This window comes from Anguilla anguilla, chromosome 16, assembly GCF_013347855.1.
Source record: "Anguilla anguilla isolate fAngAng1 chromosome 16, fAngAng1.pri, whole genome shotgun sequence".
NCBI lineage: Eukaryota > Metazoa > Chordata > Actinopteri > Anguilliformes > Anguillidae > Anguilla > Anguilla anguilla.
Window position 1 is genome coordinate 6,381,114 of NC_049216.1, and position 288,358 is coordinate 6,669,471.

Below are 288,358 nucleotides of genomic sequence, written 5' to 3' on the forward strand. Positions count from 1 at the left end.
AGTCGTAATTCCAGAACCAAACACTATAAATTTCCAAATTCAGAATTCTTGTTAATTCTACCTTTATTTCAGCAGGGTGGTCGTGTTGAGATTGACATCTCCTTAGCGAGTGAGCCCGGGAGCCTACACTTCCGTGGACTGTGGGAGGAAACCCACGCGGACACAGGGAGAGAACGTGCAAACTCCACACAGGGAGAGTGCTTGCCCCGTCCTGACAGAAGTAATGATACCGAAAAGTGCAATATCATATCTCTCCGTCTCTCCATCTCTCTCCCTCTCTCTCTCCGGCTCTCTCTATCTCTCCCTCTCTCTCTGGCTCTCTCTATCTCTATCTCTCCCTCTCTCTCTCTGTCTCTCCCTCTCTCTCTCCGGCTCTCTCTATCTCTGTCTCTCCCTCTCCCTCTCTCTCTATCTCAGTCTCTGTCTCTCCGGCTCTCTCTATCTCTGTCTCTCCCTCTCTCTATCTCTCTCTCTCTCTCTCCCTCTCTGTCTCTCCCTCTCCCTCTCCCTCTCTCTCTCTCTCTCTCTCTCTCTCTCTCCTGTGCAGAGGTGACCTTTATCCCAGAGGCAGTAACGCCGGTGCCTCGGAACGGCTCCCGTGTCACAAATCATTAAACCGAGGCGGTGACAAGGTGCTGAGCAGCACATCAGAGCAGAGAGGGAGCCGAACGCACAGCGGACACACACACACACACACACACACACACACACACAGGAGCGTGCGTAAACATCACATTAAACCCTTTGAAATGAAACCAGTGGAGTTCTAGAACATGGAATTTAGAAGTCAGTGTTCTAGAACTCCATTGTTTTCAATTACCAGCAGTGATTGTGACATCAGCTTTAGAATGTTCAGTTCAGGACATTCTAATCACATATTTGTGATCTCACACTTTAAAGGGTTGAAGACGTGAGAAGCACTTTACATCTGCCGACAAGATCACATAAACAAGGCCGTATCTTTACGTCCGTCTGTCTTCCTGTCTGTGGTGGGATCTGCCTGTCTCTGTCTGAAAGGGGTGTAAAAATTCTGCAGATGTGTAGATTCCCAGTTTCAGTGCTCACCATCACATTCATCGATATTTCAGAAAAACTGCCTCTTTCTTTTGGGCAGGCATTCTAAATGCAGAAGCTCAAAAACTGTTAGCTTGATTGACAACCCGTCGAGCCAATCAGGCAAATAATGGCTTATGGATGATCGTTGGGAACAGCGAAACTGTATATCCACAATAGTCAGGAACCCACCTGATCCACCTTCTGCCAGGTAGCGATCCCTCGCATACAGCACAGAGTCCAACATGGACTCAAACAGCAGGAAGTAGCCCTGAGGGAGAGGGAGAGGGAGATGGAGGGAGGGGGAGAGAGACAGAGAAACAAAGTCAGCATATTAACAGCAACACTATTAACAGTGGAAATTATTTTGTCAGGCGGTGCGAGTCTGACAAGGAGAGAACCTGGAACCTGCAGAGCATTATGGGATGCACCGCGAAAGGCTGCAAACACCTGCCGCTGCCTAATGTCACCTTAGAGCTCTCTGTGACACGCCCGCTTAACGAAGGTTCCGGAACGTTCTGTACCATCCGCCCTCTGTTCCTCTCTCAGTGGTCTTTAGCCAGGGCTAGCAGATGACCTGGCGGACTCCTGCAGAACAGAGCCTGCTAATTCACGACAGTGTAACCACAGCTGTGGTAATGTTATACGAGCATGTGATTGACAAACCGGTTCGATGGCTCAAAGGAGTTTACTGAACGACTCAGCTGCTTAACTTTCATAAGAAATCCTCCTGCACTGCGCAATTTACAGTATATCTTTAGGAAGGATAGCAGAGCTGTTATCTGCAGATCTTTACCCAGAGGAATGGTATAAAGCCAGTATGGGAGCCGGAGGACTCACTGGATTACTGTATTAGAGTCAGTCCCAAAGAGGACTCAGTGGATGAGTGTATTAGAGCCAGTCCTAAAGAGGACTCAGTGGATGAGTGTATTAGAGCCAGTCCTAAAGAGGACTCAGTGGATGAGTGTATTAGAGCCAGTCCTAAAGAGGACTCAGTGGATGAGTGTATTAGAGCCAGTCCTAAAGAGGACTCAGTGGATGAGTGTAATAGAGTTGGTCCTAAAGAGGACTCAGTGGATGAGTGTATTAGAGCCAGTCCTAAAGAGGACTCAGTGGATGAGTGTATAAGAGCCAGTCCTAAAGAGGACTCACTGAAGTAAATAACCCTTAAGTTACTGCTAGGGCAATAATGAAAAATAGTTTCTAACATCTGAAACACTTGCGATCCTGCCAGGAAGAGGACGTAAGTACATGTTGCTCCCACAGTGAGGATCACAGTTCAAGATCAATAGTTCAGTTGTATTTTTGGGCTACCAAGTCCCAAAATCAACCGTGAAATACCACCTCCACACGAACAGGCTCTTTTGTAGGGTTTCACAGAGAAAGCCCTAACTGAGAGCAGCCAAGGAACTAGGCTGCTATGGTCAGGTGAGGTTAAATAAATCTTTTGGGCCATTTACACCATCTGGCATCAACAGAGGGCTGCACACAAGGAAAAGCACCTCATGCCTGCAGTTAAATACGGAGCACTGATACACCGGGGCTGTTTTGCTGCAATCGGTCCAGGGGAGGGGCTTGATGATGTCAATCGCATAGTGAATTCCACCAAGTAACCAGGACATTTGAGCTAAAACCTGCTTTCCTCCGTTAAGCGAGCGAGAGCGAGGCTGCAGGAGGACGTTCTATCAAGACAACGACCCCAAACATACCCCTCAAAGTCAACACGGAAACGGCTCTGTGGGAACAAAATCGATGCTTTGCGATGGCCTTCTCGGACAGACACCCCATTAAAAACCTGTGGGCTGAACCGAAAATAGTGGTCCGTAAACACAAACCCGAGGGTATGGAGGATCTTGAAAGGTTTCGTATGGCGGACTGGTTTCAAAGGTGTTCTTCAGCCATATATCAACCATTATAGCAAAAGGCTCAGTGCTGGTATCCTTGTCCAGGGTGGCTGCACCAAACACTAATCCTGGGTTTGCCGATAATAATGAAACTTATTCTTCTTGGAAATGAGCATAAAATTAGAAAAAATATTGAAGTTTCCACCGAATCATTGCTAACGTAGAATATTTTCCACGTGTGGAAAAATTACAATATATCTCCTTAATGGTGCTATTTTCTTCAGTCAATGAGTGTACACATATATATATTTATATATTTACTGATGGAGTGAAAGAAAAATGGGTAAATATAAAGATGTAGATAAATAGATAGGTAGGTAAACAGAGCCATACCCAGACAGATAAATGAAGAAATAGACAGACAGATACAACTAGCTATGTGATCTCCAGTAGGGTAATTGGTTGGGCAGCCATCTCATTTTTTTTTAAATTAATGGAATAAACAAAAGGAGAAAAAATGAAGTAATAAGTAATTATCATAATAACTGACAATAAATAAATGACAGACCGCTAAGTTGCGGCATCACAACGGCCCGGAAAGCCAGACGTATTTCGCCAAAACCGTCGCGGTAACACCGTCGAGAGTTCGGCCCCCTTGAAAGGCCCAGGGAAATCTGGGGGGGGGGCCCAAATTTTATGCTGACTTGGCCTGGAACGCGTTCCCCCCCTCTCCCGCTACCCAGAATCCTTTGTGACTGTCGTGACCCCTGCCTGACCCAATGTTCTGCTTGAGTAGAGACTACATTACCCCACAGTATTGTTCTATTATTGCCAGAAATTGAGTTTTTGTCCACGTTGTCATCATGGGTCTCCTAGATTGCTGACATACTGCTTTTCCTCCATCCTCCATGTGAACAAACACGCACATGTACACACACACACACACACACACATACATGCATACACACATACATGCATACATACACGCTGGTGCACGTACACGCACACACACACACACACACACAGATACACATAGACACGCACGCACACACATCCAACGCATACACACACACACGCTGGTGCACGCACACACACACACACACTCACACACACATACGCACAGATACACACATGCTGGTGCATGCACACACACATGTACAAGTGCACACACGCACACACACACGAATACACACGCAAACACACTAGTGCACGCGCACGCACACACACACACGCATACCCATGCACACACAAGCGTGCATACACACACACATAAAAACACACTAGGACACAAACACACACACACACACATATATATATAAACCCTACACACACACACACAGACACAAACACACACGCACGTCCCCACTCAAAAACAGCCTGCCTCCAATAAACCTTCCGCAGGCAGACAGAAAGGGGAAAATGGAATGAACCTCGGGGAGAAACGCCATGATGGACTTCACCTTTCCTTCCTATGGCATTCATTTAGAGCCAGTCAAGGTAGCTGGCAATCAACATCACTCTCTGCAGTCCATAAATGGAGAGGAACCTGCCAAGCGTGCGCTCCAGGATCATAAAATACATAAACGTTGAGCGGGGGGGGGGGAAGCCATAAAAACATGCACTGCAGGAAGGTGCCACCTCGGTGAAATAGGTACAGACTCGCTTGCTTTTAAAAAATAAAATAAAATAAAAAAACGAGACCCGGTCTCATCTCGGGTTCGACTGTTCCTGTAGGGACCGAGTTCACGCACGGCTGACGGGTATCGACGCTGGCCTCGAGCGCGCGTGTCCCGGGGACGATCCTCGCCGATCTCCCCTCATCGATCGGGGCTGCGGCCTGACCGTAAATCTGCCGGTGGAAGCCGCTGAGCCTCACACGCACGTGCTCGTCAGTCACTCTCCGGTGGGGGGAGGGGGAAGGGGAAGGGGGGGGGGCAAGCTCGTTACGGACACGGCCAGCCAGTTAGACGAAGCCTGGCAGGTTCTCGCAAGCATGAAAATCATCTATCGACGGCCGCTTCCCGAATTCACCACGGCCAGCGCACCGTTCGAACCGTTCTGCCCCCAACCCCCCCCACCCGTGACCCCGCGGTGACCCGGCCCGTCGCCGCTCGCTCCGTCCTTGGTCCCGGAACCGTTAGCGGGAGCGGCGGGCGCTCCTCCGAGCGCCATTCAGAATGTAATTTCACAGGCCGCTGCCTCGCCGGCAGGGGGGGTTGGGGGGTTTGGTGGGGGGATGGGAGGGAGCCATCTGGACGAAGATTCGCACCTGACACCGTCTCCCGCGGTGCGCCGGGCCTACCGCCCCTGCCGCGGCTCGCCGGTTAGCCGCGTCGGCTCCTTCCGCCGCGCTTAATTACCGGGAGGGGCTACGGCGCCGCCCGCGGCTCCCCGGAGACGAGCGCTAGCGTGGAGAGAGGGGGGGAGGATCCGGAGACGCGGTGTGGAGAGTTACCGCGCGCGACCGTGGCGGATAGTCCACCCCGCAGCTTTGGGTGGTCGAGCAGTTAGGGAGGTAAACGAAAGGGTTTCGTACGGCGGCAGTGTAGCACAGTGGGTAAGGAACTGGGCTTGTAACCGAAAGGTCACAGGTTCAATTCCTGGGTAGGAACACTGCCGTTGTACCCTCGAGCAAGGTACTGAATTGCTTCATATCCAGCTGTATAAATGGATACGATGTAAAATGCTATGTGAAAGTTGTGTAAGTCGCTCTGCTAAATGCCTGTAATGTTATGTATGGCGACGCTATGACCGTTGACATCGACGGCTGAACGGAGTCTCTCTCAGCCTCCTTTTGCAGTATGAAGAATAATAAGCTCCATAAAGCAGAGCTTCTGCTCGCCATCACAACCGTGCACAGAAAAGGCGTGTTCAGGCGTCCGTAGACCGTCCGGGCTAGTTTTCCTTTAACTGCAGATTCCAGAGAGAAGGACAGCACTCTCCCACTCCCTCCTTTTACATAAATTCATTTAACCACAGAAAACTCCTACTTACTGAAAAAAAAGATATGCAAAGATAAAAGGTTTGTTTGGGTTTTGCTTCAGAATGCCTGGAGAATAGAAGCAGAGGAGTCTTATTTTTAATTTTTTTTTTTTACTGGAAACCAAATGTCCTTCTAGATCCGACAACCTCCCGTAGTCTCGAAACTACGACTTGAAATAAAAGCCACTTTGTGTTCTATCCATTAGAAGTTCTGGATAGGATAGAAGATGGAAAGGACAAGAGGGGAAAAATTTAATATTTGAAAATATTTCAATAGTTCACACACGTGTCCGTGTGTCTGAACGGCTCGCTCCTCTAAGAGCAGGACGGGACCGGGACGGGACCGGGACAGGACCGGGACAGGACTGGGACAGGACCGGGACAGGCCGTTCCCCAGAGTGGCCGGCCGGAATTGAAGTGTTCTGCCTCACAGCAGATCCATTTCACGAGCGGCGAACATGCGGGTGGGAGGGGGGGGGGAATGGGGCGTCGCCGGAGCGTTTCCGGCACATTCCGTCCTCCCCGAGGGGCCTGGAGACGGAGCGGAGCACGAGGGGTGGAACGTGGCGTGCCTTTATACTTTACTTTTCATTAAAAAAAAATTTTTTTTAAGATCCCCTCAGGAAATGGAGAAGAACCCGGCCGGGAAGGCAGTACAGAGGCGGAGAAATGAAACTGTTACTTCACACTAACGGCTGCTGATCTGAGATCAGTCTCGCCTTTCAGCTCAGAGAATATAAGTTTAGGATGTAAATAAGTTTAGGAGGTGGATGTGGTAAGTGTAGGATGTGGGTAAGGGTTAGGATGTGGGTATGAGTTAGGAGGTGGATAAGGTTAGGAGGTGGATAAGGTTAGGATGCAGATAAGTTTAGGATGTGGATGTGGTAAGTGTAGGATGTGGGTAAGGGTTAGGATGTGGGTATGAGTTAGAATCTGGGTAAGGGTTAGGATGTGGATAAGGTTAGGATGTAAATAAGTTTAGGAGGTGGATACGTTTAGGATGTGGATGCGTGTAAGTTTAGGACGTGGCTAACGATTAGGATGTGAATAAGGGTTAGGATGTGGGTAAGATCAGAACGTGAAGTCAGGCTGCATTCAGGTACAGATGGTGGAGGAACCCGATACGACAGAGGTCAACGGAGAGCAAGTTGCAGGCAGATCTTAGTCCATCAGGGACCTTAACGGACTTGCGTCTGATTAACATACGAATATTAATGCGAACGCTCGCGCGGAACACGGTCATTAAGCGAATCGCTGATCTCGAGAGCTCGAGAGGCGGGGGCTGGGCGGGGCCACGGTCACATTCGGCCAATCGCCCGCCTCCAGCTCCGGCCGCCCGTGGCGACGGAAGCAGGCCGGGTGGAAGCGATGTCGTACATGCTGACGCTAGGCGTAGGGAGAGCCCCCCTGCCAGACTCTCCCCGACAGCGGAGGAACAGCTGTTTATGCTAATCTCGTCCGCTAAATTAATTTCCCGCCGACGGAACGCTCCCCTAGGGCTGAACGAGCGCGTGCAGCTAGCAGCTAGCAGCTAGCGCTCAGCCGCCCTGCAGCCAGAGACCAGGAGACCAGCGCTGTGTGCGGTGAGAACTCCAGCGCCGTATTTATTCAACTACGGGCCGGGACCCAAAACAGGACGTGGGCGTGCACGAGGCGGGTCCCGCAATGAGTCTGCAGTTGTAATTAACGGTCCCTGAACGGTGCTAAAGTTCTAATTCGGGTCCCGATTTTGGTAAAAAATTTTTTCAAGTATTACCAATTTGGGCCTCGATATTAAAAAGTTTAAAAACCAGTGCATCAGCTGTAAATGTTAGAAACGGAGGCCCGGTGACAGAAATCTCAGAACGCGATGGGGGAAAAAAAAAAAAAAAGAAGACGTTTCTGGCAGCGAATCAACGGCCTGTGACGCACCGCACCGCGCCCAAGGCAGCGCACGCAAGGCCTCCGAGTGGAGGAGGGAGGAGGTCCACGTCGCTGAAGCCGAATCAGCCGATTCAGCTGAATCTAATTTAGCAGAGCGACTCGCTCAGAGAACGCTGACTCCGCAGACTTTTCACCGAAACGGAGAAGCGCGACACGGCGTTAATTACGCGGGGGTCGTGTCGAAAAACGCGACGAACCGCCCGTGTTTCTGACAAAAAAACGCCGTTAGGGCGCGGAACCTTTAAGCGTACATCGTAAATCACGCCGCTGAGGAAAACCGAACTCGACCTACCCGCCGTCAGCCCACACCTCCCGCGACGGATCCTGGCGATTTCAGAAACGTACGTCAACGTCGCGAATTTGCGCCTCGGTGTCCGTTTCCGAGGAAACGCACGAGCACGCCGCGTCACGCACACACACTCCGAGACGGACGCACACACGCACACGTGCCGTGTGGGACGCTGCGAGCCAGCGACGGGTCACCTGTTGCGTACCGAATTTCAGGTGAAAACTGCACACGATAACCCTTTCACGTACCTCTCTTTAGCGTCTCCCTCAGTTGTCGAGGTTCTCAGTTATTTTTTACTTTCGTGTTCCAAGGCCGGGGTTCTCAACAGGGGGTCCTCAGACCCCTGCAGGGTCCCTGAAGATACTGCAGAGGGTACCTGGCCTGACTTGATATGCAATCACTATATATACTAGATTTGGCAAAATATTTGAAAATATAAAACCTTTTTTTTTGGAAATCTAACCCAGTTTAACATATGATGGGGGTCCCCTGGATGCCTTTGAGCCTGGGTGGGGGTCCCAGTTGAAAACCCCTGTTCTCAGGAACCAGGCATTTCTAGGTTGGGATTCAGTCAGGTTTGAGACCCAGAAAGCACAGACGGAAAGCAGCTGGGCTCCAGCTTGCTCTTGGTAAGTTAAGGGTTAATACTTAATATAACCTATGGCCCTGTTCCTCAAAACACGGTCCTCAAAGGGAGAGAACTGCTGGTTCTCCACCCTCCATTTACCTGGGAGTCAGGTGGGAAGACAGTCCGGCCAATCAGCAGCACTAATTTGTCAGTTCATTACCTGGGAGGAAAGAAAACCAGGGCCGGATTTCGATTTGACGGCCTGACTTGAGTATCCCTGACCTATAGGGTCCCTGAGGTGTTGGTGAGGTCACATCGCTACACGTCTGTTCCTCGGGTTGTCAGGTTGCGTTAAGTCTCACCGTTGCCGTGGAGACTGGAGTACTATGGAGCTGGACAACATGGCATTGGTGGACTGCGCAGTCGTCAAGGCATCACGGTCATTTGAGGAGAGAGGAACACCTCTTGTCTTGTACTCGTCTGGCAATTAAACGCACAAAATCAAACCGCGCGAAAGTGTTGAGAGGCAATTAAAAAAAGCTAATTAAACAGTAACCTGCAAAAGTTTGACAATAAAAACTCCTCAGAGAAAGCCAAGTTCCTCAGGCAAGTTCCCCTACAGAGAGAGAGAGAGAGAGAGAGAGGGAGGGACTCCTTGGTGATTGACAGTGAGGGGGGAGAGGCTGTCCGCTTGATTGGCGGCCGGCAGCTGTGCGCCGGGGAGGGGGAGGGGGGGGAGGCGGAGCCCCGAGACGGAGGGATGAGTGAGCAGCAGACGGGCGGGGGGGACAGGATGACTGTGACTGATCGCATCCACCCTCCTCCAGGACGGGCGCGACCCGCGTCAGGAGATAACGAACCTCCTCCGAAAAAAAGGAACTCCGCCATCAAATCAACTCCCGGGGGCCACACGTGATGTTGGGGGTCGGAGAAGGGGGGGGGGGGGGGGGGCGGCGGAAGGATCCGGCGCCGATTCGGATCGTAATCACTTCAACTCGTCTGCTTATTCACAGCGAGGCCCCCTTTCCACACTGCATATACGGACTTACAGTATTTAAAGACGATTTTTCCCCCCTTTTTCTAGTTTGGTGTCTTTGTGTGACTTTATTTCCTGGTGCTGCATTCGCTCTTAGGAGTGCTGGAGCCGCAACGCGCGCATCGCGGTCATGCGCCCGCCAGCGAGCCGCGCGGTGCTATGAGACAGCCAATCGGAGGAGAGCTGCATCTCTGACAGCAACTGGCCGTCCGTGAGCACCTGACAAGTTTCTGAGATGAATTAACACACGCAGTAAAATGTCCAGTGTTAATTCAACTCTTAACATTTGGTCCCACATTCAAGAATGAGTTGACACTGTTGAGTGCGTGGCTTCCCCCTCAGTGGGTGTCCTGATTCTGGTCGCTGCCGCCCGCGGCGGTGCTAACAGTGTGCTAGCATCTCCTCAGTATCTGTGTCGAGCTGCATTTGGCTCCCAAGTGAACAGCCAAGGTGTGTGAGAGAGCTTTAGAGAAGAGGGAAGGACCACTCATTAATGAATCCATGGAATCCAGACAGCGCCAGAGTCTGCCTGCACTGCTGTTACCCGGGGTTACCGGCAGGCCGAGAATTTATATACGACTGGACCGGCTTCGGTTTCCTCGTTAATGTCCGCGACAGCTTGTAACGTACGCTTGCAGACACGCATTAACTTTTTACTAGCTGGGGCTACCTCTTCAAAAAAAAAAAACGACTTCCTTCAGCCATCGTGGAATCTGTCAAAGTTAATTTTGTGAGTACTGCGCGAAGGAGGAAGGAGGGCTTCAGTGACGTGGCGGTCCCCTGCCTCGGCATGGAACAGCGCCCCCCTCTGGCCAGTCAGAGACTTGCAGCCGGCCTGGAGGGGCTTTGCAGGACCCCTCCCTTGATAACTACGCAGCACAGCAGGGTGAAAGGAACTATAGCTAGATGCACACTAGCGTGATATACGTTGTGATAGATATACAGTCATGAGACAAGTTTCAGTCATGACCGTGCATTACAAAGACACGGTGAAGTGACCAGATCTACGTTACTTTAAGTGGGGGGCTAAATGGTCACATTTTACATGCAAACGCCTTTACATTTCCGTGTTTACACTGATCTAGGGCACAATACTTCACAAATGAGGCTTCAATGCATCTGCACTGAAATCCACAATGCTTTCACCTTTACAGAACTGGACTAATACAGTACTGGGGCTTCAGAAGCACATCTCAGTGCATTCCACAACATCTTCAGGAACGAATGGATTAAAAAAAATATATATTTTTTTTTTATTTTATAACGCAGACTTGCTCGGTGAAAAAATTCATTAGTCACGCTCCTGGCAGGCAATCCCAAACGTCGACTCGTTTATATCTGGCGACATCTCTCTTTTTTTAAAATGGCGTTTTAACGAGCTTTCGGCTGCAAACGGCTGAAAGAACGGAGGGAACCGTCTTTCATTAAATCAAGCTTTTAATTCTGGATTAACGAGCAGGTTTTTGGGGGCTGGATTAGATCCGTGCCGCGACCCGCCGCGACCCCCAGAAACATTCACCGGGTCCCAGAGCTTCATCAGCAGATGCTGCAGCTCATTTAAACCCCCTGCTCTGTGATGCAGCACATTTAAACACCCTGCTCTGTGATGCAGCTCATTTAAACACCCTGCTCTGTGATGCAGCTCATTTAAACCCCCTGCTCTGTGATGCAGCTCATTTAAACCCCCTGCTCTGTGATGCAGCACATTTAAACCCCCTGCTCTGTGATGCAGCTCATTTAAACTCCCTGCTCTGTGATGCAGCTCATTTAAACCCCCTGCTCTGTGACGCAGCTCATTTAAACCTCCTGCTCTGTGATGCAGCTCATTTAAACCCCCTGCTCTGTGATACAGCTCATTTAAACCCCCTGCTCTGTGATACAGCTCATTTAAACCCCCTGCTCTGTGATGCAGCACATTTAAACCCCCTGCTCTGTGATGCAGCTCATTTAAACCCCCTGCTCTGTGATGCAGCTCATTTAAACCCCCTGCTCTGTGATGCAGCACATTTAAACCCCCTGCTCTGTGATGCAGCACATTTAAACCCCCTGCTCTGTGATGCAGCTCATTTAAACACCCTGCTCTGTGATGCAGCTCATTTAAACCCCCTGCTCTGTGATGCAGCTCATTTAAACCCCCTGCTCTGTGATGCAGCTCATTTAAACCCCCTGCTCTGTGATGCAGCACATTTAAACCCCCTGCTCTGTGATGCAGCTCATTTAAACTCCCTGCTCTGTGATGCAGCTCATTTAAACCCCCTGCTCTGTGACGCAGCTCATTTAAACCTCCTGCTCTGTGATGCAGCTCATTTAAACCCCCTGCTCTGTGATACAGCTCATTTAAACCCCCTGCTCTGTGATACAGCTCATTTAAACCCCCTGCTCTGTGATGCAGCACATTTAAACCCCCTGCACTGTGATGCAGCACATTTAAACCCCCTGCTCTGTAATGCGCTGCAGCTCACACACAGCTACCTACAGCTATACGGCTGTGTGGGACTATACAGCTGTGTGATACTTACAAATACATTGAAAATATATTTTTTAATATATTTGAAGTACTGAAGATGTAGTAGTTTATACACTGGTAGGCTGTTTCTAGAAAAAAAATGTATACGGACTATGTGGGACTAAATTAATACATTAAAATATACTGAAAATATATTGTTTGATATACTTGAAGTGCCTGAAATATAGTAGATAATACACTGGCAGGCTGTTTCAAGAAGAAAATGTGTACAGGCTGTGTGGGACTACTTTAATACAATCAAATATACTGGAAATGTAGTTTTCAATATATCTGAAGTTCCTGAAATATATTACAATACATGATTTACAGCTATGGTCTTTCTACAAGACAACTATATGAGCTGTGCGAGACAAATTTAATGCCTTCAAATATAAAACAACATATATTTTTCAATATATTTGAAGTGCCTGAACTATATTACAATACATTATATGCTGGTATGCTGTTTCTAGAAAAAAACTTAAATGGGCTGTGTGGGACTACGTTCATACCTACAAACTTAAATATATTACAATATATCAAGGCTGTTTCTGAACACATACCCTACTGAAGCAAATCCAAAACTGTGGTTTAGGAGTAATAATTTGAGACTAAAGAGATTAAACTAAACACTCTGTAGCAGTCTTGCCAAAGGATTTCAAACCTGAAAAGTAAAAAACCAGGCAAAACCAGCTTATTCGTGTCAACAAATAAGTATAAAGGTGTAGGCCTGCAGTCAGCTGCAAGTTAACATAAGAAAAACTAAAACAGACTCTTTAATATTCAGCTGCAATTGATTCATCTTTAATTAGCAAATTAGGTTTATCAATCGAATACTTAAGTACTTCACTGGCTCTGTGACTGCGGCAGGATAATGGAGGTTCCCAGCGGGGAGTTTTTACAATCCTGCCTCAATTTACCCAGCGGGACCTCACTGCACCACAGAGGAAGAAGGGGGGGAGGGAGGGGTGCAGGAGGCCTACCGAGAAGTTTACCTACCATTCTGACACCAAAAAAAAATTGAAACGTACCGATTCCAAAAAGGAAAATCATCGCAGCTTCAACGCAACAGGTCGCTTTCCCAGTATTCCTCCGCAAAAAAATAACATCGTAACCAAGTCGAAAGAGAAATCGCGGCTGGCTGAATGGAGAAGTCTACGACTCGCCTTTCCCCCCTCTGCCCTGTTTAAAATACCTCGCGACAGGGATTTCTGATTTATTAACGTTCGTGGTCTTAAAGTCGTTAAAGATTACGCTCCCTATCTTTTTCACCGTCCGCCCCGATGCCGCCGCCCCGGAATTTAAATGTCGCTGAGTGACGCGATCGAAGCCTCGCCCGTCACCGGCCCCCCTGCGGGACCCCGGGGCTCCGGAGAGCTTCGGAGACGGAGAGAGAACGGTTCATGAATTAGGCATGACTTCAGTGACGCGGGGCAACCTTCTGTCCGCGCCTTATCGCTACGGAGACTCGCGGTTTAAATGAATAATGATCCCGAGTTGCACTTCAAAAAAAAAAAGAAAAGAAAGAAAGGCTAGCAAAAAAAAAAAAAAAAAATCTGCTTTCACTGGGAAACAAAACGCTTGGTTAAATGTTGTTAACCACAAAAGATAGTTAACAAAACAAAGCTGCAGACAATTTTGTGTTTCGTTTAGTTCGTGTGTACAAACAGAAATGTCAAGTTTGTTCTGATGTCACAAATGACCAACTCTTGTGTCATAATGCGGGTGCATATTCAATTGTTGTTATTATTATCATCACTATTATTATTATTATTATTATTATAGGTGAAGGCATCATAAGAACTGCCAAGTTCCCTGTGTGAGAATACTAGTAGACGAGACAGCTTTAACTCACCATCCATTCGGAAATAATGACGTCCACTTTCTCCACAGGTAGATCCACATCCTCAATCCTTCCTTTGATTAAAGTAATCACGTCCTGAAGGTTGTTCGATCTGCGCGGGAACAATTCAGACACCATAAGCTCGTGGCAATTTCATTATGTTTTTATTTCACAGCTGCAGAATAAAGGTCCTGAAAACCATTCAAAACATGACCCACCACTACACTTATGAAAGCAGAATTGTTGAGTGCGAGGTTCAAGTTCGTTGTTAACGTTCATCACTTTAAGCAAGGTGCGACAAGGGTAGGTCAAAGCCAGAGTTCCCTTCCAATCAGAATCCACTTAAAGCCTTGAGGACAAGATGGATGGATTATTTAGCCAATCAATGACCTCAATGAATCACTGGTACACAGACAGTGAAAACCAGCCAAGACTGCAGGCCCACAGGACTGAACTCTGACATCTACGTGCTGACTGACAGGACGACAAGCCGAAAGCTTTGCAGATTCAACGTCCTCAGCTGGTAAGCTGGTAAGAAATCTGTGAATTTATAATGATATATTTTCAGAACAAAATTCTTTGAAGCAAATTGTAATGTTCACAAAATGATTCAGATTCTCCAATGTATTAAAATGTTTTCAAACATTCAAATATTACAATATTCCCAAGTATATTCAAACATATTTAATTGTTATCCAATATATTCAAACATATTTAAATGTTATCCAACATATTAAACATATTTTAATGTTAACCAACATTCTGATGTTGGTCTGAGTTTGGGCCTCCAAAAACCATGGCATGGCAACATTTTTGGTACAAAATTAACTCATCATATACACTAACAATTAATTTTAAAAAAATGAGGTCCACCAATCACAGAGTACATTGGTAATCACCAACAAGATAGTGCTGACAGTGATTGGTGGATACTGTCTGCCTACTTTTTTTGTTAGTTAATTTGACAGGGAGAAAGCACATTAATAACATTTCTGTAAATGTGCCAGAGCTAGCCAGGGAGGCAAATTTTCATCTGTAGTCCCTGGTAATTCCCACAAACTGGAAGCCACACCCACACACACAAAAAAAAAACTAAATTAAAAAAGTAACCCACCAATCACTGTGAATGTCATTCTACTGGTTACTACAGCTCTGTGACTGGTGGAACTCCTCTCTCTGTTTTCGATAGGTAAGGTGACATCATGACCATTTCATCCCCGTTTTATTATTATCCCTGATTCATGTGTAATAAATGTTCAATTACACAAGCTTAAATCAGTGTTTCTGAGCATTAACAGTGGCATAATCACGAGAAATACATTGCTTCAGTATCATTTAAACCTATAAACACACGAGTCCAATTACTCTGCAACAAATAACTATTTTGAATAGTCAAGAAATGTACTCCACATTAAAACGCATAACGGGCATATTAAACGAAATTAAATTCTAGCAAACGATCATAAACTCGAGCGAATCGTCCACCGTCGGGCACTGCGGAGTCTGCAACAACGCTGCCGCCCGAGTTGTCCTCGGATACACTCCGCGAAGAAAACAAGCGCTCAACTTCAGAAACGGGGCTTTCAAACAAAACAAAACAAAAAAAAAAAACAACAGAGAAAACAATAACAATAGCGCTAACAATAGCGGCAGCCCGACTTCGGAGTTGGAGAACCCCCCCCCCCCCTCGCCCTACGCCGGTATAAATCTCTCCCAAATATTCCATTACGGGGACAGCGAATGTTAACGGGGACAGGGTAATTACTCACGGCCGGGGAAAATTTATTTACGCCGCCCGATCCTTATCTGGGCCGCTCTTAGCGCTATCTCATTCTCCCAGAATTCCACGGGCCCCGCTCTCTCCGGGCCGTAAAGGGAGCGCCGTAATCTCATTAAAAGTGTAATTTAGAGGACAGCGCTGAAGACGGCCGCAGAGAGGGGAGAGGGAGGGAGAGAGGGAGAGAGAGAGAGGGAGGGAGAGAGAAGGGGAGAGAGGGGAGAGAGAGAGAGAGAGAGAGAGAGGGGAGAGAGGGAGAAAGAGAGAGGGAGAGAGGGAGAGAGAGAGAGAGAGAGGGAAGAGAAGGGGAGAGAGGGAAAGAGAGGGGAGTGAGAGAGAGAGAGAGAATGAGAGAGGGAGAGAGAGAGAGAGAGGGAGAGGGGAGAGAGGGAGGGAGAGAGGGGAGTGAGAGAGAGAGAGAGAGAGAGAGAGAGAGAGAATGAGAGAGGGAGAGGGAGGGAGGGAGGAAGAGAGCCAGAGGGAGGGAGCCAGAGAGAGCGAGAGAGAGAGAGCGAGAGAGAAAGTGAGTAAGCATTGGGGCAAAGCAGAAGTTTGCTGCGTTCATCTCCCGTGGGCCAGCGGATCCCTCTCGCGTTACCTGCGCACGCGCTAACGCACCTGGGCGGCGGAGAGACCGCGTCACCCCTGGGCTGTTTGACGCCCGGCCCAGGGGGGTGTGGGGGGGGCTGCATTAGAGCAATCACCTGCCTGTCCTAAACTCAAGCGGGTTTCAATTTGCCATTTTAAGGAGGCCATTTTATACCTGCAGTACCACTGATAACAACTGATGTTAATAGCGCCCCCCGCCTCCCCCCCCCTCCCCTCCCCTCCCCCCCCAACAGTGTCTGATGAAACAATGTACATACAGTATTACTCTCAGATAGAGCCATCTGAAATACGAGCATATTAAAGTACACCAAATTACACCTGATATTAAACGAGCAGCCTCCTGCTTCACTCTTAGAAAGACCAAGACCATTAGCACGGTTGTTTCATAGAGAAATCTTGAAAGGTCTTCCTCCGACTCCACTCTCAACCGCGGTGCGAGAAGAAGAAGAAGCAGCTGTTTTCGGAGGAGAACCGCGGATGTCTACGCTCACCCGAATCACCCGAATATGAATAAATAAATAAACGTTTACGTAAAGCAGGAGGACGCGGGAGACTGATAATAAACCATCGGCACTCGTGCCCTTGGTAAAGTCGAGACGTCGAGGGGCAGATTGACTGATACAGGCCTCACATTTCCATCAGCCCTGACAGCGAGCCAGCGGACTGTTAAATTAAAGCCCTCCCCCCGTGTTCTCCATTTGTTTGATCGTGAGGGGGAAAACGTACACGAAGGACCGCAACGTCATCGCCCCGACCGCGCGAGCAGCTCGCGTCAACGCGGAGCACGCTAACGCGCTAACGCGCGAGGCGGTAAAGTTCGGAGGCCCAGGGCGGGTTCCTGAGGCGCACGCTCCGAAATTCTCCCGAAACGGAATAGCGGGAAATGTCCGCCGCGCCTGTGGGGGGAGGGGGGGGGGGGGTCGGTGAGATCAGCTCCTGCGACTCGGCTGGGGTGCATAAAGGGAACTCTCGAGAGGAGGGCGCGGGCGAGGTGAACGAGCGGTGCATCGTGGGCCGCGTCTTCGGGAAGCGCTACGCTCCCGAGGCGGACGGCTTCCCGCTCGAGCTTTTAAAAAGCGGCCAAGCGGGCGATAACGTCAGGGAAGCCTCCGGGGGGCGGTGGGAGAGAGAGTGGCCCGAACTTCGACGGAGCAAAGCCGGCGGTAGGGGAAGGGGCCGCAGCCTGGGGCCTGGGTGGGGGGGCTGTCAGCGCAGAGCGCCGGGGGAAAAAAAAACAAAAAACGACGATTAACCTTCTACGCGAAACGGGCTTCGACCGCTCCGTCACCCCCCGACAGGCCGGACGCGGGATTTACGGTCGGTTTTGAAAAGCGGACCGCGAAATGGCCGCCGGTGCAAGCGTTAGTTAAGGTTAAAGAACAGGGCCGGCAACCGTACGGCCGTAGGGTTGATTACCGGGTCGGGTGGTGCTGCGGCGTCATCCTTGTGCTTATCGACCGTTTCACCTTCCAGCCGTATAAATGGATTGTGCATTAAAAAAAAAAGAATTCAAAGCTGTGGAAGCAGAAGCCAGGGTTCGGGTTCAAAGTCCTGATTTTGGCCTACGCTGCAGCCAACAGCCCCCCCTTCCCCCGCTCCTCCTACCCACGGGACATGATTCAACCCAAAACGCCACCTCCACCGCTCCCTGCCATCCGGGGTCAATGGCTCTCGCTCGTCCCGACCGCAGGGCTTCTCCACCCTGGCTCCACAGCGATGGGACGACCTCCCCAAACCTCCCCCGTTCCTCTACGCACCACTCGGCCCCTGGCGTGGTCTGAAGACGCCTAATCCTCAGACCGTATCTGGATCGACTCCATCACCGCCGTACAGGACACTCTCGATCTTAGGATCGCTCTTATCGCTCACATCCCTCTATCTGGATCACATCACGCTCGCATCTTCGTCCAGCACTTACGGTATATTGCGCTCGCGTCGTTATCTCGATGCCGTAGGTCTACCACGTCTCGTCGTCACGCCTCAGTCTGGTCTGGCTCGCCTACGCTTAACTGTGCGAACTGGACTTGATGCTCACGGCCATAAATAACTGCTACATAATGTGTACTGTACCTTATCGCATCTGCGCGCCGTAGCTGTTTCAATGACCTTCGGTATGCACTTATCGTGGCTTTGGATGAAAGCGCCTGCCAGATAAATGTCATGCAACGCAATGCAGCGGAAAGCAATGCAATGTAAACGTAATGGAAGTCGCTCTCAATAAGCGTCTGCCGCACGCACGCAACGCAATGCACTGTAAATGTTCTGAAAGCTATTGTTCTTATCCGTTTTCCGGAGGGCTATCACCAGAGGTGAACCGTTCGACTGGGGTTTGCGCCAATGTATTCCGAGCTGATGCGGACGGAGTGTAGCACAGTGGGTAAGGAACTGGGCTTGTAACCGAAAGGTTGCAGGTTCAATTCCCGGGTAGGACACTGCCGTTGTACCCTTGAGCAAGGTACTTAACCGAAAATGCTTCAGTATATATCCAGCTGTATAAATGGATACAATGTAAAAATGCTATGTAAAAAAGTTGTGTAAGTCGCTCTGGATAAGAGCGTCTGCTAAATGCCTGTGATGATGATGATGATGCAAAATGTACTCAGAATGCAAGGGGGATATTTAGTGAACGTTATAACAATGCCACGACATGGCAGCGGAATTGTGAGAACACTTTGTGTTAGTCGGGTTATCATTAAGGAATATAATTTTCTTTTTTTTTGAGCACTCATCACTTGCATACTTTCTTTCACGTTGTTTTTTTTTTGTTCATCTTTATCAAGGGTGGAAATAAAGGAGGACTCCTCCTGTACTGGTGTTGTGAAGATAACATAGTTCTCTACTGCAAGCCCAGAGACCGGGAGCCAAAGCTATTCGGGAGACTCAAAAGCAGTTTCACAATCGGCCCCTACAGACGCTACAAAGAGGACAGTGCTAAATTACTGCGTGACTGCAACATACGAGGCCAGCTTCAAACAGTATACGAGGAAAAACCAGGCCAACGGAAAAAGCCGCAGTCCCTTCAAAATGGAGTATTTCATAGGGAGGGGGCTGATGCATTTTCAGTGTGCTGGGCTTCATCAGTCAGTAAAACGGCGCTGTGTTCGCAGGTGTGTGTGTGAAAGCGTATGAACGGGACACGGTGATAAAGCGCAACGGCGCTAATCGCGGCTCTGGCGCGCCGTACGCCACCGGTAACCCCCCCCCCCCCCCCCTCCCCTCCCCCTCCTCACCGAACGATGTCCATGGCCTGGTAGACGATGTCCGACTGATCCACGGCGACGACCCTGCTGGCCCCGCACCTGGCCGCGAACATGGAGAGGATCCCCGTCCCGCAGCCCACGTCCAGCACCACCTGCAGGCGGGAGGCGGAAGTGCACTTTTTTATACCGCTCACCTCAGCCAGTCGTCACACTCGATCAGACGTCACCTGACGCGCCCGGGGAGTGACTGTTCCTCGGTTTAATTTTAGATTTTTTTTTACCAATTAATCAGGGAATAGCTATTATTATTCAGGCCATAAATGACTCAGTCGCTTCCCTTTTTGGGGGGCTCAGGCCTGATTTTCGCCCAATTTTCCTTTCCGTTTTCTCTGTAAAGTGTCTTTGTGACAGTGTCGCTAAAAAGTGCCATAGAAATAAAATTGAATTGAATTGAATAAATGCAGCAGCCAGAGGCAAATAATGCAAGTATTAGGGACACACACACACACACACACACACACACACACACACACACCCCACACTCACACACACACACACACCCCACACTCACACACACAGCCCACACACACTCACACACACACACCCCACACTCACACACACACCCCACACACACACACACACCCCACACTCACACACACACACACCCCACACTCACACACACACTCACACACACACACACACACACACTCACACACACACACACACCCCACACTCACACACACACTCACACACACACACACACACACATACCCCACACTCACACACACATACACATACCCCACACTCACACACACACACATAAAGACCTTTTATAGCTGGTAGCAGAAGAGAGCATTCAGCAATAAATGTGCTCAGCTAGAGGGCCCCAGAGATATTTTGGGTGCAGAGATCAGCATTTCTGAATTAATCAGGAAAATTCCAGAAAAACCTCATCCCCACGTGCACCCTCCACTCCCCCCCAGCAGGGGGAGGAGTTTCAGCAGAACCCTGCCGTAAATCATAATGATGGGGCCTGATTGGCCGGGGCAAACGCCTCACCCCAGGCGACAGTCACCCGATGGCCAAGATAACGCACCCCCCCACAACCCCCCCCCCCCCCCCCCCCCCCCCATTCAAGATCAAACCCCGCCAGCTCCGCATCCAAGAGGGGTTTTAACCGGTCGGTTGTCGTCGTGGTGACGGATGACCGCGGCTCTGGCGCTAGCTACCGCACCGACAGCCCGGGACGTGCTCCACCGCCCCGCCCCCCCCCCAAATCCCCCCCTCCTCGTCCCCAGCCCCCGTTATCAGGGCCGTGCAGTCCCAGCCCGGCTGCGGAACATTCCGGAGCGTAATAAAAATCCGGGCGCATTAAATCAAGCGCTGTCAGAGGCGCCGGCGCTAACCCAGATAGCGGGTCCCCGCGCGGGACCCCTGCCGCGGTACAGCGGCCCGCAAGGGGGCGGACCTCAAGGCCGGCCCCGCCCCGCCCCCGCTTACCTTGCCCTTGAAGACGTCGGGATTGAGGTACGCGAAGTCCCGGTAGCTCTCCGTGCGCACCTTGTCCTGCGTCGCCCCAGGGCAACATGGAACAAAAATACAAATTAAAAAAAATCAGCCATCCAAATCTCCACACGAGGAGAATAACACAAACACGACAATACGCGCGAGCTTTAAAATGAACAGTCAGTGTCGTGCACCGCAGAAGAACAGCACGTCGAAGCACAACTGGCACGACCGCTGTGCCGTGGGCGGCAATGCCAATTCTGCCAACACTTGGGGGTCCCCGACTTTACCAAATCGCAATAAATGCCGTTTCTTTCCACCCCGCAGTTGGTGCAAAAATGAATCTGTTCTGTACTGGATGTAAACGCATGTCGCCACCTGCACTTGCGTTGTATGAAGAAATGACCCACACGTGCGCTTTACGAGCACTGTAAAGCTTCGTAAATCTACCGGGCCTAAACACGCAATAGAAATGCAGTCCCAGGGTCACCTGACTTGTGCTGAGTGTATAAAATAACTCCAGCTTTAGAAAGCCCCCCCCCACAAGCACCCCCCCCCCCCAACGAGCCAACTTTCACATATTCAGTAATAAAAATTTTAAAAATCTCAAAACGTCTCTGTTCGCCATCAATTGAGCCGAACCTTCAGGCGGAAACGCGCCGAGGACGGCGTCCCGGGCGAAAGCAATTACACTTTATTCATCCCTGGCACCTTATCTAACGCAGCCGCCAGGCGCTATAAAAACTAATAAACCGTCGTCTGGAAAGGAAAAAAAAACAAAAAAAAACACACATCCGCACCTCCCGCGACGCGGGCGAAGGAAGGAGGCCGGCCGCGCGAGTCATCGCCGGGTTCCCTGCTGCCCTGACCCGAATGAAACGGAAGGCGCGACGCCGACGCTAAATTTCCAGACTCTGCTTCGCGCTCCGCGGCTCCCCCCCCCGGTTACACGCCCGTGACATTATGGGGTGTCGGCGTGACGCCCCACGCGGGCCGGGGCGCCCGCCGCTTCGCTGGAACTCGTTATATAACCGCGAGGCGGGTGGCGGAAACTTCACCCGCTAACGGTTTCGGCCCCGAGAGAATACGCGGGGAAGCGGTGTGTCAGCGGAAATTATAAAACGAGACCTTTCCTCGGGTCGGACGCGCGAGTTCGCTCTCCGCAGGTAAATAACACAGACGAGCGTTCGCCCGTACGCGAATTTAAACGAACGATGCGTGCGCGTGAAACTCGGGGGTAACGCACACCCGGGCGCGGGTGGAAACAAGCACGCAAGCCCACAGCACACCGACGCGGACCTACCGAGACTAGAGGCCTTTCTCAGGCAGCGAGTCAGGGTCCAGAAACGCTAATTAACCTGCCAATCAAACTCTGCTCATATTCGGGGGGCGGGGCAACATGTCAGCAACGACCGGCTTCGTTTAATTACACGCCGCCCAGTCTCGACCCAGAGAGCAAATCATTTGCATTTAAGTTAAGGCCGGTCGTCTGTTTGCGTCCGTTTACACATTAAAATTCAACCGATAAATTATCTGAGAGTAATTTTTGCTCTGCGTTTATATTTTGATACCTACTTCCCATTACCAGTTTATCAGAGAGATTTCATAAAGAGCGTGTTTCTAGAACGTTCCTCTCAGATCTGAGGAGAAGATGCGTGTTCGGGGTTTCACGGCGCGAGAGAAGGAGAAGTGTAAAATGGCCGCGGCAGCCGGAGAGGAGAGTTCTGCGGAAGCGGACCAGAGGACGAGCCGGAGCGAGAAGTTCCTTCTGGATTCGGAGGGAAGCGGGAGGGAGGCGGGGCGGCGGGGGTTAGGGAGGGAGGGAGGGAGGAGTTAAAAGTGCGCAAGCCTCTCTTTACGGGGTCCGGCGCACCGACAAGAGTCGTGTTGGGGGCGGGGGGGGGGGGGGGCGGGGGGGGGAGGGGGGAGGCTCTGACGTCCCGCCTCCGGAGGGCTCACGCGGAGGCACGGAGGCGGGCCGCGTCACGATTTCGCGCCGCATGGTTTCCTTCGGGGGGGACAGTTTAGGAGTCACGCTCCGTCCGAGAGAAACGCCTCGTTAATATTTACCACCGCCCGCGAGAGCGGGGAACAACGACCCGTCCGCGGGAAGAGCCAAGAGCCGCGCGGCCAGCCGCGTTACTGCGGCAACGTGGAGGGAGCGTCGGGAGCCGGACGCGTTGCGCTTGAGTACAGCGAGCGCTGTAGCTACAGGACCACTGCCGCAGCCCCCCTCTTCCCCCCCTCGCCCCCCCCACTCCCCGGCAGGCTCGCACCTTCAGCATCTCCTCGTGGATGGCGTAGTGGCCGTAGGAGCTGAAGTAGGCCTCGTCCTCGTCCTCCCTCAGGCCGGCCACGGCCCCGCCGCCGCCGCCGCCCCCGCTAACGTCCGCGCTCATCACCAGGCTCTGAGCCAGCTGCCTGTAATCAATTACAAATGCACCCTTCAGGCGGGGACAGCCGAGCGTGAAGAGGAGCCACTCTGCGGCAGAGGAATATCCCTCCCCCCATTCACCCCCCCCCCCCCCCCCCCCCACACACACACACACACACACAAAACCTCCCCTACCCCTTTATGAGCTCACTAGCTCCTCCTGGTGGTCAAAGAAGGGGAAATGCAACTCAACTGAAATGGTCAGGTAATTAATAAACTGGACACCGCCCTCTGCTGGTGAAAGGGTGGGATTACAGTCCGTAAGGTATTTGGCTGAGGCATTGCTAGATGAAAGGCACTCAAGACTGGACTGTGAGGCCAGCAGTACTGCAGTTTTTCATTCGTCCCCTCTGGTCAAGGACTGATGTCGCTCTTGCTGCAGTTTTTCCAATACAGTAACGTTATTTCAAATGTAAACTTGCGTTGATTTCTTTTCTTTTTCTTTTTTTACTTTTTCCTCCCCAATTTGCAATACAACTGATTTAATCAATGCCCATTGGCACAACCTTAGTAATTAATCATGCAGAGTGCAGAGAAATGTTCTCTCCTCTAAAGAACAGAGCCTTAAGAGATACCAGACTGTGGGGCCCATCCATGCACTAGAACAGTGTCTTAACAGATACCAGACTGTGGGGCCCATCCATGCACTAGAACAGTGTCTTAACAGATACCAGACTGTGGGGCCCATCCATGCACTAGAACAGTGCCTTAACAGATACCAGACTGTGGGGCCCATCCATGCACTAGAACAGTGCCTTAACAGATACCAGACTGTGGGACCCATCCATGCACTTGAACAGTGCCTTAACAGATACCAGACTGTGGGGCCCATCCATGCACTAGAACAGTGCCTTAACTGATTACAGACTGTGGGGCCCATCCATGCACTAGAACAGTGCCTTAACAGATACCAGACTGTGGGGCCCATCCATGCACTAGAACAGTGCCTTAACAGATACCAGGCTGTGGGGCCCATCCATGCACCAGAACAGTGCTTTAACAGATACCAAAAATATGTGGCCCAGCCGCATAATCTGTTTAGTTCAGCATTAGTTAAGAACATTCTAATCGCATATTTGTTGTGTTTCACCTTAAAGTGTTAGTAATAAAAATGACAGTGAAGTGCTTCATACTGACTTCAGCCTGTGGAGGTCCTCCATAGCCCTGGCCAGGGCCTCTTCGGCCCTCTGGGCCCTCTCCTCGGCCTGCTGGGCCCTCCGCATCAGAGCGCCGGGGGACTGGGGGTCCCCGTTCTGCTCCAGCCAGGGGCCCGCCCCCTGCCCCGCGCACCCCGCCCCACACAGATCCTCTATGTCTGAGGAGAGAAAGAGCGGGAGCCTCATTCAGTACAGCCCAGGGACACTTCCTCACGAACACCAGCAGTTCAGTACAGCCCAGAGACACTTCCTCACGAACACCAGCTGTTCAGTACAGCCCAGAGACATCCTCACTAACACCAGCTGTTCAGTACAGCCCAGAGACACTTCCTCACTAACACCAGCTGTTCAGTACAGCCCAGAGACATCCTCACTAACACCAGCTGTTCAGAACAGCCCAGAGACACTTCCTCACGAACACTGGGCTGTTCAGTACAGCCCAGAGACATCCTCACTAACACCAGCTGTTCAGTACAGCCCAGAGACACTTCCTCACTAACACCAGCTGTTCAGTACAGCCCAGAGACACTTCCTCACTAACACCAGCAGTTCAGTACAGCCCAGAGACACTTCCTCACTAACACCAGCTGTTCAGTACAGCCCAGAGACACTTCCTCACTAACACCAGCAGTTCAGTACAGCCCAGAGACACTTCCTCACTAACACCAGCTGTTCAGTACAGCCCAGAGACATCCTCACTAACACCAGCTGTTCAGTACAGCCCAGAGACACTTCCTCACTAACACCAGCTGTTCAGTACAGCCCAGAGACACTTCCTCACTAACACCAGCTATTCAGAACAGCCCAGAGACACTTCCTCACTAACACCAGCTGTTCGGTACAGCCCAGAGACACTTCCTCACTAACACCAGCTGTTCAGAACAGCCCAGAGACACTTCCTCACTAACACCAGCTGTTCAGTACAGCCCAGAGACATCCTCACTAACACCGGCTGTTTAGTATGCCTACGTAAATCTAATATAATACATCTGAACTTTCTACATTTACAAAATCTAAGTCTATCAGACCAAAAATCTAATCTAAAATAGCTCTGGTATACACATGTATACCAAACACACATGCACATGGATATAGTAGATACAGTAAAATCTGTATTGTGATTTGTCACAAAAGTTTAGATTTATTTACTGTTAGGACTCAGTGAGGACTACATGAGGGTCAGTTCTGTCCCAATACGTAAATAGAACAGGAAGAGGGTGTACTTTCTTTTACACGTAACAGCATACATGGAGTTTTTATGAAATGATTTCAATTTTTTATGGAAGACTATTTTTCTTTAAGTATGTGCTTCACTGTGACACACTGCACAGACAGAGACGTGTGGAAACGAACTGCCTTGGCGGTGTCACGTGACCGAGGAGCAGCGATCCAGCCGAGCGGTCAGCTCTCGTACCGATCTGCAGCAGTGGGTCATCTTGAAGAGCCGGCCTCATGTAATCTTCGCTCTCCCAGGGCAGAGATCCCTCTCTGGCCAAGAAGAGACTCTCTCCACTGCACTTCTACAAATGAGAAACACACAAAGGACTCAGACCAAAGCGGTCCCACCCCAGTGCAGTCAGCATCGAAGGCTCCCATTCGCTCAATCTGACTGGACTTTTTTGTGAAAAATTAACTCTTGAATGCCCAGCACTTAGTGAGCTTGAATTGGAATGACTCAGAGTTGACCATCAGTACATCTCCATATTCTTCCAATGCACACTTCCACACTGATATCCAGAACCTCATCTATATCAATAATTATGCAGGACAGGCCAAATATTAGATGTATAAATGTGGTGTAAACTAGATTTTTTCCCCCCCAAGAGCACAATTAAAATTAAGTTATTAAATATTTACCCATAGCCTGGTCACAAATGAGTTAAAAAATGCTAAGAGTTTGTTGATTGTGAATAGGGACACAAGTTTGTCTCTGCTTGTTTTCTTGCTTGAACTTCAGTCCTCTGCTAACAAGAGGGCAATAGCCTTTTTTAGCAAACGATCAATGATTATCCCAATTGTACCAGCCGAATCATCTACCTTCATAAAGCAATTGCCACTGATTAAGCCCAGAAGACAACTGACAGCAAAACATAGAAGAAAAACTACAAAAATTACATTTTACCTGGAAACTGAAACGGTGTGCTTTCTGTTCAAATCACTTACCACAGACCGTATGTAGTTTATTAACTTGATATATCCATAGTCATCCAATTCTGTAATAAGACATTAGAAATGCTGGTCATAAATGTACCAATGCCCAGCTGTGTAAACTTCAATGGGGGTCACACAAGTTCATAAGCCAAAAAATTTAGGAGCATCTCAATTAGTAGAAGTGATCCTAAATTATTTTTTCAGTTAGTACATCGATTTTCAGGAGCAAATGCTCCTAAAATGGGAGCACCATATAGCGCCGAGGTTATGTGCATAATCGCTTACTGTATTTCCTCAGCAAACCGGCAACGTCCACATCATGCTCGGATTTACAGTGCGAGAGCGTGTCTTCAACAGAATTTAACAACCTGATAAAACAAGGGTAAATTCAAATTCAAGTCAATTCAACTGCAACTAAAAAGCCGCAATCACTCAGATACAGTTATACCTGGGCAAAATTAATTCTCTAGTTTGTATTGTTTATTATTATCTTTAAGCACATGTCGCGACTGAAATTGCAACAGCTCACCTGTCACAAAATAAACATAAAACTTTCAGGTTGCTGTCAGGACTCTCCTCCATCGACTGCCACTGGTCGTCGTCATCACTATCCGACAGGTCGGGAATATCATCAGCACCGTCATTCTCTTTCAGAAGCATAGCAAAACAAATAAACAAACAAGAGTATTTTAAAAACTATGCAGTTAGCTTGCTAGATGACGAACTTAAAATTATTATTTTCTGAACGCTATAATTCCACAATACAATTTCAAACGAACTCTTCTCCATTCAGGACTAAAAACTAGCAAGCAAATACGTAGTACAGACAGAAAACGAAGAGTAGCGGATTTTCTTGTGATTCTGAGCTTCACCGCTTGCTGAATGGCAACCTAAAATAAGATGCTACTGGCAGCGAAACGCTAACTGGACGATAACTAGCTGCTTTCCCCCAGCAGAAGGTCGATTCATTATATGTTGATCTACAGAGGCATTTGCAGGTCTATCTCTCTTAAACGGTCACATTATTGTTATCTATCTAGTTAGAGGTTTCACGTGTAGTTACCCATGTACTGCGCCATGCTGTCTCATTGAATAAGCTGCTTCCGGGTCGCGCTCAGGAAAAATAAACACATCGCAGTGTATTTCCACTGAGTCACCACAGGATGCCGCTGTTTCCTATGAACAGTCACTAAAGATTTACTATTAGGTCTGTAGAACATGACAAAACCTCAAGTGACTTTAAAGTATTGCAATGCGTATTATTTATAGGTTTATTATTTTAAGACCACGCGTTTTTATCATCCTAATTCAGCAACAAAGTATATTTGTGGCTTTGTGCCATTAAAGTGTTTGTTTTCGCTGTTCTATATATTTTTCTAATTTAACTGATTAGCCTAATGGCTGCAAATGCCGAATCGCAAAAATGTTGCTGTAAGATTACTGTGACAGCACTGTGAACGTAACTTTGATTCCAGAAAATCATTTTTGCCTGCAATGACAGATCATGCACTTACATATGGAGCTGATCATAGTCTTTTATATTATGTATATAATACTGATATGTACCATTTACCATTTACCATATGTATGTGTTTATTTCCATTTTCATGTTGTGTTTAACGGTAGGAAATGTTGCTTAAGATAGCACTGACCTGTCATTTTGTTCCTGGAGTGTGTGCAGGTGGATCAGTGACCTCAGAAACAATAACATTCGCGGGGGTTTTCTCTTGTGAAAATACCTGTGGCAAACTTGTGCAAATACTGGATTCAATTCAATTTTGTGAGACGCAGTCCTGAGGGTAGCCTATGTGTTAAATGGTGAATGGATGAGACACACACAGGGTCAATGGCTTGGCTCACCACCTTTTGATGATAGGCACAAAATAAGTGCAGAATTTAAACACCTTAATAAAAATGTCAAAAAAACAAGCAGCATCATTTAACAGAAAAGGACATATTTATGGTTGTTGCAAGAATTCATTGGATATCTTACCTGGCAAAGGACACATTTGACCGTCAAATCTGGCAAAAATTAAGTCACAGTGCTCGATAGCATACTGCAATTACTACAGATCAGAAGAGCACTTTACCATTTAAGGGGTGACATCACTAATATGTTATTTGAATGTTCTTCACTGAACATTTTTGGGTTTTATATAAAGTCTCACTGGCCTTATATGACCCATAGAGGGCAATAGGTAGCAACAGCCATGACTGGCAGTGAGCCCCACACACAGCTTAGCATGGCTGGTTATGGGCGTGTCGCTGTCTATACGGCCCTCCTAGGTTACCTAAGCACCCAGACTCCACATCTATCAGGCAGGCCAGGGTGGAGTTGCAGTCATTCATCAATCCACATTGAGTTTAATCCCTAAATCCAGACATCATTTTTCCTCATTTGAATCCCTTAGGATGAGCTGCGTACTTAGCTCAAGTAATCAATAGCAGGCATCATTTTGTGTTAGATCTTCCTTGTCTTCTTCTCCTGGCATCACTTCCCCAAAAGCCTGTGAAAAGCCCAACGCTGAGATGGAACTTTACTCTGTACTAACAGGACACTATTTTACTCCCATTGAAGTGGATGAGCGGACCAAACTGGTCTATAACCTCACTGCATGTCCGCATGGTCCAATCCCAACAAAAAATGCTTAAAGAAGTTCCGTGCAAGGCATATACGTAAAATCATTAACACATCCCTGTCAACAAAATGTTATAAATCCAACACTTAAGAATCCTCATCTTGGTCCCGATGATCTAAAAACTACAGACCTCTCTCAAACGTCACTTTCCTCTTGAAAATACCAGAGACAGCTGTTGTTAAGCAACTCGGTGCCTCTCTCACACACCGGATTGTGCAAAAATGCACTGTTGAAATGGTGAAAAGGTGTTACGAAATCCATCACTGATGCTTCTGAAATATGTAAGAGAATCAGTCTCAGTCTCAAAAATTTGAGTCCAGATTAGAAACCCAGCTTTACTGTGAAGCTTATTATCAGTCACAGTCTAGATACAGAGCTGGAGAAGGGTATAGTGGGCATAGTGTATGATGCAGCAAAAAGCTTGACATGGTTTACTGTGAAAATGCAAACCGTTTGAAACGTACAGTAGTTGCCATTTTGTAATTCTGTCACTAATATTGACCGATATTTTGGTGATATCATATCCCATTTATTACGTTTTTACAACTCCGAGTACAGCATCACGATATACAAATAATTAAATCGGTCATCGGTCACATAATGTTGATGAATAAAGATTTGCGCACACTGTACAGAAAGCAAAATGACAGACTCATAAAATGCAACGCAAGATGAGACATTCATACGTTGAATCTGAAATGGTTCAATATCATATGTATATATTTTGGTCCAGAAAAATAAATGTATGTATAGTACATGGATATGTTATCTGTGTGCACCATGTAAAATTCAATTAGTGTCTTCTCCGTCAAAGGCAGACACATACTAGGTATTCAAGTTCAGTTATGACATAAAACGACATTTTTGCACACAAAATAGTCAAAAGGCACTCATTTCTGTTCCCGTTCCATCCCGATCAAAGTGTAAAATGAAACTGCCAGGGAGAAAATGCAAACTGCGATTGATATAACGTTTGAAGATCTCAGCATTATAGGGTTCTACAACACCAACATCTTCACTGTAAAATAAACTCTTATAGACCACCTGTAAATAATGACGTTCTGTTTTGACTCTGCTAGAGTTGATTTAACACTAGTAATTTCCCGGTGCGACTAACACAGCAGATTAAACGCCGTGAATGACTTTAAACGTTAACCTGGATGGAGCAAAAAACAAAGCCACCGCACGGGGATTTTAAATTCTAAATTTCGATATCTCAGCACACAGAGCCCCAGAACCATAAGCTCCCGACTGCGTGTGCTACTTCTCACACAGCAAAATGGCAGGGCGGCAGTGTAGCATAATGGCTAAGGAACTGTTTTTGCAACCTAAAGGTCGCAGGTTCAATTCCCATGTAGGACACTGCCGTTGTACCCTTGAGCGAGGTACTTAACCTGCATTGCTTCAGTATATATCCAGGTGCAGTGTAAATGCTATGTAAAAGAAAAATGCTGTGTAAGTCGCTAAATGCCTGTAATGTAATGTCCAGTGTTAAACTCAACTCTAGCAGAGTTTATAAGAGTCCCCCCCCCTATGGCCACGGTTGGGTTTGGTGTTTCCTATTTCTCCGCGACCTTCCCCAGGTTGTAAATGGCCTTGTTCTCCAGGATCTCCGCCTTCGCCTCGCCCTCCAGCAGCGTGTTGACCGCCATGGCTCGCACCACCGACGCGATGGGGATGGACATGGCGGTGGGGAAGGCGGCGGACAGGGGCGCCAGGAACTTCCGGGCCAGCCACTCGGTCGGCCTGGACTCCTGCCGGTCCACCATCAGGACCCTGTGAGAAAGGTGAGGGAGAAGGTGAGGCGGCGGACATTTCCTCACGCGGTTTAGCTGCGCCGTCGTAGCGTAGCCCCCCCCTCCTGGGGCTCTTCCGTTACACTCAGGCCCTCTGCGAACGCATCAGTTAATCTCATAGTCATACAGCTCCTAACCTTCTCCTTCTCTGTTTTCTTCCCTGGGGCTTCTGCCCCCGTCCCTTCTCCTGGTTCAAGCCCAGGCTGTGGCGCAACCTGGAGGCCCGGATGCACCACCTGACCCCTCTAAACTGGACAATAATGTACTTTTCTTTCCTTGGACCAGCTAGATCAATACGTCAGTCTGTCTGGAGGAAAAATACATTTGTGCGTAGAGAATGCAAACTGCTAGTGGAAAATTACCGTGTGCCTATTGTAAAACAACATCTATCATGAGGATATTCCTGTTATTGCGAAAATGTTCTGGTAGTACCAACAAATGTAACTGGCCCGGCCAGGTCCAGCTCCTCCAGCATCCCAGCTGAGGATTTACTTTCTTGGTCTTTCGTGCACTAACAAATCTCCAGCAATAAAACGAAACGAAACTCATAACTGCGCTCTCGGTGTGAGCTCCCGGTCTCAGCCCCGAACTGTGGAGAGCAGCACACCTTTAAGCACCTGAGCTGATTAGCTAACAGCCCAGGTGCGTGTGCTCTCTCCACCAATCCCCCTCTCTGACGGACCAAATGCCACACCCATGTACAAATGTCCTCCCGTAGGACCCCATTATATTTCTAACACACTGTACCACCCCCCCCCCCACCACCAACCCCCCCACCCCCCATTGCACCTAACAACCGGGAAAACTGTCAACAACAGATTCTGTGTTGGTGAAAAAAGGGCCTAGCTTTGAATGTCTGGATCGATAGGAGAGGCATTTCCCAAAGCGTTCCGATACGGAGAAAGCCTTGCTTATTGTGGCTCCCTACATTCTCCAAAAGAATGTTCCAGTTCTAAAAGAAAGAGACTGTTCAGTAACAACCAGGAAAGCCTCAAAAAAAGGACAGGCAGACCTTTACAGCATTTAATGCACTGTTTTATGAAATCTAAACTTTTTAGAACTTGCTGTTTAACTACAGCTACAACACTGGAGCACTGTAGTGCTAAGAATCAAGGACGCACAACGTGGATATCGTGGAGCTGGTATCAATAACTGATACTTTGCTGGCCGTATGGGCCAACACCAATGCCAACCCCTCCCTGTTTCAAATTACAGAACAACAACAAACTGCATCCAAGCTTCAACATCCATAGAGGAAGAAGATCAGCACAACTTATGAAGGACATTATATTACACTGCATTATTGTCATTTGGCAGATTCTCTTACCTAGTGCAATTCATAATGAGAAGACAAGAGCATAAATCGGGGTTCAGAGCAACAGTAACCCTGGAGGTGGGAAGTGAATACTCACGCCGCAAATCTGAAAACCTAGGACTGACTGTAAACTAGTTAAACTTGTTAGGGAAAATACAAGATGATTGCACAACAGCGATATGCACAACTTAGCAAAATAACGAGAGAGCAATGCAGAAAAATATCAATAACAAGCAATGTTACAACTTGACAGAAGTACAGAAAACATTTTATTTTGATGACAAAATATTTCACAAATATATTTCAATTTGTAAGTTTGCTTATCAGGTGGTATCAATAAGTTAGATTTTTCTATGATCACAGGTACCGATATGACCCAGATATTACTGGACATCTCTTATGAAAATCAAGGCTAATGCTAAGTGATGCAGCGCTTACCGTTTACCATGAAAAGGAGTTCATTAATACAGACTTATGTATTTATCTACATAAATATGCTCCTTATTTTTGAACTGTAACTGTAAGGGAAATGAGCCTGTAACACCCATTTGTTCATGAAAATAAGAACACAAATACACTTTTACAGAAAAAGACTCAGCTGTATACTGCTAAACAGCAAACACCTCCTATAGTGTAACACACCATAACAAATAACAGTGCAGTATAAATGCAGGCAGTATTCAGGAAAATAACCTAGGCCAATAAAAATCCGTTCGCATCCGCAAAGCGACGTGCATTTCCGCAACGTGAGAAAACGTGATACTTACGCAGGCCTGTATATCGAATATCTTTCGAACCCCAGCTCCCCGACATCCGCCTCTACTTCTCCCTGCAAAAAAAACAACCGTGTGCCCCGTTCAGGAAAACCTGTAAGATTTTTTTTTACGCGGATGATTTCTGGGACTGGGTTTGAACGCTCGCGATCCCCGCACCTTCACCCTGAGGTAGAGGAAGCCGCTGGTCTTGTCCGCCCCTTTGGAGGACTCCAGGTGGAAGTGGCCGCAGCCCCCGGCTTTGGCCAGCTGCGCCGACTTCAGAACGTAGTCGTGGTCCACGCGGACGAAGCCTTCCTGAGGAAGAGATGAGGAAACGGCCCATTTACAACACACAATTCCCTACTGAAATTCATCGGGCTTTAAACGTCCCCATTATCTAATACAAGAATGGGGTTACGGGAAATGCATGATGGGAAATGTAGTCTCGCTCGATGTTTTAAAAATAATAATAATAATGTGTGAGAAAGACACAAACGATACAGCCTGTGACAACACGTGCGTTTTAAATTATGCAAAACGAACAAATAGAATAAAATAACTTAGAATCTGCTTATGAAATGTATTTAATTCGTTTTTTTTCAAAATACTTGAAAAACAAACAAAATATGACATAATAATGCACAATGTCACACAAACACACAGCCTGCGTTAATGTCTCCCAATAATAAAGGACCAGTTTTAAGTTCTCGTGCGTGCCAACAGAGCACGTTAGCACTTCTTTCTTTTTTTTTTTGCACCGGGGAGCTGACAGGATCCCACCGCGGGCTCCGATTGGTGCGTTTAAAAAAAAAAGTTTGGGGACGTTAGGGCCCTGCCAAAACAGAAAGGGCCTCGCCTCATTATAATCTCATTCACAGGCCCCCGCAGAATGAAGAGTGGATTAGGCCGAGCCCCTAATTATTTTGGCTTTAGTTCTGGATTAGCCCCTCTGTACGCTCGACTCCGATTCACAGGCGGCCATCTGACGAAATGTGAACTGACATAAATGCCGCGGCTCGCTTTCAATCCGATTATGCAGTTAAGTCGCCTCAATGGCGGCCCGGGGCCCGGGGACGCTGGCGAGAGAACCCTCCTTTCCTCCGCCCCCTCCTCCCCGGGTACGCGGGAACCCACGCCACCACCCCCGTAGCCCCCCACGCCACGCCCGTCAAACCCGCCTCAATGGGGCCCATTCAGAGAGGGGACGCAGCGCACACACTGGCCCCCGCGTCACCCCCCAAATATTGTTTTATGAGCGCCAAGCAGACTCGCCGCCCTCCCCTAAAGAAAAAAAAATTTCACATCTTCTCTCGCTTCTCGGGGCTGGAATTTTCTCTGCTTTAAAAAAAAAAAAAAAGGTTAAAGGAGAGAATGGAAAATAGAAAAGAGAGAATTCTACAATGACCGTCTTGTGTCCCACCCTCCCCTTGCCACCCCCCCACCCCACGCCAACCCCTTCTCCCCCCGAATGCCCTCCCCCCCACCCCCCACCCGGAGAATTCTAAAGGGGCTGTGAGTATGTGTGCGAATCTATTCTGGGCCAGGACGAAACTTCAAATACGTTTCGCTGTAATACACTCCGCAGGTTCCAGCACACAATGGCAGACCGGGTTGGGGGGGTTGTGTTTGGAGGGGGGGGGGGGGGGGCGGAGGGGGTGGAGCACGGTGCCGTTGACACGGTATCCTTCTTTCCTTGGGGGGGGGGGGGGGGCAATGTATACAAACAGGCCACGGAAGCCATGGCTCCAACAAGAGCTGGGGGCTGGCCTGAAAGGGAGAGCTTTTTCCCACAATCGAGGTGACGCTGCACCCAGGGGGAACGACTCGACCGAAACAACCCCCACCCCCCCACCCCCCCGACGCCGCGGCTCCCGTGAGAACCGCTACCGTCACTGGCGAGCCCTTCGCACAGGCAAATTCAAAAAGGTGAGCGTCTGGGTCCGGTTCGGCCTTCGACTTCGATGGAGACTAAAGATTCTACAGTTCACCGACCCATTTTCACGAAAACGTGAACTTACTTCGAAGTTGCTGGAAAACTTAAGAATCTAAGTTATAGTAGGGACTCTACCCGTAATTACTGGTACGAAGAGGACAGGCTACGCTATCACAAACAGAATCAAATTTCTATCTTCCTTTGGTCCAGTGAAAAAAGCTGTAGAAGGTGTGATGCTGTTGGTACACTGCAGCACTCCATTTCTGACACGCCTGGGTCATTCCAACTCACCCAGAGTCTCTGCTTTTAAGCTTTTAAAGCTTTTTTATTATTTCCTGTTGACCTGTGACCTCACAAAGGTCAACAGAGAAAGTGACCTTGCCCAGAAAACCCATCCAGAATCCAAGTTAGATGCCACAATCACGTTTGGTGCCTCGCTTTTACTCACAACAGAACTTTCGAGAAAGAAAGTACAAGGAACTAACGGCAAAACTAGGTGAGGTGGACCGGAGTGACCCGAAGATTCCATAGGGGGACGTAGGTTCTCGAGTGCATTTTGAATTTGTGAAGAAAAAGCACTCACAGTTCCTGCTTTGGCTTTCGTTGTCCCCAGACAGCAGTATCCCACATCGTGGCCTTGAAAAGCAGCGGCGTAGTCATCTAGCTTCTCAAAATCAACCACCTCCTGAACCTGAGAACATGCAAACCTTAAATGCACAACCTCTCTGTCACTGCTGCCCATTCAGGTGTAGGCCTAACATTTGACCAATTCTGGTGACTCTTGGCTTTTCAGTGCATTTCTGCCACTGAGGTGATATTTTGCACACTGAATCATTTTAAACTTTCAATTTAGAAAATTTCTGCCCACTTAGGGCATTAGCCTAAATTCTGATTTGCACGTGCTTTTCGAACAGTGGCGGCATTTTATGTAAATTAAAAATGATGATCCGAGTTATGCCAGAAAACTAGCGGTTCGCTGAGAACTAAGCACTTAATTTCAATAAATGGTCCGATAGGTACTCGATAAAATGTTCTACTCATTAACTATGTGCTGCCTCGTTTTTCAACTGTGAACTGAACTGTGCATAAACTCCCAGCAGGAATATGAGCTCAAAAACTGGTTTCATAAAAATAACAGAAACAATAATAAAAGTGAAGAAACACTAATGAGCCAGTTTTACACAAATTCAGAGTGGGCACCCAGTAAAGATAATTTCATTGTGACTTACCAGACTTTCGTACGCTTTGTCTTCAAAGGTTAGCTGTCGTCTCCCAATCAGGGTGATCCTCGAGAAGATCTTTCTGTTTACAATCTCTTTCAGCAGTTCCTTACCCGTCTCCCCGGAAGCGCCCAGAATAAAACAGCTTTTATTTTTTTGCCTGAAATTCTCCTCCAGCGTCTTCATATCATGCGCCATTCTGTAACGTGTGACAGATATCTTTAAATTATTCAAAATTCGCGATTGCATGTTGGAGATGTCTCTTTATGCGAACCATTTCTCCCACAGGAAGCACAAATAGAGCATGACTCAGCAATATCTATCACCTGTGTAAACCGCTAACATTTGCTCAAACCAACTGTATGGCTATGACGTTCAAACATAATGGACATACAGTATAACATAAGTCGTTAGCCAGTCTTACCTGGGATACGTTACTGACTCTGAATTTTCCAAGTGATAAAAAATGACTGCAATTAAAACAACTAGAACGGTAAACAGGCCTACAACTGTACCGCAGCTGCAATCGAGAAGTTTCATAATAACGAAGTCTTTTTAGATAAGCGGTGAGGTGCCATGGAGAACCGTCGCTTCCTGGTTTGTGCCATTACCATCCGGAAAGAGCATGCGCCAAATACGAAACGCAGGGCACGCTAAGCTCAAAATCATCAGGAATGAAAACAGCTGTGAACTTTTTCCGTGATTCGTATACACGTTTCCACAAATTCATTACTATAAATATAGCTAAAAAATGAAATATGCGATAGACTGGGCAGATGCATTTGACAGTTCATTTCATTGTTTGTAGGCTATGTCTCCAAAACACAGGACTTGATATAACACTATATCACTCGGTATTGGGAAGCAAGCCAGCATGCAAACATAACAAAATACTAAAGTCATAGTATTAGGCTACAAATCATATTTGTGAACTAAAAAATAAAATGAATAGCAAAGATCAGCCACTTTCAGGGCAGCGAATCATAGTTTCAAAAAGTATAGCTGAAATGAATAGCTACTGTCCTGTGGAGCTACCGAAAATCTGGAACCATTTATTATGCCGATGTACAAACTGTAAAACATTAATCTTTGATTTTGCCTGTCTTATACCGATTTTAGCCCATGACATTCGTCTTACATGTTGAATTTACGCGTTTCTGCCAGCAGAGGGCACTGTCGACATTTGTCCAAATATAAAATCTCAGCTTTGCCTGTCGGTTTTGTGTGACCCAAGTAATCTCCTACGAACTAGGGAGGCAAGTTAGCATACCGTGACAGCTGCGGTTTACAGAGAAATTAAGCAGTTTACCCGTATGTGCTATAACGACTACACTGTTCTTTTAATGTTGAGAAAAATACAATTTAACAGTGTTAATTTGCATTAATATTGAATATGTTACATAGGCCAACTAATGTTAGTACCAGTGCTAAATAAATTAATAAAAATGTCAGGTGCGCCTTTCTACTTACATGACCTTTCCACTTAAATTTCACTAACTGTTCCAAAGGAGTCAAAATATACTGCCTAACATTTCACACGCATTAAGCATGACATGAAGATGAACCAGTCTCTATATCCATGTCCTGAGTTCATCTGTTACAATCACTTAGGATATAAATTTATAGCCAGTGATCTTTGCCAGCACCTGTTTCTTTTTTTAATTCATGAAAGAGTTTGAACTGAACCATTTGTCGCTGACCTCCTAAATCTAGACACTGTCGTTTTCTCATCGAAAAATTCCTCTCGGGTTTCGCTCTTTAAAACGAGTCGGGCACAAAAGAGGATGTGCTCATCCTCGTTACGCCGCTCACATTGCGGGGAACACCACGCTTCGTGCACGCCTGTCTTTTATCGGAGATGAGTCGCGGATGAGTCGCGGCAAACACGCATGCAGACTTTACTCGGATGAATTCCGACACGGGGGTCGTGAACCTCAGCTGTTTGAGAGCCCAGTCATTATCCAGAAGCCGGAGGCAATGTTCTGTGAGTTATGAAGGGATGCAGGCGATAGACTTTATTTAAAGCGGTGTTATTAGTAATATTAGTAATATTAGTATTAATTAATTCGTATTACAATTAGTAATATTCACTTTTTAAAAATATGATCTGTAGGCTATATTCCAATTAGAAAATTACAATTATATTACTATTGTTGTTGTTCTTCATCTTCTTATTTCTTCTTCTTCTTTTAGGGACTTATCTGGTCATATGAAAGTGTTTGATGCAAAATAAAAGGTGGCAAACCCCCCCCCCCCCCCCCCCCCCGCGCATAAAACAAGACCAGTTAACCCACAAACAAGAATAAACAGAACTATTTTGTTAAATATTGTCATCCCATTTTTTAAAAACTTTTGAACAATTTAGCAGTTGTGCTGCAGTCACTAAAGAGTGCCCTGCTGGAGTCTCCCGGTTGGATTACGTAACCGGCGAAAAACCAAAGCGAACCGAGAGAGAGGCGGCAGACCGTCACGGCGGCGCGGAGGCGCCGGAGCCGCCGCCCGCCCCAAACGTCCTCCGCCCCCCTCATCGACCGGGCGCCCCTCTCCAGAATAGCTGCTCTTTTCCCCCGGCCCGCCGCAGTCGACCTGAGGCCCCGAAAAAAAACAAGAGCGATCGAACGGCGCGCATTCTAAACCCCCCCCCCACCCCACCCCGCCGCTCTCCGCGGCGTGCCACGCGGGGAGGCTGAGCCGGGGCCTCTCAGGAGGACGAGTCCCGATCTTCGGGGGGCCTTCGGGGAAAGACGGTGGCTCTCCCGGCCTCCTAATTAAAGCGAAATGTCACCCCATTGTTCTTAGCAGCGGGTACTAATTGCCTCCGGCAGCGGGGAAGCGGCTGCAGTCGGGGCCCCTGTCGGCTGCACGTGTTGAGTCATTGTCATTCATCGATCAGCTGACGGCGTGCGGGTGAGCAGTCCTTTCGGAGTCGGCTTGGGTGCGCGAGGGCGGTTCGCGCCTTAATCCCAGTCCCCGGGCCGGCCACCTTTAACCCTTTGAAGAGCCGGTTATTTTTTGGAATGTTTCTTTCTTCAGAAATTCCAAGTCGGTGTTCTAGAACTCCGTTGCTTTCAATTACCAGTAAGTGATTGTGACATCAGCATTAGAATGTTGAGTTAAGAACATTCTAATCACGTATTTGTGACATCACAACTTAATTATGTGCTACTTTCATTAGCTCTCGCTTCATTTGGTTATCAGTAGCATTCAATAAAGAGCTTTGTGAAATTTGTTTTTGTGGATTTCATATCAGATACTGTTTAGCACATGCACATGCACATGCACACAACACTCAACAGAGTAAGCACACACTCACATGTGCAAGCACACGCATATCTCCCAAAGCAGGGTGACTTAGAGCTTACATGTTCATACAATACAGTACCACTGGGTAATTTGGGTAATGATCCAACACTACCCCAGAGGATTCTGGGAGAATTGTCAATCTTCCAGCGTTCCTCCTCTCTGCTTTTCTTGATTACCTCTGTTCCTCTCTCATATCTCCTCAAAGTCATTCAGAACAGACATCTCCCGGTACTTCCTGTCTTAACCTCATAAGACCTGGCAATTCATTTTTGTCCCCTGCAAAGCACATGAGTCTCTGGCCTTAATCTCAAGAACCATATTTACACTACAAGGGAAATTCGATAAAAAATAAATATTCTGGAAAGTATTTTCACTGCAACATGTTTCTGTCATCCAAGACTTATGTATTCTGTCAGAAATGAAAATAACTTAACTTTTTTTTCTACTGGGTCTCAGGGAGGTTAGTACACTTCTTAACTCCCATCTGGCAACCTCACATTCTGCTATAACTTCTAGCTGTACTTCCTGTTTTAACACAATCTTGCTAAAGTTACATTGGAATTGGGTGTTATGGTCAGATGAGACCAGAATTGAGCTTTCTGGCCACACACATGAGCAGTGGGTTTGGAAGAAGGACACTTATATTGAGGACATCATCCCTTTATCGGGAGTATTGGATTTTTAATGCTGTTTAGTTTTTCTGCATCTACTGGCCCTATGGGCACTGGTTTGGGTCAATGGGATGAGGAACTACAGTGAGTACAATGCATTTTGGCCAAAAACCTGGTTTCCTGTGCCAGGAAGCATAAACATAACCAGAAAGGGATTGTTGGGATCATTGTTTTTCAGCAAAACAATAACTCCAAGCATACCTCAATGTCCACCAAGAAATAGTTAATTGACCATAAAATTTTTCAAAATAAAGCCTGATGGAAGATTTCTGGTTTGAATTGAAGATGGCCATCCACACAAGCAGACTGATGGATCTGAAGGATATTCAAGAATTCCATATGGGGGAAATATTTATTTTTTGGAAATAAATGTATAATTTAAAATTACAAGTGTTATTTTGGTTTATTCCATTGAATTATAACAGAAGTCAAATATTTTTAGATAAATATAGATGTTTGTTGTGTGAGTGAAGTTGCAATGTGATAAAAACATTAATCTGGTATATGTTTGCAGTGTGACTGAATTTAGAACGGAAAAAACATTAATCTGATAGATGTTTGCTGTTTGAGTGAAGATGTAATGTGATAAAAACATTAATCTGATAGTTTGTGTGTGTGTGAAGTTGTAACGTGATACAAACATTAATCTGATAGATGTTTGTTGCGTGAGTGAAGTTGTAACACGATACAAACGTTAATCTGATAGGTGTTTGCTGTTTGTGTGAAGTTGTAACGTCATACAAACATTAATCTGATAGATGTTCGCTGTTTGAATGAAGTTGTAACGTGATACAAACATTAATCTGATAGATGTTTGTTGTGTGAGGGAAGATGTAATTTGATGCAAACACGAATCTGATATTTGTTGTGTGAGAGAACTTGTAACATGAATAGTTTGTTGTGTGAGTGAAGTTGTAACGCGATACAAACATTAATCTGATCGATGTTTGCTGTTTGAGTGAAGTTGTAACATGATACAAACATTAATCTGATAGATGTTCGCTGTTTGAATGAAGTTGTAATGTGATGCAAACATTAATCTGATAGATGTTCGCTGTTTGAATGAAGTTGTAAGGTGATACAAACATTAATCTAAAAGATGTTTGCTGTGTGAGTGAAGTTGTAATGTGATGTCACCGCCTCTCTGACATGCGGCGCTTTCATCGCGCGGCCCGGCGAAACAAAGAGGCCGCGCAGCTCCAAGCCCGGGAGCCTTGGGCTCCAAAGCGACCGCGCTAATGATCCCAATTAATGGAGCCTGACAGCACAATCTGCTGGTCATTGTTCCCCCATTGCGGCTCCACCGGTGGCACAAGGCAGGCTGGGACGGATCACACCCCCGTGGGCGGAGTCCCGCGCAGCTGACCCCATTGTAAGGATTAGCTCAATTAAACCTGGCCCTTCGTCACCACAGCCCCGCGCCAGAGGGGACCCGGCCGTCCGATGATGTGTCATTAACGCCTGACTTTCTGACGGCCGTCCGGGGACCCCCGGGCACCGCGGGGGGAGGCGGAGCCGGAACTCAGCCGGCCCCGTCTGCGGCTCTGATTGTCGCCTGTCGGTCAGTGTTAACAATGGCGGTGTGACGCCTGCCCCGCCCCCTCCCCCCTCCCGACCAATCCCTCTGAGGCCGTGAACTTCTGGCAAGTTCGCCTATTTAACGCTGTCATATTTCACTGGCAATTTCCTCAAAACACTGAAGCCTGCATTGACTGCAGAAAAAGATACATTATACACAGGGCCTGATTTACTTAGAGCTTTATTTTGCACCAGCCATTGGTTGTGTTATTAGTTATTAGTATATTTGTATATTTGCCTGTGGTAAAAGGTTTTGCACATGTTAAAGGTCTTAGTAAATCAGGGCCATAGTGATAAGTTAACATGCAATAGTAATGATTACATAAGCTGCAAAATGTGTAACCAAAGTTTAAGATGTGCTCATAGATGGTATTGAAATATGTGCTGAAAAATATACAGCAAACAATACAATAATACATTCAAATATATGGAAGCACAAATATATTATTGTCTTATTATTGAGCTGTAGTATTCCAGACATTCATACAAATGACAAATTATGCTCATTGTGCAAATAAATTGGATCTTCATATAATTTGAAATATATTTTTGCTGCATAAGCATTTTAATTCAGCATTTTTGCAGATTTGCAATAGCTTACCGATTTCTTTGGTAACCAAAGCTATACTGAGGTGGTAGAGGTAGAACAATCTAGAAATGTGTGTTTGTGGATTGAAACAGTACCTGTTGGTTGAAAATGATGACTTTTCTGACATCATCCCTCCCTCGCTCTCCTGGCTTGGTCATCCAATCGGGGAGCCAGCTCGCCCCAGTTGGCCTGTCCCACACAGAGCTGGCCCACTGGTTTTAGTGGCCCTAAACAAGAACATTATCATGAGGTAAATACTGTAAATTAAAATGTGTTCCAAAAAAAAAAAAAAACTTTAATTGGTTCAGGTATGGTTGTGGCCCTAAATCACTGCATAGAACAGTGGTAACCAACCCTGTTCTTGTAGATCTACCATCCTGTAGGTTTTCATTTCAACCCTAATTCGGCGCACCAGACTCTACTAATTAGCAGCTCAACCAAGATCCCCAGCTGTTGACTGAGGCGTGCTTTGTCAGGGTTGGAGTGAAAACCTACGGGACAGCAGATCTCCAGGAGCAGCCTGGGGTTGGTTACCGCTGGCATAGAGCGCTTATGCTGGCTCCGGTCCCACAGTATCACTGTAACAGTAAGGAGCTTTGGGCCTAAGACCTGCAGTTAAGCAGGGCTGAGGCCGGATTTGCAGGGCCCAGAACAATGCGGTCATTAAATGAGCAAACAGATTACGGGGCGGCTCAGAGCTGGGGTCCCCCGGTGAGGAGATGGGTCCCCCGGGGCCCCTCCCAGCAGGTACACCTAATGCCGGCAGAAAGCAGGGAACATCTGTCCGGCCCGCCGCGCTCTGGGGGCTGGGGCTTTCTCAGCAGGGGGGGGGGCGGGGGGGGGGGGGGGGGGGCTCATTTCGCTGCTAATGTGATGACATCGCCCCACAGTGCCCTGCGTTTGCCTACGTCATTGTCCCCGAAGCCTGCCGTTCAGGGCCTGGGGTAATCTCCTCCTGTTCCGTGTATGACACATGTTCCGTGTGAGGGTCCCTGCCCCGCCGCTGGGCCGCTGTGGAGGAGCCTAAATCTGGGAACGCCCCTCGTGGAGTCACCGTGTAACCTCCAGCAGGAGCGGGAAGACTAATGCAATGCTCTAATGTGTTCTCTCTGTGCTGTACCCTGTACTGTTCTCTGTACCGCATGCTCTCTATTATGTTCTCTGTTCTGATCTCTGAACTGTTCTCTACATTGTGAGCTGTTCTCTGTTCTGATCTCCGAACTGTTCTCTACATTGTGAGCTGTTCTCTGTTCTGATCTCCGAACTGTTCTCTACATTGTGAGCTGTTCTCTGTTCTGATCTCTGAACTGTTCTCTACATTGTGAGCTGTTCTCTGTTCTGATCTCTGAACTGTTCTCTACATTGTGAGCTGTTCTCTGTTCTGATCTCCGAACTGTTCTCTAAATTGTGAGCTGTTCTCTGTTCTGATCTCCGAACTGTTCTCTACATTGTGAGCTGTTCTCTGTTCTGATCTCTGAACTGTTCTCTACATTGTGAGCTGTTCTCTGTTCTGATCTCCGAACTGTTCTCTAAATTGTGAGCTGTTCTCTGTTCTGTTCTCGACCCCGCTCTCCAATAGTCTTCTACTATTCCTGTTAGCTTTCACCTCAGCTGTGACCAGTTCGACCCGTTTTATTTGCTGTCTGCTACTTTACACCAGGCTGGCCAGTGGAGGATGGGCTCCCCCTCTACAGCCGGGTTCCTCTCGAGATTTCTTCCCACTGGGGAGTTTTTTCTCGCCACCGTTTGAGGGTTTTCTCCCCACTGGGAGGTTTTAGCTTATGTACCTGCTATTTGGGGGTTCAGGCCTGATGTTTTCTTTTTGCTCTCTCTTGCCTTACTACTCTGTCAAGCATCTGTGTGACAGCTCACAGTATATGCGCTACACAAATACAATTTAATTGAATTGAATAATTTCTTCCCCATACTGTTCTCTGTTCTGTTCTCTATAATCTTCTCTGTTCTGCTCTTCGTATTGTTCCCTATACTGTTCTCTGTTCTGTTCTTTTTCTCCGTTCTGTTTTCTGGTTTCCGTTCCCACAATGGCCCAGATTTATGCATTGAAATTCATCATCGAGAGTAACAGTGGTTGCTGAAGCCGCACCTTTAACAACCTCAATATATGGGTGACATAGCTCAGGAGGTAAGACCGACTGTCTGGCAGTCGGAGGGTTGCCGGTTCAAACCCCGCCCTGGGTATGTCGAAGTGTCCTTGAGCAAGACACCTAACCCCTAACTGCTCTGGCGAATGAGAGGCATCAATTGTAAAGTGCTTTGGATAAAAGCGCTATAAAAATGCAGTCCATTTACCAATATGTTACAAGCATAAACAACCATGTTCCAGTCTAAGGGCCGTGAATCAGTGGACCAGCGCAGTCTGAGCCAGCCTCTATGCAGGCTTTTAGGGCCACTGCCATCCCTAAGCCACACAACTCAAGTTTTTTTTATGTGATGCAATGATTGATGTTGGAGTACTTTCGGGGCAACAATAACATTCTTGGATAGGGTCACCAAAACCCCAGGGCCAGCTCTGAGTGCTGCCAATCACTCCTCCTTTGTCAGCGTTGCCTCAGTCCAGGGGAACGCAGCTCAGATTCCTGAACGGCCGGCCAAATCTAACACCAGAAGTACAGCAAATATAAATAAAACAACGCAACAATTTCGTTACCTTCACGTTTAATACTGAAATGATTTCATATGCGCACTATTCCGTATGCACAACGAGTTGCATGCTGAATTATCACACACCCTGTGACAGTCGTGTAAACAGAACAGCTGAGCTTTTATATTTCACTGTGAATTTTTCAGACATGATAACTGACGCTGAAACAAGAGATATTTAATTTTGATTCAGTCAAAATTATTAGTACTCAAACAGGTGATGTTGCAATGCTCTGTTGGATCATTGAATTTGGCCTAAACATCAAACAAACTGCAAATCTTTACAAAAAATCATAACATGCAAGTACGGCCAAAATTTTTTCCAAATTAAATATTTTCCTGCAAGATTAAACTGGAGGCACTCATCTCTAAATATTCCCAATTAATTCTCTACTATTCAAATATCAATTTCAAGCTTTAAACATCTATTGTTATCTGATTGCCAGTATTAAACATTTTCAGAATTTAAATATTTAAATAGAATATTTCGCTCCTATCTATCATTTAACGTTAAAAATATTCCAAGCACAAATTTAACCTTGAAAGTCATCATTTATGCGTTATGATGTGATTTTGTGTAATGTGGCCTTAACAGGACAAACAAAAAGTACTCTGAAAAAGTACAATTCCTACACGCCAAAACAGAACTAAAAAAAAAATCTGACCGAATTCAAAATATATTTACACAGCCGGACGTTTGTTTGATCTCAGCCTGATTCATTCAATCCGAATTAAAAGTCGGTCGCCCGTCCTTCTGGACGGCCGGGGATCGTGGGGGACCCACCACAGACCGGGCCCCGCTCCCCCCCGCCGGGGGAAGCAAACACAGCTACAAATGGCCGTGCGGAGGAGACAATGGCGTGATGAATGAGCCCTATTTACTAACACCTGTATTAGTGCGCTATCACGGCCGACGGGCAGCGATTATAAGAATCGCACTTTCTCAGAACCGAAAATTACAAGTGTCGGGGGGTTGACGGGGGAAAAGGAAAAAGCTCCTCAGGGTCCTAGAAAAGTTTAAGTTATTCAAACTGATGCACGAACTGGACACTAATGAATTAAATGAGCGAAGGAATGCGGCTATCTTTTCTCATTTGTTATTTACATACTAGTCAAAGCTTTCGGATCAAATTGTCTGTACATTTGCAAACGTGTCAAAATGTATAAATCTGTGTTTATCTCCCCGTGTCTGTACATGTGTGTGTGTGTGTGTGTGGGAGTGTGTGTGTGGGGGTGTGTGGGTGTGGGTGTGTGTGTGTGGGTGTGTATCCCCGTGAGCAACAGCCAAAATCTAGATGTCTAGCGGGGTGGAAATCATGGCAGAAAGATATTTTAACATAAACAAATTATGTTAACCCTAATATAGCTATTAAATATAACATATATAACAGTATAGCTCAGGTTTTAACCGGATTTAGCCTGGCTACATCCTAGCCGGTTAGAATACTTTTACTTTTTAACCAAATGTAGCCGGGTTTTCATCTGAATGTCCAGGTAGTGTTTCGCCAACTTTTCACAACAAAAATGTTCATAGAAAGAGAGAGAGAGAGAGAGACAGAGTTAATGATAACAAACTTGCAGCCACAGAGATGGCTATATCAGGGCTCTACAGTGCTCCCATTTTAGGAGCGATTGTTCCTTAAACTTCCCAGTGTGCTAACTGGAAAAATAATTTAGGAGCACATCGACTAATTGGCATGCATTAGTGGGCTCCTAATTTTTTTTTTACTTAGGAGCACATGTGCTCCTATAAATAAAATGTTAGCCCTGTATATAAGAATGGCTCCCGAAGGAAGTGTCTCTCCTCCACTCTACCGCAGTATGCAGCATGTATATTCTGCACCAGCACAGCCGACAATGCCAATCAACTTCCTGTGCCTTCTGTTGCAGCTGGGAACTTAGGAGAATCAGAATTAACTGTTAATTTTTCAGTCAGCAGAATAAAAACAGGGAATCCATAGTTCAGTGAGAAACACCCATAAGCGTATCAGATTATTAGATCATCCCGTAACGCATTTTTCGCTGAATATGACCCAGCGTTTTGTCGTATTTTTTAATTACTTTCAATTCTGTAGAACTCTGCCATTTTTGCAGTCAACTGGAAATCAGATATTTCTGATGAAATTGCTTAGGAAATAGGCTTTCGTTTTTAAATTTCAAGAACTACAAGTGGACTCTTTTTGAATCGGAAACTTTTAGATGGATGTCATTATTACAAACAGAATTATAACTGTGAATGGTATTTTAAAAATTGTTTAAAAAATTTAAATCTAAAAAGATCTAAAGACCTGAAAATCTTATTATTATGTTTTTGTCGGCTTCGTGGACTATGCTGCTACGAAGCAAGACTAGAGATTTTCCCAGGAAAGGGAGAAAGAGACATTGTTGGATCAGGAGTTTTGAAAGGGACCTTTAAATACATGAAAGCCTCTTAGTCAATATGTGTTTGATTTTCTTCCCGAAGTCTATTTGCTGTTTTAAATCATTCCATTGTCGCGTCGCCGGACTGGCCTAATGGGTTCTTTGAACCTCCAGCGTTGCCCGCCAAATCTCTTTGGATCACACCGCATCTCGCGGATCTGTCAAAAGCTAACCTCTTAATCTTTTTCCCACATGCGCTGGACCTCTGAGCGAAACACACAGTGGCCAGTACAGTCCGTTCCGCGCTGCTTCGAATACAGCTGCAACCGGTCTTACCCACAAAACTTCCTTGCATTTAAACAAAAGAGTTTTATAGGTACATCCTTTGGAATAGAGCGGGCGACCTACAGTAAGTGTCACACCGCATGCATGAAAACATTTAATATCAGCATTCTGCAAATGAACTGAACTGAGTGACTTATCCACATTGACCTGATTCGTGTGGCGTGGTGTCCATTAAACTGAATGCCCTCGACTACGAATTCACAAGGCAGACGACGACAAACTAGATTCCACATACAAACCTGTGTAGACAAAAGGGGAAAAAACTCCTCATCTTGGTTGGAAAAGTTGGAAGAACACACAACGGTCAGAACACGAACACCTGCGTGAGATTAGAAATGTGTGATTAGAATGTTCTTAAGTGAGCATTCTAATGCTGATGTCACAATCGCTACTGGTAATTGAAAGCAATGGGGTTCTAGAACACTGACTTGGAATTCTGAAAAAAAAAAAAACATTCCAAAAAACCACTTTAAAGGGTTCAAAATGTAAGGGACGACGCAGAGAGTGAATGAAGGCAAGAGAACCTGGGAAGGATCACACCTCGGACAGGAGCGCGCATATCGGCCAGTGGGAGGGCCCTGACGGCGCGCCTGCGCGGAGGCTCGCTGGGACGGGTCCGGGGGCCGGTCCCGGTCTCGGGGAATCATCGCGGCGGACCCACCACAGACCGGGCCCCGCTCCCCCCCGCCGGGGGAGGCAAACACAGCTACAAATGGCCGCGCCGGGGAGACAATGGCGCGGTGAATGAGCCCTATTTACTAACACCTGTATTAGTGCGCTATCACGGCGGGGAGGGCCGCCGTCCGACAAGCGGTAATCCCATAAGCCCCCCCCCCACCCCACTACCCACCCACCCCCCCCCTGTCCATTTGCATATTCCTCATTAGCTTATTAAAACCTGAAGGAGCCAGGTTTTTCCTCATTCCACCACTCCCACTGCCTGGGTGGCTGCGTAATGAAGCAATGTCAGTGAATGTGAGGTTCATACGTATGCGAGGGATTAGAGAATTAGCATCGGTGTGAGCCGGTGTGGGCCGCGCTCTCCGCGCTGGATCCGGGTAATTGGAGGGGAGGAGAAGATGGCCGATCCATTAGCCCGGGCCTGTTTGCTCAGGAGCCGGCCTGGGCCCCGGGACACCCCCCGGTTTTCCAATTTTGGCCCCCTCTTTGGGCTCAGTAACTTTTTTTGTAAAAGCGGGGGGGAGGGGGGGAGGGGGAGGGGGGGGTGGCAGGGCTTTGTCCCCGAGATATGGCCCTTGGCACCTCTGGTTACTTTACCAAACTAAGCAGATTTCACTACAAAGCAAATGCCTTGAAGATTTAGTAAGTCTTGTAAAAAAAAAAAAAAAAAAATACCATAGAAGTTTGGAGTGCTACTTGAGGGGCGGCCCAATCGGACCACACTCGTACCGCCGCCGCTCGAAAGCGGCGGATAATTGAAATCTATAAACACCTCCGAGTCCTCCGCCCGTCGGGTCCCCGGGCATCAAATGCGCCGAAAGCTACTCAGAAGAAAATTGAAATGTTTTGAGTTCGGCGTTGAGAGAATGGAATTATGGGAAGGGCTTTTTTCTCCCAGCCGTACAATGCTAACGGCGGCGCGTTTGGCTGTTTGCATAGCTGCGGCGCGATTCTGCCCGCTTCCAGACAAAACGTGACATCACTGGCAAGTAACTCGGAACGCACCGTGAGCCCCAGGACGGCGGCCGCGCGTTAGCCTACTCTGCTAGCAGCTCCAACCGAATCAGAATTCTGCAGTATAATGACTTATTTCTTATTAAATGCTCTTTTATGTCTGAATCCCTATACAGCTACCTAGAAAATAAAATATCCAGAAGTACGCATTTGCCTGTCCGTCAGTGCGATACATTTGACGAAGTCTTTTTAGGCACCGATAAGCCCTACTTAAAATACCCATATTCAAAATGCTTATTGGAAACGCGGACATTTTCTCAAGAGCAGCTGGTTCACGGAGTGTGACAAAACGGACTCATTTGCAATGGCCCCAGATAAAACTTTATTTAAATATAATTAAGGAATACGGCACCAGAGGCAGTGCTGTATGGTGAACACAGTCACGGCTACAGGAGCAGTTGTTAGGCACAATGTGAAATGGAGAGCCAGCAACCCATTACATTACATTACATTACATTACATTACAGGCATTTAGCAGACGCTCTTATCCAGAGCGACTTACACAACTTTTTACATAGCATTTTACATTGTATCCATTTATACAGCTGGATATATACTGAAGCAATGCAGGTTAAGTACCCTTGCTCAAGGGTACAACGGCAGTGTCCTTACCCGGGAATCGAACCTGCGACCTTTCGGCACCCACTGTGCTACACTCCGTCCTCTACTCCCTGTAGCTGTGACTGTATCCACGATACAGCACGGCCTCGAGTGCTGTATTGCTTTCATATAAGGGTAATAACATATTGAAACAACTGATGACACAATATTATTTGTTTCATAATACTCCTTGTAACAGTTTTTGCACAGAGTGATACTTTCTACAAACAGGCAGTTTGAATAAATGTTACTGTATCGGATTTACAATCAATGCAAATTGCGGCCTAGGCCAATCAGCATCCAAGACCAAAACAACCCGTTTTTTAATTGAAATTTTATCTCTTTGAAGCTGGCAAAGTCGATTTTACAGTCGTTAATGCCGTACCTTTACATACTTCCTTAATAAAGTCTGTAATCCTAAAGCGATCCTAAAGTTTTTATTGTAATACAGCTTTATTGATTTAGTATATTTTTCTAATTAATTGAATGGGCGGGATTCACTCACAGTAGAGGATATATTCATATATTCCACTGGTTTTACAAGTCTTACTGTAATCAGACATTTTCCTTTATGGATGCAGAAGTCTGTCTGTTCTAAAATATAACTGCTTGACCACATTATTTACAATAAATATATATTTTTAAGTACTAACGTTATTAACAGTGTAGGTGAGAACTGAGAGCTCCTCTTCATTTCAGACGATGATGTCATAGTGGGCGTGGACATTTCCACCGCGCGCTCCTCGGGGGGCCCCTCCCCCCCAGGGACAGGCCACGACGGGGGCGGCGGACGTGAGGGGACAGTTCGCATTAGCGGCAGATGATTTTAAGTGGGGATCAGATGAGGTGTCATCGTCAAGTCCCACCGGGCGCGACCCCGCCCGGTAGTCTTCAGTGCCAATTAAGGGGAGCGGGAAGGACCGCTTTAAAAGGGGGGGGGGGTGGTGGGCACACATGAGCCCCAGATCAGAGCGTCGCGGCGGGAGGGAGGGTTCGGATCCCCCGTCGAGCCCGAGCCGCGGCGCTCCGCTGGGAGCGGTCAGCCGTCGAGAGGGATCAAGGTCGTTAGTGTTGGAGGGGAACGCGGAGGCTGTGACAGGGAGTCCGCGGGGACGGGGGGGACGGGGGGGGGGAGGGGGGGGGGGGGGCACAGGTGGTCTGCAGGTACGCCAGGGGCCATCCTGTGGGAGATTTAACCCTGGGCCAGAGTGTGTTTCGCAGGCCAGCTAGTGGTGGATGAATCCTAGGCTGCTAGCTGTGTTCGTTTTGCTTGTGCTGCATTAGTTGTGTCATATTGAGAAGGGGGGGGGAGGGGCACAGGTGGTCTGCAGGTACGCCGGGGGCCATCCTGTGGGAGATTTAACCCCGGGCCAGAGTATGTTTGGCAGGCCAGCTAGTGGTGGATGAAGCCTAGGCTGCTAGCTGTGTTCGTTTTGCTTGCATTAGTGGTGTCATATTGAGAAGGGGGGGGGGCATCATGGATGTTAGGAAAATGACTGACAGGGGCCCACAAAAAGAAAATTGGAACATAGGGTTAATTACAATTTATTTGTCAGTTACAGAACTTGATATAGAATATTTTATTTCATTTACAAAGTACCAATAAAACTAAATGGTTTATTATTCTTCTTCTTGGGGTGGCCTGGGGTGTTGGGGCACAGTGAGAGGTCTTTCCATGGGGCACAATATCCCTGCCGGCGCCCCTGATTCGTCACGACCGTTTTGAGCTCTGTTTAGATAAGAGAGGCCGCACGGTTTATCTGCCTACGGCTTCCACAGAACACCCCTGCGCTTGCGGCTTCTGAAACGTTGTTGCCGGGGCCGACGTGACACGCGCTCGGAAGCCTAACTCTTTCAAGGGTAGGTTATTTGGACTGTTTTTTTTCTTCTTCAAAATTCTAAGTCGGTGTTCTAGAACCCCATTGCTTTCAATTACCAGAAGCCATTGTGACATCATCATTGGAATGTTCAACTCAAGAACATTCTAATCAGATATTTGTGACCTCACACCTTAAAGGGTTAAGGGCCCGATTCTCACGTGGAAAGCTGGCTAATTACCCCCGGGCAAATTTTCTGCACGAGGCCAGAAGGGGGGAGGGCTTTAATGAGCGGATAAAGACCCGCAATGACGCGGCGCGAAGCGGCGACGAGGCCCCCCCTGACGCCCCTGCGCCCCCCCCCCCCCCCCCCCCATAAGCCGGGCCGCGTCTTCCGCCCTGTCGGACAGCGGCCGCCGGGACGGTCCCTCTGATCCCCAAACTTTATTGATCGCTCAATTTGCCGGCGCTCCCCTTTTCTCCTCCCCTCGCCCGTCTGCCGCCGGGCCGGGCCGGGCCGGGCCGTCCCGCGGGGGGAGCGTCGGGGCGCCGGGACCGGGGGTCCCCTCCGTCTGTCCCGCTGTCAGGGGCGGTTACGTGTGTGAAGAATGGAGGAAGCAGGTGCTGTGACTTAGCGGGGCCTTGTTAGAAAGGGGCGGGTGAGGGGGGGGGGGGGGGGCGCGGCAGGCCCCATCCCAAACAGGCCTGGCGCTCCACTACCGCCCCAACTGTTCCGCATTCAGCTTTCTCTTCCCCCAACGCCCCCCAACCCCCCCACCCCCGCACCACACCCCATTTTTTTCAATGCATTGTTAACAAAACAGTTTACAAATCAGGGCCCACACATTACCCACCCTGTTTCCACTCAGATGTGTTAGGCTAATGGATTCGAAGGAGGGGGGGGGGCGAACTGTCAAAGCTTTACAAAGTAACACATGGTCCAGTCTGCTGTTTCCTCTCCCATTCATTAGATACAAATTATTCTGTTTATGCAGGTCCATCCTTTTAGAAGGCATGCAGAGTGGGCCCACTGTACCGTGTGATTCCCGTATGGGGTTCTAGAACACCGACTTGCAATTTTGAAAAAAACTTTCCAAAAAACTACCCTTGAAAGGATTATGTTCAGCCGCAAGAAAACCCAGAGCTGTGTTGGGGGAAAACAACCTCGGGATTTGGATCATGGGCTGGATAACAAGTGAAGCGGGTATACAGAGAGATGAACAAAACCTTGACTTGCAGAGTGATTATTCTGTCAATGGTCACTGATTCTGGGCTACAAGAGCCTACAGGACTCATGAGCCCAACAGCACAAAATGGAACCTCAAGACTGTATTGAGGGTTCAAGTGGAGATTTGGGGTTTGAGCAGAGATTCAGGGTTAGAGTGGAGATCCAGGGTTTGAGCAGAGATTCAGGGTTTGAGTGGAGATCCAGGGTTTGAGCAGAGATTCAGGGTTCGAGTGGAGATCCAGGGTTTGAGCAGAGATTCAGGGTCAGAGTGGAGATCCAGGGTTTGAGCAGAGATTCAGGGTCAGAGTGGAGATCCAGGGTTTGAGCAGAGATTCAGGGTTCGAGCGGAGATCCAGGGTTTGAGCAGAGATTCCGGGTTCGAGCAGAGATTGAGGGTTCAAATCGGGATTCAGGCTTTGAGTGAAGATTGAGGGATCAAGTAGAGATTTGGGGTTTGAACAAAGTTTAAGGGTTCGAGCAGCGAACGAGGGTTCGAGCGTTGGTCGAGGGTTCGAGCAGCGAACGAGGGTTCGAGCGTTGGCCGAGCGGTGACTAAGGGACTCAAGCAGCGACCGTCTTCCCCGAGAGAACGTTTATTGCGTTATTTTTTTTGAAAAGATTTAATTTGACTTTAACTACATCATCTTTTCCCCCTTTCACTCGGTCAGAGCCCCCGGGCCCTACAATGGGGTCTTTCAAGGGGAAGGAGGCTAGCGCTGGCCAAAGGTTAAACAGGGCTTCCCTTCGTGATAAATCACTGCTTAATGAGGACGCCATTGTCCCGCATTGTCACTGCTCACTTTCAGACCGTTACCTTCTGGTTGTAAAGCTGACACAGCTAATGAACTGTCTGCTTTGAACTCTTCCACAATATTGACTGGCTCTACACAGCAGATGTGCCTGGCCAAGCAACTAGCAAATGTACATTAGATTAACAAAGAGCTGAGGGGTGGGAAGCGGGTGGGGATGTGTGTGTGTGTGTGTGTGTGTGTGTGCGTATGTGGGTGCGTGGGTGGATGGGTGCGTTGGTGTGGTGTGTATGGGGGGGGGGGGGGGGGGGTTGCAGTTTGGAGTGTACAACCCTTGGAGAACTCCATATTAATAACTTTCTACATTGTGACTGCCTGTATGTGAAGGACTAGGTGAGGGAGTAGAACTAAAGGAGAACTAGGTGCTCTAACTGACATCCACAGCTTGCATATTTAAATTGAAAGGGATTTTAGAGCCACCAAGAGGAGGATGAAACACTGAATGTGTTCAGTTGGATACTCTGCAACTATAGATCTGTCAGATTATTCTGTAATTTAGTTAACTGTCAATCCAAACAAGCTAAATGTTTGGATTGACAGTTAACTACTTTCACAGCTAAATTCTTCAAGCTAAATCAACAATGACACTGTTTATATTGATCAAACTGGGACCAAATGTACTCTATTTGAGTCAATTTTACACTGATAAATTTGCTTTATTCCAATATGCAACACCCCCCCCCCCTTCAAATGATGGACCTTTAGGATCCTATTAGATAAACATGTTAATGGCAATATTTGACTTGTCTTATTTTTCTCACATGGGTAATTTGTGCCCATTACAAAGTGACACAGCTAATTAAATTAAATAAGGAGATGAATCATTTTCCTGGTTTGTCAGTAGAGTAGCTCAGCCACCACATCTCACTGTGATCCACAGGTGATTTGTCCGTATTACAGACAGCCTCAGATATCTTACTGTCTGTTCAGTCATCTCCGTGCCGCACTGTCAGTGGCAAGATACCGATGACCCACAATGCCTCTGGAGCCTCCCAGAGCCCGTCCGTTCACAAGCACAAGCATTGATGTCACGCCGATAAGGCAAAATAACCAAGCAGGTTCGTCTACTGTAACACCTGCGTATGGAGTATTCAGTACTGCATAGCACATTGCGATGACAAAAATGATTGTGTTTGTGTTCGCTGTTAGAGTTTATTTGTGACCTGGCCCTATTAACATTAGCTTTGATAATGTTTCGTTGCTGTCATTCAAAAACATTCAGTCTGATTTTGGGCCCTTTTCTGGGGTTTTCTTTTACGCACAATGAAATGCTTTAAGCAGTAAAACACTCAGCAACTTGACTGTAACAGTTTGCACAAGTCAAAGAGGAATTCAGTGCAGATAAGAAACCTACTCTATCAAAGTCGTTTTTCAGAGAATATTTTACAGTGTGTCTTGTAACTGTCCTAACTCAGCAACTAATAAATTTGGGTCGAAACCTCAAAGGACAAACCCATAGGCCTGTATTGCTTAATAATAATTTTTAAAAAGCAGCGTATTGTTAACTGAAGTATTGTCAATTGAGTATTCCATTTATTTGAAAATAAACGTTGTTTTTTGGATGAAAACCTACAATATAGTAAAGGCTTAATTTAAGCATAAAATAGCAAAGCACATGATATGACAGCTATTTCAACCTTGAAAGATGACTGTTGATACAAAACTCGATACGCACAACCGTTTACATCGTAACTAGCGATAAGAGAATGGCAAACGTCCTTTATCTCATAAATGTGATTATGCGCCGTAACTGCTGAAGAGCAGAAGTTGGAGGCTAGGCTGGGCTCCGGGCTAAATTAAGCAGTGGACAGTTTCTTTGGCGTGACCCAGGGGAGAAGTAATGGCTTAATAAGGAGCCATGACTAACCATTAACTGGTGCTCCGGCTTGCGCTGACAGAGGAAACATGCCGGAGAAAGGTATTGGTAAGTTACACTGATTAGCATATAATTGCCGGCATTGTATTAGACACAGGGAATTAGGAGGGTGCTAGGTGGCTGGCAGTCCATTCAACCCCAGAGCAAGCCTGCTTCCGTCACAGCAAGACTAAGCACGTCCTTTCATTACAGTCAGAAAGTTCCGCGCGCTAAAGACTTCCGTGTCAACGCAGCCCTGACAGAGTAGATACGAGTCCGCTGGATAACATCTGTAAGCATAAAAAACACACACTTCGCAGTTGATTTTACTCGCAGCATGTTGCTGTGCATATGGTGATTTTAAAGTGTAAAAGACTGTTCAGAAAGTCAATGTTTGAATTTGTAATGCTAGTATTGTTTCCAAGAGCCCGGGGAAAATACATTTTAAAAATTATGTTGAGTTGGTTATACTGAGGGACGAATCAGCGGAATAGCGCATAACACAAGCGCTATCACTGCATAGTTCTGAAAGGACAAAGCAATGTTGCCACTAAGGTACACAGCGAAATACTCACCGACAGAGTATATTTTACACTGATAGAGTAGGTACCTAGTCACCAGTGTGGGGTCGAATTAACGGTTTTTTTTTTACTGTGCATCTTTACTTTACTTACATCTTAACGTTAACACACCACGCTAATAAAACAACGGCGCACATGGGGGGGGACTTCCTGGAGACGTTTTTCTGTACCGTACCATTATGCGCGAGAAGAGCCCAAATCCGCAGTGTGTTGGTGGTCTCTCTCCTGTTCCCGGCTAAACATGTTCAGATTACAGAGCAACTTTAGCCCGAGACGGCCAATGGAGGCAGATTAGGTGTGAAAGCAGCGCCACTTCAACTGGAGAAAAGGAAGCCTATAGACATGTGATTTTACACATTGTGACAGAAGAGGTCACACAATGTCACTAATTAAATTGAGACCTTTTGTAAACAGCATTCTGCGCTATTGCTTGCATGTGTTTCATGGTAACTATGGCGCCTGACAGAATGTAATCCTTATACACGAACCAGGGTCTGGACCTCTTTAGGACTACAATTCAGTTCCCTCAAATGTGATTTTTTTTTCTGTTGCAGCAGTTAAGATATTTAACTCTTTGAAGAGTAGTTTTTTGGAGTGTTTTTCTTTCAGCGTTCTAAAACTCCATTGCTTTCAATTACTAGTAGTGATTGTGACATCAGCATTAGAATGTTCAGCTGAGAACATTCTAATCACATTTTTTGTGATCTTGCACCTTAACCCTCTGTAGAGTAGGTTCTTTGGAAGGTTTTTTTTTTTCCCTCCAAAATTCTAAGTCAGTGTTCTAGAACTCCACTGCTTTCAGTTACCAGTAGTGACTGTGACATCAGCATTAGAATGTTCAGTTAAGAACGTTCTCATCACAGATTTGTTCTGTTTCACCTTGACGGTTTAAGGCAGCGGCTCGAAATACAAATCGCGCCTTCGTATAAACAATAGCCGACAAAAGGAATGGTTTTAAAAGAAAACGAGCTTATCATCAGCGAATACTGAAACATGGCCGAAGAGCTTGGCCCTCGGTGAGCGGACCCCACGGTAAGCCCGCTCTAGTCCCGTCTCCAGCGTCTGTCTGTACGTGTGTGTGTGTGTGTGTGTGTGTGTGTGTGTGCCGCGAGAGCATAAAGGGGAAAAAAATGTACACTGCGCGCGAGGCCCCCTCCGTGTGGCAGAGCACCATCAGTCATTATATTGACACAGCCATTTCCACGGTGTCCCTGTTGTAAACGTGTTGTTACACGGCGCGTCTGCCACGGTCCACACGGCGTTTCTGTGCGGCGCTCGCTGGCACAGGAAGGGGGGGGGGGTGCGGGTGCGGGTGGGGGTGGGGTGGGGGGGGTTACAGCAGGGCCCTGAATGGAGCGTGCGTAGGGGGGCTCCCCCACGGCACCCCCTGGCCCTGATAAATTGTCTGCGGTGGGGCCGGGGATGGGGGGGGGGGTGTGTGGGGGGGGCGCGGGGGGTACGGCAGGAAAGGGCCCCGGGGCCCCGGCGGGCCCCCAGCGGGACGGAGGGGTGAGGTGGACCCACGCCAATTACGCACCCTTTTGTCGGCGGTCAGGCCGGGCGATTGACACCAGCGCCTTCCCCCCCTCTCCCCGGGGTCTCCATTATGAGCGCTCGCCGTCCGCTGACCCGCGGAGCGCAGGACGGGCCTCCCCCCCCCCCCCCCCTAAACTCGGCCCTCGCCCCGGCCCGGGGGGCCACGCAGAGACAGCGTCTCCAGCATCCAGCCCGGAGCCCGAGCGTTTTATACGCCACGCCAATAAGCGACATCCGGGGGGGGGGGGGGGGGGCGGGCGGGGTGGGGCTGGGCATGGAAGTGAAGGGGGGGGGTCTGTAAAGGTTTCGGGTTTTCGACTTTCCCCGCTGGAACGTGTGCGCGCGCACACTGAAGTCCAACAGACAAATATTTATTTCGCCCGCTTAAATAATCTGCCCACCGAATCCCACAGATCCGTGGTCAACAAGGTCCCCCCCCCCCCCCGGTCCACAAGCCCTCCGTGATCCAGTCCAGAGTTTCCCTGGTCTCCCTTCGTCTCCCCATCGCAAACCGATCGTTTCTATTTCTATTTTAAAGTGCATTTCCTTGGTTTTTCCTTAAATTTCTCCTTCTTTTTTTTTTTTTTGTAGCTTGACTTTTTCTCTTCTCTTCTTTTTTTTTTTTTTTTTGGGGGGGTGGGGTGGGGTGTGACTCAAAGGGGGCGCGTTTCTTACCCCCTTCATTTCTCCTCCGGTGACGGCTGAATAAGCGCGTATAAAAATGAAGGCATAATGACCCGGCCATGGCGGCGACAAAACCTGATTGGTCACGGAGGCCACTGGGCTAATGAGGCGAATAAACAGCCCCTGGGTGTGTAATAACTGTATTTTCTCCGTTTCTTCCCCTTTCGTCACAGCCCTGTGTGGCATTTCTAACAAACTGAGATGGCACCAGATGCAACAGGGCTCAGACATTTTGACTTGAATCGGGGAACCATATGTTCGGATAAGTCATGCTTTCCCCTCTTTCCCACAGGCAGGGGCCTTGCGTCTGTGAGGTTTTGCGCGCTGGTGGCCTGGAGGTTTTTTTTTTTTTACAACCTCCCGCCGCGGGGCCCGAGAGGAGAGCGCGCTCAGAACGCCCCCCCCCCCCCCCCCCCCCAACGCCACTCCGCACCCCTCTGCGCCCAGCATTGCACTTATCCACCCTCACTCCTTTACTTCTGTGCGTAACCGGCTCGCAAATATTATTACACGTTTCTGCCACTGTGATTTTGTTATGGATGACTAGAAAAATAGACGCATACACACACACGCACATATTCACACACAAACACATGCATACATACACACACACACACACACACACACATATTCACACACAAAAACATATATACACACACACACACACTCACACACATACACACACACACACACGAATTTATACATTGTTTGGGTTAAATGTCCAGAACACACATACATACACACACACACAGACACATGCACGTGCACACAAACACACACACACAGACACATGCACGTGCACACACACATATACACAAACGCACACAGAGAAAGCTTTTTTTTTTTTTGTCTTTTTGGCTTCGTCCGACTTTGGTTTCGCGCAACTTCGTTTTTTTTTTTGTAGCAACAAAATTCAAACGCAAAAAACGTGAAAACCCAACTCGCCGGAGGCAGGCGTTCGAAATTTCGTTTCAAAAAACGCACGTCTTCGGGATGAGTTTTAAGTTTTCAAGGTGGGTTTATAAGCTCTTGTTTTTTTGCTGTTTGGTGTCTTCTCGTGCGTGAATTAAAAAGGGGGCGGGGAGCAGGAGGTGGGGGGGGGGGGGGGGTTCGGGGAGGCCTTGTGTTTTTCGCAAAGCTTGGCTGCTCAGTCCCTAGCGCCGCTGGCCGCAGTCAAGTGAAGTTATTATCCTTTTTTTTTTTTATATACTGCACTTCTTGCCCTCGTGAACCTGCTGAAAGGTTCTGAAAAAAGGGCCTGAAAAGTGCCACTGGCTCCTGAAAATAGTGCTGACTATGAGGCAGAAAGGGGGAACTCCGGTTTTATTCAGTGCCTAAGATAACACCATACAGAATGATAGACTCCTCTGAATTGTTTGCTCCCCCTCGGCCATTGTTCTTCCTTTCCCCCTGAATGAGACCCTTAGCTGCACTTGAGGGCCAGTCACAGGTAGGAGTCCCATAGAGATAATGCCCGCCCCACGCCTGACTGCCCCCTTATAGACACTCACTCAGGGCCCTGAATGGGAGTCCGGCCCTGGTGAATAAACTCCTGCTCGCTTCCATAAACTTTTTCTCCCTGCTGAATTTTCCGGAGATGTGAGCAGCTCCCAGCCGGGGCTCCGGGGATGCCTCTGAATGAATCCCTGTTCTGATTCAAAGCCCCGGGGCCCGGCTCCACCCCTCCCCGCGCTCACACAATGAGGAGCCGTTACTGACTCGGGCCCCGGCTTCCAGAAGAGCCTCCTTTCTCTCCCTCTCTCTCTCTCTCTCTCTCTCTCTCTCTCTCTCTTAACGCTCGCAGCAGGTACAAAAATAAAATGTGAAAAAATAAAATAAGCCTTATGTTTTATGAAAACGAAAACACAAACGACTACTATGCTATTCTGTTCGGCTTTTACCACCATGCAATTTTTATTCTTTAAACGTGTCCCTTTATTAAATGCAAGTATGAATAACATGTCTGTTTTTTTCAGTGTGTTTTAATTTTTTTTAAAGAAGAAAACTGTTATTGTTCGTGATGTTACTATCAGTAATTTTCTTTCAGTATTTTCATATCAACGTTGTGTGGTGGGAGTGGTGGAAGGTGAAAGTGTTTTTTTTCTTCTTCTTTGGACAGAGAAAGTGCTGCACTTCCATATCTAATCCTTGTACAATAGTGCGGTATGCCACATGCATCTAGTGCTGGCTTTCTCATTTACATTCCTTTTGGGTCAAGCCAAGGAAGTTTAAATGAATATAAAACCCCGAACACAATGCAGAACCACTGAAAATATAATATGTACCAGTACTAAATTCTACCGGGCCTAATTCTTTTGTCGGAGTGGCACTTTTCTTGAATGGGCAGACAGGCCGAAGAAAGAGATAGGGGGACGAAACGATCAAAGTGTAGATGTTGCGTTTTGAGCCCGTTTCCTTCCTTCCTCTCCCTTTGTCGGCTTCTTGTGTAAAACAGCTGGAAGCGTCGGTCGGCTGAAAAAAAGCATCTCGGGGCAGCTTGAGCCGCAGTTAAACATTAGCTTTGCCGTGAGGGGCGCCGGTTTCCTGCGACTGCTCTCGCGCAACTAGCGCTAGCTGCAATAGACTCAAAGAGAAGCTCCCGCTCGTGCCTTCCCTGCAGAGCCGGGTGGACGCGAGCGCACGGGCGGAAGAGCGAGGTCATCGTGCCGGATCTCTTTTCGACTCGCTCGCTGATTGGAGCTGGCTCTTATGCTCCGAAGACGTTCGTGAAAATTAGCAACTTGACTCTGAAGAGTTATCGGTAGTTCTCAGTGTATATTGTTTTACATTCAATGCCCTACAAAAGTATTCGCGCCCGACATAAAGATGCGGTCAGGCGGATCTATAATATAAACAGTACAGGTAAACAGCAGTATATGTACGCGCAAAAACGGGGAAAATATGGAGTTCAAAGACCAACGGCAATTAGCTCATGGCAATGGGCTAATCCTGTACTGTGTGCATAAACTATGAGAGAAATGGAGTTTTCAGCAGCCATAACCGATGAATACATTTACAATAAAATGCACGGAGTTAAATGAACTCTTAACAGTGTTCATGTGCTCCCTATTGAACTCTTATAAACTCTGTTAGAGTTTAAGTAACACTGAACATTTTTTTTCTGTGTTGAAAAAAGCAAAAACCATCGAAAGTCCAGCAAGACCGGGGTTGAGAACCACAACCCTTCATCCACCTGCTCTACCCGACCTCGCCCTGCCCTACCTTTCTACCTTCCAGCTGTTAGCACAGAAAGACACCAAATGCTCGCAAATTACACTGTCATTAAAAGCAGGTACTGTTGTTTTTTTTACTAATATGCTCACCAATTAAATATTGTTCTATTAGCTGCTGCGTGCAATTCACAGATGTGGATCCACAGAGCTGGCTCTAGGATATTGGTGCCCCTAAACAAAAATTAACTGGGGGGAAACCGACTGCGAAATGGGTCGGGGGAGGCAATTGCGGACCGGAGGGAGGGGGGAAGGGGGGGGGGGGGGGGGGGGGGGGGCGCGGTTGAGGACCAGGGAACTCACGCAAGAGAAACAGCAAATTAGCATTGATTTGATTAAAGCTACTTGTGAACCCTGCAGAATTACAATGTGGCAGGTTGTGGCCCTAAAAAAACCACATTTATGCCAGCAGCCAGCTCTGCAATATTAATGCTGGATAGAAGACCGACAGAAAATGAAAGCTGTACAATTGTGAGATGCCAGCTTTCCGTTTGCAGGAAACATTCTTGTTTTAGAAAATCGCAGGAGGATGCAGGGGAACGAGAATCATTAACGTTTTTACTGTGTTTCATATTGAATGGACTAGACAAAATGTCCCATTTTCTGACCCTAATGTTCAATGTTCATTTATAACTTATTTGTCTGCTGTCTTGTATAACTTTGTAGCTTTGCGTTTTATACCAAGTCCCCCTTGGAAAATAGATTTTGATCTCAATGGGGTTTTCCTGGTTAAATAAAGATTATATGAATGAATGAATGAATGAATGAATGAATGAATAAATAAATAAATAAATAAATAAATCCAAGTGGGAGTCCAAATGGGATATAAGTTACTCTATCAGAGTGAACACTACTCTATTAGAGTTAAAACTACTCTATCAGAGTTAAAACTTTACTCTATTAAAGGGAATATTAAAATAGCGCTGAATGAGGGTTCTGTCACTGTGGGGGGCATCCTGTTCTATTTTGTGAGCGATTAGAAAAGAGCTTTAGCTTTTTAAAATTTTAAACCATTGCTTTCTCCATTTTCATTTACTTTAAAACCCCGCATAAAACATGAGTTGTTTAACTGTTCAGTGTGGTGTTTGAACCTGTTCTCTAAACGGGTTTTCAAACTGCCTACTGCTTACAATACCTATTGACCACTAGAAGAGGACTACCTCAGTTGAATTAGGAAAGCAGGCATGTTGTCAACGCAGCAGACAACAAATAATTAATCCCAAATTAAAATATATACGTGTCATCAAAACTGATTTTTGTCTCCTGTAGAGTCTCTGGTTTTAATCTCAAGAACCCTCTATTAAACAATTGAAAACCTCCAATAAAAATAAAATGAATAAAATTTGAAAATATTCTCACTGCCACATGTTTTTGTTTTCTGCCTGGTCTCAGGAGGATATAAAGAAGGTTTAGACTCCACGCTGCAGTGCACCCATGCGGGAACAGTCGCATGTTAACACCCATGCAGGAACTGTCGCATGTTAACCATGCGGGAACAGTCGCATGTTAACACCCATGTGGGAACAGTCACATGTTAACACCCATGCAGGAACTGTCGCATGTTAACCATGCGGGAACAGTCGCATGTTAACACCCATGCAGGAACAGTCACATGTTAACCATGCGGGAACTGTCGCATGTTAACACCCATGTGGGAACAGTCACATGTTAACACCCATGCAGGAACTGTCGCATGTTAACCATGCGGGAACAGTCGCATGTTAACACCCATGCGGGAACAGTCACATGTTAACACCCATGCAGGAACTGTCGCATGTTAACCATGCGGGAACAGTCGCATGTTAACACCCATGCGGGAACAGTCACATGTTAACCATGCGGGAACTGTCGCATGTTAACACCCATGCGGGAACAGTCGCATGTTAACCATGCGGGGACTGTCGCATGTTAACACCCATGCGGGAATTGTCGCATGTTAACACCCATGCGGGAACAGTCGCATGTTAACCATGCGGGAACTGTCGCATGTTAACACCCATGCGGGAACAGTCGCATGTTAACACCCATGCAGGCACAGTCGCATGTTAACCATGTGGGAACTGTCGCATGTTAACACCCATGCGGGCACAGTCGCATGTTAACCATGTGGGAACTGTCGCATGTTAACACCCATGCGGGCACAGTCGCATGTTAACCATGCGGGGACTGTCGCATGTTAACACCCATGCGGGAATTGTCGCATGTTAACACCCATGCGGGAACAGTCGCATGTTAACCATGCGGGAACTGTCGCATGTTAACACCCATGCGGGAACAGTCGCATGTTAACACCCATGCAGGCACAGTCGCATGTTAACACCCATGCGGGGAACAGTCGCATGTTAACACCCATGCGGGAACAGTCGCATGTTAACACCGATGCAGGAACAGTCGCATGTTAACACCGATGCAGGAACAATCGCATGTCAGCACTGCAGAACAGGTTAGAAGCTCTGATGACATCACAAGAGAAGACATGAGCTTACCTAGCCTTGGGGGGGGGGGGGGGGGGGGGTGAAGGGGGGGCAGGGGTTTGTGACAGAACCAATAAAAGGGAGTAAATTAAACTAGTGCTCCTGATCCCTCATTGGCTCTCCTTCAAACAGACAGACCAAAGGGCCGGGAGACCAGTAAAAAAAAAAAAAAAAAAAAAAAAAAACACTCCCCGAACTGCCCTGAATCGCGCAATCTGTTCCCTCCGCTGAGTTAAGTTGCCATGAATGCGGCGGAGATCGCTGCACGCCAACAATGCGCCTTTCTTCCCCCCCCCCCCCTCTGGCGGAGGACGTGGGCCGGGGAAGGGGAAGGGGGAGGGGGGGCTTTTGATTGACAGTATCTGTCAGAGGCGATGGACTCCGCTTAAAACACTGTCTTTATGTGCCTGTGTAGAGTTGTCGGACTGTGACCCCTCCATCTGTTCCAGCTAATCTGACCGTCGTTTTTCGGGGGGCCCCCCCCTCTCCCCCCCCCCTCTTCCTCTGAACCTGGCGCCCCGCTCCGCTCTCGTTAGCACGCATACGCGTACGTGTCAGACCGCTGACATCACCCAGGGGGACTGGGTTTGGTTTTTTTTTTGTGTTAAGGGGAGGGGGGGGTGATGGTGGAAAGAGATCTGAGGTGAAACATCTGCTAAAAGCTTTTATTTATGATCTGAAACTGACATGCCGCTCGGATCTGCGACCGGGGCGCCCGCGTTCAGGTGGGGGGAGCGGACTCCGGCGCCGTGACCGGGAGAGCTAGCGTCGCTAATGTGTGGAAGGTTGACGTGGGCGCCGGACGATTTCACTTCGGTTCATGTCATCGGGCTGAGTTTATGTCGAAATGTGCGTAGGAAAATGTTCATGTTGAGTGTAAAATCAACTCTGATAGATAGAGTATTTTTCTAAACTAATGGAGTACATATTGGCTGCACCCATATAAACTCTGCAATGGTTCATTTAACACAAGAGAATGCTGATGACTGCCTGCACAGATGGTAACTACTATCCACAGTTCACTTTATGTTGGAAATTATTTGAGTTTTGTCTGGAAAACTATGTAGGTTAATACACACATCTGTAATATTCATTCTTACATGCAGTGCATGCATATATACGTACATACAGTGCCCTCCAATGATGTGGTAACGGTAAAATGAAATTTGTTATTTTGGCAACATACTTAATTACAGACAGTCAGCTTTTCCTTCATGGTATTTACGTGTACATGTTGTATCATTTTACAAAAACAGCTTTTTTGTGTTGAGTTCCCATTTTCAGTTGTGCAAAAGTAAGTTAACAGATGGCTGACAAGTGTTGCTCAAGTGTTTCCTTTTGCATGAACACACCTGAGCATACTCAGTTTAGTTCTCTTCCTAAAACACACACACACACACACACACACTCACTCACTGAGTTCAGTTCTCTCCCTAACACACAAACACACACACACTCACTCACTGAGTTCAGTTCTCTCTCTAACACACAAACACACACAAATACACACTCACTTGCTGTTTGTTCTCTTCCTCACACAAACGCACTCGATTTTTTAATCTTTTTTCAGCCGTATCGTCTGCTTTTCTGCCGTTACTTTTCAAACAGTCCTGCGACTCAGAGCTCAGAAATAGAAAATCAAAAAATGCAACTTAAAGCAGAACAATCATGAACCGCCGGGCAACAGAACCGCCGGTCAGCAGCGCAGCGTCTGCGTCTCCCCGGCGACACACCCTCGGCCAATGGCGAGCCGCGGCGGGCCCAGCGAACGGCGAAATGAGCAGCGCTCGGGGACGGGGGGGGGGGGTGGGGGGGGTGGGGGGGGGGGGTACGTTGGGGGCGCGGCTCCCCGCCGCTGCCGCGAACTTGAACAGAGCGGGGGCCGAGCTAAGCCCCAAAAGATCTGAAGGGTCTCTCCCCCCCCCACCCCGCCCCCCCCGGGCCACAGTTCCTAATCTCCTTTACCGCCGGCGGTTTTTACCGGCGACCGCGCGGGACCTCACGGCGTATCCCGCAGAAATACGAGGAAGGGCCGCGGTTTCCTTCCCTTTTTTTTTGTCGCGGGCCTCGTCGACCAGCCCCCCGCCCCAGCCCCAGCCCCAGCCCCAGCCCATCCCCTTGGACCCCCCTCAACCTCGGGGAACGGGGCGGGGTTTCTGTAAAAGGTGGAGGTCGTCCCGGTCGCCACAGCCGTTCCGTAAGGAGCGGGGGGGGATCTGTTCTGCGCTAGCCACCACCGCCGCTGCCGCCGCCGCCACCTTCGAGCTGGAGCGCTGCCGCCTGCGCTTCCACGGCTTGAGGTAAATACTAGAGTCGGTCTCCTCGCGTCCGTTCAGGTGACCCCCCCGAGACTCTGCGTCGAACGGAAGCGAGCAGGACGTGAAGGCCGAACCGCACTCTGGGAGCTTTTCGACACGCAGCTGAACGCCGCTTAGCTAGGCAGGGTTAGTCAAGTCAAGTCACTGGGATTCGTATAGCGCTTTTTCTGACCGAGTCAGCACAAAGTGCTTAACAGACACCGGCATGTACACACGGGTAGAAAAATACCCATGTGTGCATATGAGTATAGTAAAAGAAAAAACAATTTATTGTGGTTTAAAATAAGTCATTTAGAAACATACGTCTGGCTAAAGCTTAACAGAAGCGAGATAGAGATTTAAAAAAAAGAATAAAAATAGAGATAAAAATAAGAGTTAGCAGAGTAGAGTACGGTTAGATCTAACGGAGTATATTTGGTCCCCGCTGGACGCTCGTAAACTGACAATTTCACAGTGCACGGACATTATAACCTCTTATAACCCCAGCAAAAACCAAGCTTATCAACGGACTGGCTGGTAAATTGAAGAGTGTGAGGATTTATATAACGTCACTCTTCGCTTTGTAAGTGAAGGAAAATGAATCGCGGCAACCGAAATCACTGGTGCTAAATCAACCCTAACAGTTTCTATGAGTCCACTGTTTGAGTGCTTTCAATGATTAGAGTTTAAAAAAGTACACTCCCAGAGCTGACCTAATACTGAACTGAGTTCTGCTGTCTAAAGAAAAAACTCAAACAGGGCAGACTGGCCCCGTTTCCCCAGAAAACAACGCGCTTGGTTTGTGGTCGGCTGATTACCTCATTACGAGTTTAGCGCACGAAAAAAAAAGAGAGAGAGAGAGAGAAAGAAGAAAAAAAAAACAGTTTCCCCCCAAAAGCGACCGCGTCCCGGGGAATCTTCAAAATGGCAATCACGTCGCTCTTAAGTAATGACTGTCCATTTTAATTAATCTTGTGGGGGGTGGGGGGGCTTTCTATTCCAAACGGCCTCTCCGTCGCCCCCCCCCCCCCTCCCCCTTTCAGCGCCGGGCCCATTGTTTCAGCACGCTCGCCCTGAACTATGGGAAAGAGAGCTCCGCAGATGAACTGGAGTGTCTTAATTAAACTCCAGAGCTACAGCCACCCTCCACTTCTTCAAATTCCTTTCTTGTGTGCGCCGAGAAGCCCGGGCACATTGTTGGTTTGCACTCTAAGCCCCCCCCCACCCCCCACCCACCCACCCACCCCACCCCACCCCTGTTTGCCGGTGCCAATGGAAAGTCCCATTAGATACAATGACTCTGTCCGCTGAAGAGATGGGTGGGGGGTGGGGGTAGGGGGGGGGGTGGGGGGTGGCGGGGGCTCAAATTAAAACCGGCGAGACCCCTCCGCGGCCCATGTCATCCCCTCTCGTGGGTTCCCAATATGAGCGAGTGAATGGGAGATGAATGTGGCTTCTTCAAAGTCCTCCTCCAGGCATCACTTGTTGCTAATTAACTGGCGCTCTTTGTCGCGACTCAATGTATACGCGGGGCTTTAGGGCTTATGGGAAGCCGCCCGGGAGAGGTGAGGGTATACCACTTGCTGGCCGACCGCTCTCCCTCGCTCTCTCCCTCCCTCTCTCTCCCTCCCTCTCGTTCCCTCTCTCCTGGCCAGCGCGTTAAGGCCGCGTTCTTTAATCTGCTAAAATTAGCCGTCTGCTTCGGCTTAACGCCGGCTCCTCCCCCCCATCCCCCCCCCACCCATCCACGGCCTGGTGAAGCCGGTTGGTGTCGCTGGGGAGACTGCCCGGAGCCGGACTGAGACGCCGCCGGTGGGGGGTGCGCGGGGGGGGGGGGAGAGGGGAAACGACGGCGAAGCGGGCCTGCGTAAAACGTAAACGGAGACGGGTAACGCTCATGGGCAATTTGCCCTCAAAGCATCATGGGACCCTGTGAAACGGACCACGGAGTCGTCAGAGTGGCAGACCTCACGACGAAGGCCAATATTTGTGGCCGTTTTGCCCCTTAAGTTAATCTAGCCCCTCTAAAATGGCCGCTTAGTTTTGATTAATGAGAAAGGCAGCTTATTTGACAGACCCGCGGCAGCTACAAGAGGCTAAGGGACCAAACGAGGTTTATAGAACGTCGCACCTTATGAAGATGCTGTACTGTGATGCTGTGAACGCGGTCAGGTTCGCCAAGGGGACCTGTGCATTACACAATGTGTAATTACATTACATTATAGGCATTTAGCAGACGCTCTCATCCAGAGCAACTTACACAACTTTTTTTACATAGCATTTTACATTGTATCCATTTATACAGCTGGATATATACTGAAGCAATTCCGGTTAAGTACCTTGCTCAAGGGTACAACAGCAGTGTCCTTACCCGGGAATCGAACCTGCGACCTTTCGGTTACAAGCCCAGTTCCTTACCCACTGTGCTACACTCCGTCCTAACTACGGTTGTTTCTCATACGCTGGTGAATTGCGGTGACGCGGTTCCACTCTCGCATCGTTTTGGATTCATGGGAAGCGGCAGCGAACGCAACGCAGTGTCGTTATTTCTCGAACGAAGAAAACTCTCAAACGGACCTCTCAAACTAACACGGCTCAAAATGAGAACGCAGCGATTCCACCGAAATTCACAGTTTTCGGTCCCAGCGCAAGCAAAAATATTTTCAAAAATATTTTGTCCCTGCTCATTTACCCATTTAGCCAAAAAAAAGCCATTGACCCGTTCTGTTTAAAGATTACAAAAAAAAGACGTGCCCAATCAGAGTTACTCTTAAATTTAGGCCCAATCAGAGTCACTCTGCCCCAGTAAGGCCCCCCGTAGAGGCACAAAGAGAATTATCTACATGCAGTGCCACGGACTCGGAGACCGCAAATTCTGATTACTTATACATGACTTAGTCCCAGTCCCTTTATGCCCTCGCCCGCAAATTCATCCTATCTTAACTTGTCTTTTCATGACCGCTGCGTGCCCCCCTCAAACAAATCAAAGCCCCCCACCCACCCACCCCCACCACCCCCACCCTTTTTTTATTTTTTTTTGGGCCGAGAGATGGGAGAATCTGTCAATATGTAAATTGTCGGTTTATACGTTGCTTGCTCACACGGCCTCATTTGTTGGCCGCCCCCCCCCCCCCTTCCCTCTCTTCCCTCTCTCACTCTTTTTCAAGAATCGGTCAAAAAAAAAAAAAAGAGAAACAATTATTTGGACTACAAAGGGGAGGGGGGTGGCATGGTGGGGGGGGGGGGGGGGAGGAGGGGGGGGAGCAATCCGCTAAGCAAACGGTAGAAATCACATTTTGGCGAGCATTACAGAATAATTACACATATGCTTAGATGGCCGCCATTCACGGAGGCCCACAATATTTTGGGGATTAAAGATGTTAGCGGCGCGGCCGTCTCTAAGGAACCGGGATCTCGGGCACATTCAAATGCAAAAGGGTGCCATTTGGAGGGGTGTAATGGGGCCTGCCTGCCTGCCTGCCTGGCCTCGCCTACCCCTGCTACGGATTTTGGAAGAGTGTCCCCCGCCCACCCACCCCCCTGCCGGAGACCAGACACTGGGCACTTAATGCCGAAATCTGTTCCCCAGTGTAGCGAGGCTAACAAAGGAAGACTGCTGTCCCTATCAGAGGAACAGGAGAAGCTATCAAGCTAGCGCACGCAGCAGGTGAACCGCACGGCCGCCCTGGCTGTGATATTTAATGTACGGGTATCGAATGTGACTTTAATGCCCCCTCTCACTGTTACAGACATCAAAGCAGGAAAACTTAATTGATTACGTTAAATCCGAACAGCAGATTCATTTCGGGTTTTCTGGTTTGGACGTAAAGTTGGCGTACATGTAAACAAAAATTGCTTTGAAAAAAGTTTCACTTTAAGGTGGATGATATAAAGGGCTCTACGCTGATATTTTTTTCCAAGGAGGAGCACATCTGCTCCTAAGTTGAAAAAGTTGAAAAATTTAGGGACACACTAATGCATCCCAATTAGTAGATGTCCTACTCATAAATTAATTTTTCTTGTAGCACACATCCATTTTCTGGAGCAAATGCTCCCAAAATGGGAGCAGGATAAAGTCCCATCTAAGCTGATTTCCCTAGCTTAATGTCAGTGCCTAAATAAAAAAATAATAATAATTTGTACTAAATTTTACAACCAAAAACTCTGTGGCACTCACTCTAAGCCCAGACTTTTTAGACTGCATCTATGGAATAAGATCCTGCAGACTCCAGAAGGCAGTTATTTCACTCTCAAATTTCCCAGAATAAAACATATATGCCCGATTAAATTTATTCAGGTCTGTCTTAAATGTGCCGTAACTGGTACTAATTATTTACAATAAGAAATTATAGTTTGTAATAGTTTTAGAATAAATATTTGTTTGAGCATATTCTTTTTGTATGCCTCCTATTGCTTATCCACACAGCCCATGGTATTAAAAATGTACAGTACTATGTACAGTATAGACAGACAATTGTAAAAAATCTGAAATAAATGATTACTTCAGTATCTCCCTATGGACTCATCACTACTGCAGTGCACAGTACTATTAGAATAGAACTCATCTAGTGTTAGCAGCTCTGGGACTCATCTAATATTAGCAGCTTTACAATAAGATCCATCAACTAACATGGGTTAATGCATTAACCTGAGCACAGAATGAACTAATGTCTCAACATGGCATTTGCCAACATGAACAACTCATTCAGTAGCATTTTATCAAATCGTGTGCCATTCTCTTCATGGTTGACTCAATGTCACTGAAGTATGATTCGTTCCCATTTGGTCATCACAAGTAATTTTTTTCATATACTTACAAGAAATACTTAAAGAAGTATATCTTAAAATTAACTAATTGTTCACTAATGTAACACGTAAGAATACCATATTATTTACAATTAAGGGACATACGTGCTCAACCCCTAGCTCCTACTCCATTTAATGGCTTAGTTAACATGTACGTTAATAGATTCGTTTCTTCTTTGTTCAGGTAAGTTAATGCGTCAACTCATATTAGTTAATGGAATCTTGTGAACTGTTAGCAGTTAATGGCTACAGGCAGAGCAGTAACTATCCAATGAAAAATGAACATCACACATTGCTAAATTTTGATTGGTGGAACAGAACTGTATGACTCTGAAGCAGGGTGCCTGGGTTACCGTCAGAGTTGGGCGGGAAGCGCTGAGATGTCCCAAATTCCTCTTAAACCGTCAGACCAGTGAAAGGTGCGCTCGCGACGGAGGGTGGAAAAATCTGCGGTAAAAGAGAAAACATGTTGTAACCCTGGCGGCTCATTCGGCCGTAATAAAATAACACAATATCACATAATAAATAACGGTCGTCTACATTTAAAATCCTCATTAGTATCGTCACTGCTGAACGCTATTACTATATTTTCGCCTCCACAAAAATCGCTTTGAGGAAGACGAATGCGAAATCGTCCGCAATACAGAAGCATCTGTGGTCATTTGGCATAAAACGAACTCTGTCGTTGTAAAATGTATTTTATCAGAGCTAACGTCAGGCAGATTTTTTTTTCCACCGACATGTACAGTGATATTAGACCGTGTTAAAATAACGTGTCTGTGGGAATGCAGTAAAACCGGGAAGCGAGGGGGGGACGGGCTAGGCTCCTCCATGCTCCTCCGCGCCGCGGATAACCGCATTTGCCACCAGACTGTAACAGCGGCTCTGCCCTTTTTCTCCGGGCGGGGGTTTGGGGAAGGGGGTGGGGGGGGGTTGGTAATTTTATGTTTTGCTTTCTTCCCCCTGCCAATGGCCGCTCTCGGGCAGAGCCGGGGCCATGAAATCCCTTTTTTGTTGATGTTTAGACATGGAAATGTAAAGTATTCACGGCGACTATAGGCATGAAAAATTGATGAAATTACAGTCTGTTCGGGGGGGGGGGGAAAGAGAAGGCAGGAGGCCCGGGAACAAAAGGACCGTTCGCCTCTGTCAGCGATCTGGTGGCGGCTTTCAACAGGTGAAGGGCCCCGTGTGTGGGATCGGCACGTGAATGCGAGCGGGGCGACAGCTCCCCCGCTGGGCTCGCACAAAGAGGGGGCGCGCTCCGGAGCCGCACGGATATCGACCGAAACGAGCGCCGGCTCCTCTCGCAGAAAGAAAAGGGGGGGGGGGGGGGGGGAGGACTTCAGGGCCCCCCCCTCTTCAAGTGTTACAGATATGGCACATTTCACCCGACGAGGTGCTGCTGCGAATGGGAGGTGAATGGCCCTGCCAGCACGTTCATTCGCTCTTCCTTTCAGAGCGGGGGGTGTGTGGGGTGTGGGGGGCAGGGGGTGTGGTGGGGGAACGGGACCCGCTCAGTGGAGAGATCCTTAACTTCCCCATTCTTGTTTTTTTTTTTTTTGTATGTGACTGAGCCTCGTGAAATGATTCAACAAAAAAACTGATTTGTGGATCTGAATGAAAGGGAGAAAGAGCTGCGAGCTTTGGCTATAATTCTGAGAGAAGCACCCAACGTGATGAAGTTTTCAAACAGTGACAAGGCAGAAAAAAATAATAATTTATTCATACGGCTGAACGGATTCCCTTTAGTAACAAGCACTATTAACGCTTTTTCTTTTGTGTGATTAATTTGAGAAAGCGTTCAGCATTAGGAGGTCCAGTTCTTATCTGGCTTATTGTAGTAACCCCTGAGGCATATGATTTTACTGCAACTACATGGCAAATATGAGCTTCCGAATTATAACGGAGTGTAGGACGGAGTGTAGCACAGTGGGTAAGGAACTGGACTTGTAACCGAAAGGTGGCAGGTTCGATTCCCGGGTAAGGACACTGCCGTTGTACCCTTGAGCAAGGTACCTAACCGAAATTGCTTCAGTGTATATATCCAGCTGTATAAATGGCTTCAGTATATATCCAGCTTTATAAATGGATACAATGTAAAATGCTGTGTAAAAAGTTGTGTAAGTCGCTCTGGATAAGAGCGTCTGCTAAATGCCTGTAATGTAATAACCGACGTGAACCAAAAGCTGACCTCACACCCACGCGTCTGTGAATTCAAAACCGATTGTGACCCTCGATTCACAACGGCCTCATTTTTTGGCGTGTTTCTGTTGTCGTGGCGTTCGTGAGAACGAATAAATCGCACGCACGGGCGCGGACGTGAAACGCAACGCGCCGCTAAAGGAGTCACTTACGCCGACGGGCCGGGCGGCGGGTGTCTTCTGGGACCTTCGGGGTTCGGCCATTGTCCTCTGGAGTGTTTTTTTTCAGGTGACGGCGAGGGGGGGCGAACGAGCTCTTAATCTGGACGGGAACGACAAAGGGGTGGGTGGGGGGGGAGGGGGGGCGAGCAGAGGTGGTACGAGGAGGAGGAGGAGGAGGAGGAGGAGGGGTGAAAGGAGATCCCAACTTCTTGGCCTCTCCGTGGCGAAGCCCTTGAAGCCAGGCCACCTGAGGAGGCTTCGGCGGTAATTAGAAAATCCCCCCCCCCCCACCCCGCCAGAGGGAGGGGGGGAGCCCCCGGCCGCCCTCAGCCGTCCGAGTCCCAACCGTCACCACCCCCCCCCCCCCCCCACCAAACCCCCACACGCTCCCCCCCCGCCCTCCTTCCACCCCAGCTCACCTCTTTCAAGTGCAAAGCGACCTGCGTCTGAGCTATGCGGCGGAGAGCGAGAGCCGGCGGCACCTCGGCGAGCTCCGGCCTGACACCCCCCCCCCCCCCCCCTCAGGGGCGGCGGCACCATGAATACTGCCCCCAACCTCAAATGAAAGTTCTAATCTCTCTCCCTCTCTCTCTCCCCGCGCGCCCCGCATTCAGCCGCCGGGAGAATGGAGCCCTTCCCTTTTTCAAAAACAGCGTTCCCCCGCCGGCCCTTTTGTGTTCCGCCCCTCGCTCCTTAAAAAAAAAAAAGTCCAGAGGTTTCTCTCTCTCTCTCTCTCTCTCTCTCTCTGACCCGAGGAGGGTTATACACTCTGCCCCGAAGCCAAACCCCCCCCCCCACCCCCACCCCCACCCCCCTCACCTTTGTCCTCCGGTCCCAGAGAGCATTGACAAAAATAAATAAATAAATAAAGTACTGTTTTTAAAAAAAGTTTAGCCCGGGAGGAAAAGCAACTCGCGTATAGGAGACGCTCTCCCGGGCCGGAGCGACCGAGAGAGGGAGAGGTGCGTGGCCGAAAAAAAAAGAGGGAAAGAAAAAAAAAATGACCTCGGCCTTTATCTTTCCACACCTCTCGCCCCAAGCCTCCCCCCCTCCCTCCCTCCCCTCCTCCTCCTCCTCCTCTCCGTCCCGACAGGCTTCTTCCCCTTCAAGGTCGGCGCGGTTGACCGTCTCCCTGCCTGCCTGCCTCTTTATTTTCTGCCCCTTTTTTTTTTTCTTCTTCTTCTTCTTCTTCTTTCGTAAGAAATAAAAATGCACAGGAGGGTTCATGTTTTATTCAGAATGAAATTTAGTATCAAGTTTAGAAAAAAGGTCCCATAAAAATGTCTGAAGGGGCCATTGGGCACAACCGCCCCCCCCCCCCCCACACCCAACCCCCCCCCCCCCCCCCCCCCCCGGGGGGGGGGAAGGGGGGGGGGGGGGGGTTTCTCCCTTTGTAAAGGGGCCCTTCCTCATCAGACGGAGGCACGATTTCATGAGTGAGCGAGACCGAAACCTCCTTAAGATGAGGGCTCCCTCTCTCTCTCTCTCCCTCTCTCTCTCTCTCTTCTCAAGTGAGTATTTTCGTTGTCCTGGCGCGGGCGCGCGGTAACACCTACATTGTATGCGGCGGGACTGGGGGGGGGACCCGTGAATGACCGCGGGAAGAAGAAAAAAAAAAAACCCCCCCATTCACTGGGGCGGGGGGCAGCTGGGCCGGACGGGCTCTCGGGCAGAGGCCTCTTCACTCTTGGGTAGGTTCAGCACAAAAGCCAGGCTTCCCCCCCCCTGGCCCTCCGCTCCACTCCCTCCGACAGAAAATGACTATAAATTCACTTTCGGGGGGGGGGGGGTCAGGGGCGCGGGGGGGTGGGGGGAGACTTTTACAGTCCAAAACACGGTCTCTCCGAACCGTTTAAACTCGGAGGTCTTGAGGTCTTGTTTTCCGGTACGTCCCACCGACGCGGGCTAAGTAGACGCGTTTACCTCGACGCGTTGTTCTGGAACGTTCCACCGACGTTAGCTAAACAACTAACTGAATGAATAAGCAGTCGAGCGCGTTTACGCCGTGTGCTGTACAGTAACTGCGACGGGTGACCGCGGTTTTACCGCCGTCCCCGCGGGCGGCCCCCAGCTCGGTTCGTAACGGCGGGCGCGGTAGGAGCCGGACGCCGGGCTCCTCGGAGGGGTGAACAGAGAGAGAGGCTCTGAAAGAGCGTCGCGAGGTTCAAAAGGTCCCGCCGGAATGTTTGGGAGCGCCCCGCCCCGCCCCGCCCCGAGTCCTGACCACGGGTGGACAGAGCTAGCGGGGCTGAAGGATGACCTCATCGCCCTCTCTGCCCCCCCCCACCCCCATACCTGCAGCTCATGTTAGTGTTAATCAGTTTAACCTTCAGGGTCCAAGTTGAACTATGCGGTTGTTCCCTGCACTTGGACCGGTACTTCTCTCTAGGGGTTTTCATCATACTTGTTCCTGGTTATGTTTATACACTTTGTTGTACGTCGCTCTGGATAAGAGCGTCTGCCAAATGCCTGTAATGTAATGTAATGTAATGTAATCATGTGCGTGTTCCCCCTCTCTGCCCCCCCCCATACCTGCAGCTCATGTGTGTGCTCCCCCTCTCTGCCCCCCCTCCCAAACCTGCAGCTCATGTGTGTTCCCCCTCTCTGCCCCCCCAAACCTGCAGCTCATGTGTGTGTTCCCCCTATTTTACTTACAGGCCAATGGTCTTAGGCTACCTGAGATTTCAGTCAGTTGAACTACCCCTCCACCCTCCTCCCACCCCCCATGTCTAAGATTATTTTTAAGTAAAAGTCATCTTTTTGTGTTATTGTAGGTAGAAAGTGAAAGTTACACTTTGGTTTGTTATTCAATAAATACGCATATATCAACAGAATTATTTCGCGACCTAAGGGTTTTTTAAAAACCACACGTGGCCTAATACTTTTGGCCTGTACCTTACGCACAAATACATGGTTTGGGCGTGTGTGGCTGCCACAGGTACTGGCTCATTCATTGCTGAATGAATTCTGGCCAGAAAGTGTACCGAAGCATCTTATCTGCTCCAAACTCATTGGCCAGCGATTAATCCTACAGCTAAACAATGATCCCAAACATACTGTTAAAGCAACAAAGGAATTCTCAAAGACAAAAACTGGAAAATTCTTGCCATGCCAAGTCATTCAGGTGATCGGAATCCATTTGAACATGCGTTTCATACGCTGAAGGGAAAACTTAAGGTAACTAGCCCTCAAAACAAGCAGGAGCTGAACATGGCTGCAGCACAAACCTGGCAGAGCATCACCAAAGGCATTACGCAGCACCAGGTGTTGTCTATGGGTCACAGACTTCAAGCATTGCATGCAAAGGATATGTGACAAACTACTAAACATGACCACTTTCATTTATATAACAATAATATTTCCCAAACATTACGGTGCCATGAACTGGGGGGGGGGGGGGGGGGTGGCAATGTATAAAAAGTGCTGTAATATCTACAGGGTGAAACAAAATAGTAAATAGTGCAGTTATCGACTTTCAACCAATTAGATGTGATTCGATACTTCAAAGCGTCAGGGACTTGAGCTAAGTGCCATCTCAGCACTTCTCAACAGGAAGCGAAAATGTTGCAAAAACAGTGCACTTTAATTAAAGCTTTCCCAAAACGGACCAGCACACAAACCGCTGCGCTTCCTGCAGACTGAGATGGCTCTTTAAATTATTCTTAACGAAGCATTCTAATGTTGAGGTCACAATCGCGAGTGGTGACTGAAAGCAACTGAGTTCTAGAACACTGACTCTGAATTAAAACATCCCCAGAAACATACTCTTCAAAGGGTTAACTCTACTTCCCGAAATATCAAAGTGCAATAGCAATCCAGTAGATAACTAACAAAATCTGACATTTGCGGCATATGTATCGGTTGAATTTCTGGACGTGGGGAAGGTGTGTAAAACATCCTCCTACCGTATTTCATATTCACACAGCTGTATCTGGCCCATATCGGTATCAGCTGCCAACATCATAATTACTTCTCCAGCAGTACATGTTGTCCGGGTTTGATAAACTCCAAATCTGGCAACCCTACCCACAACATGACAATTTTTGGTTATTGAAGTAGAAATGTAAACCTGCTTGTTTTCCCATTTAAGCAATGCAAATGCATGAATTCCACTTACCTTTAATTAATGAATGTGCTTCTCCTTCATAAAGCCACTCCATTATCCCCCAAGACCCAGCAATTCATTTTTATCCTGGGGGGGAAGAAAGAGGGGGAATTGGAGGGGAGGGATTGGCCTTAATCTCAATAAAAGTAATTTTCTTGAAAACATTGTCAAAACAATTACCCCATTCGAATAGCAGGTGTTTTGGAATGGTTTTTTTTTTCTTCAAAATTCTAAGTCGGCGTTCTAGAACACCATTGCTTTCAAATGCCACTGAATGTGACACAAGCTTTAGAATGTTCAGTTAAGAACATTCTAATCACATATTTATGACCTCACACCTCAAAGAGTTAAAACACTTTTTTTTTTTTTTTCCCCCCCGGCGGGTCTCAGGGGGATGTTTTGGGAGGGAAAGGAGGAGCAGGCAGTGGCTTGAGAGTAACACGGAGAACACTGGAGTCCGTGGCGGGGGTATGGTCGCCCGCCCTTTCAGGAAGCCGTCCACCGGCCAATGGCGCGCCTCCCCCCCCTTCCACCCCCCCCCCCCCGCGCGCTGGCCGGGCCAATTCCGGAGGGGCCAGCGGGCACACCGGCGGTAACGAGCCCCCACGCCGCGGCTCGGCCAGCGCCTTTCAACCCCCGGCGCCCCCGCCGCAGCGGAGAGAGAGGAGATTAGGATTAATCTCACACCCCCACACGCTGACACCGACAACCCGTTCTCTCTCCCCGCTCTCCTTTTTTCGCTCGCCGGACGGTCGGGGGCCCACCGGCAGGAAGTGGACAAAGGGGGCCCGGGCGAAAGGGGACGGCCCCCGAATTAGCCGTCGTGGCGAGGGGTCGGTTTCAAAGGGCTCTTTTTTTATTTATTTTTTATTTTTTTGGCCCCGGCCTGGCAGCGGGTTCGGAGTGGGGGGGGGGGCGGTTGGTGCAGGGGTGAGTGCGGGTGGCGAGGGGTAAGACGGGCGGGGCGGGGCGGGGCGAGGCGGGGCGGGGCGGGGCGGACCGCTCGTTTGGGATGGGGCCGTCGGGGTGTGGGAGAGGCTGTGCTGTTACTCCGCTGTCCCCCGCTCGCAGCGCAGAGAGAGCGCACTGCGTTCTGCGCAGGATGACGGATAGCGGCCCCGCCACGACCCTGTCTGCTTTCTCGGGTCCAAAACCCGTTTCCCTGCACCTTCACAAAACCCTTGTGTCAGTAACGCTTTATGGCTACAAAAATATTACCATTCAATCAGCATATTGAATGTTGCAAGGAAAAGATTGTAAACCCTTTGAAATTACTAGGATTTCTGTATTAATTACTCATTAAATGTGGTCTGATCCTCATTTAAGTCACAATAATAGACAAACCCTTTCTCCTTATAACACGCAATCAATTGCAATTTTTATGTCTTTATTGAGAACATTGTCAAGAGATTCACAGTTCAGACTGGAATTGGAACTGGAAGTATGTGAACCCTTGCACCTAGCAACTGGTAGGACCTTTTTAGCAGCAATAACCTCCACCAACTGTTTCCTATAGCTGGTGATGAGACTTGCACAATGGTTAGGAAGAATATTAGACCATTCCTCCTTACAAAACTGCTTCAGTTCATTGATGTTTCTCAGATTTCTTGCATGAACAGCCCTCTTCAGGTCATGCCACAGCATCTCGATTGGGTTAAGGTCTGGACTCTTGACTTGCCCATTCCGAAACATGAATTTTCTTCAGTTTAAACCATCCTCTTGCTGATTTACTCATGTGTTTTAGGTCACTGTCTTGTGGGCATCACCCAACTTCTGGTAAGCTTCAGACGACGGACTGCTAACCTGACATTCTCCAGTAAAATGTCTTGATACAATTTTGAATTCTTTGTTCCCTCAATGATTGCAAGCTGTTCAGGCCAAACCATGATGCTCCCTCTACCATGCTTCACTGTTCTGATGAGCTTATAGTGTTGGTGACCAGTGGTGTCCCTCCAAACATGACATTGTGCATTTCTGAAAAAAAGTTGCACTTTTGTCTCAACCATCCATAGAACATTGTCCCAGAAGCATTGTGGAATGTCTTAGTGGTCTTTTGCAAACTTGAGTGCAGCAAATGTTTTTTTGGAAAGCAGTGGTTTCCTCTGTGGCGTCTTCCCATGAATACCATTCTTGTTTAGTGTTTTTGTTATAGTGGACACAAGAATAGTGACTTCTAGTTCAGGAGATTTCTGCAGGTCCTTTCCTGTTACTCCAGGGTTCTTTTTGACGTCCTTCAGCATTGCACGCTGCGCTCTTGCCGTGATCTTTGCAGGATGCCCACTCCCAGGGAGAGAAGCAACAGTACAGAATTTCCTCCATTTGTAGACAACTTGTCTTATTGTGGATTGATGGACTCCCAGGCCTTTAGAAATATAGATTTATAGCTTTTACTAGCTTTATGCATCCCTACAGTTCTTCTTTTAAGGTCCTCTGAAAACAGTTTTGATCATGGTATGGTTCACATGAACAGATGTTTCTTGAGAAGAGCAGACTCTGTTAGTAACCAAACTTTGTGTGCTTTTTTTATAGGGCAGGGCATCTCCAACCCACATCTCCAACCTTATCTTATTGATTGGAACACCTGACTCCAATTTGCTGTCAGAGAAGTCATTAGCTTAGAGGTTCACATACGTATTCCAGCCTAGACTGGGAGTGTTCAAATGATGCAGTCAGTTCTGACAAGAAGACGTACAATTATTTGTCTGATATTAGCTTAAGCAGATTGTGTTTGTATGTCGTTGTGAATTAGATAAACATCAGACCACATTTAATGAGTAATTAATGCAGAAATCCAAGCACGTCCAAAGTGTTCACTAACTTTTTCTTGCAACTGTAAAATGATTATTTTCTACCAATCAATGGTGTATAAATTCTGGAATTACAACCAATAAAACTGCTTTTGGACATTAATATTTTCACTGTTAATTCAACTCTTGGAGTGAACACTAACACTGAAGAATTAATTATGAGTTTACTAGCCTCGTCTAAGAAATACCTAATGCTATATCCCCAAACCCATTTGGATCTAGTACTTTAACTTGCTTAAAAAACAAGATCCACAATCTCCCACTGTCACTCACACCTCCTATGGTGCTTAAGATTATGCTGTAGGTTTATGTACTGGCTACTACGATTGGTTGCAACAGTGATGACTTTGCATCCTCTCTGCTTATTGCTTAAACCAGTGGTTCCAGCCCTGTTCTTGGAGATCTACCATCCTGTAGGTTTTCATTTAAACTATAATTTGGCACACCTGATTCCTCTAATTAGCAGCTCAACGAGATCTCTAGCTGTTGAATGAGGTGCGGCTTTGTTAGGAACTGGAGTGAAAACCTACAGGACGGTAGATCTCCAGGACCCTTTGGTGCATAAACCTTTATCTACGTCCTAGAGCTGGCCCAAGGGTTTTGGTGGCCGTAAACAAGAATGTTGTTATACATACATACAAATGGCTTTTCTGCTCATGGAGTGCTCTCTTATGTTTTGCAATGACAGTGGTTCTCAAACTCGATCCCTGGGTACCACTGCGTATGCTGGTTTTCCTTCCAACCGCAGTTGTATCCAGCATACACAGTGGCACCTCAGGACTGACTGTGCTACAACCATGAGTAAGCCTGGTCTTACACTGACCCAATCTGTACACCTTTCTCCATATTTCACCTTTACCACCAAAGGACACAGCTGCATCTTCAAATGACACAGTTGAAGCTTCAATGGACACAGCTGAAGCTTCAAAGAACACAGCTGAAGCTTCAGAGAACACAGCTGAAGCTTCAAAGAACACAGCTGAAGCTTCAGAGAACACAGTTGAAGCTTCGGAGAACACAGCTGAAGCTTCAAAGAACACAGCTGAAACTTCAAAGAACACAGCTGAAGTTTCAAAGAACATAGCTGAAGCTTCAGATAACACAGCTGAAGTTTCAAAGGACACAGCTTAAACCTCAAGAAACATCAATGGACACAGCTGAAACCTCAAGAAACATCAATGGACACAACTGAAACTTCAAAGAACAGGGTTGAAACTTCAAAGGACACAGTTAAAGCTTGAATGGATGCAGCAGAAGCATCAAAAAGCACAGCTGAAGTTTTCTATCAGAAGATTCAGTGAGGCATGGAGTAATTCTTTTTTTAACAGTGAGTTTTACTTCAAGTACTGTGCATTCCAAATTCATCTTTCCACAGTCTATACATAAATAGATTTACTATCTTCCTTGGCATAGTCCACATGGTGCCAGACAGTGTCAGCCTCAGAGTTTTGGTGGCCCTATACAACAGAAATGACACCCACCATTTATATGTGAATCACGCCCCAAAACAACTGCATAGAGTGTTCATGCCAGCAGCTGGTGCCAGACTCTCAACCCATACAGTATGAATCGAATGCTCAGGCGCGAGTTCAATTCTTGGCCATGACACTGTATGAACTGTGACCCCATCGTCATCTGTAACACTCTCTGCTTTTCACTTGTCTAAATAAAGTAGAAACTTTGCATAAGGAGGGCAGACCGTTTCACTACATGGTATTTCAAGGCAAATTTGTTTGCCCTTTACATCTCCGTGCCAACATTACCGTTTCGATTTCACAAAAGAAGGCGATGGGCTACTCCACCTCACAGCCTTAATGTGTGGGTTTCGCATTGTTGCGAGAGAGTGAGAAAGAAATGCATTGTGGGTGTTTTTTTTTTTTTTTTTTTAACAAGAAGCCAGAATCAGAGTGTGAAAACGGCTGGCGATATGTGACTTAGCTCCCTTTTCAAATTGCTCATTCAGGACAGAGAGCCGCTCGAGAGTCAAAAACCTGTGGCGTCCTGGTCTTCAGAAGACGCACGGCGCTTTAAGCTTCGGTGCCATTCAAACCCTGAAGCGGCCTAATTGGATCAATTACAGGCTTTACCGGTCAAAACGGCCATCCGGCACGGGACCTCGCGCGCGGTTTAAGGGACTGTGAAAAATTCGGCGGGGTTTCGACCCTCCGGGAAGCGCGGCCCGCCCCGGGCCCGGCGTTTAACATCCTCATAATGCCGGAGTCTGACCTCGCTGACGCCCAGCCGTCTGACCAAAAGGCCCGACCGGGCACCAGGCTTCGGGGGTCGGCGGGGGGGGGGGTGACAGGGGCTTCCACATCCTGGTCCTCCTGGAGGCTCCGCCCGCGGGCCTCCTCGCCCTCCTCGCCTTTGAGACCCGCCGCCGAGCTAATCCCTCAGAACCGACACCCCGCCCCCTCTCTCCCCTCTCTCTCCGCGGGACGAATGGGAGGAGTTCTCAAGCCGAGTGGGAGGAGCCAGCAACCCGGGGACACCTCTGCGTTCTCGCTGAACTTCCGGGGGACGCTCGGTTTAAGGAGGGTGTAGACAACAGGAGCGCTGTTTCTGGCTCTGGGTAGCACGTCCTCAGTATCGTCCTTCAGTGGGTGCCGCCTAGCAACAGGTGATGTCATCTTTAACCAGAGGTGGGTAACCCGGCTTCAAAGAGTAAAAAGACTGACCATGAATTTGCTCCACCACCATGCACTAAACCAGCTGACTCTAATTAGCATAACTCTTCAGCATGATGGGAGAACTAATTATTGTGATCAGCTGGTTTAGTGCATGGTGCTGGAGCAAATGCATGGTCAGTCTTTTTACTCTTTGAGGCCGGGCTACCCACCTCTGTCTTTAACAGATCGCATTGTTCTTGCACCTAGCGGAGCACTGATATAAATGATTGCAATGTCCTTGTGTAAGAAAGAAAATTTGTATTCATCCTACAGTCCATGTCACTTGGCTTTTTTTAGCTCTGGTGAAGGTCGTTTGACGAAAAGTTTGCTGCTGAATTTTTGTACGTGCACCTTGCACTTGAGCACTTACATTTTCACTATGCGTGAATGAAGATTTTAAACCTTTTTCTAACGAACTAATCCTGATTTTCAGTGGAGTGTGAGTTTTCGTTTTGATGCTGGGACATCTTTAAGAGAAGGACAGCGGGAAAAACGTGAATTTTGTTTTATTTTTTGTTCTTGTTATGTTAATTTTATTATCATGTCCACCATGACTCCCTCCCCACACACAAAATAAATGTCTCACAAAGTAAACCCCAAAAAGTAATCAGTTATGCCTGGCAGCCAATGTACACAGTGTCTGAATAAGTCTAACTCAGGGTCTCTATTATTACTGGAAGTGGCATGATGATTTATGGGAAATTATTCAATTTTATAAACCTTACACCTATTCAACCTATATCTATAACTTTTATAACTCCAAATAGTTTGAAACCATTCATCTGTTCTTCCATAATTAAATGAAAAATTGGCATATTTTAATTAGAACTTTCTACCTTGTTTCTTTTTTTGAAATAAACAAACAGGCGCAAAAAAAATCATTCCAACTTTGGGTTTTCTTCCTACTTAATCACTTCAGCCACTGACAAACTGCGTAAAACAAAACGGATATCGTTCTTTTCCTCCAGACGTCATTAGCCAAACGTGCTTCCGTTACGTCAGAGGAAAAAAAAAACAAAAAACAAACTTTCGTCGAACAATGAGCTGCCCCGCGTGCGAGGCCCTACGACAGAGCGCCCCGCCCGCGGGTCGGGGCCTTCCTTTTAGCGCCAATGCACGGCTCGGCAAAACGTCATTATCGGGGTCTGCCTCCCTCTGCCCTCGGCTTCGCCCGTTCCCCATTCTCTGCGAGTACTAAGTACTAGTGCACTAAGTACACTTACACAGACAGGGCCAGAGGACCCAGTGTCCCGCACTAAGTACACTTACACAGACAGGGCCAGAGGACCCAGTGTCCCGCACTAAGTACACTTACACAGATAGGGCCCGACCAAGGAACCCCCTTAAGAGGAAAAAAAAAAAAGGGGAACATTGCACACTGAGTTCCTGAAAAGGCCGTGGGGGTTTTTTTTTTTCCTTTTTTTTTCTCCGCTGTTATGCAAATGGTTCGATCAGCGAACGCTCGAGTGAGAATTATATTTGAATTAAATGAGGCTTTGGCGTTTCTTTGCCGCTGAACCTCGGGCCAGGGTCTTAATGCCGGGTTCCGCCGGGCCCACGCATATCATCATCGGTTTGACGAGATGCGAACTGACATAAGTACCAAGGGCTGGCTTTCAATCCGATTACTCGGCTAAGGGCCGCGTCAATGCCGGGGCCGGCCAACGGGCGCTGGCGTCCCCCCTCCCATTCACGCGGCCCCCGGGCGGGCGGGCGGACGCTCCCCCCCCCCCCCCCCGCTCCGGCCCCCTCCTCGGTAAACAAGCGGCCGCTCTGCCACCGCTCTGCCCCCACGCTCAACCCGTCACCCGCGCTCAATGGGGGCCTTTCCATGAGCTGCTTTCTCCCTGCACCCCACCCCCCCACCCCCCCCCACCCCCCCCCCACCCCCCCCCCCCCACCCGGGCCAGGCCTAAAACAAAGCCAAAAACTGTGCGGATGGAAGACAAACTCTCCCATCACACACCCCCACCCCACCACCACCACACACACACACACACACACAAACATACACACACGCACACACACTTACTGACATACACGCACGTACATACTCACTCACACGCATGAATGCACACACACACAGGCTCACACACATACACACACACACACACACACACACACACACACACATACAGGTTTAGAAGCATTTCCCCAGTCCCCATTCTTGTTGTCCTGAATGTTATTGAGCAGGGTTTCCAGCAGGTCCCCCCCCCCCACCCCACACACACACACACACACACACACACACCATTCTTGCCATGGCCAGGGATAGCGCTTCAGGTTAGCGTCCCCCACACACACACACACACACACACACACACCATTCTTGCCGTGGCCAGGGATAGCGCTCCAGGTTAGCGTCCCCCACACACACACACACACACACCATTCTTGAAATGGCCAGGGATAACGCTTCAGGTTAGCGTCCCCCACACACACACACACACACACACACACACACCATTCTTGCCATGGCCAGGGATAGCGCTTCAGGTTAGCGTCCCCCACCCCACACACACACACACACACACCATTCTTGCCATGGCCAGGGATAGCGCTCCAGGTTAGCGTGACCGAGAGGGTCATTTCCAGCGAGCGTCCGACCCGCTTGTTGCCGGGGCGGCCCGTAATTTAAAGTGGTGTTGACAACCACGGAGATCGCCCCCCTTTTCTCCCGCTGCGCGGCGACGCTTGGGTCTGCGTGGAAGCGCCGTTTTTTAACCACGGCCGTTTACAAGACCTTTTCTAAACAAACCTGCCAGGTGCACCGCGTCCCCCGAAGCCGCACCGGGCCTAACGAGATTAAAAAAACCGAGAATGAAATAAACGTTCCGCAGCCATTTCCAGCGCCCCCCAACCCGCACCGCCACCCCCCATGACCGATCGAGAACTAATGAGAGCTTTCTGTGCGCGTTTCTCTGAAACGCCCGAGCTCGTTTCTGAAACGGGATGTGTGCGAGACAAAGAGCACATCGAACGGAACGAGAGAGAGAGAGATGGCTTGGATCGCGAATTCGGGGAGAGCTCTTTGAGGAGCGGAGGGGGGGGGGGGTGACTTTAATGTTTTTCTGGGTCCCCCGTTTTTTTTTTTTGTTCCCCAACATGCATTGCTCCTGGACTCTGGCATTCTGAGAAACATTTGGTTAGAACACTGGCCTTGTTTTTTTTTTTTTTCTTTTCGTGCCACCAAAATAATTCGAAATGTTCTGAAGAGTGCATCGTTACACCAAGGAACCATCTCCAACTACAGAATGGATCATTTATGGGAAGTGCTATCAACTACTTTCTTTTTTATATCATGCGGTATTAATTGGCTATTAACTTTGTATACAAGACAGCGAACAATGGCCGGGGGTTGTCAGATTATGTAAATAAGTGGCTGTATCATCCAGAACTATAAAAGGGTAAGGTTTTGGTCTGGGAAACCGTGAATGGATGGCGTCATGCCTGTTCCTAAGCTGCAAAGATAATACGCAAACTGTACGAAGACCCTGCGGTAAAGAGGATTATTACAAGGTTCACAACACATGCGGCCAACTGTTTTACATTAGTGCCACAGGTCAGAGTATTCTCACAGAGCAAAGCCTGCGAGGTTGACAGCGAATAAGGGTATAATTGAAACATCTCGTTAAGTATAAGCGTCTTCAACTGATTTTTTGAGTAACTTCAATTGAAGTGGGAATCTCTGTTAATGATTTTTTTTATGGACTAAACGTCTCTCTTGCTGAAAGGAAAACCAATATTATAAATTACACTGGTCTCTCATGGCTCGAATGAATTTCTGTCCCTGTACAAATCCAATACACTTGAACAAATCAGTAGAGCTCAGAGTAAATCTTTGGAATGGCGCAAGAGATGTGTACTCAGAAGCACAAAACTGTTTTTTAAGTGCATATTGCCACGTTGGAAATGTGACATGGAGAAACCAGCCATAAATATCCGAAGGTCACTGATCAATTTTATTTTCCCAAGAAAGGTGCAGCATGTGTAAACTAGAAGAAAGAGGATGTCTTATGTGGATGGTTTGATAGAAGTCCCATTCAGACAGCCTGACAGCCTGACAGTAGGGGCGACATAGCTCAGGAGGTAAGAGCGACTGTCTGGCAGTCGGAGGGTTGCCGGTTCAAACCCCGCTCTGGGTGTGTCGAAGTCTCCTTGAGCAAGACACCTAACAGCTCTGGCGAATGAGAGGCATCAATTGTAAAGCGCTTTGGATAAAAGCGCTATATAAATGCAGTCTATTTACCATTTACAGTTGTGAATATTTACTCAGGACGTGATTATATTTCAGAGGAAAATGTATATTTGCATATTTGTGATCTTTGCATATTTGTGATCTTACACCGTGGTTAACACTCTACACAGTCGTTTAAAGCCAAAGCCATCTGTGAGTTTGTTCATTCAGACGCTGAATGGTGGGTGGGATTTATGTTGGAGCACTTTGGGGCCACATCCTTCTTGTTTAGGGCCACTGAAGCCCAGGGGTCTGCTGTATCCTGGGCGATGCCCCTGCTGGACTTTAGGCTGCACTCGGCTCTGATGCATGTCATTAGCGAACGAAGCCAAAGGGATAACTCAGATCTGCTCCCGAAGGCCAGTAGCGCAGCTGGTTTTCATATTTCCCCACCAATGAGGGACTGACTTAGACCTGGGTCACCAGGTATGTGGAATCACTGGCCAATCAGTAACATTCTTAAATCGATTAACTACCAGGGAGTAAAGCATTCCGGAAATGCTATTGGTCAGATATGAGTATCCCTGTGCTACCGCTTCAGCTGGGTTCCACATCCAGGAGCCCTTAGCCTCAGCCAAAAACGGTTTAAGTGCGTCTTGGATGACAAAAATATTGAACTGACAATATTTTCTAAAAAAGTATTTTATTTTTATTGAATGATCCTGGTAGTGTAGGTTTCAGCATTGTAGATTATCTGGTTCTTGAGATTAAGAGCAGTGAATCATGTCCCCTGCAGGGGACAAATTGAATTGCTGGGTCTCAGGAGGACATTGTGACATTTTGCCTTAAAGAAAGGCATCCACAAAGAGAAAAGGAACCAGGAGGAAACCGGAGTTCTGATTCCAGTTCCTTCGTAGTGCTGCTAGAACTGGAACCAGGTAGAACATGACGAGCTGTTCCATCAGACAAAATCACAGTGACTACGTTTGCATGCACGCAATATTCCAGTTATTGCCGTTATTCTGAATAAGTCAATGTTCTTATAAGCTGTTTACATGGCTACGGAGAAATGAATGTTCTTTTAATATTCCCGTTTAAATGTAGCCGTGCACAGACTGATTAACGTAAAACGGGGCACCTACCATTACGTTCCTTATGCCTTTCAAAGTTTCAAAAGTGGGATAGTTTCTCCCTCCTTCCAAAAATGTTGTGCCTTTTATTTAAGGGCCTTCCATCCTTGCAAACTGGTAGCTGCTAGCTGTCTGGTTCATATTAAAATGCAATGGGCAGTAACAGCAGTGCTGGCCGTAAACAACACCCTCAGGCCTTATGTGTTGCAAACTGTTGTGAAAACCCCGATTGAGCATAACAATGATCTTGGCATGCCCCCCTTTCACCAGAATATGCCATATTCAGAGTTAGGCATTATTTGGGGTATTAAATCAGAACGTGCCGTCTGTATGACCCAAATCGTATTTGGGATATTGTCTAATTTGGAATGACAGCAGAACATGAGTGTTCATGTAAGCGTACCCGTTGACACTAACTGTGCTAGTTCAGCCCTCTTAAAGGGACATGACGCTAATTAACAAGAGGCAGCTTATCCTGCTCACCCCCAGGGGCAGCCGGCCAACAGAGAGTGACAACTAGTGTCCGTCTCTTTAAAAAAAAAAGATGAACAAATCAGAAAAGCTTTCTAGCCCAGAAAGGTAATTAACTGTTGAATACTGAGCATTTTTTCCAACGATCTGTCATCTGATCAGCCGGCTCAGTGGCACTCAGAGCTCGTAATAGGCTTTGAGATTTAAGCTGTAAGACTGCAGTTTGCTCACAGGTTACATTAGCTGCGCTAGCCTCATTATCGTCTTGCCTCATCAAGCGAATACACCCAGCTCACGCAAAATGTTCTCACAATGTTACCAGAGTGTTTTCTGAATGTTACGACATTGCCGCTACACGGTTGCAGCATCGTTTGGACTCTTTGTGTTAGCTGGGTACAAACTGGGTACAAGCTGGATACAAGCTGGGTACAAACTGGATACAAGCTGGATACAAGCTGGGTACAAACTGGATACAAGCTGGATACAAGCTGAATACAAGCTGGGTACAAACTGGATACAAGCTGAATACAAGCTGGGTACAAACTGGATACAAGCTGGGTACAAGCTGGGTACAAGCTGAATACAAGCTGGGTACAAGCTGGGTACTAGCTGGGTACTATGTGGGTACTAGGTGGGTACTAGCTGGGTACAAGCTGGGTACTAGCTGTGTAATAGCTAGGTACTAGCTGGGTACTAGCTGGGTACTAGCTGGGTACAAGCTGGGTACTAACTGTGTAATAGCTAGGTACTAGCTGGGTACAAGCTGGGTACTAGCTGGGTACAAGCTGGGTACTAGGTGGGTACAAGCTGGGTACAAGCTGGCTCTGCTGAAGCACTTGGGCCATTTCTGTCTGCACTGACTGAATGCTGGATAACAAGACAGTAATGAGTGGCTCAGCCAGCGTGAAGCGCAGCCAGAACAGCCAGAGTGCTGATCTCACAGCTGGGGCGTAGCCTGGGAGCCAAACAATGTGTTACGTTAGCATAGCTAATTAACTGCTCGGTCTCCTCTGACTCTTTTTATGTTCCCATTCAAACCTATTGTACACCACAATATTAGCCCAAAAAGTCCTTGGGCACGCTCGTTGGTTAAGACATAATGTTTTTTATTTTTTTCTCCAGGAGCAGGGAGACCTTTCACTAAAAAAGAACATGATAGGGCAACCTTGGAAGAAGAAAGAGAGGGCTAATCCAATCCACATAAAGCACAACAAACACAACAAAACAAAGTCAAATGAATCATTCCAAGCTTTTAGGCATCTGGGCACCAAACTACCTTGGGTAAGTCAAAAGCCTAGCAACGTAAACCGGACAGAGATTTTTCCATCGTAAAACAAGTAATGTCTACTGCAAATTTTTTCATCCGTGTAATTTTTTGCGATGACAGTAAAACACCAACGAGTGTGCCTTTTGATTAGATAATGTCAGACACATATCAAACATGAATGCTCCATATTGTTACAAATCCAAGAGGTTTCTTTCCTCCAAATGTGTTAATTAATACAATGTTTTATTTTTCTTTTTGAATACAGGTACATTGTCTGCCATTAAAAAAATAAAATAATTTGACACACCTTGAAGTCTCGTGATTGGCTGGGCCCGACAGTGGGTGGGGACAATCTTGTGAGAGGAAACGCATTCCAAAGATGAGAGGTACCTGGAGCGGCTGATTGGGGCTCATGGTGTTTCTAGTACCGACTGGCTCGTGTTCAGAGAAGATCAAACTGGATAGCAGACTGTGTGTGATCACTAAAGCAGTGGACTCACTATAGGGTATTACTGCATTATCATGTTTGATGAAGGTAACAGAGATTATGGTGCAATCAATTACAGTAATTACATCATCCAATAAAGTTGTTTCCTTTGGCGACTATAAAGTTTTTGAGATATGACAGATTCGATATATAGTATGATTGTTGTTTTCAAAACTTGACCACAAGGAGCCAAATGAGAGCTTAGGGACGTTTGCATATCATTTTAATTTGCCATATAGTGACCTCACCACTTTCTGGGATTCTGCTGTCACAAACAAGGCAAACAAACGAGTAACTCAATGTGTTACAATATTTACATTTACAATAGGAATTCAGAAAAAATACTGTGTCCCGTGTATTTATCCCGGCCTGGTGTTTTTCATACACTAAATTCCTTTCTGATAACTTTTTTCCAGACGCTAAATTCAATACTAATCCATGCAAACGCTCATGCATACACATTTCCAAGGTTGGAGGACTGTGTGTGGACCATATGTCAGGTCTGTGCTTAATAATGGGGTCTGCCAATAACTCGGTTCCCAGTAGAGCTCTTCCCCATTTCATGTGTCTCAATGGGCTCGAAAAAGGCTAAATCATCTTTGTTAATAGCTTTCATAATCGTTTGCTAAACATCTCTCCTGCTTCAAACAGAAAAAAAAAATTATAAGTTGTGTGTGGTCATTTATCTTTGCTCTTACTGAGTTTCCTCGAGTGAATTAAAGGTTTATACAATCTACCACTTTTCAAAATTCCGTGGTAAAATTAATTAAACTTTATTATTTTAAAATCAAATTAAAAGTCTGTCGTAGTTTGGTAATGGTACTGAAAATCTACATTTTAGGGTCAACAGGATTTCAGGATTTCATGAAAATATACAACCAGCATACAGGCTTATTTATTTCTACATTTAAATATAATTGTACAGTCCTATAGGCTTAAACAGTTGCACACAAACCCGAAATAACTATTTGTCTTTCAAAATCATCACCAAAACCAAAGCTCATATTTGACAACCAAAACGTTCTTAATGCTTGCTAATCTTATTCCGTTATACGCAGGGAGCGTTGGCTGCTTAGCAAATCAAAGAACAGGTGCATTGAAATCCGCGCAGACTGAAACGCTTTGTTCAAAGAGATATGGCTTTTTTTCATTTGAAAAAGGGGGGTGGGGTAGGGGGTTATGTTTAATGCAAAGTTAATATCGATTTAATGCTTGTCAATGCCCTTCTATATCTTGCGGCATCGCTAATCCTTTCAGTGCTCTACAGTCTCCGGGTGTTAGGCTACTCTTAACCAGATGCTGCCGGGATAGATTTTAACAGAGCTGAGCCCCGCACGAGGATCAGACGGACTCAAGGTGTTAAGACAAAGCCCAAGCGCTTTCCCCCGAAGGCTCCATACAGTCTGAAACTATGTTACATTCATTGTTTAACGTGTTCACTTGATGAATCAATACATTTCTAATTTTAGTATATTTTTTGTACTAGTTTATTTATTGACTTACGTTATACTGGTGTAACTTTCTTAAAATACTTAAATGCGCCCAAAAGTAACTTTTAGTCCTGGTACATCCCTGGGCAATATTTTTAAATTTTATTTTAAAGCTGAAATGAATTCAACAGCACAGTCTACTCTTAGTTTTAAGCATGCATTAGTTCTTTCGGCTATTTTATGATGTATACACATAGAATTTACTGTATCCAGGGCCTATCTGTTTCTTGTGAGAAATAAATTTATTCCGTATGTGAGACGCTTCGGCATTAAGTTTAGAAAGACGGGTGAACCATACCGATTTTTTTCTCACACGATTATTTCGGACATTTTATTTTCAGAATAACTTTGGTTACACCTCAGAAATAATCACAGTGGTTAAACACACAATTTAGGAAAATTTCGCTTAAAAGTTAACTTCGAGGCTTCGCCCTGCATAAAGATACTTTCAAAGCAGCAACATTTCTGACAATGGGAAGTTTAAACAATTTTATTGTGTCGAAACGAAAAAAAAAGAGGTTCAATCTGTCCGCTTATCCAAAAGTGATACCCACCCTTCCTCCACACATCCACGGAACCAATAAAGAGAGAGAGAGAGAGAGAGAATAAAAACAGTTAACCACCTGTCATGGTAAAGCACAACAATAAAGCAATCCAAAAAGAGCTTTTCATGCATGGGTAATATATTTGCTCAGCCATTCACTTAATGAAGCTGATAAATGTGACGCAAAACAATGGTCTAGTTAATCTATTTAGTAAAATGTTTTTGGTTTTTTTTGCGGCTGGGTTACGGGTCTCCTACTCAGGAACATTTTCCATTTAAATGGAGCTAACTCTTGTGTGCGACGCACAAGGGGGAGACATTCTGTGTGGATATAATATCTTAGAAATGTGTCTTTAATGGGTTTAATTCAGTCCGACCAGCTGTTTTGCGCTATTTGGTAAAGGGAAAACAAACGTGCCAAGCTTGGAAAGCTAGTTGAAATTAGTTTCGGTCACCGAGGCTAAGCTATATTTCCTGCAAACCATCTGCTTGATTGGCACAATAGGGGGATTTTCTGGGCAAAGTAAAAGAATAAAAAGCTTTGAACGTCTAACAGTTACTTATTTTCTCGTCCTGAATTGAGAAGGTGCTGTGTTAGGTGTCTTAATACGTCTGCCCCAGACGACAGATTTGGATAACTCAAAAAAGGCTAATGCAAATCTGACTTTTTTTTAAAAGGGATAATTTCATGGAGGCGTTCTACTTGTATTTGACTGAGCGCAGGTTTCCCTTCCAGTCCAGGCATACCTGTTTAAGTCTAATAGCGCATTCATTTTAAGGTCTGAGGAGCACGTAAACATTTAAGACTCATTAAAAATAGGCCACATATATATTTTTTTAAACCAAAAGAAACACAGTATAAGGGGAATCGTGGCAAACAGGAAAAGTTCCCTCATTCAGAATTTTGAACAAAAAAATAATTCATTCTAAAACTGAACGCCACACAAATGGCTAGGGCTATTTTATTTATTTATTTTTTTCCAAATGCGAGTTAGTCAAAGTCTTAATCTACAATTTGTACTGACGCAACACCCATCTTTACGTATGCAAATATAAACTAAATATCCCCCGGTATATTCTATAAAGACTTAACTTCATTTTAGAAATAGTTAAATGAACACGAGTATCTTTTGCATAATAACATGCAAAGAAACGAAGAATGCATACATAATGCAAATAAAACCTCCCCAAAGATCGACCAAATTTAGTTCAATTAGATGTCTTCACAAGTCAGTTAAGTTCCATCAATTCAATCAATCCGTTAATCATATAACATTAACCCGTAGTGCCACACAACATAAAACTGAATATGTAACCAACCATAAAGCAATTGTGTGATTCTGAAAAAGTATGTATTACGAATGATCAATTTGCATTAATTTCTCTTTTTAAGAAATTGGGGGACAAATGCCCAATCAACATTACTAACGCGTTCCAAATAAATGCAGCCCAGCATAAACTTAAAATGGAACTTGTCTCCACTGTTCGGAAACGCCAGTTCAATCCGTTGGGGAAACGCGCACGCTACAATAGCTAATTTTTGTAAATAATTTCAAATATTAAAACACAGTTTTCATTCACCAATACCGTTCTTATGTAAGACGCCGTATGCACTCAGTGCCTAATGCACAATTTCATGGAGCTTTACCTCCAGCGATTTTGCTTGTGACACAAGCGTTCCTTCCCCTCATTTCTTCCAACTGCTGTTCAGAGAAGATGAGTTGACTTTTTCAGAAATAAATTTGAAGATAACCACTTTTAAATGAATGGCCAGGGGAACAAAACGGATAGAACACTGGTCAAACGCTATTAGTCACAGGTCTTAGCTTTAGACTTCAGATTTCACTTCTCTTAAACGATCAGACAGAGAAGAACGCTGCCGAAAGCGAATCCTGCAGAAATAAAAAAAAAACCCTTTGTCGACTTTTCCTCCTATTATCTGTTTTTATTCAATGGACGCTTCTCGTTTTTGCTCCTGCAGCTCGCAAGCAAAACTTGAAGGTTGTGCTGAGACAAACCACATTAAACTGAATCCACGTGTGGCACAGCGTGGGACTGACCTAGCACGGCGAACAATAGCCTCCTTCTTTCTTGAAATCAGTGAAATTAGCCGCATTAGGTCTCCAGAAAAAAAGAGAGAAAAAAAGAGAGCCAGATTTATATAGATAGAGTCAACCACGGCAAGAGAGGTCAAAATATACTGAAACCTGTACAGTAAAAACGAAGTGGACGATTTAAAAAAAAAAAACTGGCTTTAAAGTTAACGTTTGTCCTCAAGCGTTAAAATGTTTAAAAAGTTATCAGACCATGGCGCGAGGTCGGACATCCCGTTTCTTTGGTCGCTGTAAATATTTTAATAATATTTTTTTAAATAATAATTTAAGAATCTCATTCATTCTGCAGACAGGCCTTTAAACATTTATACTCGCGCTAAGAAGTTAATCTAGTGGGATAGTCATTATACATTGAAATTCTAAGTTCTAACACTTAAAATTTGTTTTTAACTTAGTAAGCGAAGTGATTGATAATTCATTTTCGTCTGACTTTATATGCTGTAATATAGTGAATCTGAGGCGAAAACAAACAAACAAAAAAACCCGGAAATGTGTTACTGGACTTAACAATTTGACATATATTTTAAACGTCGGTTTCATAGTGTATAGGCATGATTTATCTCTAGGCATTGAGAGCACAATTTGGGCGTTTATTTGTCACCGAAGAGGGGCTACTTGACACAAAAAGGAAAACCGAACAGTTGGTAGGCCTACGTGTGCGATACATTCAATGTCTCTTTAATTTGAGTTTAATATGAGGTTTAAGAGCTCTTTTCATATATGTGTGTTATAAATCACAGATGCACTCTTGTTCGACGCTTAAAGCCGCAGAACAAAAACCCGCCGCAGAAATAAAGCTGGATAAAAAGATTTTTCAGAAAGCTTTGTGAAGGAAAAAGAAAGAGAGAAAACAGCTGAAGGTGACAGTTAGTTCATGCTTAATAGGATAAAAGCTGAACGGCTCGGGCTGCACACTTCTCATTGCGAATGCTCAGCGGAGCTGGCGAAATGAATGGAGACTTTTCAAACCCATAATATTTAACACATCTGTTAAAGCGTTCTGTGACCAGAAATCCTTTTAATACATTATTCCATAACGAAGATCGGATTTAATGTGCTATAAAGACTAACAGAGCCCCTTAGAAATGTATTATAAACCCCGAAGCAGATCAGACGTCATTACTTTACGCAAACATAGGCTACGTTTTACACGCGAACGCCATAAAGATATATTTCATTCCGCGATATAAGTAGATCGATCATGAAGGATGATGATGATGATGACGATGAAAATAGTTGCAGTAATAACGACACAAATAACACGAATGAAAAAAACAACAATAATAGGTTACTACTACTACTACTTCCACTCCTACAACTACTACTATTACTACTACCACTACTACTACTACTACTACTAATAATAATAATAGGCTAATAATAGGCTAATAATAATAATAATAATAATAATAATAAACAATAAAAATAATTAATCTCATTCAACTTTCAAAACGTCAAATAGAAAATTTAAAGCTAAAATTTCTTTAACATTCAAGGCAAACAAAATTACTAAAATGGCGCTCCGCATAACTATTTCAAATTCAAAGTCTATTTCAGCTGCTGTTGACAAAAGCAACGAAAAAGCACTGCATGGATTGTTCGAAGAATAACTAGTGCAATACAAAGCCCTGAGAATGGATTGGGGGGGCTAAGAAAATTATTTTGTGTCATTTCAATCTAAATAGTTATACCACCCAGCTATACTTCAAACATTTGGACCAACCGTATTGACAATAGCCTGTCGTTTTTTATGAATACTTATTGATCTGCTTTGCATACACAGCAGGGGTTCAAATAAATTTAGTGGATTTCTTTAATGAATTTCTCATTCGGCAGCCAGAATGACGTTTGAAACTTTTAAAATAGCCTTTTAATTAGCCTATGTGCGCCGCTTCCAGACAAAAAACCTTGATGTGATTCTATACACCAACGTATACCAAAGAGGCGGTCAATATGCAAAATTGATGACTACACTTTCTTTGTTAAAAGAACATTGTCTACTGCTTGCTTATGAAGTCTAATCCAATCATAAATTGCACCATCGGACCAATCAGGGGGCTCAGTTTCCCGACTGAAAGAAACTCATGTGGAGAACTTTGTTGAACCTCATTGTTAAAGCTGTCACTTTTGAAAGGGCTTTGCTAAGCAGTACGCTATAAAACCCGTCATCGAGTGAGAACGGCCAGAAGAGTACTGCTAGTCTTATCGGTTGGATCCTAACGGGGGAAAAAATCTCCTGCAATCAAAAAGGGGTGTTTCGTTTATACTTTTCCACACACTTTCCAAGCGGCGCAATGATGTTCCCAAGTGTAATTGCACCACCTGCGATGTATCCGGGTTTTCTTCGGCCGTCGGCGGCCCTGACTCTGCCCCAGTCTCTGCAATCGGCGTTCACCACTCACTCCAGCTTTTTAGTGGAGGATCTGCTGCGGATCAGCCGACCGGCGAGCTACTTGCACAGGACAGTCCCTTCGCCAAGTGTTTCTCCGCCGACCTCGGGAACCACCACCCTCAACACCGCTTCGGCTGATCGCGTTAGCACTTCCACCTCCTTGTCAAGCGGAACATGCTCGGCACAAACTTCACTTTCCAACAGCAGCGACCCCAACTATTTGAAGTTTGGAGTTAACGCCATCCTGGCACCATCGACAAGAAACGGTAGGATTCTTTTTTTTCTTTTGGTAACTAGATTTTTAAACATTCGAGCCTCTAAGATTTAGGCTATACGCAGTTGCCACAGTTTAAGTAAACACGTGATGAAGGGGGCATGCCTTTTAAAATATGTTTTTTATATATGTTTTAATATCACATACTGCCAACACGTGATGGTAATACGAAAATACAACGGCTTTTATTTGCTTTTTTTTTTTTTTTACAGTTTAGGCCTACACGTTTGATCGTTGCGCATCGGATGTGATGTCAGTGGTTGCCGCGTTCTCAGTTAATAGCTTGTTTATTTTTCTTCTTTCAGAATCGTCGCCTCCTTCCATTCAGTGTGTGCATCCGAAAGCATTCCCTTTGCCCTATTTTGATGGATCGTTCCATCCATTCATCAGATCATCGTATTTTCCAGGTAGGTCTTTTGGACTGCAGTGACGTACATTATTGTTACATTTCTCGCTGTTTCATGCACATTTTGCTAGTTTCCTAAACTAACTTAGGAGGGCACACATACTGGTTCAGAGGTTGGAGGGAGTACAACACTGTGAAATCAGTCTCGCCAATTTGATGCCCTATTTAGCACAAGCAGTGACTGCTGACATTTTGCACCGTTTCCCCTAATCTACAAATTAGCCGGAATTGTCATGGTCCAAATTTGAGGCGGGTCCCTTCTCACAGAAAAAAACCGCTGGCGTCTCTTCATGGCCCGTTTTTCCCACAGAGCGAGTGCACTTAGCCACTGATTGCTAACAAAGGTTTCAGCACCATGACGAATTGGTCAGCTCCCTCCGGGCAGCCACACACAGACCCGGCGTTGACTTTACCACGCCGCTGATAGGCATTTACCAGTCATGGACTAATTCCCCATTAGGGGCTATTCACTATTTCAATATTCTCACAAGACCACATAGAGTGTTGTGCATGTTTATGGGAAGTCCAGGCATGGTATATATAATGTTTGCCAACAAAGGTTGGGACGTCTTTTAAATATGAGGCTGTTGAAGTTGCTGAAGTTAAATTAAAGAAAATACACAGCACACTGCATGTAACAGTATATCGCGTGCAGCATTACCCATTTTAAACAGTTAAACGTACAAGTAGGCTATACGCAAGCCAATGTTTAATTTTAAGTGAAAAATAAATTGTCACTGTCACACAATGCTGTTAATCTGAACGTTGCTATTATGGTTTAAATACCCGCTCCGGTTGTGATAAGGCAAGCCTATCAACCGGGAAGCATAAAGAATAATCTTTCTGAAAAGTCTATAAAGTCGCTAGATCGTGCTTTCATTCAGACTAATGATAATAGAATGTGATTCTTTTCAGAGCTGTGTGAATGCTTCAACAAAACAACTTGAGCTTTATGAATAGCTTTTCGTGTTCATTTAATGAAAATGATTTGGGGGCAAAGCCGGGCCCCCGTCATCAGTATTCTCCAAATGATCTTGGCATGCAGTTGTGTTTAGTTTGAAAGTGTAAATCTCTTTTGTTACAATAATATATGGCTTTAGCCGCCTGTCCCGGGTCTTTTTCTGTTAGTTCATTACTACACAATTACCGTTCACGCTTCATTAGCGACTCTATCTTTCATTGGAATTCGGTTAAAGGATACTCTGCCTTTTTATCATACCAATGCTATTGGGAACCAAGCAATGTGCTAATTAGTTGCTTCGTGCCATTTCACTGAAACGGAATGCTATTTAATAACCTAAGAACAAAAACGTCTTCAATATTTATAGATTTTGAAGCAGAAATGATTGTTCGGAAACGCGGAGCCCCAAAAAGCAACAAGAATTAGGCCTACGTCATCGCGACTTCGCTTTCATGACTCGCGAAAGAAAAGTTTTACACGAACGATTGTTTTGTCCTCAACTTTAAAAAGTGCCAACTTTTTAATTTAGTTCCTTTATTTCTTTGCGTTTTAGCATCTTCATCGGTCGTGCCCATCCCTGGAACTTTCTCATGGCCGCTTGCAGCTAGAGGGAAACCCCGGAGGGGGATGTTGAGACGGGCGGTGTTTTCTGACGTGCAACGCAAAGCTCTCGAGAAAATGTTCCAGAAACAGAAATACATCAGCAAACCCGACCGGAAGAAGCTCGCGGCCAAACTTGGTCTGAAAGACTCACAGGTAAATTACATTACGGACTGTCTACTAAAATATATTTGTTTTCTTGTAAATTAATGAAATATAGGCTATCCGAGATAGGCCTGGTTGGCGTAAGGATAGCCAACATATAGGCTAATCCGGACCATTTTTTTTTTTTTTTTTTTTTTTCAAATTCAGTTGCCCGTCATACACTGCGTTGGCCTATAGCCTAATTTTATTCAGAATTCTAATTTCAGGGAAATTTATTACCTGGGTTTCTCAAAACTCATTCCTTACATTTCTCCCTCTCCTCCCCAGGTGAAAATTTGGTTTCAAAACCGAAGAATGAAATGGCGAAATTCCAAAGAAAGAGAGTTGTTGTCTTCCGGAGGGTGCAGGGAGCAAACGCTGCCCACGAAAATGAATCCCCACCCGGACCTCAGCGATGTGGGCAAAAAGTCGTCCGGGGAAGAGGAGGCTTTCGGGAGAGAGAGCCCGCGAGCGGCGTTCTGCCATTCACCCACGGAGCGCAAACTCTTGGACAGTGTGGAGTCGCACCTCTCGTCCCCGTCCCACTCCAGCAAACACTCAGACTTTTCAGACTCCGAGGACGAAGAAATCACAGTCTCTTAATCTAAAAAAAAAAATTAAATTATGTTTACATATAGCTGCCCTTTATATATTGCTTATATACAAATTATGTAATCAATCTCTAAATGTAAGAGGATGTATCCCTTAATGTAGGCGCAGACGTTCCCAAGATTTTAACAGATTTCTTCCACGTTCTATAGGCTACGCTCTGTTTAACGGACTCCCTCAAAACAAGGTTGCATAAGATATTTGCTTTGGTACTTAACTTGGACCGTACTTGTACACACAAACATCTAATCGTTTATTTTAAGGGATATGCTTCTTTGAAATAACTTGCTGTGTTTGTACAGCTTTTTATTGTACAGTATTATGTACAAATATATTTTGTATGGAAATTTTATACCAAGAGTATTATGAGTAAGGCTTTTTACATTAGATTTAATGTTTTTAACTAAGAAATGTAGAAGTTAAATGTATAACTTATGAAAACATATATTTTGTATGCCACTGTGTGTAAATGTGTATATATTCTAAATGTTTTGTACAAACGCCAAATAAAGTGTAGAAAGTGCAAATGAAAACGTAGGCTACGTGCGTTGTCCATTTTCATAGCGTTTCCATTTTCATAATCATTAGACATTCAGTAACAATAACAATAGGCCTACTGATATGACATGTTAGATATGACATGCTTTTTCTATTCAGAAAATTCAAGGAGACAAGTAAGCTAGTATATAGGCCGGAGGCCTAGCCTACGTAGCTTCAGTAAGGTTTTAACTTTGTAGACTTCCACGCTCTTTGTAAGGATTCACACACTAAGCGGGAAAGTAGGCTAGCCTATACGTTTACCGAAACGTAACGTGACGATGAATATGACCGCCATCTTACTGAGCTGAAGAAAATAAGTCAAAACAATAGTTGCAAATATCATTAAAATGTCGTATTACAAGGTTATGTGGCACGGTTCGAAGATAACTTTTTTCTTTCAAAATAGCGTGGAAATAAAATGTCTTACCCTTCGGTATTTTTGGATGTTAGACCTGTGTATATCTTTCGTAAACTCGCACTCCGCCATTCCTTCAATGGTGCAGCAGAGTCAGTCACAGCAGAGTAGGCGCGTGTTTGTTTGACGCACAACGTACTGGAGGTGGTGAAATCTTAAAAACGTAAACATTTCATGAATATATACCGCACGCAAATACCTTTTATTAAAAATAAAAAATAAATTAGCATTACGTATTCAGTGCTAAAACATGTAAGACAGTTTGTTATAATTCCCCATTAATTCGAATAGGCTAGCCTTCAACCTAACAGAAACGACCAAACACCATCACGTTACCTTGTTTTAAAGTTTTTCTTCTGTCAGCAATGGCGTAACTTCAACCGTTGCCTAACAAGGTCGTTTTAAGTACTTTAATGCTTTTACAACGTGCTTTGCCTACAGACAAGACATGGTGGTTTCAGTGCTCAGATTGAAGTAAACGAAACTGCGCTGCCGCGCAGCCGAGTTCATTAGGTCACCATTCATAGTTCAATAATTTAGAGCAAGACAGGGATTACAAACGACTACAACTGTTTACTTGTTGGTTTTGGAAAGTTTGATTCTTCTCATTTTTCTCTTGGAAGAATTGAGCATCGATTGTTCGTTACTACAGGCTTGGGGAAGGCAGCTTAAGACCCAAAATGACAAAGCCACAAAGAAAAACTATTAATGAGGAGATGAACCGATAAGGTTTTGGCTCAGATCGGAGAGGTACGTTGTTAACAGAAGCCTTAAGGATATTGCTCGGCAGATAAACTAAAATAAAATAAAAAATTGTCTTTCCATGCATGCAAATCCACATCTGGATTCGATAATAATCCGTCAGTGCAATAAGTTAATAAATAAGCATTCATTTTTATTAAATCATGAATAATTTAAGACTGGTACAGCGATCAGATTTATTCTCAAGAGTCATGATCTCTGACAGACTGGTAATGACAAACTTGAAAGTTCTGTGTAGATGAGCGCAAACTGTACACAAAATACTCATTTTCTAGTTCAGTTTTAAAAATGGCTAGAAAAACTTCATCAAAATGCAGCACTGTAATCAAATATTTACATTATTTTACAAAGAAAAATGTACATAATAAAGTACACATTCATTAATGGACGGTTCCACTTTTAAACAAATAGATTCAACAGAAAATTTCCAGCAACTTTCAACATCCGAACTTCTGCTGGTAAAATGTTCATGTTCAAGTGGCCTAACAAGCAAACATAACTTATTTGTGCTTGCATCAAAAAAAAACAAAAAAACAGATGTACATAAAATGCTAGATAAAATACAAACCCCAAAATTATTCACATATCTCTTTACTCACTGTACAATTCTTGGCAGTACTGAAAACACTAGGAAACTATTTGGCTTCCATTTAAAATTCAAGATGAATGTTGCATAGAATTGGTAACTAAGAACACTCAAAATGAACAGTTCCAAACATCGATGGGCAATGGAAGCTTTGTGAGAAGAACGACTGAAGCCATGCGTCACACTAACGAGAGCAGGTCTGAGAACGCAATCTTGCGGGGATTCGAAAGGGGAGCAGAGCTCAAGTTAAGCAATTTTGGGAATTCCATTTACACTTAATGCAAATGGCCCCCGACGCTAATGCTCTGCAGAGAGCTGCAGACGTGGCAGCCTTGCCTTCAAAGCCCTCGGTGCTGCTCTGACCCTTTCAGAGCCTCTTGGAGTTGAGAGATTCCCTAAAGTGTTTCTTTGCCATAATCATTTTCCTTAAAGAAACCCAATTTCGGTATACGACGACGGGGGGGAGGGAAACACAATGAAATGAAGTACGTGGCTTCGCCCCCCTCCCCCCACCCCCCCCGCCACCCCCCACCCCCACCACCACCCCCACCCCTCCCCTAACCCCATTCCCATCCCACCCAACATTTTAAGTAAACTTACTTAAAACAGAGCAGCAAATACACGTTTGTCACATTTCATGCAGCCGAAAGTACAGTTCTGTCACGATTCTTGGAAAATAAACGAAAACACGAAAGCAGGACGATGGTATAAAGTTCCAAGGCGCATGAGGTATCAGGAAAAACCTAGGCATTACCAGCTAGGCCTTTTCTCCCACCGTCTTCTCAGATCTGTACAGTACTTTGTGTAAGCGGGCAATGCGTGAGCACAGAGCCAAACCTGTTCTCTTTCTCTCTCTCAAGGCTGGCTTTCGTCTGCAAACATACACATTTCCTGTGGTGTCCAGAGTCAGCTCTGAAACTTTGCCGACAGCCCAAACTCCCGGAAACAAGCCATTTTAACGAACTAGCCGCAAAGAAACTACGCGGATTTTCCACCGAAAAACCCGAAAGGACTTTGCTTAGCGCGTTAGCTCACGGCGTACCCGTCGTTAGCGCTCGATATGCAGAGGAACGTCACGGCGCTCCGGGGGGGGGGGGGGGGGGGGTGACGCGACAGCCCTGTGCCCCGCCCGTGACACGGAACAGAGGAGGGCGGCAGTGAGGCTCGTCGGCGCGTTCGTTACAAAAAAGAAGTAAGGCATCGTTTTCAAGTTCAGCACCAAAAACGTGTTCGCCACAGCCTGTGTGACGCTGATGGAGAAGCACGCAGACGATTTCTGCTTCTGCTTCTGCTGCTGCTGCTGTGTGTGTGTGTGTGTGTGTGTGTGTGTGTGTGCTACAGTGGCGGAGACGTGCTACGTCAGTAGGAGACAGAACCGTACCTGAAGTAACGGGAGAAGCGTGAACACTTGTGGTCTTGCTACACAAACAAATCGGCCATAAAAATTTTTTAAAAATGTTTTTGGCCTACATAGTGCGAAACCCTCACAGCTTCATGAAAACTGTCACACAGGACAATTTACAATTTCCTATATACCAGCCCTGGCATGGAGGGGCCAAGTGACAGAATAATCGCATTTGGTTTCACTACCCTGCCCCGACCAGGGGTGGGGGGTGGGGTGCTTCATCCAACAGAACTCCATAGAGAAGGTTGCCATGTTGTAGATTTTATCGACCATATTAAAGGTGGGCAGACTAAAGTATGGATAAAAGATTTTAGGATGAAGTTTCACTTTAAGACTGTTAACAGTAGTGGCAGCAACTATGACTTATCTCTATGACAGGATCTCTATAACATTCATGTACTATCAGCATGGCCGTTACTGCATTCCTAGTCTGTTAGCGTAGCTGTAGGCTAGGCTATTTAGGCTGGATAGCATGTAGCACTGATGTGAGGCGGCAAAAAGCAGAGTGGGAAGTTGCTACCGATTAGCCAAGCAAGAAGCAGCACTTCAGTGATGTTGTGCTATCTGAGTGATGTTGTGCTCTCTGAGTGATGTCGTGCTCGCTGAGTGATGTCATGCAATCTGAGTGGTGTTGTGCTGAGTGATGTTGTGCTACCTGAGTGATGTTTGCTGCCTGACTGTGAAATGTCACCCAAGAGGACTGGATTCCACATTATTCTAATGCATAATCATTTGTGATGATGTGCTATCTGAGTGATGTCGTGCTAAGCGATGTTGAGTGATCCGAGTGATGTTATCCGATTGATGTTGTGCTATCTGAGGGATGTTGTGCTGTCTGAGTGATGTTGAGTGATGTTGTGCTATCTGAATGATGTTCTGTCTGAGTGATGCTTGCTGCCTGAGTGATGTTGTGCTATCTGAGTGATGTTGTGCTACCTGACTGTGAAATGTCACCCGAAAGGACTGGATTCCATTTTATTCTAATGCATAATCATTTGTGACGATGTGCTATCTGAATGATGATGTGCTGAGTGATGTTGAGTGACGTCGTGCTGTCTGAGTGATGTTATGCTTAGTGATTTTGAACAATGTTGTGCTGCCTGAGTGATGTTGTGCTATCTGAGTGATATTTGCTGCCTGAGTGATGTCTTGCTATCTGAGTGATGTTGTGCTGTCTGAGTGATGTTGTGCTGTCTGAGTGATGTCATGCTATCTGAGTGATGTTGTGCTCTCTGACTGTGAAATGTCACCCGAGAGGATTGGATTCCACATCATTTGAATGCATAATCATTTGCAATGTCTAGAGAGGTACATTAAGAAACTGCCACATGCGTTGCGAAAGCACCCAGTGCTGTGCGGTGCTGTCGGGGGCAGAAAACGTGAGCATTTTAACACCGCGTCTGGAACAGATGCGGCTGTTAGCGGTGGCTGCGTTTCCTACAATTTCACGGCATTTTACATTCTCAGCTGTGAACGTCTGTGAACACACCTGGCCTGGCTTGTTGGTGGACAAGTCCCTACCACCCCCCCCCCCCGACACACACACACACACTCACATGCGCACACACACACACAAATACACACGCACTCCCCCAAAACCGCCCAGTAAACCCCAAGTAAACTCCACCATGGGAAAAAGAAGGCAAAATGTCCCACTCAGTTATTTGCGATCACAAATTCCTCCTCAGGCACAGAAGAGCAGGGCACCGTAGAGCGTCTTCATGCACTAGACACCTCTTAAAGCTTCAACGCGACCTCAGCCAGTGACCCGCAGGCCTCTCAGGGGAACCCAAGTCCGTGTGTAGCGGTCTGCTCCCGGGGGACAGAGCCGGCCTGTCCCGGAGCAGTGCGGGTCAGACTGTGGGGGTCGAGCCTGTGCCAGGGCAGGCGTTCGGTCACAGTAGCGCGGGCAAGCGGTTCTTCGAGCGAGCCGGACGGGCGAGGCGTGGCACAGTGCGCGGTTCTGCAGTTTTTCCGAAGTGCTGTGGGCTCTCCCGTATGCTGAGGCCGGGCGCCACGGCGACAGCTGTTCACAGACACCATGTAAAAATAGAGTAGTGCAGTCTGTTTGCTTTTCGTTTTAAAAAAAAAAAACAAAACAGGAAGTTTAAAACAAAAAAGGAAAAAAATTATCCTCTGGGCTACCCGCACCCACAAAGGATTGGCTCTGTTGGGCTGTCAATCAGACAGAGCCCAGCCTTTTTAGCGCTTGTTCTTGATTTTAGAGCAAAAAGTGGGGGGTGGGGGGGGAAAGGAGGGGTAAAAACGAGAGGGTGGGATCACAGCGTGGACTCCAGCGAGGAGTCCAGGATGTCGTCCTGGTGACTGTTGCTGTTGGAGTCGCTGTCGTAGCTCTGTGGGCTGGAGCAGTTGGCCGCCTCCTGGAGCCTCATGAGCATGTTCATCTGCAAGGGTGGAGGGCAGAAAGGTCAAAGGTCAAATCACTTTCATACAGCGTGGATTCTGATCCAGGTGTGTGACTTTTGTAAAATGTACACTAGCTTTTCAAGATCAGCAAAATCTCGCAAATAAAACAATACAACCTCTTTAACCGTTTAAGGTGTAAGACCACACATATCTGATTAGAATGTTCTTAGCTGAGCATTCTAATGCTGATGTCACAATCACTTACTGGTAATAGAAAGCAACAAAGTTCCAGGAAGCTGACTCAGAATGTTGAAACAACACTCCAAAAACCCTGCTCTTCAAAATGGTTAAAAGTACCTCTGTCAAACTATTGCAGAACTTTCAAATCCTTGATTCAATTTTTTCTAAATCTGAGAATTTCCTGCAAGAGTAGGTGACACTGACCAGCTGCACCAAGACTGCCATTTCAGAGTTTCTGTGAATTTCTTTAGTGCCTGTACTGGATGGAGTGTAGCACAGTGGGTAAGGAACTAGACTTGTAACCAAAAGGTCGCAGGTTCGATTCCCAGGTAGGACACTGCCGTTGTACCCTTGAGCAAGGTACTTAACCAAAATTGCTTCAGTATATATCCAGCTGTATAAATGGATACAATGTAAAATGCTATGTAAAAAAAGTTGTGTAAGTCGCTCCGGATAAGAGCGTCTGCTAAATGCCTGTAATGTAAAGTAATGTAATGTACTGGGCGAGGCCTTGGGGTGGGGCTGTGGGCAGTGGTGGGGGTGAGGCCCGAGGGCGGGGGCAGGGACGGGGGCAGGGGCGGGCGTACTGACCAGCGGATCCCCCTCGGCCTCTCCCTGGGGGGCCTGCTTGCTGAGGGAGCCCTCGCGGGGGGCGGAGTAGCCGTCGAAGCCCACGTCCTCGGGCCGCAGGTGCAGCAGCGGGGGCCACTCGTGCTGCTGGGGGCTGGCCGCCCACGGGTACGTGTCCATCACCCACCGGGCCGGGTCCTCCCAGGGTGCCCTTCTGCCGTACAGCTGAGGGAGGGAGGGAGGGAGGGAGGGAGGAGTCCGGGTTAGCGTCACATGCTACTGCATGTATTTTACAGCAGTGCTGAAGGAGGAGTGAACCAGCTGCGTTTACATTTCAGTCTCCAACATAAAAAAAAAATCAAAAGGAAATTAAGAGTGTGTATCAGAGATATTCAAATCCGGCCCTGGAGGCCAGTGGCGCTGGCTGGTTTTCGTTCTTCCCCTCCAATCAGGACTGATTTAAGCCTAGGAAACCAGGTGAGTTAAATCTCTGGCCAATCACTGGCATTAATCCATCACTTAATTTTCGGGTAGAAAAGAAAACCAGCAGTGAGGTTCCACGCGGTGCGCAGCGCAAGATCAGCAGCTCAAAACAGCACCACTCAGTCACGAAAGAGCTCAATAAGATAACCAATCAGATCTCAGATTAGCGGCTCAGCCCCGCCCACCAGGACTCACACCACAAGCCGAGCCTGCTGATAAAAGATGCTTCTCACTCTTAGCGCACAGCTAACCTTATGTTTTATTTCGAACCCAATCCTGACAAGCACCATTTAAACTGTAATAATGACAGCAGCGCTATCTGACCTCATCTGAACACCATCCAATCAGAGCAGAGATCCCCCCCCCCCTTCCCCCACCTACCTGCAGGCCCTCTCGGACCGCCTCCAGCATGTAGGGAATGATGGAGTAGTTCCACAGGTCCGTGAACCACACCCGTGAGCCGTCCACGTCCATAGGGCAGGACAGGAAGAGGCGTGGCCCTGATGGGGGAAGGAGGGGGGGGGGGGGGGCAGGTGGTTATAGAGTGCAGGGCCAAACATGGAAGAGCACGCATGTACATGTAAGCCTTCTGCCGTTCAGTCACAGCACCTCCTGATGTGGTCCATCCTAACCTAACCTAACACCAGACCAGGTCTGCTCAACCCTGCTCCTGGAGGTCTACCGTCCTGTTGGTTTTCACTCCAGCCCTAACAAAGCACACCTTATTCAACAGCTGCAGATCTCGTTCGGCTGCTAATTAGTAGAATCAGGTGTGCCAGATTAGGGTTGAAATGAAAACCAGCAGGACGGAAGATCTCCAGGAGCAGGGTTGGACAGACCTGCTTTAGCTGTCGAACGAAACGTGCCCTGTTTGGGTTGAAATGAAAACCTACAGGACTGCAGATCTCCAGGAGCAGGGTTGGGCAGGCCTGCACTAGACATGCCGCTTGCCCACATTGCACTTGATAGCATGGATAGCATGCTTGAACTCAAACCTGTTACTACAATGGGCTCCTTTTTGCTTACGCTGTATTAAGTCAGATATCCGCACTGCCTTTTGCTTTACACTGCACGTGTAAGCATGTTCTGTGGTCTGCTCCATACTATCAGTGCACTCGATTGTTACATTACATTTATTTGGCAGACGCTTTTATCCAAAGCGACGTACAAAAAGTGCATTTCGTGGTATTAGACAACTGCAAAACACAGGGTTCAGTAAGGTCCAATGCTTATTTTGTACAGCTATTTCTACCCAAGAACACAGTTTAGTTCACACAGTGAACGCGATTGTTTCCACGGCTACTCTGAGGTTAACCTTCGACCCCTGCCAGCGTGGAATGTTCGCTCCTGACGCTTCACACCTTTTTTAAATTTTTTTTTTTTTTTTAAAAGTCGCTCTGGACGAGAGCGTCCGCTGCACGCCGGAACTGTGACCGCGCGTCAGCTTGGAGAGGAAAAGCCGAAATGAAACGGAGGAACGGCGTGTCCTGCGCGGGCGCTTCTGCGTTCCCCGCCCGTGACGGGAGCGCGAGGACGCAGCTGCTCGGTCCGTAATCCCCCCCCCCCCTCTGCCACCGTTACCGTGACGGCAGAGCCCGTTATTTACTGAGGGTCACATGACTTTTGGACGCTTTGATTTGCTTTTGATAAAAAAATTTTTTTTAAGTCAAAAGCTCGTCTTCATCTGTTATACAACAACCAAGTACCGTTTCACAAAAAAAACAAAACACATCTCAGGCTGAAATGAATCCCCGAATCTGATGATAAATGGGCCTAATTCAAGTTTATTGCTAAAATGTCATAGCCGTTGTTTTTTTTGTTTCTTTCAGGGAAGGTGATGTTGGATGAGACGTGACCCTAAATAAACCTTACATTACAGGCATTTAGCAGACACTCTTATTCAGAGCAACTTACACAACTTTTACACAGCATTTACACTGCATCCATTTATACAGCTGGATATATACTGAAGCAATGCAGGTTAAGTACCTTGCTCAAGGGTAGTGTCTTACCCGAAAATCAAACCTGTGACCTTTGGGTTAGGAGACCAGTTCCTTACCCATTATACTACACCCGCCCCTGCGTGCTACACCTCCGTTGTTTTTTTCACCAGCGATGAGGCTGGGTGAAACTGCCATAATCTGCTATGCGTTTCAGAGGGATAAATGCAAACCCGCTGAAGCTGCCGAGCGGCGCGCCGCGTTGTTTTTCTCACCGATGGTGACGTCGGAGGAGCTGTGCGCCTCCAGGAAGCGGTTGAGGTGGTGCCAGACGCGCGGGATCCACTCGATGACCTTGGCCAGCTCGGCGTTCCGCGCCCGTCCGCCGATCTCCGCCTCCATCAGCTTCCGCCGCAGGAAGCGGCCCAGGAAGCCCTTCACCGGCTCCGTGTGATTGGCGCACAGCACCCACCTGACCCGCGGGAGCAACGGGTGACAACACGTCAGTCCGCGCGCATTCAAATTCTAATGTGCTTTATTGACCACACATCTCTGCAGTACTGCCAGAGCAATCACGTCCATTATATTAGAACCAACAGTTACAACATCAACTACATAGAAGAGTGTGAATTCTGTATAGAGATTAGGAAGATTTTTTTCATGCAGAAAGTGGTCAAATGTGTGGAATATCCTGCCAGGTCACGTAGCAGACGCAGAAACTCTGGGGGTTTTCAAGACTAAGCTTGATACGGTGTTAGATACTACCTAGTCTGTAGTAAATCAGAACACTGATTTAGTCAGGAAAATGGAAAGCATCGTTAGGCTGAATGGCCTGTTCTCGGCATTATGTTATGTTATGTTATATAGTTTTAACTGATCTTCAGTACTTCAGCCAAGAGATTAATAATAATAATAATAATAATAATAATAATAATAACAACTGTTTCTTTTCGTGATTTGTTTACTCACTGCTCATTCTCTCCTTATCCACAGCCTGCATGTGCTAACTTCAAACAATGCTCATTTATGCATGTGTGACTACTGCCCTCTAGTGGTCAGCTGGGCATAGTGCAGGGTGTTGAATCCCACACAGGGCATATTTATCGTGCTACTTTCATAAGAACATTTAGCATTACTCCAGGCACAAAATTATTATTTTTTTAACGTTTCAGACAAGAATTTCACCAAGAATAAGGACAGAATGAACGTAGCCATTGAGTTCTGTGCAATGAATTTGCAGTATTTTCCATGTTTATCATGCATGTTGTTCAAACTGGAGATAAGATGGAAAAGCTAGGAGAATCCACATTTAATTCAATTAAACCATTCGCAATCTTTTTCCTATAGGTATGAGAATCCACATTCTGAGCAAGGGAACCCCAAATGTTGATTTTCGGAAACATAACCAGAGTAGGGGCTCCACAATTCTGGATTTATCCTACTCCTAATCCATCAAAACTTAAAAGAGGTGGACGAGTAATCATCTGCAGTCAGTTGACACTTTTATACTGATACCCCTCGGTGTAAGAGAGAAAGGACACACACCTGAAGTTGTGGTGGAGCTGCAGGTTTGGCGATGACGACGTGGCCTGATTCATGGTGCCGATGATGCAGGGGCTGTGGGCACAGAGGACCACGTGAGCTCGACTCGGGCGCACCTGACTGCAGGATGCGAGAGGGGCGGGGCTACATGTCCATGGGGCGGGGTCTGACATCAAGCGCCGCCCTCCTGCAACCTGTACATTCTACCTGCATTGTCTCCATGTTGTATCTGCGTTGTGGCTACGTTGTATCTGCGTTGACTACATTGTATGTGTTGTGACTACATTGTATCTGCGTTGTGACTACGTTGTATCTGCGTTGTGGCTACATTGTATCTGTGTTGTGACTACTTTGTATCTACGTTGTGACAATGTTGTATCTGCATTGTGACTACTTTGTATCTACGTTGTGACAATGTTGTATCTGCATTGTGACTACTTTGTATCTACGTTGTGACAATGTTGTATCTACGTTGTGACAACATTGTATCTGCATTGTGGCTACGTTGTATCTGCGTTGTGACTACGTTGTATCTGCATTGTGACTACATTGTAGCTTCGTTGTGACAATGTTGTATCTGCGTTGTGACTACATTGTATCTGCGTTGTGGCTATGTTTTATCTGCGTTGTGACTACGTTGTATCTGCATTGTGACTAGATTGTATCTGCGTTGTGGCTATGATGTATCTGCGTTGTAACCACATTGCGCCTAGGCCCATGAGCACTCACCAGCGGTGGTACTTGCAGTTGAGCAGGCCGTTGAAGATCTCCCCCAGGGAGCCCACGTGGTGCAGGTTGTCCAGGATGACCACCAGGGGCATGTCCACCGCCTGGCTCTCACTGCTGCACTGGTCAGCCAGGTTAGACAGGTACTGCCTCAACTCCTGGTAAACACAACGGCGGCTAAGAGTTAGCATCAGGTTACCTCACCCTCTCATTCATTATGAAGATTAGAGTGAGGTCACCTTACTCATTTAATATGAGGGTTAGTATGAGGTCACCTCACCCTCTCATTATGAGTGTTAGCATGAGGTCACCTCACCCTCTCATTATGAGGGTTAGTGTGCGGTCACCTCACCCTCTCATTCATTGTGAGGGTTAGTGTGAACAAAAGGCTTTGCACAGGTTCATTTGGCTCACTGGTTCATTTTCGGTTATAAAAAGGTGACAGTATAGTACAAAGCTTAGGGAACAGGGCTTGTAACTCTGGGATTGCAGGTTTGATTCCCGAGCAGGACAAAGCAGTGGCATTTTTGAGCAAGGCACTTAACCTAAGCTGTAAAAGTAGAACATACAGCTTTAAAAACGGACAGTTCATAAATAATGAACTGCAATTACACAAGCCTCTCTGAATTCAAACACCCTCTAAACGGCCCGAATGCACGGCGAACGAAGAGCCGTGTTAGCGCGCGCGCGTTTCCGGGAGGCGACGGGCGGACCTTGCTGGACTTGTGGTCCACGTTGAAGGTGGCGATGGCGCCGTCGGCCAGCGGGCGGCCCTCCCGCCGCACGGCGTGCTCGGCCAGCCGGGCGGCCAGGTAGGACTTGCCGGTGCCGCTGGGGCCCGACAGGATGAGGCGGCGGTGCTCCAGGAGCAGGGAGACGTAGCGCTGCAGCACGGGCTTGGGGATCAGCGTCTCGAACACCAGGCTGTCCTGGCTGTGCTCCGACACGCCTGCGGGGGGCGACAGAGAGCACGTTCACACACACAGAGAGCCAGTGACATCACTGCACTAGCAAAGCCTGGATCTACAACTCAGAGAGAGCCAGTGCATCTCAATCAAAATAATAATGATGATGATAATAATAATAATAATATTATTATTATTATTATTAATAGCGCATTTTCGTGATAGTGCTCTCACAGATAAAAGCATTTTAAAACGTTCATTACAAAATCAAAAAGAAATGAGAAAAAACAAACACCAATTTTTCTAAGAAAATTGAATAGAAATTTTACTCAAGACAATGCACTTTAAGGGACTGAGAACTTCAGAGTACCTTACAAATTGTGAGTTCTAATGGACAAAACAAAACGGAAGGATAAAAAAACAGACTATGCAGATCAAATCTCCCACTCTGACAGCAGTACTACCAGTGAGACAGCCTGTATTTAAACCGTGCAAAAACACATCCTGATGTGACACATTACAATAGATTAAAATCGAATTGGTTCGTAGGCATAGGAAACTGTATGAATTTAGCTTGCTCATAATTCTAAGAGAATAAAGCTTTGACCTGCTTTCTGTTTGCTGTTAGCCTTTCTCTTATCACCATATTGAAAAAGGAAGTGACAATGTAGGTGAAAACCAGTTTCCTGCCAGTCAGTGTTGCTAGGTCAGCAGAATATGTACAGGCCAACGGGCTCTTAAAACCCACCACCAATCAGAAACAAGTGATGGGGTTACAGTAGTTCCATTCACATTAGCATAAACCCCAAAATAAACAACACTGTTGGCTATGGGTACTGAAAATTCCCTAGGCATGCTTATACAGCTCTTACCACTAGAGGGAAGTAGATACCGTTTCATTCTAAACAGATTTTAAAGTGATAGCCCTGAATGCCCTGCAGAAGCCATAGTAAAAGCGGGAATGTCGAAAACATTTGTAAATATCTACAATATCTTTCATTGCATTTCAATAACACTGAGAAAAAGCAGGAACTGAAATTATGACTTCAAAAGATGGTATTATATTAATTCTGAGCATTCGGGTGGTGTTGGGTTTTGGGTGTAGTATTTAATCTAACAATGAGCGTTAGGGTGGTGCTGGTATTGGGTGTTGTATTACCTTTCAGAGAGATAGAGATGGTGTAGTATTAACTAACACTGAGCGTGAGAGTGGTGCTGGTATTGGGTGTAATATTTACTCTAACACTGAGCGTTAGGGTGGTGCTGGTATTGGGTGTAGTATTATCTCTAAAGCTGATCGTTAGGGGGGTGCTGGGTGTAGTATTACCTTTCAGAGAGATGGAGATGGTGTAGTATTTACTCTAACACTGAGCGTTAGGGTGGTGCTGGTATTGGGTGTAGTATTACCTTTCAGAGAGATGGAGATGGTGTAGTATTAACTAACAATGAGCGTTAGGGTGGTGCTGGTATTGGGTGTAGTATTACCTTTCAGAGAGACGAAGATGGTGTAGTATTAACTAACACTGAGCGTTAGGGTGGTGCTGGTATTGGGTGTAGTATTACCTTTCAGAGAGATGGAGATGGTGTAGTATTAACTAACACTGAGCGTTAGGGTGGTGCTGGTATTGGGTGTAGTATTATCTCTAACGCTGATCGTTAGGGGGGGAGCTGGGTGTAGTATTACCTTTCAGAGAGACGGAGATGGTGTAGTATTATCTCTAACACTGAGCTTTAGGGTGGAGCCGGTACCTTTCAGGGAGACGGAGATGGTGTAGTATTAACTCTAACGCTGAGCTTTAGGGTGGAGCCGGTACCTTTCAGAGAGACGGAGATGGTGTCGTTCTCCCCCACCAGGTAGCCGCAGGGCAGCAGCTCGGGCGTCTGGGCGCCGGCCGAGCGGTGGACGTCCCCGATGCTGTACCCCACCACGCTGTCCGAGTTCAGGCCCAGCTGGGCGGCCGGGTCCACCTGGATGACGTACTCCTGCACGGGGCGAAACAAGGGGGCGTAGCCCAGCTTTAAACAGCTTAACCCTTCGAGAGGCACAGACCTGTGAGATCGCGCCGTGTGTCTTTGTGTTTAGCAAAAAACCGCTACATAGCTCAGGAGGTAAGACCGATTGTCTGGCAGTCGGAGGGTTGCCAGTTCAAACCCCGCCCTGGGAATGTCGAAGTGTCCTTGAGCAAGACACCTAACCCCTAACCCCTAACTGCTCTGGCGAATGAGAGGCATCAATTGTAAAGCGCTTTGGATGAAAGCGCTATATAAATGCAGTCCATTTACATGAAACATTGCATTCTTAAGCTGACATCACTAAAGCTAAATCTGGGGCAATATTACAAAATGCTGTAATTCTTTAGATGGAACCATGTTAAAGCGCTCAAAAATGTCCAATGTTCAAATGTTCGAATGAAACGTAACTGCCTTTTATTCTGAACGTTGGTGAAAATGGATGTTTGTTCAAAGGTTTTCTGGAATTTTCTGTCTTACTGGTGCCGAAAGGGTCAAAAATATTTGAGATGAACACTTGAGCCACGTCAGCAGGAAGTCGTGCTGGATCATCAGTTCATCTTGCAGAAAAAAGAGTTTTCCTGTGTTTTTATTTTACCTTGAAGAGGCGCCTGACCACGCCGTCCAGGACGTCCCACTTGGTCTTGCCGCTGACACCGATGCAGCCAATCAGGAAGTGACGAGGCCTACACTCCTGCAGGCAAACGGATGATTGGTTTAGATTGCCGTGGGAGACGCTAAGCTGTAATAATTGCAGCTGCGTGTGGTTTTGCTCTAAAAACAGTGGCTAAGTGTGGTTTTGCAGTAATACATCCAGCTGTGAGTAGTTTAGCTGGAATAATGGCGACTGTGTGTGGTTTCCCCTTAATAATGGCTGTTATGAGTAGTTTTGCTGTAATAATGGCGTCAATGTGTGGAGTTTAGCTGTAATAATGGCGGCTATGTGGAGTTTTGCTGTAAAAATGGCAGCTGTGCGGAGTTTTGCTGTAATAGTGGTGGCTATGTGTGGAGTTCTACTGTAATAATGGTGTCTGTGTGGAGTTCTGCTGTAATAATGGCAGCAGTGTGGAGTTTAGCTGTAATAATGGCGGCTGTGTGGAGTTTTGCTGTAATAATGGTGGCTGTGTGGAGTTTTGCTGTAATAATGGCGGCTGCGTATGTGGTTTCGCTGTAATAATGGCGGCTGTGTGTAACTTGCCTCTCTGCGCTTGAGGTCCTCCTCCAGGGTGACCACGATCTTGACGTGCCGGCCGTCTTTGTGCATGGTGCCCTCTCCACTACTGTCCAGCAGCACATCTGCGGGACAGAGACACACGCAGGGTTAATCACACACACACACACACACACACACACACACACACACACACCACGTCACACGCACGCAAACACACACACACACACACCACGTCACACGCACGCACACACACACACACACACACACCACGTCGCAAGCACGCGCACACACACACACACACACACAAACACACACACACACCACGTCACACGCACGCGCGCACACACACACACACACACACCACGTCACACAAACACAAACACACACACACACACACACACACTCACCCAGGCTGGTGGACTCGGTCAGGTTAAGGCCGTGCTGGGACAGGGTGATGCCTGGGTTTGGGGAGGGGGACAGGGACACCTGGGAGGGGGGCCTGCTGTGGCTGCCCTGGGTCTCAGACTTCAGGCGGTCGTTCTCCGCTTTCAGCTTCTCGATCTCAGCCTGACGAAACGAACCCAGAGCGCTTAGGCACAATCTCACGCAGACACTATCAGTCAAAGCCAGAGCGCTTCACCACACAGCCCCTGAGACACAATCTCACACAGACACTATCAGTCAAAGCCAGAGCGCTTCACCACACAGCCCGAGACACAATCTCACACAGACACTATCAGTCAAAGCCAGAGCGCTTCACCACACAGCCCCTGAGACACAATCTCACACAGACACTATCAGTCAAACCCAGAGCGCTTCACCACACAGCCCCTGAGACACAATCTCACACAGACACTATCAGTCAAAGCCAGAGCGCTTCACCACACAGCCCCTGAGACACAATCTCACACAGACACTATCAGTCAAAGCCAGAGCGCTTCACCACACAGCCCCTGAGACACAATCTCACACAGACACTATCAGTCAAAGCCAGAGCGCTTCACCACACAGCCCCTGAGACACAATCTCACACAGACACTATCAGTCAAAGCCAGAGCCCTTCACCACACAGCCCCTGAGACACAATCTCACACAGACACTATCAGTCAAAGCCAGAGCGCTTCCCCACACAGCCCCTGAGACGCAATCAGAGAACACAGCTGTCAATCACTGCACACGCGCCTCAGCGATTGGTTAGTCTTGTTCAAGAGGCGCAGCCATGTTCTAAAAATCGCTCTGAGAGCGATCCGAACAGTCATCGCTCACACACCCTTTAGTTAGCAGTGCACTGTAGACACTTTCATTTGAACTGAGAAAAAAGTTCTAACTGATACAAGCGTCCTGGATAACAAAAACATATTGCAGTGAAAATATTTTCAAGACTATCACTTATTTTATTTTTTTATCTACCCTTGCAGCGTAGGTTTCAGCACTGTAAAATATGTGGTCCTTGTGATTGAACCAGAGACTCACGTCCCCCTACAGGGGACAAAAAGGAATTGCCGGGACTCAGGAGGGTATCTGTAGTTGTATGTCCCTTGGCGTGGGCCCGTTGCATTGTGGGAGCACTCACCTGCATGCGGTTCATGGCCTCGCGCAGCTGGTCCAGCTGGTGGGCGGAGCTCAGGGCCTCCAGCCGGATGTCCGTCAGCTTCATCTCCTTCTCCCGCAGCTCGCTGCGCAGCTGCATGACGGTCTCCGCCTCGCTGTCTGCGCACTCCGAGAGCCTGCCGCACACACACACACACACACGCACGCACGCACACACACACACACACACACACACACACACACACACACACACACACACACACACACACACACACACACACACACACACACACACACACACACACACACACACACACACACACACACACAGGCAAACGCTGTTAACACCCTGATACAGAGCTGGGGTCAGGGGTCGTCAGCCAGCAGTACGGTCAGCGTTCACAAAACTGAACACAGTGCTCGATGAAAACACACATCAGCCATTGGTTCAGCCATGATAAATGGGTGGGTCAGGATCCTTAGACGGCCGTTGCCAACGCCAGTGCTTTAGACAGGGACTGTGTACACGGACTCACTGATGAGACAATCTCCAAGAGCAAAGGAAAATGTTAAAGGTGTTGTTTGTGAATATAAGTGACAAAATCGACTTGATTGGTTCAAATGTCTCCCACAGGGCACGGGCAACCAATACGGGCACGTCATGCCCGCGGGTCACGTGACTGAAGGCGCGTCATCCATTCAGAGTTGATCTGACCGGATGAATGCGAATGGAAGACACTCCCCTTCGATGAACAAAAAAAAAAAAAAAAAAAAGGCACATGGCCAATGAGGATGAGGAGCTGGGAACTTACAGGGAGTTGGACTGGGAGTTCCTCAGCATGGGCGTGGAGGAGGTAGAGCCGTTGTGGGGGAGCCTGGGGGAGGAGGGGAGGGAGGAGTCGGTCATCTCCTCGATGTCCGAGTGCGACGACGCCGACTTGGGAGACTTCTTCTTGCCGAACGCCTGCTTGAAGGAACTCCTCAACTGCAACAAAGAGCGGAGAGAGAGAGAAAGAGACATGAACTCTTCTGGAACAGAGACAGGAAACAGACCGCACGGATTCAAAGGAAAACGCAGAGGACAGGAGGGGGAGAAAAGGACAACGGAAGACAAGTGACTCGATCCTGTCGGAGCGTAACCCCGTGGTATCTAAGCCAGCTACTCTACAGCTATAGTGCATGAGCAACATTCCACAAGAGCCCCCCCCGGTGGTCTGTGGGTGAAGTTGCAATTTCATGAAAGTTCCAAGAGTAACGTGCAGCTGGCCAGTTAGCTGCTGCGTTTAAATTTTAAGAAAACCGAACAGGTACCATCGGTTCCACTGAAGACTGAAAGCAAGTTTGGGCCTAAAAGGCCATCATTTTTTTAATACGCTCACTGCATTGTCTAAAAATGTAAATGTTTAAAATGGCACATTCTTCGTGATTATTTCAGAGACCAAACTTGACCCTGATTCTACATTAACCCACCAAACTTTACCACAGTGCATTCTGGGCAGGAAAGAACAACGAGAGGAGATATTTCACTCGCTCGAGCTCAAACCTTCCCCCTGACGGCTAATGCAGGCGCCGCAGTGCTTTCCCTTTTCGAGATGGATAGAGTCACTTAGGGAAGGAGAGGAGGGAAGGAAAAATCGAAGGAAAAGGGCGGTTAGTAGCCTGAAGCGCACGGGTTAGCGGTTAGCCGGGGTTAGCGGTTTGTGGAAAGGCTCTGGGGTCTTACCTCGCAGACCTGCCCAATGAGGCGAAGGCACGAGAGAGAACGGGAAGACACAAAAAACAGACACAGATTGTGAGTGTGAGGGCGGAGGGGAATGGGGAGGAGACAGACACGCGCCGCTGGCCAAACTTAATCACCGTGCAACTCACGGCAAATGGCCGAGCTGGTTCGGATTTACGGCGGCGATAAGGGTCCTGTCCGATTAATGACCGCTTGTGCGTCACTGATTTAATTACGTGAGTAAATGAAGTGAGCTGAGGCTGAGACTCTGGTTCTGCTTTATTGGTTTAAGTTTTCATTTGTTTTATTGGGGGAGGGGGGGGTGGTTATGCAGTCCTAGCTAACCTGCTGCACAGCACAGCTAAAACACTGATCATAGCTGATCATAAAAACCAGAGAGGAACTAAACAGAATGCGACCGAATGAGAACCGTCTGTCAGTTCATGGATGTTACGTGACTGGCGTCTGCTACATCTTTACATCCATCAGGATCAGGGTCCCTTCAACTGATCCAGAAACACTGATGCTCCATACAGGAGAGTAAAACTGGGACTCCATACAGGAGAGTAAAACTGGGACTCCATACAGGAGAGTAAAACTGGGACTCCATAAAGGAGAGTAAAACTGGGACTCCATACAGGAGAGTAAAACTGGGACTCCATACAGGAGAGTAAATCTGGGACTCCATACTGGAGAGTAAAACTGGGACTCCATACTGGAGAGTAAAACTGGGACTCCATACTGGAGAGTAAAACTGGGACTCCATACTGGAGAGTAAAACTGGGACTCCATACTGGAGAGTAAAACTGGGACTCCATACTGGAGAGTAAAACTGGGACTCCATACTGGAAAGTAAAACTGGGTCTCCATACTGGAGAGTAAAACTGGGACTCCATACTGGAGAGTAAAACCTGGGACTCCATACTGGAGAGTAAAACTGGGACTCCATACAGGAGAGTAAAGCTGGGACTCCATACTGAAGAGTAAAACTGGGACTCCATGCAGGAGAGTAAAACTGGGACTCCATACTGGAGAGTAAATCTGGGACTCCATACTGGAGAGTAAAACTGGGACTCCTTACTGGAGAGTAAAACTGGGACTCCATACTGAAGAGTAAAACTGGGACTCCATACTGGATTGTAAAACTGGGACTCCTTACTGGAGAGTAAAACTGGGACTCCTTACTGGAGAGTAAAACTGGGACTCCATACAGGAGAGTAAAACTGGGACTCCATACAGGAGAGTGAAACTGGGACTCCATACAGGAGAGTAAAGCTGGGACTCCATACTGGAGAGTAAAACTGGGACTCCATGCAGGAGAGTAAAACTGGGACTCCATACAGGAGAGTAAATCTGGGACTCCATACTGGAGAGTAAAACTGGGACTCCATACTGGAGAGTAAAACTGGGACTCCACACTGGAGAGTAAAACTGGGACTCCATACTGGAGAGTAAAACTGGGACTCCATACTGGAGAGTAAAACTGGGACTCCATACAGGAGAGTAAAACTGGGACTCCATACAGGAGAGTAAATCTGGGACTCCATACAGGAGAGTAAATCTGGGACTCCATACTGGAGAGTAAAAACTGGGACTCCATACTGGAGAGTAAAACAGGATTCCAACAAAACCAAGACTCTCAAACCCAAACAGGAAACACGATATTCATGACTGGAGTGACATCAGACACAACACGTGCTCAAGCTCTGATAACTAGGACTTGAAATGAGAAGCCCTGCAACCGCTACCGAAAAGTTAGCGCACGCTTTGAAGGAATGCTTTATTTCACAGCCCACTTTGACTCAACGGGTAGGCTAGCGCGGGGGATAGGTGGACCCAGATTCAGGGTGGCCAGAGATATTCCTGGTTTTTGAACCATCTGAACCCTGAACTACATGACTGGACAAATTACCAGGCCTAACAAATCCAGGCAACAACGGCAATTCATCATCCTGACTCCTAATAACCCACTAAACCGTGCAACCAAGCTTGGATGAAGCAAACACCAGAACCAATCACTGACCCCCCGGGACCAGAATTGGACAGCCCCAAACTAAACCTCCAATCACAGGACAGGATCAAAGCTACGCGTTGGCAAACGAAACAAAGGAAAACGCTCGCGGTCTGCACTTCTGTCTTTGGTAAAAATTACAAATTTGAGCCAAAAATTACAACAAGCAAAAAAAAAAGGAGTAAGGGGATCTCCAGACCAGGCAAGCGTACGGCGGGGGGAAGAGCGCACGTGCGCGCGATACGATACGCAGAGACTTCCGACGGCAAACCGCCGGCGCGCCGGTTTGCATAAGGCAAAAACATCCCTCAGGGATTTCACTGCGGTCGCTGCCGTGTCCCGAAGCTAAAATAGCAATTAGAGAGGAACGAAGAAGGCGCACCCGCGCCAGAGTTCGGCAGAGCAGGCAGGACTCGTTCTTCAAGACGCACAGTTAGCGTAGCGTGCCTGTTCGCCGTGAGCCCCTACGTGAACACAGCTCCCCCCTGATTTAGCCCCCCCGTTCAGAACAAACCGACTCAGATTTAAAAGTTGCAGGGCTCTGTACTAAGAATTTTTTTCCCGTGCTCCTAAGTTGAAAAATTTAGGACGCTAAGAATTTTTCCAAGGAGTACATGTGCCCCTAAGTTGAAAAATTTAGGACGCTAAGAATTTTTCCAAGGAGCACATGTGCCCCTAAGTTGAAAAATTTAGGATGCTAAGAATTTTTCCAAGGAGTACATGTGCCCCTAAGTTGAAAAATTTAGGAGCATATCTACTACCTACAGTAGATATGTGTCCCTAAATTATATTTCCAGTTAGCACACGTCAGTTATCAGGAGCACATGCTCCTAAAATGGGAGCACTGTAGAGCCCTGAGTGGACACTTAAGCAGTCAACTGCTGACACTGAAGACACTCTGATTGGGCAACGAGCTGCGTTCCGGTTTGGGTAAGACCATGTGCTGGGAATTCAGAGGGGTGGTGGTAATGGAAGAGGGAGGGAGGGGGGCGGGGGAGAGTGGACTGACCCAGTTCTTCCTCCTCTTCTTGTTCTTGGCGTCCTGGTCCAGGCTGCTGCCCACGCTGGAGTGGCTGGTGGCGCTGGCGATGCTGGACACGCTGTCCGAGGAGTGCTGCCTGCGAATGCGCAGGTCCGGCTGCGGCTGCGGGCCCGTGCCCGAGGCTGCGCAGACAGGCAGGCAGAGGAAGAGAGAGAGAGAGAGAGAGAGAGAGAGCAGGAATGATTGAGAGATCAATCAGACTACGCAATCCTTTTCAGTCTACCCACTTTCACACCCCCAGTTGTTACTGCAAATAAGAATCGAGTTTTCAGGTAACCTACTGGCTAAATTAATTGGAACATAAATAAATGAGAAAATATGATGTAATTTCCTTTGTCTACATAACAACTTCATCTTGCTGTGCTAAGATTAAATTGGGAACAACTACTACAACGCTACCTTATAACGAAGCAAGTTTATCAGCTGCGGAGCTTAACTCTATGAATCAAACACAGTGATGGACCAGACCTCTGTATTCGTGTTAAAAATCCAAAAAGGAACAAAAGTATGCTTAAAAGTTCTCACATCTTTGGTAAATTGAGCTACTGTGGCCTAACATCAATCTGCATATGAAGCCTATTAGCACAGCAGACTCCTGCTAACTTCCCTGCGCTGTATAACCAGAGCGATTTCACCAGTAAGAAGGTGTTAGCACCAGGAAGTGTTAGCCACAGTAACTATTAACACCAGGAAGTGTTAGCCAAAGTAACTGTTAGCACCAGGAAGTGTTAGCCACAATAACTGTTAGCACCAGGAAGTGTTAGCCGCGGTCAGTGCTAGCAAATATTAGGGTGGATTTTGTATTCGTGGAGGCTAACTGTTAGAGGTGGTATTTGTTAACAGAAACAAGTGTCAGCAGTGGGAAGTGTCTGGTAAGTATTAGTTAGCAGCTCTGTGACACTCGCTACCCCCTCACCTTTACAGGTCAGCTCCGGGGTGTTGATCACACCGTTGATGGCCGCCTGCGCTGCCACGTTCTGCTTCTTCAGGAACTCGATGGTCTTCCTCAGCTCGTTCAGCTCAGAGTCCTGATAGGGCATGCGCAGGTTAGCATGTTCATTAAACACTGTAGCCACAGCACATTCGGTGTTACTGTGGAGCAAGGCTCCAGCTATAGGGGCTGTTCTGTTGGCGTCGTGTCTCTCTCTCCTCACCTTCTGTTCCGCCGTCATGGTGAGACTCTGGAGCCGGATGGTCATGTTTCCCAGGCTCTGCTCGAAGGCGGCAACCAGGTGAGCCTGCGCATGGAAAACCACATACAGTCAGAGAGCGTGACATCATTAATCGCCATTATAGGTACCCTGACTGGAATGTTTTTTTCCCCTCAGAATTCTAAGTCAGTGTTCTAGAACTCCACAGCTTTCAATTACCAGTAGCGATTGTGACATCAGCATTAGAACGTTCAGTCGAGAACATTCTAATCACATTATTTGTGATGTCACACCCTGGCTGTGTGACCACGCGCCAGGTGCCTGGGGAGCGGTTTGAGTGTTGTTTACAATTCACGCAAATTCGATCCGATATCACAGGGCTCAAAACAGAAATGGCACGTGGGGAAAGCACGCGAACACATACACGCACGCGCGAACACGTACACGCCCGAACGCGTGCGCAACAGGCTCGCTTAAGACTGAACTGCTTTCGACCGGGCACGCCACGACGATTCCACACACGGTCTTTATTTTCAAAACAGTTCTGAGCTGAGGATAAACCCCACGGCTTGCTGAGTCATTACTTGCTGATAATTCCGGACAGACGCGGCGATAAAACCCAAACAAGAGGGCTCAGAATCACCGCGGTAACCAAAATAAACAGTTTAACTGCGAACTGGGCAAATAAAACAGCAGCCGTTCGGTAGTAATTGTTCTGAAGTAAATCGTTTCTTACAGAACGCAGACCGTACTGAAATCCAAGTTTTAAATTAGCCAAACATCTTATTAATCTTCAACCGACACAACTGTGCATGAACTGAAAAGATTGAAGCTTCAAAAGCTTTGCTGAAAAACAAATCAAAATCAAATCGATTTATTTGAACGCTTTTCACACAAAGAAAGTTTACTGAGCAGCAAAAAAAAAAAAAAAAACCAGGCCTGAACCCCCAAATAACAAGCACATGAAGTAAAAAAAAAAACATACATACAATGCATATACACACCAGATGAACAGCCAGATATTGAATCTTTCACCAAGTCAGTCAGTACACCCGTTTTTATTCTCACTATGACCAGAAAGCACGAAACAGGCTCAGGACCTGTCCTATAGAGGTGCAGCGCTATTTAAATCATTAGTGTGAAGAACAGCTGAAACTCTCATACGAACCGGAGCTCAGAGCAAACAACACAGCGAAGCGTCCCCCCCCCCCCCCCAAACCCTGCCCACCTCCCCGGCGGTCCGGGGGCCCGCGCTCCTGTCCGCCGCCCCCGCGGAGCGGCTCCCGGTCCTCCCCGGGAGCCGCCGCCCGCTCCGCACGCGCCCCCGACCCCGCTTCGGCGAGGGGTACCGGTTCAGGGGGCGCCAGGTCACGGCGAGATCCCCGCCGGGGCGGGGAGTCGCGGACGACATCGGCGGGAGAGCGCGGTCCTGTTCCGAGGCCTGGCGGGCGGATCCAGACAGGGGGTCCCAGCGCGTGAGGTTCCTAACTGCGATCCCCTCCCTGCCTGGAGCAGGGGAGCAGGGGAGCGAGTGCACGCAGGTTCTGAGGCTATCAGCTATCGAGGGCTCTGTGAAACGCGAGCTGATAGCTCAGCGCAGACAAAACAGAGGCCTGGAACTCTGCCATTTCATGCACCGGCGTTGCCAGTGCTGCTGCATCCCCCCCTAAATATCCCTCATTTCTCTAAATATAGATGCTTGCTCATTTCCAACACGTTTTTCCTTTAAAGTTTCCTTCAGAATCCGCCGGTGTACTACAAACGTCCTCCAGTGAAAAATAAATACACATAAATGTAGGGGATTGTCAGAAAAATTACCTGGAGTAAACCTCCATACCAAGGGGAAGTTTCTCCCCAATCTGGCAACCCTTTTCACAAAGACTCCCCCCAGTTGGGTCTGGTCAGGACCAGCCTGTTTATGCATCCCTGACCGGGGGGTCTCAGTTATTCCAGAGAACCAGCTTGCCTGAGTAACAGCAGAGGGCACTTCTACCAGCGTGCAGATCAAAAGAAAGGCCGACCTCACTGCTCCTTCATCTGAGTACTCTCGAAGCACCCCGCGAAAAATCCCCCCTCGACGGGGATTTAAAACCCCTCCATTCTCAAGTTTCCTCGTGGTAAAGGGTGGTCAAAAAAAAAACAAAAAACAAACACCGGTGTGAGTGTCGAGGGTTCTAACCATTTCGCTACGACCTGTTCTCCGTTCCAAGCGCGTACAGGAGCTCCCTGAACATTTCAGTTCAGGTTTATTATTACTATCGTAATAATATCGTTGCTAACTATTATTATCGTTTCTCTGAGCTGTAACGAAAAAAGCAGTGTTGTGCAACACTGGGGAAGTGTGGCTTCTGGGGAAAGATCCGGAACATCAGGGAAGGGGTGGTCGGCGGGACGGGCGCCCCCTGCAGACGTGTAAGGACGGCGAGCCGCGGTGACAGACGCGCGCCCACCCGTCTGACTCACCCTTCCGTTCCACCAACAGCCAATGGGCACAGACAGGAAACTCCACCCCCTGCATCACACCGTCCTTTCGGGACTGTGACGCAAACGCGTTTAATCGGAACTTCGCTCAAGTTGTGAAAGACTACGATTGCACAACCCATAACCAGTTTTATCTTGACTGACATTTTTATTTTGACTCAGTGTACAGTCACGCCAAATCTTATTAAAAAGATTTAATTACTGTGTGAAAATGTATTTCCCGTGTACTTAGATATTCAGTACATGAGTATGAATTACTGAAGACGAAGTAATATTAATGTTAACAGCAGTCAGGGCTACCGGAGTAAGTTAAAAATATATAGAAAATAATACTAATATTACAATAATATTTCCATCTAGTTCCTTACAGATAACACGTACCGCATTGTTGTAACACCATTGCAAACACTTCACCATTGCAGGTTAAATAAATACATACTGTGTGCTGTGGGTTCAATGTCTAACTTTGTGTAAAAAAGCACGCAGTCATTCCACCTATCCCTCACCAACTGAAACAAAGTGCTCCAGTTTTGTGCTACAAAGCAACAGCTGTGAATGCTAGGCTAACGCTAGGCTAGCATTAGGCTAACACTAGGCCAACTTTAGGCTAAGGTTAGGCTAACGCTATGCTAACGTTAGGCTAAGTCAACACGTATGCAGGAATGAGATCACGCAGGAGAGGTGATGCAGGGGGGGTAAGAACGTTCCTCTGTAGCGTGTAATCAGGCTTGTCCTAGCGACCCCTCCATCACTGCTGAGTACAGGGTAAACACACGAGAAACCCCAACATTATCCACGCTCAAATACTACTGTTTACAGCAGTTCTCAACTCCTTGAAAAACTTCTCCCTGCTGAGTATGAATTTTAAAACACAGCCAGCTGTTACCGACTGCATGTACTGTAGAATTATGCAACGTGCCTTCATAATCCCACTGTATTATTCATTTGACATAATTTGACAGTGAGCTGTCAGTCGCTGATATCCAGACACGTCAATAAGTTCAAGGCTTGTTTATTCTTGTTCATTCATTTAACCCTTTAATATCACAAATATGTGATGAGAATTTTCTTTACCAAACACTCTAATGCTGATGTCACAATCACTACTGGTAATCGAAAGCAATGGAGTTCTAGAACACTGACTTGGAATTTTGAAGAAAAAAAAAACATTCTAAATAACCGACAGTCTCCTAGGCTACAGTCTCCCTCTGCCCTCATAGTCAAATAAGCTGTATTAAGCCCCATTATCCCAGCTATAATGCAGACTAATTTTCTAGTGCCCAGACAGGCAAGTTCTGGCAGGTCTATTTGCCCATAAGTATGTTGTACTGTTTGGTAAGCATGGACCATTGGATGCAATGGCCTGACACGACAGCACAAAACCTGCCCTTGTAACACACAACCTTCTCGCAACGTTTCAGGAACGCTGTCACGGTGTTATCGGCCTTGGTCAGCCCTGAGGGGATCCCTTACACACCCCCCCCCCCCACTTTGCCTGATCTCCGGGATTGTAGACACTTGGTTGCTATGACAACCGCAAAGCCACACAAATTTATAGTCGGGTAAATGCACCATGGCTGTTCCCCGGGCAACCCCCCCACCTCCCCCGGTTGCTGAAACTTCCACTGCTAGCATGCTGCCGTGATGCTAACAGAAGTGGCTCTCAGATAATGCAAAGCCACGCTAGCCAGAGAAAGCATAGCATCTCACAACCTAGCACACTGCGACAGTAGATTGATTGTGAAATGGTGCGGGTCCTCTCGCCGGTGCTTACGTTAGAGCTGAGCTGAGTGGTCAGCGCCGACACCTTCTCCTGGGAGGAGTCCAACTCCCTCCTGAGCTTCCGGATCTGAAACCAGACAGACAGGGGAAAGGACCAATCACAGGTCCCCGTCAGGGAAAACACGGCAGCCCGTAGAACGCGATAAACCAGTGGTCCCCAACCCTGTTCCTGGAGATTTACTGTCCTGTATGTTGCCATTCCAAACCTTAACAAAGCACAATTCATTCAACAGCTACAGATACTAATTAGCAGCTTAAGCTGCAAATTTGTAGAGTCAGGTGTGCCAAATTAGGGTGGAACTGAAAACCTGCAGGATGGTAGATCTCCAAGAACAGGGTTGGGAACCACTGAGATAAACAGACATGTATTTAAATAGCGAGCGGGAAGTGGCCCTGTCACACCAGTTCAACAGAACCTAGCACAAAACACCACATCCTCTCAGGCTTTGTGTTATCTTCCCTGTACAGACACAGACCGTAGGGGTTCTCTCATACAGGTGAAGACCTCCTTACCTCTGACTGGGACTTCTCTTCAGGCTGAAAAACAAAAACAAAACAAAAACCAGAGGTGAGTGAATTTGGGAGGAACATTGCTCTGAAATAGCTAACTGCAGGGGTGCTATCTGAAGCGGGACGATAAGGCTGTATGGACTGTATGGAGTTTCCTCCTCCAGCCACAGGATGGCGCTGTGTCCACCATTTCTGGCAGACTGTAACTCTGTACTGGACCTGACCTGCCCCTGCCGCCCCCCCCCCCCCCCCCTTTGGCGCTTGCCACTCACCTGTTAAACTCAAGGGGTAATTTACAGATTAAGGAGAGATGGCCAGAGAGATTACAGGCCATCACCTGAAGTACAGGCTCATGACAGAATCTGAGAACCACACATTATGGATGGGGGGGTGGGGGGTGGAGTGGGGGGGGCTCCTCAGAGGTCAATATCATCCTACCCAGCAATTCATTTTTGTCCCCTGTAGGGGACATGAGTCTCTTATCTGAAGAACCACATTTACTGCTATGCTGAAACCTACACCCCACAGTCATTCAATAAGAATAAAGTAAATAATATTGTTGAAAATATTTTCACTGCAACAAGTTTTCATCACCCAAAACACTTGCATTATGTCAAAAAAGACATTCTGCCAGGTCAAGGAGGATATAATTGGGGGATGTATAACAAAACCATGGAAACCAGCTTTAAACTGGACAAATCATCTTCAACCAATACAACACAGGTGTACTGCATTATTATTATTGACAACAATCTTTATTATTAGCATTAGTAGCAGCAATAGTTTATATTTGCTAAATGGTTTTAGCAAAGGGTATTCATTGTAATCACTAACCATAAAGGTGAGGTTAAAATAAAACATGCCACCTCAAGACTCGGTGTACTTCCAGAACGAAAACGTTAATTCTCTAAACAGGAACACGTATGCTCAAACGCACTCATCCTGGCGCGACGCGTGTGACCCGCTCAGGGGCTGAGGTTCCGCGTGAACTCGACAGCCCGCGTTTCGGATATTATGCGTCGCCCGCCGTTTCGGGACGGTTGCCAGGGGCGAGGGAGGGGAAACGGCCCGAACAGACGCGCTGCTGTTTCGCAACCGAAAAATCATTTCAGTCCGAGGGGCGGGGCGGGACGGGGAGGGGGCGGAGCTGTTCCGACGGGTCGCCGGGGGAATCGGAAGCTCCGGGGCCGCGTCGCCGCCGGGGTTTCGACGGGGCGATGACTAAAACGTCCGCCAGGCGCGGAGCCGCCAAAAAAGGACGCGGACGCCCCCGCGACGGGGCGAGGACGGGACCGCAGTTCGCTCGAGGCTTGTCCCGGCTGGAGCGGAACGCTGACTCACGTCAAAACGCAGCAAGACGCCGCTTTTTCCCGAGCGAGCGCCTACTCCAAAGAGCCCCGCTCCGAACCGTCCCGTCTGCACGCCCCCTTCGACAGCACCGCAAACATCGGCGAGCGGCGCACGCTTCTAGCAGCTTCCGCCCATCCAACACCGGCCCAGATTACGAAATGTCATTCTTCTGTGACCTTTATGCCTCCAAAACTGAACAACCACCTTAATAATTTTTTAACACTTTTTTTTCTTCAGAGGATTAAAAGAATAAGCAACGCTTTTTAAAAAAAAACTGTACACAGAAGAGGACATAGCCAACAGCCTTAAACAATCTCCGCATCCTAAAGAAGAGGAAAAAAAGGGAAAGGGAAGCTTTTTCTCCTGAGACGAAGGAATCGGCCCAGAGCGCAGACTAATATCTTGACACAACACATCGTCTTCGTCAGACTCAAACAGGACACGATGCCCCACTAGCATCCCCAGCCAGCGCGCACCTCCCGCTGGTAGACATTCTCTTTCAAACTGTCAACCATGAGATAACAGCCACAGGCATCAAAACAGAACATTACACCGGTGGAAAATCAGAAACCACAGAATGTACGCAGAAGTTGAACAGAGACACAAAACACGAGGCAGCCTGTCTCCCTTCACCCGCAGGAGAACCTCGCTCCCCTTCTCCGCACGGGGAACGGGGATTTGGGGGGGGGGGGGGGGGGGGTCCTACCGTAAGGTCCCACGGCCGGAGCGTGCCTGCGAAGGTGACGGCGGCCATCATCTTGGGACTCGCGGTCCGGGCTCTCTCTCTCTCCCTCTCTCTCTCTCTCTCTCTCTATCTCCCTCTCTCTCTCGCCCCGGTCTGAGTCGCGTCTGAGCCCGTGCGCGGCGCGTCGCGTTTCCTCAGAGGAGCTGTCACTGCAGCTCATTACCTGCCCGAGGCCGAGCCCCTGCGCGCGCGGCTGTGGGAGGGGCCCACACGCCTTGCCAACTTTAAGAGCGCTCCATTAGCGCGTTACAACAGCTGTGCACGTTTAAAGAGCTCAACTAGCACAGTACAACAGCTGTGCACGTTTAAAGAGCTCAACTAGCACAGTACAACAGCTGTGTGTTTAAAGCACCCAACTAGTACAGCACAACAGCTGTGTACATTTAAAGAGCTCAACTAGTACAGTACAACAGCTGTGTACATTTAAAGAGCTCAACTAGTACAGTACAACAGCTGTGTACGTTTAAAGAGCTCAACTAGTACAGTACAACAGCTGTGTGTTTAAAGAGCTCAGCTAGTACAGTACAACAGCTGTGTACATTTAAAGAGCTCAACTAGTACAGTACAACAGCTGTGTACATTTAAAGAGCTCAACTAGTACAGTACAACAGCTGTGTACATTTAAAGAGCTCAACTAGTACAGTACAACAGCTGTGTGTTTAAAGAGCTCAACTAGTACAGTACAACAGCTGTGTATGTTTAAAGAGCTCAACTAGTACAGTACAACAGCTGTGTGTTTAAAGAGCTCAACTAGTACAGTACAACAGCTGTGTACATTTAAAGAGCTCAACTAGTACAGTACAACAGCTGTGTACATTTAAAGAGCTCAACTAGTACAGTACAACAGCTGTGTACGTTTAAAGCACCAAACTAGTACAGTACAACATCTGTGTACATTTAAAGAGCCCAACTAGTACAGTACAACAGCTGTGTACAATTAAAACACCCAACTAGTACAGCACAACAGCTGTGTACATTTAAAGAGCTCAACTAGTACAGCACAACAGCTGTGTACATTTAAAGAGCTCAGCTAGTACAGCACAACAGCTGTGTACATTTAAAGAGCTCAGCTAGTACAGCACAACAGCTGTGTATGTTTAAAGAGCTCAGCTAGTACAGTACAACAGCTGTATGTTTAAAGACCTCAACTAGTACAGTACAACAGCTGTGTACATTTAAAGAGCTCAACTAGTACAGTACAACAGCTGTGTGTTTAAAGAGCTCAACTAGTACAGCACAACAGCTGTGTACATTTAAAGAGCTCAACTAGTACAGTACAACAGCTGTGCACTTTTAAAGAGCTCAACTAGTACAGTACAACAGCTGTGCACTTTTAAAGAGCTCAACTAGTACAGCACAACAGCTGTGTACATTTAAAGAGCTCAACTAGTACAGTACAACAGCTGTGCACTTTTAAAGAGCTCAACTAGTACAGCACAACAGCTGTGTACATTTAAAGAGCTCAGCTAGTACAGCACAACAGCTGTGTACATTTAAAGAGCTCAGCTAGTACAGTACAACAGCTGTGTATGTTTAAAACACCCAACTAGTACAGTACAACAGCTGTGTACATTTAAAGAGCTCAACTAGTACAGTACAACAGCTGTGTGTTTAAAGAGCTCAACTAGTACAGTACAACAGCTGTGCACTTTTAAAGAGCTCAACTAGTACAGTACAACAGCTGTGCACTTTTAAAGAGCTCAACTAGTACAGCACAACAGCTGTGTACATTTAAAGAGCTCAACTAGTACAGTACAACAGCTGTGCACTTTTAAAGAGCTCAACTAGTACAGTACAACAGCTGTGTATGTTTAAAGAGCTCAACTAGTACAGTACAACAGCTGTGCACTTTTAAAGAGCTCAACTAGTACAGTACAACAGCTGTGCACTTTTAAAGAGCTCAACTAGTACAGCACAACAGCTGTGTGTTTAAAGAGCTCAGCTAGTACAGTACAACAGCTGTGCACGTTTAGAGAGCTCAACTAGTACAGTACAACAGCTGTGTATGTTTAAAGAGCTCAACTAGTACAGTACAACAGCTGTGTACATTTAAAGCACTCAACTAGTACAGTACAACATCTGTGTACATTTAAAGACCTCAACTAGTACAGTACAACAGCTGTGCACTTTTAAAGCACTCAACTAGTACGGTACTCAAATACTTTAAGCGACTTTGTACAGCACAGCGCTCGCAACACTTTCAAAAGCACTAGTACACTACTAAACCCACGTATTTTTAAAAACGCTTTACTAGTACACTACTGCACCCACATATTATTAAAAGCACTTTACTAGTACACTACTGCACCCACATATTTTTAAAAGCACTTTACTAGTACACTACTGCAACCACATACTTTCAAAAGCACTTTACTAGTACCCTACTGCACCCACATACATTCAAAAGCACTTTACTAGTACCCTACTGCACCCACATACATTCAAAAGCACTTTACTAATACAGTGCTCACATTGTCACACAAGTGCTGAAATAGTACAGTACAGATATCATTTAAAAGCACTTAAACAGCACAGTGCCACGTGACGGAATAACGGACAATTAGCAGGTCCTGACAGACAGCCGGCCGGCTAGCTATGTTTAAGTTTCAATTTCACGTCTGTTCAGTACACTGCTCGGTACAAACCACACAGCGCCAAATGAATGCTAGCAGAAGCGCCGCCGCGGGATATCTGAGATCTGAAAACAAAAGAGCGTGTACTTATTGGATTCCGATACCTTTGTTCACTTCAGCTCAAGCTGCTACAAGCTGGGTGAAATTTTCCAAGGAAAAAAAGCCAAACAAGGATAATACTGACTTACTTCCTTATAATTGCACCCTCAAGTAAAAAAATAAAAAAATAAAAAATAAAAAAAACAACAGCTGGAGTATTAAGCAATTCTCTCAGAAACAATCCAAAGGTTTACGGGCGGCCAGTGACCACAATCAGACTGTCTGTCTGGATGGAGAACGGAGTTCTTCCCGGAACATTCTAGATCATCTTCTAACACCAAGGACAATGTATGCATGAAGCGGCGCATGTCACGTTCGAATAAATCACTGCAAACAAATTTTGTTTTGCTTAAAACTCACCGTTGAGTAGACGGAGGAGGTGCTGGACACGAGAGAGAGCGATGACCCATGAACTGAAAAAAAAGAGAGAGAGAGAGATTTAAAAAACCCTTTTATTGGGACATTGTTTAACCACAGAAATTACTGTACTTCAAAACAAAAATAATATACAAGCAACATAAAGAGAAAAACCAATTAACAAACTAAGCACAGGCAGAAAAGAGAGAAATAGCTAGATAAAAGAGGGATAGAGAGACAGAGATTGAGAGAGAGAGAGGGAGGTGAGATTCAGAAAACAGACTGGGAACTGTGAAAGAGGAGGGGGAAACCCCCAGAGCGGTGCGATGCGTGCCTTATTCAGTCAATAACAGTTTGTGAGGCGGGTGCTTGGAGCTGCGCTGTGTGTGGTTCTATCTGACGCCCCGCTCCTTCATCGCGGCCTTGGAGCGTGCCGACGAACACTCAGGCCTTCCACCACAGCGCTGGCGGCAAACCCGACCGCGTGGAGTCGCTTTCTCTCCCTCACCTCCCTCTAACGCGTAAAACGCGACAGGCGGCTGTCGTCATGGCAATTAGGGCGATAACCGTACGGCACAAGTCCGGAAGATGAGGCTGTAAATTGAATACTAAACGAATGACAAATTATAAAGTGCAAACGCGAGATAACGTAGCGTTTCTTTCCAAAGGTACAACAGGATTCTCAGAATACAATGGGCTGGCTCTACGTGTGCCATCCCACAATGCACTGCATGGCGTCGCCTAAGCAGAATTAGTATACCAGATGACACAAGCGCATCAAAACTGTTTGAAAAGCCAAGTTTGATGGGAAGGATATTTTTTTATATATTTCTCTCATCTGAAATAAGGTTTCGAGTCGATTCAAACTGAACTTATGATTCTGTCGAGGCTGGTCAAGCCAAATACGGAAATAACACGTCATTCAGTTTAGTGTTTCCAGAAACTTCTTCAATCCAAAACCCAGATTCATGACAGGAACAAATCCCAACTGCGTTTTTTAAAATGTCAAGTGTCAAGTGCTTAAAATGTCAACACTTGACATTTTAAAACGGGAAACAAATCACGAAATAATGCATTATAAAAAAATAAAAAACCAATTACCTACACGCCTCAGCTGGAACGCTGCGGTCAATATGGCTGCCAAAAAATGTTTTTACTACAACCTGTGACATCACAGAAGGAACAGCACTGGCAGCTCTGCCAGAACTAGAGAACGTGGGAGAGGCAAACGACATTCCCCCCCCCCCCCCCCCCCAAGAGCCCCGGGGACCTGCGTTATTTTAATGAAGAGTTTCTCATGCTAACCCGCTCCGCCAGTCGCATAAATCATGTCCTCCTGGTCGTAAATGCACAGAACACTTCCACGTCTAGGTAATCTCACGAACTCGAGCGCGATTAATAGATTCACTCAAGGCCACAGGCAGATATTTGTTAAGACGGGCGAAATATCATCGGACATTTTATCGTTTTCTTTTTATCTTTCGCGTTAGCCCAGTTTCAAAATGTTTTAAAATACACTGTGCTAATTACACTTTAACAAAGCGTACGAATCAAAAAAGCGTGCGATATAGATAAAACATATTGCTGCAAAACATTTCTGTCAATGAAAGCCAAAGTGACAGATTGCTTCGGAAGTTCCACGGGAAAGCAATGCATTGCGAGAACGTTTCTGGGTCAAGAGACAAAGTGAAGATATATCAGTAACGGTGGTAACCGGACCATGGAAACCTAACAAAACATAGAGTGGATGCTACTACTGGTACACTCTTGTCATATTGGATAACGCTTGTTGGTCTTTTGCTTGGCGATAATGCTTTGAGAGGACTCCGGCATTGTGCTGCGCTGAGTGTCATCACGTTTCAGGAGCGGAAAGCCAGCTCTCTGTAACTGGCCCCTGTAATTATATTCCCCCAAGGTGCCCCGGGGACAGGGCTGAGGAGAGAGAGGGCAGGACGAGGATTTGGGCCTGAATACCTTCCCCCTCTAATAAGAAGGGGGGGGGGGGGTGGTTTAGGTGCGCGGCTGAATCTTCTGTACTCTCGGCTGAATGAGTCCTGTTCGCCCCCGGAGGGGGGGGGGTGGCGTTAGGAACTGATTGTTTCGGTGGGTTCGCCGGGTTCGTGAGCTCCTTCCTCGTCTGGTGATTCAGAGCACAGGGGCTGGCGTTCATCGCGACTGCAGCGTGCGGTCAAACGGCCAAACGCCAAGTCTCGGAGGAGAGAGACGAAGGACCTACTGACACACTGATGAAAAGCCAATGGGCGTGCCAAAACACCAATCAAACGCTGAAGGGCACGCCAACACACTTATCGAAAGCCAATGGGAACACAAAAACACTGTTTGAACACTAAGGGGCGCACCAAAACACAGATCAAAAGCTAATGGTCGCACAAAAACACTGATTGAACACTAAGGGGCGCACCAAAACACCGATCAAAAGCTAATGGTCGCACAAAAACACTGATTGAATGCTAAAGGGTGCACCAAAACACCAATCGAAAACTAAAGAGCTAAACATTTTGACGCTATCCAGATGCCTAGCCCGGATCCTAAAAACCAGCCAAACATCCACACTGTTTCCTATAGGGACTTTGTCTTTTTTCTTGAATGGAGGACTATATGCGTATTTAGCTTCGAGCCTAAACTGATGGGGCACTGCTTCATGAGGTCAGACCCTGACCGCGCAGCATCGTCGGAAAACAAAGAACGGCAAAAACGGGGGATATTCCCGGCATGTACACGGCAACCCCGCCCGCGTCGCCCTAAATAAACACCCCGCTGCCAGAGATGAGAGAACGGCAGGGTTTAGGTTTCCCAGGGAACCGTATTTGAATCTCAGTGCTGTCCGAGCCGCAGCCGCGACCGAAACCCCACAGCCTGAAGAGCCGCCTGGCCCAGACACACAGAGATCAGCCCAGCGTCGAAGAGCTAACCCCACAGCCTGAAGAGCTAACCCCACAGCGTCAAAGAGCTAACCCCACAGCCTGAAGAGCTAACCCCACAGCGTCGAAGAGCTAACCCCACAGCCTGAAGAGCTAACCCCCCAGCCTGAAGAGCTAACCCCACAGCCCGAAGAGCTAACCCCACAGCCCGAAGAGCTAACCCCACAGCATCGAAGAGCTAACCCCACAGCATCGAAGAGCTAACCCCACAGCCGAAGAGCTAACCCCACAGCCTGAAGAGCTAACCCCACAGCCCGAAGAGCTAACCCCACAGCCTGAAGAGCTAACCCCACAGCCGAAGAGCTAACCCCACAGCCTGAAGAGCTAACCCCACAGCCTGAAGAGCTAACCCCACAGCCTGAAGAGCTAACCCCACAGCATTGAAGAGCTAACCCCACAGCATTGAAGAGCTAACCCCACAGCCCGAAGAGCTAGCCCCACAGCCCGAAGAGCTAACCCCACAGCCTGAAGAGCTAACCCCACAGCCTGAAGAGCCGCCTGGCTCACGCCCAGACACACAGAGATCAGCACAGCGTCGAAGAGCTAACTCCACAGCCTGAAGAGCTAACCCCACAGCGTCGAAGAGCTAACCCCACAGCCCGAAGAGCTAACCCCACAGCCTGAAGAGCTAACCCCACAGCCCGAAGAGCTAACCCCCAGCATGAAGAGCTAACCCCACAGCCTGAAGAGTTAACCCCCAGCATGAAGAGCTAACCCCACAGCCTGAAGAGCTAACCCCACAGCCTGAAGAGCTAACCCCACAGCCCGAAGAGCTAACCCCACAGCGTCGAAGAGCTAACCCCACAGCCCGAAGAGCTAACCCCACAGCCCGAAGAGCTAACCCCACAGCCCGAAGAGCTAACCCCACAGCATCGAAGAGCTAACCCCACAGCATCGAAGAGCTAACCCCCAGCCTGAAGAGCTAACCCCACAGCCCGAAGAGCTAACCCCACAGCCTGAAGAGCTAACCCCACAGCCTGAAGAGCTAACCCCACAGCCTTAAGAGCTAACTCCACAGCCTGAAGAGCTAACCCCACAGCCTGAAGAGCTAACCCCACAGCATCGAAGAGCTAACCCCACAGCCCGAAGAGCTAACCCCACAGCCCGAAGAGCCGCCTAGCCCAGACACACAGAGATCAGCACAGCGTCGATGAGCTAACAGCTAAACCACATTCCTATAAAAAATCACCTGTAGATTCAACCTCAGTATTAATCGGAGCTTTAACTTCAGGTACATTATTGTGGTAAAAGTCAGTAGAAGGATACATGTAGCTGAAGGAAATACACTTATTTTTCTAAACAATAGAGCTTCTTATTAAATATGATATGGCATAAGCGCAAATGAAAGACTTACATTATATTATATTCTACAAGGCACAATTTTGTAAGCTTGACAGAGATCCTGTTGATTTTCACTGTTGACTTGCGACACATTCAACTGACAGGCTAACTCAGGACCGTTATGTGTTCTCCCTTGCACTGTGTGTGTGTGTTTGACGGGTTTTCGGGGCTCACCCTCCTCGAACCCGTCCCGGAAGGAGCCGGAGCGGCTCATGGCGCGGCCCTTGTCGTCCAGCGACATGGAGGAGTTGCGGAGGCGGGGCTCGCCGTAGGCGTCGTACGGGCCGTCCTGATTGGACAGGCTGTTGGAGCGCAGGCTGGCCAGGTTGATCTGAGCGGCCGTGGTGGGGCTGCCTGTGAAGGGGGGCGAGGTCACATGACCAGTCACATGATCAGCTGGCGCGTGAAGACTCCGTACGAAAAGCACATAGCAGGTTATAGCGGTAAGTACAGATGCACAAAACACCAATTTACGCAGCTTATGAATCACAAAATAATAAACACATGAACAGTAAAGCAAAAACTTATAAACTTGCTTTAAAAGTTTCAACAAGATACATCAACTGGGAGGCCACTTCACAGAGAGGGAAGCTGACTTCTCATATGCTTGAAATGTTACGAACGACACACCAGGTGGCAACATTAATCCCATACTGAATTACAGCAGGGAGAATGCAACTGGCTACAAATGATATCATCGGTGTACTAAAATAAGCAGGCCCTCATCCTGAGATAAGAGACCAAGGAGGAAGCAGACATTTCAAGATGAAAGATCTACATTTGAAACAGCAAGTTCACAAGTTTTTGACTTGGAGATACTCATTTCCTCCAAAAGACATGACAGAACTGATTGGAAATGAACATTTTGACTGGACGGGGACTTGTAACTAGAGAAGGGATGGTATTTGAGGTTCTGTAGACATGCGTGAGGCGGAGGGGTGGGAGGGGGGGGGTGGGGGGGTTGCGGGCGGAGGGGCGGGTTTACCGAGCTGGCCGAAGTTGAAGCGCGTCCCGGAGGAGGGAGAGGTGAGGCTGGACCCGGGGGAGAAGGGCGAGTTGCTGGCCGAATCCTGCAGGCCACCCGCGGAGTGGGAGCGGAGCCACTCCTTGGCCTCCTCGTGGCTGCGCAGGTGGGGCAGGGGGGCGTACCTGCAGGGGGGGGGGGCAAACGGGGCAGCTTACCAACAGACCACGGGGCATGACACCCGAGAGGCACCTTTGGGGAGGGTGCGGGGAGGCAGGGTATATTTTTCACTTTGCAGAGACACACAGACACAGAGCCAACAGGGTCAAAGGTCAAAGGAACTATGCAGTTGCACGTGAAGCGACAGAAGCACAATCTACGCATGATGTAGCAGGCTCCTATTTTGAAGGCTTTAATGCATCTTGAGGCGGGTACAATGTAAGAACAAGCCGGTCCAGTGCTCAGCTCATGCGGTGATTGGATCAGGCAAGCGCCAGCCTATTCACCCGTGCACACGCAACAGGAACTCAAGAACGCTCAAGATGTCTTTCCCAAATAATCTTCCCAGGAAACACTGATTTCCGGCTCTTTATCCCTTTAAGGTGTGACATCACAAATGCGTGATTAGAATGTTCTTAACTGAACGTTCTAATGCTGATGTCACAATCGCTACTGGTAATTGAAAGCAGTGGAGTTCTAGAACACTGACTTACAATTTTTTTTTGGGGGGGGGGGATCCAAAAAACCTACTCTTCAAATGGTTATATGTCTCTGGGGGCCAGTAGCTTAATTTCGGTTCTTCGTCTTTTGCTACCCTCATCCAATCGTGCGTAAGCCCCCCCACGTGCGTGCGATTACGCCATGCTCTGGCTGAGACATTAATACTCTTAAAATGAGCTGGAGCAGTGCCCGGTCTCAAAATCCCACAGCATTAACGCCCAGGGGGGGGGGGGGTGGAGGTTAAATCTACTGGGGCTATATCAGGCTCCCAATTTGCAGACGACACAGATTTTGTGTCGCTGGGGGCATGTCCGGAGCGTGTTCGCTCAGAGAGCAGAGACAATGGGCTCAGCAGACCTTAAAGACACTAGGTGTCTGCTCCGCTGACCTCTTGACCCCGGTGTTTACCCTGTGTCAACCTGAAGCGCTTTTTTGCGTTAAGCCCCTCCCCCTCGGCACAGTCCCAGCTCAAGCCCAGCCCACGGGAGCCCACAGGAGTCTGCTGGTCTGGGAACTTTACCCGCCCAGCCAAACACGCCCTTCTCCGGCGAGAAACCCAAAGCTGTTCCCAGCCTCGATATTCAAATACGAGTTTTCCCCCTCGAACCCCTTTACCTTTAAAAATTAGAATGGCACGGAGGTTCCCACAGCCAAAGCGCGGAGCGAACGGAGCATAACAAGCCAACACAGACCAGACGGCAGCAGCAGCAACAGAAGAGCAACAAACAGCAACGGCGACAGGACAGAAGCGAGGTGCCGAAAACAAACGTGCATGTTAGCGTGTGTGTGCTGCTCGAGCTAGACACATCGCACAGTGACAGCTGGCGGTGCACCTGGGGTCCCCAGACACAAACCGGTGAAAGGGCCGCAAAATGGAAAGCTGCTAACAGGCTGTGGAACATAAACTAGTGACAGGCCGTGGGACAAACTAGTACAGCCGTGGAACATAAACCGGCGAACAGGCCGTGGAACATAAACTAGTGACAGGCCGTGGGACAAACTAGTACAGCCGTGGAACATAAACCGGCGAACAGGCCGTGGAACATAAACCAGCGAACAGGCTGTGGAACATAAACTAGTGACAGGCCGTGGGACAAACTAGTACAGCCGTGGAACAAAAACCGGCGAACAGGCCGTGGAACATAAACTAGTGAACAGGCCGTGGAACATAAACCAGTGAACAGGCCGTGGAACATAAACCAGTGAACAGGCCGTGGAACATAAACTGGTGAACAGGCCGTGGAACATAAACCAGCGAACAGGCTGTGGAACATAAACTGGTGAACAGGCCGTGGAACATAAACCAGTGAACAGGCCATGGAACATAAACCGGCGAACAGGTCGTGGAACATAAACCAGCGAACAGGCCGTGAAACATAAACCGGCGAACAGGCCGTGGAACATAAACCAGCGAACAGGCCGTGGGACATAAACCAGTGAACAGGCCGTGGAACATAAACCGGCGAACAGGCCGTGGAACATAAACCAGTGAACAGGCCGTGGAACAAAAACCGGCGAACAGGCCGTGGAACATAAACCAGTGAACAGGCTGTGGAACATAAACTAGCGAACAGGCCGTGGAACAAAAACCGGCGAACAGGCCGTGGAACAAAAACCGGCGAACAGGCCGTGGAACATAAACCAGTGACAGGCCATGGAACATAAACCAGTGAAAAGGCCAAGTGACACAAACCGGAGAAAGCAAGAAAAGGTGCAGACGGCAAAGAGAGCGTGCACAGACGAGCGGAGAGAAAGAGAGAGCCCCGAAGAGCACAGCCAAGGAGGGAGGGGTTAAAGCTGGAAGCCCCGGTACCTGAATCCCTTCTTGGGCAGGGTGTTGCGATCGAGGCGGAGGTCGCTGTGGGCGGGTCAGAAAGAGGCATTTCAGAGGACAGGGGAAGGTGGGGGGGGTGGGGGGGTGACACAAAAGTTTGCGACAGACAATTGAGGATTGTACATGTGTAGGGGACGAATGAAACGAGATCCCCCCCGAACCACCGACCCCCCGTTCCACCTCCAGCGATTTTCAACAGGGGGTCTTCAAGCTACTGTAGGGGGTCCCTGGCCAGACTTGATATACAGTGACTCTATATAGATTAGAAAAAATACTTTAAAATATCAAGCCCTTTTTAAAAAAAATATAGCCCATTCTAACTTATGGTGGGGGGGGGGGGAGGGGGGTCCCTGGATCAAAAAAGGTTGGAAACCCACTGATTTAAGAAACAGAGAAAAACGCAAAACACGAATCCCAGCAAATTTTAAAATGACCAGAGAGGCTCTAAAGAGAACTTGGCGGGCTGCGGTGTTCTTTTGGGTAACATTACGCTCCTGTGCAGACAGTTGCCGCGGCGATCGGTAAAGCAAGACAATTACATGAAGCTTATGAGCATTCCCGCACAATTACTGCATGACAGGCACGCGCAGAACCAGGTTTCTAATGTGAGATTAGCGTCTAACGTGACGATTTGATTTGCGATTGGCGGGCATCCACACTAATTTGTCGCAAAGCGCAGCGTTAGTCATCAGGGAACTCCCTTATTGGCCGAGGGAGAGGTTGAACGTGCCAGGTATCTCGGCTCAGCCGGCTAACACCTGGTTAAACCAGGCGGGTAAAGGCAGGGATGAAATGGAGCGGATTGATGTTTAAAAGGCCCCTGTACTGGGGGGGGGGGGGGCGGGGGTGCTGGGTTCAAGGACAGTCCTAAGAGGGGGGCGCTGGTACCTGTTGCGGGAAGCTTTGGAACACAAATGAGAACCTGATGACAGGGCAACGGTGACCCAGCCAAAGCAGAGCCGTGCATGCGACAGGAGCAGATAACAAGCAGTGACCTCGCTGTACCAGCAAACCCAGCACACGAGTAAACACACACACACACACACACACACACACACACAGGGCTCTCTGCCTGCGGAGACAGGGGCACAGACAGGTGTCCCAAACACACACACACACACACTCAGGGCTCTCTGTCTGCGGAGACAGGTGCACAGACAGGTGTCCCAAACACACACACACAAGCGCACGCACAAATGCACACACATGCACGCGCACATATACGCGCACACACACACACACACACAAACGCACGCGCAGGCATGCACGCACACACGGACACTACACTAATACACACACACACGCACACACAAACGTATACACATATATGCGCACACACACACACACACACACTACACTACTACAAACACACACTCTACACTAACACACATACACACTACACTAATGCACACACATTACACTAACACACACACACACTTGCATACACAAACACACACATGCACACACACACACACACACACACACACACACACACACACAGTTGCATGCATACACAAACACACACAGACATAAACACGCACACACTCGAACACCAGCCACCTGCTGCAAGGCTACATGAATGGGTTGCACAGGCTGCCGTTGAGTGCGATGCACCCACATCGACTTCACTGTTGTGGGAAAACAACAGCAGCTGCTCCAGAAAAACGAACAGAAACGACACACACACGCGTGCGTACACACACACACACACGACACTAACACACCCCACACACACACACACACACACACACACACACACGCGCACGCCGTAACAGCTGCTCCGCTGCAAGGTCTTCTGAAGACCAAACAGGTTCTTCCACACGTGACAAACCGCTCCAATCAGTTGATAACGCTGATTATTTTCCACAGATTTCATGCAAGCGAGCCGCACCGAAAGAGCCTCGCCAGCCCCATTTGACCTATCCCTCGGCAAGATGGCTTCCTCAATGGAAAACATAAGTCAGTCCAGTCCAGTCCGATTAAAACTGAACTGGACGCCGAGACAAACTCAATTCCCAGCCGCAATATCAGACTGGGCCAGCAGGTGGCGACGCGGCGGCTTGGGAGCGCGACGCACGGCACCGCAGGGACAACGCTCAGCCCGGCACGCCACTCCACACGACGACACAACACAGGAAGCCGCGTTTTTTTAAAACAACTTTCCCGTCGCTACGGCGCCAGGCGCAGCAAGCAACCCCGCGAGACGGAGACGCGTTTTACCTGTCCTGTTTCCGTGGTAACGTGTTTCGGGCGAATTTGGGACTGGCGGAAGGGGAAGAGAGGGGACTGCAGAGGTGGGGTGGGGAGGGGAGGGGTTGGGGGGAGGGGGGGGTAAGGGTAGACACAACACAGAGAGAATTAGTCAAGATAGGGGAGAGGAAGGGAGAGATCAGACAGCAAGACAGAAACCCCCCCACTACATTCCACCGAGCACCTTCAGAAACCCCAGGACAGACGCCAGAGCTCCCACCAACACCAGCCTTTTCACTGCGTATAAACACCGAGCCAGTTTTATGCAAAATAAGAAACAGGGGAGAGAAAAAAAAGAAGCAGAAATTGAGAAAGATTTAATTTGAAAAATTTGTTCAGATTTTGCATGCCCCCATCCATCATCAGAAGCGGTTTCCTTCCTGGCTCGTGTTTATAAAAATACCCTAAAATTACGTCTCGCTAAACACGTCGATAACTCATTACCGCCGTATGGAAATGATGTCGAGTTACAGCCGTTTCCTGGAGCAAAGAACTGGTTCTGGATGCATAGATTAGTCAGACTGGCGGGTTTATTGTTCAGCTTATCCTTTTCTGTTTTTGATCTTATCGCTGTTTTATCGAGCTCTGTTCTCAGTGTTACTACTCACTGTTATTTACAGCAGGACTGACTCTGGCACCAACAGAACACACGTATCTGCTTTCCAGATGTAACTAATAGATGAATGTAATGCAGTCTAATCTAATTAGAGCAACTCCAGACACCCGGCTCCGTAACGTCCACCAGACCCCCCCCCCCCCACCTGCAGTCGCCGTCTCTCTCTCTCTCTCACCTCTCCGACATGCCCGTCCTGACGCTGCCCGTCCTGGCGAAGGCGGAGGCGGAGGCGGGCGGGGTGGGGTCGTCCCTGCTGGCGCCGTGGCAACCGGGCCCGCCGCTGCTCATGGAAACGTCGATGGACTCGCAGCTGGTGTGCAGGCTGCTGACGGAGGGGAAGGCCGCGCCCTCCTTGCTGAGGGCGGAGGACGTGCTGAGGGTGGTGCCCCACGTCAGGCTGTTGGAGGGGGCCGAGTAGGCCGAGCCGGGGCTGGAGGCCGGCGGGGAGTGGGAGGGCTCGCCCGAGGGCGAGTCCGGCGCCCCCTGCTGGCCCATGGTGGCGTGGGGGTTGGAGATGACCGTGGAGTTCTTTGTGCTCTCCGCGGTGGAGACCGGGGCCTGCTTGCCGGGCTTCACCCCGAAGAGCCTGCAATGGGGACAGGAAGTGAGAGTGGGGGGACAGGAAGTGAGAGTGGGGAGGACAGGAAGTGAGAGGGGAGGGGACAGGAAGTGAGAGTGAGGGGGGCCAGGAAGTGAGAGTGAGGGGAGAGGAAGTGAGAGTGGGGGGACAGGAAGCAGGAGCCAGGGGACAGGAAGTAAGATGGAGGGGACAGGAAGTGAGAGTGGGGGGATAGGATGTGAGAGTGAGGGGACAGGAAGTGAGAGTGCAGGGACAGGAAGTGAAAGTGAGGGGACAGGAAGTGAGAGGGAGAGAACATTTTTTCAGCCATCCAGTTCAAAGAAAGCATAAAAAAGGGAATGTCTTCATTTCCACTGGTATTTTTTTTTTTTACAGTGTTCAGTCAGCATTCCTCTGTTACAGCAAACAGACAAAAAAAACAGAACAGAGGGCAAAGAGAAGACAAGCAACACAAAGGAATTTAAGCCTGGCACGTTACGAAATGAGGGTAACACATGCTCTCTCAGATCCTTCATGGTGATGACGATTAGGCATTTGTTTCTCATACTTTCATGCATATTTTATCAGCGCCCAAAAGTTTCAAGTTAAATAAAAACAGCATGTTTTTTTTAACAAATGCTCCGGTTCTTAATAAAATCCAAAAGACAAACGAGCAAAGGAGCTAACGATCCAATTTACTCGCATCTGAGTGCCCTTGTCGGCACCAACACAAACACAGGAGCAGGCTAATCAGTCGCGGCTAATAAAAACGCCTGCGAGGTCTCCCACGTCTTTGAACTAGCTGACTAACGTTTGAACTCAGTCTGGGCCGTTTCAAACGACGCCGACGAGGTAAAACGCAGTTCAAGCGGCACGAGAAGCCTTTCACGAGACCCATGCACCCGACCACCGCAAGCGGGTCCCTCTTCCCTGCTCCCCCGGACGCGCCTGACATTTTTGTCGCGTTGCGTCACGAGCGTAAGCGTGGCACGGCGGCGCCGTGACCTCAGAGTCTGAGGCCAAGTCCGAGAGAGAGCCTGCGCCAAGAGCCTCCCTCGTCTGAATAAGAATGTGCCAGCGGGACCTGTGGGCCGAGCCTTCACTGCTCTAGGGAGATCGGTTTAGCGCTTTAGGACGGAGTGTAGCACAGTGGGTAAGGAACTGGGCTTGTAACCGAAAGGTCGCAGGTTCGATTCCCGGGTAGGACACTGCCGTTGTACCCTTGAGCAAAGGTACTTAACCGAAATTGCTTCAGTATATATCCAGCTGTATAAATGGATACAATGTAAAATGCTATGTAAAAAAGTTGTGTAAGTCGCTCTGGATAAGAGCGTCTGCTAAATGCCTGTAATGTAATGTAAAGGGTGTGACATCACAAATATGAGGTTAGAATGTTCTTGACTGAACATTCCGGTGCTGATGTCACAATCGCTACCGGTAACCGATAGCTATGGAGTTTTAGAAACACTGACTGACAGGAAGAATTTTGAAAAGAAATTCTGAAAAAAAAAAAATCTACTCTTCAAAGGGTTGCGGCTGCGATATTCAAATCTGGCCCCCGGGGCCAATAGCGCTGCTGGTTCTCGTTCCTCCCCTCCAATCAGGGACTGACTGAAACCTGACACGCCAGGTGTGTGAAATCTCCGACCAATCAGAGACAATACCAGACTTGAGACCATCAGACAGGAGAGAAAAGCAGCAATACTGCCGACCGGATTCGAGTATCTCGGGTTTAATGAAGGTTGAGCTGATTGGTGGAGGGGTTGAGGGGGCGGGGCATACCTGCGTAGAGAGGGGGACGACACGTCGGGGTACTTGGCCCCCTGCTGCCTCCCGCCCTGCGGGGCGGCGACGGCGGCGGCCCCCCCGGCCTTGGCCTGGCCGCCGCCCTCCGCGTCCGAGGACACGCCCTTCTCGCGGTCGGTCTGGTTGGGCGCGGTGACGGCGGTGGCGGCGGCCCTGCCGGGGGCCGGCTCGCGGGCCTTGGGCGGCGGGGGGAGGAGGGCGGTCGGCTTGCCGCCGAGGCCAGACTCGATGCTGCTGGTGGACGAGCGGTTGCCGCCGCCGCTGTAGCGGGCCCCGCCCGAGCGGCTGGGCCGCGGCAGGCTGCGGTACTGCAGGTTGCCGCGGGCGATGGCGGGGAGGAGGCAGCCGTCGTCCTGGGCGTCCATGCTGGCCTTGCGCCCGCCGGGCCGGCCACCGGCCGACCTGGGCACCTTGCCCAGGGTGGCCGAGCCGCCGGCGACGATGGCGGTCCCGCCGGCGCTGAAGGTCGTCGTGGCGACCGGCTGCTTCTTGAAGCCGAAGGTGCTGGTGGGGGCGCGGGGCGCGCTGGGGGGGGGCTTCTTGGCCTCGTCCCCGCTGCTCCGCCCCGCGTCCGAGGGGGAGCGCTGGACGCCGGGGGGCTTGGGCGAGAGACGGCCCTTCTCACACACCTTGGCATCGTCCGTTTTCCCTGCCGGGGAGACCGACGCCACAGCCCGTTAAACAGAGAGGGCCGCAGAGGCTGACACACACACACACACACACACACACACACACACACACACACTCGTGCGCGCATACACGCACACGCACACACCTTCTCCCTGTTATACAGATTTACACCGTCTCCTGCTTTTGTCACAATTTTAAAAATGGCAAAAAATAATAATACAGCACAGTAGCATACAACATTAACATTTTTATTCCCAGTTCTTTGTCTGGCAAAGAGTGTTTGCTAAATATCTAAACTTAAAGGTAAAAGTGCTTTGTTCACGCTCCTCAGTACGAACTGCGAAGTGACGGAAGAATCCTATATGCTCAACAAAACACAGGGGTGTCAATTTTCTAGATATTTGCCAAATTAATTCGGGAAGTGCTGATTTTCAGGTCCTAAATGGTTGATGGCGGTGGTGGGGGGGGGTCCGTTTAGGATACGCACCTGCCCCGTGGGTCTTGAGCGCGCCGGTTCCCGCAGCGACGGGCACCTTGGCGCGGGGCGCGGAGGCGCCCGTCTGGGCCGTCGCGCCCCGCCTCCAGGAGCCCGTGTGGGAGGCGGCGGGGGCGCGGCGGGGGGGGCCCGAGGCGCTCTTGTCCGACTCGTCCGAGACGTCCGACGGGTTCCTCCGCCAGCGCGAGCCCGGCTCCGTCCGGACGCCGCTGTCCGAGCCGCCGTCCGACCGCTTCACCTCGTCGCCCGACCAGGCCGAGCCGCGCTCCGCCGCCGCCGAGTGCTTCTCCGCGTCCGTCTGGGGCTGGAGGGGGGGATGATGGGGACACAGGCACGGAGGAGGTTCGGTCACAGGGAGCTCTCGGCGCATTGACAGACAGACAGGCAGGCAGGCCTGGAAAAACTGCTGGCAGTTATAAATCCAGACATATTACATTACATTACAGGCATTTAGCAGACGCTCTTATCCAGAGCGACTTACACAACTTTTACATAGCATTTTACATTGTATCCATTTATACAGCTGGATATATACTGAAGCAATTTCTGTTAGGTACCTTGCTCAAGGGTACAACGGCAGTGTCCTACCCGGGAATCGAACCTGCGACCTTTCGGTTACAAGCCCAGTTCCTTACCCACTGTGCTACACTCCGTCCGTATATATATCTTTCAGTGAATGGACACAGTGCTGTCAATGAGGGGACACTTGTCAGCGTATAGAATAGAAGCGAATGGGTCTCACTCACGAAAAAAATGCGTGCGATCACATTTTAGCATACACTGTGTGTAAGAACATTTTGGCATTCATCATTTGTTTTCTTATCTGTATTTGCTCGTGGTTGTTTCCTTATGCAAATCACACGAACAGGATTCTGCATGAAAATTTACAAACAGCCAGCATTCGTCATCTCCTGCGCCTGAGCTATGCGCAAAAACCAAGGTCTGCGCGCGTGTCACGAATCGCGTGTTTGTTTTTGGTTGGAACGCTTTTTAAGAACAAAAGTAAAGAACAATTTAACGTGAATGAGGCCTGACAATTTTACCCTAGGGGAAAATGGAGAGAGCCATGGACAGAGTTGTCAACGCATGGACCAGCTAAGCCAGATCTAGCAGTGGAGATAGGGATCCACAGGGAGCTCAAGCCTAGGACCGTCTCTGTGTTGGATACTCTCGTGTTTGTAGGTAGATCTATTGAGCAGAGACTTGAAAATCTACTGCAACGCAATCTATGACCTGGAAGGAAGTGTCCGACCAAGCATTCAACCAGAGCAAGCCGCTCTTACAATCGCTGCCATTTTGCTTTGTTTAGTGTACGCAAACAAAACATTTAGTTGAAATGCTAAATCTAAACTAAAGCTGGAACGCAAACTAAACCAACGAGCACACTCTGAAAACTAGCTAAACCTAAATTGGAAAGTGGAACTTAAACTAAAATAGAAATAAAAACGAAGTTTATTAAAACACAAAACCCCAATAGCCTCGATCAGCACTCACACTCATATTTTGTGAACTTGGTACCCGGTTACTGAGAAGGCAGTTTGAATAAAAACGGTAAAATCCTCCGTCTGCCTGTTTTGTCGGCTGTGTTACCCCCAAACGGAGCGCCCGTTCTGCACTAGACCGGGGGACAGCGCCGCGAGCGGGGCAAGGTCCAGCGCCGGCTGGGTTTCCGGGACGCCGTCCAAAACCCTCGCCGACCTCGGCTTCGGCCTGCCGGCTTTCCCACAACGGGAACCGGAACATTCCGGGTTCCGGTAAAACATTAATAACCGTGGATGAAGCCTTCTGTCCGGCCACCATGTTTTAGGCTATTCTTTTTGGCTGGACAGCAACAGCGGGGGCCAGCCCTACAAACGCGAATGTCTGTGACTGACTGAGTGACCGAGTGAGCGATGAAGTCACACCGTTGGTGGGCCGAGTTATGAAGTTACACCATTGGTCGGCCGGATCACGTGTGTTAGGTCCAGCCGTATACTAGGCTTCCTAGTCTTGTTCTTCCTTCTCGGTCTGAGGCATGTGGCCGAATCCGAGCGCAAGCGGGTGTCTGGAGTTTGAAAATCCGCTATACGGTAAAGACTAATAACTAAGCTAAGCCTGGGGTACAGTGTGAAACGGTATAAAAAAGGAATCCGGCCACAGACATGCTATTCATTCGTTAGGAGCCTGAGTTACTGACCCTAAATGAAATAATGGGACGAAAAGGGGCGGGGCAGATAGGGCTCATGAATAAATAATGAAGTCTGGTCTCCTGAGACGGGGCATTGGCCAGACATGTTAAATTTAGTCAGAAAAACCAGGGGGCGTACGGATGGCCGAGACTGGCAGAAACCTGGACTGTGAACTTAATGATCTTTGCAAAGTGCCAGAAGATCTTTAATGTTCACGGTGATTCAACGCCTCGGTCTGACAGTCTCTCCTCTGAAACTGTCATCGTGTCCTTGATTCTCCGAATCTCTGTGTGTTTCTCATAACATAATCTTCTGGTTTTGCTCACAGACTCATAAAAAATTACTTTTTAAAACAATAATGTTGGCTCCAAAAAATGTAAGACCTTCCGAAACACCGTTATCGGCTATTAAACTGTAATCTCCTGTGTGAAAGTGGGCAAGGAAAGAACTTCTATAAAAGGCAACGTTGTTTCAGACTCAGGCTAAAAAAAAGGGTGCTTTGTTGAGATTCTTGGCTGTAAATGTTCATTTGTTACCGTTTAAGTCACTCTTTGGCACCGGGGGGAAATTAGGGTCCGAACCGCCAGGGGTCCCGTGGGACCTTCACGGGACGGGGGAGAAAAACGACGCGGAAAATGCGTTCGCATTTCTTCCTCGATCCTGATTGGGTACGGAGGGAGCCGACGGCCAACTCTGAAGTGGTTGCCCGAGCCAACTGTGAGCATGCATCCTGCAGTCCTGCGTAACAAGGCGGCCTTGGCCAGGTCTGAGTGCCCTGATACACCATAGTGCTGAAGGGTTGCCCTATGAGGCTGTTACAGTCCTTTATGGCTGCCCTATAGGTTCTCGTAGGCCCTAAAGGGGCCCTATAGGTTATATATATATATATATATATATATATTTATAAATATTTTGTTGCAGTACAAATAGTTATTATTTTAGGTTAACATTGCACATGTATATTTTAAACGGGCCTCTGTGCCTTCTGGGTGATGCTGAATTTTCGTTTTCCTGATAGTAACACTGAGGTTTTCCACTACCGTACGATGGCCTCCGTGACTCATACTATCAAAGGATTCGCCCCGCGGGAGGGGGGAACCCACAGACGGCCGGAATACGAGGGGGAAGGGGGGGGGGGGCGTTAGCCACGCAGCAGCTTTACATCAAAACGCATCAGTTCCAGGTGTGGCTTGCGTTAAAAAAAAAAACTCTCTCTTAACGATAACCAGGAATGCCTCCTCTAGAAATGTCTATGCTATCGTTCTAGCTCAAGGGCTATATATACTCCATATATGGTGTTGCGTGAGTGTTGGGCGACAAGGCGGGAAAGTGCTCCCTGCTTCCATGTCATGACACACACTACAAAAACTGCGCTCTAGGACTCGGTCTGAGCAGGAGAATAAACTTTCTTTCTCCAGTGAACGCTGCTGCAGTCCTAAGCAGTACTGACATCTGATTGGCTGGCTTCTCGACTTTGGCCTGCCCACGCCCTAAAAACCATCTAACGGGGGTAATTACCAGAAATACTAAATTCACACAGTTTAAATTAGCACCCAACCCTCCTCCAGCATCTGTTTCAAGTGTGTATATCTCTGTTGAATTTCCAGTTCCTACACTTAAACAGGCATAGATTAAGACAGTAAGAGAAACGTCTAAACTGCGTATAGAGTTTATATCTATAACAATAACATCAGTTATTGTTCAGTATTCTTCCAGTGTACAAGTTTAAGTGTACCAAGTTGTACTTCATATAATTACATTAACTATACATATACAATCACTTATGTATTACTGGAATGAGTAGAACTTGCAAACCTGACAGCATTTATGGCAAATGGCAAGAATTTGGAAAATAACCCAAGAAAAAGATTAACGGGGTAACTGAGAGCAAGCTGAGTCGATAACCTTTACAAGGTAGGTAATCAGAGCACCAATTTAGTCAGGAAAATGCTCTGTTCCGTTCTGTTCCGTTATATGTTATGGTATGTTATATTGTTATGGTACGCTATGCTATGCTATGCTATGTTATGGTATGTTATACTGTTATGGTACGCTATGCTATGCTATGTTATGGTATGTTATACTGTTATGGTACGCTATGCTATGCTATGCTATGTTATGGTATGTTATATTGTTATGGTACGCTATGTTATGCTATGTTATGGTATGTTATATTGTTATGGTACGCTATGCTATGCTATGCTATGCTATGTTATGGTATGTTATATTGTTATGGTACGCTATGCTATGCTATGCTATGTTATGGTATGTTAAGTTTGATCTGCAGTCGCCCGGCACACTGAATGCTCTCCTCCGGAGGTCCGCCCTGTCCCAGAAGCCCCGGGGTGGGACTCACCGCTCTGTCGATGGCCCGGCGGGACCCGGCGGGCGTGTTGGCGTAGGAGCTGACGGAGGAGCTGGTGTTGATGTCGTCCGTGTCGATGGTGTCGCTGATCCCGCTGCTCACGGAGCTGCTGTCGTCCCAGCTGGGGGTGGGGGGGGGGGTTGGGGGGAGACAGAGAGGGGGGAGGGAGTGTGGTCAGAACCAAGCTGGTTTTTGGGAGTGCCCTCCCAGTGCTGTCCCTGAGGGGTGGGGGTGTGTTGGACCTCATGTGTTCATGGCTCAGAATAACTGTTACTTAATATGTGTTTTACTTTAACGGACCTGTGTTTTGTAGTTGTTAAAAACATCTGGGCGGCAGTCTAGTATAATGGGTAAGGAGCTGGTCACAGGTTCGATTCCCGTTTGGGGCCAGCTGTATAAATGGATGCAATGTAAATGCTACGTGAACGTTCTGTAAGTTTCTCTGGATAAGCGTAATAAGGATAAGAGTGCGTGCTTAAATGTTTGCCAGATAAATGTAATGCGATATTCCCATCATGCCTGCGGTGTCGGATCCCGCCTCGTTTCTCTCAGGCCCCGGCCCTGGCCGGGCGGCGCAGTTTCTCGAACCGCAAGGCCCGTCGCCTCACCTGACCCAACCGCCAAACCTTTTCTCGTCTATTACTCCTCAAAGCTATTTTTTAAATGTTTTTTACGTACGCGAAGCCACACACATCAGGGTTTCCGACTGCCTCTGCGCAGTTAAGTCGGTCGGTAAAAAAAACTGCCTTTCGAGAATGTCCCGTCAATGCATTACATTACATTACATCACAGGCATTTAGCAGACGCTCTTATCCAGAGCGACTTACACAACTTTCTTACATAGCATTTTACATTGTATCCATTTATACAGCTGGATATATACTGAAGCAATGCAGGTTAAGTACCTTGCTCAAGGGTACAACGGCAGTGTCCTTACCCGGGAATCGAACCTACGACCTTTCGGTTACAAGCCCAGTTCCTTACCCACCGTGCTAAACTCCGTCCATTGCGGCGCCACGCAGAAAATAACCTAGCGTCCCCGTTAGCCGCCGGATCGGCCGAATGCTAGGCCGCATCTGACTCGAAGGCGATCTCGCCGAATAACTTGCGGGACGGTTAAATATACACCGCCGCTCGAGGTAATCGCAGGTCCGACGTGACCGATATCTGGCTTTCTTTCCTTGCAAATGAGGCGAGCGGCTCGCGCTCGGTGGAAAAAAAAAGACGGCGCTTTAGCGTGCGGCGGCGCGGCGCGGCGCGTGAAGGAACGCCTCGGGCAGCAGGCGCCAGGACGGACGTTAGCGGGAAACGGAGCAGGCCGGCGGCCCGGCGGCGTTGCGTTGCGTTCGGACCGACGTCGGGCCTTTAGGAAACCGGAGCCGCCGCGGCTAGCCGGTTTAGCCGGGCTGCGTGCGCCGCGCGGACGACGCGCGCAGGCTGAGCTCCTCGGTCACCTCTCGACGCGTCGGAACGCGGCCGGACTAGAGAACATCGCGAGTCTGAGAAACGATTAGGAGAGAAGATCCACGTTGATTTGAATGCTCACGTCCGCCGGGAAATGGAAACGTATTGAGAGGGAACACGTTTCCCACACTGGGGGGAGAAGTCCTTTTCATAACACGAGGAGAGAAATGAGGTTCCCTCTCCGAACCTCCCCCTCACTACCCATCTTCCGCCGTGGCCTGAAGACTCATCTCTTCAGACTATACCTAGACTAACCACCACCACGCTGTATATTTCACTCTTTTATAATTTAAAAAAAAAAAAAAAAAAAAAGAAAAACCCTTTTCCTGTCACTTGTTACATGTTGCCCCATCCCTGCACTTCTTGGTAATTTGTATTTGTCCTAATACTGTAGCTTATTCTTCTGCCTAGTTGGCTTTGCAGATGTTAGGCCAGAACAGTGTTCACTGTTCTCGGCTAGAAATAGCTGTACAAATAAGTATTGTACCTTACTGAACCCGTGTTCAGCAGTTGTCTACGACCATGAAATGCACTTTTTGTAAGTCGCTTTGGATAAAAGCGTCTGCCAAATGAATGTAATGTTATGAGAGAGAAACTACCGGAACGCCGCTTTGCCTCGAAAATCCAAAAATAAACTGAAAGGGTCGCGTGGAGGAAGACGCTGTCCGGGTCCGCGGTCCTCGGGGTAAGCAGGAACAATGACCGGCCGTCAACGGTCTTCGTGCGGTCGCTCTTCCTGACATCGCTCAGAACGAGTGGCCCTCAGCTATCACTGCGTACACCTGCGACCAGACGGTGACATCATACACGCCCCCAGGCAACGGCCTCTCCGTCTGTCTCCGCGGGGATCTCCCAGCCCCCAAAAACCGCAGACAGGGGGGGGCAGAACAGTGACATCACGCCACCCCTTCTTCTGTTACGGTTTGGGGGGGCGAGGATGGGGGGGGGGGTTACACACCACTGGTGCCGCGACTCACTGAACTGGCATTTTAACCCTTTGAAGAATAGGTTTCTCTGTCTGTGTTCTAGAACTCTACTGCTTTCAGTTACCAGTAGTGATTGTGACATCAGCATTAGAATGTTCAGTTAGAAACATTCTAATCACATATTTGTGACATCACACCTTAAAGGGATAAGGGACCCCATTGTCCGGTCTATCTCACATCAGCAGGTCTGGTTGAGGGGAGAATAAGGGCTTAGGGGATCACATCCCCCCTCTTCCCCCACCGTTCTCCGCACCCAATCCTCAAACGCGGGATTGCCGCAGAACGGTGGTTTGCGTCCGAGGCAGGAAGTCGGGCCCGCCCCGTCAACGGGGTCCTCGAGAGGGAGGGCCCATGGACGTGACTGGTTACGGAGAAGCCGCGATCGATTCGTTTGTCCGGCAATCGATTCGTTCCGGAACGTTCTGCACCTTCCCTGTGACACGACAGCTGTTGAAGCTATGAACCCCTACGACAGCAAAAGGATACCTGTACTTGGGAAAGGCTTTTCGTCCAAAAAGACTGACTTTAAAATAAAAAAAAACAGTAGTTAAATTAATTTAATATGGATTGTTTTTTTTTTTTGTTTTTTTTTAAACGTACAGATGGTTGCATGGTTTGTCGCGCCTGTCATCTAAAAATAAGCGAGCGTTTTTGGCCCTGGAAAAGACGGATGTCAGCCGTGAAATTCATCAGCCTCAGGCGAAGGCTCAGCCTTCTTCCAGGCGCGTCTGCGAAAGCTCACACAAAGCGCTGCTTTGATTGGGAGAAGTTCTCTCGAACTGAGCGCAGCCACTCCGCGTCCAAAACAAACGGGCACGAACACCGATAACCGCTAAGACAAACAAAACCCCATTCACAGCTTTACAGACGGACCATTCACAAGCCAGCAGGAAAGCACAGGAAAGTAGCCGGGCCGTACGGTCTAACAGCCCCGACGGCAGGTCCTGCAGCGAGTTTGCGAAAGAGGCATTCGGCAAACGGGGAGGAGGGAGTTTCACAGAGGGACGGAGTGTAGCACAGTGGGTAAGGAACTGGGCTTGTAACCGAAAGGTCGCAGGTTCGATTCCCAGGTAAGGACACTGCCGTTGTACCCTTGAGCAAGGTACTTAACCTGCATTGCTTCAGTATATATCCAGCTGTATAAATGGACGCTATGTAAAAGTTGTGTAAGTCGCTCTGGATAAGAGCGTCTGCTAAATGCCTGTAATGTAATGTAATGTAATGGAAAGAGGAACTGAACTGACCCCCAGCCGCCTTCCCGACGGACGCGCGTCGGCCCGACCGAAGTCGCCAGGGGAAAGTCGGGCGAGAAGCAGAGCTCTTCGACGGGTCCTGAGATCTGCGCAAGCCGAATGCCCGCGGGGGGGGGGTAGCTCAGATCCTGGAGCTCACCCGAATTTCAGGAGCTGGGTGGACAGTCCCCCTCTGTTACAGTACAGGGTGCTGAGTCAGTGACTCTCCTCCCCTTTACCTTTGCTCTCTCCCCTTCTCTCTCTCTCTCTCTGCTTCTCTCTCACTCTCTTTCTGTCTGTCTCACTTACCTTCCCAATCTCACTCCCTTCTCTTGCTCCTTCCCTCTCTCCCTTCAGTCTCTCACTGTTGTTTCTCCCTTATCGCTCTCCCTCCCTCTCTCACCTTCTCTCTCTCTCTCTCCCTCCCTCTCTCTCTCTCTCTCTCTCTCTCTCAGTCTCTTCCAGTTTTCTGTCTCTCTTTCTCACTATCTCTCTTTCTCTCCCCCTTCTCTCTTCCCCATGCGACACTGAATGAAGCTGCTGTAGGGGCGGGTCCAAATCGCAGAGTGCCCTCCCCTTTCGGCGGAGGGAGTGGTTTGCTTCCTCATTACAGGGGGGGGTTGCTATGACAACAACTAGCAGGCTTGCTCTCACTGTCTGACGACAGGAGACCCATTACAGAAGAGATACGTTGTCATTCGCATCCCTTGGAGAGCAGCACAGCGTGCTGTCGGACGGTCACCTGCACACTTCTGAATGGGACCAGACACACTTTCATAGCCCGGACCCCGTGTTTCTCTGTTCAGTACTTAACGGATGGGGTCCGACTGGTAGAGGTAACGCCTGCTTGCATCACGGGGTCGAACGGTGCTTTTTCGGCTGGGGGGGGGGGGGGGGGGGGGGAACGTGTACTCGTGCTCACTGATCTGCAAAAAAGACTGTGACCGGGGCTTGACAATGGAGTTTCATGCAAGAGCGGTGTTGGGGGGGAGGGGGGGGGGGGGGGGTTAAATATTTGCTTATGCTAATTGCATCCGGTGGGATGGGTTTATCGCGTGGGCTGGAGAGTGTTTGCTTAGCCAACAGGGGTGGGGCAACGCGGGCGAGCCGACTTCCTTTACCAATCCGACTTCTGCGTTCCAGAAAAGCCTGTTTCCTGTGACCGCCTCGACTAAAAAGGATTTTTTTTTTGGAAGGTCAGAGGTCGAGATCAAGCCCAACCTTTAATGAACCCTTTGATGAGTAGGTATTTTGGAATGTTTTTTTGAAAATTCCAAGCCAGTGTTCCAGAACTCCATCGCTTTCAATTGCCAGTAGCGATTGTGACATCAGAATTAGAATGCTCAGTTAAGAACATTCTAATCACATATTTGTGACATCACACCTTAAACACTTAAAGGAGAGTAGGGGGAACTGAATGAGGGGAATTACTCCAGAGACAGCCTGCTGGAAGCTAAAGCTTCAGCCTTCCCAGTAGCACCAGAGAAAACCCAGTCGCAAAATGCCTTCACACACAGTCCATGCTTTCTTTACTATGAATATTACAAATGTGAAGAGTGAGAGCACAAACTGTGAGAACTGAGTGTGTTATGCTCAGCAGATTCATCAATGCCATCAAAATCCAAACAAGTTGTTTCCTTGAAAGAATGATGTAGTTGAACAGCACTTTCTCTCTCTGACACACACACACACACACACACACAAACAGGTGCATAGACACACTCACAAAGAGACAGGTGCACAGACACACACGCTCAGGCATACACGCACACACACACCACCAGCAATTTCACGGCAACACCTCTCTCTCCCAAAACTCTCGTGATCTTCCCCCCTAAAACGAAGCGTTGTCACGGGACTTCTGTCCGGGAGAGAACAGCCCTTGCCGCTGCTCCAGGCGGCTGACTCGGGTTCGAACGAGCGCGCTCACTGAATGCTCCACACACAGCTGGTCACCGGAGGAACGCTGGTCTTATCAGCCACATTCCCTGTGAAATTCCTACCATTACCTCATAGGTCACCACAGTAAACCTGAGTTACCAAGGAAACACAGCACAACCACTTCTTCCCACATTAACCCTGTTGCGTATACGCACATCCACATATTCAACAGTGCTCAACAATAATAGCTATACACACATCCACATATTCAACAGTGCTCAACTATAATGGCTATTTCACAATTCAAAGTGCTTGGTGCACTCAATGAAAATGAACCACCTATTTAGAAACAGATAGAAAACTAAAGTGTCTAAAAACAAATAAAAGGTAAATAATACTCATCTAAAATCGAGTAACCAATGAAAAAATACCTGGATTTGTTGAAAGAAACATGCAATGAATTTAACGCTGGAGACGGGACTAGAGTTCAGAGCAGGCGTGTCCAATCATATCCGGAAAGGGTGCAAGTTTTTGCTTCAGTCCAGCACTAAGACAGCTGGTTCCACTGATGAACTCATCATGGTCTTCAGTCAAGACCTTCATAAGTAGAATCAGATGTCTTAGCGCTGGGCTAGTTTAAAAAAAAATAAAAATAAAAAATCCTGCACCCACACCGACCCTTTTTCGGATAAGATTGGACACGCCTGCCCTAGAGCAGTGACTGGACTACCTGTTCCCACTACCCCAATGGTTTCCCCCAGGTATTAATAAGGCCTCCAAGTTCACGAGCGCCTCCACAAACATCAAAGAGAAATCAACAAAACCCCAAACTCTGCTCCATGATCTTAGCTTGACCCTTTCAATACACGCGTGCCATTTGACGAAACCGCCATCGTGTAGTCATGTGCCCCCCCTTGGTCAGACGCGGGCTGTACCGCGCAATCACCGCGGCTCGCCACTTCCCCCCCCCGCCGCTGCTTACCCTCCGCGGCGCTTCCTACCCGCTAACTTTCCCCCCCCGGGGGGCAACCCTGAGCCTCCCAACTCACTCCTGTCCTTCTCCATTCTTACACCCCCCCTCCTCCACCCCACACGAGGAGAGAGAGGAAGAACACATAAACATCCCCCCCCCTCCCCATTTACCCCCCGCCGCTCTCTCCATTGTCAGCACCGCTGGTGAATTTTTTTACACTGCCTCGTTTGCATATCAACAGGGCCGTCGGGAGGAATGCCACTTTGGCACTATTAAGGGGTGCCTGTTTAGAGCCGGGCGGCGACGGCGGATCTCGGGTGCGAACGACTTCCTCACACACTCGTCGGGGCCCTTGCGGTTTTTGTCATCCAAAGCACTTTTATGTCAAAATAAATTTTTAATTCTAGTGATACACATTCTACATTCTGGTTTTCTAGTGGATGCACTGTATTCCGGATGCCCTAATTGCTAGATTCTCCAGATTCTCCTCTCTCCTGCTTTGGATAGGCTGATTAGCGTTGGGGTGAGCAGTTAGCATTAACAGTGACCTGGACATTGACCCTTGACCCTGCCGGAGGCTGTCCCGGGGAGGGCAACCAGCCCCCCCCCCGCCAACGGCCCACAGACAGTCAGTCTACATCATGTGCTAAGCGTGCGTCTCCATCTCGCTTAATGAGGTCACTTCCTGGCAGGGCTCGTGAATTTAAAATTTCACCATGAAACTTAAAATGAGGCTTAAAATCAGGGGTCTCAGACTGCAACCCTGGAGGGCCGCAGGTCTCTGCAGGTTTTTCAGATTTCCTTTCAATCAGCAATCAGTTAAGACCTCGAGAACAAGGCCTCTTTAGCCAATCAGTGATTTGAATTAGGAACACATCAAAAACCACCCGACAGAGTGGACCCCTAGGATTTGAGTCATTAAGTCAGGTCCATTACATTACAGGCATTTAGCAGACGCTCTTATCCAGAGCGACTTACACAACTTTTTACATAGCATTTCACATTGTATCCATTTATACAGCTGGATATATACTGAAGCAATGCAGGTTAAGTACCTTGCTCAAGGGTACAACGGCAGTGTCCTTACCCGGGAATCGAACCTGCGACCTTTCGGTTACAAGCCCAGTTCCTTACCCACTGTGCTACACTCCGTCCTGTTACGCTGGCGTCGATCCCCAGGGTCAGTATCTGTAACTGGACCCAGAGTGGCCGCTGACTGCAGGAGATACAGCGGCGGTACAGACTCTCACTCACCCTGTCTGTCACAGACCGACGGCGCCGCAGCCTCGACCCGCAGTTCCAACAGCACCTCTGCGCCTCACAAACGTGCGACCGCAGGGACGGCCGGTGGCGAGCGCGGGGGCGAGCGGGGAAATGACGCGTTCGAGCGCCGCGCATCCGAGCGGGAGCGGGACCGAGGCCAGGCCGCATCCGACAGGACGAAACGCCGCACCTGTGTGTGTACTGTGTGTGTGTGTGCATGTACGTTTGCGTGAAGGGTGCGTGTCTGGAACACACTGGTAGGCACGAGCAACCATTTGGGAAAAAAAACACAGCTGTCTGAACCCTTCCTGTCCACCCCGTGCTCAGAGGATAACTGGGCTTAGTGCAGTTTGGGGCTCCTAATCTCCTGCAAGATAAGGGACTGCCGAAAAAATCCCTTTGAGGGGCCGAAGGGAATTTCAAGGGGGGCAGAACATCTGGCCGAGGTCCACATCTGCTGGACTGCAAGGGTCCCGCGGGGCTGGGGGGAACGGGGGGGGGGGGTCGGCGGCCCGAGGGCACGAGCGTATAATCGCGGCGCGGATCGAGTTGCAGCCCGCTCTCTCTGCTGTGGAGGGGCTACAACGGCGACTCCCGCTGAGAGCGCTCGTGAGCGCGCTCGCTGGCCGCCGGGCCACGGCCCCCGGGTCCCCTCGGCGCTCTCCGCGCCAGCAGGTGCCTGGGAGCGCCCGCAGACGAGGTTTCAATGCGAGCGGGATCACGGAACAGGACCGTAAAGCGCCGGATCGCTGGGTGTCGCCGCTACGTGCCCCAAAACGCGTTTCGGAGGCGGCTTTGCGCCACGCGGGCCGCGTCTGACGGCCGCCCGAAGGTGGCGAAGCGAGCGATCGACCTCAAAGAGGTCCATGGGGCGATATAGCTCAGGAGGTAAGACCGATTGTCTGGCGGTCGGAGGGTTGCCGGTTCAAACCCCGCCCTGGGCATGTCGAAGTGTCCTTGAGCAAGACACCTAACCCCTAACAGCTCTGGCGAATGAGAGGCATCAATTGTAAAGCGCTTTGGGTAAAAGCGCTATATAAATGCAGTCCATTTACCATTTACCAAAGAGCTGCACGCGCATGCAAATGCCGTTCGTCTCCTGGGGACGCCTCGACTTGTTGTTTTGAAGAATTCTTAAATAAACTCTCCTGAAGTAAATTAGCAAATCAAATTTCTGAGGTCTGTGCGTGTGCATCAGAGAGAGAGAGAGAGAGAGACTGTGTGTGTGTGTGTGTGTGTGTGTGTGAGGGACACCAGACTGAACAGGAAACCGAAGGAAGTGGCATGCTCGTTACGTTAAGCAAAACCTTGCCAATGACTCCATTAAGACGCAAACGTATGCATGCTCACGGGGAAGGTTGGTTCCTAATTGCAACCGACATCCCAAACTGAATTTCCAACATCTCTGACTGAATTTCCCAACCTGACTGGTAAAAACACAGAGAGACTGCAATTACTTCATTATAATATTATAACTTCATTACTTTTACAAGTTTACTTTAGACTGAATGCCATGAGGAAAATACTTTAGAAATACAATCTTATTAAATAAAATTATTGTTTGCCATGTTTATATATCTGTCATTCTATGTATTTATTTTATTTCAGTTAAGACTTAAATTACATTACATTACATTACATTACAGGCATTTGGCAGACGCTCTTATCCAGAGCGACGAGTACAAATGAGTAATAGTCTTCTTGGACAACTGCTTTCCTTCGTGTTATGTATTGTCCCATTTGTCTGTTAAAGCTGTTCATATTTTGTATAAGAACACCCCAAAAAGTACAGAAATAAATGTGTTATTTCTATTACTTTATTATTAATTTATTTATTTTTATATACAATACAATATACAACCATATACAATTATTGTTGTACTTATTTTTAGCTGTCTCAATTTCTTAAGCTTATATAAAGAGTTAAGTTTACGTAAAGATTTGTGCAAGTTTATACTTTCGTTTTTTGTTTCTTTTTTTTTGTTTTGTTTTTTGTTGTTGTTTTATTGCTCTTTTATTATTATTACTCTTATTATTATCATCTCGTGGATAATATTACCCTTTGATCCTGGATATCTCACTGCATCGGGGTCAAAAGGGTATTTTCTTTACCGTCTCCACTCTAAAGTGCAAATACATACAGCAGACATGTAAATAGAGGGAAATTTTCCCACATCAGAGAAACAAGCCTCATTTCCATGCCGGGCTTTCCCGGGCGCCTGGTGACGACCACGGTTTGTTTTTCGAGCGGCGGTAACGACGCGCGGGTGTGCCGCCCCGGCCGGGGCGTACGGGATGAAGGCGCGGCTGTCGACGCGCTCCAGGCACGGCAACAGCAGCCGCCCCTTCGCTAAGGAAGGAACGCGACCGAAAGCTGCCGGAGATGGCCTCTGATGCTTCCCGAAGCTGGGACAATCGTCCACGTGACTGGGGTCTAGCCTTTGTGCGGACGTTCGTTTGGATTGTTTAATAATGCACCTTTTCAAAATCTTTTTCGAAAATACTGCGTTCACGTCTATTCAGGAGGTTGCGTTGGACTAGATTGTGCCACGTAAATCAAACCAATTGCTTGACTATCAAAGCAGTGATTTGGGTTACTCAATAATGCATGAAGTCCACCTCAGTGGACTCCTCTTGTTGCCGTGGGAGACCACTACAGCCAGAGGGGAAATGATGTCAGGTCAACTGCTACCGAGATTCAAATTGGCGCGATTCTGGCACGGATGCCCCACCCCCCCCGGGAGCGAACGTTTCCAACCACGTTCCATTTCCCCAAAAGGTCGGTCATTACATTACATTACATTACAGGCATTTAGCAGACGCTCTTATCCAGAGCGACTTACACAACTTTTTACATAGCATTTTACATTGTATCCATTTATACAGCTGGATATATATACTGAAGCAATTTCGGTTAAGTACCTTGCTCAAGGGTACAACGGCAGTGTCCTTACCCGGGAATCGAACCTGCGACCTTTCGGTTACAAGCCCAGTTCCTTACCCACTGTGCCACACTCCGTCCTAGACCCGCAGGATGTTTTTACATCTTTCCTGAAGTAAAGGCCCCACCGAGGGGGCACAGGATCACCCCCTCCCCCTCCTCTCTCCCTCCTTCCCTCCCTCCCTCCGAGTCTTTGATGTGCTTAACCCCGAGGTTTCACGAGGGCTTTCCCCTTGGCCTGGAGGACGTCTGACACATCGCTCTGAAGTGAGCCCGGAACTCTTCTGATGGGGCTTCAGGCCACTTACCGTACCACACAGCCTGCCAGCTGTTTAAAAAAAAAAAAAAATATATATATATATAATAAATGCGTTTTTATAGATCGCACCATCATTACTGGGCACGACTGGAGATGAAAGGTAGCTGGGTGAAGGGGGGAGGGGCCGTCTTCAAAAACGACGTTTAAATGAAAGCGGTTTTGAGGGGGCAGTAAAACGCCTGGTGGTGCCCCAACGGAGCTTCGGAATCAATTACCCCCCCTCGTAAATAACAGCTACGGTAACTCTGGCTCTGAGCGGGCTACGGAGAGCTGGGGGGAGGGGGACGGTTTGGGGGTTGGTCAGTCGCTTAGTATCGTTTAGTATCTAAGCGTAATGACGCGGTGGATGGCAAGTCTCCCCCGGGAGCTCAGCTGGGCCTGGGCTCAAGCACCATTAACCCCCTTTCCCCGCTATTAAATTAGCCCCTGTCTGGTGGAGGTCCCGCCCCTGTTATAAGGGGGCGAAGAGGAGCAGCGATGGGGGGGGGGGGGGGGCGGGGATGGGGGGGGGGGGGTTGGGCGCACCCAGTCGGGTCTGTATTTTATGCTAATGCCGTTAACGCATGGAAACCCCAAATACAGCACCCGTCACTTAATGAGGTGCCCCCCCCCCCCCCACCCCCGCCCCCCACCGCCCACCGACCCCAGCCCCTGCCCCCACCCTCATGCAAAACAAGCAAGCAAATCGCCGGCATTCCTTCAGGGCACCTTCGACAGTTTTCCGCGTTCGCTGAAAGACCCCGGCGAAGAGCTCTCTCGCACGCACACGAGGAAAAAAAAAAAAATTTAAAAAATTAAAAAAAAAAAAAACGTTTTCAAAACGTCTGTCCGCCACCTCGCCGTCGGCCCGGACGACAGAAACGCCCCCGGGCGCTCGTCGGCTGAAGTCGATTTACAAAAAAAAAATTAAAATGGCCGCCATGGAAAAAGACGTTTAAAAGATCGTCTGCTGACGGGTCCCGCGGCTGTTTACCAAACGACTACGTTGGAGTTTTGAGTTCTCGGGGCCCCCCCTGCCACGTCACCAAACGCGCCCCCTGGAAAACGCGGCGTCGCCGGCGAATGGAAACGCGGAATGGGTTTCGTTGCGCATTTGCATGTTCGGACGCTCCGAGCCCCAGACGTGCGCGCGCTTCGTCGAGAATGCGAGCGCATGCAAATGCGGTCCTCCTGCTGAAGTGGATCGGGTGACACACACACACACACACACACACACACACACACACGTATACACACACACACACAAATATATACACGCACACGCACACACATACACACACACACAGACACACACACACATACACACACGCACACACACACACACACGCACACACACACACACACACACGCACACACACACACACACACACACGCACACGCACCTGAAGGCCCTATGATATACTACAACCTGCCGCCCATGGCAACAAAAAAAAAAAAAAACACCGGAGCATGGGGTGGGAAAGAGGGTAACATTTCCCACCCCGAAACAAGAAGGAAACAAAAAGCAAATTTGAAGTGAGAACAAGGAGACGGCTCCGAGCTGTAACTCATCCATTACCGGCTGTCAATAGCCCCGAGTCAGCCGATCGCTCAGCTTCCGCCCGACAGAACAAAGGAATCCGCGCGCCTTTACAAAAACCGCCCCGCACAGGAAGACGAAGCGCTTTCAGAACCTGCCGCAGAACCGAGTGCATCCCACTGACGGCCGGTTCCACACAAACAACGGTGCTAAATGTTAGCGCCCGTTAAAACCGAAGCTTAAAATCGCTACTTTAGCGATATAAATACTTTATCTGAAACACTGCTAGCACGAATGTTCGCAAAGTCATGCTGCACTACATCATGCTACACAAATCAAACAAAATCGACCAGCTGGCGGTTTTTTATGTATGGGGCCATGCTACAGGACATTTTTGTAACTTGGCCGTGTGTCGTGTATTTGTAGGGGCGAGGACAGAAAGCCGGGGAGAGGGGGAGTTTTGGGGGGGGGGGGGGGGGGGGGGGGGTTGGGGTAGTGACTCACCTGTCGGCGTCCCCCTGGCCCGTGGAGGCGTTGCGCTGGAGCGTCTCCCGGACGACGGCCATCCCGTCGGGCAGCCGGTTGAGCCGCCGCGCGTACACGCTCAGCCCCCCGTCCGTCATGTAGCTGCAAGGGACAGGACAGGCCAGAGGTCAGAGGTCAGAGTCGGAGACGCCGCGTAGCGACGGCAGGCCGCGGGCAAACCGCGCGCAACTACAGCCCCATTACTCTGCTGAAAACCACAAACGGATTTAAAAATGCGATCGCCCCAATCTGTTCTGCTGAGTTTCTACCATAAACCTACGGGGTCGCTCCATAATATGGCTTGCTTCTGCTTTTTTTTTTTACTACAGCCTTTTGGTGAGCCCTGAATACCGAACTGCTGAGTGTTTTAATAGATTAACAGATGAGGCCCCACAGAAGATTGAAAAGTCGTGCTATCGTCCCGATGTCTTCAATATTCAGCTTTGCACGTGAGATTAGTCGCCGCATCTGCGCTCGTGTTACATTACAGGCATTTAGCAGACGCTCCTATCCAGAGCGACTTACACAACTTTTTTACATAGCATTTTACATTGTATCCATTTATACAGCTGGATATATATACTGAAGCAATGCAGGTTAAGTACCTTGCTCAAGGGTACAACGGCAGTGTCCTTACCGGGGAATCAAACCTGCGACCTTTCGGTTACAAGCCCAGTTCCTTACCCGCTGTGCTACACTCCGCTCTAAACGTGTTAGGAAACGGGGAGAAAACGATCCGTTATTTTCAGCTACTTCACGCCCTCCCCGTTCAAAACGAAGAGCTCTAAACGACCCATCTCGAGTCAGATGTGAAGGCACCAGCAGCCTTCTCTCGCTCCCAGGAACCCGAGTCAATAAAAAGCCGAGCGTTCGAAAAGGTCGAACTGCAAAAACAAGCCCGAAGCAAACACGTTTTTTTTATTTTTTTTTTTATTTAAAGAGCCGGTGTTAAAGGAATCAGCCGAGGGGCCAAATCTCTTAACGCCACAGAGAGCGCCGGTTGCTCCTGCTTTTGATTTCACACGCTTTCGTTCTCTGCGGCGAATCGTTTACTTGACTGGACAAAGGCGACACATTCAGACAAAAAAAAGCAGAGACCGCAGGGATAAAAATGGAAATCGCTTTGAGATTTCCAGGCAGATTTCGGGTGCTAATTCAGCCATTTTCTGCTGGAAAATGCGCCAGATTAAGATATTTTTACCTGAATAAATACGGTGATTCTCAAAGTCTCACTTCCGCAAGCTCGGATTCCGAGCACGAAGCTTGCCGGGGTTGTGATAAGAGAATCGATGACATCTCTGTAAGCACTGACAAATGTGTGCGTGTGTGTCTGTGTATGTCAACAAAGCAGCAAGGCAAACATTTCATTTTCATAACGCCAACACAAACACATTACAAAACACCCGCCCTTTTAAGTGCTCACTTATACACTTTGGGAACTTTTTTTTTCCCCCACAAGTGCAAACAGGAAACCTTTCTCTAAAGGGACAGTGAGATAAGCGTAGGACCTTCCCTTTCTTTAGGCAGTGCTCTTGAACGCGCATCGCCCCGCTGATAACCCTTCTTATCCTGGACGGATAGGGGCGTGCGCGGAGCCGTCGGGCCACCCCCCCCCCCTCAGAGGTGTCCCGTTCCCTCTGGCGGGGGGCGAACATCGGATCCCTGCCTCCCGTCCGCGTAAACCCCCCACCCCCCCCCGCCACGTGAAATCTGCCGGATCCAAATACGCCGTAGGCATTTACTGCCTCTTCCGGGGAGGAGGAGGGGGGGGGGAGGGGGTATCGAGTGACCCGGGAAACCCGCAGCTCAGCAGGAATCTCGTCCAAACCTGGCCACCGCTCAAAACCCGCGGCGCGGACTTAGCAACGGGACACAGAATTAGGAAACCGACACGGGGGGGTGGGGGGTGGGGAGGACGTTGCCTCACATCACGCTGAGGTGAGGTGGAAGCGAAAGGGGTTGCACTGGCTACTGATTAACTGGGGCGCCGAGTCCTTGCTCGTTGACACGTTTTTGCGGGCTGTTAGCGATGCTAAAGCGGCCGCGGCCGCTTCCACAGAAAGAGCGGCAGCGCTTCCAAAGGAGTCGCGGAAAACAAAAAGGACTGCGTTTGAGACATCAGTCTCAACAAAGCGACCGCTGGCTCAATCATTTTTTTTTTCCCTTAATGTCCTTGTTACCATCCAACGTGAAAGCACAAACTCAACAGTAACTTGAAAACCCAATGCAAAATTTTTTTTTTTTAAATGACAATGCAACAAGATAAATAACACACGCAAGTTATATTAAACATGAAGAGGCTGATGAGACTGAGAGACGTACCTTTCCGCCCAGAACATCCAGGCAAAGTAAGTAAATCCAAACCCTGAAGAGACTCCGGGCTGGGGAAAGCCGTGCTAGCTCGTCTCTCTCGGACGGGATATCCCAGGGAAAGCTCTCGAGCCAAAAGACTGCGGCTCCCGCTAAGGCTGCCTAATCCGCCTGCGAGAGTGCGTGTGCGTGCGTGTGTGTGTGTGTGTGTGTGTGCGCGCGGAGTGTGCGTACACGTGTGCCACAGCACCCGAGGGCTGCCTCACGCCGGAACGTTCTCTCCCTCTCCGCTCGCCCGCATCTTCTCCACAGCCTCCGGTGGGCTCTCCGGAGTGTGTGTGAGAGAGGAGGAGGAGGAGGAGGAGGAGGAGCAGGAGGAGGAGAATGCTGAAACACTGAATCACCTCTGCAAGTCGGAGCAGGGCGAGAGGGGGTGGCGGCCGAGGCAGGAGCCCCCCCCAGGGCTGGCGGGGGGTGATGGGGGGGGAGTGGTGGGGAGGGAAGGGGGGGGGGGTCTAATGGCAGAGTCCCAGCACAGCCTAGGGGTGCTGATTATCATGAATCATGAACCGAGGGGCATCCATGACTTCAAACTGGTTTCGCAGGCAGTTAACACGGTTAAGCAGGGGCTAAAAATACATACCAGAACTGCTGAAAATCTCTCTCTCTCTCTTTATCGCTCTCTCCATCTCTCTCTCTCTCTCTCTCAAGGACTGGCTAATCGAAATGATCACAATGTGGTCCGTGTTGGCTAATTTTCTAAATAGTTTCTCTCCTTCGGTGGATAAACATTAAAAAAACATCTAATTTTTGTCTCTGTTAACAACTTATTTTTAGTCATACAACTATAAATTCATATATTACGTTTGAGAGGAGTGAAATAAGAAACATTGAAATAAACATGATAAAACACAAAGTAAAGCAAGACATTTTTTTTTAAGTATCTTTAAATTGAAATAACATTTTTCTTCCAACTTAAAAATTGTGAGACTGAACTACAACACTATGATGGTAAATAAAAGAAGTATCTATTTTTCCTATTGCAGAAAATTAAATTCTGAAAATACAAGGTTTGCATGTGAATAATACACAACAAGGATAGCAATTAATTTCAGGCTGAAAATATTTGTATACAAGATGTTAAAATCTTTTCTGCATTTTTTATTTTAAGAGATTTAATTTTATTACAGCTTTTACCTTAAATGACAGGAAGTTGGCGAAGCACACAGAATGTGACAACAGTAACGTGCGCTAGCGTCAGGGAGCATTAAACCATTGCTTCACTTCTTCAGATGAACGCATAATGTCTCCGGTGAAGACCAGCGCTCGCGTTTCAGTCGGCACGCATGCGGAAAAACCTGACGGGTAGGTACCAGCCCGCGGTCACGGGGACGAGGACGCGTCTCAAACCGCGGCGCCTGTTTCGAAACGGCACGCGGTGAGCGATTGTTTACCGTTCACCCTTTCGTGTCCAGAGAGGAGCCCAGAAGGTTCCGCACGCAATTTTTTTCGGAGTTTCTCGTTCAGTTTTTGCGAGGGTTGTGTTCTTTCTACCTCGGCTGATGCCCGGGACTCATCTAACAATGCTTCAGTGTTATAGCAACGTTGGGAAAATGTGTCCTGCTTCATTTCCCCTTTGAATACCCACCCAGTCCTCCCCTGTATATAAATAAACATTATGTAAAAAGCCGAAAAAACTCTTTGTAAGTCGCACTGAATACGAGCGACCACTAAATCCATGTAGGCTAATCAGCTACACTCAGGAAAAAACGTAGCCTCTAAGGTTCCTATAAAAGTTTCCTATAAAATTACAAACGCTTGTCACTGGTGTGGTACCTTACAGGTAGGCTACATAAAACGGTACCCCTATCCAGAATTAAATAATTAATGTGTACCTTTTTTTGTTTGTGAACGGTACTTATTAGTGGCCTAATCGTATAGAACATTACAGTAGCCTTTCAGGGTAAATGTTTCGGGAAATGTCTTATGTAAATAATAAAAATGCACCTCCACTGTAGGCTACTTTCATTTCAAAGAGTGTACTTGGCTTTAACACAGGCCAGGCGGATAGCCTTTTGGTAGCCTTAAAGAAGGGCAGTTAGGAGACGCATCCTAAAAATCATCCGATCACGGCAAGGGGTGCAAGTCCGTGGAGTTTGGCCCTGCCTGAACCCGGGTCAGTTTCCCCTTAAGATACGGACCGCCGCGTTCGCTCTGTCACAACACAGGCGGTTTAGAGGGAAGTGGAGATGTCAGTAAGCGGATGGCCATTTGTTTACAGTGTAAACACCCTACCTCAAAGCCCCACACAGAGGCTTCTCATTCACTTAAGTGAAACGAGGTTGAACCGTTCGGTCTTTCAGTACCTAAAACTTAATCTACTGTACAGAATTGTGCATTAATTGATCTTCTGATCTCCACTTCATAAAACAGTGATGAATAAACGTAGCAATGTACCGAACATAAAAGCAAATTAGCATAAAGTTTACGAATTCAATTCATCAATCAATTACAACGATGTAAAAGTCAGTCAGCCTTAACATGTTTATATGTCAACTATGTATACCATATCATCGTTTCCTTGCTTTAAATAACTCATATTTGGACAACCAGCTGGTCGGTGATATAGCCAATCTGAATTTCTCTAATTACTGTTAGAAGACAGCGGTATCTAGACTAGGAAATAAACACATGTATCGTTTACTAGCCACTCCTCGGACCTCCCAGCGATTTATGTGCACGCGTTTTCTAAGCGTCGCTTCTCTTTTTGCCACAATAGCACATTATACTTTATCATCGGAGCCCTTTTATATCGTTTTGCCTGGAGATGAATAGGATTGTGTTCCGCTAATTCACCACACACGGACAGAGAATCCTCGAGGACACTAAAACAATAAAAAAGGCGGTTAATTGCGGCGTGTAAAAAACCGAAGTATGTAGGTGCCTGCTTCGGCAAGGCTGGAGACGCCCGTAAAAATAAACAGCACACTGGCGCTACGGCTCCGCAGAGATAAAACGCGCTGAAACTCCCGTTTTTATAAGCCGTCTGTCTGCGAATGCATCGTAGCTTTCATTTGGCAAACTTTTCATCGTTCTTGGAAGAGATAGAGAATTAGTAATTAGGCGTTTCTTGACTGGAGGCGGTTGACTTGTGTGGTCACAGACACAGGCATTAATTTACAGCCCTCTTTTAAGAACGTTAAATTTCAAACGAGCTGACTGAGCACGTCTTAAGGCTACATTAATCACAGTTGTGACTTCGGTATCCTTCATCAATATTAATATCATGCATTAAGATACCAGTCTACTCTGAATAATTGAGAACGTCCAAACATAACTCAACTAACAAAGCATGAAGCAGCAAAGAAAGGATGAATTAGTAGGCTGCAACATTAAATTAGATACGAATATGAACCATGAAATCTGAAGTCAGCGTTTGGCATGCCTATTCGTTTTGTAACTATGAATTTTATTATACGTTGCACGTCATTCAAACCGCGCTTTACCAATCATGCTCCGTGATTAATGTGAGCCGGTCTCCTGATAACCCCTGCCGAAGGAAAAAACTCCCTGAGCGGTGCAGTATTTGTTGAGATGCCAACTTCCAGTTCGATAAACATGGAATTTAAACTGAGATAGAGGAAATGGTACGACGCAGCCAAAATACCAACTGCTCCATCTGGTTTTTCACGGCTGAGGTGGGAGTTTATTTGGCAAGTCAGAATTCCTGGCAGGATTTCAACTCGCATCTTGTATTGTCTTGTATTTTTTACACACACTTCAAAGGCTAACAGGCATTTACTGATGCCATCCAAAACTGAACATAATTTACAGCAGCGGCATACACTGTGTCGGCACGGACTACTTTTAAATTCTGGTAAAATCAATTTTCCTCGCAAAACCGATAATTATCTTTGCCGTCTGTTGATTTGTCTGTGACCACAGACCGTCCTGTCAGCTGACTTAACCAACTTCCTTTGTTTGCCTGAGGCGCATGCTTCTGCCCGAACTGTTTTTGCAGAGGGGATTGCCTCACTATTGATTACATGCTCACTGAGAAACGCGCATAATTTAGATGTGTTTCTGGTGGAATGTAAGCACTGAAAAACACATTAGTCAAATCGTGGATGACATCTATTTGTCGCTCAAAGCTCTGCTGACAGACAATTCCTCTTGTTGTTGGACTCCTTACAAGACCAAAGTTGATGTTTCACATTGTGAATGTTTACCTCTTGTTGTATTGATAGTATGTATAAATTGTAAACTGTGCTGAATATGTTGAACCCACCAGTGTGCAATTTACTAGGCAGATTTCTTTCTCCTGGGAAAACAGTTATTCTATTCTCTTCTAGATACTGGTGCACTTGATTCCTCAAAGTCTGTTACTTGCTTGACATTCCATCTTTGTTTGCTTTCCTCTCTGTGCATTAGGGAAATTAACTGCTTTTATTGGGGTCACAATTAAGCACTAATTGTACGATTAGTCATGTAATTCCGGTAATCCAGTGCCTACGGGGATCCCCACGGCGATATCGACCGTAATGCCAGTTAAAATCCCTGTGAGTCGCACGCTTTGGAAAAACAGTATCTCACGTCCTGCCATATTTTTTTACGTGCACCTACAGACACTTCAGAACTTCTCTGTATCTACGTCCTCCTCAGACCTGGCAGAAAAAAAAAAAGTTTTAAGCATTTTAATATTCGACATAATACAAGTGTCTCGGATGCTGCAGTCAAAATATATTTATTTATTTTTTCATTTTTAATGAATGTTTCTTGTAGCGTAGGGTTCAGTACAGCAGAGCGTACAGTCCCTGAGATTAAGACCAGAGTCTCATGTCCCCTACAGGGGACAACAATTAATTACCGGGTCCAAACAGTCGGAGGATGTGACAGGATGTGCGATGGTGACGGTTTGTACAGGGAAGCTCATTTGCAAGGCTATCGTTTATTCGGTGTACATGCTCTGCTCAGTTTATATTTTGAAGCGGTAAGAAACACGTACAGTTTCCAGGAAATCTAGGTGGAACAATCGTAGCTTTGTGTGCTTCATGCAGTAATGTTATGGCTTTGTTCACGCTTACATTAAAAACAGAATGCCTGTGTAAATGTTAGCAGGTCTTGAACTGGCAAACCGCCTGAGCAGCTTTACCCGTAATGCTGACTGGGGCCTCCCATTCACACACGACCGCTACGCGGAAAAGTTCTGGAACGTTCCCAGGTGCGAGGAGGGCCGCTGCCTAATTGAAGTGCTCGTGACGAGCCCTGCCGGAGATTTAGAGAACGGGGCGCGGAAGCACGTTCCCGAAAAAGGGGCGCTTTAAAAGTTAATTAACTCGAACCCTCCGATCCTCTCGTAAAACCCGGGCTTCCATACGCACCGTCGCACTTTGCCGAGAGTATTTCCCATGACCCCCTGCTGTTCACGGCCGCTCTCCTAAAGATTATGTTTATGAGGCCTTACACGCTGTGCTTTGTGCTTGGAGGAACCTGACGGTCCTCACTTTTGCAAGCTGCCAGTACAAACAAACCCGAGGAGGTGTGTGTGTACAGTGTGCGTGCAGTGTGTGTGCGCATGCAGTGTGTGTGTGCGTGTGTAGTGTGTGTGTACTATGTGTGTGTGTGTGTGTATGTGTGTGCCTTTGTGTATATCTCCTCTGTTCCTCTACCCCTGCTCCTGCAGTGTTTACTGTACTGCAACACTGACGGCCTCATTCAGCGGGGTCATCCCGTGCGACCGAACGCCGGGGGGGGGGGGCGACCGCGTCACCTCCTCGCTCGAGGCCGCCGCCCACCGGGCCGGAGGTGATCGCGTTGCCGGGGTTATTGTGCCCGCGGAGACGCGTTGTTCCGGCAGAACCTGGAACCCCGTTGCTGCTTTTAGCGAGCGTAACGAAACACCGAGGCCCCGCGGACACGTTCTGGTCAGGCTGGGGAAGAACGAGGCGACACAACGCGCAAAACAAAACAAAACAACAAAAAAAGAGACGTCGCGGCATTTAGAGGCGAAGAGCTGTTCTCTTTGTGTATCCAAATGAGCTGAATTAACATGTCTTAATTCTAAATCAAAGACCGCTGAGATTTAGGTAACCTGCGTCACACATTAAGCGACCAGACTTTACTCTGAATAGCTGAGTACGCGAACCATGGAACCTGCACAGCAATTACATAAAATAACAACAGAACTTGACTTATGAGAGGACTGGAGGATGCATTCTCATTGAGTACTGAGTTTAGCTTCGCTGCGACAACTTGCCCTACCTAGACAATGATAAACAGCTATCAATGGATTTCTCATTGACTGACCGAAGAATGCCAGAATATCAATTATCTCCTTCTGTTCCAGACGTTCTAGAGCTAACAAAAAGGACCACCACACTGCATCTAAATAATACTAGCAGTAACATCACGTTGTGATGGCGGATCTTTGAAAATATTCTCCAACAACAGACAGAAAACATCAGTCCTCAATAAATGGCTTCCGGAAGTCTATGGCCCACAGACGTGGAAGCCTGGAAGAATTATCATCGCAGCGTTCATAATTGATTACAGGGGAATTTCTTAAAACGGAACTTCAAAAACTCTAGACCAGTGGTGTCAAACTCGTGCCATGGAGGGCCGTGTGTATGCAGGTTTTCATTCCAACCAATTAATGCTGCCTTAATTGAGTCCAATCACTCATTCAGCCATATGCATTTAACTGCATTGAAGCACAGAATATAAGAAAATTTTTATTTAGACAATGCGGGTCACCATAGACGTCGGGTCACCATTGTGCACAAACCTGCATCCCTAATTCAGCAAATAATTTAACTAATTATATAATCAAGGCTGATCTGAGGCTGGAATGAAAACCTGCATACACACGGCCCTCCATGGCACGAGTTTGACACCACTGCTCTAGACCGTCTCGGCCAGAGGTTACTACAGGAATCGCTGCCATCTAGTGGCAATAAAGCGTCAGTGACTGTACAATGACAGTACAGAAAAGCACTGAAAACGATTTTCAGTGCCAGTAGCTGGAAAGGTGAAACAGCAGTACATCTTACCACACAATAGTTTAGCTCATAAAACTGCAGTGTACCCGTTTCATATCCTGGTCATTGGTTGCACTCTAACAGAACTACATTCAGCTCAACAGAAACCACACACATCGTGAAAAAATCCTTTTAAAAAGGTCCAGTTAAAGCAGTGAAGTAATTTGCTATTACAGGTCGCCGGGGTAATTTGAGGTAATGTCGAGGTCTTCACTTCCTGTCTGACTCACCCGCTGGTGACGTCATCGGTCCGGACGTTCTTGCTCAGCACGTCGCCGTCGCTCATGTAACCGGGCGCGTCCATGGCGATGCTCTCCAGGTCCAGGTCGTCCGCCTTGTCGCCCAGCTCCGCCCCGCTGATGGCGCTGCCGCGGGCGACCAGCTGCCTCCGCAGGGGTCCGGAGTAGATGTAGCGGCTGGCGTTGGCCCGCGGCGGGTAGCCGTTGCCCGTTGAGGGGGCGTCGCCCGCCTGCAGCCGGGGGCTGGACTGGCCCAGTCGCCACGACAGCGCCGCGGAGCGCGAGGTCAGGCTGAGGATGCTGCGGCCGCTTATCTCCGTGGTGACGCTGTTGTCAAAGGTCGTCTCCAGGGTGCTGCGGGGGGCGAGAGAACGCAAAATGAGCAGGCGCCCCTGAGCCAGGTAACCCACAGCGACTGTCAATCAAACGGGCAGACGCTAACCCGTGACTGCACCGCGACTATCAATCAAACACAGACTAGTGGGGAATTACTCATTCCCTTTCAACAGCGCACCAGAGGTATCAAAGCACTCTGGGAGATGTAGTCTAACATTCCTCTCTCACATCCCTAGGGGTTTGAGCCCGACTCACCACACACTCCACCAAAAATAAACATGATTCGCCTGCTCAAACCTGGCCGGGCGCCAGACCGCCAACTTCACTGCCTCCTTTTCTTAACTCATCCCAGTCAGCAACTCAAACAGCACGTTCATGTACAAGCCAATTACTATTTTCTAAACATACTTGTTTGGAACCAGCTGGGTCAGACTCTGCCTGTGAGAGAGCTGGGTCAGACTCTACCTGCGAGAGTGCTGGGTCAAAACTCTACCTGTGAGAGAGCTGGGTCAGACTCTACCTGTGTGAGTGCTGGGTCAGACTCTACCTGTGTGAGTGCTGGGTCAGACTCTACCTGTGAGAGTGCTGGGTCAGACTCTACCTGTGAGAGTGCTGGGTCAGACTCTACCTGTGAGAGTGCTGGGTCAGACTCTACCTGTGTGAGAGCTGGGTCAGACTCTACCTGTGTGAGTGCTGGGTCAGACTCTACCTGTGAGAGTGCTGGGTCAGACTCTACCTGTGAGAGTGCTGGGTCAGACTCTACCTGTGAGAGTGCTGGGTCAGACTCTACCTGTGTGAGAGCTGGGTCAGACTCTACCTGTGTGAGAGCTGGGTCAGACTCTACCTGTGTGAGAGCTGGGTCAGACTCTACCTGTGTGAGAGCTGGGTCAGACTCTACCTGTGAGAGAGCTGGGTCAGACTCTACCTGTGTGAGAGCTGGGTCAAAACTCTACCTGTGAGAGAGCTGGGTCATACTGTACCTGTGTGAGAGCTGGGTCAGACTCTACCTGTGAGAGAGCTGGGTCATACTGTACCTGTGTGAGAGCTGGGTCAGACTCTACCTGTGTGAGAGCTGGGTCAGACTCTACCTGTGAGAGAGCTGGGTCAGACTCTACCTGTGTGAGAGCTGGGTCAGACTCTACCTGTGTGAGAGCTGGGTCAGACTCTACCTGTGAGAGAGCTGGGTCAGACTCTACCTGTGAGAGTGCTGGGTCAGACTCTACCTGTGTGAGTGCTGGGTCAGACTCTACCTGTGTGAGTGCTGGGTCAGACTCTACCTGTGAGAGTGCTGGGTCAGACTCTACCTGTGAGAGTGCTGGGTCAGACTCTACCTGTGAGAGTGCTGGGTCAGACTCTACCTGTGTGAGTGCTGGGTCAGACTCTACCTGTGTGAGAGCTGGGTCAAACTCTACCTGTGTGAGAGCTGGGTCAGACTCTACCTGTGAGAGTGCTGGGTCAGACTCTACCTGTGAGAGAGCTGGGTCAGACTCTACCTGTGTGAGAGCTGGGTCAAACTCTACCTGTGAGAGAGCTGGGTCAGACTCTGCCTGTGTTAGAGCTGGGTCAGACTCTACCTGTGAGAGAGCTGGGTCAGACTCTACCTGTGTGAGAGCTGGGTCAGACTCTACCTGTGTGAGAGCTGGGTCAGACTCCACCTGTGTGAGAGCTGGGTCAGACTCTACCTGTGAGAGTGCTGGGTCAGACTCTACCTGTGAGAGAGCTGGGTCAGACTCTACCTGTGAGAGAGCTGGGTCAGACTCTACCTGTGTGAGAGCTGGGTCAGACTCCACCTGTGTGAGAGCTGGGTCAGACTCTACCTGTGAGAGTGCTGGGTCAGACTCTACCTGTGAGAGAGCTGGGTCAGACTCTACCTGTGAGAGAGCTGGGTCAGACTCTACCTGTGTGAGAGCTGGGTCCCCCTCAGGCTGGACATGGTCTCTTCCAGGTTCTGCCGAAGGTCTGCAATGTTCTTCACCGTCCGCAGCCGCCTGGCTTCGGGGTCCTCACCTGAGAGAGAGAGAGAGAGAGAGACAGCGCCATCAGCTGGAGCCTCCCGCCATTACCGCCTCATCATTGTCCCAACACTCACAACAGCAGCTTCACTCTGTCACAACAGCAGCTTCACTCCGTCACAACAGCAGGTTCACTCCGTCACAACAGCACTTTCACTCTGTCACAACAGCAGGTTCACCTTGTCACAACAGCAGGTTCACTATGTCACAACAGCAGCTTCACTCCGTCACAACAGCAGCTTCACTCCGTCACAACAGCAGCTTCACTCCGTCACAACAGCAGGTTCACTCCGTCACAACAGCAGGTTCACTCCGTCACAACAGCAGGTTCACTCCGTCACAACAGCAGGTTCACTCCGTCACAACAGCAGGTTCACTCCGTCACAACAGCAGCTTCACTTTGTCACAACAGCACTTTCACTCCGTCACAACAGCAGGTTCACTCCGTCACAACAGCAGTATCACTCCGTCACAACAGCAGTATCACTCCGTCACAACAGCAGCTTCACTCCGTCACAACAGCAGCTTCATTCTGTCACGATGCAGCTTCACAGTTGCAGAGCAGTTCCAAGACACTTCAAGCCTTCACACGGCGCCCGCTGTAAGAGGATTCAGTGTAAACTCACAGCCAGAAGAACATACACAGAGAAGCGAGAAGCAACTGCTTGGGTGGCACACCCCACCCCGAAACAAAACCGCCTGGGTACACCTCACACCCCACAGTCCCCTCTGCTCCCGTTTCCCCCGCTCCGAAAGCTGGAAAGCCATTAGCCAACGCGTCCTGCAAGTGAAAGCTCTGTGCTCGTGGAAAGCCTCGCTATAAAAGGGAAATCTACGAACACGGAAACGCACACAAACGGTGCGAGCCAGGGACGTAAAACTCAAATCCTGGAGGGCTGCTGTGTCTGCTGGTGTTTGACATGCTCCAATCAAGTGCTTAATTTAATTCACTGATTGGCTAAAGCAGGGGACGTCGGTCTTATCCAGAAAGGGCCAATGTTTTTACAGGCTTTTGTTCCAGCCAAGCAGTAGCACACCTGATTCTGCTAATCAACCTCTAGGGTCTTTGCTAAGGACCTAGATTAGTAAAATTAGGTGTGCTACTTTGGTTGGAACAAAAGCCTGGACCCACACCGGCCCTTTCTGGATAAGAGTGAGGACCCCTGGGCTAAAGACTCCGCACACCTGGTTTCCAAGGCCTAGATTGGCTGCTGTTTGAAAGGAAATCATAAAAATCAGTTAAGACCGCGACCCTCCAGGACTGGAGTCTGAGGCCGCTGGTGTAAGAGAGTGTTTTGGGTACGATCTGGAACTTCTCATAAGCTGTGGGCGCAGGTAACAGCGTCCTCTTGTTGACGCCTTGTTGGGCCCCAAACGATGGTGCACAAGGCAGGGGCCACGTCCGGATTCTCAACGGGTCACCCATTTCCCAGCAGGCTCTGCTGCCTCCACCTCCTGTCTCAGTCTTCCTGTCTGGGGATTGGGTGTGACTCATTTTTAGGTAGGCGGTTCCATTTGCCCTCATAGGAAGGGGAATTCAAAATGTCCACAGATTCCTCACACAGATAAATACAATGACCTTGTGAGGTCAGACTGCTTCTACAGGCAGAGCTGAACGATGACCTACCTGTGAGATCCTACTTCTACAGACAAACTTAAACGATGCCCTACCTGAGAGATCCTACTGCTTTTCCAGACAGACTTAAACGATGGCCTAAGCCTTCTGCAGACAGACTTAAATGATGGCCTACCTGTGAGATCCCACTGCTTCTATAGGCAGCCTTAAACGATAGCCTAACCCTCCTGCTTCTGCGGACAGACTTAAGCGATGCCCGACCTGTGAGGTCATACTGCTTCTACAGACAGAATAAAACGATGGCCTACCTGCCAGATCCTCGGCGGAGGCCTGCGTGGGTTTGCTGACGGGGGCGGGGTCCCCGCTCCCCCCCGCGGGCCCCGACTCGGACATCAGGGTCCCGTCCACGTCCGTCTGTGACCTACGAAAAGGTAGCAAAGGGTGAGGGAAATCCCGCTACTCCCCAACGCGTCCCGCACCAGGCACACGGTCTCAGCCTGCGTTACTCACCAACCGCACAACAGCCAATCGCTCACATCCATCCCAGGGTTCATAAAAATGAGACCATCAGAACCCGGAAACCTTAGACCAGTGGTGTCAAACTCGTTGCCATGGAGGGCCGTGTGTATGCAGGTTTTCATTCCAGTCTCAGATCTTGATTATATAATTAGTTAAATTATTTGCTGAATTAGGGATGCAGGTTTGTGCACAATGGTGACCCGACGTCTATGGTGACCCGCATTGTCTAAATAAAAATTTTCTTATATTCTGTGCTTCAATGCAGTTAAACGCATATGGCTGAATGAGTAATTGGACTCAATTAAGGCAGCATTAATTGGTTGGAATGAAAACCTGCATACACACGGCCCTCCATGGCAACGAGTTTGGCACCACTGCCTTAGACCCAAGGGACTAGTACTCAAGCACTGTCCCTAACAACAGGATCCAATGGAAGCAGATTTAATCAGCTGTAAGTCACTGCTACTGTGACAGGCCAAACAGCCTCTGTGTGCTTAGCCCTCAAGCTTAACTTTTTAACCCTCTGACCATAAACATGTGCTTAGAGTGTTCTCGACTGAACATCCTAATGCTGATGTCACAATCACTACTGGAAACTTCAAGTAATGGAGTTCTAGAAAACTGACTTCGAATTTCGAAAAAAACATTCCCAGGGTTAAATGAACCGGGGACAGGCGAAAACGTGCTAACGTCCATGCGCTAAAACCACAGCCGAGCAGCTCCGTGCAACAGCTACAGCAGCGCTGGAGTCAATTCCAATGCAATTCAATCTCAACTCAGGAAACGAATCGCTCTGTGATGTTCTATAAGGACTTTTCATTTAATGAAGTGAAATTCAATCGATTTCCTGAACTGGCAGAATTGAGCTCTGTCTTTGGTTCGGATGGACGGACATGTGACAGCCTGTCCAAAACCCTGCCCTAGCCCCAGTGCGCTCTGGGATTGGCAGGTCTTTAGGCCCTTTGACAAGTTAATGGCAGGAGAAACATGGTGAACGGGGGGGGGGGGGGGGGGCATGAGGGGAATGGGGCCCCCCCAGGGGGTGAACGCCCCGCTCCGTCAGAACGGACAAGGGAACTTGACAGCCTAACAATCGGTTTCAAAAAAACACATCATCTGCTAGGGCGAACTGGCTAACGGCTAACGTCAGGGTTACAATAAGCACCCAGACACCGGAAGACACGAGTCCATCTCTGTACATCTCTACGGTGGATGTGTCCAACGTTCGCTCAGAACGCGTTTAAAATGCGGCAGGTCATTACTCTCACGTCGTAATCGACAAAGAAACGCGCTACACCGGCTGTCTCTCAACTGTTAATATTGTGTTAAAGCGGCATAAGCCACAGGCCCTGAAGTAAAGCCTACACTTTAGCATTAGCCAGGTCTTAAATGTGCCTGATGAGAAAGGGACGTTACAGTCACTGTGTTCGACCGAGAACAGCTTCAATACGCCATCGTCGAATTCCAAACGCGCCGGCTTGCGCTTAAAGGTAAATCGTTCGGGGAAACATTTACCGAGCTCGGGGCTAAAATGTGATGTATTACAGAGGGAAGAGAGAGGAGAGAAATTACAGCCAGGCAGCCGACGTCCTGAGAGCAGACAGCAGCGTCAGCCCGGTCTCCAGAGCGCTAATTAAAAACGCTAATTTACTGCACGCGTGCTCTGCGCCGGTGCTGCTCTTACATTTACATTTCCCATTATTAGCGATTATCGCTATACTGTTAGCGATGTGATGACTGAGGCGCTACTCCACACCGGCGGATTCGAAATTTGGCAACGTTCGGAGAGAGAGTCCCTCACCTGTACATGAAGGGGGCGACGGTGGCGGTGTTGGGGTGGCTGTATTGCTGCTGCGGCTGAGGTAGCTGGACGCTGGTGGTGTTGCCGCCGCCGCCGCCGGCCACCGGGGCGGCGCCGTTGGCCTGCGGCTGGGCCTTGCCCTCGGAGGAGGAGGCCAGGCTGGAGGAGGAGGAGCCGGAGCTCCTGCCGTCCGGCTGACCCTTGAGCAGACCCAGGCCCAGGCCCAGTCCCAGTCCCAGGCCCAGGCCCAGGCTCGGCCCCCCGCCCAGCCTCGCGCTGCGCGGCCTCTCCCCGTCCTTCCCAGCGGGGGGCGCCGCTGAGCCCTTCCCCGGCCCGGGGGCCTTGGACCCGGGCTTCGGTATGCCGCTGTGGGCGGGGGCCGGGCCCTCCTTTTTGGCACTGCCCGCTTTGCCCCCTTTGGGGATGAAGCTGGCGATCTTGGAGGTCTTCTTCGGCTCCGCCTCCTTAGCGGGGGCGGGCTCCTCCTTGGGCTCCTCCCTGGGCTCCGCCCCTTTCACGGAGTTGACGGACAGGCGCTTGGAGCCTTCCTTGGCCCGGTCCTTGTCCTTGTCCTTCTCCTTGGCCCTGTCCTTGTCCTTCTCCTTAGGCTTGTCCTTGTCCTTCTCTTTGGGCTTGTCCTTGTCCTTCTCGGCGGACTTGGGCGAGTTCTTCTTGGCGGTAAGCGCGCGGCTGAAGGTGCGCTGGGCGATGCCCCGCAGGGCCATCTTGGGGCTGCTGGTGCCGTTGAGGGGCCGGGCGTTCCCCTCCATCTCCTCCAGGGGCTCCGTGTTGGACCCGGCCTCCGCCCTCTCCTTCCCCCCGGGGGGCGCGGGGGCGGTGGCGCCGTCCGTCGGGGGCCCCCCGCCCGAGGACTTGGACCCCCCTTTGCTGTTGAAGAGCCGGAACTTCTCCAGCATGGACTTCTGCGGCGCGGGGGCCGGCTTAGGGAGGGCTTCGACGGGCGGGGCCGCCTGCTGCTGCTGCTGCTGCTGAGTGGGCGGGTCCGGCTGCTTGACGGACAGCGCGGCGGACGAACCGCTGTGCTTGATGAGGGACTTGCTCCTCCAGGGCTTGCCGGCGGAGCCGGGCTGGGGGATGGCCGAGGAGGAGGAGGAGGTGGGGATGGAGGAGGCGCCGCTGCTGGTGGCGGGGGCGCCGGCGGGGCCCGGGGACTGGGCGCGCTCCGTCATCCCGCGGGTCGCTGTGCTGTCGCCCTCCGACGGCTCTGCGGGGGGGGGGGGGGGGGGGGCGAGAGGGGGATACACAAGAGAGGAACCCAGTCAGGTCCGCCCCAACGACCCACAGCCTCCCACTGACCCCAGGTCACCTTCAGCTCTCTAAGCTCTCAATTCAAGGCCACCCAAGCTGGTCCTGGATCAGCACGATCCGCCCAAAGCCGCGAAATCCGCTCCATATAAGGCGGCGCCAGCGCGTTCTGTTTTACTCCGGACCTCACGAGCGGACGAAAACCCGCCGTTTCAAACAAAGCCTCCGAAGACGCCCTCAAAGTAAACCCTGAGCCATTACAAACCGCCAAAACACTAACAAACGAAGGGCAGGTCCTCTACGCCTGTTTAAAGTGGCGAGGGAGCAGCCAGCGAGGGGTTTATAAGTGTCCTCGCGTGCGCCCGCGTTAGCGGTGTGTATGAGCCCGGCGTAGCTCACCGCGAACGCTTTTTACTCCGCGGCGCGACGCGAGCCTCGCGCTTTTAAGTCTTTTTTTTTTTTTTAAAAGGCTACCCACGCGCGCGCCCTGCCGCACACCCGGTCCCGGTTTTGCAGGTGCGTGAAACCCCTTTCGGCACGGGACGGAAACGGTCCGAGCCTAAACCTAAAAAAACACTAACTGGGTGTGCCAGTCTGTACACACCAAACAAAACCCTTTGTAAAAAAAAATAAATAATCAGTTTCACATTCAGGCTCTCAACAAATTCGGCCACAGGCATTGGATAACAAAGCCAAGCCAAGCCGCGCTGAGTCACAGCGGTCGGTTACATTTGCCTCTGGATCGCACGCACCTGTCAGTCCTCCGCTACCCAGACTGCACATTGAGAAACCCTTCCAAGCGAATGAAAACACGACAGGGAGGGAGTTATTTGCAGACTCCAGACTCTTACAGAGAACTCCCCTGCAGCGCCCGGCCGAAAGCGGCTATAGGTCCAGCGGTACGTTTGCGGAAAAAGCTCGCGGTACGTAACGTGTCTCTGCTATGTACTGTTCGGCCCGTGAGAACCCCCCCTGCCCTCCCCCCCCCCATGCCCCCTTCTCCCGTGGGCGGGGTCAGGTCGCTACCCTCGGCTCGCTGGTAAGACCGAGACCCCGTACCCCCTCTAGGGCTTCCAAACCAAATGACCCCCCCCCCCCTCCCCTCTCCTCTCCCCCCGGCCCCTGTACACCCAGGACACATCCCACTGCTTCTGCTCAGCCCCTATACGGGATAACAACACCTTCATTCAAACACTGTGAGAATCGGTCCGCTCTCTCTCTCCCTCACATGAACAGACACACACACACAGACACACGCAGACACACACATGCAGACACACACACACAGACACACACAGACACACGCAGACACACACATGCAGACACACACACACAGACACACGCAGACACACACATGCAGACACACACACACAGACACATACATGCAGACACACACACACAGACACACGCAGACACACACATGCAGACACACACACACAGACACACGCAGACACACACATGCAGACACACACACACAGACACACGCAGACACACACACACGCAGACACACACACACACGCAGACACACACACACGCAGACACACACACACACGCAGACACACACACACACGCAGACACACACACACACACAGACGCACACACACACACACAGACACACACACACACACAGACACACACACACACACAGACACACACGCAGACACACACACACACACAGACGCACACACACACACACACACACAGACACACACACACACACACATGCAGACACACACACACACGCAGACACACACACACGCACGCAGACACACACACACTCAGACACACACACAGACACACACACACACACACACACACACACACGCATGCAGCCCACTCTGGCGGCTCAACGCCCGCAGAACAGCGATCCATCACGGCTCTCAAACCCAGCTGTCATCACAGGCACGGCGGAGCGCTACCGCGGCCCAGCTCAGCGATCTGTCCTCACGCTCCTCGTAACTCAAACCCTCGCCGCCGCGGCGTCGGAAACGCCGTCTGTCAAAAACCGCCCGCCGCCGCGAAACGGCCTCCCTGCCTCATAGCGCACCGTAAAAACACCTCCGGGTGGGGGGGGGGAGTATGACTGACTGACACCGGGCGTTCTGGACGACCTTAAAAACCGCACCGCGCTGACTCCTTCGCACGGACCGCTGGAATTCCGCTCCGCGGCGCTAAGACGTCACTCGCCGCGCAGGCTCGACGCTGACCCAAAAACAGCGCCAGATTCGCACGGCGAGGCTCGGCCCGGGAGCTGCAGGGAGAGTCTCTATGACCCAGCCTACGCTGACTGTGTGAACTGGACCTAATGTGTTCACGGCTATGGATAACCGTTACATAATGCGTATTGTACCTCATCGGACCTGTGTGCTGTAGCTGTTCCAATGACCATCAGTATGCACTTATAATACGTCGCTTTGGATAAGAGCGTCGGCCAAATAAATGTAATGTCATGTAATGTCTCAGGGTGCCGGGAGGTGTGGACCTTGTTCAACCGCATGTTCGCGGGGCTCCACGGTCGTGACGGCTTCCCGCCCGCCTCCCACCTTGAAACAATTGGCGCGCGCTAATTAAGGAAGCCCTCAAAACCTTCTCCGGTTTTCCCCGCATTTCGCCCGCCCCGGTCGAGAGCAGCAGCAGCAGCAACAACAAAACCAGGCAATTAGCGGGCGCTTAAGACCGATTAGGCGGGAAAGTGGGTCAAATCTGCTAATTGCTTCCTCTGCGAGCGGACGGTTAGCCGCGGCGGGAAGCCGGAAGTGAGACGTGCGCGGCCGGAAGGGCCGTTTTGCAGAGCTGCGCTCCGCTGCTTGGTGCCCGGGGGGGGCGGGGGTTGGGGGCGTCCCACACAGAACGCCACGCCGGCCCCTCGCTAACCCTTCCCCGCGCCGCGCCATTCCCAATCCGCGCGTCGCCTGCGACGTTAGCAGAACGTCGAAGGAACGTTCGCGGGAAACCCACGGTGCCTCTCGCACTGGAACGCACTGCGAATAAAACCACAGCGCATCTGCCACAGTGTGAGTTTATCCACGGCTGAAGTTCAACACTTCGCTATGACGTCTAGCACGCTAACAGAAAATTTTTAAGCCAGCGACAGCAAGAGTAACCTGATTGGCTTCGTATGCTTCAAGCCTCGTTGACGTCCTCACTGAGGAGTTTCGCTGCACTCCACTGGCAGTAAGCAGAGCTCCTCAGCTACACGTCAAATCGCCAACTCCTACACGGAGAGTCCAGGGGTCAGAAGGTAATGTTCTTCAATGAAGACCGTCATTAGTTAAACAGTAGAATCGGGTGGTATGGTCCTGGGCTACAACCAGAGGTGGAAAGTCTCAGGATCAGAAAGCCCTGGCGTCTGTTTCTTCCACCCATGAACTCAGCTGATTTCACTAATTAGTTCTACCCCCTGGCTGGAGAAAAGGTGCTAATTAGCAAATCCAGATTGCAACAAAATACTGAGGAGGACTTTTACTTTCTGAACCTGGCTTTTCCACCTCCGCTCCTACGCTGCTGGACAGACCCAAGTTTTTATGAGTTTCATTCATGAGAAGCACCACCGCTAACTTCTGGGGCATAAAGACAAACCATGAAGAGGAGACTGTCCAGGGCTAGCCTCCCATTCTCTGTCCCTCTCTCCAGAAAAACAATCTGTCGGACAAGGAGATGCCTTTCTGTAACCCGGGGGGGGGGGCTCAAGGGCTCAGCCAGCTTACTGGGATATCCAGTGCTGCACCCCCCACCCCCACCCCCACCCCCACCCAAACCCTACCCCCATTGCTGCGCTCTGGAGTGGACCCCCCGTATCACGAGTCAAGAGGAGGGCGGTTTCATTCACCAACAGCACTCAGAGTGCGCCGTGCGCTACCCCGAGCCACTTTAATGGAGCGCTCCTCGTCTGCTATTGGAAGTTCACCAAGCCGGAAAACAAGCGTAATCGCATTAGAGAGGGCCAAACTGGGCCCGACGCTGTTTGTCTCCTTACTTTCGGCAGTCACGGGCTTTTCATTGCAACCCAACTAAAGCCTTAAACTAATATGAAATACTCCCCCTCAGGGGGAGGCAGCCCTGGTCTCGGAGTGGCTGCGGCGCTCCTTGTTCTCGTGCCGTCCAAACGCATAGAAACGTAACGGGACTGATTATCAGGTTTGACGAACACGGATGACGTGCTGATGCTAGTCAGCAGATCACTATTCAGGGCTATATGTTCCAGCTTGGGCTCCTTAATGGTCATCACACTCTGGCAATCGCACTCAGATGGAACAGAACCAGTAACACTCCGGGACGAGGGTTGCTTGCAAGATTATACAAATCTTGTATATTAGCGGCTACATGCTAGGTGGTCTAGCGTGTAGCCGCTAATATACAAGATTTTCATAATGCAGAGATACCGTGGAAACCCTGTATGAATGTTGTTGGTTAAGCTTTCAAATACCGATCCAGGGTTGCAGGAGTTAAGGCCAGGAGAACAAGGTGTGTGTGGACTCTTCAGCCAATCAATGGCTCACGCAGGCTGAAACACTGAAAAACCAGCAGAGATGATGGCCCTGCAGGACTGGAGTTTGACACCCCTGAATCAGACTGTATGGTGGACAGGCTATACTATGTTGAATATCACAATGCTGAAATATCCGTAAATGTTTTTATCCTTGTTTGTACTTTACATTGTGGTCAGGCACATAAGTGGACGGCAAACAAACGAAACGTTTGTTCGATGTCGCGCGACGCCGAATTTGGGACGGGTTCTCCGCGAATCTCACGGCAGGGGAACGTAAGGGCAACGTTCAGAGAACGCCGAGCCGCCACCCCACAACTAATGACACTTTCATGAAGCAGTTGAGACCTTGGCCGTTGCGCTCCTGTGAGCGAGTCGGACTGTTTTCTCTTGTTCCGAGTTGCTGACAGACATGAACGAACGCGAATGAAACCGCCCGGGCCCCGCCCAGTCCTCTCCGCTAACCGTCCAGCAGAGGGGCCGACACCGCCGTGCCAGGAACCCTACGGTAACCCCACAGGCACGAGCTCCACTGGGCCGCTGAGCCCGGGGAGCAGATCGAAAGGTGTGACATCACAAACACGTGATCGGAATGTTCTTACGTGAACGTTCTAATGCTGATGTCACAATCGCTACTGGTAATTGAAAGCAGTGGAGTTCTAGAACACTGACTTTTGTTAAAACATTCGTTACTCCTATACCCTTCAAAGGATTAAAAGGAACTTACCAGGGAATGCAAATGGTGCTTAATGGATCTCATTTGCCCTTTTTTTGTTGTAAAGGATTTCAAATGAAATACATTTTTAAAAAAACACTCATGTAACATGTCCTGCTATAGCATAGCTGAGGTGCATTTCCAACATTGGCAGTGTGTACATGGACTTCCCACACAGGACTGCCAATGATAATCGCACTTTGTTGTAAGATATTATACAACTTGCATTTAGCAGATGCTCTTAACCAGAACAACTTTTACGCCCTTTGCGTTTTTACAGAGTCTATATTTATGCAGCTGGATATATATACCTAAGCGATGCAGATTGAGTACCTTGCTCAAGGGAAGATGTGTGCTACCTGAGAATCAAATTCGTAATTTTGGTAGCTACAGCAAAGTTTATTCATTTATTTGCAAGTTTACTTCCACTGGGACAGAGCACACTAATCAGCATTACTGTAAACGCGCCAGCATTAGCCAGCTGGCTAGATTTCAACTGCAAGTTAACAAGACAGAAAGGCTAATGAGGACGAGACCACATTTCATTAGCGACCGCACGGTGTGCATGCTAATACTGTTATTACTAATATCCACACCGCCTACAGCACAGAGGACGAAAGAGGGAAAGAGGGAAAACCCAACATTTTTAGGAATTCAGTGACAGCTGAGCGAAGCTTTAACAGACCTCATGTGCGGACGCGCGGAGCCCAGGAGTCCGGTTTGCGTAAAATCCAGGTGACGGACGGACGCGCGGGCCGAAGACAGCGAGGAACGCGGAGACCGGCGGTGCTGGTCGGGAGAGACGGACTCCGGAGATCTGGGGCCCCGCTGCCCGGTGAGACGAATTAGTCCCCCTCCCCTCCGTCTCTCTCTATCCCTCCCTCCCTCTCTCTCTCTCCAACTGTCCCTCTCCCTCTCTCTACTGCCCTGCCTCTCTCCCTCTCCCACTCTTTCTCCACCCCCTGCCAAATCCTTCACTTTCTCACTCTGAACAGCCACTCCCCTTTGAGCAGTCAAACTACCCCCCCCCCCCCAAGTACAGTAATCACAGCTCAGTGAAAGCTCAACCAAAGCTTTGACACAGCGACTGCATGCTAACAGACGCATTTGCTCCATTAGACCAAAGCAAACGCTGGAGATCGGGTGCTGATCCTCATCGTCTCAACTCAAAGCCTTCATTTCAAGTTGTAATTAAGAGTCGAGGCTTTGAGTTCACTAAGAGTCCAGTGTATAATATAACACTGAAGAAGAACTCCGTGACTCCAGACTTCAAATAAGGTGTAGTCATGGGAACAAAGCAGCCGTGCGTCTCCTATATTAATATAGCCATGCTACGCGGGGATTAGCAGTTGTATGTCATGTTATTATGGTAGTTAAGTTTGATATTTTGGATGTAGGCTAAGACTTGTCTCTTGGTGTCAATTTCTACGTCCCTAAATAAATCCCAGGAGTAATTCACACACACGCCCCAAATGCATCCCCCCACCCCCCACTGCAGGACCTCACTAGAACCCTGTCTGGCATTCTGTCCACCCCATACGCTGACCCACACATCCCAAGTTATCAATACAACATTACCGACTGTGTACACAAGCCAGCATCTTCACACAGACTCCCACCCTGACCTCAGCAGCAATAAATCTCACGCCGGGCCCAACGCAAGGCCGTGGTGGACGCCGCACAATCATTACAAACACAAGCCGAAGAGGAAACGCGCAAACTTGGCGTAGGAAAAACCCAGGACTTAAGATAAAACAAAAGGTGGAAAAGAACATGTATGTCCGCCCATCTGCGCATAACACTCCGAGAAACAATATGAACTCATACCCGTACTGCAAACGATGTTTGTTTTTGCCTTTTAAAAACCCCGCTGGGGTATTTCAGATGAAAAGCACTGCGGCGAGAGAAACTTCATTACGCGTGACGTTGTTATTGTGTCCCACAGTCCCGCGTCTCGTTTTACACAACACTTCGAAACACACGAATGTTGCAAACAATTTACGGTCATAAAAAAAAAAAAAACATTTCAGCAATGGAAAAATATGGCAGTATACTAAATTTGAATACATTAAGGTCAAAACTAAAAGTGCGACAATTCGCAATGTATGGGCGTGTATAAAAATTACTGGCGATTTCAGATATTGCAAGATATTCGCTGGGAAATGTTTTTCATTATTATCGCTGTGTATAATGACACTTATATGTCTGTGTGTTAGACCATAGCTCCGGTTTCCCCCCCACAGTCCGAAGACATGCAGGTAGGCTAACTGGAGAGTCTAAATTGCCCCTAGGTATGAGCGTGTGAGTGAATGGTGAGTGAATGGTGTGTGTGTCAATCAAATCAATCAAATTATATTTGTATAGCGTATTTTACAGCAGTTGTCACAATATGCTTTACAAACAACCCTGGCCTAAACCCCCACAGGAGCAAGCCTAAGGCAACAATGGAAAGGAAAAACTCCCTGTGGCAGATGGGGAGAAACCTCGGAAGGAACCAGGCTCCAGGGGGGAACCCATCCACCACTGGTCGGTTCAGGGTGCCGACTGGTGACCAACATGTCAGTCACTGTGTCCCTGCGATAGATTGGTGACCTGTCCAGGGTGTATTTCTGCCTTTCACCCAATGCACGCTGGGATAGGCTCCAGGCCCTCCAGCTCCCCAACAACCCGGACCAGGAATAAGCAGGTCAGATAACATATAGATGGATGTAAATCCACGTATTTATAATATATAACGCAGCATATTCCATTTCTCTGAGGGAAACCCGGGCTCACACAGCGAGTTGCAGATCAGAAGCGGCGCGGCGCTAGGCTAACTTCATTAATCTGCGTCAGAGCGTCCCGCGGTCCTCAGACAGGGGAGCCGGCGGGCGGCTCCGGGTTCACCTGAACCGCTGAGCTCTCCGCTCTCTGCAAACGGGGCGAGAGACAGCGGGGCCCTGTTCCCAGGCTAATGTTTAACCCCGTCTGTGCCACCAGGGCTGGCGCGCAAGGCCGTTCCCGTAAAAAAAAACACGCGGGGTCGAACTCGGGCCCACCAGCTAGCGCGCCAAAAAAAAGTTAAGTACGTCGATCGGCGCAGGAGACAGAGCGGGTCATTGGCCGCGGGTGCGAGTGGGTTTGTGCGCACGGACGATGGGAAACCAGCGAGAAGGGTTTTATCGAGTGACGTTGATATTAGACAGAGATTTAAAGGGGAAGGGCTCAATGATTGAGCACCATGACTGACATGCACTTAGAAATGAAAAATAACAGCTGACACACTGAATGTACACCAGTGATACACACAAACGCGCACAGATGCACAGACAAATGCACATACGTGATTGCAGTCACAAACACAACGTCTGATAACACGTGCACACAAATATTCACACACGCAAATCAGAACCCAAACAAAAAACTGAAGACAGAATTTTATTGCAAAATAACAGTCGCTAACACCAATCGCATGGCCGGAAGCCAAAGTAGCCACTCCCACTTTCCAACCCTGGCCAAGTGCGTTCCATTACCACACTGCTTTTGGTCTGACATCAGAACCACACACCTGCCTGCCAATAACCCTTGAAGATGTCAGATCACAAATATGCGATTAGAATGTTCTTAACTAAACATTCTGATGCTGATGTCACAATCACTGCTGGTAATTGAAAGCAATGGAGTTATAGAACACTGACTTAGAATTTTGAAAAAAAAAAAAACATTCCAAAATTCCTACTTTTCAAAGGGTTAAAGAGGAAATGAGTATTCAGGTTCCTGGGAGAGCTGCTTTGCCAGTGCTGGCTGTCCCTGAGGAACATGTGCCTGGTACGTGCCCCTGCCCCCCCACGGCACGACCCATTAGCGCTGCAGTAATAGCGCCTCTGTTGACAGTCCGGTCATTACCCATAAATCACCCACGCCGGAGACAGCTTTTCTCCCCGCGCGGTGTTCCTTAGCAACTGGCAGGGTTTTAACCCTTCGCCCAGCCAGCTTCGCCCCAATCATTTCTCGGCCTGGAAGGTGTTGGGGAACAGGACCGCGAACCCCCATTCTGGATGCGGAGACGGGGTTTCCACGGATGCGGGGTCCCCAAAGATCGGTGAGAAAGGTTCGGACTGACTCCCGCAAAAGCAGGGGACTGTGGACATTTTTACGGTTTATGCTTGCATTGAGCAATACATAGTGAGAAGTTCTGGGTAATAATAACATGCGTAGAGTGCTCCACCAGCTGCACAGTCAATATGTCCACCGTGTGACCCCCAATCCGAATCTGAACTGTCTGAGACCCATAGCTGTCCTGAGCGCGCCTGTAGCTTGTTCTATTCTTGGGTACAAAGTACAGTTGAAAGCTGTCCACTCCATTTTACAGGATGGGGTATTTGCACTGCGGGATCTGCTTTCGGGGTTAAGACGTTAACCCCGCGATGCAGCGAACTGGACCCGTGGACCGCGACTGCCGCGGGCGGCGGTTAGCCTAGCGGGCCTGACGCGCGCTAACGAGGCTAGCGTATAATAGCGCCGCCGCGGCGTCGGACAGCCGATCTGCTCCGGGCACGAGGATTTCCCATGGTGCACTGCTCTGACCCGGGCCCCCGCCTCCGCCCCCACGGCGGCTCAGAGGAGCACCGGGCCGTGCTCCCGCTCAAAAAAGGCAGACGCTACAACGCTGTCAAGAGACGCGGAGGGAAAGCTGTTGTAAATGACATGCAGCTGAGCAGCAACCGGCTGCTATTTTTACTGACCATCATAACTACTACTCTAAGAGGGAATTTGACTCAGGGATTCATTTATTTTTGAAGGGGACACATCAGGCACTTCTCGGTTTCATATGGGACGTGTCCCTTGCTAAAGGTGCTCCATTGCGCCTGTGTAAGTCCTACATCCTAAAAATGCTCCCAGATGCACCCCCCACACACTCCCAACTAACAGGATCCTACGACTTTAAAAGCCCAAGAAAGAGCCTAATAAAATAATGACTCAAAAATAATGAATTGCAGAAGAACAGGGTAGTGTCAGATATACTGATTCACAATGTCCTGAAGAGTTACCACGCAACTACATCAAAACCAAGAAACATAATGACAATAAATATGCATTGCATGACTTGCTATGGAATTGGTCTGCACCTCCACTATTTTACAACCCCTTTTGTGCACAATATTTCATCATAATAAATATTTTTTTAAGGTATATTTACAAAGTATCAACATAAACTATACTGCCCATACAGTAAAATAAATGCATCAAGAAGGTGGGAAGATTAATAGGCTACATTGAAATGTTACACTTGTTTCATCTGATACATGGTACGTCACCCTGATTCTAACCCTAACCCCGATCTGTTCCACACTGTTCTGAGATACATTTGTTCGTTGTTCGTTTTCAACGCAGTGGCCAGGGACTCACCTCTGTCGTGTGCGCTGACTGGGGTGGGGGCGGGTTTGGACTTATCGATGTTGTTGAAGCTCTGGCTCCGTCTGTTACCGGCGCTGGTAGACCCGCGAGGCTTGCCGTCGCTGCCTGCAGCCGACATCCTCGCGGTCGGGCCCGGTAGCCTAGGGTCCGACCAGAACGAAAGACAGAGTGACTGACGAGAAATGAGAGCGGCCGTTTCTTCCTGAAGCGGGGAACATGCATCAAGAGGCGCGAGCTAAAACCGCTAACGGGTTAAACTAGCACGACCACAGTGATGTTCAGACCCATTGATCACGTCCTATAGGGCTATATGATATCAATTAACTGTTAGTGCTAATTACTTCCCGAGACCGCTGCCACAGAAGGAACCAGCTACAAAACCAGTCTCGGTATGTCGTAACGAAATAAGCATTGTTTGGCAGGTGATGACCGTCCTTACCCCCGTCTACTGCGCGGTAGGCCTATCACTTTAATATGTTGTAGCCTATGCACTGGAGATTTTATCGTGGGAAATTGGCAATCATAGGCATATTTGCATGTAGTACCGAATCCCTCTAGCATATCCATCAGATGTAGTTAGAGTCAACTCCTGCGTCGGGATCAAGATTGATTTTTATGACTGAGCAGTGACGAAGCTCCGAGAGGATTGACTACAGCGCGGTTAGCGCACTACCGCAGGTGCACAGATAACAGCGAAACTGTGATCTGGGATTACACGTAACGACAGAGCTGACATTTAAATAGCAAGTCAGCCCTTTTCTCCAGTCTTATCGCACGGGACACAATCGGTGTCAATAGGCCTGCAGATTTATTCTAGACGTCTCGCGCAGAGTCCTCATGAATTGCAAATTTCACCGGCGGGAGAGACAACGCGAAGCTCACAGCACCGGTAAGAGGATTACAGGCTTTTAACGTAGAACATCGAAACCCTAATTTTCCATTTGTGTTATTCTGAATTGGCAAGTGTGTTTAATTCCTTTCTTTAGCCTACCGAGAAATAAAACCTGTTTTATCTACCTCATTTGCCGTGACAGCTGGTTCCTCACACAAAATGTCAAATTTTAGTTCAGAAACCTTCCACGCGACAGCTTAGCTGACTTCATCTTTAAATTATCACAATTCTTCTTGTCTTCTCAACAATAAAAATACTATAAAAATACTAAATTAAACCCGTGTACAGTTGTGTATGACAATATTCCGAAAATTACAGCACCCGTAATCTCATTCATGAGTATAAAGAAAGTAAACATCGCAGAAAATTGCATATAATTGCAAATCATTTCACTGTGATAGGGGTACATTTATATGATCAGCAGATAAGCGTGTACAGTAGACAAGGAGAATAAATATAGTTAATCACGCAATCAAAGATAGTGTTAGACATGGATGAGCAATGGGATCAGCAAGCATAAGACCTAATGCATAAAAGAGTCATGTCACAAAATTAATATACTATTTCAACGAACAATATTATAAATACTTTGCACCCTTCAGCCACTAGGTGGCGATACTGCACCGCCTTCACGAACAGCAATGAGACAACGCATTCAGGGTTAAGCAGCATCCAGGAATGCATCGGAATTCCCAGTTCGCATTTCAGTTACAAGCAGTTTACATATTGCCCATGTCTGATGGTAATATGTGTTGTCAGTTTATAACAACATCCAGCCAAAGACTCTCTGTTCAATTAAAACAATTATTAATTACATGTTCAAATACGAAAACATGCTCACAGCAAACACACTATGGGCCAGGCATCACGTAAGGTTCATTTCATTCAGCTGCATGTAAAACTCAAATAAGGGGGGGGGGGCGTTTCTCAAGCAGAATATTATATTTAAAAGCATGCAGTAAAGCAGAAGTGTCCAATCTCATCCAAAAATAGCTGTGCTGGGTGCAGATTTTTGTTACAGAATGAAGACCATAATTAGTTAAATAGTAGAATCAGGTGGTGTAGTGCTGAGCCTAAAAACCAGAGCTGGAAACTCTCAGGATCAGAGAGTAAAAGTCCTGCTGTGTGTTTCTTCCGCCCATGAACTCAGCCAGCTGATTTCACTCATTACTTCTACCCTCTGGCTGAAGAATGGTGCTAATTAGACAATCCAGTTGATTGGAACAAAGTCCTGGAGAGGGCTTAATTTCCAAAACTGGATTTTACACTTGGCTAAAACAAAAAGCCTGCGCACTCTGGCCCTTTTTGGATAAGATTGGACACCCCTGCAGTAAGGACTGTGTAACACACACACACACGCACGCACGCACGCACGCACACGCACGCACACACACTCGCGTGCGCTGACCTAGAGGCTTTTCTCTGACCGAGATTAAACTTGAGCACTTTCCTCTGAGAGGAATCCTGGGATGGAAGACTGTGGCGAAGGGAGGAAGAGAGAGATGGAGGAGGAGAGAGAGAAGAACAAACACACGTTACAGCAGAAAAGAGCTGGAGAGAGAGAGAGATGACCTGCCACAACATTACATGCAATGGGAGGGTGGTGGAGAGAGAGAGAGAGAGAGAGATTCATTGTATATAGTTGTATGTTGTAACCACTGCTTTGGCAACACAAGTGCCTATATTTGTCATGCCAATAAAGCACTTTGAAATTGAAAGTGAAATTTAGAGAGAGAGAAAGAGAGTGGGGGAGAGATAGGGAGAGGGAGGGGGAGAGAAAGGGGGGATCTTTCACTTTCTGAATTAGTTTATTTTACCATATGCTTTGTGTATATATTAGTAATGCCAATTAAGACAATTGAACTGTTGAATTGAAACAGACCAAGAAAGATACTTTTTAATCTTTCATTCAATTTCTGCATGTTTGGGTGACACAAATTATGCCATGACAATAATGAAAAGTGAAATGAAGAGAACAAGGAAAATGGAATTTAAAATCAGAGCGTCCTCTTACAAACAATTACACATAATTCAATGAGATGGGAATCAGTTTGTTGTCATTAAAATTAAGAGTTTAACAAAAATATATTGGGCGATTAAGCGGGCAATTAGGTGGAGGCTAATGGTAGAAAGCAGAAAAAACACTTGAAACGCAATTATACAGTTTTGCGATGCACCGTTCCAATTGCATTTTTTCAATTGTGCAATGGAACTGGTTTCCCTTCAAAGGTACAAATCAGAGAATGAGCTTCAGCTTCATCTTTACCGTGGGACTGGTCCACCGACGCTAGCATGGCGCTAACATACGCTAGCATGACGCTAGCATACATTAGCGTATTACCTTGGGACTGGTCCACCGACGCTAGCATGGCGCTAACATAGGCTAGTGTATTACCATGGGACTGGTCCACCGACGCTAGCATGACGCTAACATACGCTAGCGTATTACCATGGGACTGGTCCACCGACGCTAGCATACGTTAGCGTATTACCGCGGGACTGGTCCGACGACGCTAGCATGGCGCTAACATACGCTAGCATGACGCTAACATACGCTAGCATATTACCGTGGGACTGGCCCACCGACGCTAGCATGACGCTAACATACGCTAGCGTATTACCGTGGTACTGGTCCACCGACGCTAGCGTGACGCTAACATACGCTAGCGTATTACCGTGGCTGATCTATACGCGTTCTCAGTCACGCGGCGCACATGTAGCGCTGGGTTACCTGGACTGCATCTCCGCTTGTGCTTTCTGCATGTGCGCCGAGGGGGCGTGGGGCGGGCCCTGCATCTGGACGGGGGTCCCGGCCTGGCTGGGGGCGGCGGTCTGGTGGGAGAGTTTTTGGGCCTGTTGCTGCTGCTTGTACCGGGACAGGCTGAAGAACAGACCCAGTATGGCCTTCAGATTCCCATTCCGGATTTCTGCGGGGATGGCGGGGGTCGGGTGGGAGGGGGGTGGGGTGGCGGACACAGAGGAGGTCAATGGCTGTTCCACAGAGTGATCATCTTTCCCATCAACCCTTGGACCAGAGGACCAGAGCTGAGTACAGTTCTTTTCATTTCAGTATAAAATAAAATAAAATTCAATCAGTTCACTTAAAACGCCTTACATAGAACATTCTGGGCCTTTTTCAGTTTTGAGCTGAATTTCAGTTCATATCCCGAACTGGACTAAACTGAAATGGAACGGCTTTAAGGAATATTCTAAGAACCAGCTTCAGCAAAACAGCTGAGAAAACCATTACGTTTAACACACAGACATTACACCTTGCATTGTAAGGACGTCAATTTGAAATGTCATAGTCGTGCATATTCTGGGTAATTAGCGGTCATTACACAGTGTCAGGGTAAAAACGAAACCCCTCTAATCGTAGCCCCCCCCGACACTCGAGCACTGAACCCAGAGCGACTCGGCGTCGGTCTCCGATCATTAGCCGCCGCGTCAGCGATTAGCGGACGGTTAGCGCGGTTAGCGCTAGGGCTAGGGCTCGGGCCGGGTTACCTTCCGCGGACAGGCCCTGCACGTTGACGCCTTTGGCGGCCAGGAAGCTGAGGCAGGCGTCGATGTTTTCAATCTGAGGCAGGGGAGAGAGAGAGAGAGAGAGAGAGAGAGAGAGAGATATCAGTCTCGGAGAGCGACTCCTTCGCATGGCTACGCGGTCAGGCTAAAGTACACGGTGGAAGCCTTGCTGTAGCGCCGCCCGAGTTTCGGCTCTGGTCCGGGGGATCAGTGGCGAGCCGCGGAGGAGGACGTCGCCGCCGCCCCGAACAGGAAAAACCTGAAGCGCCGAAAGTGGATCCTGCCCAGTTTCGACACCGCTGTTTTAAACCCGGATTCTTTCAAAACCCGCATTCCCCCGCGAAGCCTCGTCACTGACGAGTGAGGAGAGAACACGGGGGCGTCTGTCTGACCGGGGGGGGGGGCGGGTCCGCGGCCCTGGACCCCGAAGAGCCGCAGAACGCGCCGGCGTCCGCCGTTTACTCAAACCGATCGGCGCGAGCAGCTCGCTCACCTCGCCCAGCTCCTCGGGTCCAAATCGGCTGCAGTTTCTTATAAATCGAAAAGCCAGCAGACCCCTCCAGTGACCCTCCAGGACCGGGGTTTGGTGGGGGGGGGGGGGGAACACCTCTTTGATTATATTTGTAATGTCAAATAAGAGTATGACAAAATGGAGAGCGGTCTCTTTGAATGAGTCGCGTTCGCAGGAGCAGGAGCGCGATGAAACATTAACAGAGAGCCGGGCGGCGGCGGCTGTGCTGTAATTAACGAGCCTTATCTTCCGTCTCGTTGGGTCCGTTGAAGCATGACATCAGCGCCCGGGTCTGAAAGCGATAAGGGGAAAACACGCGAGCTCGCGCTGGCACTGGCGCTGGCGCTGGAGGGGTTAACGGGAGTCCGAGGGCCTGTTTACATTCGAACCGGTTTTCGACTTCCTCGTTAACGCCCCCCCCCCATCCCCCCACACCCCCACACCCCCCAACCGCTCTTTTTTACGTGCCCGAACGCCCCACTTCTCACCTTTTACTAGCCCGAGGGCTTACGTCTTCAAACAGACTTCCCCGCAGCCTCTGACTAATATCTGCGCGAGGTTCAAAGTTCCATTTTTTTTCTTTCTTTTATTATCGAAGGTGACGGCGGATTTTAACGAGGAAACTTGAAGCCGGTCCGGCCGTGCGTAAACTCTCGGCCTGCCTGTAACCCCCGGTGACGGCGGCGCGGGCGGACTTTGGCGCCGTCTGTCCGGACGCAACGATTCGTGACCGAGTCGCCCGGCCATGTCAAAACAGATGTGCTTAAAAACAACACACAACGTGTCATTTTTAACACACAACGTGTCATTTTTTAACACACAACGTGTCATTTTTTAACACACAACGTGTCATTTTTAACACACAACGTGTCACTTTTAACACACAACGTGTCATTTTTAACACACAACGTGTCATTTTTTAAGTTAAGGACAGCACATTTTGTGTTACTTTCAACACAGCCTGCGTTAGAAGTCTCCCTTTGTAACACATAAATTGTATATTTGTCATACAAAAGTAAATACTTTGACATAAAATGTTTCGAAATCGACACAAAAAAAGTGCGTCTGATGTTGACAGATCCTTTTTTGAGCGTGCCCTCTTCTCTAAAGCTCTCTCACGCGCCAGGGTTATTCACCTGTGAGCCGAATTCACCTCGACGCAGATGCACACTGTGATTGCTGAGGAGATACCGGCACACTGTTCAAATTGATCAGATTGTGACAACTGGCTAAGTTTACCTGAGCACCAATACCCTGATGTTTGGGAGTAATCGGTTCATGAATGTCCAGTTCAGTGGGCATAGTGTTAGCACACCTCCCACTAGTGACAGAACAATAAGTAATATATGTGCGTATTTCAATTAGGCACCAGCTTTAATTCATATGCAGTATAGCACATCTTATTCATATGGGCTTATAATGGGCACACATGCTTAAAAAAAACATTATTGAAAAGACTGCGGCCGCCAGGAAGAGTTGCTTTAGCAACCCTGCATTACACATCACTCAATATAAAATAGAAGTCCCTGTATGCTTAGTGCCCATAACACAAACAACCCAGGACAGAAGCTACAGCAGGGGTGTCAAGCTCCAGTCCCGGGGGGGGGGGCCGCAGTGTCTGCTGGTATTTGCGGTTTCTTTCCGGTCAGCAGCCAATTTAAGGCCTTGAGAACAAGGTGTGTGGACTCCTCAGCCAATCGGTGACTCGCACGAATCACTCGAGCTGAAACGCACCGAAGGCCAGCAGACGCCGCGACCCCTCCGGGACTGGAGGTAGAAACCCCCCCCCCCCCCCCCCCCCCCGTGCTGGAGCAACCTGCGACCACACCGTAGCCCCTTCAACCTCGGGACACAAACAGCCCCGTCTCCTTGGTGAAATTAGGAGAGCTGGTCCACGCTGGATCAGAGGGAAAACCGCACCGCACGCTCCAGCCTGGTGGGGGGGTGGGGGCGGGGCCAGGAGGGCTCCAGTCTAAACAACATGCAAATCAGCAGTAGTTAGAGGTATGCCTTTGCTTTACCCCGTTGCTAGGCGACCTCACGTGGCGGCACCGTCCCCGAAACCGGGCTGACAGGCGGGCATTAACAGGATCCGCAAACTTCCCGGCCAACGGAGTCCTGCATTTACATTTGGCTTACGCTCTTACGCAGAGAAACTTACACAGCTTACATTACACTACAGGCCATTTATCAGACGCTCTTATCCAGAGCGACTTACAGTACACAACTTTTTTTTTACATCCATTTATACAGTTGGATATATACTGGAGCGATGCAGGTGAAGTACCTTGCTCAAGGGTACAACGGCAGTGTCCTTACCCGGGAATCGAACCCGTGAACTTTACGTTACAAGACCAGTCATTATACTTCCCCATTATGCTACACTGCCGCTTACATAAAATCCATTTACATGGCTCGATATTTACTGAAGTAATTCAGCTGAACTACCCTTGCTCAAGGGTACGGTCGGATCCTTACTGTCAACCAAACCAAAGTTGCAAACCCAGTTCCCTAACTTTCATTCCACGCTGCCACCCGTTCTGGCTGCGATCACGTGACCGGCCACTGGCCCTGTTTATAATCCACCGTCAGCAGTTAAGAGCTGAGAGCAGCCTTCGCTCCCGCATCAGAATCGAATGATTCTGTTGTACGTCGCTCTGGATAAGAGCGTCTGCTAAATGCCTGTAATGTAATGTAATGAATGATACCATCCCCCGTAAATAAAAACAGCGCGAGGGCCAGGCAAACAGTCCGTTTCAGCAGAGCGAGCAGAACCCGTGCCTGGCTTTTCATGTTATCGTGAACGTCAGCGCTGTGAAATCAGGAAAAATTACACACCTAAGTAACGGAAGGGCTGCTTAAGTTACTTAACTTTTTAGCTCGTTCAGAAAAGGGGGGGGGGGGGAATTTTGCAGATGCAACTGAACAAAAACACCGCCCCACCCCCCCCGTCACTCTCGGTTTTAAACATCCGTCGCTATTTCTGGGTTCGGTTTGGGGGTCAAACAAAAAAGCTTTTGGTGAAGTTTGAAAAAAAAGAAAAAGAAAAAAAAAAAGTCCGTTATAAAGAACAGGGCTGTGTTTGGAGGGAGGGTCAGTGTTTCCATGGGCGCTAATTCCAGGCTATTTTAGAATGCGGGGTCTGCTGGTAGCCGCCGGGTCATAAGAGGTGGGGGTTCTGAGCGCGCTCTCTGGGCCCGAAAAGCGAGACCCGCGTGGGCGGAGACGTCCCGGGGCCGCCGAGAGACCGGGGGGGGGGGGGGGGGGGGGGGGGGGGGTCCTGACCCCCGACAGCTGGTCCTCCGACGGACCGACCCCCCCACCACCCCTGGCATCCCAGCTACGCCCCACCCCAAATTCCTCCCCTGCTCCACATCGACTGACCCCAGCGCGGGGGGGACGGAACTTACCGCCGATCCGCGAAGCGTACGCGACCTCAAGTCGCCAGGACTCCGGGGACAGGCAGCGGTACGCAAAGAGGAGAAAGGTTCACGAGAGGCCGACCGGCGTTTTTAGCGACACACCGGCACCGCGTTCGAACGGCGGTGCGCGCGACCTCGCGGAAGGCCGCGTCCGTGCCGTGTCAGGCGGCCAAACCTTGGGCAAACACAGCTGACTCGTCACCATCACAAACCCGACGAGTAAACAGGCATTCTCGCCTCAAAGAGAGCAGGCACACGCTCTGTTTACATACGGAGCGGAGACCGGGCCGGTTTTACACGGGTTTCGGGGGTTCGGCTGACCCGAGGGAATTTCGACGGAAAAACTCGGAGCGCTTCTCAGGAATGCCGCAGAGACAGCGCTACCCATGTCAGGTGGTCACGTATCTGGTCTCACCCCGTTTTAAAAGTATGCAATTGAACAAAAAATTTTCATCATCACACTTTTAAGTTTTAGAACAATTCTTACTGAAACCGTAATTGGCCTTATATTAGCATTTTAATGCTATTTAAACGACTTATTTTGAGTATTTAAATGAACTGCATGTATGTCTGCCAAATACACCAGCTGGAAAAACAGCTCTGTCAGGTGGGGATTATATACATATGCCACTCAGTCCTTTTAACTTCTATCAGCGTAGTCTAACCACAGTATTGTTAGCGAGCTATACGAACGTTTATTGAATAGACCTACACTTTAGCCATCACTCTAATGTAAAAATGTAGGCTACAGCCTATACTACTCGAAATGGTGCCCTAGCCACTTAAAAAACACTCAATTCAAACAGAGCGCAAGGTGCTCTTTGAAAAATCCATGTTTCATTATAGATTCTATTCGCACTGCGACCACGTCAATTTGAACACGAACAACCGGAACCCGAGAACTCCACTTGACCATCATTGTCTGCGTCCCTGATGATGGCAACCATGTTGAAAACCTCACCGGTTCAGAGTCACAACTTCTGCTGAAATGCAGAATAAAGATTCTAGAAGCTTATATGACCCAAAAAAAAAAAAAACAAGACAACGGTTAAAGGCTAATTTCTTCATGAGTACTACGTAGCGTTCTAGAACTTTCTTCATCCCTCATATGAAGAAAGCCGTTGTTCTCTCCACCATTCTACTCTAAATCCCTAAAACCTCACTGTTGTTACATCCTATATGTGTCCACATAATTCAGCCTATAGCCTTCTGCACCAGTGTCTTGCTCCTCCACTCATATACACAGAACAGAACATACAGAGTTGCTATAAGGGTCATTAACATCAACTGATCAACTACAGTCAGTTTGTCAAAAAAAAACATCAATGCTATGTCATCAGTTCTATGCAACAGCACTGTACATTGCATCTTACCTGAAGGCAGTGTTACCTGTGTGCACTGCCGGAAGCACCTGCTCACAGCAGCCACCCGTGCAGATTTCAAATGTTTATCTGCGTCGGTTCACGCTGAGCAAACAGAGGGGAGGGGCTGCGGATCGTTCCGGAAACGTCCAGCCGAGCAGGCGCGCGCAGTTAGCGCTCGGTCTTTCGCCCGGCCGAGCGCTCTCTCCAGGGCGGAGACGCGTACGCCGCGCGCGGGCGGCCCTGCGGAGCACCGTCGAGTATCCGAGTATCGCCCTCGTCAACTGAGACACGCTGGGCATCCGCCGTGGCTTCCTGCTCAAGACGTTCTCCCCTTTCTGGTCCCTGACAATGCTAGGTATGTCAAACAATGGGAACGGATGGTGTAATCCGCAGGTACAGGAGAACAAGCACTCCATTCATCATTAACACAAAGGACTTAAGAGCACATCGTCACACCGTCTGAAACCAGGAAATTCCTCTCGTGTTTTCGGACGCCTCTTCCTCCCCACGTGCCGGTCGGACGTCAGCAGTTCGCCATCGGTCGGTCCAGAGCGGCCTTCTCGTCAGGCGAAGGAAAATCCGAGCGCTTCGTTTACGACCTCACCTTTGAGACGGCCGCCCGATGAAGAGAGAGCTCCCGGAAATCCCCCCCCCGCCGGTTGGGGAGGGCGGCGGCCGGACGCTTTTTGGCGACCGCCGGAGCGGCGAGCTCGGCAGATTTGCATGCGCGGGTCACCCGGAGTTCACCTCGCCGGTCAGCTGACGCAGCGGCGTCGCCGTCGCCCGTCAAACGCGCGCGCGGGAGGCCTGACGTCGCCGCGACGCGTCCGGGTCGGTACTTTCCGTCGCGCCGGTCAAACATTAACCCGGCGGTCCCTGCGCCGCCCGGACCTGGGTCATTTAACGTCAGATCCGCACGCAGCCTAGCTTTCCTCACGACAGCAAGGCTAAAAATGTTACACTGTAACTCCTAGACTTGAGCGTGCTTCTGTCTAACACAAACATCCTACGTGTCGGGCTTGAGCAATGCAGTCGTGCAGCTGCACTGTCAATGATTTGTTTGGGCTAGGAAAGCCATGCACTGATGCACTGAGAGATTAAGACGGCAGTAGAATTAGAACAGCAAGGGCACTGGGCTTGTAATCTGAAGGCTGCAGGGTTCGATTTCCAGTGCTGTTGTACCCTTGAGCAAGATACTTAACCTGCATTACGTCAGGATATATATCCCAGCAGCATAAAAAGGATACTACGTTTAAAAATAAATAACAAATTTAAATTCAGTGCAAGCTGCTTTGGACAAGAGCGTCTGCTAAATGCCTGTAATGTAAAGACTTTGCAGTTCGCACACAAAAACCTCCAGTACTATGGGCTACAAACAGATGCCAGAGCTAGGGCTCATATTTATAAGACATCTTAGAGTAGGAAGGCTGATGCAGGATTAGTTTTGCCCCGGCTATGTCCAATCCGTATCTATTGTGAAACTGACCCTGGATCAGTGCTTCTACCAGAATACAGGCTGTGGGGTTTAAGGCTGGGTGTGAAATGTATTTTGGCGGTATAGGGGATTTATCGTGACATGCTGAGGGAAGATTTGATGGATGTGCCAACAGTCATTTAAAGACTGTGTCTGATTGGTTAGAACTGGTTTGCCGTAACGTGTTCAGAGAATCTGCGGTTGAAGTTGGTTTTTAACACAGGCAAAAGAGGAGGAAAAATAAGGAGCATGACATTTATGACGTTGACCGTTATTTTTGAAAATTCATAAATCTACCGCAAGCAACCTTCGCGCGCCTTGCGCAATTAACAACAGTGTGAAACCGAAAGTAGCTAACCCGGTGCCGAGTCACATTTTGCGACCTAAAAAGTGAGAGCGAAGTCAACGAATGTTTGTTTAATACCGCTCTGTTTGAAATTCGGAATTCCCAGTGTTTTTTTTATTTTTTACTGTAGTCTTTTCTCCGTGGATGGTGGAGATGGGGATTTCCGCAGGACGAGCTGACTAAGGAATCAGCTGGTCTGGGGGCTTTAACGCGCTGATTAAAGCTGGGTGTCTCACCACCAGAAGCACGCCTCTCATTAATCGCTTCCTCAAGCATAAGAAACGCGGACGATTCCGTTCGTCTGAAACTACAGACGGAGCGTGCCGAGACTCGACTCCCAAGCCATAAAGTACCTTCTACACAAGAGATCTTGTAGATAAACAACAGCCACCTGATAGGTCCACCTCTGTGGTTGTGGGTGGGCTTCAGTTAACACATGGAATCATCCCTGCAGTTTTTTAGTGATCCTGTGTCAATGTCCTCCTAAACTTGTAAATGTGAGGGGGGGACTGTGTCATTTTCTTTCTTGCTTGGCAGTCATTTAGGGTGGGGGGGCTGTTTTAAGAATGACAGACAGGAGCAGTTGTTAAAACAGCTACTCGTGTTCAGCCAATCACAGGGTTTCCCAAACCTTTTCATCATCCAGGACCCCCTAAAGCACTGATGCTCAGGCTAAGGACCACCCATCTCAGTGACAAGGCTAACTGAAGACAGTTGCTGACAACTGCTCACACCCACCACAGATGATAAAGTGACTTTTTTAACCCACTAGTATAAGGAACCAGGCATAAAACAGGACATCATAAACTACCGATCTCCATTGGATCTATATTGGACATGTCTATAGTTACAATTATAACACTCAGTTCTCATAGATCACCATTCATTCTGCTCTATTATCAGATTACCATTTACTCAGAGTTTGTTCTTGCCACCGTTTGAGGGTTTTTCTCCCCACTGGGAGTTTTTTCTTTTTTTACCTCACGTGCTTGCTGTTTGGGGGTTCAGGCCTGGTGTTTGCTCGTTTTTCCTCTGTTTCTTATGTATCTATCTTTGTGACAGTTCTCTGTGAAAAGCACTACACAAATAAATGGAATTGTTCCATTCTCAGATTACAACTCATTCTGCTTCGGTCCCGCAGATTACCGAACTTTGCTTTCTCACGTCCGCTTTCCACAACCGCAGCGCCTGAGCCGCCGCAGGCGATTCTGACAGGCCGCTTTTTAACGAACGCATGAACGGATCTGATCTGAAGAACGATCCATTCCACGCGCTAGCCCGCTGAACCGTGTCCCCGATTCAAACGAGCGGGTGAAGTGCGCTACGGCAATTCAGGGGGGTTGAGAGGGGCGAGTGTTTTTTACGCGATCGAGAAGAAGGGCGGCGGCGATCGAACCTTCATCGCACTCCCAACAGCCGCCGCCGCCTTTGATTTCCGCTACTCAGAGGATGCAAATGCGTTCAGGGAAAAAAAAAAAATGTAAATAAAAAACGCGGCTCGTTTGCACAATGGCCGCCTCAGCGCCTGCCTCACGGGGACTCCTGCGCCTCCGCCCAGGAGGATTCTGGGAAAAGCCCGCACGCGTTCGGAAGAGCTCAGAAGCGCCCGCTCCAAGCCGGACCCCCGCTCCAAAGCGAGGTGGCGGTACCGGCGGCCGGGCCCCGCCGGAGAGAGCGGCACCTTCGGCGTTCAGCGGCAGAATGGCGGGCAGATAATCGCGGGTGGAGAGAGCGCGAACGCGGAGGCGGCGGGCTAACGTCCAAAGCCTCGACGCTGCAGGGAGCTGTGAAGCCGTCGTTTGGCGGTAAAAGGGACCAGGCCTAATCGATGCGGAGGACGCCATGCCACGCGATACAACGGGCCGGGCAGTTCTGAAAACTTTGCCCCCCCCGTCGGCTCTTGGAAGCGCTGAACAAGGTTGAGCAAAGAGCTGTGTTCAACTCTTTTATTATTATTACGTTATTTCTCCTTTATTCAACCAGGGCAGTCGCGTTGAGGTTGACGTCTCTTTTGCAAGCGAGCCCAGGAGCCTGCGTGTCTTCGGACACGTCTTAACCATCACTGGCTGTGAAAACAACGAATCGCACCCTCAGCTCAGGAAAGGGATACGCGCCCAAGGAAATCGCCGTACGTCTCTCGCAGAGAGAAAAAAAACGGTTCTCCCGGCGACCGAAGCCGTAGCTACTCGCTAACGTTAGCGGCGGGTTTCCGATCCGTCGGCGGTCGCGGTCCCCTCGGGACATCAAGCCCCGCCTGTTTTTCTTTTCTTCCCCCCCCTCCCCCGGCCTCTCCGGCACCGCCGTTTAGCGTGCGCTAATCGGCGTCCGATTTGACGCCGCCAAATTTTTCGACGTGGGAGTCCCCCCGGCCTCTACCGAACGCCGTTAAAAGTCTTCAACGGGACCGTTAAAAAAACCAGAGCCTGCATTAACTGCTCTGGCAGCCTGACTTCACGCGCAGTCTGCCAATGGTTATACACAGAATAAACGATGTGACTTTGGCACTGCTTCGCTAAAACACTCCGAGGTGCCGAGAAAGTTAAATAAACATTTCATTTTCCGGCATATATGAGTTAAGGATAAAAATGAAGATTTTATTGCTGAAACTAATGCGTTTTCGCAAGATTCCTTCATCGGGGTTACACGTACAAGCAGCAAAGTGCTTCTTCTATACCAGGGCTGCCCGACCCTGTTCCTGGAGATCTACAGTCCTGCAGGTTCTCATTTCAACCGTTATGTGGCACCACCTGACTCTGCTAATTAGCATCTCGATGAGATCTCTAGCTGAATGAGGCGTTTTGTTGGTTGCAGTGAAAATCTACAGGATGGTAGACGGGCAGGAACAGGGTTGGGCAGCCCTGTTGTGTACAAAACAATAAAATCAATAACAACAATAAAACAATTTTTAAAAAAAGTTCAAAACAACCAATAAGTAAACATCTAACAGACCATAATCTAGGAGGAGGGAGGAATTCAGACATGACAAGGCGGAAGGGTAGCCAATGGTTACCAGGATGGCTAACAGGCTGCGAACAGGCAGCATTGTAACTTTAACGCTGCACATTAAAGAAACTGCGGATAAAGAGGAACCAGCAAGCAGCTTTACTCACCATCTGAGACCGGCTCTTTGGGCACCCATTGATATCCGCAATCTTCTCACTGGCTGCAAGGAGACGGGGAGAGAAGAACAGAAAGAGGACTCTTAGTCACGTCTCTTTGGAGACCGTCGTCCCCGCAGACTGAGGCGAGAGGGCTCTTTCAGTGCGGAGGGAGGTACTGCCCCGGAGAAACTCAATCTTATCAAAGCAACGGCACAGAGGGCCAGCCCGGCCCGGGCCCGGGATAGCAGCTCGTTTGGGGGTGGGGTTGGGAGGGGTGTGGTGTGGGGGGGGGAGGTGGGGGGTGTGATTCTCAAGGGGTTCCCGAGGCCCAGCCCACAGCAGCTGAAACAAGGCCGTACTCTCAGGCCGACAACTGTGTGGACAGCTTCTCGGGGGGGGGGGGGCTCCTCTGTACCCCCGCCCTGCTGTGGAACCGGCCGCCAAACAATGTGTAACATGGGCCAGGTGAGTCCAGTCACAACGCTGTAGACAAAGACACTACGCACAAGACATCCAAGACACTGTACACAAGACATCCAAGACACTGTAAACAAGACATCCAAGACACTGTAAACAAAACACGCAAGATGCTGTACACAAGATATCCAAGACACTGTACACAAGACCATCCAAGACACTGTACACAAGACATCCAAGACTCATTCATTTAGTATTCATTTAGCAAACGCTGTTACTCGTAAAGGCTTGTTTGTTTGCTGCTTGTTCTTGTGCTGAGCAGGAAGCAAACGTGGCATTCAGAAGTAACGTGCTCACAGCCCGTTTAAACTCCACTAACTGCGCTTTAACTGTTTGACTGACATTTAGACTCATGCGTACCTCCATATCAGGTTTGTGATCAGTTCAGAGATGAATACAGATATTATCAGGTGATCAATGTGAGCAATAAACACACTCACACATAGACTGTGAGAACTATGCTTCTTCATTTCCCGCCCACTTTTGGTTTTAGACTGAAACTTAGCTGTCTTTGAGCAAAGGATGGTGTTGCCTGGCAACCACCAATGAAGAGGACAGAGGGACAGACAAACGGCCTGTGCACTTTGACAACAATGGACGTAGACGACAATGAAATATAATCCGCACAAGAGATCAAATAACCGAAAAGGGTGAAGTCAGCCCATTGAGAAAGACTCCCCGTTGGCTGTACAAAATGGAGCCTGACGCACATCCCGATGGAGGCCGTGAGATTGCGGCCAATCGGCAACTGACCTATTACATCACCTATTAAGACTTTACAATGGCACCACACAAAAACCCCATTTGAACTCATCTACAGAGGAAGTGCCCGAGACAGCTGATCGTGGAATCAAACCGGCAACCAAGTGCCCTTTCGCTATAAAAAGGCCTGCTGTGGTTTTATATTGCTTCATTTCAAACTAGGAAAACTAAATCCAAATGCCAGAAATCTGTCCTCTTTTTGTCATTTCACTGTTGTGAATTAGCCATAATTTAGGTTACCTTAAACCAGTGGTTCTCAACTCGGGCCAGAAAGGGCCGGTGTGGGTGCAGGCTTTTGTTCCAACCAAGCAGTTACACACTTGCTTCTACTAATCAACCTTTGGAGCCTTTACTAAGGACCTTGATTAGTAGAATCAGGTGTGTAACTGCTTGGTTGGAACAAAAGCCTGCACCCACACCGGCCCTTTCTGGCCCGAGTTGAGAACCACTGCCTTAAACTGTAACTCTTTTCATAGGTCCGCAATGGTGGAAATAGTACACTTTGGGGATATTCCTGTGGTTGTTGTACGCACTGCAGTACTATGCGAAAAGTCCTTGGATTAAAAACACTGCTTTCTGTACCAGGACAGCAACACCCCAAAGACGCAGCAGATGATGTCATAGCTCTCTCGGGATGCTAGGACTGGGCCAGACGCGGAGATTATACTGGATTTCTGAAAACGCCGAATCGACAGGAAAAGCCAGCGATTGGCCAATTACGAACGTCCGCCGTCCTTCACACACACGCCCCCCTCCTCCCCTCGGGGGGTTTGTTCCCGCAGAGTGGAGCCAGCGCAACGCGGCTCCACTCGCAAAACTCGCAGCTAACGGTACGAGTCACTGCGCTCCCCGCAGCAATGCGCATTCAGCATCTGCATCGCCGGGCTCCCGAGTCCGCCGTCTCCTCTGCACCACGGGCGCCGCCCCCGAATTTCAAACCACCGCGGGATAATTTCCTCATATTCACTGCTCCATGTCAGCACGTCAACTGACATATTTTGCAAATAGCATTCATCACACTGAATCCCTACCTTAATTTTTTTTTTTTTTAACTCATGACGGATCGTATAAAAAACAAAATTATTCTCCGATACTGATTGCTCAGAAAGGAAAAGCTCAAATTGCATTATGGGAGTTCTGCAGTATCACAGTATACAAAGACTAAGGCTTAGTCAAACTGTACAAGTGTTGCATAGAATGCAGAATTTATCCTGGCTGAAGAATCTTCGGTGTAAAAAAAAAAGCTGTTCAGTGAGAAGTTCCTGAGGAGATGCCCATAAAAGGAGGCATATCATGTGTTGGCCCCGCCCGCTTTGATATTTACAGTCTGATGCACTCAGCTCTGGTAGCAGGGATAAATAAAAAAAGTAAATCCTGCAGGAGGCTCTTTGTCATGCTGAGTTGCGGGGTGGTGGGGGGTCGTGGTTAACTGTTGCTCCACTGATGTGGTGCAGGGATAGCTAGGAGGCTCTGGGGGGGGGGGGGGGGGGGGGGGGGGGGGGGGGGGGCTTTGGCGTTAGCATTGCCCGCAATAAAACACCGGCAGCTTTTCAGCAGTGAAGGTGGCAGGTCCCATTAAAGCAGTGGGGACAATGCCACCCCTGGATAATGGAGGCAACACTTCCTTTCCATTGTCAGAGAAATTAGGGCAAGCTTTCCTCTGTCATATAGCCTACCTCCTGAAATGATTTACTGTTTGTTGTTATTGATATTAAAGCTCATTTTCTTCAGCATTATAATTTACACTGTCCTTCCGAAAATCATACTTTAAAGAAATACTTTATTACTTTACATACTTTATTTCCGTGTTTATAAACTTGACAATTATTATAAATATTCCACGTAAATTAATGCTAAACCGCGTGTTTCAAGGTTCTATAAAACGTATTGAAGAAATGCAAAAACTAGCCAATATTGCTAAAGTAAATATATAGTCGATATGTTCTGCAACTTTCGGAATAGCTCCGATTACAAACTTCACAACTCGCAGAATGCAGTAGCCACGACATCACATGTAAATAAGGAGGAGCAGGCTGGAAAGTTGTCAATTAAAGGACAAGGAGTTGTGTTTTTAGATAGCATAAAAGGACATTTTCTTACCTATAACCTGTATGATTTCGGCCAGCAGCACTCCGTCCGCGACGTCTTGCTGCAGGTCCTTGATCAGGCGCTTGTGGCCAGATTTCGCCAGATAATGGTTGGCCCAATCCGTGTAGATCTGCAACACAAACACAAGCGGCAGTGAGGACAAGAAGGAACAAAAACGTCAAGAATTTCGACAGTGAAAGTGTAATTTAAAAGCAAAGCAAAACAAAATTTTACGAGTAAAACCAATCGCGGAAAGCAGAAACATACTACTGCGAGTCTGCCGTTTCCAGAGCGCTCGTTGGCATATTCGCGTGCTATTTAAATTCAGAGCATTTTGAGCGATTCAAGTGCCGTTTTCAGGCTGTGCCAGTTCTTTCCCCCCAAATGAGGCTTCTGACATCACGGCTGAAGACAGACACGGCCTTCAGTGGCCAAGAGCACTTGAATGCTACTAGCGTCTGAATAATCTGAATGCCTTTGTTGATAATTGTGCTATTTAGAACGGCTTCGCCTTCATTTCAGCATCTCATTAGCCACGAAGACTTGTCTGCAAACAGTGAAATGTCAAGGCCGAAGAATGTATGAGATTACACTGGTAAATAATAGAGGCCACGCACTCAGTAGAATGTATTTAACACGAGAAGAGCCCGATCACAAAACCGTGACGGTAGGGGGGCGAGTGCGGATTGGCATGTGCGTAATTGCATACACACGGGAAATGCAAGGAAACCATTCAAACGTTACCTTTTCAAAACAGTATGCATTATCGTACAATACAATTAGAAGCTGAGAGTATAAAAATATCATCTGTTGCCGTAGTAGCAGTTTTTTTAAGTTTGTAAAATGGGACGAAAATGTATATTTCAAATTGTTCTGTCCACCAAGAAATTCTGAAATGTATTAAGCGAGTGCTAGGTCATGCATCTCACTGGGAAACAGTGTACTCATATTCAGTTCATTCATAAATCAGGCACGCACATTCAGAACTGATGCCAGTGTAACGGAACCCCCGTGTGTTCCATTTCGGCTCCATTCACAGAACGGGGAGGTCGAGCTGGGCACACAGTGTGGATATCTCCCGGAGGAATCTCAGAAATGTTTGGCTCAACATTACTCCACGCGGTAAGTGATCTGCCCCAGCTGACAGCGGTATTCGGAGCGAAATACGCATTTAACCAGCTCTTCACCTTAAATCGCTTGGGAAAGGATTCGCACCCACACATGCAGAATCGACTTTGAATTTGTGATTTTAATAGAAGCCCGCCTCATCGAGGGCTGACGGGTCCGGTCCGTAACGGAATATGAGGCCACCGAGGGCTGTGATTCCGCGAAAGGCTGAGCGTGATTCACTTCCCCCAAAATCCCTTGCAGCAGCACCGACCGCTATATAGACAGGCTGACCTCGCGCGCGCCTTTCCGTGTCACGAAAAAACCCCAGGAGCCTCTGGTCGTTACTCAGGGCATGACTCACGCCGTTCCAACGACGAGAAACAACAGGTGCGCGCCGTTCGGCTTTCAATCTGTGCTCTTCGAGTCTTAAAACAAAGATCACTCATCTAAACACAGGGCACGGCTTTAAAGAAAGGCATCGACCTTCGTTTGAAGTCAAATATGCAGGTTGTAGGATGAGGGTCACAATTAAAAAGCAAGGAAATCACATCAGTCGACAGGAAAGTGTATGACTCAGCCTGAGCACATCGGTTAACAATCTCCAGGAAAGTTTATGACACAGCCTTAGCACAGTAGCTATCAGGCGCCAGTTAGGTGTATAACATAACCTCATATTCACCCCAGAAAACCCTGAGATTTCTTTAGACATGATTTAGATGAGCCTGAAGCCCTGATAATACCGAACCGCCTCATGGACTCCAGCGGGTCACATGTTCTGCTTCCTGGTCCTCCAAGGGGGAGGCAAACCCCCCTCAAGCTGGGAAACGGAGTCCAGCGGCAACCCGGCACGTCCACTCCCGCCGCGCGACACGGAGCCGCCTCAACGCCGCGTCCACAGAGCCGCTAACCCGCCGGGAGAAGACGCACCCCAGCCTTCGTAGCACGCACGCACACGCACGCGTGCAGGGGGCGGGGGAGAGCACCCGCCGCCGCGTTCCGTCCTTTGATGTCTGTTCTCGCTGGCGATCGCGTGCCGCTCGAGGGGCCGGCTGCACGGCCGTGACCGCGGCCCTGGCTGACGGCCCGACCCCTCGTTTGAAGTGGAATGGAACAGGTGCTCTCCCGCTCTCGCGCTGCCGGACCCGCCGGTCTTCAAAAGGCTCCCGTCGTCCCCGCAGCGGCAGGTCTTCCGCTTTTATCGCGGCCGGCCGGGGTGTCTTATCATCGACGGACGGAAGGCGCGTCGGATAGTCGCGGTAAGGGACAGCAGGCACGCGACGGAGGGAGCGAGGGAATTCGGCTCGGGGGTCCTTCCCGAGGAGCAGATCGGCTTGGTACCTTGACAGATGGTAAGCCAGCCTTTGCCGAGGCAGTGCCCCTGCCCTGACGAGTCCTGCGTAAACACCGCTGTCACAAAGGCGCGCGCCTGTGCCGTCCGCCCATTCGCTGTAAAATCCCCTCCAGGACAAATAAACTATCTATCTAGCATCTCATCTCAACGGCGTACCCTGAAGCTTGTGCCATTACATTACATTACATTACATTACAGGCATTTGGCAGACGCTCTTATCCAGAGCGACGTACAACAAAGTGTATAACCATAACCAGGAACAAGTATGACGAAAACCCCTAGAGAGAAGCACCGGTCCAAGTGCAGGGAACAACCGCTTAGTTCAACTTGGACCCTGTAGGTTAAACTGATTAACACTAACACAACCGAGAACGGCAACAACGCAGTCTATGCAAAAATACAAGCAGTAGTTAAGACCAGTGCATTAACTAAGTCACCTACGAAACAACTACCTAGTTACAACCCTAAGCTTACAAGCGCTTGAAAGAGAGCGCGCGATGGTCGGGTCGGCCGACGGGTAGAGAACGTGCTAGAACGCCGTTAGAAGATACTATCATTGTGCATCCAGGGAAACAAAACATGCAATAATCCAGTGACTGTGTTCAGTAAAAGTCCTTCAAGACAGTCAACGGTTTCATCAGCCTTGTATGTAGCACACTGCACTAAATGCTAACGAGAGTTAAAACAATTTTTTATTTATCTTTTTTTTAATTGACAGCACGAGAAGATGAACTCTCCAAAAAATAACTGAAAGTTGACAATATTTAAAAGTCAACAAAGTTCAAGTTTCGCTTCCATCCCGCCCCCCCCCCCCCCATGCATACCACATCTGTGTCCATTTCAGAGAGTCCTGTATGAAGACGCTCCCGTTTGCCGGGTGCTGGCGTTTGGGAAGGACAGGCTTACCGCTCTGTAGTGCTCGCAGCAGAGCTGGCTGCGGCCCCTCGTCGGGACCCCGAGGGCCCCACCGAGAGCCATCCCGGGTGTCGGGGTTGCCGCGGGGACGCGGTCTGGGGCCCGGGCCCTGCGGCGGACGAGCGCCGGCATGTGGCCGGGGGGACGGCGGAGTTAAAATTAGCCTCTCCGGCCCCGATCTCGCAACCTAACCTTCCCCACGGCTCTCCCAGGCCACTTTGGAGACCTTCCTCCTGGGGTAAACATCTCGACCCCACCCCCTAACTCAGCCCCCTCGCCCCCCCCCCCCCCCCAACCTCTAACCCTCCCCCCCCCCCCACCCCCTCCACCCCTTCCCAAACTCCTCCCTCTTCTCAAGGTACTTGCAAAGTCCAGACCCAGACAGTGTAAACAGAATTAGTGGTGCTCTCGGGGGTTACGGGTACAGACGCAAACATGTCCCCGGTGGGCTCAGCCCCTGATAGGGGGGGGTTACCGCCTCGTTAAACTGTGAATACGGCAGCTCCGTCACGGGAAAGCCCCCGAGCTGCTGTCCGTCCCGCCAAACGTCCAATCCCTGAGCTCCGTTACCGTTACTGTCGCGGGGGGGGCGTCGGCCAACCCGCCGACGCACTTCGCGGAACGGCAGCGGACGAACCCTTTTATCTCTCCGCTAAACGTCTTTGAATGATGAAGTAGCCCCCCCCCCCCGCCTCGCCCCCCCCACCCCCCCCCCCCCCCCACCCCCCCACCCGATGGTCAGTAAACAGTAGGCTGTGAGGGTGTCGTGTTATCTGCAGGCTGAGAGTGCGGAAATCTCACCGGTTCGAGGTGACCGAAAGCACACCTTGAGTCAGCGAGCCGGTTATGATCCGTCAGTTAATTCAGCTTCACTTCGAGCTTCCGGCTCCTTCAGCTCAAAGCCCTAATGAGTCAGTCAAGCTTGGCATCGGTGTAACACGGTATGGGTCGTTCCTGTCACTGAGGGAGGTGAGGACCTCTGTGGCGTCAACATAATTCCTTTTCACAAGATGTCACAAAGAGGGATGATGCTGGTATCTCCTGCACTATGTACTGCTGGTCTATAAAAGCTGAGGAACATGTGACCATAAGCGTGCCAATAACCATGATGCTGAATAAACCCTTTAATATACACTCAGTGAGGGATTGTATCATCCACCTGTACAGTCCTTTATCAGTGTTCATATGTATGACTTATTCACACCATATTTTATTTAACATTACATTACATTACATTACAGGCATTTAGCAGACGCTCTTATCCAGAGCGACTTACACAACTTTTACATAGCATTTTACATTGTATCCATTTATACAGCTGGATATATACTGAAGCAATTTCGGTTAAGTACCTTGCTCAAGGGTACAATGGCAGTGTCCTTACCCGGGAATCGAACCTGCGACCTTTCGGTTACAAGCCCAGTTCCTTACCCACTGTGCTACACTCCGACACTACATTTAAAACACGCCTTTGTCCTGACACCATGACACCATTATCATGCAGAGAAAAGGGGGTCATCATAGAGTTTTATACTCTGGCCTCTTTGCTCTCAATCTGAGAGCATGTAGTTTGATCAAAATTCAGCTTTTCAGGGTGTCTGTGCTGATACAATGCTCTGGGTGGGCTTGTCCTGAAATGAATCACAATATTCAGACAATATGTATACTTACAAAGTCAAATGATAAGTGTACACTCTTTTTGCATCTGTTTTCCATAAGACAGCCCTGTGTTAAGTGTTGAGTGCTGAATTAAATCCTGGAGGAGCGTAGGAATCGGTGCTAATCTAATCACTTTGCCTGATGTCATTTCATTCTCTTTACTTATGATGCGGTGTTCCTGGCAGACCCTCTACCTCACTACATTTTCAATCACTCAGCACCCCCTGCTCCACCTCCTAACCCCCCCCCCCCCCCCCCAAAAAAACAATTAAAAGGTCCAGTGTGACACTTCAGGCTACAAGCTGGAAGGCATTCACATCCTCCTGACAATAATTCATTTTTGTCCCCTACAGGAGACATGAGTCTCTGGTCTTAATCTTGAGAACCAAATACACTGCTGTGCTGAAACCTGCAGTACGCGGCAAGGGACATTAGATAAAAATGAGTCATACTAAAAAAAAATGTGATCCAAAAAATGAAAACACTGCCTGTTCTCAGGAGGATAAACCTTTGGCAGACTGCGAAGTGCTAATTAACAGCATTTAGCCATTTAGCCTCGCTACTTCCCACAGACACAGCTGGCTACCTCTTTTCCCCATCATCTGAGCCACATCACATATCATATCTTGTGCATAAACTGGCTGACATGCTGGTCACCAGTCGGCACCCTGAGCCGACCAGAGGAGGATGGGTTTCCCCCTTGAGCCTGGTTCCTTCCAAGGTTTCTCCCCATCTGCCACAGGGAGTTTTTCCTTGCCACTGTTGCCTTAGGCTTGCTCCTGTGGGGGTTTAGGCTAGGGTTGTCTGTGAAGCGTATTGTGACAACTGTTGTAAAATACGCTATTATAAATAAAATTTGATTTGATGATTTGAAATTTGATTTAATATTAGTCTCTCCTGAGAACACCCAAGTCCTGACCTGCCCACCAATCTCCCACATGTATCATGTTCTTGTCTGGGTGGTCACTAACATGTTGTGCTGCGACTCAATCAGACCAACAGACCAAAGAAATCCAGTCGCCTGATGATGATGTCATAAACTTCAGCACACTGAAAGATTCCCCGCCTCACTCAGGCGAAGTCCTTGTTCCAGAAGGGCACTGTGCACCTGGAAGTATTCAGCGTTTACAACCTGAAGTTCATCATCACCTTTCCAGGGATTTTGTTCCTCGCTTGCCACTGAGTGGCAGCGGTTCTTGTTTGTGTTCGCAACGAGACCTCCAAAAACTAAAAGCCGGCCCCTGCGATCGCTGGCGAGCGCCGCTTTGAATATCGCTCATCCGACGAACGCATCCGCACGGCGTCGTTCCGTTCCTTCCGGAAGGTCACGTGATGCTGCCGCTCGCTGTCGCCAGGCGCCCGTCCCAGCCCTGACGGATCCACGCTGAAGGAAAACGCAAGATGGCGGTCGTGACAGGTTGTTCCATCCAGCAAAGGGGAAAAGTTTGCCCTTCCCTTACCGTCACAAACATCGCTGCACTTTGACAGAAGCCCGTGTGATTTCAGTTGAATTTCTGCTCTTTATCATTTAACATAGCTTCGCTCAGGTTTCTTTATTCTGTAGAACACTTCAATTTCTGTTACCAAAGTCCGGACTAAAACAGGAACAGATTTTTTGCCAGAGGGTAATTTTCATTTATTTACTGCCCAGCAGCCTTCACTCAGCTGAATCCACTGCTCTGAGTATCGTTAGCATCTGGTTCTGGTTACCAGTGGAATGGTTCCCGGTTCTCCACACCACACTGCAGCCCAGGCTTGCAGATGGTCCTGACCAATCGAAGGACGGCTCTCACAGAAGTCGACCTATCGGGTGTCGGGAATGACGGACGAGGCAGGGTCAAGATGAAATCACTTACCTCGCCCCAGTTGTTGGCCCCCACCCCCCCCCCCTAACCGGACACGTGCACTGAAGCCACCCACAGACAACCACAATGACCGACTCTCTCTCCAGGGCTAAGCGTGGCTTTATCCATCAACCATAAATCACCAAGGTTACAGCACGCAGACGCTACAAATATACCAGCATGCACTAGTCCCTACAGCCAGTGCGTCATAATGCTACAAATACCAGCGATGCTGACGGGCGTTCTCTCTGTACAGGGAAGTTCAGATATTTTTCTAAATACATTGATACAAATTTTACAGGCCCGTGGAAGCTCAGACTTGGGTCAATAAAGGCAGCTAAAGTTGAAGAAAATGAACCCGTATTCATCGCAGCGGGGGGGGGGGCGCAGCTGAACAGCGAGGATCCACAGCAGACTGCGCGGTTCGGACTTTTTCCCCAAGATGAACGTCAGCGGGATTGAAGGATTGGGCTGTGACGGGAAACTACCGAACCGAAAGCGCTTCAAAAGCGCCCGTCGTAATCACGCGTGAAATCGATTCGCGCTCCCGTGACGGACGAGAAAAAAAAAAAAAAAGACAAAACGCTCCATCATCGGCGTCCTGTTCGCCGCCGCCGCGGCCGTCCGGTTGCGCCCGGGGTCGCCGCTATGAAAACGAACGGCTTTTGCAAAACGGAGTGATTTATTTGGCGCTGGGAATCGGTCACGGACGGGAAAAGGAAGCTCACAGACGGGAAAAGGAAGCTCACAGACGGGAAAAGGAAGCTCGCCGACGCCGTTCGTACCGATCGTCCCGCCCGGAGTAACACGACGCGTCTCGGTTGCGAGCCTGCGAGGTATCGCGTCGCGTGAAGATTCTTTCCGGAAAGGCCCGAGCGTCCCTTTCTGACCAAGCGGTGACCTGAAAAGTCACCCGTCGGCTGATTCTCTCGCACGAACGTCAGAATGAGGATAAATCACAGGAGCAGGCCGCGTAATTTGTGTGTAACCTCCCCCCTCCCCCCCCCCCCCCCCCCCCCCACCTAGGGGCCTGTTACAGGACAGGAGGTCAAGGTTCGACCCGCGGCCAGGTCGAGAAGCAGACGGTTTATCGGAAATCGATAAACATGCCTGCGATTATGCGCAAACTGTTTACGCCGTTTCGAAAACACTGCAGGCAGTTTAATAAACCGGTCAAGCAAACGTTGCGTATCGTCTGCCGTCATCCCAGAAAGGATAGTTCACTTTCTGTGGTTTTCAAAAAAAAATATATATTATTTCAGTTTTAGTGTATGTTTTAAACTGGTCTGGACGGTTCTACAGTAGCATGCATGGAAGAGAAAAGCAAGAAAATACGCTTCAAATAACTCAAAAACAGCTTGTACATTCATTCCAGAGGCATTACGCATGAACAGACGAATTTCAGACGAAAGTGTTCATTCAAAATTGTAAACATTAATTCCAGTTTTTAATATTGTGCCCACGCTTCTGTCCTTGAGTCGCAGACTGCATATGTCCTTAAACAACCAAACCAAAAACAATAAAGTGTTATTAAAAAAATAATAAAAATCAGGCAATATGCAAATGGTACAACATACATGTGTAAATATATAAAATCTCCTTCATCGCATACAAACTTGTCTGGGTCATTCAATAACATTCACAAAAACTGAAAAAGTTAAAAAAGTTCCCTTTAAAATAAAGGAGGATACTGTGGTGCAGTCCCTAGGGCAACGGACTCTCAGTCCGTAGACCAATCCCCCGAAGCGGGGGGGGGGGGGGGGGGGACGGTTCAGTTCTCGGTCACGGCACTCTGTGCACTGTGATTCCATCAGTGCCTGAAACCCTCTCTACTTTCTCCTGTCTGAATAAAGCACAGAAATGCATAAAGAAGATGGGCTGTCCGTTCAAAAAAAAGAAAAAGCGAAGTGGAATTGTGGGATTGTTTCCGTAAAAATGAAACGTGGAGTAACGACGTAGCGTTCAAAGAAAATTATGAACGCAACCCGTGAGGACAAACCGCTTGCAAGGTCAAATCGTTTTTTGGCCGCGCGGTACTAAAGACGACGGCGCAATAAAAGTTTCAGAGTTTTTTGCTACCGCGCTATTAATTTTTTGAACTCGTTCGGAAAACAAGCTAGCGGTTTTTTTTTTTTTTTGTTTGTTTTTTTTTTTTTTTTTTTACCGCGGCTCCAGAAAACCTTCCCTTCAACCCAGCCGCTGTTACTGCTTTGTGTTCTGCCCCGAGAGCGTGTTCCATGACCGGCGATTGGATTTCCGCCCGGCTAAATGATCTGTATCGTCGGACTGTCACGCGCAGGAAATGTCTCCGGCACGCTCAAATACACCGTCTGAGTGCGCGAAAAGCGTCGGAAGGTTAAACCGCACGTTTCACATCTGCAAATACGTCCTGTCTGGAGGGGAGGGGCCCCTTTCGCTTTTATCAAAAAAAAAAAAAAAAAAAACACAAACATCGCAAATTGGAACGATCCGAACGACTCGCGATCCGATTGGCTGGGTTCTGCGGGATCTGCGCCGGGATTGGCTGCCTGTGTGGCGGCGTGTCTTTCTGTGTCTTTAAGCGGTCTGAGCGTAGCTGGCCAGCTCTCCGCTCGCCTGCGGTTTTGATCATCTGAAGAGATGCGCGATTTCAAAGGGAAGGCTAAACGCTCTCAGATTGCCAAGCAAAAGCCTCAAGGGTTACGCTCACTCAAACCTCGAGCTCACTTTTCCCAAATAAATGAAAAGAAAGAGTTAGACAGCCGCACCGAGGAACATTATTTATTGAAGTTCATTCTTATAAACGTGCGGCTATTGCAATACTATACCGTACTACTAGGTTTTCAAATGCCAAGCAGGGATTTGTGAACACACTCACACACAGGCTCAAACTCACACACACACACACAGACCAGCACACATACGCATACACACACAGGCTCAAACACACACACTCACAAACACATCCCCCTATCCACACACACAAAACACACACACGCACACAAAGACACATTACATTACATTACATTTATTTGGCAGACGCTTTTATCCCAAGCGACGTACAAAAGTGCATTTCATGGTCACGGACAACTACAAAACACAGGTTCAATAAGATGCAGTACTTATTTTGTACAGCTGTTTCTAGCCAAGAACACAGTTTAGTTCACACAGTGAACACTGTTCTGACCTAACAAAGTTAGCGGAGGACACCTGCGTTAGGCTGCAGTCTGCGTAGGCCCTGCGGTGTGAAGTGCATGGACAGCTCTGCGTCCCTGCAGGCCACACGTTACCATGCACCGTGTTACCATGGTGAGAAATGGCTCTCAGATAAAAGACCCTTAATTCTCCAATTAAAGGTCTCTTAATTGGAGAACAAGTGGAGCCTGGAGGAGGGGGTGGGTGGTTAATGCAACCAGGGGGGTAATGCATTCCTAAAAGGTATATCACGTATTTGTACTGAACAGAGCTTCAGACCACGGAAGATCAGGCTACTGCACTAGAACAGAGCCTTAACAGATACCAGACTGTGGGGCCCATCCATGCACTAGAACAGTGCCTTAACAGATACCAGACTGTGGGGCCCATCCATGCACTAGAACAGTGCCTTAACAGATACCAGACTGTGGGGCCCATCCATGCACTAGAACAGTGCCTTAACAGATACCAGACTGTAGGGCCCATCCATGCACTAGAACAGTGCCTTAACAGATACCAGACTGTGGGGCCCATCCATGCACTAGAACAGTGCCTTAACAGATACCAGACTGTGGGGCCCATCCATGCACTATAACAGTGCCTTACCAGATACCAGACTGTGGGGCCCATCCATGCAGTAGAACAGTGCCTTAACAGATACCAGACTGTGGGGCCCATCCATGGACTAGAACAGTGCCTTAACAGATACCAGACTGTGGGGCCCATCCATGCACTAGAACAGTGCCTTAACAGATACCAGACTGTGGGGCCCATCCATGTACTAGAACAGTGCCTTAACAGATACCAGACTGTGGGGCCCATCCATGCACTAGAACAGTGCCTTACCAGATACCAGACTGTGGGGCCCATCCATGCAGTAGAACAGTGCCTTAACAGATACCAGACTGTGGGGCCCATCCATGCACTAGAACAGAGCTTTAACCGAATGAGGAAACCAGCAGCCTGTGGTACTCTGAATTTCTAATTCCATCTGATTTAACTGCATAATTCCTTAACCGCCATCTGCTTTAACTGAACCACGTCTCCCCAGTTGCAGTCGCAGGTTAATTTTGTTCCGCCCATTTTCCAGCACAGGACTGGAACCAGGCTGGCGCAAGCCAATGCCAAATGTGGCTCACCTGCACCAGGCGTACGGTAGTACGATTACGTTTTCAACACTGTGGTCCAAAGCTGAACCCCCCCGTCCCCCCCCAAAGGCCATACTACTTCTCTCCACCCACCTCCACCTGCTTTATTTGGTGTCATTAGTGCTTGAGTGCTTTCTTCCCTCTGGGGAGATTTCCACCTCACTTGCTCAGACCTGAATCCTCCCCCCCCCAGAGGTTCAGGTCTGGTTTTTGCCTAATTTTCCTTTCTGTTTCCTCAGTAAAGAAACCAGGTGATGCGAGTTAACTGCACAATCAACTGCTTTACTCGATCAGCTACAAGTAACAACAAAAACCAGCAGACCCTGTGGCTCTCCAGAACCAGGAATGAAGATCACTGCCTTATTCTTTACCACAAATCCCAGAAAAGCATCTTTTCGACAGTAAAAAGCGGCATACTGATTTCTCCATGTCCCTTTCCTCAAATGTTCAGACTAGCCCGAGAAACAGTGCTGCCTCTCAGATTGTGAGCCTACCCCCCTCTCAGGTGCTCGGCTAACAAGCTAGCTGGCAAAGTTTAATGGCACGGCTGCATAGACTTATGGGTTGGAGTGACTGGTAACAAGGCACAGTTCGGGTAGGGAGGTCACCCCAAAGGACAGAGCAGGCAGGGACCAAGCAGCTCACTAACTGGAAAAGGCACCCAAGCACCTCCACATCAGAGCCAGGCCTGCGGCAGAAAGTGAGTCACGGCATGTTAAACAGACGCATTAACCCTTAACTTAACCCTTGGTAGGGTAGCTAGGTGTTTTGGAATGTTTTCTTTAAAAGTTCTGAGTCAGTGTTCTAGAACTCAGTTGCTTTCAATTACCAGGTGTAGTTGTGACATCAGCATTATGATTACACGGTAAATGGACTGCATTTATATAGCGCTTTTATCCAAGGCGCTTTACAATTGATGCCTCTCATTCACCCATTCACACACACACACTCACACAACAACGGTGAAAGGCTGCCATGCAAGGTACCAATCAGCTCGTTGGGAGCAATTAGGGGTTAGGTCTCTTGCTCAAGGACACTTCGACACGCCCAGGGTGTGGGATCGAACCGGCAACCCTCCGACTGCCAGGCAACCTCACCTCCTTACCTCCTGAGCTATGTCGCCCATATTTGAGACATCACACCTCACAGGGTTAAAAAGAGACTAAGCATGTGGGTTACACCCATCCCCGGCTAAATCGGATTATAATAAACAGCCGACGACAGTAAACCAGAAATTCTACGTCTGTGGTCAGTGTTGGCCCCGTGTGTCCAATTACACATGCACTCACATGCACACACACACAAACACACACACACACACCTGACCCCTATCCTTACACTTCTGCTGTGTCAGCTGCAGGACAGCGAGAGCGTGTAATGTAACCAAGGTCTTATCTCCAGACTGGAAACAGCTACAGCCGATTTTGCCCCTCGCGCAGATCCTCGTAAGGGGCGCAGATAAAAGCTTAAAGCCTGGAACGATGCTGCTTCTCTTTAATTCAGCCATTCAGTTCCTTTTTAAATCAACCTCTAATTCTTCAGTTTTGCGGATATTCGGGGCGTTCGGACGCGGCGCGTCTCCTGCAGACGGCGCGTCGCCGGGCGGGGCGGATTCCGCTTCATCGTCGCGCCGCGGGCCTGAGGGTTAACCGCCGCGACCGCCCGACGCAAAGCGGAGGACCCGCGCGGAAACCCGTCTGCTTTCCGTTCAACCGTCACTCCGAACGTCGGTAGGAAACGAAAATAAATCACGTCTTCGCACGCAACAAGAAAAAAAACGGGAAAAAAACGCTCAGACCAAAGAAAGCCTATTTCTGCTTTCCACACAGAAATAAAAGCCCTTACTAACAGCGGATGAAGCTGAAGCAGAAACAATCCAGCAGCCTTTGGCGATGAAAGGGTAATTAATTTCCCTAATCTTTAAATGCAGGTTACCAGCGAGTCCTCATAAATGCATCGCACTAGAACAAGCCTGAAGCTCAAGAGTATCGCGTAATGCCTGTGACATAGCTCAGGAGGTAAGACCGATTGTCTGGCAGTCGGAGGGTTGCCAGTTCAAACCCCGCCCTGGGCATGTCAAAGTGTCCTTGAGCAAGACATCTAACCCCTAACCCCTAACTGCTCTGGCGAATGAGAGGCATCAATTGTAAAGCGCTTTGGATAAAAGCGCTATATAAATGCAGTCCATTTACATACATACAGAAATATATATATATATCGCATATTTGTATGTTATGATAGATTCTCTCGCGCGTATTGGCTGAGTGCTACTTGGTAGCTGAGCGACAAGCGGCACGGTTACCAGCTTCATGGCGACGTTGTTCCGTTTCCAACGCCAGAGCATCCCGCTCATCTCGCGTGTCCCCGCGTGCCGCCGCCCGCTCCTTCCCGCTCCTTCCCGCCCGCTGCTCGTTCCGCGGCGCTGACAGCTGACTGGCTGGGCTGGGCTGGGCTCTGCATCAAGCCCCGCCTCCCCCCCCCCACCCCACATTCCGCTCCTCCCTCCCTCCCCACAGAGGAGAAATGCTCCACCGTGGCACAGCTTGGGAGAGGTGTCCGCAGGGCAAGGCTCAAGTCAGGACGAGGAAGGGTTCACACCCTATCTTCCGCTTCCCCCCCCTCCCCTTTTTTTCTGTCTCTCGCTCCCCGCCTCTCTCTCTCTCTCTCTCTCTCTCCTCCCTCTTCATCTCCCTCCCTTGCTCTTTTTCTGACCCCCCCCCCCACCCTCACCCCCCCCCCCCCCGTGCAGCCAGAGAGAGCCCTGCTCATATCAGCTGTCTCCGCTTAAATGACCCATCAGTCACGAGCGAGAAGAAAGGATTCCTCTCAGAAATCTGCCCATGCCCCTCACTGCATACCCACAATGCACTGCATCTCCCTGGAGAAGCCCTGCTGGCCTGCCCCAATCCCCAACCTTTTTTCTTTGACTTGACTCTTTCTTAATCTTTTAAACTCCACCCCTCCCCCCCCACCCCCCACCACCACCACCATAAACAGAAGCATTTCAGATGGGGATGTGGTGGGGTGTGCAAGTTTGTAGCTGGGTTTGTAGGGGGAGCTTTAACAGGACCCCCTCCTCCAGTTCTCCAAACCCGCCCCAGCCTAAAAATTACAGGCCGAGTTTGAGGCCATGGCGGCCGGGCGCTTGCCGGTTCTGCCGCGTCTCCGCGCCGAGCGATGGCGGGCCGCTGAGAACCGCGGCGGTTCGGGACGCCGCCATCGCTGACCTCCGCCTGACCTCGGAGACCAGCGCAGATGTGCTGGTTTTTGTTTTCATCTTAAATCAGCGACCAATTCCGACCCAAGAAAAAGTGAGGGGGGTGTCACTGTAACAGTGTAATCGACTGCTTTAATTCACCAATCACGTGCAGAGTAACGACGAAAAACCAGCAGGCACTGCGGCTCTCCAGGACCAGGAATGAAGATCACGGCCTTATACTGTACCACAAATCCCAGAAAAGCATCTTTTCGACAGTGTTCCTGTAAAAAGCGGCATACTGATTTCTCCATGTTCGTTTCCTCAAATGTTCAGACTAGTCCGAAAAACAGTGCCGCCTCTCAGATTGTGAGCCTGTCCAGGAATCCCAGAAAACGTGCAACGTGGAGCAGCTGATATCTGTGTACCAGTGCTCCGGGTGTACCGTTTCCGTTGGACAACTTTAAGCAAATAAACCATGTATGGTTTGTATGGTGATTCACTCCATCGCACCAGTTATAATTGCCATAAAAAGTCTATCAAGAATGGCTGCCATGCTGTTAATGACTGCAATTACTGGCCAGAGAAATTAGAGAACGACGGGCTCTGTCGAGTAATTACATCGGGGCCGTCCTTTATCATCGCTGTTCGTACGGACGTGCTTTTCAGCTGTGACGAATGACCTCGTTAAGCGCGACGGTACTCTGAACGTGGAGTCACGTGCTCTGAACGACGGAGTGTAGCACAGCGAGGTAAGGAACTGGGCTTGTAACCGAAAGGTCTCCGGTTCGATTCCCGGGTAAGGACACTGCCGTTGTACCCTTGAGCAAGGTACTTAAACTGAAATTGCTTCAGTATATATCCAGCTGTATAAATGGATACAATGTAAAATGCTATGTAAAAGTTGTGTAAGTCGCTCTGGATAAGAGCGTCTGCTAAATGCCTGTAATGTAATGTAATGTAATGGAGTCTAGGTTGCTCTTAAGCAAATGGATTGGATGCGGAAATCCGTGTAACTGTGGACAATGAAGCCCTCCACCCTGCTTTGGGGGGGGGGGGGTGCTCTTTGTTTTTGGAGACCCCCACTCGCCTGTTTGTTGGGGGGCCAGTCGGGCTCCCAGGATGTTGCGGTGCGACGGAGGAAGACGTATGGGCCTGTGATGCGGTCGGAGGACAGGAGCCCCCAGGGACAGGTGTCCAGACACGCTAAGGGGAGGACCCACATCATTCTCCACCTTCTCCCCCCCGCCACACACACAAAAAATTCTATTTAAAATTTGCTCACATTACCATCAAAGGCTTGGCTTCAGCTGGTCCAAGATTTAAAGCATCGGATTAAACCAAAATGCACGAAAAGGCCCATAATATCATTTAAATTCCAATTGTTTAAACGCGAAGGTACAGTACGTCCGCGTGGTAGGGATGGGTCAGCGAAGAGAGCATTCTGGGTAAATATGAGACAGCAGTGTGACCTCACATGACCGTCAGCAAGCTTCCTCGACCTTCTTCCCTCCGGGCTACAGGTAAGGCCTGTTAGCATAGGCGGCAAACTGACTTTTCGTGTAATGGCGAAAACTCACCTTCATCGTGTTCCTGGGGGGAAGGGGTGGGGGTGTGAGTGTGTGGTATTTATTTGTGGAGAGACACCTGAGTGACGGTAACACGTGAGGATCAAAAAGGGGTCACGCAGTAAAACCAAGGCCCTTGATTTTGAAAAAAAACTGTGACTAGGGAAAAAAAAAAGTTTGCTAATAAAAACCAAAAGGAAAATAAAAGAAAGCAGATGCTCTCGCTTAACCGATACATCCGAAACCCAGCAGCAGCTGTCGGCACTGTAACAGTGTGCAGGAAGATCAAGGGAGATCCCTCAGCCAACTGCGGGGAAGTAAAAACAGAGTACGCCTTCCCTGCATCAGGGGTGTCCTTAGCCAATCAGGGACTTACATTTATCACTGAAGAACAACACACCAAAAACCTGCACACACTACTAGACTGAGGACTGACACCACTCCTGATATTCATTATGCGTGTGTGTGTGTGTGTGTGTGTGTGTGTTTCCAGGTGGTTTTCTAAGAAAGTGGTGTTAAGAAGACTGAACCGCAAATAATTAACTACTTGTTGAATTTCTGCAATTGTGAACTGTTACGCTGATAAATCTGCCAGCTTGCATTTGCTTAGCAGCAGCTGTTGGACAGTGGATGCAAATTTTGCGTTTCAATTTCTGAATCAAAGTCTACCAAAAGTGGGCGGGGCCTGGTGTCCTTCTCAGTACAGGATAAACCCGTCAGGCAACAAGATGGTGACAAGAAAGGCATTGCTTTCATTCTTGTGGCAAAGGCTCGAGCCAGCTTTAATTTACCTGGCTGAATGTTTCGAGCTCTCAACCATTTTTGATACCTGGAGTGCAAAAAAAAAAAAAAGTTCAGATATTTTCACGTAAAGTCTGGAAATGTTATTGGTGTGGAAGGCTGGTGTCACAGAGGGAAACCCCCTGTGCTCTCTCAGAGGAAACCCCCTGCCTGTCTCGATAGAAGGCCTGTGCATCACACTTTCTGTCTCTACTGTTTCAGCACCATCCAGTGACTCAATATGTGGTCTAAAAGAAAAAAAAAATGGTGTCTTCCATAATCAAGGAATACAATTCACCCGAGATTTACTGAGTTCAATATCAGTCCGATCCTTCGCTCTGTCCGTCTCATTTGCATTCGGGCAGTTCATTGGACGAGCTGAATTTACGCACAAAACCAAACTCCCCACCCCGAGGTTGCCGGGGCAGAAATCAACTCCCGACCTGCGCTTGATCTGCGGAATGAATGAGAAAGGTCAGGGGTCGGCCCCGCCCTCTCGTGTCGCTCGCCTGCTCCCCGACATGGAAACGGGGGGCTGGACTGGGCTCCGTTATACTCCGTGGGTAAGGCGGCAGCGTAGCCCAGTGGGTAAGGAACTGGGCTTGTAACCGAAAGGTCATAGGTTCGATTCCTGGACAGGACGCTGTCGTCGTAACCCTTGAGCGAGGTAACCTAGCATGAATTAATTCACTTCAGTCTTTAGTTTGATCAGTTGAAAAATTCTGGTACCTCCTTCTTCATGTAATTGTTTTCAGTACAGCACAATGAGCAGAATATGAACATGGGGCTCGATTCTTAGTTGCACGCATAGCTATTGTGCCTTCAGAGGGTAAATAATCCCTCTGAACATGAAAAGCTCCTAATTAAGAAAAACTACCAGCTCGTTAACATTCTGGGATCGCAACTGTGGTTGGAACAAAAACCAGCACACACAGGGGGTCCCCCCCCAGGACTGAGTTTGGGAACCACTGGCCTAGGCCAATTTACTTTGTGCAGCATGAGAACAAGCACTCCCCTAAACGAAGCCAATTTACTTTAACTCTACGCCTTCTCCGTATCTCCACTGCCAATCAGGTAATGACAGCCCATTAGAAGTAATTAAGAGTTACTGTTCTCCTCGTTATTTCCTCCTCATCCCACATCGCTTTAATTTGATTCCTGCCTCGCGGTGGGAACGGAGAGATCTGGAATCGGCGCTCGCCGAATGTGCTCGTGAATATCTCTCCTGCAGACGAGATCGCTATCCGCGCTAAAGACCCGCGCTAACTTAAGCAAACGCGCCATCGATATGAAGCAGAATTCAGTTGAGCGCTTCCTCTAATTGCACCGCCATTCGCAGCTCGAAGAGAACCTGAGACTTAAATAAAAATTAAATCGAACGCATGTCCCAGTTTTACTTCTCCCCCTTCTTCTGGTTCATGTCTGCCTTTTCAAAGCCTTCCTTTCGACTCACTTATAAATTAATAGTCCTTCTTGGCTAACTGTGTAAATGGATATTTCCCGTTCAATATTATGACCACAAATTCCCTTTTTTTCGCTGAGCTACGCTCTGGGATAATATATTTTCCTCCATTAAGCAAAAAAAAATGAAGTATCAATTCCTTAAAGGACAAAGGGGCTCTTATCCGCAGGATTCCTATTAAGATAAGGGCCTTATCGAATAAGCAGACTGTGAAATGCGCTGTCCTATCAGGAGTGAGTTGGCTCCGGGACAGGAAGCTGTCAGGAGGCGGGAGCTAATGGTACGTCTCATTCCCAGGATCCCGCAGGGCAGGGCGGGTCGCCCACAGACACGCTTCGGCGAAAAAGATCCGAAACCACACGCTCCACCGCGACAGTAGCTCAGGAGGTAAGAGCGGTTATAGGGGCGACATAGCTCAGGAGGTAAGAGCGGTTATAGGGGCGACATAGCTCAGGAGGTAAGAGCGGTTATAGGGGCGACATAGCTCAGGAGGTAAGAGCGGTTATAGGGGCGACATAGCTCAGGAGGTAAGAGCGGTTATAGGGGTGACAGCTCAGGAGGTAAGAGCGGTTATAGGGGCGACATAGCTCAGGAGGTAAGAGCGGTTATAGGGGTGACATAGCTCAGGAGGTAAGAGTGGTTATAGGGGTGACATAGCTCAGGAGGTAAGAGCGGTTATAGGGGCGACATAGCTCAGGAGGTAAGAGCGGTTATAGGGGTGACATAGCTCAGGAGGTAAGAGCGGTTATAGGGGTGACATAGCTCAGGAGGTAAGAGCGGTTATAGGGGCGACAGCTCAGGAGGTAAGAGCGGTTATAGGGGCGACAGCTCAGGAGGTAAGAGCGGTTATAGGGGTGACATAGCTCAGGAGGTAAGAGCGGTTGTCTGGCAGTTGGAGGGTTGCCGGTTCGATCCCCCGCCCTGGGGCGTGTCGAAGTGTCCCCGAGCGAGACACCTAACCCCTAATCGCTCCCGACGAGCTGATTGGTACCTTGCATGGCAGCATTTCACCGTTGGTGTGTGAGTGTGTGTGTGAATGGGTGAATGAGAGGCATCAGTTGTAATGCGCTTTGGATAAAAGCGCTATACAAATGCAGTCCATTTACCACAAAACGGAGTCTTCGCTCTCTAACTCTATTAAACATTTTTATTCTCTGAGGAATATCTCGGTCAAACTTTTTCCCTGAAAAGGGCGCGTACGCGCTCGTGTGTGTGTGTGTGTAGGCTAACATATTCACCCACACACCGAAACACATTTCACGAACATAACCCCGCCCTGGGCGTGTCGAAGTGTCCTTGAGCAAGACACCTAACCCCTAACCCCTAACTGCTCTGGCGAATGAGAGGCATCAGTTGTAAAGCGCTTTGGATAAAAGCGCTATATAAATGCAGTCCATTTACCATTTACCATAAATTTGTTATACGAGCACGCACAGAGATTTTAATTTAAAAAAAGACCCCAACCCGAAAATAAGAGCCCCTGTGAAAGTGGTTCCTCCTTTGAGCTCCGTGCTCCTACTTTTCCTCCCGCGGCTTGGCGGCGCTCGCGCGTGTTCGACTCTTGGGGTGGGATGAAAGATCCGTCGAGCGACTCTGAAGGAGTCGGGGGGGGGAGACGGGCGGCAGAGCGAGCTCACAGATCAAGGCGGCACACACGAACATGCTTGAGGAGTGCACGCGCGCACATGCAGACACACAAGCGTACAACCGCATGGTAGGAGCCTCCGGCAGAGAGAGAGACATAAAGAGAGAGAGAGAGAGAGAGAGAGAGATGTGACTTCTTAATTAACGTGGCAGATTCTATAGGAGTGACAGACAGCACTGACACATATCGCAGCACAATAGCAGCAGCGCTATCATTGGACTGACGCCGTCGCTCCAAACGATCTTCGGCTTTTCCCGAAAAAAAAGACGCGCAGGCCGGTTTCGCAGGGGGCGGAGGCCTGGAAGGTCGACATAGCTCAGGAGGTAAGACCGATTGTCTGGCAATTCGGAGGGTTGTCGGTTCAAAACCCCGCCCTGGACATGTCGAAGTGTCCTTGAGCAAGACACCTAACCCCTAACTGCTATGGCGAATGAGTGGCATCAATTGTACCATTTACCAAGGTGACGGCCGCTCCACTCTGCTAATCCAGCGGCAACGGGGGCGCAGCGGCGCCCACCGAACACCAGGGGGCGACAGAGACACGCGCAGACAGCCGGCTCCTCCTCAAGTGTGTCAGTGGGACAGGGGTTGCCGAGGACGTTGCGGCAAGCATAACGGCCTGCTCCCGCAGCAAGGCATCGTGGGTACAGCCATCAGGGGGTGTTACAGACAACCGTCTGCACGCGCGTTTGCACTGAATCACTGAAACGCCTCCCGTATTCATGAGCGCTGTCTGCGCCCCGCGAGGCCATTATCTGGGCCCGGGCGCACGTCTGCATTATTCATGAGCCTCATAACAACCCCTCTCCTCCTCTGGGATGGACAGTCTTCGGCTGACGTCCTGAGAGTTCGGATATATCCCGTGACCCTATAACACCCCTCTGTCCACCCGAGGTGCAGCTTGGGTACAAGGTCCTGTCCTGGGTTCAAACCTGAACGCCCCAGTTGCAGAACCCTGACCCTCAACAATGCCCTTGCCATCAAGGAAGGGATTTTACACAATTTCCTGCAAATTACTAAGACTTTTAAAAGAAACATCCATTTTCATCAATATTCAGAATGGAATTCTTTCAAATTTGATTGATCTGCCGAAGCATTTCGAACTGTACCAGTATCTAAACCGTTCAAATATTTCACAAACGGGCACTTGACCCAGGTCTGGTTTTACGAGGCCATGGGTCTCGGGCGTTGCCGTGGTTACGAGGGCGGGGTCAAGGTCGTCGTGCGAAGGCGGGGGGGGGGTTGGGGGGGGGGCGTTTGTTTGGCCAGCTGCCGAAGTGCGCTTTCTGTGGGAAACCGGGGAAGCGTCTTAATTAAAGGCACAGCCACGGGAGCGCAAACGGCGCCCTCTCCTGCACCTCATTCCCGATAAACCCGCTACCGCGGCATCCAACGGACCGCTGCTGGCTGTTCTCAAGCTGTGCTACGCGCGTGGGAAACGATTCCATGCTAATCTCTGATACAGTAACGAATAACGCCGTGTTCTGTACAAGATGTTCTTTTTCCTTTTCCAGTGAGCGGGGTGGTACTTTCTGGCCCCCAGCTATCACAGAAAGGGGTACTTGTCATGAGTCATACTGCTTTGAAACTGCAGGCAACGTAAAAGCTTAGCGTTTTTTTCCTCTTGAAATCATGTCATGCGTAAAAGAAATGTCTTTACTAGTACAGACCACCTGCAATAGTAGTCTGTTGCAATGCGAAATTGCCACACAAAAAAGGAAAACGCCTCCAGTAGGTGGCAGCACTTAATTTGCTATACAGAGATTTTTCCGCAACACTTTTTTCGAGTAATGCATTTTGAATCTGGGGCAACTTTAACTGGGACCAGTATTATATGTTTTTAATGCCTGCTGTGTGTCACATGTAAACATTAAGGGAATGTCCTTTGGATAAATTCAAAATACATTACGAGAATACAATTATTATGAGTGAATGTGATCCAAATTGGAACAGGATCATTCGCGAACCAGAGCTGCTGCTTCTGTGCATCAGCCAGGACACACACTCGCTCACCTGTGCATCGATAACAACACACTCACTCAGCCAATGTGTCTGATAAGGACACATTCCATCTGTTGAACCACACGAAATAACAGTTTTGAGTAAATCCAACACTGCATCTTTTTGAGTTTCTGTGGACGTGTTTTCTGTTAGCTGAGGCAAAATTCAAATTAAATAGTGCACATCAAGGATCTGTCACTAGAATTAGTGTGGCACTAAAAAGGAAAGGCCATTGTCTGTTCAGGTCACACACACTTAGACAACAGCAGACAGACATTATTTCAACGCGTCGAAATGAACGCGAAACCTGGTGTTTTGTGCAAGGGTTTGGACCACTTCAGCATTGTTTAAATTCTAACGGGCTAATTTACCGGCGGTCGTCGTCTTGAAACAAACACTGACTGAAGTCACCCAATGGCACAGCTTACGGCTGACCTGTTTAGGAGTTATCGATTTAATTGATTCGTTTACCACCGCGGAAGACCGAGCAGCCCGTATTTAGCCTACATGCTTAAAAGCTAAACACGCGAGGGCCACCAGACCCTAGAACCTCAGCGCATTAAAAAGTGCAGGTGCTAGTCCGTTACGTTCATAAAGCCAGTTAAATCCATCCGGAAACGAGCCAGACGTGGGGGGAGGGGGGAGGGGGGAGGTTCACGGACATTCACGGGAAGACTGTGTCAACAAGAACCCGGGCATCAATTTCCTTCCTCGTCGCACCCGATCGCCGCAGTTTCCCGGGAGAGGGCCGCGTGAGGAGGTAACGGTCACAGGCGGTCAGCTGCTGTAATTAGGCTGGCGAGGGAAGCCCCGGGAGCATCACGTTGGGTAAACAAGATTTAGCGCGCTAATGTGAGACCAAACGGTGACCCGCGCGGTCATTAAACCCGCCAACCCGTCAAAGCTGCCAGTTCCCCTTACGTTCGCCAAGCCTGATACTGGTTGCAGATCCCTGCGTGGAGAGCTGTATCTTAATTGATGAATTGATTGATTTTGCATGACTGCCGTCGAAATGAGTCACACGTTATAATACCCCCCCCCCTTCCTGTAAATGTACAGCGGAGTGTTTAAATCGCGTAGCGTCAAAACACCTGCGGTATAAACCCTCCCCAGAGCAGGTGTGAAATAGCTGAGCTTTTCCTGCCCAATAGCATCTATTAATATTAACACCTCGCCCACACTCCCTGAGCTAAGTGAAACGGATTTCCTTACAGCACTACATTTTCTTCCAGCGGGAGGGAGCAAGTGCTTTCGGAACCGTTATCTTTAAATAGATGTGCCAAGTTCCTTGGCAACGGGCGAAAACGCGCGGCCAAACACTACGGGGAGTCGAGTCGTCGTTCGCGACCACCGAAGACGGCTGCAAACAACTCGCGTAGAAACGCGAAAAGCTTACGGGAGATAGAGCCACAAGCTGTTAAAGTCTCACGTCGCGATCTAGATTGAGTTACAGTGTCCACAAACTTGCGATGATTGCCATTTACCGTTTATCAGTGAAACCGCGCTATCACCATCAGCAGAGAAAGCTTTGGCTTAAATGGTTTACACTAAAACATACCGTTGCCTACTTAATTCATAAGCATTGCTCGCTTAATTACACACTCCGGATAGTCTTGAACGGAAATATCGATCCCCGTTTCTTTAAATCGACTCGCTGATTCAGATGCGCTGCCGAGTAGCCTATTCGGACTGACAGGTCGCCTACGTTCACGCAGCCTTAAATGGTACTACCCCGACGCCTTCGCGGAGCACCCGTTTCTGAAGGGCGCTCCTGTTTAATTTCAGTTTCGCAAAACGCTTCCCGCAGAACAACACCACGGGAACGTCGCGCCTGCCTGGACATTCAGACACAAGACACAACTGGACGCGTGGAGCCAAGACTGAACAGCCTCTCGCAGTCCCGAAGCGCATCTATTTATACCCACCCGCATATAACTGTATCAGATTAACATAAAACTATACCAGTTCAACATAAAATATGCCCATATATCTGCAATATTTAGCTAAATGCTCTTTTCCACACGCAGCCTGTTGAGACAACAGAGAGCCTTCCGGATCTTTCCACGTGGTTAACACTGACGCTAATGCTGCATGTCTGATCCTAAGGTGTCACGGGGGCCAGCGTGATGGAGTACAGGGGGTACCGGTGCCCCACAAGCGTAGAATGGAGGCGCTCTGACCTGGGCGTCCCCTCCGCTCTCCGTGGGGTCGATCATCTTTCGGGGCGCCCCGTCCCCGTGGCTCCCCGGCCCATGGTGGGGGCGCTTGAGGGGCGCGTGGCCGGAGCAGGCGATCCTGGAGGGGGGCAGTTTGAGGGAGCGGGGCGGGGCGGGCGCCTGCGGGATGGGCAGGGCGCTGTGTACGGGTTTGGGGAGTCCCGACTTCATCTTGGAGGCCACCAGGATGGCCGGCATCTTCGAGCCCCGTGGTTACCGGGCGACGGTCGGATCCGGGGGGCTGGCCGGGGGAGCGCACGCGCACACACGTGTACACACACACACACTCAGTGCTCAGCACAGGGAGCGAGTCAACGCGTTCTCAGCGCACACACTCTCTGTGACACACACACACACACACACACACACACACACAGTGGAGGCGCAGAGGAGACTCCAGTAAGGTCACGGCAGGGCTCTCCAGAGGGCGGTGCAGACAGGGCTAACAGAGCAGACGAACGCACGGCAGGAAAAACTTGGGCGAGGTGCTGGAGGTCCAGGAGCGTGTGTCTCTTCTTTTCCAGTCCAGACAGGGCTGCCAGACCCTTCTTCTTCACTCCGAGGCTCCACGGGGGGGGAGGTGGGGGGGGGGGGGGTTCCTGAGGCCCCTCCCACCTGCTTCCCCCTGCGGCTGCCACACAGAGAGGCTCCCTTAACCTGACCCCGAAAAACCAGGGGAGACCCCCCCAATCCGCTTTCCGCCTCGGGAGTCCGGGAGAGAGCGGGAAGAGAGGGAAGGAAAGGGGGGGATGAAGGAAGAGTGGAGTGCCGCTCCGCGGGGCGGGGGAGGGGGGGTCCTAGGGCTCGGCGGCGCTCGGCTGGGGCATCTCTCTTCTCTCGGGGGGCCGCGCAGCCGAAACGGGTCCTCCGGCCTCAGCGCGGGCTCTGCTCCGAGCGGCGAGGTTCCTCTCTTACACTGAGGCGACCCAGCCCTGACAGCCCAGTAACTAACTCTCTCTCCCTTTCTCTCCCTCTCCCTCTCCTGCTCTCTCCCTCTCTCCCACTCTCTCTCTCTCTCTCTCCTGCTCTCTCTCTCTCTCTGCTCACTACAGCTGAGCTGGTGTAAGCAGCCACACACGTGCTCGCTCAGGCACACCGAAAGCCTGCCTCTCTCTTTTCCCCCTCTCTCTCTCTCTCTCTCTCCCCCTCTCGCTCACTCTCTCTCTCTCTCGCTCCTTCCCTCGCTCTGTCTCTGCTCACTACAGCTAGGCTGGTATAAGCAGCCACACACGTGCTCGCTCAGGCATATCGAAAGCCTCTCTCTCTCTCACTCCCTCCCTCTCCCCCTCTTGCTCTCTCTCTCTCTCTCTCTGCACAGAGCTGGAGGACGGAACTGATTATCTGCAGCAGGAGTAAGCCCCTATCTGACACCAGTGGGGTGCAGCGATTTAATTGGCCGTGTTCCCTGAAAACGGGAAGGGGGAGTGGGGTGGGGTGGAGGGGGGGGGTGTGCAAAAGGGGCGTGGCCGGGGCATGACAGACAATTCCTGTCACCTCATTTCAGAGCAGAGCCACTGCTCTACACTGGGCCGGATAGGAAACACACAGGTGGCAGAGAGAGAGAGAGAGAGAGAGACTGACTGAGAGAAAGAGAGAGAGAGAGAGGAGCTGGCAGTAAGGATTACTCACAATCAGGCTTACACTGGCCACAACGTGCATAAATATCTCGCTCCTAATTAACTCAAATTAATTACTCTCATATTTAAAGGATGTGTTCTAAACTAAATACCACAGTGTTTGTCTGTGCTTACAAATACCTCCACAACAATCCCAATGTATTATTTAGCAGTAAAGGCAGCTTATTTTCACAATATTTCATTCCACGCTCGATAGTTTACGTCCACAAACTACAATTCAATAGAACGTTAAACTCAACATAGAAAATATCACCGCTTCTGTTACTTCAAAATATCCACATAACAATGACAGCCAATGTGTGGAAAAAGTACAATGAAAAAACAATATGAATATATTAATATGTAATATGCTAAATATGCTGTTTATGGACCAGTGCAGGAGTTCAAGGAGAACTGGCTTAAGCACCGACAGATTAAAAGTGCAATTACAGAGCATTATGATAAAAAGCCTTTAAAAGCCAATTAGCAAATGGACAGTCGCCCGCAGATTCGGCGTCCCTGGAGTGATGTAGCACGGTTGTTGGCACAGTTTTTTGTAGCGGAAGGAAAATTCCGTTTCCCCGGCTCCGCCTCTCCGCCTCTCCCGGGTCTCGCACTAATCCGGTTACTGTAATCTTAAGTAATGGAAGTCCGCGTACGGGTCTGATTTTGGGACCGCGCGTGAGCTGCGTCCCCAGCGAGAGGAATGTGCGCGCGACCCGTCGCCGAGGCGACTCGTTCGTTCCGTTCCGCTGTTTGGCGGTACGGAGGCGCGAGTTCTCTGCTCTCTCTCGCGTGCGCCGGTTCCGTCGTAAGGCTGGAGCAAAGGCTCCGTGCCGCGCGCAGAGACGCTGGGCTGGAATTCGTGGGTTAATTCTGTCAGAGGGTCCGTTGGGGTTGGCGGGGGGGGGGGGGGGGGGGGGGTTGGCTGAACACACTGCAGCTGACAGTATCTATATCAGACCAGAACTGTAGTGGATCCAAATTATACAGAGGGAGAGAGAGAGAGACAGGGAGATTGACAGGGAAAGAGAGAGACAGGGAGATTGACAGGGAAATAGAGAGAGATCAGAGAAAGCAGTGAGATTTCTCTTGAACAACTGAATTGAAAGTGGAAGAGAGGGAGTGGAGGAGTGAGAGGAAAGTGAGAGAGTGAGAAGAAAGTGAGAGAAAGGAAAAAGAAGGAGTGAGAGAGAGAGATGGGGAAAGAGGGTGGGGGGAGGGGGAAAAAGCATGAAAAATACAGCGGGAGGGGGTAAGATGGAGAGAGTGAGGGGGAAAAGTAAGCGGTAGAGATAGCGGGCAAGAGAGAGGCAGCCAATTCTACTTCTAAAATCAATACCACCTCCAACCTGGGAGTGCTGGTTTACATCTTCCTGTTCCCATGCAGTGGTTTCTGGCTAATTCAAGTCACACGGAGGCCAATTACGGCATCCTGAAAGCGCCAAAAAGAGCCAAAAAGAGCAAAGCTGAATTCATTAATTTTACAGCCCGTCTGGATCTCCTGCTAGACGTTTGAGAATCTTCCAGAGAGTCTTTGACAAACCCGTGTGAGTGGCCTCCACAAGATATACTGGTGTCTTCTGCACAACTAGCATGGTAAAAATCCGACCATGGCTTCCACAAGTGTGGCAGGCTATCTACCAGAGCTGGCCGCCGGCATAAACACTCTATGCAATTGTTTAGGGTCACAGCCATCCCTGGGCCACATAACCCAAGTTTAAAGGGTGGGAGTGAATTATGTTGGAGCACATTGGGGTGGGGTCACAACAACATTTGTGTTAAGAGCCACCAAAACCCTTAGGCTGGCTCTGGATCTACATGCTGTACACTGTAGACTACCTAGGACTATACCTACTCAGGCCAATGATGTCAGAGTTTTATTTAAACAAAGATTTCAGAAACATTTTTTCCTTCCTATTGCCTTTTTGTAAAATTTTAAGGGCCATTGACACTACATGACAGCAACACATTTCAGAGTTAAATTTTTGTAAACTTTCTGTTGGCTGTGACTAGTTGGCTCCTTGCACTGAGGTGTTGTCGGAAAAAACGTATGTTGAACTGTGTAATGCGTCTGCTGTACAGGAAGAAAGAGGTTCCCATGACGCGAGGATTTTTCCGCGATCGGCCCGTGATTCACAGCAGCCACATGCAGCCGCCTCCCTGAGGATGCGGACAGCAATATGGCACGGACGCACTGCGCTCCGCTTTCAAAATAATTTAAAGAGTGACTGCGAATGTATTGTCATTTTTAGAGGGGACCGTGCTCACGTTTGTTGTGCAGTACTCATATTGTTACGCCATAACCGCATGCTACACGGAGCGATTGTAATTTTATTAATGAAGCTAAACTCCACTAGCCGGCCAGAAAACAAGAAGGCAGAATAAATGCCTTTGAGCAGTGAGTCATGGAGTCCCTCTTGCCCTCCCCCCCCCCCCCCCCCCTGCCCCTGCCCCTTTCAGTTTGAGGTTGTTTTCCATTTCTCTCCCTTTCTTTTCACTCTCTCTCCTTGAACTGCAGGCTCCCTGTGGGCGTAATTTACGGTCATCGGAGCGTCACAATCCAGAAACGCGACCTTGACGGTGACTTTCGTGGCTCTCAGTCCAGTGAAGGGTGAGAGGAGATGTTCGCTGGTAACCCGCCAGCCCGAAGCCTCCGTAAACCAGAATTCCAGTGGGACAAACATCTTTAAACATCCCTGGCCCGAATTTAACCGATGTTCATCATTAACTTTAACTCACGATCCAATGCAAGCGCCAGTTTTTGTTCCTTGGGAAACACAGTTCAGCCAAGTGTAGCCACCACTGATATACCAAGCCAAACTTGCATTTGCGAAAGAAGAAAAAAATAACAGTAGCCTTTTTGTTTAAGACAAAGCTATGAGCGAGTAGCCTACGATTAAATCTCTGCGAACGTGCAAAACGGGCGGAAGGGAACGTGGTCACCAGCTATGGCCTCTCAAACAGAACATGCGCTAAATTTCCACTGCTTTCGAGTCACGTCTATTTCCTATACGCCTCTCACGACATCCGAGGGCTGAATGAATTCATTTCGGCCATCCTATATGCGACGTGTGCTATCGACATCTCTCTGAGTCGAATCCAGTTTTCATCCTGCCTCCACCGTTATGAACCGTCTTAGGTTTGAGTCCTCTGCGGGACCTCGTTGCTACTGAGCCATTGAATAGCCTTGAGCCCTACATGAAAATACTGAAATATGACTTCTAATATATAATATAATAAATATTACATTTGTAAATATGACCTAGAAAATAAAAGGCCCCCGCGGCCTCCAGCATGCGGTGTAAAGCGAGGACAATTACAAAATCAATACGTCAATGAAACTGAAAGACACGTGACAGCTTTACGTGCTATAACAATACTCCATTATCAGCATTTGCCATTGCGTCGATAAAGCGCATAAAGATATTGTTGGGTGGAAATTAAAAAAAACACATTCAATAACAACGGAAAGGGCTTCCGTGCAGAGATACAAAGTCATTTCTCTCCAGCTGCGGTAGCCGGAAGAAGCAGTAGGAATTTCACTGCGTGTTATTTCGCTTGGTCGCTTTTTTTAGACGGTTAAAACAGCGCAACCTCAAAACGCAATATGACATGTTTTTCTAACGCAAATCTACACTTCATTGTTTTGAGAAACTGACACACTGATCTGGTTACATATTTCTGGAGCGCGAGGGTTAGTTATTTCGTCACTGCATTTCGAAACAGTAAAATTATGTCTTCATGTGACTTTTTTTTTGCTGTCTTCCCAACTGTATGTGCAGTATTGTTAACGGAGATTCTAATCGAGAGATAAGACTGCTGAGGTGTTTAACCCAAAGATACAGTCACCCTGGTAACGACCTGCGCTGTCACTGAGAAACTAGTCGACCAATGTGCGCATTCAAAAATCCCACGCACGCTCTCAAACTGGAAACATACGGTAGGCCTAAATATCATGACAGCAAACTGCGCAAGGCAAGTTTGAGAAGCTCCAAAATCAAGGAAGCAGCTCTAACAAATGGTACAGACACTGTAGGATGCAGATAAAATGGCTTGTAACCTAACTGCCAACCAACCACACAACGCATCTCACTCCTGTAACAGGATAACCAGACACGCGGCCAGTGGAGCAGTGTGCTCTGATCAGTAAGTTTGACCTTATCAAATCACCCGCTTGTGTCCAGCCAATGAATACGTGTACCCCTCTGCAATTATCCTACTAAGACCCGGTACTTCGTTTTGTCCCCTGTAGAGGACACGAGTCCCTGGTCAAGAACCGCATATTCTCCTATGCTGAAACCTACACTGCCTGGGACATTCAATTAAATGAAAAAAAAAACAATATTATTGAAAATATTTTCTCTGCAATATGTGTTTGTCATCATGTCAAAAAGTTAAAATATTTAAACTTATTTCTGCCCGGTGCTAGGCGGATATAGGCCAATCAATGCACCATTAAAACACGTCACCATTAAAAAACTCTCTTTGAAATCGCAGCTAATCCAGAAATTCCACTCAGTTGGCTAACAAAGCACATGCGTACTCAGTTAAAGGATGAGACCTTGATCAAGGTGGTGATTTCTGATTGTTCAGGAGTGGGGGCAGTAGTGTGCAGATAGCCTACAGAATGCGTAGGGCTCTATCAACTCTGCGGATTGTCTTCATTCGTCCACGTTTTGCAAACCACCGAGCTATTCGGGACTCACACATCTTCATGCGCATCGTTTCATGAGCGTTCACATTAGAAGCTAATTTTTGCTGAATTAAAAAAACCTATATTTGGAAATGGATAGCGATAGATTTAAGTCGTGGCAATACTGTAGCAAGTACACAGATAAGCAAACCTCTGCAGAGAGCCGCGCTACGATGCCGCGCCGCGCTCCGTTCCTGTGAAGCCTACATAATTAATGGGTAATAATTAGGGTGCTCTCTCCCATCTGTTAATTTACCCCTCTGCAGCGAAACGAGGCAAGGGTCGCAATGTTCCGGGATCGCAATTACAAAGCTTGCAGAATCGGGCGGGGTTAATTCTGGTACACGTCGCGTGTGCAGATTTTCCGTAATGAAACAAAGCGTGGCCGTTCAGAGTTCATATTCACCCGAGAGCCGAAGTCAGCAAGCTGAAGAGCTAAGTGGGCACAGACCTAAAGCAGTGCTCCTATTTATGCATATTATTCTAATGCATTAGAGAGAGAGAAAGGGAGAGGGAAAAAGAGACAGTGAGAGAAAGAGAGAGAGGGGAGGGAAAGAGAGAAGAAGTTAGTGTATAAAACACCCAAGATAAAACATCCATTTATTCTAAGAACAAATGCTGTTCCTGCTACAACACCGATATCGTAGCACCACATAGAGCCTCACATCAATGGGCTGCAGGACTGTTCACTTGTTCAGTTTCGGGCCACCCTGAGCTGAGAGCAGGCCTGCCTTGAATCCACGCGCAGCGTGGCGCACGGTCAGCCGCGATTCGGGGCATCGCCGGGCAAACGCGCTCCCCCCCACAGGAGCTGCGGGGGGAGGGTATTACAGCGCCGATGCACAACTTCTCACCGAACCGCCGGAGGTCACGCGACACGGGCTCAAATTTGTACGGTCTAATATTGCGACATAGGGGCGACACAGCTCAGGAGGTAAGACCGATTGTATGGCAGTCGGAGGGTTGCCGGTTCAAACCCCGCCCTGGGCGTGTCGAAGTGTCCTTGAGCAAGACACCTAACCCCTAACTGCTCTGGCGAATGAGAGGCATCAGTTGTAAAGCGCTTTGGATAAAAGCGCTATATAAATGCAGTCCATTTACCATTTACCATACTGCTTACACACAAATACATTTTGTACAGCGACTATGTGGGGGGGGGTTGGGGGTACCGGATACACATGTATTTAAAATACAAACTGCGGAGGCCGAATGCAGATACCGATTTTCTGAACTCCCCAGCCCGAGGCCACACGGAATATCAAAGATCTACGCTTTCTCACGCGCACAGCAATTAACCGATAAAACAGGAGGAGGAGGACTAACGTGAAACTGACCGGCGGCTCTGAAAACACCCTGCGTTAAATGGCGGTATGGTAAAGGACGCGGTAATAAAGCGGTTAGCGTCGTTTCTCAGGGAGTGAGACGCATTATTCATAGCATCCTGACCCTGTTTGCATTCGGTACGCTTCTCCAGAGACAGAGCACTCGCTGTTTCACATGCCAGGCCACATCCGCGATACCCCGGGGATGTGCGTAAACACACCGGTCGCGTATCTAAGCGGCGCGTTTACCGCTCGTCAAGGATTCGCGTCTCCGTTCGCAAAACGTGAACCGGGGTAGCCACGAGACCGAAGCGCTCCGAATTCAGGAATTAGCGTAGCGGGCGAGGCGAGCGCGCTGCGCTGCAGAAGAACGTAGGCTCAGTGGGGAGGGAGGCACGATGAGCATGAGCTCCATACCCACTGTGAGCTTAAAGGAATCCATGTTCAAAATCACTCTCATTAGGCTCGATTCACAGCGTGCGATCTGAAACATACAGTGGGAGTTCGTAGGGTGTGTTTGTGACAGAGCGACTTCGGCTTCTGTCAGACAGATGTGTCTAATCTACCATAGAACCTCCCGCCCTTATCCCCCAAATCATCATTTTGTAATCACACGGAAGAGTGGCAATCTTCACCTCAAGCTGTGATCCAAACTGCTGCTGTCTCTTATGCTCACGCACACAGCAATGATCCACAAGCACAGCACTGACTGATCCGGACATGCGTGCATATGTGGGTGCCTGTGTGTGTGTGTGTGTATGTATGTGGGTATCTCAGAGGGTCTGTGAGTGTGTGTGTGTGTGTGTGTGTGTGTGCGTGTGTTTGTGTGTGTGTGTGTGTGTGTGTGTGCGTGCGTGCGTGCATGTGTGTGTGTGTGTGTGTCTGCGGTTGTCTGTGCATGTGTGTGTGTGCGTGCCTGTGTGTGTGTGTGCCTGTGTGTGTGTGTGTGTGTGTGTGTGTGCGTGTGTGTGTGTGTGGGTGTCTGCGTGTGCGCGTGTGTGTGCATGTATGTGTGGGTGTCTGCGCATGTGTGTGTGTGGGTGTCTGCACGTGCGTGTGTATGTGTGGGTGTGTGTGTGTGTCGGTGCGTGTGTGTGTGTGTGTGGGTGTGTGTATATGTGTGTGTATGTGTGGGTGTGTGTGTGCGTGCGTGTGTGTCTCAGTGTGTAAGTTGGCAGAGAGCGGTCACAGAGGAAGCTGTAATGACCCTGGTGCGGCGAGCGGCCCTGTGGAGATACCAGCGCTGTATCACAGACCCACTTCCTGCTCTGGCGGCCAGCCGGCCGTGCGCTCAGCGTCCGCCAGCTCAGCTCCGCTTCCACGCGGCTCTCAGCGCTGATAACGGCCTACCTGCTCCTGACAGGGCCCAGAGCGCCAATTACAGCTCAGCAGATATGGAGCACAGTCCGTACCGTGCTTCAGAAATAGACACACGCGGGCACATTGAGAGTCCTTCATCCCAGTCACTGACAGTCTTGAAGGGACATCATGTTTGCCAGCTCTCTTCTCTGAATTGGGTGGGATGGGCAAAACCGATGATTGGTTGAATTTGGCGAGTGGGAGGAGCAAGTATTTTGCACAAGCTAAGACTTTAAGGCGACTGCTCCGAGCCATTTCGAATGCATGCCCCATATCGTCAGTGTGACATCTCTTTTCACAATGGTAATTCATCTGGCTTTATTCTATTTATTTTATTCTATTTTATTTTATTCTGGTACATATTTCATATTCTGTTTATGCCCAATACACAGTGCACCCCTCCAAATAGCACTCAAACTCGGGATAGACGACCTCTGCACTGGAAAAGTGCATACAGCACACCTGTGCTAGAACACTACATATAAATTGAAGCGAGAAAAGGATAGCCGCCGGTTAGCTTACCTGTAGGAGTGGACCCAGCACATCAGACAGGAGGGCACCCAGCACCGGAAACAAGAGAAACACACAGATTAGATGATATTTGTGAACAGTGCTTGCAGCAGAAAAGTGCACTGAACTTCTATAAACAAAGTATCATTCTTGCAGCCGACAGATGAGATAGCGAGCTATTCCGTAGCGCGCTGTGCTGAGCACGGCTGAGGGCACTTTCCACCACACTACTGCAGAAATGTGACAGTAACATAGCAAGGACCTTGTGCTACAGGAGAAACACTGCAATAACAATATGAGGACCTTTTGCCAAAGGAGAAACACTGCAATAGCATTGTGAGGACCTCGTGATACAGGAGAAACACTGCAATAACAATATGAGGACCTTTTGCCAAAGGAGAAACACTGCAATAATACTGGGAGGACCTCGTGATACAGGAGAAACACTGCAATAACACAGTGAGGACCTTGTGTTACTGGAGAAACACTGCAATAACACTGTGAGGACCTTCTGATACAGGAGAAACACTGCAATAACAGTGTGAGGACCTTTTGCTACAGTATCTGGCTACTGTGTGCAGCTGCCCTTAGAACACACTCTAGTCAAAGCCCTGCTGAAACTACAAACAGCTACTAAGAAGAGCTGCTGAACTTTGCACTGCAGTAGAGTTCCTCCTACTTCATACTGTGGTAATAAAAGTTCCAAAGGGGAAGTTACGTGAACTTTGAAAGGAATTCTGCTATAGCAGTACTGCTGAGAGAGTGTTGTGCCACAGCAGAAACATTACACTAACATTGTGAGAAAGTCGTGCTACAGTAGGAACGTTAAAGCAACATTGTGAGAAAGTCGTGCTACAGTAGGAACGTTACACTAACATTGTGAGAATGTCATGCTACAGTAGAAACATTACACTAACATTGTGAGAATGTCGTGCTACAGCAGAAACGTTAAAGCAACATTGTGAGAATGTCGTGCTACAGCAGAAACGTTAAAGCAACATTGTGAGAATGTCGTGCTACAGCAGAAACGTTACACTAACATTGTGAGAATGTCGTGCTACAGTAGAAACGTTCCACTAACATTGTGAGAATGTCGTGCTACAGCAGAAACATTAAAGCAACATTGTGAGAATGTCGTGCTACAGCAGAAACGTTACACTAACATTGTGAGAATGTCGTGCTACAGTAGAAACGTTACACTAACATTGTGAGAATGTCGTGCTACAGTAGAAACATTACACTAACATTGTGAGAATGTCGTGCTACAGTAGAAACATTACACTAACATTGTGAGAATGTCGTGCTACAGTAGAAACATTACACTAACATTGTGAGAATGTCGTGCTACAGTAGAAACGTTACACTAACATTGTGAGAATGTCGTGCTACAGTAGAAACCTTACACTAACATAGTGAGAATGTCGTGCTACAGCAGAAACATTAAAGCAACATTGTGAGAATGTCGTGCTACAGCAGAAACATTAAAGCAACATTGTGAGAATGTCGTGCTACAGCAGAAACGTTACACTAACATTGTGAGAATGTCGTGCTACAGCAGAAACGTTACACTAACATAGTGAGAATGTCGTGCTACAGCAGAAACGTTAAAGCAACATTGTGGCAACGCTGTAGCTGGCGGTTGTGCGTAAAGAGGCCTCTCAGCCCAGCCTTTCACAGCGCTGCCCTGGATAGGCAGCCGAGCTTGGCGGCGCATTGTCCGTGCCTTTGAATCGAGCCGTCTTACTTTCAGTGTCACTGAGCGCCGTGAAAGAGGAGCAGAACCCACTCAGACAGCGCACGGCAGGGGCGACTCTGGGCTTTAATCCCGGAGCGCTTTGCAGACGAAATTCAGGGCAAGTCAGCGGGGGGAATTCAGCCACAGACGCACCGAAAAGGCTCAGAGGCGGCTGGGGGGGGGGGGGGGGTGGTGTGCGGGGACCAGAGCGGTGTTAAGTTACGCGCCCCACCCCAGCACCACCACCATCACCACACGCCCCTTCTGACCGGAAAAAAGCTTCTCTGTTCGCCTTGGGCCAAGGTGTTATTTTCAGGGCTGTGAGTTCACTGGCGGTGGGCCAAAGGAACCCGAAATCATTTGAAGTAACCTTATAGGAGTCAGGCCTAATGCCACATACAACAGTACAGCAGCATCAGGAAGAATATGCGCAACAGTCACTTTATTGCCACTTGGTATCTGGAATTAGTTTATTTCCCTCTCGTTCTTCTCTCCTAGATACAGACACATACATGGCACCCCTACATTGCTAGTCCCCCTACATACATGCACTGTATCATCAGAGAGATCAGAGTGCAGGGCCAGCCACAGTGCAGCACCCCAGGAGCAGTTACGGGCCCCTGGTGCAGTTACGGGCCCCTGGAGCAGTTACGGGCCCCTGGAGCAGTTACGGGCCCCTGGTGCAGTTACGGGCCCCTGGTGCATTTAGCAGACCCTGGTGCAGTTACGGGCCCCTGGTGCAGTTACGGGCCCCTGGTGCAGTTACGGGCCCCCGGAGCAGTTATGGGCCCCCAGGAGCAGTTACGGGCCCCTGGAGCAGTTATGGGCCCCCAGGAGCAGTTACGGGCCCCTGGAGCAGTTACGGGCCCCTGGAGCAGTTACGGGCCCCTGGTGCAGTTACGGGCCCCTGGTGCAGTTACGGGCCCCTGGAGCAGTTATGGGCCCCCGGAGCAGTTACGGGCCCCTGGAGCAGTTATGGGCCCCTGGAGCAGTTACGGCCCCCCGGAGCAGTTATGGGCCCCCAGGAGCAGTTACGGGCCCCCGGAGCAGTTATGGGCCCCCAGGAGCAGTTACGGGCCCCTGGAGCAGTTACGGGCCCCTGGTGCAGTTACGGGCCCCTGGAGCAGTTACGGGCCCCTGGAGCAGTTACGGGCCCCCGGAGCAGTTAAGGGCCCCCAGGAGCAGTTACGGGCCCCTGGAGCAGTTACGGGCCCCCAGGAGCAGTTACGGGCCCCTGGAGCAGTTACGGGCCCCCAGGAGCAGTTACGGGCCCCTGGAGCAGTTACGGGCCCCTGGAGCAGTTACGGGCCCCTGGAGCAGTTACGGGCCCCTGGAGCAGTTACGGGCCCCTGGAGCAGTTGCGGGCCCCTGGTGCAGTTACGGGCCCCTGGAGCAGTTACAAGCCCCAGGAGCAGTTAGCGGACCCCGGAGCAGTGTAGAGGATCTTCACAAGTACAGCTTGAATTGAGGGAGCACAGCGGAGGAGAGCTAATAATTAGCTACTGACCTGGCTGTGTTCAATTCCAATGCGCTGCTGTATAAAAACTGCCTTCAAACAACATCTTTCACCACTTGTTTGACATTCACTTGCCAGCTTATAAATGTGCAACCAATTTCAGTGCTCCTGAACTAATGTGTTCCACCGCGCCCGCTAATACCTCCCAACAGCGCGCTTGTAAAACACGCCAGAGGTTACGCTGTTTGAAGTAGTTTTAATGTTATGGAAAGTAAATAAAAAGCAACACCCTTCTCACAGAACTGGAAGTTGTTAGTCTTTGTTTGACAAGTTTAAAATGGAACGGTCTCGTAAAATGTAGTCATGGTTGCAGGAACATACAAAAACACTTCCACTAAGAACGAACACACGTGACTATAACTGGAAATCTTTTTGTTTTTTATGTCTTTGTGTTACCCAAAAGCCAACCAAAAAAATGTCCAAATCTGTGTATGTCCTTTTCAGGTAAAAAGGATACCAGCTTCCTCCTACTGAAACTTTTTGTGGGTGTGAGTATAGACGCAGACAGAGGACAGCCATGAGGAAAGCATTTTTCCATTTCCAGATTCAAGATTTATTGAACTCTTTAAACTCTTTACGAAGCTGCTTTTTCTCATTTCCTTTTGTTGTCATACATAGCGGAGCCTTATGTGAAGGGAGTGAGAAGCAGTATCGACGCAGAAGCAGGTTTGAGGAGCCGTCGCCCAAAGCGACCGCTAACCGCTAAAGCGATCGCTAACACCGCCGCGGCGTTGAGAGGAAGCAAGCGAGGTCTTCGTTACCACCCCGACCTTCACTCAATTCCTCACTTCCTCTTCCGCCGTAGTTCGGTCGTCAGTTCGTTCAGTTTATGTGGAGCGCGGGCGCTCGGTTTTTACAGGGCCGTGAGGAGAAAACCTCGACGCCGCGAGCTAACCCGGAATGTCGTTTTTAATGAAAACGGGACGTCGACAATTAGCGCCTTTATTACGCAAGCTGCACTTATTTTATATGTGGTTTTAGGATACAGGACCCACACGCAGTCACTACGTAAGCACTATAAAGCTAAATAGCTGCTTAGCCACTTACGAGTACATCGCTTTTATAGAAATAATGAACAAAATGACAGTTGGAAGGTCTTAGGCCTGGGCAGGCTTTCGGTGGCATGGCTTGGTTCAATGAGTCCACACGCGGAAATGGCCTTTCAGCAGTTCTACACTACGACTCATGGCTGACTGTAGTGGTTCTACAGCTCTACAGACTTTTACGTGCTGAACCTGATGACCAGTACAGAGTAATGCCCTTAAAGGTGTCGTAGACAAGCTCCCGGTTGCTACGGTGACAACAGAGAGTGCAAACATGACAGAGGACCCTGCAGGGGTGTGGCCAGCTTAAAATGAAAAAGTGAGCTCTCGCATGTACGTGTAATTTATAGCCTTCACTGTAGCAACATGGCCACCGTACAGCACCATTCAAAGCTCTGCTCCAGTGAAGCGGTGCAAGCACACAAATCCTGATTGGCCTCCATTGACCTTAAGTGACCTCCTTCAGTCTCAGGTACCTCAGGGTTGCCAGGTTCGAGCAACATCCCCCCTCCCTGGATGACGGTAACCATTTCCATGCCTGAAAACAGAACCTAAGAGGCAGCGAAGGTGGCCAGGGTGGAAGTTTGGCCCGGCACGTGCCTCAAGTTTTTTTAAAGCAGGAGCCTTTCCACCCGCAGCGGACAGAGCGGCGTTGGCGGTGTCCCAATCCCATTACCGCTTCACGAGCCGAGCGTCCGGTCTGGGAATAATCCCTTAAACGGCTTAGAGGCGGGCTGACACTCGTGCATTTCACGAGCGAGGTACAGGCTCCATGTCTGTTTGTAATCGCCTCCCCCTACCCCTCCTTCCAGGCGACGTACTACTGCGGTCCGTCACACCCCACACCACCTATGGCATTAAAACACACCGCGCTCACATTTTACAGCTCTGTAGCTCAACAAGCTTATTCCAATAAACGTACAGTAGGATTGCACCTTTCCGATGTTCCATAGTCATTTTTTGTTTAGAACACACAACAACCAGCAGGCCTAGCCTTTTCTATACTGCCTACTACATTAGGGATGGAACGTTGTATGGCCAAATCAGCAGACAGGACCTGAACTACCTAGAGTATTTTCCATGTCACAATAACAACCCCAACGCAACCGCTGAGCTTTATAATCCGCCGGGCTCATAGAGCCCCATATCGCTGCCGAATATGGACGTGAAGAGCTGAGCGGTTTCGCCGGCCGCGCCGTTTATCGTCAGCGAGGAGGCGTCGGGAGAGCCACGCGGTCCTCGTCCGCAGGTTCAGTTTTAATAACCTCACCGCGTGACCTAATTTGGCGCTCCCCTTCGTTTTCGACTCTTTGCGCGTAACGACCCCGGGCTCTGCTATAAACTTCACCCCCCTGCCCATTCCCACCCTTTTAGCTTAATGCAGCGAGTTCCACAGGTGCCAGGAGCCTGCTTTCAAACATCAGGCCACGTTCCAATGCAGCAACAGGGCGTGGGCCCCTGCTCAGACCAAGGCTTGGCACTACCGGTGAAGATCTGCTACAGGCCATTCTCACGCGTGTTAAGCATTAGGCTTCAATTGTATTGGGTAGCAGGGGTGCAAGACACATAAAAAAAGGTGTAGGAAAATCACAACAGGTACAATCAGAAGTAGGGGTGAACAGCATGGATTTATATGATTTATTCTTTTGTATGTTCCTTGCATCCCATGGCTGGAATGAGATAAATCAACCTAAATATGCTTAAGATCTTCCGGTGATATTTTCAGGTTGAATACTCCAACCCCTCCGTAAATGTAAATATTATACTGGAAAATACTACCTTGCTCTATGTAAGCCAACTGCATTCAGTCCACTGAACAATATTTTTTTGTTTTTATCCACCAGATATATTCAGTCACAGGACTTTGATAGATATTTCAAGGCGTGGGGGGGGGGGGGGGGGAAGCATGGCTCACTGATTCAAACTCTGACAGCAAGGCAGTTGGAATCCCCAAACAAAGGGGGTTTTGTGTTGAGCCTGGCAGGTACTCTGGCCTGGCTGCCATTGGTAAGTAGGGCACAGGGACTGCTTTAAATCATCTTTGGGCATTATAGATCCATCCCTATATAGCACAGCACAGAAGATTCTGCTTAATACGCTTCATCTCTCAATACATGTTCAAGGGCTTTCTGTGCTGCTATTCATTTGAAGCGGCAGTGCATTGCTTCTTATCCTAGTGCCCTATTCATAAACGCAATTTGGCTTCGCCAAAGCTGATGCAGGACTTGTTTAGCAGGGGAAGAGAGTATAGGGAGAGTAATTGCTTTCTGCAGTGAGTGGTATCAAGGAAACTAGGAAGAACCTGTTCAGACAGACAGGCAGACAGACCGACAGACAGATGGTAAGACACACAAGTCCCGTGCATCTTTTTGACAGAATAGCGATTCACCGATTTCAAGGAACTCAGCTGAAGGGCACTTCAAAGCTAATGCTTTAAATACTGGCTGCTCCCATTCAATTAGATTTCCTCCCCGAGAGAGAAAATAACATAAATTTGTAACAAAGTTTCAAAACGGTATTTTACCCTTTGAAGAGTAGATTTGGAATGGTTTAGAATGATTTTACACAATTCCAAGTGAGAGTTCTATAACTCCATTGCATTCAGTTACCAGCAGTGATTGTTTCTTCAGCATTTTAATGTTCAGTTAAGAACATTCTAATCACATATTTGTGATCTTAGACCTTAAAGGGTTAAATATTGTCATGTTTGGAGTTTTGAAGGGAATTGCAACAGCTCTTCAACTGGTGGGGTTGAAATTAATTAAATTCATATTTTAATTCATTTGACTTAATTATTAATACATGCTTTAATTAATAATTGTTTTAGTAGATGAGGCTTTTCCAATGATATAAAAAGTGTTAATATATCATATGTCTTTTATGAAGTTTGGTGGACATTTTTAAACTGCAAAGAAATATATATTTATAAAGGTGGCAAAATATTTTCCACCCTCTCACAGGAAAAAGCACAAATATATTGCCAAAAATGTGCTCGGTACATTAAACAAATATTAATGCAACAAATTGGAAAGTATTTCGCTTGTAAATAAATCATATTCAGCGCGACTACAAGTCATACTGAAAATGTAGAAGCGGGGGTTGGGGGGAGTGTGTCACTAGGGAATAGTCCTGATTTAACAACATTTAGTTCATAGCATTGGAGGCCAATGTCGCTATTCAAGCTTGACCATAAATCCTTGTTTTTTTTTAATATTACCAATACAATACTTGAATTTATTTGCACAATATATCATACAGAGAGATTACTACTGGCACTGAAAAGAATCAAATCTTTTTTTATTATTGAAGAGCACCTGTGTATCAATTTATGGGGCGCTGGCAACACTGAGGGCTTATAAAAAAAACATTATTTCGGAAGCCCGCCCAGCGTTTGACAGACGGGTTTATTGGCGAGGCGTGATTCATCTGAACTCATCAGGAGGCGGGAGCTGTAACCAGAGAAACGACGCCAGGTAAACGAACGTCGGCGCTGACGCGCGTCTCTTCGCAGGGGGCACTTGCGCGTACCCCTCGAGTCTCGGCCGACGGCCGCGAGCCGTCGCGGCTGAGGAGGATGGCGGCTCGACGCCCCTGCCGATGGTTCGTAAGCAGCGTGAGGCTGATATTATTACACCGCCGGAAGGCAGAGGCTGTGGCAGGACGAGCGTTTCCATCAAAGGCTGCACTGGGGGGGGGGGGGAGTAGAGGGGGAGGGGGGGGTCGATTCGCGAGCGCAGCCCCCTGTTTATGGCTCTCTGTGGAACAGGCGGCGCTCCAGGCCCCCCCCCCCCGATGAAGGCTATCGCAGAGCCCTGTGTGACATCACCCCTCTGCCAGACCAATGGCAGCCATGAACCCAGGCCACAATTCCTCATCTCATCTATTTCCTGAGTGCCAGGGGGACCCCTCTCTGGTTAAGGGCTGCAGTGAGACAAAATGGAGGCGGTTTGCCAAAGGGAACTAAGCAGGTCTCATCCCCGCCTCCATAATCCTGTCTGAACACCAGTCCAGCTCTCTCGTAGTGGTTTCCTTTGCACGGCTACAACACCACTAGCTAAGCTGTGGCCAATACGAATAGGAGGAGTGGGTTCACAGATTGGCTTGTCGAAGTCGACACAGCGAAACGTCCGGTGTTAATTCAACTAGCAGAACATATGCGAGTCAAACTGGGACCGTCTGCACTCTGCAAGCGTTGACTTAACACTCAACATTTTACTGTGAAGCTTGACAAATGGCCCGCTGGAATTAAATATTGTGTAAAACGCTAAGTGCAACCATTTAATCAGGCTTTTTAAAAAAATGTTAAATACTACGTTAAAGCTAAACGCAAATTACAGTGACTCGGTCCCTGGTGCCAAAACCTCAACGTTAAATTATTAATTAAATGAGAATTTCATTTCATTTCATTTCAACATTGTAGGCTACAGGATACTGAATTACAGGTGCCTCGATAAAAACTAGGGACTCGTTATGGTAATTGCGGCTTTTGACTGGTAAGTGCTTTCTGTGTTTTTACACTGAACTGTATCAATATGATTCCATTGGCTTCTGAATGTAAGCCATTTGGGAAGCAGAATCATAATGAAATGTAAGGGGAAACGTAGCATTCACGGTGAACGTGTCGTCACCATGGTAGCCATAAAAGATTTCACCAAGCAGTTTGGGAGTGACAGAACGTCTTGAAATAGAGTTTCTAACAGTCAACTGGAAACTTCAGAGTTCACATCAGCACAAACAAGACCAGGTTAAAACCTAGTACATGGCTGGACCTAACACACGTGATCCGGCCGACCAATGGTGTAACTTCATCACTCAGTCACTCAGTCACAGACATTCCCGTTTGTAGGGCTGGCACCCGGTGTTGCGGTCCAGCCAAAAACAGAAAGACATGTCCCACTGAAACTAAACTATCGAAAACCGAACGACCTCATCTTCGTTGCCCTGACTTTCTACTCGACCATGTTTTAAAACATGCAGTTTTATTTCACTAGGGCAACATTAAGGCACTCGGGCGGAGTACAGCAACGTGCTCAAAACCAGACGTCGCTGGTGCTAACTGTGGACACACCTTTGACCCGGTGCCTGATTTCCAACAGCACGGGAGACGCGAGGAAGAAAAAAACAGGCAAAAAAATAAACAGCCTTTTTGCAACGGACGATTGCAAAAACCGCTTTATTTCCCCTTCGAAGCGCTTCCCGACAGAGCGATTGCAGACAACCCCCCGCCGGCGAGGGAGGTCGTGAAATGGAGGCGGTAAAGAAGAGCGATTTGACGGGGGGAATAAACACCTGGGTTTGGGGGGGGGGGGGGGGGAGGGCGCTCGGAGTGGCACTGAAGAGATTTATACAGCCCAGCCGCGACCGGAGAAACGAAGGATGAGACTCGTTAACGGCTTGGGGAGGTCACAGAGAAACGCTCCGCGGAAGAGATTTAAGCTAGACTGCGGTGTGGGGATGGCTGGTTTAGGCAGCCACACCTGCCCTGGGTCAAGCCAATTAGACCTGGCCAGTTGGATAATTGGTTAAGAATTGGATAATTGGCCAGGCTAATTGGACCCGGGGAGCAGGAGTGGCTGCACCTGTGCGTAGTGAGGTAATCGGTGCGCACAGGTTAAATCTGCCATCCCCACTCACACAAGGGGGAGCCTCTCTGTCATTACAGTGTTTTATATCAGCTCCTTGGCGGTAACATCTTGCCAAACCCTTGTAAATAAATGTGGACTGTTTGAACATCTTCTCCCTGTGTCTCTGTGCTGGAGGGGCCCTAGGAAAGCCACTTCGGTGGCCTGTGGCAGGCTTGTTTGCCACATAGACGTTCAAAAATTTTAAGTGACATTTAAAAAATAAAATAAAATAAAAAAACGGATAGATGTCCTTTAAACTATGGCTAAAAGTGTCACGCGGACTGACTGTCCAGCTGCAGCGCGTGGCGTTAGACAACCTCTCAAGACTCCTTCAGCAGACGAATCCCAATATCAATCAGAATCGGAATTCAGCCCGTTTCAAGTGTGCCCAACTCGGCCGTCCTATTTTGTGGAGAATAACGTTCATATTTAACCGAAATGGTTGGTACTTGATGGGATTTCGGTAGTGTCTAAATCAGGGTTTTTTAAAAACATTTTTTGATCCATGAACCCACACCCAGGCTCAAAGACATCCAGGAGACCCCCCATCCATCATAAGTAAAAAAAAAAAAATTCTGATGGTTTGCCAGATCTATAGGCATTGCTTAGCAAGTCTGGCCAGGGTACCCTATGTTGACTTCAAGGACCCCAGGAGCCCTGTTGACCTCCTGCTGAAAACCGGGGGTCTAAAGCATGAGATGGGCAAATCCTGTCCTGCAGGGGCAAGTGTGGGTGCAGATATTTGTTTCTACCAATTACCCTGGCTAAATGAGCTAATTAGTTGTATTAAACCAGCAGTGGTTTACTCTTAGATTAGATTACAGTAAAAGGTTTCATATCGGGACACAAGAGCAGTCTTTGGTTGCATTCATGCTCGTATCAGGAAATACAGCTAAAATGTCAGATGGTGTAAATGTTAGGGCAACTGTAACAATTAAGGCAAGAGGTTGGCATGAAAACAAGAATGGTAAATGGAATGCATTTATATAGCGCTTTTATCCAAAGCGCTTACAATTGATGTCTTTAGGGGTTAGGTGTCTTGCTCAGGGACACTTCGACATACCCAGGGTGGGGGTGGGGGATCGAACCAGCAACCCTCCGACTACCAGACAACCGCTTTTACCTCCTGAGCTATGCCGCCCCAGATACAGCCCTCGTTGCCCACCTCTGGTCTAATGGGTTAAGGTATTTAAATATTTTTGATACTGAGACAGCTGCAGCCCATGTACAATGTCAGATCCAGGTAGGGGACTGATTACAATAATTAAGATTCGTTATCTCGCTGATTGCTTACGAAGACGATTCATTAGAATGTTCTGCCATAATGAATCGCACTTCAAGACCGGAAACTCATTAGAGACTTTCTCTCTGCCTGTTTTAATGCACAAACCTGGAAGATGGCCGATATTTTGTCCAATTTTAACCATAAATTGCAACATAACAGTAAGAACAGATGTCTACTGAATTTGTAAAATTTAAAATATCAAAACAAAAAGATCAATCCTGTTTCTCATATATTCATCTTATTGTAATTTGCATGCTGTTTAATGTTTTGAAACACTGGACCAATTGTCCTTCGAGTGAACCATAAACTTAAAAGGTGTCTCAGATATGCAAATATAGCTGCTATAAATACACATACCATCCAGTTCTGTGTGTGTGCGGGTGTCCTTTAAAATCACAGAGAAAATTAAAGCTGACAAATGATTTGATTATAGTGCAAATCACCAGCAAGGCCAATACTAACTTATATACATAATGTCTACTTAAGCCTGCTATACCTCCCAAGGCTAAATCCATAGCATTTTAAAAAATACAATCCATTAACAGTAATACTGTGTCCTTGAGATAAATTAGCTTTGTGGATAAACTGTATTCAGTCATAAGACAAGCAGCGTGTAGCCTACTCTAAGTGTGTACCCCCACAAGACAGGCATCTCTTCCTCCTATGTATTCCCCGTTTACTTTCGCCTACAGTTTCCATGACAACAGAAAGCAGATCCCAGGCCAACGATAACATAAAGGGGCTATTTCAGGTTATAAGCAATCGATTTGACAACGGCACTAAGTGCCGCTGTAACGCGGTGGATCTCTTAGCGAACGCTATGGCGCTTCAAAGGCGCGTGGTCGCGCTTCTGGTCCGATTCCCTCCGGGGTTCAAAGCGCGACTCCGCTATTGACAGTGATGTACGCGAGCGAGGCAACCCCGCCCCCTCCGCCCAAATCGACGTGGAATTTCCAAGAAGACATATACGCATTTTTCGAAAGCGCGAATTTTCACGGCCTCGGGGCATGCATTAACCCAGAAACAAATATCCATGCGTGCTGCGTTCTTTCCCTTCTCGGTATTTTTAAAAACGTTACTATTGATTTTGCCAATGGAGCTAAGCCCCGTTGATCTGTGTGTAGATTGCCACGAGCCAGAAATGAACAGGCTTTAAATGACCGGCGCGCCTGTACAGTGAGTGAACACGCGCATAGTCAACACGGCCCTAAAAATGAAACCGTCGCCCAGCTGCATGACTGGTAGGATTTAAAGCCGTGCTCAAACACACCCCGTTGGTGTAATTAATTAGGCGTTTTTTAATTAAGTGCCACTTGCTGACGAAGGCAGTGCTCTTTCTTGGATTCTGTCTCCAATTAACTTCAAAAGGAGGGACCGTAATCTGAACAACTCCTCCGGGCAGAGCAGAGTGCAGAACATGGCGACTACCGTACATTCCGTTCCCCACCGCCAGAACAATTTTGGCTTCGTTGACGATGGCCGTTTTTGATTTGCGACCGCGGCGGCGATGACGGTCATCGGCCCCAGCGTAATAAACACCCGCGGTTAGCGTGCAGATGAACGGCTGCGTGTCTTCAATTAAAAGGAAATTACGATCTCATCTTCTCTGTGCCCGCCCACATAGCCCATATCACATTACCGCTGCCGAACAATTCATCCTCCAGGGAGAATTCAGCTGAATAAGGTGGTCAAGAGCTTATGTGGAACTCGACCGTTCAGATGTCATAAGCTCCTGCTCCTTTAATGATTTATTAAGAGTAAACTTTAAAAATAAGGAGTGTATATTGGGGAAAATAGCTCCAAAAAATGGAAAGAAATATCATGTCAACCAATGGGAGAGTGAGGTTCCTTGACCCTCAAAACTAGGCGGGGCTACATTGTGACCAGTCGCTGACCCGTATGAACCTATCAACGCTTTGCTCTCCACAGCAGAGGCACAACCATTCAAATCATCTCTGATATCTCTGCCCATTTTGAAGTCTCGCGTGTTTCGCCTAACAGGGACGTGATATTTCCCGATTTGTCTCGTGGTGCCACAAGCACTCAGATGTTTCGCTGAACACTCTCTCCTAGTTTTAGCTGTCAGTTTTGAACCTCTGGGTGTGTGTGTGTGTGTGTGTGAGAGAGAGAGAGAATGAGTGAGTGAGTGTGTGCGTGAGCTAAAAGTAAACCTAAAATTGGTCATTTTCTTTTTAACCAGGAAAAGTCATGAATACTGACACCCCAGCCTAAAAACCGCCAACAGACGGGCCGAACTGCCCACATCAGCTCCTCTGGCTGCCCCGAATGCCCCATCCCACGGTCCTTTGCTCTCAAAAAAAACACTATTCTCGCGGTGACCTTACTGAGGAAGACGACGGCAGCTACCAGCTCGCCGCCGAGTCTCCTCCCCCTTCCGAGGGGGCGGGGCAAACTGCGAACCTCGTCACTCTTTCGCCGACCCCTCCGCTAACCGACGGCCACAGGGGGAGAGCCACGCGCGGAAGCGGGAGGGCCGTTCAGCGGATGAAGGACAGAATCGGGCGCCATTACATTTATTCCTCCTTTCTGTGATTGCAAATACACGCGCCACTGCTTCAGAACAGGAGACACTGACAATGAAACGAAAAAACGAAACTGAAAAATTGCATAACCTTTAAAAAAAGAAAAACCCGTCGCCAAGGCGATGGAAATTTAACTGTATGGATTTTCATAACTGCGGTAGGCCAGCTGTGCAGCAGTCATGACAGCCCTAAAGCTAATCCCCCATTTTCTGCTTAGTAGAAACCACTCTCAAATTCTCCTGACGGGACGTGGAGAGGGCGATCCCGGGGAAATTCGGAAAGGGGGGGGGAGACCCGCCCCCACGGGGATGCCAGGTTGGAGGTCTCTTCCGCCCCGCCGCTTCGAACGGGACTCCTGCCGTGACTCCTGTGGAAAAAGTGTCGCGTTGGTTTTATTTTCCGCTCGAGAGCAGACGGCGTAAAAAAAAAACCAGACGCGATTCACCCCGTTCTTCCAGGAATTCCACCGAGCTCCCAGCCCCGCGGAATTTCGAGGACGAGGAGCTCGGAGCTGATGGGGTCCAGAGGGGAGAAGGGGGCTCTATTCATGGTTTCCATAATGCCTGTCCCAGGGGGGAGGGAGGGGGGGGGGGAGAGAGAGAGACAGGGAATGAGAGAGAAAGAATATGAGAGAGAGACAGAGAATATGACAGAGAAACTAGGAGAGAGAGAGAGAGAGACCGAATGCAAGAAAGAGGGAAAGAAAGCCATACACCTCATGTAGCTTCTGTTGATTTGTCCATCTACATTTTATGTAACGTACATATGCTGTGTAAAAGTTATGTAAGTCGCTCTGGATAACAGCGTCTGCTAAATGCCTGTAATGCGATGTAAAAACAACTTTAACAGCTGCCTCATGGGGAGAGAGAATGCAAGAAAGGACGGAAGCAAGCCTTGGAGTGCGAGAGAGAGTGAGTGAGAGAGAGAGAGTGTGAGAGAGAGAGAGAGAGAGAGTGAGGGAGAGACTACCACGCGTTTCCACTGCGGCAGATTCCAGTGCTTGTAAGGTAGAAGGTGTGGCAGCGTGCTTTATTTAGCGAGAAAGGTACCCCCCCGCTTTGTTTCCCACCGTCGCTAAGCGAGGGGGGGGGGGGGGGCATTGCTCGCCACCCCGCCCCCGTTCCTCGCACTCAGGTACAGAAACCCCTCTCGCCGCGCCCCTATGAAACGGACACGGGGACGAACCCACCGATCCGTTTCATATGTATAGGTTTGGGGGGGGGAAACAGGGAGACATCCATCCATCCATTATCTATACCCGCCTACCCTGTTGCGGGGGGGTGCTGGAGCATATCCCAGCGTGCACTGGGCGAGAGGCAGGAATACACCCCCGGACAGGCCGCCAATCTATCGCAGGGCACACACACCGTTACCTATGATGGCAATTTAGAGTCTCCAATTAGGGAAGAAACCGGAGTATCCAAAGGAAACCCACACGGACACGGGGAGAACATGCACACTCCACACAGAAAGGCCCCAAGCCGAGATTCGAACCCACAACCCTTCTTGCTGTGAGCCACAGGGAGACATGTCACCCCCAATATGTTCCATTTGAATAGGTCCCTGTACTGGTTAGTATATACTTGTGAGATGTTTGACTGTGCCAGGCAGGGTGGTCCAGTGTCGTGCCCCCCCCCCCAAAGTCGCAGCGAAACCCCACGCCCGTGCGTCCGACCCCATTTACCGAACAGAGCGTCGCTCGGGGGAACCGCCGCGCATCTGGAAGCGCTAAAAATACGACGGGACGGGGACAGGACGGGAGGGGTGGGGGCGGGCGCTACTGTTTTCGCTTGCAGCCGTGACGCAACCCACACCCGGCCCCTTTCTATATTTGAGCGATTTCCATCCCGAGCAGGCCGTTAAGAGAGCAGGAAATGGGCGGGAGCGTGCAAGGCAGGAAGGGGCAGGATTCCGAAGGCGCGAGGGCGACGCCCAGGGCGGGCCAGGTACAGATGGATAGTTAAACCTAAGGTGTGCTCTGGGCTAATACAGGTATGAGGTGAGCAGGTAAACCTAAGGGTGTGTGCTCTGGGCTAAAACAGGTATGAGGTGAGCAGGTAAACCTAAGGGTGTGTGCTCCAGGCCCAGGCTAAAACAGGTATGAGGTGAACAGGTAAACCTAAGGGGGTGTGCTCTGGGCTAAAACAGGTACGAGGTGGACAGTTAAGCCTAAGGGGGTGTGGTCTGGGCTAAAACAGGTACGAGGTGGACAGTTAAACCTAAGGGGGTGTGGTCTGGGCTAAAACAGGTACGAGGTGGACAGTTAAACCTAAGGGGGTGTGGTCTGGGCTAAAACAGGTACGAGGTGGACAGTTAAACCTAAGGGGGTGTGGTCCAGGCCCAGGCTAATACAGGTATGAGGTGAACAGGTAAACCTAAGGGGGTGTGGTCCGGGCTAATACAGGTACGAGGTGGACAGTTAAACCTAAGGGGGTGTGGTCCGGGCTAATACAGGTATGAGGTGGACAGTTAAACCTAAGGGGGTGTTCTCTGGGCTAAAACAGGTATGAGGTGGACAGTTAAACCTAAGGGGGTGTTCTCTGGGCTAAAACAGGTATGAGGTGGACAGTTAAACCTAAGGGGGTGTTCTCTGGGCTAAAACAGGTATGAGGTGGACAGGTAAACCTAAGGGGGTGTGGTCTGGGCTAAAACAGGTACGAGGTGGACAGTTAAACCTAAGGGGGTGTGGTCTGGGCTAATACAGGTACGAGGTGGACAGTTAAACCTAAGGGGGTGTGGTCTGGGCTAATACAGGTACGAGGTGGACAGTTAAACCTAAGGGGGTGTGGTCTGGGCTAAAACAGGTATGAGGTGGACAGTTAAACCTAAGGGGGTGTGGTCTGGGCTAATACAGGTACGAGGTGGACAGTTAAACCTAAGGGGGTGTGGTCTGGGCTAAAACAGGTATGAGGTGGACAGTTAAACCTAAGGGGGTGTGGTCTGGGCTAATACAGGTACGAGGTGGACAGTTAAACCTAAGGGGGTGTGGTCTGGGCTAAAACAGGTATGAGGTGGACAGTTAAACCTAAGGGGGTGTGGTCTGGGCTAATACAGGTACGAGGTGGACAGTTAAACCTAAGGGGGTGTGGTCTGGGCTAAAACAGGTATGAGGTGGACAGTTAAACCTAAGGGGGTGTGGTCCAGGCCCAGGCTAATACAGGTACGAGGTGGACAGTTAAACCTAAGGGGGTGTGGTCTGGGCTAAAACAGGTATGAGGTGGACAGTTAAACCTAAGGGGGTGTGGTCTGGGCTAATACAGGTACGAGGTGGACAGTTAAACCTAAGGGGGTGTGGTCTGGGCTAAAACAGGTATGAGGTGGACAGGTAAACCTAAGGGGGTGTGGTCCGGGCTAAAACAGGTACGAGGTGAACAGTTAAACCTAAGGGAGTGTGGTCTGGGCTAAAACAGGTACGAGGTGGACAGGTAAACCTAAGGGTGTGTGGTCTGGGCTAAAACAGGTACGAGGTGGACAGGTAAACCTAAGGGGGTGTGGTCTGGGCTAATACAGGTACGAGGTGAACAGGTAAACCTAAGGGGGTGTGGTCTGGGGTGAAACAGGTACGAGGTGGACAGGTAAACCTAAGGGGGTGTGGTCTGGGCTAATACAGGTACGAGGTGGACAGGTAAACCTAAGGGTGTGTGGTCTGGGGTGAAACAGGTACGAGGTGGACAGGTAAACCTAAGAGGGTGTGGTCTGGGGTGAAACAGGTACGAGGTGGACAGGTAAACCTAAGGGGGTGTGGTCTGGGCTAATACAGGTACGAGGTGAACAGGTAAACCTAAGGGTGTGTGGTCTGGGGTGAAACAGGTACGAGGCCACATAAGCACAAGAATCGGCTGGCTCAGTTCTGCAAAGGCGAACGGAGTGCTTATGTACGGCACTTCCCCTCGCTGAATATAAGCATTGTGATGTCACTTCCTGCATTTCCCACCCTGTAACAATGAGATGTTCTGCGCTTATCGTCCCAGTGAGACTGGCACTCTGGCGAAGTCAAGGGTAACTGCAGTGGGCAGCAGGACGCCGGATGTGTAGAGACGTGCTGGAAAAGTAACGGCATACAAAATAATTTCCACAAGGGTGTGCCTCGCATAGTGTTAGTCACATTTTTTTATTAATGGGGGGGGGGGGGTGGTCCAGAGGCCTCACAAGCAGGCACGGTGCAGTTGAATATGAGTGTGTATCACATATTCGATTCAGCCCCTCAGGGACAACAAGTCAGAGGTTTTGTCTGGAATCTATTTATCAAGAGGACCTCCAGATTTTTGCCAAGATGGCAGCCTCTGTAGTCCAGGATGTGACAATTCACGAGGACTGTGGACATGACCACTATCTCCAGCTATACTTTATTACTACTAGTACTACAAACTAGCTAGCCATGACCTTTTTTGAAGAGATGGATTGAGGTGAGAGCAAGAGAGACTGGGGAATGAAGGGGGGTGGCAAAAGTAGTTCTGGGTAATGTAGGAAAACAGCACACTGGAGCAGATCCAGAAGAACCCCGACAGGATAGCAGGTGAAAATTGCGAACAGCGATACAGTGACATTACACATATCAGATAATAAACTGGAATTAATTTCACATCGCTGCCACACGCTTACCAACCACGTAGGCTAAGCGTTCTGACCCAGAATTCTCCTCACGTACCTCGCCAAACGCGCAATCCCGGTAACTCCGACGACGGCTCGAGCGTAACTCTGTACGGTAATGTCGCAGTTTGACCGCCAGACCACCCACCCACCCGCCCGCCCGCCTGGCTTCCTGCCCGCCTGCCCACCTGGCTCCCATGATGAGAAGAGTAAAAAAAAAAACGTGTGTGTCTAAACGGAGTGTCAGAGCTCATCGCCGAGCGACTCAAATTAAGCCGGCTGCCAAAAGCGTTCCGGGCGGATTTAACGTTCCGAGCCAGGAATGAGAAACTTCAGATTTTCCGTTTCGCAGCGGCGCTGAGGCGGTTAGGACGCACGCGGCCGGAGAGCGAGTCACACGCGCCGTGCTCCCCTCCCTGTGTGCGGCTGCGACGCGTCTGCGCAAACGTCAGAGCCCGAGCTCTGCGCGAGACGGATTTGGGTACGGGGGGGGGGGGGGGGGGGGGGAGTCAAGGATACATCCTGTCAGCAAATGGGGCAGATTTTTTGGAAGCGTTTTAGGAATATCGTGTGACACGCTCAACATAAATCCGTAAAGACTTATGCTCTGGGGGCCGCCCCCGTCGTCGGCTGGGGGGGGGGAGGGGCGGGAGCCTCAAGGCAGGCCGTGGGCGACGCCACCGCTGAGCCGACCTGCAGTCACTGCAGGGAGGGAAGGGTCCCCCAGCAGGCCAAAAAGGACCCGACGGGAACCAGTACTGAAGCAGGCGCCAGGTGAGAAGGGAGGAGGAAAGGAAGTCTTGACTGCCCCCTTTAGGTCAGGAGTTCCCAACCTCGCCCCTGGAGATCTACCGTCCTGTAGGTTTACACTCTGACCCAAACAGAGCCACACCTCATTCAACAGCTAGAGCAGGGCTGCCCAACCCTGTTCCTGGAGGTCTACCATCCAGTAGGTTTTCACTCCAACCCTAACACAGCACACCTTATTTAACAGTTAGAGCAGGGCTGCCCAACCCTGTTCCCGGAGGTCTACCGTCCTGTAGGTTTTCACTCCAACCCTAACACAGCACACCTCATTTCACAGCTAGAGCAGGGCTGCCCAACCCTGTTCCCAGAGGTCTACCGTCCTGTAGGTTTACACTCCGACCCAAACAGAGCCACACCTCATTCAACAGCTAGAGCTCTCGTTGAGCTGCTAAGTAGCAGAATCAGGTGTGGCAAATTAGGGTTGAAATGAAAACGCACGGGACGGTAGATCTCCAGGAACAGGGCTGGGAACCGCTGCATTAGATCACAATTATCAATGTGAGTACCTGAGAAAGGGAAACTTTTGTTGGACGGGCTGCGGCGAGGGCAGGCAGTGGAAAAACAAAGAAAAATGCGCTGATTGGAAAATGAGGTTAACCCGTCTGAGAGACGAGACACAGTCCACTTTAAGTAAATACAGCAGTAGTAGCTTGCTCATGAAAATGGAGGAAAATACAGTGAAATTGCAAAGTACAAAGAGTGAGTGCTCTGGATATATTTTATTTAATAAACGTCATTTACAGACACCCTAAAGCAAGACGATTATATAATTTAGGTACATAACTTGTGTATTCCTAAGAATTCCTATGTTTACCTAGACACATTGCATTCACATATTTCATAGGAATCCGTTCATAATCAAAGCAACTATGCTAAAGTGCTATCTTCGAAATTACAACAGTGGGTTCAGACGTACACCCAAGCAGCACAGATTTCCAACCGCCACGCGGTCCTGCCACCCGTACGAAAGAAAGCAACGCTAAGAAACAGCTGGAGATTGCAGCAGTCAGTAAAAGACGCACCGCGCGCATTGTTCCTTTAATTTTCTTTTTTCGTTCCGCAACATGAAGGGTGTGTTTTCCTCCCGTTAGCGTAGCGCGGTATCGACTATTTCGGGCTTTCTCCGTGGCACCTTGCCCTTGAGACCGCCCTGTCCTACTTTTCCGAGGCTGGCGAGTTATTACGCATCCCAGGGAAACGCTCTGTCTAGCACGTGTTACTCGAGAATAAAGAAAAGCCGACCTGGTGGGCATGTGTCTTGTGTTTGAGAGGGTCTTGCGCGTATCTCGCGGTTGTTTGGGATTTCGCTATTAAAACGCACTGTTGGCAGAGCTTATAAAGAGATGGATAATTACAGGCGCGCGAACCCCCACATGAATGGAGGCGGTGAACAAATAAAAAAAGTAATTAATCTGGAAGTGTACGCACGTGCGTTACGGTTTTACAACAAAGAACTACCAATTTTGCCGCTCCGGTGGTATTGGAACCTCCGGTAAAGGAGGTGTTCCAACAGAATTGTGTAAATTTGCATGTTTTGATAGCTGCAGAGATTAAGAGAGACGCGTAACGCCGTACCAGTTTTGTTGGTGTGATAATTGAGAAAAGGAATACTTAATTTGAAGTGTGGTGAATCGATTTCACAAGTACGAGCTTGAGCATGTTCCAGCAGAGAATCAGTACGGCTGTGAGCCTCATTGAAATATAATGAACGTGGATTACTGATTGACAGTTAAGATAGCCGTTTTTTAATAAAGAAATGTTAAAGTTCAAGAAACTGTTTCAAGCGGTTGCCATAACAACGGAGGGAATTCAGTGTTCGCATTCGGAACGTAGAGACGACGGGGATCAATGGCCTGTGCAGAAAGTCACCTTGAACTCATTCTTTAATTCTTTTTCCTTGAACATATTCTGTGCGCAGAGCGCTAAAAACATCCCGTGCTCGGTAACTGGCGAGGACAATCGTACGGTTGGATTGACTGGTTCTGCCAACGTGCAAGCAGCAAGGCTGTTGATTTACAACTAGCTGCTCCAACCAATGGCATATCATACATAAGTTCTGCATATTGCTGAGGATGAAGTCTGCCAAGCCAATAAATAATACGTTATTGAAGTCTGCACTGCGCTTCAAAAGGGGGCCAACCTTACCATGGGAATCGCACAAGACATATTACACCACGCTGTTTTCATTATACTCCCGATACAGTTAGCCCGGACATCCTGAGAGCCTGTCACTGCTCTAGTATCTCCATTAAAGAGGCGGCCTCCTTTGTTCGCGTTAACACACGTCAGACGGAAACACACGCACACACGTGGCACATGTTCCACATGTTGGGGCTCCACAAAAAAAGGTCGGCGAGCGCCTTAACCCTTTCCTCTCCTGTTTCTGTCCAGATCCTTTGCCCCACATCAACTCCCATCGCTTAGCACGTTAGCACGAGTAGCTTTGCCACCGATTAAGCAAAGCGCAAAGGGAAATGTAGCTTAGTAGCTTAGCCATAAATATTCTAATATTCATACATTACATTACAGGCATTTAGAACATCTTACACAACTTTTTTCACATAGAATTTGCATTGTATCCATTTATACAGCTGGATATATACTGAAGCAATGCAGGTTAAGTACCTAGCTCAAGGGTACAACGGCAGTGTCCGACCTGGTAATCAAACATGTGATCTTTAGGTTACAAGACCAGCTCCTTACCCATTATACTACACTGCCACCCTTAGAACTCGGTGGGGCAGAACCACCCAGGAAGGCATTCACGATGGGGTGTGGTGGTTCAGCCAAGGTAAACGGGTGGGCCAAGACACTATTCAGGTGGCCGTGGCCCATCTTTGCCCTTCCGTCCCGACGCAGTCCACACACACACAGAAGCGCAGGCAAGCCCTCCCCCGATAGGCCTGCAGCGTTGACGAACGGGTGTGGAACTAATCAGGCTCGTTAAACATGTGACGCGCACGTGCGCCGTAAATTCATTTGCTCTTCATCAAAGCTTCGCCCCGCCGGCAAGACGCATCCGCCGCGGGCGGGCGTGGGGGGTGGGGGGGCGGGGGGGGGCAGGCGCCTCGAAAATGACGGGGTCGATCGACCCGGGGGTCCCTTTCTTCTCCGGGGGGGGGGGCTCGAAGACGCGGCCGCTTTGAAGCGTTTCCGATAGCGACGCCGCGCGCCCCGTCGAAGGCGCCGAAAGAAAAGGCGGGAGGCGCACAAATTCACACGACAGTAACCCTTTAGGGTGCGGGATCGCCAATATGCCATTAGAACGCTCTTCACTGAACGTTCTAATGCTGATGTCACAATCACTCATGGTGATTGAAAGCAATGGAGTTCTAGTACACTGACTTAGAATTTAGAAGAAGAAAAAATCCCAAAAAACCTACTCTTCAAAGGGTTCGTTCGGCATGAATTTGGTGAGGAATGGCAAACAGAGCTTAAGCCACGAGCAACTTCACGATCGCTGAAGTACAGCAAACGTATTCAATTAATAGACACGTATAAGCCTGTAATTATGGTCCGTTCAGATGCCCGAGTGATCCCTAATTGGCCGAAAGTGATGGGATTCTGCTGTCCGTCTCTATGAAGACAGACAATGGCGTGGACAGACCCAAAGGAGCCAGGCTGGGTTTGGCCTGTTTGATATACGTAGTCTCTCATCTCCAATCCGCTCCAGCTTTATAGACCAGGACGTTTTGCTGCGGTGTCGGGATATTAAAAACAGAGCATGCCGGACCACCACCAAAGCTCCTTACACACCAGAACATCAAGAAACCAGGAGTGCCTCAGCTCTCCCCTTCAATCAAATGCAAAAATCAACTTCCATTACATTACAGCCATTTAGCAGAGCATTTACATAGCATTTACATAGCATCCATTAATACAGCTGGATATATACTGAAGCAATGCAGGTTAAGTACCTTGCTCAAGGGTCAAACGGCAGTGTCCTAACCCAGGATTCGAACCTGTGACCTGGGTTACGAGATCAGTTCCTAACCCATGATACTACACTGCCACCCGTCCTATTAAACTTCCTCTTATATTGTAGCAGAATTATGGGGTCTGCAAAATCATTATTATTTAGAGTAATTATTAGATTTTTTCCTCTCCATTATACAGTGACAGCAAATTCATCAGTTATAGAAGCTCTCGAGTTCAGCTGTGTGGTTAGAGGCCGGGGACCCCTTCTGCATTCACTTTCCCAGGCATGCCAGGGTTGCCAGAGCAGGTGATATAATCCCACTCTGGCAACCCCGATCACGTATGATGTCATACATTTAAAATTTCAGAAGAAGCCTGCTTGGGACTAAATGGCCATTAAAACTTTTTAAGCCCAGTGAAGATGTGAGGGAATGAGAGACATTATGGGGGAAATAAAATTCTTATGTTACCGACACAAACGTGATGTGGGTCACAACATCAAAAATGGTCCCTTTAACACGCAGACAGGGACGAGGCAAGTCAGAAGGAGAGGTCTACGGAGGCGAGCGGTGATGACCGCAATGCGGACGGTGCCGAGGCTGAGGGGCTCCCGGTCTCTCCAGCTGCTGCAACCTGCCAATAAAAATCAACCGGAACCAAACGGAGATATAAAAAATGAATGTTAGCCGTCTGAGCTGCTCTGGGTAAGAGGGTCTGCTAAATATCTATCTACCCCGGAGCTGCACCTTCCAATATCTCATCCCCCCCCTCGGGACCCCTCAATAAAGGGAGACAGTAACACGAGGTGAAGCTCAGCTCACCCCCCCCCCCCCCCCCCACCCACTCCCCGCCCCCCACTTATTAAGACCTGGAACACCATTATAGAAAAACCCATAATTCTCCCAGTCCCCCCGGGGCAGTGCATGTGGCCCTTATCAATGTTTCACGAGGGCCCGGATGGCTAATGCTTGACCCCATCGCCTTTCCGGAGCCAAGATTAACTTTTACCCACGCCAGGGCCCGCTTTGCTAATCGCGGGGTTCCCAGAATAGCCCGCGTTACGTCTTTCCCCCCCCCGTTCGGTCCGCAACCTGGCCAAATGGGGAAAAGCACAGGCCTCATTTATGTGTTCGATATACCCCAGGATTGTTAAGTTACATTCCACAACAATAATGTAACATTCTCTGCGATTGTGATGTTACATTCTACAACAGTAAGGTAACATTCTCTGGGATTTATATGTTACATTCAACAACAATAATATAACATTCTCTGGGATTGTTATGTTACATTCTACAACAATAATGTAACATTCTCTGCGATTGTGATGTTACATTCTACAACAGTAAGGTAACATTCTCTGGGATTGATATGTTACATTCAACAACAATAATATAACATTCTCTGGGACTGTTATGTTACATTCTATAACAATAATGTAACATTCTCTGGGATTGTTATGTTACATTCTACAACAATAATTTAACATTCTCTGTGATTGATATGTTACATTCTACAACAATAAGGTAACATTCTCTGGGATTGATATGTTACATTCTACAACAATAATGTAACATTCTCTGGGATTGTTATGTTACATTCTACAACAATAAGGTAACATTCTCTGGGATTGATATGTTACATTCTACAACAATAAGGTAACATTCTCTGGGATTGATATGTTACATTCTACAACAATAATGTAACATTCTCTGGGATTGTTACGTTACATTCTTTAACAATAATGTAACATTCTCTGGGATCGATATGTTACATTCAACAAAAATAATGTAACATTCTCTGGGATTGTTATATTTGACAACGATTATGTTTCTGGCAAGACTGTGGTTTCTTATTTTTGATAAGTGAGGGTATATAAACTGCAAAGACCAGAGACCAGAGAGAGACACATGCAAGTGGCTGTGCTGCAGGTCAGAAAAACGTCAAGTAAACAGCCTCAGTCTCTTGTTATAGCTAATAATAGGCAAGACTGCATTAACTGTATGCCACAGAGCCTACATTATACAGCCGTAGGTACGTTATTTAACCTGCCATAACACCTGCAATGGTAGTGAATCACAGATGATAAATTTGAAGACTGACAAATTTCCTAAAACTGCCATTATGTATGCAGCCAATTTTCTAAAAGATTTCAAAACAACCATTGCAAAACACCACAAACGTCATGGCAGTCCAATGACATCTGTCACAAGCTCTAACACTCAGTCGTGTCTGGTTATGACAAACATTATTCCATGCTTATGACAGCTTTATATAGGCTTCATGACGTACAATTCAAGTTTTTCACCCAATAACAATAAAGCTTACTGTACAAATATGTAAAGCGCATTACATTATGCATGTGCGTGGTTTCAGGTCTGCTAGCCAAAGAGGCTGTGCAGCACAGCAGTAAGCTTGAGGTATCCTATTCAGTGCTGTGAATTGGAATCGGATGTGCTGCCCTGATGCCAGATGCTTGCCTGGTGGAAGCAGAGCTTAAAGCTGGACTGTTCCTGTAAAAATGTAGCTGTTCAAACGGGCACAGACACCAAGACGCTGAGCCCCGTGCCCCGTACCAGCTTAACGCCAAGCAGACGTAACGTCTGCGGCACGCGAGCTGAACGTTTTTGTTCAGGTACATCCTGTTTTCAGGCAGGCCCTGTGTGAATCAGGCAGAGGCTCAGAAAGTAATAAAGGTTTGAATAGCCTGTTTCGTCTGCAGCACGCGAGCTGAACGTTTTTGTTCAGGTACATCCTGTTTTCAGGCAGGCTCTGTGTGAATCAGGCAGAGGCTCAGAAAGTAATGAAGGTTTGAATAGCCTGTTTCTCATAGCATGATTTCCATTATCATCAGCAGATTGTTCAGTTAGCATACACGAGCGCCGGGCTGTCAGGGTTAAGAAACAAAGAGCCTAACGCTGTAAGGGTCGTTTCCTAGGAGACCCTGGAATACCTTGCCCCCCATCCCCCCACCCCACAAGTGTTCACAGTTTGAGTAAACAACATCACCCAGAGCTCAAGGCCAACTGTGCTTCAACAAAGGGAAAAATCTCAACAGTAAACAACTACAGACAAACAAAGATAGCAAAACAAAGACTACAAATGCCAAGGGCAATCACTTAAATACACTATTCACTCGCCATCACGTCTATCGCAGAGGACGCCTACATCTCCCCCTTGTGGTCAGAACAAAACTGCAACTTGAAATATATAGTTTTTTGAAAGCGAATCGGCTTCGTTTGTACCAAAATTGACCTAGTTGCTAAAACAAACTTCATCCCCCGCCTTTATAAAGTTCAGGAGGAACGGAATCAAAAAATTTGGAGGCTGACCGAGCCGTGAGGTCATGTGTTTTTTCTTTGGTGCTATTGATCTAGCACATGCCAGACTGACGGAGTCACTACCTGGGAATGAATCGCGCACTTGTCTCCCCGCCCCTCGGAGAGAACCAGATTACTGCTTCCTCTTCCTCTAATATTTTCCTAAATGGACATCAAACGGTCTCTCTGCCCAAGGAAAAAGACATTCTGGCTTATTTGCCCATTTAAGGTGTAAGACCACAAATGCTTAGAATGTTCTTAACTGAACATTCTAATGCTGATGTCACAATCGCTACTGGTAACTGAAAGCAATGGAGTTCTAGAACATTGACTTAAAATTTTGAAAAAAACATTCCAAAAAACCTACTCTTCAAAGGGCTACAGAGCTCAGTGTGGTCAGTTTGTAGTGCCATGTTACACTCTCTCTTGCTCTGCACTTTCCATGATGTCAGAGGGGAAAAGAATCCAGAAACACGTAGCCTATAGACAGTAAATAAATTCATGTACTGATTCTGAATCACTGCATGTGTCATTTGATGTTCTTTAAATCCAACATATGATCAGTTTTCATTTTTTATTTGAATCTGTAATATGTACTAATTTAGTATTTTTGACAGTTCCTTTGAAATACACTGTACAAGATACAGTACTGCACTTTCAATAACCTTCCTCAGTTCTGAGTCTGGGAGAAATGTAAACGTTTGTATTGCGAAACCGTATGAATTTGCAAGAGAAAGTGTTCAGAAGGCCAAATGTTACAACAATCAGCATCAGAGTACATCTATTTGAAATACCTATATTTAGAGAACAAATGGGTCTACCACATGAAAACAACAGGAGGAAAACTATTTACTTTCCATTCCAAACTGAGAATTAATCTGCTAACATTGTAATCATTTCAGAGAACACATTTCCAAACCAAGACATGCTTTCTTAATCAGAAAGACAAGAAATTCAGGATATTTTTATCCTGTTTTCCACCAAAACACTTTACTGGCAAATGCTGAACTTGTGTTCATAATGCGATACGTCTGCCCTGGTTAGCTCCTTGCTTCAACAAATTAAGCCATTCCAACATCAAAATAAGGCTTTCAAATCGCATCAAACCGGAAAAGACTGGATACAATTGGAAACAGTCTGCATGGAAAAAACTAGCACCCACTTTGCATTCATAAACCCTCTTAATTAAAACATTACAATGTTATGCTCTCTCTCACCATTCACGCATAACGCGATTAAATTCCGGCTAAAGACTTCCAGGCATAATATAATTTCACGTGCATTGTTTTCCAGACAAATGGATTTAAAGCACGCGGCATCTTCCCATTCAAATGCAGATGAACTGGATTAGACACAACACACGCGCCCGCGGTCACACCAGCGGCACCGGGTGCGACTTCGCCGCGTGCATCAGCTGGACTGCAGCGGTTGCGGACGTCTCAATCGCGCGCCTGTCTGAGGAAAGGCTGCCCTGTAGCACCAGCGCCGCCTGATGCCGACTGTAGTAACTGCACCCCAGTCTAACACGGTAATAAACTTGACTGTGGCTATGAATGACTGATGGGATATTTTGTCTGACTATTGTTATGACTTATTCAATAACGACATTACGATTTCAGCCCAATGAGTTCATTTGAATTCACTCGCATCCGTTAATTTCCAAAGACTGCAAGGAATTGAAATGTCTAGATTAGGTTCGGCTCTGACACAGAGGCTTACAGAAAAGGAGAGTGTTAATCAAATTTTAATTATTCTTCTAACGCGAAAAAAAATGACAACTTCGATAGATGACTAGTCAAATACACCAAAAGAGCACTAGTAAACTCCCCAGTATGACAAAACTAATGTGCTAATGTTAGCCAGCTGAAACCAAGAGAGAGTGTCACAACGAAAGACAGGCGCTCTGCGGCGACCCGTCTGCCTGGGAGGTGCCCGCGTCACCGCCGTGGAACTCAAACACGGGAACCTCCTTTAGGCTACTGAGTGTTCTGACAGTCGTTTCTGTGGTTCCGCGAGAAATCATTGTAAGAAACCCAGAGACAAGGGGGATTTAGCCAGATACACCGCCAGAACCTCGCCCTCCCCCAGGTTAGCTAAGTGTAGCTACCCAATTTCCTCTCTGTGATGATACAGGCTCCATGATGTCACACAGTTGCGACTGATTTTCTGTAGTAAAAGTATACAGTGAAGTTAAGACACCGGCCCGCAATGGGATTTTTTCCTCCGGTATCAGCAAACAAAAAGGATTCCGCGACATGTCATTTAATTTTGTAACTACATTTGTAAGGCTTTACACGAATAAGAAATGTCTAGACGCAAGCACTCAGTTTACTACGTTGCTTCATACGTAAGCCCCAATGTCTACCTGAGTGTTGCATTGCGTCAAAATGTGAAACATTAACCAAGCACTTTCTATCGGTTGAGCTCAAATATATCCTTTTAAAAATGCACCGACTTTCAAGACCCAAATAACGAGCGTAAAATTAATAATTAGCTTAAAATATTCTGTATTTAATACCATTACTCATGAACAACAACACACAATTGTTGTACTAATATCTTTGCACCATAGACAACAATCTTTGTTAGACATGTGCTTATGCTATTTGCTGTTCTCAATAGAGGTCCTCAATCAGTTTAAGTTTTCGTGACAAAGCAACCGCTTTGTATTCAACAGTTTCCGGAATTGGCAAAAGATTTCTCAGTTGCCACATCAATCAGGCACAGCAATTTAGAAATCAAAACATTTGTAATCCTTTGAAATTGTGTCAAACGTTATCGTTCAAAACGATACAAATTCCCAGGCATCACAGCCCATGGGATAGTACAACTACCAAAACCGGCCATAGGGTGGCAGCACGTGCAAGTCTGGAGTGTAAGAACAGCGTCGTTCCTCGAGAGCCTGGACCAGGGGCTGCCTCTGTCAGTCAGTCAGTTTCTTTAACAACATTAGTCGGGCGAAGGCTTGCCGGCAACCCTCATTTTACAGCGGGAAACTGCCGTGGGAAATGGCGGGAATCAGGGCAAGGGAAAACTAGGTGGAATCTACAGTTGTAGTGATTGGTGGGGGAGGGAGGGGGGGTTCATACCTCAACCCCAAAAATACACAGGCAGCTGTGCTCCAAAGAGAATACAAATCAGTGACTGAGACTGAGCGCTGGTTGCGGTAAGACCATCAGGATGCCTCCCTGGGACCACGCCCACTTTGTGCATCCAGCCCCAGGGTGGGAGGAGCCTAGCCGGCATCTCTCCACGTCCCTCCCTGATGTCGCTGTTACCAGGTCTGTTAAACCTGCCAGGGCCACACAGTCAAGCGCCTTTTGCGGGTTGCTGGAAAAAAAAAAACAAGGCAAGATTTCTTTGGGTCTTTTTTCTGTTTTAAAAAAAGAGAGAGAGAGAGGGGGAGAGAGAGGGGAAAACCTAATTAAACGACAGCGGTGCCGTTTCAGAGGCTGCGGTCGGCTGGGTGAGTGGGGTAGCCTTGGAAACCTTAAAAGAAAAAAAAAAAGAGGGAGCAGGAGCGATCGAGGCGCACATTCCCCCTCGTTAAGGTTTTGGCGCGGCGATCGGTCTTTATAAAACGGCGGGAAAATAATGAAGCGCGGCCCCCGCGCCTTCCTGGAGCGGGGGTGGGGTGGGGGGGGGGCAGAGCGTAATGAAACCAGGGGGCGGTAAACGGCGAATGGTGAGACCGGCCTCTCCGTCACGTCGACGGCAGCCCCTATTTAACGTGAGGGACGGCCCTGTCGGGGAGCTAAGCTAACGGCAGGAACGGCGCCCGTCACATTCCGGTTCGCTCAGTTCGGGAAATTAACCGAAATTCAGTTAATGAATCACAAAAAAAAAAAATAATCCCCCATAAAACCATTAGTCAGCTGAAATGCAGTTAAATTGGCTGAAGTGAGATGGGATTGATCCTGACTGACTGATAGGCCAAGCTGTTGGCCCCGGCAGGCAGGTGATTGGCTGAGCTGTGGCCTGGCAGGCAGCCTATAGGCCGGGTTGTGACCTGGCAGATGCGCTGATAGGCTGAGCTGTGGCCTGGGGTGATTAAGGCGGTCAGGTTCCTGTAGTGTAGCCTGCGATACCCGAGGTTGAGCGGCAATCTGTGCGTTTGCCTCGGGGGCAGGGGGCTGAGGGGGGGGCCTATAGAAGGCCATTAGTGCTGATGCCCGCAACCCCCCCCACAATGGGACAGGTGATGGAGCACAGACTGCGGGGCACTTTCACCTCCACCGCAAGGGAGGCCAGCCTGGGTGCTGTCACAGCAGGAGCGGGCGGGTTGGGCCATGATGAGAGGAGAGAGGAGGAGAGTCACATTACACACCTGTCATCCTGACACACGCACATGCACACACACACACATACACCACATGCATATACACACACACACACACATACACACACACACACGCACACACGCAGGCACACGCACGCATGCACACACATACATGCCCTCAAGGTCACATGTACAAGCGCACACATACAAGTGCATGCTCATGCATACACAAGAGTGCACACACAGACAAGCACTAATACAAATACACACACACACCACCGCAAACACACATGAGTGCATACACACAGACACATACAAACACACACACACACACACACACACATTCCCATACCAAGATGGAGGAACAATGTTGATGCAAAGACACAGATAAGCAAAAACAAAGGTCTGGTCAAATTTCAGAAATGGGAGAAGACAGGTGGGCACTGGATTTTCTCGGGGACTCTGACAGGGGGGGAGAAAGAAACAGCCAGTTGCCCCTCGGCAATATCCAATCAGAACCTCCCCCCTCCTCTTGCCCTGCAGAACGCCTCGCTCTCCCGGTACACCCCTCGTAGCGCCCCGCGCTGAAACCGCCGGCGTGAAGCGCTCAGGGGGCCAGTGTGGAATTATCCCAGCCCAATCTCATTCCGCTAACGCAGTTAGCCGTTATTGGATATGCAGCTGATTGGATTTGGGTGTATCCGTTTGGGATGGGAGAAAGAGCCCCCCCCTCCGACACTGCACTAATAACCACACATCTGGACGAACCGTCCGTTCTGCTCTACCATGCTGTGTGCACGCACACACACACAAACACACACACACGCATACACACACACACACACACGCATGTACACCTGCCTTCCCCCGTCTACCCTACCCAGAGTGATTCCACTAGGAGCCTCGCTCCATATCCTCTAGACAACCTCAGAGTCCCCTAGTGATGCTAGTGCTGATGCTGATTCTGGTGCAGATGCTGATTCTGGTGCTGATTCCGGTGCAGATACTGATTCTGGTTCTGATGCTGATTTCGGTGCAGATGCTGATTCTGGTGCTGATGCTGATTCTGATGCTGATGCTGATTCTGGTGCTGATGCTGATTCCGGTGCTGATGCTGATTCTGGTGCTGATGCTGATTCCGGTGCTGATGCTGATTCCGGTGCTGATGCGGATTCTGGTGCTGATGCTGATTCCGGTGCTGATGCTGATTCCGGTGCTGATGCTGATTCCGGTGCTGATGCTGATTCCGGTGCAGATGCTGATTCTGGTTCCGATGCTGATTCCGGTTCCGATGCTGATTCTGGTGCTGATGCTGATTCCGGTGCAGATGCTGATTTTGGTGCTGATGCTGATTCTGGTGCTGATGCCGATTCTGGTGCTGATGCTGATTCTGGTGCTGATGCTGATTCCGGTGCTGAGGCTGATGCACACACACACACACACTACAGGGGTTGCGGACAGTGTGCCGATGCCGCTGCCAGACGGGGAAAGCACTGAGGTGGGCGGGGCTTCTCCGAGCACTTCTGCCTCTCGCACTTCCTGTTCCAGCGCTTCGTTAAAAAAAAACTTTAAAAAAACTGCCCCCACCAGTGCGATGAAATTCACGGCTCATTTCCTCAGCACCTACGCCCGACCCCCCCCCCCCCCAAAACCAAACCCCACCTACCCTCCCTCCCCTGGTCTGGCACGAGCTCACCGCCCCTCCCCACGAATACAGCCTGACACGTGACCTGCACCGTAGGGACATTCACGAGAGCGTCGGGGGACGAATGCGTATTCTGGGGGAGCGCCGTCTGCAACGAGCGAACATCCCATAAACCGCACGGAGACGAAACGAAGAAAGAAAGAAACCAAATCCCCTTAACGCCGTACACGCCTTACAGAAAACACTGCTTCCTCAGCCCGGATGGCCTATTGATTCGTTTAGCCTCGGTTCTTCCCCTGTTATTTTTTCCTAAAATGGGAGGGGAGAGGAGGGGGGGGCACTGCAGCCCATTTTTCCGGAATGTCCCGGAATGGATCCTCAATTTTGCTCTGATAAAAGTCGATCTCTCAGCCGGCGGCGATGTCCACCCCAGATGCGCCCTTGGCGGGGGGGGGGGGGGGGGGGGGGGGGGGGTCTTTGCACCAAGTTCCACACTCTGATCCCGACTACTCTGAGATCGTCTAGTCTGGTCTGCTCTGTGCCGTTTACTGCTGCCCAGTCCTCAGACAGGCAGCCCGGCAGAGCACAGATATCACTGAGGGAGACGTAATGGGGATGTAATGAGGACAAACAAGATCGTCGGGGGGGGGGGGGTGGAGGAGGCTGAGGTCGGCGGGGCGGAGGGACGAGGGTGAATCTCTCGGCACCGGTGACAAGGGGAACACCGAACGAACACTCCACTCCACTCCACTCCACTACCAACAGGGCAGCCCATCCAATCGCAGCACATTCACCGCCCAATGATCTTCCCACCCCGCCCAGTCATCTTCCCACCCGCCCAGTGACCTTCCCACCCGCCCAGTGATCTTCCCACCCGCCCAGTGACCTTCCCACCCGCCCAGCGATCTTCCCACCCCGCCCAGCGATCTTCCCACCCGCCCAGCGATCTTCCCACCCGCCCAGCGATCTTCCCACCCGCCCAGTGATCTTCCCACCCGCCCAGTGACCTTCCCACCCACCCAGTGACCTTCCCACCCGCCCAGTGACCTTCCCACCCGCCCAGTGATCTTCCCACCCGCCCAGTGATCTTCCCACCCGCCCAGTGATCTTCCCACCCGCCCAGTGACCTTCCCACCCGCCCAGTGATCTTCCCACCCGCCCAGTGATCTTCCCACCCCGCCCAGTGATCTTCCCACCCTGCCCAGTGACCTTCCCACCCCGCCCAGTGATCTTCCCACCCGCCCAGTGATCTTCCCACTCGCCCAGAACGACCCACGCAGACCACAAACGATCACGCTGCACCCCCCCCCCCATCCAGGACCTGGTTTACCACTCCGACGACGGAGGTCATTACACATTAACGTAAGTCTAGAGGGCGAGAGCGCGCAGCTGACTTGCAGAGAATGGCGGGTTTATGGGTCCTCCATAAACACTGTGGACGGAGTGTAGCACAGTGGGTAAGGAACTGGGCTTGTAACCGAAAGGTTGCAGGTTCGATTCCCGGGTAAGGACACTGCCGTTGTACCCTTGAGCAAGGTACTTAACCTGCATTGCTTCAGTATACATCCAGCTGTATAAATGGATACAATGTAAAATGCTATGTTGTGTAAGTCGCACTGGATAAGAGCGTCTGCTAAATGCCTGTAATGTAATGTAATGTCCTCCTTCAGGGGGAGAAGGAACCGGACTCCGGAAAGGAGGAACGCCTCTGAGCCTGAAGGGCCCAGGCCCGAGCGGGAGAGCGAGCGAGCGCGCGGCCAGCGGACGAAGCCGCAAGAAAAGAAAGCGGCAGCTTTAAATCGGATTAGGGGGTGACATAGCTCAGGAGGTAAGACCGATTGTCTGGCAGTCGGAGGGTTGCCGGTTCAAACCCCGCCCTGGGCGTGTCGAAGTGTCCTTGAGCGAGACACCTAACCCCTAACTGCTCTGGTGAATGAGAGGCATCAATTGTAAAGCGCTTTGGATAAAAGCGCTATATAAATGCAGTCCGTTTACCGTTAGTCAGAGGGCTCTTATTTTGGAGCCCTCCAGAAATAAGCCTTTTCACAAGTCTGGGTCCGTTTCCAACATCCCAAATGCGCACAGCAGGGAAATTCCTATGTTCTCCCAACTGTCGTTCACACTTTTTGCGCAAACGAAAATAAAACCTCACGCGTTCGTCCGGAAAACCGTCGGGACACCCAGTTCTGTAGTTCCTTTTTGTTTTCGATTTTCAGAGGGACGGAGTCGCTACGGCGGCACGCGCGATCCTTTCGCTCCGGAGATGGGGGGGGGGGGGGGATTTCGCGGCAGATCGGATCTTCCCCGGCGGCCGGAGCGGGAAGAGTCGGAACGCTGGCCAGCTAACCAAACGTCGGCTAATTCCTGCTCTTCCGGTGGGCGGGAACGCTCTCCGCACCCAACGACTCGACGAGCGGGGGGGTTTTTTTGCGCGGGGGGGGGGCCCGAATGAGTTGCGATGGCGGCTTCGCCTCGTCGCTGCTCCTCTCGGGCTTCGGACGCCCCCCCCCCCCTCGGAGACCCTGACACCGGAAGCTGCTTTTCGCTCCCGTCAGGCCGAAAAATCGAATCGATCTCCACCGAGGACCTTCCGCGAGGTATGGCACCTAACTCTTTCAATAAGGAGGCTTCTAGAACATTCTCGGGGTGACTGCTACGGTTAGGGTTCGTACAGCAGCACTGTAACTGAGAGCATAGGTTCCGGCGGTTCAATAAAGGTCGAATTGGCCGAAACTGCTGACAGACTACACAAGATGGTGGTCTTTGAAGTTAATCAAAGAAAATGATTCAGTCAGAAATTTAACAAAAAGAAGTCCTGATTTCTTCCCAAAGATTGCAGCAAAGCTCCATCTAAAATATTCACCTCGGCAAATTGACCAATCGGTGGGGCGGCGGTTGGACCGTTTCTTCAGTGAACCGCAGTAGGGACGCCTATTTTAACGGTGACCCTGTCCAGCTCTGTGAGAAGCGGGTCTAAGCGCGGGTGAAGATGCCAGCTGGACGTTTTATCAGGTTCATGGTTTCCTAAATCCAGCCTCAGACAGGCCACAGAGCTAACAGTGACCAAGGAGAAGCTCCCAGCATGCACCGCTCCCCGTACCGCTCTCCAGCACGGGGCCCGAGGTCACTGGAGACGGCCGTACCCACAGTGCTGATAGATGTACACGGGGGGGAATGTGGGTCATGGCGCCGTAAACCCAGCCACAGCGTGAAACCCCCCGGGGAGAAACCCTCCCGTCCCCCGAGGAGGTGACCCTGTCGCAGGGTAAAAGACGGCCTCCATTACGAGAGAAGCCTGGGACTAAAGTTGGAGTGGCCCCCAGGAGGAAACGAGCCCCCGGGGGGTAATAAATCCCCAGCCTGCTGACAGCACCCATATTAGAAGTCAGGCAGGGTGGCGATCCTGACCCGCTATCCCATCTCTCTCCCTCCATTTCTCACACACACACACACGCGCCTGCATACACACACACACACACACACACTCTCACACGCAGACACACGCACCTAAACACACATATACACACACACACATGCGCACTCACACGCAGACACACACACAAACACACACACAAGCACAAACACGCGCGCACACACACACACACACACACGCAAACAAACACACACACACACACAGACACACATGCAAAGGCAGGCACCCACACACACACACACACACACGCACTCGCACTCGCACTCGCACACGCACACGCACACGCACACATACACACACACGCACTCTCACACGCAGACACACACACACACCTAAACACACACACACGCACTCTCACACGCAGACACACACACACACGCACTCTCACACGTAGACACACACAAACACACACACACATGCGCACTCACACGCAGACACACACACGCAGACACACACGCCTGCACACACACACAAGCACAAACACGCACACACACACACGCAAACACACACACTCACAGACACACATGTAAAGGCAGGCACCCACACACACACGAACAGACACACAAACACGCACACATGTACGCAAGCTGACACACACACACACACACACATTTATACACATACATGTAAAGGCATGTACCCACACAAACACGCACACACATGTAAAGGCATGCATTCGACACAAGCACCCACAAGCACACAGCTTGACCTTCATAACGTGCTGATGGAGCAGCCTGACTGCACCGTCCCCCTCCCCCCTCCCCCCTCCCCGAGGTGTCTGTCTCCACCGGTGCAGCAGAGAGATGTGATATCATCAGCGCCATAGGCCGCTTTCGCACAGCGGTGAGAGCCCAGCTCTCTCAAACACTCTCCCAGAGCTGAAAGAGGAGAGATACCGTACACACGTACACACAGACGCACGCACGCACGCACGCACGCACACACACACACACACACGCGCGCACGCACACAGACATGCACACACAGAGACACAGACTCCTCATTGAATTTCATTTTCGCACCGTTTGTTCGCAGTGAGTGTTAATTAAAATTCAACACGTTAATTACACATGAGCCCTCCGATAATTAACACATTTGGAACCGAGGCGCAGAGCAGGAAAAAAACCCAAAAGGGGTCACTTCATAAAGACGGGTGTAAAGTTTGTGTGTGTGTGTGTGTGGTACTGGGGGGAGGGGTACTTAAATGCTCATAAACGATTGAGCATTACGATGAGGGCGATATAGCTCAGGAGGTAAGACCGATTGTCTGGCAGTCGGAGGGTTGCCGGTTCAAACCCCGCCCTGGGCATGTCGAAGTGTCCTTGAGCAAGACACCTAACCCCTAACCTCTAACTGCTCTGGCGAATGAGAGGCATCAATTGTAAAGCGCTTTGGATAAAGGCGCTATATAAATGCAGTCCGTTTACCACTTACGATTGCCATTCATTTACGGTTTGCAGTTTGCTCTCTGGAACAGTCAGTGACATCATAATGTTGTTCAGACAGTATAACTGTTTGCTCATAAACGGTTTGCTCTGTGGAACAGTCGGTGACATCATAATGCCGCTCAAACAGTGTAACCGTTTGCTCATAAACTGTTTGCTCTGTGGAACAGTCGGTGACATCACAATGTAATGGATTGCTCAGTAAAACGGTTAGTGACATAATGGTGCATGGCAGCAGTGCAGCAGAACAGACGCGAGATGAGAAAAACAAACACGGAATAAATCAGGCCCTTCAAGCAGGAAAAACGGAGAGGGGAAAAACACATTTACCCACACACCACTGCACGATTGTGTAAGATGTCAACGCCAATCACTTAAAGGCCAGTGTGCGTGCAGGTTTTGGCTTCAATTAATTACCCTGGTTCAATTAGCTAATGTGGGCCTCACCCACATTAACCAATGACTTACAGGGTCTCACCCACATTAACCAATGACTTACAGGGCCTTACTGACATTAACCAATGACTTACAGGGTCTTAACCACATTAACCAATGACTTACAGGGTCTTAACCACATTAGCCAATGACTTACAGGGTCTTAACCACATTGACCAATGACTTACAGGGCCTTACTGACATTGACCAATGACTTACAGGGCCTTACTGACATTAACCAATGACTTACAGGGTCTTAACCACATTAACCAATCAACTTACAGGGTCTCACCCACATTAACCAATGACTTACAGGGTCTTAACCACATTAACCAATGACTTACAGGGCCTTAACCACATTAACCAATGACTTACAGGGTCTTAACCACATTAACCAATGACTTACAGGGCCTTAACCACATTAACCAATGACTTACAGGGCCTTAACCACATTAACCAATGACTTACAGGGCCTTAACCACATTAACCAATGACTTACAGGGCCTCACCCACATTAACCAATGATTACAGGGCCTTAACCACATTAACCAATGACTTACAGGGTCTTAACCACATTAACCAATGACTTACAGGGCCTTAACCACATTAACCAATGACTTACAGGGCCTTACTGACATTAACCAATGACTTACAGGGCCTCACCCACATTAACCAATGACTCACAGAGCCTTACTGACATTAACCAATGACTTACAGGCCCTTAACCACATTAACCAATGACTTACAGGGTCTCACCCACATTAACCAATGACTTACAGGGTCTCACCCACATTAACCAATGACTTACAGGGCCTTACTGACATTAACCAATGACTTACAGGGCCTTAACCACATTAACCAATGACTTACAGGGCCTCACCCACATTAACCAATGACTTACAGAGCCTTACTGACATTAACCAATGACTTACAGGGCCTTAGCCACATTAACCAATGACTTAGAGGGGTTTGACGGCATTATCCAATGACTTACAGGGTCTTATTCACCCAAGGAGTTAATTGCGCCACACCCACTGAATAGCAACAGACATCCAGGAGAGAAAAACTGATGGAAAAAGCATCCCTCATCTTCCCAGTACCACTGAACCACTGAGGGGCACGGCAGGGGGGGGGGCACACCACATTAAGCAGATCCATTCACGACGGCCCTCTCTCCCCGTGCCTCCCACGGACGGATGAACGAGCGTCGCGGTTTCACACCACCCCCCCACCGCCGCCGGGTTCTCCCGCAGTCGCTAGCCCGTGTTTAAAACGGGTCGTCGCCCTCTCCCTCCCCAGCAGTGTGCTGATTAACCCGCCACGCTCTGGCCCGACCGCCCGCACCCCCCCCCCCTCCCGCGCCTCACCGTCAACCCAAGCGACTCAAGGATTCGGGGGGGGGGGGGGATGGGGAAAGAGGGTCGGAGGGCCAGATCGTCGAACGCGGGGCCCCGCCCACCCCCCGCCGCCGCAGGCTCTGGGAAATTTTGAAAAACGCTCCCGCGATTAGCTCCCCCCCACCCCCCGTCCCCCATCCCCCCCTCCCGCCCCAAACTCATTTTCACTTTCCCTCAAGAAACCGGCCCCAGCAAACCCCGGGCCTCTTCCTAATAAAGACAAATAAAAGCCGAACTCCGGTTATGAATTGCACTGGGAAAAAAATCTATCAAGAGCGTATGGCCAACGGGCCAATCGTGGCCCAGTTCACAAATAAGCGCAGCCCCAATTATTTTCCTCGAAATTCATTAAAGCAGCACGTTTACATGCTTACCCTCGCTAAAATGCCAATGCTTTCCTTGTTAATATATATAGCTCAATACAAGGTTAGCACCAGAATTTAAACAAGAAAAGATCACTGCTTGCTTTATCCTTTATATTCTGGGATAAGCATTTCATTCACAGCTTTGTGTCACTATGTGTAGGCAGGCTGAAGTTGAATTCTGTAGCTGTTCTTAATCATACCAATACATTTGGGGAAAAGGTACCGATACATTTTTAAACCTCATAGAAATCCTACTTTGGCAAACAGAGCCACTAAAGGCTCTAAAAGACTTTAAAAAGAGGGATTCCCCCTCTTGTGGGACACGCCCACACGGAGACATGATGACGTAACGGGCGAAGTCGCGGTCGCATCTGAGCGCGTGCAAGCCGCCTTAAACCTCCTTAAGCCAGTGGTTCTCAGACTCGGTCCTGGGGGGACCCCTGTGTCTGCTGGTTTTCATTCCGAACTCAACAGCAGTCCCAGAATTTTAACAAGCTGTTAATGTTTCTTAATTGGGTGCTTTTCATGTTTTAGAGCTGGGGTTCCAGAAAGGGCCAGTGTGGGTGCACACACCTGATTCTACTAATCAATCACTAGAGTCATTGCTAAGCATCATGATTAGTAGAATCAGGATCAGGTGTGTGCACCCACACTGGCCCTTTCTGGATAAGACTGGGGACCCCAGCTCCAAAACATGAAAAGCACCCAATTAAGAAAAATTAACAGCTTGTTAAAATTCTGGGATTGCTGTTGAGGTTGGAATGAAAACCAGCACACACAGGGGTCCCCCAGGACCGAGTTTGAGAACCACTGACTTAAGCGACGAAAAGGATATTATTCTGCAATTGTCAACAAGAGAATATTAAATTAGAAAACTTGGAATTAACACAAAATGGCCCCAAAAGGCTACCCGTAACAGTACAGGATAATAACGCTCACCGACAGCTCTCAAAATGAGAAAGTGGTGAATGCACCCTTAACTTATGAGGTTTAAAAATTCATTGTTCAAAATATGCATTTGTCAGCATTCTGTAACATCGCTTTCTGTTCTTTATAGGGTTGCATCTGCGCATTGGTTTTTTTTAATTTTTTTTTTAGTAACGGGTAATGACATCCTGCTCTTGACTGGCATATGAACCGCACCTTTATGTAGCACGCGTGCCAATCAACGCAATGCAAATGTCTCCATATACTGCACACATGGAGATATTTGCATCCTCCCTCCCTTTCCCCCATTCATGCTTTGAGTACCTGTTTATAAAACGAAGCCACAATAATTACTCTTCACTTGAAATACGATTCCCCAGATGGTACTGGCAAATGCACGGTAAATAAAAGCTTTAATAAACACCACTGGGTATGATGAAATGCAACACAAACAAACAAAGCCGACCTGCTCCAAAACACAAACCGTAAACGACGGCCGTTTCTATAGAGACGCGGCGACCTGGATATGTTGCAACTTTATTAAAAAATGGGCTCAGCCACCATTCGTCAAACCACCGGGGGACAAAATGCGTCATTGTTTCTCCGGGAAGACGAGGGTAAGCAGCGGCTTATCAGCAACCCTGAATTAACTATCTACCGCACGATGTGAGACACAGTAGCAAATTGGTTTCAAATAAAGATAATTAAATAATCCAATCGCTCCTTGTGCTGGCTTCTGCTTTGGAATTTGACTGCTAATCTCTCGACTCCAGGAAATGCAAATCCGCGTAGTATTAATTAGCCTCTACGCCGCAACGGAGTCTTAATGTTCGGTTGATGACTTAAATAACCGCAAATAAGGCGAAACTGACATTTTCAATTAGCTTCGGAGGGACTCTCTCAGACATGCAGGGCGCCGCTGACTGCGCCGTCACGTTCCCGTAACTGAAAGCTGCGACGTTCAAAACTGTCACCCGCGGACAGTTTCAGCACCGCGCTGACATCAGAGGCAGCGGAGGGGTGTCAGGTGACTGCAAAGACGCGTCTAAACCCAGAGCGAGTAACGAAGGGATGAGCGTTCGGTCTAACCGGGATACCCACGTTGATTTCGCGCCTCTGAAACTGGCCATAAACACTCAACCGCAGAACGGCTTTTGGTTTTTACTGTGTACATACCGCCCCCGCGAGATAACTACTGCAGCCTAACCAAAACAATAAATTCTCATTTCAAATGGGACGAGGGAGTTGCTTTTCGATTAAATTTGCATCACGTGACACTCCAGTTAAAATATTCAGCCTTACATTCAATACAACAATGAATTGCATTGTGTGGTTAGCACATTTTACAAGCAAGGACAAAGATCCGACTATAGACATTAAATTACCCCAAGAGGTTGCAGAGGACACAACATTGACATCGTGACCCTGGGTATTAAAAGTGCCCAGGATTTACAGTTCGACCCATCAAAACAAATCAGAAAAATCTGATTTGAAACTCTCGTGAATAGCATCAGAAGAGACAGGAGAACAAAGCGGTACAATGGAACGTTGTGGCGATTTCTCATCCCCAGGAACCTAAACGTCTCCCCTCCTGCCAGGGGGCGGTTCCGCACGAGGGCTTCCCTCAGTATTTAACGGGTTCGGGGGGAGCTGAGGAATGCGGCCTCTTCCCTGTCGACGTTCCGCGTGAGAGAAAAATTCTCCCCCGTCACAGCCTCGCGCGTTCCCACGACAACGGGACCGACGTTCCAACCGGACTCGTATCCGAAGAGGAAGGCCGAGTCGCTACTGAGGAGCAGACGGCCAGGCGTACTGATTTTGATTTGACTGAAATCTCTCTCTCTCTCTCTCTCTCCCCCTCTCCCTCCCTCTATTACTCTCTGATGTGTTTTGCCTTGCTGTCTCGCCCATAAATCAGGCTCAAAGGGCAAACAGCCCGGCTGACAGCGGTATAAATCAGGGGGCAGGCGTGGAATCAACTGGATCCGTCTTGGAAAAAACGCGGCTTGCGTCGCCCAAGACAATGTGGCTGGAAACAGTGGACGTGGTACTAAAACCAAAGAGCAGCGATAATACAAACGGTTTGGTTAAGTCTGTCGCTCTGGGTTAACCGTTAAGACTGCATCTCCCCGGTGTTGGCTGCACTTCTGAATGACTCCTGAGCTTTTAAAACTCCTCTCTGAAAGCTCTTTAAGACATAGTTGCCGCGTCACCATCCACACATGACCCCAACATAAAAATGTTGAACTGCAACTTCGTCGCGAATCTCTGGAGCCTCACGACGTGGCAGCTGTTACCGTTGGGCCGAATGTCGTAGCTGCTGCTTCTACGGAACTGTGTATAAACCCACAGAGTGTACGAAACATTACAGACAGCTACTCTTCCCATGACTGAGCAGGTCACAATCTGCTTAAAAGCCAAAGTCCCTTCAGGATTTCATCTGTTCGATCCGCTTCAGTGTAGATGATGGGGGAGGAGGACGGGGTGAAGAAGGATTTTTAAGCCTCGAGTAACTGAGACATGAATTGTGTAGGTTTACCATTCAGAGGGGGGGGCGGACAAGACGAAAGGCTGAAGTCTCTTTGAATGCGGTACGGTCGTGGTCTCTGGTTTGCGTTTCTGAAGAACATGCGGTGCAGCTGGACTTTCAGTTCCCCGTGTGTATCGAGAATGGGCCGCCACCCAAAGGATCCAGTCAACAGAGGGCCAGTGGGTGAATCAACCATCTCCTCCCCTATGGTAAATGGTAAATGGACTGCATTTATATAGCGCTTTTATCCAAAGCGCTTTACAATTGATGCCTCTCATTCGCCAGAGCAGTTAGGGGTTAGGCGTCTTGCTCAAGGACACTTCGACATGCCCAGGGCGGGGTTTGAACCGGCAACCCTCCGACTGCCAGACAATCGGTCTTACCTCCTGAGCTATGTCGCCCTTCATCTCCATAAACTGGAGTAGCTTTAACAGGCAGAATCAAGAAGGAATCGTCTCATTTCCCAAGAGTCACATGGTATGTCCATGTCATGGAAAGCGCAGGCGATGCTCTGGACACTCAGGGCCTGATTTACTGAGACCTTTAGCATGTGCAAAACCACGAAACCAATAACATGGCCAGTGATTGCTCAGGTTATCGGTTCTGCACCAATCATTGGCTGCGTTATTAGTTGTGCGTGCGCTAAAGCGTTTTGCACACGATGAAGGTCTTGCTACATCCAGCCCCTCAGCGCAACTATAACTATATTTGGAAAAGTCCCTGAAGTTTCATG

General features: G+C 48.7%; 4 protein-coding genes across 4 annotated transcripts in view; 1 reads left to right on the forward strand and 3 right to left on the reverse strand.

Moving 5' to 3' along the window:
• The window catches only part of prmt3 (protein arginine methyltransferase 3), a 55,232-nt gene extending 27,084 nt beyond the window's left edge, over positions 1–28,148 (reverse strand). Inside the window, exons 1-11 of the mRNA XM_035395875.1 lie at positions 27,942–28,148; positions 27,408–27,525; positions 27,164–27,246; positions 26,891–26,940; positions 26,142–26,247; positions 24,708–24,885; positions 23,413–23,557; positions 21,131–21,196; positions 19,661–19,782; positions 14,057–14,156; positions 1,246–1,324 (exon numbers count right to left, since the gene is read on the reverse strand). Of these exons, the coding sequence (XP_035251766.1) occupies positions 1,246–1,324; positions 14,057–14,156; positions 19,661–19,782; positions 21,131–21,196; positions 23,413–23,557; positions 24,708–24,885; positions 26,142–26,247; positions 26,891–26,940; positions 27,164–27,246; positions 27,408–27,525; positions 27,942–27,957 (1,063 nt within the window). The 5' untranslated portion in view covers positions 27,958–28,148. The remainder of the gene's footprint in view (positions 1–1,245; positions 1,325–14,056; positions 14,157–19,660; positions 19,783–21,130; positions 21,197–23,412; positions 23,558–24,707; positions 24,886–26,141; positions 26,248–26,890; positions 26,941–27,163; positions 27,247–27,407; positions 27,526–27,941) is intronic.
• Positions 28,149–29,013: 865 nt separating this feature from the next.
• Positions 29,014–37,160, reverse strand: htatip2 (HIV-1 Tat interactive protein 2). Its single transcript, XM_035395876.1, has 6 exons — positions 36,961–37,160; positions 36,546–36,735; positions 35,900–36,007; positions 33,561–33,698; positions 33,396–33,457; positions 29,014–31,293 (listed from the first exon to the last, which is right to left on the reverse strand). The coding sequence occupies exons 1-6, from the start codon at positions 37,074–37,076 to the stop codon at positions 31,077–31,079; spliced, it is 831 nt and encodes a 276-aa protein (XP_035251767.1). The 5' UTR covers positions 37,077–37,160; the 3' UTR covers positions 29,014–31,076.
• Positions 37,161–97,482: 60,322 nt separating this feature from the next.
• On the forward strand, positions 97,483–101,167 carry LOC118215569 (homeobox protein DBX1-B-like). Its single transcript, XM_035396458.1, has 4 exons — positions 97,483–97,941; positions 98,255–98,356; positions 99,870–100,072; positions 100,349–101,167. Exons 1-4 carry the CDS (start codon positions 97,578–97,580, stop codon positions 100,661–100,663), a joined length of 984 nt encoding a protein of 327 aa, XP_035252349.1. The 5' UTR covers positions 97,483–97,577; the 3' UTR covers positions 100,664–101,167.
• Positions 101,168–105,458: 4,291 nt separating this feature from the next.
• On the reverse strand, positions 105,459–235,551 carry LOC118215164 (neuron navigator 2-like). Its single transcript, XM_035395625.1, has 39 exons — positions 235,250–235,551; positions 211,229–211,346; positions 207,899–207,951; positions 197,654–197,726; positions 196,878–197,073; positions 195,555–195,623; positions 193,246–193,394; positions 181,391–182,615; positions 179,379–179,491; positions 177,381–177,489; positions 175,138–175,500; positions 165,540–165,662; positions 152,449–152,578; positions 147,916–148,228; positions 146,775–147,447; positions 144,609–145,019; positions 143,788–143,853; positions 139,035–139,198; positions 138,224–138,403; positions 133,770–133,822; positions 128,586–128,609; positions 128,065–128,139; positions 123,813–123,896; positions 123,575–123,686; positions 122,626–122,780; positions 119,609–119,617; positions 118,698–118,870; positions 117,908–118,061; positions 116,742–116,901; positions 116,359–116,456; positions 115,759–115,854; positions 114,965–115,133; positions 112,959–113,194; positions 112,249–112,403; positions 111,523–111,594; positions 110,253–110,449; positions 108,419–108,537; positions 107,576–107,779; positions 105,459–106,782 (listed from the first exon to the last, which is right to left on the reverse strand). Exons 1-39 carry the CDS (start codon positions 235,481–235,483, stop codon positions 106,657–106,659), a joined length of 7,233 nt encoding a protein of 2,410 aa, XP_035251516.1. The 5' UTR covers positions 235,484–235,551; the 3' UTR covers positions 105,459–106,656.
• Positions 235,552–288,358: the final 52,807 nt, after the last annotated feature.

Excerpts from the sequence above, each read along its gene's own strand:
- htatip2 (XM_035395876.1), bottom strand. The coding sequence starts at position 37,076 with ATGAAACTTCTCGATTGCAGCTGCGGTACAGTTGTAGGCCTGTTTACC. Across the intron at positions 36,736-36,960 it reads GAGTCAGTAACGTATCCCAG|AATGGCGCATGATATGAAGA; the intron begins GTAAGACTGGCT and ends CACACGTTACAG. Across the intron at positions 33,699-35,899 it reads CGAAAGCCAAAGCAGGAACT|GAAGGCTTCGTCCGCGTGGA; the intron begins GTGAGTGCTTTT and ends TCTCTTCCTCAG.
- LOC118215569 (XM_035396458.1), top strand. The coding sequence starts at position 97,578 with ATGATGTTCCCAAGTGTAATTGCACCACCTGCGATGTATCCGGGTTTT. Across the intron at positions 97,942-98,254 it reads GGCACCATCGACAAGAAACG|AATCGTCGCCTCCTTCCATT; the intron begins GTAGGATTCTTT and ends TTCTTCTTTCAG. Across the intron at positions 98,357-99,869 it reads CAGATCATCGTATTTTCCAG|CATCTTCATCGGTCGTGCCC; the intron begins GTAGGTCTTTTG and ends TTTGCGTTTTAG.
- LOC118215164 (XM_035395625.1), bottom strand. The coding sequence starts at position 235,483 with ATGCCGGCCATCCTGGTGGCCTCCAAGATGAAGTCGGGACTCCCCAAA. Across the intron at positions 128,610-133,769 it reads CCTCCTCCGTCTACTCAACG|CCTGAAGAGAAGTCCCAGTC; the intron begins GTGAGTTTTAAG and ends TTTGTTTTTCAG. Across the intron at positions 108,538-110,252 it reads CTCCTCCGACGTCACCATCG|GGCCACGCCTCTTCCTGTCC; the intron begins GTGAGAAAAACA and ends TTCCCCCATCAG.